The sequence below is a fragment of the Pseudorasbora parva genome, chromosome 17 (assembly GCF_024679245.1).
Source record: "Pseudorasbora parva isolate DD20220531a chromosome 17, ASM2467924v1, whole genome shotgun sequence".
NCBI lineage: Eukaryota > Metazoa > Chordata > Actinopteri > Cypriniformes > Gobionidae > Pseudorasbora > Pseudorasbora parva.
This window is the reverse complement of record NC_090188.1, coordinates 34,869,042-35,157,399: the sequence shown is the minus strand read 5'-3', so window position 1 is coordinate 35,157,399 and position 288,358 is coordinate 34,869,042. Positions and strand designations below refer to the sequence as shown.

The 288,358-nt window shown below is 40.5% G+C and overlaps 5 protein-coding genes across 6 annotated transcripts in view; all 5 read right to left on the bottom strand.

Moving 5' to 3' along the window:
• Window positions 1–6,147, bottom strand: part of tbxtb (T-box transcription factor Tb) — a 7,377-nt gene extending 1,230 nt beyond the window's left edge. The window contains exons 1-6 of the mRNA XM_067421754.1: window positions 5,548–6,147; window positions 4,956–5,220; window positions 4,691–4,825; window positions 4,522–4,583; window positions 3,380–3,441; window positions 3,046–3,222 (exon numbers count right to left, since the gene is read on the bottom strand). Coding sequence (XP_067277855.1) covers window positions 3,046–3,222; window positions 3,380–3,441; window positions 4,522–4,583; window positions 4,691–4,825; window positions 4,956–5,220; window positions 5,548–5,753 — 907 coding nt within the window. The 5' untranslated portion in view covers window positions 5,754–6,147. The remainder of the gene's footprint in view (window positions 1–3,045; window positions 3,223–3,379; window positions 3,442–4,521; window positions 4,584–4,690; window positions 4,826–4,955; window positions 5,221–5,547) is intronic.
• A 66,234-nt stretch (window positions 6,148–72,381) lies between these two features.
• LOC137044733 (uncharacterized) lies at window positions 72,382–88,780 on the bottom strand. The gene is made up of 7 exons (XM_067420994.1): window positions 88,753–88,780; window positions 79,296–79,409; window positions 76,472–76,627; window positions 73,667–73,756; window positions 73,448–73,583; window positions 72,787–72,902; window positions 72,382–72,444 (listed from the first exon to the last, which is right to left on the bottom strand). Exons 1-7 carry the CDS (start codon window positions 88,774–88,776, stop codon window positions 72,382–72,384), a joined length of 699 nt encoding a protein of 232 aa, XP_067277095.1. The 5' UTR covers window positions 88,777–88,780.
• Window positions 88,781–111,887: 23,107 nt separating this feature from the next.
• prr18 (proline rich 18) lies at window positions 111,888–113,882 on the bottom strand. Its single transcript, XM_067421009.1, has one exon. The coding sequence runs from the start codon at window positions 113,708–113,710 to the stop codon at window positions 112,946–112,948; it is 765 nt and encodes a 254-aa protein (XP_067277110.1). The 5' UTR covers window positions 113,711–113,882; the 3' UTR covers window positions 111,888–112,945.
• Window positions 113,883–116,590: 2,708 nt separating this feature from the next.
• sft2d1 (SFT2 domain containing 1) lies at window positions 116,591–158,656 on the bottom strand. Its single transcript, XM_067421785.1, has 8 exons — window positions 158,453–158,656; window positions 156,999–157,085; window positions 152,288–152,373; window positions 145,096–145,177; window positions 142,849–142,884; window positions 142,689–142,747; window positions 131,124–131,153; window positions 116,591–117,083 (listed from the first exon to the last, which is right to left on the bottom strand). The coding sequence occupies exons 1-8, from the start codon at window positions 158,516–158,518 to the stop codon at window positions 117,044–117,046; spliced, it is 486 nt and encodes a 161-aa protein (XP_067277886.1). The 5' UTR covers window positions 158,519–158,656; the 3' UTR covers window positions 116,591–117,043.
• Window positions 158,657–163,889: 5,233 nt separating this feature from the next.
• rps6ka2 (ribosomal protein S6 kinase, polypeptide 2) lies at window positions 163,890–252,555 on the bottom strand. Of its 2 annotated transcripts, XM_067421442.1 has the most exons (21): window positions 252,118–252,554; window positions 223,437–223,553; window positions 220,366–220,447; window positions 215,676–215,756; window positions 215,216–215,295; window positions 199,476–199,582; window positions 195,377–195,414; window positions 195,123–195,265; window positions 189,873–189,943; window positions 189,586–189,674; window positions 186,021–186,085; window positions 185,829–185,931; window positions 183,515–183,645; window positions 176,328–176,453; window positions 176,050–176,139; window positions 172,914–173,072; window positions 172,254–172,415; window positions 171,444–171,520; window positions 168,249–168,366; window positions 166,800–166,937; window positions 163,890–165,006 (listed from the first exon to the last, which is right to left on the bottom strand). In XM_067421442.1, exons 1-21 carry the CDS (start codon window positions 252,214–252,216, stop codon window positions 164,881–164,883), a joined length of 2,202 nt encoding a protein of 733 aa, XP_067277543.1. In that variant the 5' UTR covers window positions 252,217–252,554; the 3' UTR covers window positions 163,890–164,880. The 2 variants fall into 2 exon arrangements, with proteins under 2 accessions (XP_067277543.1, XP_067277544.1); XM_067421443.1 differs by lacking the exon at window positions 176,050–176,139 and having other exon boundaries at window positions 252,118–252,555.
• Between the last annotated feature and the right edge of the window lie 35,803 nt (window positions 252,556–288,358).

Sequence of the window (288,358 nt, the reverse complement as noted above, 5' to 3'; positions counted from 1 at the left end):
TTTTTTAAATTAAAAAAATCCTACATGTGGCTGTATTAAGGTTTATAAAGCCCACTGTTAAGTGCTGACTGATATCCATTAATTCCTGAAAATCTTCAAAACCACAGTTCTCATATATCCTGCATGTTCATGTTTGCTGCATGAAGACTCACAGTTGGTTGTCGTGTGTCATCTCAGATGGGGCTTTTCATGACAGAAGTGCAGAAGTTGATGAAAAGCTAATAATTAAATCAAATGTAAAATTTAAATAAATAAATGTGGCTTCACAAGTAATCAAAATAAAAGTGAAATCGCAATATAATTTGGTTCAATTTTCAAATTAAAATCATTTTCAGTGTTGGGTGTGACTAGTTACTAAGTAATACTGTAGTTACTGTCATTTAATTAATTTTCCCTCTCTTTTTTAATCTTTTACTTTTACTCGTATTGTTCTGTAATTGAATTACAGTTACTTCTGATGTTATTGAAGTGCTGTGTATAGACTGTAGAACAATTTATGAACATTTTATATATATATATATATATATATATATATATATTAGTGGAATTAACATTAAAAGTTAAAGTCTAACTTTGAAATGCATGTTTTATCACATTTGTAATGGTCAGTTAATAAGAATAAATTATGTAGTTTTATATTGAGCCGTTTCAACTTTTTGAGGTTGATATAGTATTTAGAAAGTAATTAATAATAAGTAATTTATACCTTTTTTGGAGAAACTAATTTCTTAAGTTATCTACTATGAATACATAATTAGTAGTAATTAGTAACTTTTTTAGAGTAACTTACTCAACACTGCTCCTTTTCTGTGAGCAGAGAGTTTAATTTGCGATTTGGGAATGCAATGTGCTAGGTTCACTTTAAATACATTCTTTATATACATTCTCATAATTTTCAACCATTCAATAAGATCAAATATTTTAAATAAGAACCCCTGTCATTACAGATAGCAATGCCGTATATTCAGTGCTGGGGTTAATACATTACAAGTAATGCAAGTTACATAATCAGATTACTTTTTAAACTAGTCAAGAAATCGTGAGTAGGTGTTGTGTGTGCTGATGTGTGAACACGATCGTTATTGTAATTCTGTAATTCTATTCCTCCAGAAGGTTCTAAAGGGTCCCCAGAATTATTTAGAGATTAAAAAGACAAAGCAAAATATTTGTTTGAATATAAATTTCATTTCTAAACGTTTCTCTCCTTTCTTGACATAAACATTCCAGAATTGTATATGCTTGCTTTATATCTTTGAAGTGAGTTTCCTCACTATAGTCCCCTTTATCTTGCTCACTGCTGCTTGCATACATTTATTGTGAAGGTTGCTTATACACATAATTTTTAATTAAAATGTAATTAAATGTTCTTCTTCAGGTTTATACACACACCAAAAGGATTATTAGGAACTCCTGTTTAATTTCTCATTAATGCAATGATCTAATCAATAAATCACATGGCAGTTGCTTCAATGCATTTAGGGGTGTGGTCCTGGTTAAGACAATCTCCTGAACTCCAAACTGAATGTCAGAATGGGAAAGAAAGGTGATTTAAGCGATTTTGAGCGTGGCATGGTTGTTGATGCCAGACAGGCCAGTCTGACTATTTCAATATCTGCTCAGTTACTGGGATTTTCACGCACAACCATTTCTAGGGTTTACAAAGAATGGTGTGAAAAGGGAAAAACATCCAGTATGCGGCAGTCCTGTGGGCGAAAATGCCTTGTTGATGCTAGAGGTCAGAGGAGAATGGGCCGACTGATTCAAGCTGATAGAAGAGCAACTTTGACTGAAACAACCACTTGTTACAACCGAGGTATGCAGCAAAGCATTTGTGAAGCCACAACACACACAATCAAACCAAAATTGGACAGTTGAAGACTAGAAAAATGTTGCCTGGCCTGATGAGTCTCGATTTCTGTTGAGACATTCAGATGGTAGAGTCAGAATTTGGCGTAAGCAGAATGAGAACATGGATCCATCATGCCTTGTTACCACTGTGCAGGCTGGTGGTGGTGTAATGGTGTGGGGGATGTTTTCTTGACCCCTTTATGACCACCATGTACCCATCCTCTGATGGCTACTTCCAGCAGGATAATGCACCATGTCACAAATCTTGAATCATTTCGAATTGGGTTCTTGAGCATGACAATGAGTTCACTGTACTAAAATGGCCCCCACAGTCACCAGATCTCAACCCAATACAGCATCTTTGGGATGTGGTGGAACGGGAGCTTCGTGCCCTGGATGTGCATCCCACAAATCTCCATCAACTGCAAGATGCTATCCTATCAATATGGGCCAACATTTCTAAAGAATGCTTTCAGCAGCTTGTTGAATCAATGCCACGTAGAATTAAGGCAGTTCTGAAGGCGAAAGGGGGTCCAACACAGTATTAGTATGGTGTTCCTAATAATCCTTTAGGTGAGTGTACATAGCCAATTTAAGTTGGGAAACGATATGTTGTATTTATATTGTCACAGTTAGTATTTATCTAACAGTTCAAATGTATTTTCGTACATAAAAATAGAGGAAGGGGACATTTTAGGAAGGGGTCCCTCATAAAGGTTCATCATTTTTGGGGTCCTTGGTATCATAATGTTTGTAAAACCCTGTTCTAGAAATGTAAGCAAGGTTGTACTCATCTCATTTGCACAAAAACAGATTCAGTATTCCTCAAAATGAATAAAAACAGTGAAATGCAAACTCAGAATATGCAAATCTGCAACAATTAAATGTTAAATTTCACAAATATACACATTTCATCTCACTTTATGAACTAATGTCTTTGCTGCTGACCTTTACTAATCCAATTCAACCATACTAATAATCAAAATTTACTTTAGTTTAACATCACATTTCTTTTGTGTTTGTTTTTATTGCTGAATTAATAGTGTTGAACTTTCCCCGACATTGTGTATATTTTAATATGCTGAAGCATGAAGACACAATTCAGTCCATATTGCATAGAAAGTATGTTTATGTGTGGTTTTAGTGATTAGTAGTGACTGTGAATTGTCAGAACAATATGGGAAGGGAGTAACTTACTGGGAGAGGCCGTCCGGTGGGCATATGGGCTGGGGTATGGCGTGGACCGGTGACTTCTCAGAGTCGAGTAACGTTCACAGCCGTGGGGTGAGGACAGAGAGAGCGGGCTGGCAAACTGTGCGTGAGCGTTTGCAGAAGGACAGAGAGACCCTGTGGCTGGCAGAAACCAGCTACTTACTAGACCAACAGGAAAATGTGAGTCAATAGAAAAACTATTATAAATAAATACTTAACTGCTGCACAACATAAACTAGACAGAATCAGAATAACTTCAATACAAATGAATGACATTTATTATTATTGAGATGATTAATAAAATAATGTTTGCTCTTACACTGAGAATAACCAGACTGTTGACTTCCACTGACATCCTCTATTATGTCCTTATGATCACTTCTGGGAGAAAAAAAAGTGTATCATCTTAGTTCTATTAAAACCTAGTCTCTTGGTTTACAATACAAGACCTCAACCATGTCCATGGTGAAAGTTAAAGTCCAGTTACACAGATGCCTGTTTAATCAACCAGTGGATTTGTTTAAAACTCATACCCCTGGTTCCACAGACAAGGGGACCCACTTTATATTCGGTGGCCTTAACTACTTTGTACTAACATTTTAACATTAATCATTTGATACAATGCAATTATTGTGTACAACCATGTTTTTACATTGTACTTACATTTTAAAAATACCTGCATGTAATTACGCCTGTAATTCATTTCAGTAGCTACATTTGTAATTACACAGTTAGCACTTCCCTTACACCCAACTCTACCCTTAAACTGACCCATATCACCACACCTGTCCCTATCTCTATCCGTATCCCACCTCAATATCAGCAAAAGTGCTTAGCAATACAATTTGAACACATAAGTACATTGTGCTTATTTTTTGATGTAAGTACATAGTACTGAAGGCCACCTAATATAAAGTGGAGCCAGACAAGGCTTTAGCAGTCCCAGACTAAAATGCATGTTTGACCTGTTTTTAACTGAAAGCAACTTGTCTTAAAATAAGTCAAAGCCATTGTTTTGTCTCAAAATGCACACCAGTAATGTTTTATTTTTTCTAAAGCATATTTATAAAAGCTATTCAATATCCTAATTTAGCTAAGGCCTAATCCTGAGTTAACCAGACCCTAGTTGTAAACCCTTGAAGATTATGTCATTTTTAATTGAATGTTATCCTCCAAAATAATATTTAGAAACATTTCCATGCATTTGTTACAATTATATCAGGGCAAATATGTGTTTTTTTTATACTTTTATTGTATACAGTTTATCACTACCACAACAGACATGTGTCTACAGTACACAAAATATTACTTTCAATAAATGGAGTAAAAAGTGCATGTAGTTACAATACCCATGTATTATTATTATTATTATTATTATTATTATTATTATTATTATTATTATTATTATTATTATTATTATTATTATTATTATTTAATATATTAAATCTAATTGAAACCTACCTTTCCTTGGCATCCAGGAAAGCTTTGGCAAATGGATTGTATTTAATTTTGAGAGCAGTTATCTAAAAGAGCAAATTACAGATGTCATCAATTTCATTATGCACAATTTATCATTGTTCATTTGTTGACATGCTTTATTAAATCCACATAGAAAAATAAAGCGCGTTACCTCTTCATTCTGGTAGGCAGTAACTGCTATGAATTGCGTCTCGGAGAAAGAATGAGTGGTGATCATTCTTTGTGGACCACCAACGCGCACTATGTGGATACGTGGCTCATATTTGTGTAGCGAGTTCAGCATAATCTATGGGGAAAATATGACATTTTCCTTTAGTAAGCCATTCTCTGGACTGGACCTTACATTTTTTCGATTTTAGATCAGCTTATAAATCAGGATTATACAGCATATTACTGACATGAAAACGTCCACACACCTGACCTCCTCCGTTCAGTTTGTTGGTGAGTTTGACTTTACTGAAGGAGACTGAGGTTTTCATCCAGTGCGCACCGAAGTTTGGCGAGTCTGTGTGGATATAGACGCAGCTCGGAGCATGTGGCTCGGGTTTCCCACCCGGCACCCATTCACCGTTCACATATTTCCACCTGTGATTGTCTGCTGCCACGAAATCCAGTAAGAAGGAGTACATGGCGTTTGGATCCAGACCGGACACATTCACCTTTAGCACTGGGAACATGCGCCTGAGGATCACAACAATCAAACGAGACATTTAGACTTAGAGGCATCATCGGGATTTCTTTCAAATAAACGAATATAATGGATTTATTAAAAAAAAAAAAAAATAGTGTAAAAGAAGAATGAGAGGGAGGGAAAAACTTATTTTGGAAGGTGTTTTTTTTTTTTTTTTTTTTACATAGCAATAAGTTTGTACACTGACACAATAAAACAATTTGGCTAGTTTATAAATATTATTTAATATGGAAATCACCCAATCAATAGTTAAATAAGCAATAGTTTTAGTAATAATATGAATAATATTTCTTCTGTCTGAAAAATAAATAAAATACCTGCCAGTCTTGGTCACTATCATTTCATTCGTCAGTTCCTTGAACTTCTGCCAAAGTTCATTTTCATCCAAACTGACTTTAAGGTCCCGTTCTGTTGGATCTCCTTTCTCGCTGCCCGCTTGAAGTTCATTTTGTACTGCATTTAATAAATGATCCACCCGATACTGGATGCTCTTTTCCGGACAGTCACTATCTCCAGATGCCATTCTGCGATCCAGTCGGCTCCAACACGAAAAGAAAAATAAATAAATAAATCCAAACTCCGCGAGCTCTTCAGTTAAAATACGCCCAGGACTAGGAGAGATGCATCCAATTAAATACTCCCAGGTAAAACGCTCTCCGTGCTTTGCTCAGGAAAGCTCTGATTGGCTGCTCTCCACTTTGATGTGCGCGTTCTGGCCAGTGATTGGTTCAGAGATTTGGTGTAAAGAAATGCTTAAACATTTACACATATTCAGTCTCAACTGTACTTGACGGATATATCGACGATTTCCTCTCAAAAACGCAATGCAGGCTAAATTACAGGGTTGGGACAATGTTGGAAAATGTATTCATACACTTACTTTTTTTTAGCCATATAAGCTAGGGCAATGTCTTCATACTTAAAACTGTGGGGGAATTAAGTTTTTATTTCAAACTTTAAATGCATTTAAGATGCATTAAGCTATGTTTCTGCTGAATGCAAATAGGGGGGGGGGGGGATGCTAATATATATATATATATATATATATATATATATATATATATATATATATATATATATTTAATCGAATAGCTATGGCTATAGGCTACTTTATGAAGTTCAGAAAATGTTCATTGTGAAAGATTAATAAAATAATTATACACCAAGGTCTGTGTAAGTTCATGGCAGTGCTGATGAAATGTTATAGTACATGTTTATGAGTTTAAAGCCCGTGGGAATCTTTCTCCAGAGGTGTCAAAAGCAGAGGAAACGCCATCCGACTCCACAATGGGTGTTCATAAAATAGCGTGAAAAGCGTCATCTAGGCGACAAGACTTCCGGTAAAAAATGTTTGACTTTTGATAGGAACAACAAACCCTTTCTGAAATAATTTTTATTTATAAATCCAAATATGTGTACAATTGAAAAACAAATTAAGTATATTGTGAATAAATACAAAAGCAGGCATCTCTATCTTTCCTCTCCATTTTCTTAACAGCATCCTGTCCTGGACCTGTTTTGTGACAGATTAACACCAGTGGTCTATGCATAATTTGTCCACATTTTCATGTCACAGTTTTCCACCTGAAACAAAGTAAAATTGCAGTTAACTGAAAACTAACTGAAGTCGTTGTATTATATTGGTTTGCTGGTTTGTATTTTATGATAAAAAAACCTACTTGTCACACTTTATATTAGATGTCTTTAACTACAATGTACTTAAGAAAATGTTAGGTACAGTGCTGCATTAACCCATTTTCTGAGGTGAGATACGGTTAAGGACAGGCCAGGTGGTATACGTTTTAAAGGTGGGTTCAAGTGTAAGGGTCCACAGTGTCATTATAGATGTAATTAATTACACCTAATGTAATTAAAAATTATATTCAGGTATACAATAAGTGCATTATATTAAATGATTAAAACAGTACCTCAACGTCATGACTATAGACGTCAGTTATGCATAGAGGCACATCTGTATATGATGAATGGGGATCTCCTGCAGAACTTCCCTCTGTGATTTTTGCAGCTGGCTGGAGACTACATGCATGAATAAATAAATATCAAGTTTGAAAGTGAAAATGACTGGCACATTCCTCAACACTTCATTTATAGTAATTCCTGACCTTGATGAGAAATGTGCATTTGGACTTTCACTTAAGGATTCTGGGCTCTCAGGTTTACTCTGATCACTCTGCTCTGTAGTGGTTACAGGCTCTGTAGGGCATCTGGTCCTCTGAATTTGGACGTTGCGAGAACATTCATGCATCATCTCCTCAAAATAAAAATAAAACGTTTTGATGTTAAACAATAAATGAACTACGCACATTAGGTAAATGTCTGGGTCTTAGTACATCTAAAGGCATTTCTTTTTTAAAGTGAACCAAAGTGTGAATGGGATTTGAGGGTGATAGATGGAGAGATCATTAGTGATTATAAAGTGTCTAAACTACTCAAAAAGTTACTTTTCAATTTCAGAAGACATGGAATATAGTGCATTAAACTTTCATATTTATGATAGGGGCCTACTTTTCTATTCTTTTTTTAATAATTTGTAACATTTGTTAAAGGGGAACTTCAGCAATTGGAAGATGAATCTGTATTTAAACTGGGTCATTAATGTAGTAGGAATGTGAAATTTTTGAATTTGATGCCGTCTAGACTCAGGGCTGCACTAACCTAATGGGCAACAAATATCCAGAAATATATATATATCCAGAAATATATATATATATATATATATATATATATATATATATATATATATATATATATATATATATATATATATATATATATATATATTTCTGGATATATATATATATTTCTGGATTGAGGTAATTTTGCGTACGTTGAGCATCATTGTCACACACCCGAATCGAGTCACAGCGGACACCCAGTACATCGTCACCTCAACATGTCGAACAAAAATGTAAGAAAATATGACAGTGGCAGGGGCGAATCAACTCGACCTGATTAACATGAAAGAGAACCGATTTCACCATAAAATCATGTAGTGCAGTGTTCACAATCACCACATAACACACAGTGATGTGAAATAAATAATAAAGTACATGAAAACACATCACTGCCAGAAGATTTTGCCCAAACTTCCAAGGCCTGTTTAAATGATTAATCTAAGCGTATCTTAACTTTAATGTTACATTTATCCAGTGAACAACGATGAATTATAACCATGTGTGTTTGGGAATGGGGCATTTGCAGCAGATATGCTTCCCGTCATAAATCAAAGCACATCTCAGAAGAGAACACCGGCAAATGTGACAGAATGGACGATAGAATAGTATCTATATATATATATATATATATATATATATATATATATATATATATATATATATATATATATATATATATATATATATATATATATATATATATATATATATAGTATATATTCAGTTGCGAGTGATCAGCAAGAAAAAGGCTGCCAGAATGCACAATGGACTCTGCCCTGTCAGCCATAGTTATGTATACATATCTATGCTGTCAACGGACTGCTTGCGTGTGCAGTGTGACATTTGGATGATGTCACAACATGCATCCTTCTTCTCCGCTTGTCTCAGGTAAATAATTAGTCGTCTAGCTGAGCGGTCGGTGAGGCGCGTATTTTGGGGACGTGGCTTTGGAAAGAGCCCAGAAGGGAGAAGGTGGAGAGAAACTCAATTTTTATATTTTATTTTTCAGAGTACTTACATTGTAATTATGTATTGATATATAAAGAAAGTTTAAACAAATTTGGAAAAAAAAAGTTTTTACTTACCTACCCTACCTTTAAACTACTCTTTTCACAAGTATAACTAACCAATTCTTTGATGCTGAAACCATCTGTGCATTGCCAGCTCCATTTTCCATTTTTTGCCATGATTCTGCTCACACACACAAAAAAAGTTATAATTAATATTACATGTCTATACATAACAATTAGTTGATAAACGTGTACATTTCTCACCTCTGGGTGTCAGCCATGTGAGAGAGCGAGAGGTTGTGCATTAATCTCATTGTGTGGGTAATGTCAGTGGTCTTTGACTTAATCAGTGGCTCATGGCTTCTCTGTTATAATGAAAACAAAGAAACACCGACACATAATCCAAACGTGCACCTAACAGGTAGTTATATACCTGTATTGTTTTCCCCCTGGAGAGGTTTGGATAAAGGTGTTTTAATAAATGAATGTGAATGTATGATAAAATGTTCTATAGGTACTGCAAAAAGCAAGTTGGAGCTGACTTCTTCCAGGAAGCTGGACTGCAGAGAGGAAAATTTAGGCACTTTGAACTCCTGAGTGAAGATCTGTGAAGACAAAATGCACTATTTATAAGAGATCCATTCATTTTTTCATGTTATATTGACAATGCAAGAGTCTAGCACTCTGTAAAGTCTCCAGCACATCCCAAAGACTTTCAATGAATTTAAAGTCTGGACTCAGACGTGCAAAATCATGTTTGAAAATGATCCTTCATGCTCCTCCCAACTATTCTTTCACAATTTGAGCCTGATGAATCTTGACATTGTCATCCTGAAATATGGCCATGGTGTGTCTTCCTACGTGGTTCTTTAAGAAATGAAAAGCCACACACCCCATAATATAGGGTTGGAAGAACCGTTTCCAAACCTTTAACATGATAAAAACATAAAAATCACTGCAATAATGATCCAATCATAGTCTCATAAGCATTTGCCAACTTACATTTTTTATTTATTTTTTGGCCAGGTAAATTTTCTGAACAGACATTTAGACAGTGCATGGTATTATTTATATAATATTTAACACATAATATTTGCATTTTTATTTATTTTATAATGGGACTGTCTTCATTAAAATATATAGCTGCCTTTATATTTTAGAATGGGATCATCATATTTGGTACACAATTTTGATATGGAACACCCACATTTCAATCCAATCGACATCATTGAATGTATTTTAACTCAACATAATGTTGAATTTTGCAAGCAACTGTGTTTTGTATATTCCTTCATTGCTGATTATTTGTCACTTCCATATGTTATAGGTTACAGCACAAGTGTCATCTCTCACAGTTGCTGTGTCACTCTGTGCACCTCACAATCTTTCAAGCCACAGTGTGTCTTCTCACACCCTGAGGTGACAGGATTTGAGCGAGGGTTCCATCTAGGACAGCTGCACTGTTGCTTATTCGCACACACCACCAAATGAATGATGCTAAGACCTCACATCTACAGCTTCTACACGACAGCATAATTTGCATTGGTAAAGCCTTGACTGTTTACATGCAAGCACATTGTAATGTGGGTGGAGAAACAGGTGTAACATTGTGTAAAATCCCTGTATACCTAAGTGAGGGTGATATTAGATCACATCCAACTGTTTACATGAGAAGTCATGACTGATTTTACATGCCATACCCAACTACAATAATTTTTTTAGTCCGATATCCCCCATTGCATTTTTTTTTTACTCTGAAAAATATATTTCCAAATACATGCTAAATTTATGTTGAAAATAGGGTAGATAAACATTTTTTAAACTAAAGGTTTAAAAAATATGTGTGTTTATCTGCCCTATTTCTAACATAAATTTAGCATGTATTTGGAAATATATTTTTCCCAGTAAAAATAAAAATAAAAATAAAATTTTGTAAAAAATGTTATAAAAAATTTTTTTTATATATATTTTGACATTTAAAGAATGCCAAAATATATTACAAAATTGTAACATTTGATCCACTGGAGAGGCGAGGTTTTGAACCCAAATGCAGTCTTTATTTGAACACTTAACATAAATCAATATCAAAACAAAGACTTGGCAAAACAAACAAAAGACTAGACTTGACTAAACTTGACTTGACATAGACTTGACTTGACAAACACTCACCAACAGCAGGTTACACGCATCAACAACTGACAAAGACTATGGCAAACATGAGGGCTTAAATACACAAGGGCAAGTGACAAAACGAGGGACACCTGTGAACAATGATAAACAATAAACCAATGAGAACAAGACACAGGAACACGAGGCAGGAACACATGAGGGCATGGAATCACATGACAAAGGACCACATGACAAGACCAGGAAGTGCATGACAAAACATGACAGTGAACATGAAACCTTAAAACATGAAACATGAACCTATACCAAAACACCTTTGTGACAGATCCCCCCCTCTATGGGCGGCCCCTGACGCCCATACATAAACCAAACAATCAACAAAGTCTTGGGGGGCGGACTTGGGGGAGGGATGGTGGGCCAGGCCCGTGCCAAGGCACCGGACCAGGACCCTGGCGTAGCTGGGACCCGGACCGTGAGGCGTGGGCGGACCCGGACCGTGAGGCGTGGGCGGACCCGGACCGTGAGGCGTGGGCGGACCCGGACCGTGAGGCGTGGGCGGACCCGGACCGTGAGGCGTGGGCGGACCCGGACCGTGAGGCGTGGGCGGACCCGGACCGTGAGGCGTGGGCGGACCCGGACCGTGAGGCGTGGGCGGACCCGGACCGTGAGGCGTGGGCGGACCCGGACCGTGAGGCGTGGGCGGACCCGGACCCCCGGGCGTGGACAGGCTTGGACCCCCGGGCGTGGACAGGCTTGGACCCCCGGGCGTGGACAGGCTTGGACCCCCGGGCGTGGACAGGCTTGGACCCCCGGGCGTGGACGGGCTTGGACCCCCGGGCGTGGACGGGCTTGGACCCCCGGGCGTGGACAGGCTTGGACCCCCGGGCGTGGACAGGCTTGGACCCCCGGGCGTGGACAGGCTTGGACCCCCGGGCGTGGACAGGCTTGGACCCCCGGGCGTGGACAGGCTTGGACCCCCGGGCGTGGACAGGCTTGGACCCCCGGGCGTGGACAGGCTTGGACCCCCGGGCGTGGACGGGCTTGGACCCCCGGGCGTGGACGGGCTTGGACCCTCGGGCGTGGACGGGCTTGGACCCTCGGGCGTGGACAGGCTTGGACCCTCGGGCATGGACAGGCTTGGACCCTCGGGCGTGGACGGCCATGGCGGTAGAGACAGTTCAAGGGGCCATGGCGGTTCAGGCAGTTCAAGGGGCCATGGCGGTAGAGGCAGTTCAAGGGGCCATGGCGGTAGAGGCAGTTCAAGGGGCCATGGCGGTTCAGGCAGTTCAAGGGGCCATGGCGGTTCAGGCAGTTCAAGGGGCCATGGCGGTTCAGGCAGTTCAAGGGGCCCCTTGCCCCCCCCCAAAATTTTCTTGGAGGAAGCTACGGGCTTGTGGGCTGGAGCCTGGACTGGGGCTGGAGCCGGAGCGGGCTCATGGGCTGGAGCCAGGACGTGGGCTGGAGCCGGAGCGGGCTCAAGGGCTGGAGCCAGGACGTGGGCTGGAGCCGGAGCGGGCTCATGGGCTGGAGCCTGGACTGGAGCTGGAGCCGGAGCGGGCTCATGGGCTGGAGCCTGGACTGGGGCTGGAGCCGGAGCGGGCTCATGGGCTGGAGCCTGGACTGGGGCTGGAGCCGGAGCGGGCTCATGGGCTGGAGCCTGGACTGGGGCTGGAGCCGGAGCGGGCTCAAGGGCTGGAGCCAGGACGTGGGCTGGAGCTGGAGCGGGCTCGTGGCCTGGAGCATGGACGTGGCCTGGAGCATGGACGTGGCCTGGAGCATGGACGTGGCCTGGAGCATGGACGTGGCCTGGAGCATGGACGTGGCCTGGAGCATGGACGTGGCCTGGAGCATGGACGTGGCCTGGAGCATGGACGTGGCCTGGAGCATGGACGTGGCCTGGAGCATGGACGTGGCCTGGAGCATGGACGTGGCCTGGAGCATGGACGTGGCCTGGAGCATGGACGTGGGCTGGAGCATGGACGTGGGCTGGAGCATGGACTTCTGTGGGACTAGGGGGCTCCTCCTCCACAGTCCCCACCGTAAATGAGGAGCCACTAACCAGGAGGGCATGGTCAATGTATCCCTCCAGGGATAAGTGGATTTTCCCTCCTGGGAGATGGGAGCGCAGAGGTTCATTCAACCCAAATCTAAAAATGTCTTTCAGCGCCACATCATTAAAATCCACCGCATGAGAGAGTCCACAAAACTCCACCACATAGTCCTCGAGGCAACGGTGGCCCTGGCGGAGACGCAACAGGCAAACTGCTGGGTTCATTTTGGAGGTCAGTTATTCTGTAACATTTGATCCACTGGAGAGGCGAGGTTTTGAACCCAAATGCAGTCTTTATTTGAACACTTAACATAAATCAATATCAAAACAAAGACTTGGCAAAACAAACAAAAGACTAGACTTGACTAAACTTGACTTGACATAGACTTGACTTGACAAACACTCACCAACAGCAGGTTACACGCATCAACAACTGACAAAGACTATTCTTCTTCTTCTTCTTCTGTTGTTTATATGGCGGTTGGCAAACCAACTAAAGGTGCATTTCCGCCACCTACTGGGTTGGAGTATGGAGCACTACTTGGTTGAATACACTTTGGAGAGAAAAAAAAAAAAAAAAAAAAAAAAAAAAAAAAAAAAAATATATACTTATATAGAAACCCTTTATATCTTTTTTACCAGTTCTGTATCCTTAATAAATTTTAATACTTTCTCGTATATGTCATGCTTTGTTCCTTCTCCTAATATTTCCTTTAGTGAATAATTACTTACACCCCTATCATTTAGTGACTGAATTAATTCAAGTCTTTCTCTATTGTATGCTATACATTCTAATAATATATGCTTTACTGTTTCAGGATATCCACATTTGTCGCAATTACCAGTTTCATGTTTACTTATTTTATATAGACTTTGATTTAGTGAAGTATGCCCAATACGTAATCTTGTAATTATCACATCCTTTTTCCTGTTATTTATAGTTGCTCTTTCCACCCCCACATTTCTTTGTATTCTATACATGTGTCTTCCTCTTATTTCATTATCCCATAACCTCTGCCACCTCTTTTTCACTTCAGTCCCAATCAATCCCTTAATTTCCGCTTTACTCATCTGAACTCGGATTCTGATCTCATGATCTTTCAATGACTCCTTTGCCAGTTTATCGGCTTCCTCATTTCCCTTTACTCCGACATGGGCAGGAACCCACAAAAAACTCACCCTTACACCTAAATGCTTTATGTTATATAGCTTCTGTAATGTTTCATTTAAAATATCTTGTCTTGCAAAAGATTTTCCACTTTCTAAACTCTGCAGAGCTGATAGTGAGTCTGTACATATCACACTACTGTTAGGCTGCTTTTCTTCTATCCATTGTAAAGCCAATAACATGGCTATCAGTTCTGTTGTAAAAACAAATATATGATCTGTTGCTCTTTTTGATATTTTAATATTGTACTGAGGAATATATATTGCTGCAGATGCTCTACCTGTTTCCGGATCTTTTGATCCATCTGTAAATATTTGAGTCATGTTGTTATATGCTTGAATAATATATTGTTGAACGATTACATTTGATGGCAAATTTGATTCATTCTTATGTATCTCATTATGTATGAATAGGTCTATTTCTGGCATTGGGAATAACCATGGGGGTATAGATGAAATTGCAACAGAAGGAGCTACTTCTATCTCAGTTATACCTGTTTCCAGTGCCTCCTTATTTGCTACCCAACCAAAACTCTTTATATTTCCGTACTCATATTCCCAACAGTTTTCAAGTACCTTTTTAACTGGATGCCATTCATCATGTCCTTTTACATTGATCCAGTATCTCATTCTTAACTTTCTCCTACGAACTTCTAATGGCATTTCTCCCATCTCTACTTGAATAGATGGTATTGGAGATGTTCTAAATGCACCACAACAAATCCTTAGAGCTTGAGTCTGAATTACCTCAATCTTTTTGAGCCATGTTTCTGCTGCAGAGCTGTATATCAGACTACCATAATCTATTGCCGATCTTATTAATGAGCTATATATTCTTCTTAAAGACTGTCTACTCGCACCCCACTCTACCCCAGCCAAGCACCTCATTACATTTATTCCCTTTTTACATTTATCTATTAGCTTTTGAATATGAATGCCAAATGTTAATTTAGAGTCCATCCACATACCTAAAAATCTTAACATTTTAACTTGTTCCAATTCATGACCATACATTTTTATACTTACTCTACTATTTATCCTCCTTTTTGTAAAACAAATTACCTGAGTTTTTGCAATTGAAAACCGGAAACCCCATTCATTTGCCCAATTTTCTACCTTATTTACTGCTCCCTGTAGACTTTTTACTACAAACATTTCATTTCTTCCCTTTTTCCATAGTGCACCATCATCTGCGTACAGTGACCTCCCTATTCCTATGTCAATTTGAGTATATATATCGTTAATCATTATGTTAAAAAGTATTGGACTACACACGCTGCCTTGGGGAGTTCCATTGTCTATTGTATATATTTGTGAATATGTTGTCCCTATTCTAACTTGTATTGTCCTATTCAATAAAAAGTCCATGATCCAATCATACATCCGTCCAGTAATTCCCATTTTATCCAGTTTCATTAACAAACCCTCTTTCCATAACATATCGTATGCCTTCTCAATATCAAAGAACACTCCAACTACTACCTCTTTGTTCACTTGGGCCTTCCTTATTGCTGCCTCCAGACTAATTACAGAATCCATAGTGCTACGCCCCTTCCTAAAACCACTCTGGTATTGTGAAAATAAACTCTTTTTCTCAATAAAATATACTAACCTTGACATTACCATTCTCTCCATTAGCTTACATAGGTTAGATGTCAGAGCTATTGGCCTATAGCTGCTTGGTTGAGCTTTGTCTTTCCCTGGCTTGCCGATTGGTACTATGACCCCATGTTTCCATTCAGAAGGAAGTTTCCCTGTTTCCCATACTCTATTATACAAACCTAATATTGTACTTAATGATGTTTCTGATAAATTTTTGATAAATTCTACACAAATGTCGTCCTTTCCAGGAGAAGTTTTCCTTACCCCTGAGAGTGCTCTCTTCATTTCATACATTGTAAATGGTTCCTCTATTACACTACCTGACTGCCCTCTTTTTTCTAAAATGTTTGGATTTTCTCTAATGCGTTGTCTCCTGTGTCTTCTCATTTCCTCTGTAATATTCTCATTACTGTGCACCTTCATAAATGTTTCTGCCAATACTTCTACTTTTTCTTTATCTGAAACTGCTGATTTTTCTTTATCTATTAAAACTGGAATACTACTATAACTCTGAATTCCACTCATCTTTCTAATCATCCCCCATATTTTATTAATTTCAATATCTTTACCAATACTTTCACAGAATTCTCTCCAATATTTCCTCTTAGCTATTCTTATTACACGTCTCACTTTTGCTTGTGCTTTTTTATAGTTTATCAAATCATTAAAATTAATACTTTTTCTTACTTTTCTTAGAGCTTTATTTCTTATATACACTGCTTCGCTACATTCCTCATTCCACCAGGGAACCACCTTTTTTCTATTCCCTGATTTCTTTTTTCCTATTGCTTCTACCGCTGCCTTCCGTATTGCTTTACAAATATTATTATTCAACTCATCTACATCGTCTGTTTCTCCGAAAAATCCCTCCAAATACACTTCACTAATCTCCTTAAATTGCTCCCAATTTGCCTTTTTAAATGCCCATCTTTGTATTCTCTCTACCTTTTCTTTTTGAATATCTATTCCTATTTGACATAATATTGGAAAATGGTCACTTCCTATATTATTGTAACTTATTACTTTCCAAGTACTTTTCCTTGCTAAATTTTCTGAAATCAAAGTTAAATCTATAGCTGACATCTTTCCACTTCCAATATCTATTCTAGTGCCTGACCCATCATTTATACACACTAATCCTCTTAAATCTAACATTTCTTCCACTACCAATCCATTATGATCTGTATATTCGCTCCCCCACAAAGTATTATAAGAATTAAAATCTCCACACCATACCATCTTTTGTCTACCATTAGCATCTATTTTTTCCAAATCTCCTATATTTAGTTTCTTACATGGATTATAGAGATTCACTATTTTTATACTTTCGGATCCTTCCCATATTTTAACTACTATTACCTCATGTTCTTCATTAATTTCTACAATCCTGTATCCTATATCTTGTTTTATGAAAGTTACTATACCCCCTCCATTTCCGCCTGGTCTATCTCTACGTATCGCGATATATCCTAAAAGTGTAAAATTAAGACATGGTTTCAACCAAGACTCCTGAACACAAATTATATCTGGGCGTCTTTCTTGTTTTAATATAAAGTTCTTAAATTCCTGTCCGTTTGCTATCAAACTTCTTGCGTTCCATTGTAATATTAGCAAACCATTACAAACCTCCACCACATGCTGTCTGGGTGTTCCCTACCGGTACTTTTAGTTTTTCATTGATCATCTCCACATTAATTCCTTCAATTTCCAAATACTTTTCTGCTGCTCTCACTATAATTTTAATTCTCTCTGTCCGACTTTCCGTTTGCGCTGAGCAATTTACCACTTCAACTATAAATGCTACAAAAGACACTTTATCAATCTCCACTGGATCCTTCTCACTCTCTTCTTTGCCTTTGTTCATTATATGAGGTGCAGCTTTCTTAATTTCTTTTGTTTTTGTTTCCTTTTCCACTTTCTTCAGGGCCTCAGCATATGTTAACCCATCTTCCACTCTTACATTTTGTACTTTCAGGACTTTTTGCCTCGCTTCACATCCTCCATACCCTGCGCTGTGCTCTCCCCCACAGTTACAACATTTGGGATTTACTCCTTGTTCGCATTTACCGTAATCGTGCTCTCCTCCACATCTTGCACATCTTTGCTTCCCTCTACATACTGCCGCAACATGGCCAAATCTTTGGCATTTAAAGCATCTTAATGGGGGAGGTACATATGGTCTTACCACATAACTCATGTATCCTAAATACACCCTTTCAGGTAATTTATCCTCAACAAAATGTATCATCACAGATAAACTATCCTTCTTTTCTTTGTCTTTGACATACTGAAGTCTTCTTACTTCCTTCACTTCTGCTCCAGAGATATTATTTTTGATTCTTTCTGTTGTCATGTCAGTCGGGATCCCTGTTATTACTCCTCTTACCCAATTTTTCTCTTCTGGAATTGAATTTGTTACTTTTTTCCCCAGTAAAGTTCTCATTCCTAGTGCCTTTTTCTGTTGCTTGTTGTCTTTACAAAATAACAGCAATTTACTCCCTCTCACCATTTTTGCATTATCAATCGGCCCAATCTCGTCATTAATTGCTTTAGTTAATTTCAGTGGATTTATTGCAGAATCCGATTCAGATACGAATTGTATCATTACCTTATATTCCTCCTTTCTTCTCCTTAACTGATGTTTCCCCTTATCACTATCAGAATCTGAAAACTGCCCCCAGTTTGATTTTCTTTTCCGATTTTCCACTACCTTCCATTCATTACCTCCATTTCCCACACCTAACACTTCCTCCTCCATTTCTGGATCGCTTCCAGAATCTCCTGCGTTTCCTACCATGCGCACTCCACTCTCAACCCAGCTGTTGCCAGCGCCCCGACCGCGACCTCGTGCGGCCGTCGCCATTCCACACTCGAAAAACCAATCGTTCTATCGCACTTGCCTGTGTTGTTTCTCACACTCTGACAAAGACTATGGCAAACATGAGGGCTTAAATACACAAGGGCAAGTGACAAAACGAGGGACACCTGTGAACAATGATAAACAATAAACCAATGAGAACAAGACACAGGAACACGAGGCAGGAACACATGAGGGCATGGAATCACATGACAAAGGACCACATGACAAGACCAGGAAGTGCATGACAAAACATGACAGTGAACATGAAACCTTAAAACATGAAACATGAACCTATACCAAAACACCTTTGTGACAAAAATAAAATTCAAGAGACAAGAAAACACATTTCTAATGTTAAAATATATTGTAAACTTTTAATATAAATATAAATAATATTTTATATGAATATATTTTGATTGAAAATATGTAAAAAACTAAATCTATTTTAAAATATTAAATTATAATAAAAAAAAATATACCAATGTATTGCTAAATTTGGCAGTTTTTGTATATGAAATTAGCTGACAGAAGTCCTATCACGCCACAGTGCCCGTGGGTATAAAAGGAACCCTGCCTTGCACAACATTGATTTTATTGTCTTTAGGAAGCTGCTTCGTTTGTGTTCATGTGAATAGTGTTATTATTATTATTTTTAGTTATAATTAGTTAAATTAGTTCAGTTAAAATTTTAATTATAAAGAAGCAAGAAATGGCAACAGTTTAGACCCTGTGTGTCACCATGACTCTTTTTTCCTGGCTTTCCCCTCTGATGAGCCTTCCATTTCCCCCAGATATGCACACTGAGGCACTAGTGGAGAAATCTGTATTGCGATCATGAATTTACTTCCATGCATTCAAATTATTTGAATGTGGAGGGACTGTGTGAGCAGGGATAAATGAGGTCACTCTGCGTAGAAGAGACGCTGAGCTGGGTTGGGATCATCCAAGGGCGTAGGTTTGGTCTCAGCTTTGGTGGGGACATCCCACCAGGTTTGCCCAGATTATATAGTCTATTATTTAAAACTGCGTATGGAATTGCACCATAGTTTAGGAATTAATACGATTATTAATTTATGAGGCTTTTCGCCCCAATCCAGTACCATAATAATAATAAAACAAAATACTCTTTTCTTGTCAAGTTCATAAATGATTTTCAAAACTGATTTGGAAAAAAACACAACATGCACACAAAATTACTTATTTTCAATATAAAAAATGATTGTGGACTGGATATTTTTTTACCTCTTATCACATTATTGAGCATGTCAAAGATTAGTAACAACTTTAGATTTGATGCACTGTTAGTTTTTGTACAGGATCAGTTTTTGTTTCTCCCTCATTTACTGTTCATGGCTGTTTTTGCCCCATTGACTTCCATTATAACCACATTTTTTTATTGTAATGCCATAATGCTACATAATGTCACATACCTGTCCTGTCTTGTGTGCACATGTGGGTTTTGTCATGTCTTGCATGTGCTACTGTCAACCCCGCCCTTCTTGTTATCTGATTATTGGTTTATTTGCCCCACCTGTTCTCCCTCATTATCTGCCTTGTTTGTTCCCTTTATAATCTCCTTGTGTTTGTCAGTCTGTGTTGGATCCTTGTGTAATGTCTGCGTCTCCCGTTCTCCCTGTGATTCTGTTGGTTTGTTTAAGTTATATTTTATTATTCTATTGTGTGTTTTTCCCCCTCGTGGGTTTTGTTTTGAGTTTATGTTTTATTTGTTATAAATAAATATATCCTTTTCTGCACTTGAGTCCTCGCACCATTTCCTTTGTGTGTACGTGACAGAAGGATCCAACCGTAGAGGACTCAGCAAGAGGATTGTTTATCTTTGTTTGTTTGCTCTTTGGACTATGGAGCTAACCAGGCACATACAGGTGATGCGGCAGGTGAACTCTAAATACATCCGCCAACAGGGGGCGGGTGTAAGAGAGTTCGCCTGCCAATTCCTTATTGAGGTGCATCACCTGTACCTCAATGAGACAGAGAAGGCAGAGGTGTTTAACCTCTGCCTGGACATGCCTCTCAGCCCCATGGAGGTTGAGCGAATGGGAACCCCGGACTTTTGGGAGTTTGTGGAACAGCTGGACTCCAGTCCCTCTAGGACCAGGGGCTGGATAGCTCCGGTGGTTCCTGTTCCAGTGGCCCCAGTTCCAGTGGCCCAAGCTCCGGTGGTCTCTAAGAGGAGGAGGAGAAGGAAGGCTCCCTCCGTGCCTGTTCTTGTGGTCCCAGTTCCAGTGGTCCCTGTGCCGGTGGTCCCAGTACCGGCGGATCGTGTTCCGGTGGTCCCGATTCCGGTGGTCCCAGTACCGGCGGATTGTGTTCCAGTGGTCCTGAAAAGGAGGAGGAGAAGGAAGTCTCCCTCCGTGCCTGTTCCGGTGATCCCAGTTCCAGTGGTCCCTGTGCCGGTGGTCCCACTGCCGGCGGATCGTGTTCTGGTGGTCCCACTGCCGGCGGATCGTGTTCCGGTGGTCCCACTGCCAGCGGATCGTGTTCTGGTGGTCCCAATGCTGGCGGATCGTATTCCGGTGGTCCCAGTGCCGGCGGATCGTGTTCCGGTGGTCCCAATTCTGGCGGATCGTGTTTCGGGTGTCCCTGTGCCGGTGGATCGTGTTCCGGTGGTCCCTGTGCCGGTGGATCGTGTTCCGGTGGTCCCTGTGCCGGTGGTCCCTGTGCCGGTGGATCGTGTTCCGGTGGTCCCTGTGCCGGTGGATTGTGTTCCGGTGGTCCCTGTGCCGGTGGATCGTGTTCCGGTGGTCCCTGTGCCGGTGGATCGTGTTCCGGTTGTCCCTGTGCCGGTGGATCATGTTCCGGTGGTCCCTGTGCTGGTGGATTGTGTTCCGGTGGTCCCAGTTCCGGTTGTCCCTATGCCGGTGGACTCTGTTCCGGTGGACGCTGCTGGGCAGGAGATGCCTCCCAGGCGCCCTGCTCTCACCGCGCCTCCCAGGCGCCCTGCTCTCACCGCGCCTCCCAGGCGCCCTGCTCTCACCGCGCCTCCCAGGCGCCCTGCTCTCACCGCGCCTCCCAGGCGCCCTGCTCTCACCGCGCCTCCCAGGCGTCCAGCTCTCACCGCGCCTCCCAGGCGTCCAGCTCTCACCGCGCCTCCCAGGCGTCCAGCTCTCACCGCGCCTCCCAGGCGTCCAGCTCTCACCGCGCCTCCCAGGCGTCCAGCTCTCACCGCGCCTCCCAGGCGTCCAGCTCTCACCGCGCCTCCCAGGCGTCCAGCTCTCACCGCGCCTCCCAGGCGTCCAGCTCTCACCGCGCCTCCCAGGCGTCCAGCTCTCACCGCGCCGCTGAGGCGTCCTGCTCTCCGTGCGCCCCTGAGGCGTCCTGCTCTCCGTGCGCCCCTGAGGCGTCCTGCTCTCCGTGCGCCGCTGAGGCGTCCTGCTCTCCGTGCGCCGCTGAGGCGTCCTGCTCTCCGTGCGCCGCTGAGGCGTCCTGCTCTCCGTGCGCCGCTGAGGCGTCCTGCTCTCCGTGCGCCGCTGAGGCGTCCTGCTCTCCGTGCGCCGCTGAGGCGTCCTGCTCTCCGTGCGCCGCTGAGGCGTCCTGCTCTCCGTGCGCCGCTGAGGCGTCCTGCTCTCCGTGCGCCGCTGAGGCGTCCTGCTCTCCGTGCGCCGCTGAGGCGTCCTGCTCTCCGTGCGCCACTGAGGCGTCCTGCTCTCCGTGCGCCGCTGAGGCGTCCTGCTCTCCCTGCGCCGCTGAGGCGTCCTGCTCTCCCTGCGCCGCCCTGGGTGCCTGAACTTTTTGTTTTCCTCATGTGTCCCTTGTTGACCCCTCCCTTGTCTGTTCCTTCCTTGTCTGTTTCCCCTGTCCCTCCCGTGCCCCCCTGGTCTGCCCCGCCCGTCCCGCCCTGGTCTGCCCCGCCCGTCCCGCCCTGGTCTGTCCCTCCCGTGCCCCCCTGGTCAGTCCCTCCCGTGCCCCCCTGGTCAGTCCCTCCCGTGCCCCCCTGGTCAGTCCCTCCCGTGCCCCCCTGGTCAGTCCCTCCCGTGCCCCCCTGGTCAGTCCCTCCCGTGCCCCCCTGGTCTGTCCCTCCCGTCCCGCCCTGGTCTGTCCCTCCCGTCCCGCCCTGGTCTGTCCCTCCCGTCCCGCCCTGGTCTGTCCCTCCCGTCCCTCCCTGGTCTGTCCCGCCCGTCCCTAGTGGAGCGTCTGGTAGCCGCTCCTTAAGGAGGGGGTAATGTCACATACCTGTCCTGTCTTGTGTGCACATGTGGGTTCTGTCATGTCTTGCATGTGCTACTGTCAACCCCGCCCTTCTTGTTATCTGATTATTGGTTTATTTGCCCCACCTGTTCTCCCTCATTATCTGCCTTGTTTGTTCCCTTTATAATCTCCTTGTGTTTGTCAGTCTGTGTTGGATCCTTGTGTAATGTCTGCGTCTCCCGTTCTCCCTGTGATTCTGTTGGTTTGTTTAAGTTATATTTTATTATTCTATTGTGTGTTTTTCCCCCTCGTGGGTTTTGTTTTGAGTTTATGTTTTATTTGTTATAAATAAATATATCCTTTTCTGCACTTGAGTCCTCGCACCATTTCCTTTGTGTGTACGTGACACATAATCATGCCCAATCACTTTTTATATTGAAAATAAGATATTTTGTGTGTAAGTTTTTTTTTTCCAAATCAGTTTTGAATCAGTTTTTGAAAATCATTTATGAACTTGGCATTTAAAGAGTGATAGTAGTGATAAGAGTGACAATTAAAGAATGACAACAGCTCAACAATAAACATGGAATCAAGTTGGCCTATGCAAGCTTGCAACAGAAAACATTTTATATTATTTTACATTTGATTATTTTATTTATTTCTAAATAACTCTTTGGTAGCCTATATTGGTGCATTTTAAAGGGAAAGTTCACCCAAAAATGTAAATTCAGTCATCATTTACTCTCCATCATGATGTTCCAAACCTGTATGAGTTTCTTTCTTCTGCTGAACACAAAAGAAGATATTTTGAAGAAATTTTGTAACCAGGCTGCTTTGGGGGCACTGTTTCCTTCCATGGTAGGAATTCAACATAACAGAAATGCATACAGGTTTGGAACAACTTGAGGGTGAGGAAATTGACAGATTTTTAATTTTTTTGGTGCACTGTCTCTTTAAGCAGTCATTTTGAACCAGCACTTTACTGACAAAAATGTTCTGAAATTCAAAAATTAAATTAAATTTTCTTTAATAATTTACTATTATGACTATATTATTATGCAATTATTTGTCCCATTTTTATCTAAATATTTTTTTAAATCAAACTTTATATGACAGGATTATTTTTAGGGGCCAAGCACCGAAGGTGCGGAGGCACCTATTGAAACCGTTGTCGCACTTTCTTCTTCCGCCATGGAGGTCTATGGCAGCCCATAGAACCGTTTGCGGGAAAGTTGTAACGATTTGACATTCTGATAGAGGGCAGTCCCAACATTAAATACACCAATTTTGGTGTCTCCAACTCAATCCCTCTAGCGCCACCACCTGTCCAAAGTTGCACTCATGTTTATGCTAATAACTTTTGAACCTTAAGGGCTAGAAACAAAATTCTTGTTTCCTCAGATTTCTGAGCTCCTGCCAATCCGAAAGCACCCTATGACGTCATTTCCGACATTATATGTTTCCCGCCATTTTGAATTTCCCCAAAATCCTACTTTTGCGAACTCGTCCTAGACTGTTCGTCTGATTTGCACGAAAATTGAACCAGATCATCTGCAGCCAGTGTCGACAAAAAGTTATGGAATTCAAGTTGATTCGTCAAATCTTTTCCGTTAAACGCGCAAACAAATTTTACGTAGCGCTTGCAAAAACAGACGTATGGCTGTATCTCCGCAACGCTTTATTGTATTCAGACCAAACTTGGTACATGTTGGCACAAGCATGTCTTGAGGCAACCTGCTGCGTTTCGGCGCAGCGCCACCTACTGGCCCGGAGATAGGAAAAATGGCTATTTTTGCTTTTTTTTGCTGAACCGTTTGCCCAAAAATCACAAAAGTGGTCTCGTCAGATTCGAGACGTCATGCCGAGTCAACTGATGTCCAATTTTACCATGTCGGCCATTTTGGCTGTCGGCCATCTTGAATTATGTGCCAAAATGCTGTATTTTATGAACGCATGAACGGATTGTTACGGAACTCGGCATGGGTCATCACCACGATGCCCTGAAGTAGCCTGAGAAGTTTCGAAACAGCGCCACCTAGTTGAGATTTTTTTTAAAAAGTGCTTATAACTTTGGGTGTGGTTGACTTATTTTCACGCGACTCATCTCCTTAGACTCCTGAATCGTTGCAGAGTCCAACGATACCACACTTGCCAGGTTTCGGCGTATGGTTTGTGCACCGTTGTAATTTAGCGCTTTAAGAAAATTAGCCGATATCTTCGAAACCACTGGTCCGATCGAGACGAAACCAGCGTCAGAAGTTCGGAAACATAGGTCGCTAGGCACAGTCGTGAGGCCAAATCTCAAAATTTTGATAGTAAGGGGTAGTAAAATCCAATCAAAGTCAAGCGTCAGGCTGAAACCCTATTGGAACTGTTCATTTCCCCATGATGCATCATTTTCCAGCTAAAACTGCTCGGGCAGACCAAACCGTAAGTCGTAGAGACTTGAAACTTTCAGGGCTGGTAGTACTCACAACCACTGCAGACGTCACCGAAGCCCGCCCCGATCGGCCTGACGGGGGCGCTACAGCGATCAAAAGTGCGAAACGGCGATCAAAAGTACGAAACGGCTCATAACTCCTCAACCGTAAGGCTTAGCCTCGAGTGTCTTATATTGCTGGAATCCTTGGCTCGAGACGGACAAAATGCATGCCCCGGATTGGCTCGGAATAGTGGGAAAAAATTCGGGTATTTCGGGTTTTTTGCAAAACCTACTTTTGCCAACTAGTCCTAGGTTTTTGGCCCACCCGGAACCAAACCAGCGCAGCGAGATTCTCTGGAGTCTAATTGTCAAAAGTCATTTAAAAAAAACGGAAATTTGGGTTCCTGGACCCTAAAGGCAGCCAAAACGTTGGAAGGGGGAGTAGCCCCTTTTACTAAATTGGCTAAAACTCGTGAACGGAATGAGGTATTTTCACCAAACTCAGCACGCCTATGTAAGAGCTCATTCTGTGGCCAAGTGAAAAAGGACGTGGGGACCGGCCACTTGGTGGCGCTATAATGGTTAAAAAGGGGTCAAAATGATGTATTTCTATGGAAAATCCCATTAAAGGCCTGAAAGCGGCCCTCTTCCTGCCTGATTGGCATACAGCTTTACGAAATCACGCGTGCGCATGCGTCACGTGACCCTAAAGAGGCTTGCAGACTTTTATGGCCGCCGGGGCGCTTTAACTGTTAAATTGGTGAAAACAAATGCCCTATTATTATCCTATGCAAATTGACATTTAAATGACTAAAAATTGCCTGCTCTGCGCAGAACTTCACCAAATCGGCTGGGCATGTGCGCCGCATTATTGTAAAGACGCGTGCAAACTTTGGCGGAGATCGGGCCCTCCAACTGTTAAACTGGTGAAAAACAAATGCCCTATATTATCCTATGCAAAATGACATTTAAATGACTAAAAATTGCCTGCTTTGCGCAGAACTTCACCAAATCGGCTGAGCATGTGCGCCGCATTATTGTAAAGACGCGTGCAAACTTTGGCGGAGATCGGGCCATCAGTAGAGGCATACCAGTTTAAAAGGTAAAAAAATAAATAAATAAAAACACCCCATTTTCATGATAAATGAGCTGAAAATGCAAAAATTGACCTTTGACCTCGGCGATGCACATGTCACCAGGCTTGATAAAGTTTTAGCAACCAGCAGCTCAAAACTCAAGTGCTCAAACCCTATGGTCTATTTTTTATATGCCTTTTTATACCCTTTTTATTGCCTTTTTATTAGGGGCCAAGCACCGAAGGTGCGGAGGCACCTATTGAAACCGTTGTCGCACTTTCTTCTTCCGCCATGGAGGTCTATGGCAGCCCATAGAACCGTTTGCGGGAAAGTTGTAACGATTTGACATTCTGATAGAGGGCAGTCCCAACATTAAATACACCAATTTTGGTGTCTCCAACTCAATCCCTCTAGCGCCACCACCTGTCCAAAGTTGCACTCATGTTTATGCTAATAACTTTTGAACCTTAAGGGCTAGAAACAAAATTCTTGTTTCCTCAGATTTCTGAGCTCCTGCCAATCCGAAAGCACCCTATGACGTCATTTCCGACATTATATGTTTCCCGCCATTTTGAATTTCCCCAAAATCCTACTTTTGCGAACTCGTCCTAGACTGTTCGTCTGATTTGCACGAAAATTGAACCAGATCATCTGCAGCCAGTGTCGACAAAAAGTTATGGAATTCAAGTTGATTCGTCAAATCTTTTCCGTTAAACGCGCAAACAAATTTTACGTAGCGCTTGCAAAAACAGACGTATGGCTGTATCTCCGCAACGCTTTATTGTATTCAGACCAAACTTGGTACATGTTGGCACAAGCATGTCTTGAGGCAACCTGCTGCGTTTCGGCGCAGCGCCACCTACTGGCCCGGAGATAGGAAAAATGGCTATTTTTGCTTTTTTTTGCTGAACCGTTTGCCCAAAAATCACAAAAGTGGTCTCGTCAGATTCGAGACGTCATGCCGAGTCAACTGATGTCCAATTTTACCATGTCGGCCATTTTGGCTGTCGGCCATCTTGAATTATGTGCCAAAATGCTGTATTTTATGAACGCATGAACGGATTGTTACGGAACTCGGCATGGGTCATCACCACGATGCCCTGAAGTAGCCTGAGAAGTTTCGAAACAGCGCCACCTAGTTGAGATTTTTTTTAAAAAGTGCTTATAACTTTGGGTGTGGTTGACTTATTTTCACGCGACTCATCTCCTTAGACTCCTGAATCGTTGCAGAGTCCAACGATACCACACTTGCCAGGTTTCGGCGTATGGTTTGTGCACCGTTGTAATTTAGCGCTTTAAGAAAATTAGCCGATATCTTCGAAACCACTGGTCCGATCGAGACGAAACCAGCGTCAGAAGTTCGGAAACATAGGTCGCTAGGCACAATCGTGAGGCCAAATCTCAAAATTTTGATAGTAAGGGGTAGTAAAATCCAATCAAAGTCAAGCGTCAGGCTGAAACCCTATTGGAACTGTTCATTTCCCCATGATGCATCATTTTCCAGCTAAAACTGCTCGGGCAGACCAAACCGTAAGTCGTAGAGACTTGAAACTTTCAGGGCTGGTAGTACTCACAACCACTGCAGACGTCACCGAAGCCCGCTCCGATCGGCCTGACGGGGGCGCTACAGCGATCAAAAGTGCGAAACGGCGATCAAAAGTACGAAACGGCTCATAACTCCTCAACCGTAAGGCTTAGCCTCGAGTGTCTTATATTGCTGGAATCCTTGGCTCGAGACGGACAAAATGCATGCCCCGGATTGGCTCGGAATAGTGGGAAAAAATTCGGGTATTTCGGGTTTTTTGCAAAACCTACTTTTGCCAACTAGTCCTAGGTTTTTGGCCCACCCGGAACCAAACCAGCGCAGCGAGATTCTCTGGAGTCTAATTGTCAAAAGTCATTTAAAAAAAACGGAAATTTGGGTTCCTGGACCCTAAAGGCAGCCAAAACGTTGGAAGGGGGAGTAGCCCCTTTTACTAAATTGGCTAAAACTCGTGAACGGAATGAGGTATTTTCACCAAACTCAGCACGCCTATGTAAGAGCTCATTCTGTGGCCAAGTGAAAAAGGACGTGGGGACCGGCCACTTGGTGGCGCTATAATGGTTAAAAAGGGGTCAAAATGATGTATTTCTATGGAAAATCCCATTAAAGGCCTGAAAGCGGCCCTCTTCCTGCCTGATTGGCATACAGCTTTACGAAATCACGCGTGCGCATGCGTCACGTGACCCTAAAGAGGCTTGCAGACTTTTATGGCCGCCGGGGCGCTTTAACTGTTAAATTGGTGAAAACAAATGCCCTATTATTATCCTATGCAAATTGACATTTAAATGACTAAAAATTGCCTGCTCTGCGCAGAACTTCACCAAATCGGCTGGGCATGTGCGCCGCATTATTGTAAAGACGCGTGCAAACTTTGGCGGAGATCGGGCCCTCCAACTGTTAAACTGGTGAAAAACAAATGCCCTATATTATCCTATGCAAAATGACATTTAAATGACTAAAAATTGCCTGCTTTGCGCAGAACTTCACCAAATCGGCTGAGCATGTGCGCCGCATTATTGTAAAGACGCGTGCAAACTTTGGCGGAGATCGGGCCATCAGTAGAGGCATACCAGTTTAAAAGGTAAAAAAATAAATAAATAAAAACACCCCATTTTCATGATAAATGAGCTGAAAATGCAAAAATTGACCTTTGACCTCGGCGATGCACATGTCACCAGGCTTGATAAAGTTTTAGCAACCAGCAGCTCAAAACTCAAGTGCTCAAACCCTATGGTCTATTTTTTATATGCCTTTTTATACCCTTTTTATTGCCTTTTTATTAGGGGCCAAGCACCGAAGGTGCGGAGGCACCTATTGAAACCGTTGTCGCACTTTCTTCTTCCGCCATGGAGGTCTATGGCAGCCCATAGAACCGTTTGCGGGAAAGTTGTAACGATTTGACATTCTGATAGAGGGCAGTCCCAACATTAAATACACCAATTTTGGTGTCTCCAACTCAATCCCTCTAGCGCCACCACCTGTCCAAAGTTGCACTCATGTTTATGCTAATAACTTTTGAACCTTAAGGGCTAGAAACAAAATTCTTGTTTCCTCAGATTTCTGAGCTCCTGCCAATCCGAAAGCACCCTATGACGTCATTTCCGACATTATATGTTTCCCGCCATTTTGAATTTCCCCAAAATCCTACTTTTGCGAACTCGTCCTAGACTGTTCGTCTGATTTGCACGAAAATTGAACCAGATCATCTGCAGCCAGTGTCGACAAAAAGTTATGGAATTCAAGTTGATTCGTCAAATCTTTTCCGTTAAACGCGCAAACAAATTTTACGTAGCGCTTGCAAAAACAGACGTATGGCTGTATCTCCGCAACGCTTTATTGTATTCAGACCAAACTTGGTACATGTTGGCACAAGCATGTCTTGAGGCAACCTGCTGCGTTTCGGCGCAGCGCCACCTACTGGCCCGGAGATAGGAAAAATGGCTATTTTTGCTTTTTTTTGCTGAACCGTTTGCCCAAAAATCACAAAAGTGGTCTCGTCAGATTCGAGACGTCATGCCGAGTCAACTGATGTCCAATTTTACCATGTCGGCCATTTTGGCTGTCGGCCATCTTGAATTATGTGCCAAAATGCTGTATTTTATGAACGCATGAACGGATTGTTACGGAACTCGGCATGGGTCATCACCACGATGCCCTGAAGTAGCCTGAGAAGTTTCGAAACAGCGCCACCTAGTTGAGATTTTTTTTAAAAAGTGCTTATAACTTTGGGTGTGGTTGACTTATTTTCACGCGACTCATCTCCTTAGACTCCTGAATCGTTGCAGAGTCCAACGATACCACACTTGCCAGGTTTCGGCGTATGGTTTGTGCACCGTTGTAATTTAGCGCTTTAAGAAAATTAGCCGATATCTTCGAAACCACTGGTCCGATCGAGACGAAACCAGCGTCAGAAGTTCGGAAACATAGGTCGCTAGGCACAGTCGTGAGGCCAAATCTCAAAATTTTGATAGTAAGGGGTAGTAAAATCCAATCAAAGTCAAGCGTCAGGCTGAAACCCTATTGGAACTGTTCATTTCCCCATGATGCATCATTTTCCAGCTAAAACTGCTCGGGCAGACCAAACCGTAAGTCGTAGAGACTTGAAACTTTCAGGGCTGGTAGTACTCACAACCACTGCAGACGTCACCGAAGCCCGCCCCGATCGGCCTGACGGGGGCGCTACAGCGATCAAAAGTGCGAAACGGCGATCAAAAGTACGAAACGGCTCATAACTCCTCAACCGTAAGGCTTAGCCTCGAGTGTCTTATATTGCTGGAATCCTTGGCTCGAGACGGACAAAATGCATGCCCCGGATTGGCTCGAAATAGTGGGAAAAAATTCGGGTATTTCGGGTTTTTTGCAAAACCTACTTTTGCCAACTAGTCCTAGGTTTTTGGCCCACCCGGAACCAAACCAGCGCAGCGAGATTCTCTGGAGTCTAATTGTCAAAAGTCATTTAAAAAAAACGGAAATTTGGGTTCCTGGACCCTAAAGGCAGCCAAAACGTTGGAAGGGGGAGTAGCCCCTTTTACTAAATTGGCTAAAACTCGTGAACGGAATGAGGTATTTTCACCAAACTCAGCACGCCTATGTAAGAGCTCATTCTGTGGCCAAGTGAAAAAGGACGTGGGGACCGGCCACTTGGTGGCGCTATAATGGTTAAAAAGGGGTCAAAATGATGTATTTCTATGGAAAATCCCATTAAAGGCCTGAAAGCGGCCCTCTTCCTGCCTGATTGGCATACAGCTTTACGAAATCACGCGTGCGCATGCGTCACGTGACCCTAAAGAGGCTTGCAGACTTTTATGGCCGCCGGGGCGCTTTAACTGTTAAATTGGTGAAAACAAATGCCCTATTATTATCCTATGCAAATTGACATTTAAATGACTAAAAATTGCCTGCTCTGCGCAGAACTTCACCAAATCGGCTGGGCATGTGCGCCGCATTATTGTAAAGACGCGTGCAAACTTTGGCGGAGATCGGGCCCTCCAACTGTTAAACTGGTGAAAAACAAATGCCCTATATTATCCTATGCAAAATGACATTTAAATGACTAAAAATTGCCTGCTTTGCGCAGAACTTCACCAAATCGGCTGAGCATGTGCGCCGCATTATTGTAAAGACGCGTGCAAACTTTGGCGGAGATCGGGCCATCAGTAGAGGCATACCAGTTTAAAAGGTAAAAAAATAAATAAATAAAAACACCCCATTTTCATGATAAATGAGCTGAAAATGCAAAAATTGACCTTTGACCTCGGCGATGCACATGTCACCAGGCTTGATAAAGTTTTAGCAACCAGCAGCTCAAAACTCAAGTGCTCAAACCCTATGGTCTATTTTTTATATGCCTTTTTATACCCTTTTTATTGCCTTTTTATTAGGGGCCAAGCACCGAAGGTGCGGAGGCACCTATTGAAACCGTTGTCGCACTTTCTTCTTCCGCCATGGAGGTCTATGGCAGCCCATAGAACCGTTTGCGGGAAAGTTGTAACGATTTGACATTCTGATAGAGGGCAGTCCCAACATTAAATACACCAATTTTGGTGTCTCCAACTCAATCCCTCTAGCGCCACCACCTGTCCAAAGTTGCACTCATGTTTATGCTAATAACTTTTGAACCTTAAGGGCTAGAAACAAAATTCTTGTTTCCTCAGATTTCTGAGCTCCTGCCAATCCGAAAGCACCCTATGACGTCATTTCCGACATTATATGTTTCCCGCCATTTTGAATTTCCCCAAAATCCTACTTTTGCGAACTCGTCCTAGACTGTTCGTCTGATTTGCACGAAAATTGAACCAGATCATCTGCAGCCAGTGTCGACAAAAAGTTATGGAATTCAAGTTGATTCGTCAAATCTTTTCCGTTAAACGCGCAAACAAATTTTACGTAGCGCTTGCAAAAACAGACGTATGGCTGTATCTCCGCAACGCTTTATTGTATTCAGACCAAACTTGGTACATGTTGGCACAAGCATGTCTTGAGGCAACCTGCTGCGTTTCGGCGCAGCGCCACCTACTGGCCCGGAGATAGGAAAAATGGCTATTTTTGCTTTTTTTTGCTGAACCGTTTGCCCAAAAATCACAAAAGTGGTCTCGTCAGATTCGAGACGTCATGCCGAGTCAACTGATGTCCAATTTTACCATGTCGGCCATTTTGGCTGTCGGCCATCTTGAATTATGTGCCAAAATGCTGTATTTTATGAACGCATGAACGGATTGTTACGGAACTCGGCATGGGTCATCACCACGATGCCCTGAAGTAGCCTGAGAAGTTTCGAAACAGCGCCACCTAGTTGAGATTTTTTTTAAAAAGTGCTTATAACTTTGGGTGTGGTTGACTTATTTTCACGCGACTCATCTCCTTAGACTCCTGAATCGTTGCAGAGTCCAACGATACCACACTTGCCAGGTTTCGGCGTATGGTTTGTGCACCGTTGTAATTTAGCGCTTTAAGAAAATTAGCCGATATCTTCGAAACCACTGGTCCGATCGAGACGAAACCAGCGTCAGAAGTTCGGAAACATAGGTCGCTAGGCACAATCGTGAGGCCAAATCTCAAAATTTTGATAGTAAGGGGTAGTAAAATCCAATCAAAGTCAAGCGTCAGGCTGAAACCCTATTGGAACTGTTCATTTCCCCATGATGCATCATTTTCCAGCTAAAACTGCTCGGGCAGACCAAACCGTAAGTCGTAGAGACTTGAAACTTTCAGGGCTGGTAGTACTCACAACCACTGCAGACGTCACCGAAGCCCGCCCCGATCGGCCTGACGGGGGCGCTACAGCGATCAAAAGTGCGAAACGGCGATCAAAAGTACGAAACGGCTCATAACTCCTCAACCGTAAGGCTTAGCCTCGAGTGTCTTATATTGCTGGAATCCTTGGCTCGAGACGGACAAAATGCATGCCCCGGATTGGCTCGGAATAGTGGGAAAAAATTCGGGTATTTCGGGTTTTTTGCAAAACCTACTTTTGCCAACTAGTCCTAGGTTTTTGGCCCACCCGGAACCAAACCAGCGCAGCGAGATTCTCTGGAGTCTAATTGTCAAAAGTCATTTAAAAAAAACGGAAATTTGGGTTCCTGGACCCTAAAGGCAGCCAAAACGTTGGAAGGGGGAGTAGCCCCTTTTACTAAATTGGCTAAAACTCGTGAACGGAATGAGGTATTTTCACCAAACTCAGCACGCCTATGTAAGAGCTCATTCTGTGGCCAAGTGAAAAAGGACGTGGGGACCGGCCACTTGGTGGCGCTATAATGGTTAAAAAGGGGTCAAAATGATGTATTTCTATGGAAAATCCCATTAAAGGCCTGAAAGCGGCCCTCTTCCTGCCTGATTGGCATACAGCTTTACGAAATCACGCGTGCGCATGCGTCACGTGACCCTAAAGAGGCTTGCAGACTTTTATGGCCGCCGGGGCGCTTTAACTGTTAAATTGGTGAAAACAAATGCCCTATTATTATCCTATGCAAATTGACATTTAAATGACTAAAAATTGCCTGCTCTGCGCAGAACTTCACCAAATCGGCTGGGCATGTGCGCCGCATTATTGTAAAGACGCGTGCAAACTTTGGCGGAGATCGGGCCCTCCAACTGTTAAACTGGTGAAAAACAAATGCCCTATATTATCCTATGCAAAATGACATTTAAATGACTAAAAATTGCCTGCTTTGCGCAGAACTTCACCAAATCGGCTGAGCATGTGCGCCGCATTATTGTAAAGACGCGTGCAAACTTTGGCGGAGATCGGGCCATCAGTAGAGGCATACCAGTTTAAAAGGTAAAAAAATAAATAAATAAAAACACCCCATTTTCATGATAAATGAGCTGAAAATGCAAAAATTGACCTTTGACCTCGGCGATGCACATGTCACCAGGCTTGATAAAGTTTTAGCAACCAGCAGCTCAAAACTCAAGTGCTCAAACCCTATGGTCTATTTTTTATATGCCTTTTTATACCCTTTTTATTGCCTTTTTATTAGGGGCCAAGCACCGAAGGTGCGGAGGCACCTATTGAAACCGTTGTCGCACTTTCTTCTTCCGCCATGGAGGTCTATGGCAGCCCATAGAACCGTTTGCGGGAAAGTTGTAACGATTTGACATTCTGATAGAGGGCAGTCCCAACATTAAATACACCAATTTTGGTGTCTCCAACTCAATCCCTCTAGCGCCACCACCTGTCCAAAGTTGCACTCATGTTTATGCTAATAACTTTTGAACCTTAAGGGCTAGAAACAAAATTCTTGTTTCCTCAGATTTCTGAGCTCCTGCCAATCCGAAAGCACCCTATGACGTCATTTCCGACATTATATGTTTCCCGCCATTTTGAATTTCCCCAAAATCCTACTTTTGCGAACTCGTCCTAGACTGTTCGTCTGATTTGCACGAAAATTGAACCAGATCATCTGCAGCCAGTGTCGACAAAAAGTTATGGAATTCAAGTTGATTCGTCAAATCTTTTCCGTTAAACGCGCAAACAAATTTTACGTAGCGCTTGCAAAAACAGACGTATGGCTGTATCTCCGCAACGCTTTATTGTATTCAGACCAAACTTGGTACATGTTGGCACAAGCATGTCTTGAGGCAACCTGCTGCGTTTCGGCGCAGCGCCACCTACTGGCCCGGAGATAGGAAAAATGGCTATTTTTGCTTTTTTTTGCTGAACCGTTTGCCCAAAAATCACAAAAGTGGTCTCGTCAGATTCGAGACGTCATGCCGAGTCAACTGATGTCCAATTTTACCATGTCGGCCATTTTGGCTGTCGGCCATCTTGAATTATGTGCCAAAATGCTGTATTTTATGAACGCATGAACGGATTGTTACGGAACTCGGCATGGGTCATCACCACGATGCCCTGAAGTAGCCTGAGAAGTTTCGAAACAGCGCCACCTAGTTGAGATTTTTTTTAAAAAGTGCTTATAACTTTGGGTGTGGTTGACTTATTTTCACGCGACTCATCTCCTTAGACTCCTGAATCGTTGCAGAGTCCAACGATACCACACTTGCCAGGTTTCGGCGTATGGTTTGTGCACCGTTGTAATTTAGCGCTTTAAGAAAATTAGCCGATATCTTCGAAACCACTGGTCCGATCGAGACGAAACCAGCGTCAGAAGTTCGGAAACATAGGTCGCTAGGCACAGTCGTGAGGCCAAATCTCAAAATTTTGATAGTAAGGGGTAGTAAAATCCAATCAAAGTCAAGCGTCAGGCTGAAACCCTATTGGAACTGTTCATTTCCCCATGATGCATCATTTTCCAGCTAAAACTGCTCGGGCAGACCAAACCGTAAGTCGTAGAGACTTGAAACTTTCAGGGCTGGTAGTACTCACAACCACTGCAGACGTCACCGAAGCCCACCCCGATCGGCCTGACGGGGGCGCTACAGCGATCAAAAGTGCGAAACGGCGATCAAAAGTACGAAACGGCTCATAACTCCTCAACCGTAAGGCTTAGCCTCGAGTGTCTTATATTGCTGGAATCCTTGGCTCGAGACGGACAAAATGCATGCCCCGGATTGGCTCGGAATAGTGGGAAAAAATTCGGGTATTTCGGGTTTTTTGCAAAACCTACTTTTGCCAACTAGTCCTAGGTTTTTGGCCCACCCGGAACCAAACCAGCGCAGCGAGATTCTCTGGAGTCTAATTGTCAAAAGTCATTTAAAAAAAACGGAAATTTGGGTTCCTGGACCCTAAAGGCAGCCAAAACGTTGGAAGGGGGAGTAGCCCCTTTTACTAAATTGGCTAAAACTCGTGAACGGAATGAGGTATTTTCACCAAACTCAGCACGCCTATGTAAGAGCTCATTCTGTGGCCAAGTGAAAAAGGACGTGGGGACCGGCCACTTGGTGGCGCTATAATGGTTAAAAAGGGGTCAAAATGATGTATTTCTATGGAAAATCCCATTAAAGGCCTGAAAGCGGCCCTCTTCCTGCCTGATTGGCATACAGCTTTACGAAATCACGCGTGCGCATGCGTCACGTGACCCTAAAGAGGCTTGCAGACTTTTATGGCCGCCGGGGCGCTTTAACTGTTAAATTGGTGAAAACAAATGCCCTATTATTATCCTATGCAAATTGACATTTAAATGACTAAAAATTGCCTGCTCTGCGCAGAACTTCACCAAATCGGCTGGGCATGTGCGCCGCATTATTGTAAAGACGCGTGCAAACTTTGGCGGAGATCGGGCCCTCCAACTGTTAAACTGGTGAAAAACAAATGCCCTATATTATCCTATGCAAAATGACATTTAAATGACTAAAAATTGCCTGCTTTGCGCAGAACTTCACCAAATCGGCTGAGCATGTGCGCCGCATTATTGTAAAGACGCGTGCAAACTTTGGCGGAGATCGGGCCATCAGTAGAGGCATACCAGTTTAAAAGGTAAAAAAATAAATAAATAAAAACACCCCATTTTCATGATAAATGAGCTGAAAATGCAAAAATTGACCTTTGACCTCGGCGATGCACATGTCACCAGGCTTGATAAAGTTTTAGCAACCAGCAGCTCAAAACTCAAGTGCTCAAACCCTATGGTCTATTTTTTATATGCCTTTTTATACCCTTTTTATTGCCTTTTTATTAGGGGCCAAGCACCGAAGGTGCGGAGGCACCTATTGAAACCGTTGTCGCACTTTCTTCTTCCGCCATGGAGGTCTATGGCAGCCCATAGAACCGTTTGCGGGAAAGTTGTAACGATTTGACATTCTGATAGAGGGCAGTCCCAACATTAAATACACCAATTTTGGTGTCTCCAACTCAATCCCTCTAGCGCCACCACCTGTCCAAAGTTGCACTCATGTTTATGCTAATAACTTTTGAACCTTAAGGGCTAGAAACAAAATTCTTGTTTCCTCAGATTTCTGAGCTCCTGCCAATCCGAAAGCACCCTATGACGTCATTTCCGACATTATATGTTTCCCGCCATTTTGAATTTCCCCAAAATCCTACTTTTGCGAACTCGTCCTAGACTGTTCGTCTGATTTGCACGAAAATTGAACCAGATCATCTGCAGCCAGTGTCGACAAAAAGTTATGGAATTCAAGTTGATTCGTCAAATCTTTTCCGTTAAACGCGCAAACAAATTTTACGTAGCGCTTGCAAAAACAGACGTATGGCTGTATCTCCGCAACGCTTTATTGTATTCAGACCAAACTTGGTACATGTTGGCACAAGCATGTCTTGAGGCAACCTGCTGCGTTTCGGCGCAGCGCCACCTACTGGCCCGGAGATAGGAAAAATGGCTATTTTTGCTTTTTTTTGCTGAACCGTTTGCCCAAAAATCACAAAAGTGGTCTCGTCAGATTCGAGACGTCATGCCGAGTCAACTGATGTCCAATTTTACCATGTCGGCCATTTTGGCTGTCGGCCATCTTGAATTATGTGCCAAAATGCTGTATTTTATGAACGCATGAACGGATTGTTACGGAACTCGGCATGGGTCATCACCACGATGCCCTGAAGTAGCCTGAGAAGTTTCGAAACAGCGCCACCTAGTTGAGATTTTTTTTAAAAAGTGCTTATAACTTTGGGTGTGGTTGACTTATTTTCACGCGACTCATCTCCTTAGACTCCTGAATCGTTGCAGAGTCCAACGATACCACACTTGCCAGGTTTCGGCGTATGGTTTGTGCACCGTTGTAATTTAGCGCTTTAAGAAAATTAGCCGATATCTTCGAAACCACTGGTCCGATCGAGACGAAACCAGCGTCAGAAGTTCGGAAACATAGGTCGCTAGGCACAGTCGTGAGGCCAAATCTCAAAATTTTGATAGTAAGGGGTAGTAAAATCCAATCAAAGTCAAGCGTCAGGCTGAAACCCTATTGGAACTGTTCATTTCCCCATGATGCATCATTTTCCAGCTAAAACTGCTCGGGCAGACCAAACCGTAAGTCGTAGAGACTTGAAACTTTCAGGGCTGGTAGTACTCACAACCACTGCAGACGTCACCGAAGCCCGCCCCGATCGGCCTGACGGGGGCGCTACAGCGATCAAAAGTGCGAAACGGCGATCAAAAGTACGAAACGGCTCATAACTCCTCAACCGTAAGGCTTAGCCTCGAGTGTCTTATATTGCTGGAATCCTTGGCTCGAGACGGACAAAATGCATGCCCCGGATTGGCTCGGAATAGTGGGAAAAAATTCGGGTATTTCGGGTTTTTTGCAAAACCTACTTTTGCCAACTAGTCCTAGGTTTTTGGCCCACCCGGAACCAAACCAGCGCAGCGAGATTCTCTGGAGTCTAATTGTCAAAAGTCATTTAAAAAAAACGGAAATTTGGGTTCCTGGACCCTAAAGGCAGCCAAAACGTTGGAAGGGGGAGTAGCCCCTTTTACTAAATTGGCTAAAACTCGTGAACGGAATGAGGTATTTTCACCAAACTCAGCACGCCTATGTAAGAGCTCATTCTGTGGCCAAGTGAAAAAGGACGTGGGGACCGGCCACTTGGTGGCGCTATAATGGTTAAAAAGGGGTCAAAATGATGTATTTCTATGGAAAATCCCATTAAAGGCCTGAAAGCGGCCCTCTTCCTGCCTGATTGGCATACAGCTTTACGAAATCACGCGTGCGCATGCGTCACGTGACCCTAAAGAGGCTTGCAGACTTTTATGGCCGCCGGGGCGCTTTAACTGTTAAATTGGTGAAAACAAATGCCCTATTATTATCCTATGCAAATTGACATTTAAATGACTAAAAATTGCCTGCTCTGCGCAGAACTTCACCAAATCGGCTGGGCATGTGCGCCGCATTATTGTAAAGACGCGTGCAAACTTTGGCGGAGATCGGGCCCTCCAACTGTTAAACTGGTGAAAAACAAATGCCCTATATTATCCTATGCAAAATGACATTTAAATGACTAAAAATTGCCTGCTTTGCGCAGAACTTCACCAAATCGGCTGAGCATGTGCGCCGCATTATTGTAAAGACGCGTGCAAACTTTGGCGGAGATCGGGCCATCAGTAGAGGCATACCAGTTTAAAAGGTAAAAAAATAAATAAATAAAAACACCCCATTTTCATGATAAATGAGCTGAAAATGCAAAAATTGACCTTTGACCTCGGCGATGCACATGTCACCAGGCTTGATAAAGTTTTAGCAACCAGCAGCTCAAAACTCAAGTGCTCAAACCCTATGGTCTATTTTTTATATGCCTTTTTATACCCTTTTTATTGCCTTTTTATTAGGGGCCAAGCACCGAAGGTGCGGAGGCACCTATTGAAACCGTTGTCGCACTTTCTTCTTCCGCCATGGAGGTCTATGGCAGCCCATAGAACCGTTTGCGGGAAAGTTGTAACGATTTGACATTCTGATAGAGGGCAGTCCCAACATTAAATACACCAATTTTGGTGTCTCCAACTCAATCCCTCTAGCGCCACCACCTGTCCAAAGTTGCACTCATGTTTATGCTAATAACTTTTGAACCTTAAGGGCTAGAAACAAAATTCTTGTTTCCTCAGATTTCTGAGCTCCTGCCAATCCGAAAGCACCCTATGACGTCATTTCCGACATTATATGTTTCCCGCCATTTTGAATTTCCCCAAAATCCTACTTTTGCGAACTCGTCCTAGACTGTTCGTCTGATTTGCACGAAAATTGAACCAGATCATCTGCAGCCAGTGTCGACAAAAAGTTATGGAATTCAAGTTGATTCGTCAAATCTTTTCCGTTAAACGCGCAAACAAATTTTACGTAGCGCTTGCAAAAACAGACGTATGGCTGTATCTCCGCAACGCTTTATCGTATTCAGACCAAACTTGGTACATGTTGGCACAAGCATGTCTTGAGGCAACCTGCTGCGTTTCGGCGCAGCGCCACCTACTGGCCCGGAGATAGGAAAAATGGCTATTTTTGCTTTTTTTTGCTGAACCGTTTGCCCAAAAATCACAAAAGTGGTCTCGTCAGATTCGAGACGTCATGCCGAGTCAACTGATGTCCAATTTTACCATGTCGGCCATTTTGGCTGTCGGCCATCTTGAATTATGTGCCAAAATGCTGTATTTTATGAACGCATGAACGGATTGTTACGGAACTCGGCATGGGTCATCACCACGATGCCCTGAAGTAGCCTGAGAAGTTTCGAAACAGCGCCACCTAGTTGAGATTTTTTTTAAAAAGTGCTTATAACTTTGGGTGTGGTTGACTTATTTTCACGCGACTCATCTCCTTAGACTCCTGAATCGTTGCAGAGTCCAACGATACCACACTTGCCAGGTTTCGGCGTATGGTTTGTGCACCGTTGTAATTTAGCGCTTTAAGAAAATTAGCCGATATCTTCGAAACCACTGGTCCGATCGAGACGAAACCAGCGTCAGAAGTTCGGAAACATAGGTCGCTAGGCACAGTCGTGAGGCCAAATCTCAAAATTTTGATAGTAAGGGGTAGTAAAATCCAATCAAAGTCAAGCGTCAGGCTGAAACCCTATTGGAACTGTTCATTTCCCCATGATGCATCATTTTCCAGCTAAAACTGCTCGGGCAGACCAAACCGTAAGTCGTAGAGACTTGAAACTTTCAGGGCTGGTAGTACTCACAACCACTGCAGACGTCACCGAAGCCCGCCCCGATCGGCCTGACGGGGGCGCTACAGCGATCAAAAGTGCGAAACGGCGATCAAAAGTACGAAACGGCTCATAACTCCTCAACCGTAAGGCTTAGCCTCGAGTGTCTTATATTGCTGGAATCCTTGGCTCGAGACGGACAAAATGCATGCCCCGGATTGGCTCGGAATAGTGGGAAAAAATTCGGGTATTTCGGGTTTTTTGCAAAACCTACTTTTGCCAACTAGTCCTAGGTTTTTGGCCCACCCGGAACCAAACCAGCGCAGCGAGATTCTCTGGAGTCTAATTGTCAAAAGTCATTTAAAAAAAACGGAAATTTGGGTTCCTGGACCCTAAAGGCAGCCAAAACGTTGGAAGGGGGAGTAGCCCCTTTTACTAAATTGGCTAAAACTCGTGAACGGAATGAGGTATTTTCACCAAACTCAGCACGCCTATGTAAGAGCTCATTCTGTGGCCAAGTGAAAAAGGACGTGGGGACCGGCCACTTGGTGGCGCTATAATGGTTAAAAAGGGGTCAAAATGATGTATTTCTATGGAAAATCCCATTAAAGGCCTGAAAGCGGCCCTCTTCCTGCCTGATTGGCATACAGCTTTACGAAATCACGCGTGCGCATGCGTCACGTGACCCTAAAGAGGCTTGCAGACTTTTATGGCCGCCGGGGCGCTTTAACTGTTAAATTGGTGAAAACAAATGCCCTATTATTATCCTATGCAAATTGACATTTAAATGACTAAAAATTGCCTGCTCTGCGCAGAACTTCACCAAATCGGCTGGGCATGTGCGCCGCATTATTGTAAAGACGCGTGCAAACTTTGGCGGAGATCGGGCCCTCCAACTGTTAAACTGGTGAAAAACAAATGCCCTATATTATCCTATGCAAAATGACATTTAAATGACTAAAAATTGCCTGCTTTGCGCAGAACTTCACCAAATCGGCTGAGCATGTGCGCCGCATTATTGTAAAGACGCGTGCAAACTTTGGCGGAGATCGGGCCATCAGTAGAGGCATACCAGTTTAAAAGGTAAAAAAATAAATAAATAAAAACACCCCATTTTCATGATAAATGAGCTGAAAATGCAAAAATTGACCTTTGACCTCGGCGATGCACATGTCACCAGGCTTGATAAAGTTTTAGCAACCAGCAGCTCAAAACTCAAGTGCTCAAACCCTATGGTCTATTTTTTATATGCCTTTTTATACCCTTTTTATTGCCTTTTTATTAGGGGCCAAGCACCGAAGGTGCGGAGGCACCTATTGAAACCGTTGTCGCACTTTCTTCTTCCGCCATGGAGGTCTATGGCAGCCCATAGAACCGTTTGCGGGAAAGTTGTAACGATTTGACATTCTGATAGAGGGCAGTCCCAACATTAAATACACCAATTTTGGTGTCTCCAACTCAATCCCTCTAGCGCCACCACCTGTCCAAAGTTGCACTCATGTTTATGCTAATAACTTTTGAACCTTAAGGGCTAGAAACAAAATTCTTGTTTCCTCAGATTTCTGAGCTCCTGCCAATCCGAAAGCACCCTATGACGTCATTTCCGACATTATATGTTTCCCGCCATTTTGAATTTCCCCAAAATCCTACTTTTGCGAACTCGTCCTAGACTGTTCGTCTGATTTGCACGAAAATTGAACCAGATCATCTGCAGCCAGTGTCGACAAAAAGTTATGGAATTCAAGTTGATTCGTCAAATCTTTTCCGTTAAACGCGCAAACAAATTTTACGTAGCGCTTGCAAAAACAGACGTATGGCTGTATCTCCGCAACGCTTTATCGTATTCAGACCAAACTTGGTACATGTTGGCACAAGCATGTCTTGAGGCAACCTGCTGCGTTTCGGCGCAGCGCCACCTACTGGCCCGGAGATAGGAAAAATGGCTATTTTTGCTTTTTTTTGCTGAACCGTTTGCCCAAAAATCACAAAAGTGGTCTCGTCAGATTCGAGACGTCATGCCGAGTCAACTGATGTCCAATTTTACCATGTCGGCCATTTTGGCTGTCGGCCATCTTGAATTATGTGCCAAAATGCTGTATTTTATGAACGCATGAACGGATTGTTACGGAACTCGGCATGGGTCATCACCACGATGCCCTGAAGTAGCCTGAGAAGTTTCGAAACAGCGCCACCTAGTTGAGATTTTTTTTAAAAAGTGCTTATAACTTTGGGTGTGGTTGACTTATTTTCACGCGACTCATCTCCTTAGACTCCTGAATCGTTGCAGAGTCCAACGATACCACACTTGCCAGGTTTCGGCGTATGGTTTGTGCACCGTTGTAATTTAGCGCTTTAAGAAAATTAGCCGATATCTTCGAAACCACTGGTCCGATCGAGACGAAACCAGCGTCAGAAGTTCGGAAACATAGGTCGCTAGGCACAGTCGTGAGGCCAAATCTCAAAATTTTGATAGTAAGGGGTAGTAAAATCCAATCAAAGTCAAGCGTCAGGCTGAAACCCTATTGGAACTGTTCATTTCCCCATGATGCATCATTTTCCAGCTAAAACTGCTCGGGCAGACCAAACCGTAAGTCGTAGAGACTTGAAACTTTCAGGGCTGGTAGTACTCACAACCACTGCAGACGTCACCGAAGCCCGCCCCGATCGGCCTGACGGGGGCGCTACAGCGATCAAAAGTGCGAAACGGCGATCAAAAGTACGAAACGGCTCATAACTCCTCAACCGTAAGGCTTAGCCTCGAGTGTCTTATATTGCTGGAATCCTTGGCTCGAGACGGACAAAATGCATGCCCCGGATTGGCTCGGAATAGTGGGAAAAAATTCGGGTATTTCGGGTTTTTTGCAAAACCTACTTTTGCCAACTAGTCCTAGGTTTTTGGCCCACCCGGAACCAAACCAGCGCAGCGAGATTCTCTGGAGTCTAATTGTCAAAAGTCATTTAAAAAAAACGGAAATTTGGGTTCCTGGACCCTAAAGGCAGCCAAAACGTTGGAAGGGGGAGTAGCCCCTTTTACTAAATTGGCTAAAACTCGTGAACGGAATGAGGTATTTTCACCAAACTCAGCACGCCTATGTAAGAGCTCATTCTGTGGCCAAGTGAAAAAGGACGTGGGGACCGGCCACTTGGTGGCGCTATAATGGTTAAAAAGGGGTCAAAATGATGTATTTCTATGGAAAATCCCATTAAAGGCCTGAAAGCGGCCCTCTTCCTGCCTGATTGGCATACAGCTTTACGAAATCACGCGTGCGCATGCGTCACGTGACCCTAAAGAGGCTTGCAGACTTTTATGGCCGCCGGGGCGCTTTAACTGTTAAATTGGTGAAAACAAATGCCCTATTATTATCCTATGCAAATTGACATTTAAATGACTAAAAATTGCCTGCTCTGCGCAGAACTTCACCAAATCGGCTGGGCATGTGCGCCGCATTATTGTAAAGACGCGTGCAAACTTTGGCGGAGATCGGGCCCTCCAACTGTTAAACTGGTGAAAAACAAATGCCCTATATTATCCTATGCAAAATGACATTTAAATGACTAAAAATTGCCTGCTTTGCGCAGAACTTCACCAAATCGGCTGAGCATGTGCGCCGCATTATTGTAAAGACGCGTGCAAACTTTGGCGGAGATCGGGCCATCAGTAGAGGCATACCAGTTTAAAAGGTAAAAAAATAAATAAATAAAAACACCCCATTTTCATGATAAATGAGCTGAAAATGCAAAAATTGACCTTTGACCTCGGCGATGCACATGTCACCAGGCTTGATAAAGTTTTAGCAACCAGCAGCTCAAAACTCAAGTGCTCAAACCCTATGGTCTATTTTTTATATGCCTTTTTATACCCTTTTTATTGCCTTTTTATTAGGGGCCAAGCACCGAAGGTGCGGAGGCACCTATTGAAACCGTTGTCGCACTTTCTTCTTCCGCCATGGAGGTCTATGGCAGCCCATAGAACCGTTTGCGGGAAAGTTGTAACGATTTGACATTCTGATAGAGGGCAGTCCCAACATTAAATACACCAATTTTGGTGTCTCCAACTCAATCCCTCTAGCGCCACCACCTGTCCAAAGTTGCACTCATGTTTATGCTAATAACTTTTGAACCTTAAGGGCTAGAAACAAAATTCTTGTTTCCTCAGATTTCTGAGCTCCTGCCAATCCGAAAGCACCCTATGACGTCATTTCCGACATTATATGTTTCCCGCCATTTTGAATTTCCCCAAAATCCTACTTTTGCGAACTCGTCCTAGACTGTTCGTCTGATTTGCACGAAAATTGAACCAGATCATCTGCAGCCAGTGTCGACAAAAAGTTATGGAATTCAAGTTGATTCGTCAAATCTTTTCCGTTAAACGCGCAAACAAATTTTACGTAGCGCTTGCAAAAACAGACGTATGGCTGAATCTCCGCAACGCTTTATTGTATTCAGACAAAACTTGGTACATGTTGGCACAAGCATGTCTTGAGGCAACCTGCTGCGTTTCGGCGCAGCGCCACCTACTGGCCCGGAGATAGGAAAAATGGCTATTTTTGCTTTTTTTTGCTGAACCGTTTGCCCAAAAATCACAAAAGTGGTCTCGTCAGATTCGAGACGTCATGCCGAGTCAACTGATGTCCAATTTTACCATGTCGGCCATTTTGGCTGTCGGCCATCTTGAATTATGTGCCAAAATGCTGTATTTTATGAACGCATGAACGGATTGTTACGGAACTCGGCATGGGTCATCACCACGATGCCCTGAAGTAGCCTGAGAAGTTTCGAAACAGCGCCACCTAGTTGAGATTTTTTTTAAAAAGTGCTTATAACTTTGGGTGTGGTTGACTTATTTTCACGCGACTCATCTCCTTAGACTCCTGAATCGTTGCAGAGTCCAACGATACCACACTTGCCAGGTTTCGGCGTATGGTTTGTGCACCGTTGTAATTTAGCGCTTTAAGAAAATTAGCCGATATCTTCGAAACCACTGGTCCGATCGAGACGAAACCAGCGTCAGAAGTTCGGAAACATAGGTCGCTAGGCACAGTCGTGAGGCCAAATCTCAAAATTTTGATAGTAAGGGGTAGTAAAATCCAATCAAAGTCAAGCGTCAGGCTGAAACCCTATTGGAACTGTTCATTTCCCCATGATGCATCATTTTCCAGCTAAAACTGCTCGGGCAGACCAAACCGTAAGTCGTAGAGACTTGAAACTTTCAGGGCTGGTAGTACTCACAACCACTGCAGACGTCACCGAAGCCCGCCCCGATCGGCCTGACGGGGGCGCTACAGCGATCAAAAGTGCGAAACGGCGATCAAAAGTACGAAACGGCTCATAACTCCTCAACCGTAAGGCTTAGCCTCGAGTGTCTTATATTGCTGGAATCCTTGGCTCGAGACGGACAAAATGCATATCTCGGATTGGCTCGCCCTTCAGGCTCCAATTTCGAGATATTTTAGGTTTTTTGTAAAACCTACTTTTGCAAATTACTCCCAGCTTATTTGACTGATCGGACCAAACCAGCGCAGCGAGATTCTCTGGAGTCTAATTGTCAAAAGTCATTTAAAAAAAACGGAAATTTGGGTTCCTGGACCCTAAAGGCAGCCAAAACGTTGGAAGGGGGAGTAGCCCCTTTTACTAAATTGGCTAAAACTCGTGAACGGAATGAGGTATTTTCACCAAACTCAGCACGCCTATGTAAGAGCTCATTCTGTGGCCAAGTGAAAAAGGACGTGGGGACCGGCCACTTGGTGGCGCTATAATGGTTAAAAAGGGGTCAAAATGATGTATTTCTATGGAAAATCCCATTAAAGGCCTGAAAGCGGCCCTCTTCCTGCCTGATTGGCATACAGCTTTACGAAATCACGCGTGCGCATGCGTCACGTGACCCTAAAGAGGCTTGCAGACTTTTATGGCCGCCGGGGCGCTTTAACTGTTAAATTGGTGAAAACAAATGCCCTATTATTATCCTATGCAAATTGACATTTAAATGACTAAAAATTGCCTGCTCTGCGCAGAACTTCACCAAATCGGCTGGGCATGTGCGCCGCATTATTGTAAAGACGCGTGCAAACTTTGGCGGAGATCGGGCCCTCCAACTGTTAAACTGGTGAAAAACAAATGCCCTATATTATCCTATGCAAAATGACATTTAAATGACTAAAAATTGCCTGCTTTGCGCAGAACTTCACCAAATCGGCTGAGCATGTGCGCCGCATTATTGTAAAGACGCGTGCAAACTTTGGCGGAGATCGGGCCATCAGTAGAGGCATACCAGTTTAAAAGGTAAAAAAATAAATAAATAAAAACACCCCATTTTCATGATAAATGAGCTGAAAATGCAAAAATTGACCTTTGACCTCGGCGATGCACATGTCACCAGGCTTGATAAAGTTTTAGCAACCAGCAGCTCAAAACTCAAGTGCTCAAACCCTATGGTCTATTTTTTATATGCCTTTTTATACCCTTTTTATTGCCTTTTTATTAGGGGCCAAGCACCGAAGGTGCGGAGGCACCTATTGAAACCGTTGTCGCACTTTCTTCTTCCGCCATGGAGGTCTATGGCAGCCCATAGAACCGTTTGCGGGAAAGTTGTAACGATTTGACATTCTGATAGAGGGCAGTCCCAACATTAAATACACCAATTTTGGTGTCTCCAACTCAATCCCTCTAGCGCCACCACCTGTCCAAAGTTGCACTCATGTTTATGCTAATAACTTTTGAACCTTAAGGGCTAGAAACAAAATTCTTGTTTCCTCAGATTTCTGAGCTCCTGCCAATCCGAAAGCACCCTATGACGTCATTTCCGACATTATATGTTTCCCGCCATTTTGAATTTCCCCAAAATCCTACTTTTGCGAACTCGTCCTAGACTGTTCGTCTGATTTGCACGAAAATTGAACCAGATCATCTGCAGCCAGTGTCGACAAAAAGTTATGGAATTCAAGTTGATTCGTCAAATCTTTTCCGTTAAACGCGCAAACAAATTTTACGTAGCGCTTGCAAAAACAGACGTATGGCTGTATCTCCGCAACGCTTTATTGTATTCAGACCAAACTTGGTACATGTTGGCACAAGCATGTCTTGAGGCAACCTGCTGCGTTTCGGCGCAGCGCCACCTACTGGCCCGGAGATAGGAAAAATGGCTATTTTTGCTTTTTTTTGCTGAACCGTTTGCCCAAAAATCACAAAAGTGGTCTCGTCAGATTCGAGACGTCATGCCGAGTCAACTGATGTCCAATTTTACCATGTCGGCCATTTTGGCTGTCGGCCATCTTGAATTATGTGCCAAAATGCTGTATTTTATGAACGCATGAACGGATTGTTACGGAACTCGGCATGGGTCATCACCACGATGCCCTGAAGTAGCCTGAGAAGTTTCGAAACAGCGCCACCTAGTTGAGATTTTTTTTAAAAAGTGCTTATAACTTTGGGTGTGGTTGACTTATTTTCACGCGACTCATCTCCTTAGACTCCTGAATCGTTGCAGAGTCCAACGATACCACACTTGCCAGGTTTCGGCGTATGGTTTGTGCACCGTTGTAATTTAGCGCTTTAAGAAAATTAGCCGATATCTTCGAAACCACTGGTCCGATCGAGACGAAACCAGCGTCAGAAGTTCGGAAACATAGGTCGCTAGGCACAGTCGTGAGGCCAAATCTCAAAATTTTGATAGTAAGGGGTAGTAAAATCCAATCAAAGTCAAGCGTCAGGCTGAAACCCTATTGGAACTGTTCATTTCCCCATGATGCATCATTTTCCAGCTAAAACTGCTCGGGCAGACCAAACCGTAAGTCGTAGAGACTTGAAACTTTCAGGGCTGGTAGTACTCACAACCACTGCAGACGTCACCGAAGCCCGCCCCGATCGGCCTGACGGGGGCGCTACAGCGATCAAAAGTGCGAAACGGCGATCAAAAGTACGAAACGGCTCATAACTCCTCAACCGTAAGGCTTAGCCTCGAGTGTCTTATATTGCTGGAATCCTTGGCTCGAGACGGACAAAATGCATGCCCCGGATTGGCTCGGAATAGTGGGAAAAAATTCGGGTATTTCGGGTTTTTTGCAAAACCTACTTTTGCCAACTAGTCCTAGGTTTTTGGCCCACCCGGAACCAAACCAGCGCAGCGAGATTCTCTGGAGTCTAATTGTCAAAAGTCATTTAAAAAAAACGGAAATTTGGGTTCCTGGACCCTAAAGGCAGCCAAAACGTTGGAAGGGGGAGTAGCCCCTTTTACTAAATTGGCTAAAACTCGTGAACGGAATGAGGTATTTTCACCAAACTCAGCACGCCTATGTAAGAGCTCATTCTGTGGCCAAGTGAAAAAGGACGTGGGGACCGGCCACTTGGTGGCGCTATAATGGTTAAAAAGGGGTCAAAATGATGTATTTCTATGGAAAATCCCATTAAAGGCCTGAAAGCGGCCCTCTTCCTGCCTGATTGGCATACAGCTTTACGAAATCACGCGTGCGCATGCGTCACGTGACCCTAAAGAGGCTTGCAGACTTTTATGGCCGCCGGGGCGCTTTAACTGTTAAATTGGTGAAAACAAATGCCCTATTATTATCCTATGCAAATTGACATTTAAATGACTAAAAATTGCCTGCTCTGCGCAGAACTTCACCAAATCGGCTGGGCATGTGCGCCGCATTATTGTAAAGACGCGTGCAAACTTTGGCGGAGATCGGGCCCTCCAACTGTTAAACTGGTGAAAAACAAATGCCCTATATTATCCTATGCAAAATGACATTTAAATGACTAAAAATTGCCTGCTTTGCGCAGAACTTCACCAAATCGGCTGAGCATGTGCGCCGCATTATTGTAAAGACGCGTGCAAACTTTGGCGGAGATCGGGCCATCAGTAGAGGCATACCAGTTTAAAAGGTAAAAAAATAAATAAATAAAAACACCCCATTTTCATGATAAATGAGCTGAAAATGCAAAAATTGACCTTTGACCTCGGCGATGCACATGTCACCAGGCTTGATAAAGTTTTAGCAACCAGCAGCTCAAAACTCAAGTGCTCAAACCCTATGGTCTATTTTTTATATGCCTTTTTATACCCTTTTTATTGCCTTTTTATTAGGGGCCAAGCACCGAAGGTGCGGAGGCACCTATTGAAACCGTTGTCGCACTTTCTTCTTCCGCCATGGAGGTCTATGGCAGCCCATAGAACCGTTTGCGGGAAAGTTGTAACGATTTGACATTCTGATAGAGGGCAGTCCCAACATTAAATACACCAATTTTGGTGTCTCCAACTCAATCCCTCTAGCGCCACCACCTGTCCAAAGTTGCACTCATGTTTATGCTAATAACTTTTGAACCTTAAGGGCTAGAAACAAAATTCTTGTTTCCTCAGATTTCTGAGCTCCTGCCAATCCGAAAGCACCCTATGACGTCATTTCCGACATTATATGTTTCCCGCCATTTTGAATTTCCCCAAAATCCTACTTTTGCGAACTCGTCCTAGACTGTTCGTCTGATTTGCACGAAAATTGAACCAGATCATCTGCAGCCAGTGTCGACAAAAAGTTATGGAATTCAAGTTGATTCGTCAAATCTTTTCCGTTAAACGCGCAAACAAATTTTACGTAGCGCTTGCAAAAACAGACGTATGGCTGTATCTCCGCAACGCTTTATCGTATTCAGACCAAACTTGGTACATGTTGGCACAAGCATGTCTTGAGGCAACCTGCTGCGTTTCGGCGCAGCGCCACCTACTGGCCCGGAGATAGGAAAAATGGCTATTTTTGCTTTTTTTTGCTGAACCGTTTGCCCAAAAATCACAAAAGTGGTCTCGTCAGATTCGAGACGTCATGCCGAGTCAACTGATGTCCAATTTTACCATGTCGGCCATTTTGGCTGTCGGCCATCTTGAATTATGTGCCAAAATGCTGTATTTTATGAACGCATGAACGGATTGTTACGGAACTCGGCATGGGTCATCACCACGATGCCCTGAAGTAGCCTGAGAAGTTTCGAAACAGCGCCACCTAGTTGAGATTTTTTTTAAAAAGTGCTTATAACTTTGGGTGTGGTTGACTTATTTTCACGCGACTCATCTCCTTAGACTCCTGAATCGTTGCAGAGTCCAACGATACCACACTTGCCAGGTTTCGGCGTATGGTTTGTGCACCGTTGTAATTTAGCGCTTTAAGAAAATTAGCCGATATCTTCGAAACCACTGGTCCGATCGAGACGAAACCAGCGTCAGAAGTTCGAAAACATAGGTCGCTAGGCACAGTCGTGAGGCCAAATCTCAAAATTTTGATAGTAAGGGGTAGTAAAATCCAATCAAAGTCAAGCGTCAGGCTGAAACCCTATTGGAACTGTTCATTTCCCCATGATGCATCATTTTCCAGCTAAAACTGCTCGGGCAGACCAAACCGTAAGTCGTAGAGACTTGAAACTTTCAGGGCTGGTAGTACTCACAACCACTGCAGACGTCACCGAAGCCCGCCCCGATCGGCCTGACGGGGGCGCTACAGCGATCAAAAGTGCGAAACGGCGATCAAAAGTACGAAACGGCTCATAACTCCTCAACCGTAAGGCTTAGCCTCGAGTGTCTTATATTGCTGGAATCCTTGGCTCGAGACGGACAAAATGCATGCCCCGGATTGGCTCGGAATAGTGGGAAAAAATTCGGGTATTTCGGGTTTTTTGCAAAACCTACTTTTGCCAACTAGTCCTAGGTTTTTGGCCCACCCGGAACCAAACCAGCGCAGCGAGATTCTCTGGAGTCTAATTGTCAAAAGTCATTTAAAAAAAACGGAAATTTGGGTTCCTGGACCCTAAAGGCAGCCAAAACGTTGGAAGGGGGAGTAGCCCCTTTTACTAAATTGGCTAAAACTCGTGAACGGAATGAGGTATTTTCACCAAACTCAGCACGCCTATGTAAGAGCTCATTCTGTGGCCAAGTGAAAAAGGACGTGGGGACCGGCCACTTGGTGGCGCTATAATGGTTAAAAAGGGGTCAAAATGATGTATTTCTATGGAAAATCCCATTAAAGGCCTGAAAGCGGCCCTCTTCCTGCCTGATTGGCATACAGCTTTACGAAATCACGCGTGCGCATGCGTCACGTGACCCTAAAGAGGCTTGCAGACTTTTATGGCCGCCGGGGCGCTTTAACTGTTAAATTGGTGAAAACAAATGCCCTATTATTATCCTATGCAAATTGACATTTAAATGACTAAAAATTGCCTGCTCTGCGCAGAACTTCACCAAATCGGCTGGGCATGTGCGCCGCATTATTGTAAAGACGCGTGCAAACTTTGGCGGAGATCGGGCCCTCCAACTGTTAAACTGGTGAAAAACAAATGCCCTATATTATCCTATGCAAAATGACATTTAAATGACTAAAAATTGCCTGCTTTGCGCAGAACTTCACCAAATCGGCTGAGCATGTGCGCCGCATTATTGTAAAGACGCGTGCAAACTTTGGCGGAGATCGGGCCATCAGTAGAGGCATACCAGTTTAAAAGGTAAAAAAATAAATAAATAAAAACACCCCATTTTCATGATAAATGAGCTGAAAATGCAAAAATTGACCTTTGACCTCGGCGATGCACATGTCACCAGGCTTGATAAAGTTTTAGCAACCAGCAGCTCAAAACTCAAGTGCTCAAACCCTATGGTCTATTTTTTATATGCCTTTTTATACCCTTTTTATTGCCTTTTTATTAGGGGCCAAGCACCGAAGGTGCGGAGGCACCTATTGAAACCGTTGTCGCACTTTCTTCTTCCGCCATGGAGGTCTATGGCAGCCCATAGAACCGTTTGCGGGAAAGTTGTAACGATTTGACATTCTGATAGAGGGCAGTCCCAACATTAAATACACCAATTTTGGTGTCTCCAACTCAATCCCTCTAGCGCCACCACCTGTCCAAAGTTGCACTCATGTTTATGCTAATAACTTTTGAACCTTAAGGGCTAGAAACAAAATTCTTGTTTCCTCAGATTTCTGAGCTCCTGCCAATCCGAAAGCACCCTATGACGTCATTTCCGACATTATATGTTTCCCGCCATTTTGAATTTCCCCAAAATCCTACTTTTGCGAACTCGTCCTAGACTGTTCGTCTGATTTGCACGAAAATTGAACCAGATCATCTGCAGCCAGTGTCGACAAAAAGTTATGGAATTCAAGTTGATTCGTCAAATCTTTTCCGTTAAACGCGCAAACAAATTTTACGTAGCGCTTGCAAAAACAGACGTATGGCTGTATCTCCGCAACGCTTTATTGTATTCAGACCAAACTTGGTACATGTTGGCACAAGCATGTCTTGAGGCAACCTGCTGCGTTTCGGCGCAGCGCCACCTACTGGCCCGGAGATAGGAAAAATGGCTATTTTTGCTTTTTTTTGCTGAACCGTTTGCCCAAAAATCACAAAAGTGGTCTCGTCAGATTCGAGACGTCATGCCGAGTCAACTGATGTCCAATTTTACCATGTCGGCCATTTTGGCTGTCGGCCATCTTGAATTATGTGCCAAAATGCTGTATTTTATGAACGCATGAACGGATTGTTACGGAACTCGGCATGGGTCATCACCACGATGCCCTGAAGTAGCCTGAGAAGTTTCGAAACAGCGCCACCTAGTTGAGATTTTTTTTAAAAAGTGCTTATAACTTTGGGTGTGGTTGACTTATTTTCACGCGACTCATCTCCTTAGACTCCTGAATCGTTGCAGAGTCCAACGATACCACACTTGCCAGGTTTCGGCGTATGGTTTGTGCACCGTTGTAATTTAGCGCTTTAAGAAAATTAGCCGATATCTTCGAAACCACTGGTCCGATCGAGACGAAACCAGCGTCAGAAGTTCGGAAACATAGGTCGCTAGGCACAGTCGTGAGGCCAAATCTCAAAATTTTGATAGTAAGGGGTAGTAAAATCCAATCAAAGTCAAGCGTCAGGCTGAAACCCTATTGGAACTGTTCATTTCCCCATGATGCATCATTTTCCAGCTAAAACTGCTCGGGCAGACCAAACCGTAAGTCGTAGAGACTTGAAACTTTCAGGGCTGGTAGTACTCACAACCACTGCAGACGTCACCGAAGCCCGCCCCGATCGGCCTGACGGGGGCGCTACAGCGATCAAAAGTGCGAAACGGCGATCAAAAGTACGAAACGGCTCATAACTCCTCAACCGTAAGGCTTAGCCTCGAGTGTCTTATATTGCTGGAATCCTTGGCTCGAGACGGACAAAATGCATGCCCCGGATTGGCTCGGAATAGTGGGAAAAAATTCGGGTATTTCGGGTTTTTTGCAAAACCTACTTTTGCCAACTAGTCCTAGGTTTTTGGCCCACCCGGAACCAAACCAGCGCAGCGAGATTCTCTGGAGTCTAATTGTCAAAAGTCATTTAAAAAAAACGGAAATTTGGGTTCCTGGACCCTAAAGGCAGCCAAAACGTTGGAAGGGGGAGTAGCCCCTTTTACTAAATTGGCTAAAACTCGTGAACGGAATGAGGTATTTTCACCAAACTCAGCACGCCTATGTAAGAGCTCATTCTGTGGCCAAGTGAAAAAGGACGTGGGGACCGGCCACTTGGTGGCGCTATAATGGTTAAAAAGGGGTCAAAATGATGTATTTCTATGGAAAATCCCATTAAAGGCCTGAAAGCGGCCCTCTTCCTGCCTGATTGGCATACAGCTTTACGAAATCACGCGTGCGCATGCGTCACGTGACCCTAAAGAGGCTTGCAGACTTTTATGGCCGCCGGGGCGCTTTAACTGTTAAATTGGTGAAAACAAATGCCCTATTATTATCCTATGCAAATTGACATTTAAATGACTAAAAATTGCCTGCTCTGCGCAGAACTTCACCAAATCGGCTGGGCATGTGCGCCGCATTATTGTAAAGACGCGTGCAAACTTTGGCGGAGATCGGGCCCTCCAACTGTTAAACTGGTGAAAAACAAATGCCCTATATTATCCTATGCAAAATGACATTTAAATGACTAAAAATTGCCTGCTTTGCGCAGAACTTCACCAAATCGGCTGAGCATGTGCGCCGCATTATTGTAAAGACGCGTGCAAACTTTGGCGGAGATCGGGCCATCAGTAGAGGCATACCAGTTTAAAAGGTAAAAAAATAAATAAATAAAAACACCCCATTTTCATGATAAATGAGCTGAAAATGCAAAAATTGACCTTTGACCTCGGCGATGCACATGTCACCAGGCTTGATAAAGTTTTAGCAACCAGCAGCTCAAAACTCAAGTGCTCAAACCCTATGGTCTATTTTTTATATGCCTTTTTATACCCTTTTTATTGCCTTTTTATTAGGGGCCAAGCACCGAAGGTGCGGAGGCACCTATTGAAACCGTTGTCGCACTTTCTTCTTCCGCCATGGAGGTCTATGGCAGCCCATAGAACCGTTTGCGGGAAAGTTGTAACGATTTGACATTCTGATAGAGGGCAGTCCCAACATTAAATACACCAATTTTGGTGTCTCCAACTCAATCCCTCTAGCGCCACCACCTGTCCAAAGTTGCACTCATGTTTATGCTAATAACTTTTGAACCTTAAGGGCTAGAAACAAAATTCTTGTTTCCTCAGATTTCTGAGCTCCTGCCAATCCGAAAGCACCCTATGACGTCATTTCCGACATTATATGTTTCCCGCCATTTTGAATTTCCCCAAAATCCTACTTTTGCGAACTCGTCCTAGACTGTTCGTCTGATTTGCACGAAAATTGAACCAGATCATCTGCAGCCAGTGTCGACAAAAAGTTATGGAATTCAAGTTGATTCGTCAAATCTTTTCCGTTAAACGCGCAAACAAATTTTACGTAGCGCTTGCAAAAACAGACGTATGGCTGTATCTCCGCAACGCTTTATTGTATTCAGACCAAACTTGGTACATGTTGGCACAAGCATGTCTTGAGGCAACCTGCTGCGTTTCGGCGCAGCGCCACCTACTGGCCCGGAGATAGGAAAAATGGCTATTTTTGCTTTTTTTTGCTGAACCGTTTGCCCAAAAATCACAAAAGTGGTCTCGTCAGATTCGAGACGTCATGCCGAGTCAACTGATGTCCAATTTTACCATGTCGGCCATTTTGGCTGTCGGCCATCTTGAATTATGTGCCAAAATGCTGTATTTTATGAACGCATGAACGGATTGTTACGGAACTCGGCATGGGTCATCACCACGATGCCCTGAAGTAGCCTGAGAAGTTTCGAAACAGCGCCACCTAGTTGAGATTTTTTTTAAAAAGTGCTTATAACTTTGGGTGTGGTTGACTTATTTTCACGCGACTCATCTCCTTAGACTCCTGAATCGTTGCAGAGTCCAACGATACCACACTTGCCAGGTTTCGGCGTATGGTTTGTGCACCGTTGTAATTTAGCGCTTTAAGAAAATTAGCCGATATCTTCGAAACCACTGGTCCGATCGAGACGAAACCAGCGTCAGAAGTTCGAAAACATAGGTCGCTAGGCACAGTCGTGAGGCCAAATCTCAAAATTTTGATAGTAAGGGGTAGTAAAATCCAATCAAAGTCAAGCGTCAGGCTGAAACCCTATTGGAACTGTTCATTTCCCCATGATGCATCATTTTCCAGCTAAAACTGCTCGGGCAGACCAAACCGTAAGTCGTAGAGACTTGAAACTTTCAGGGCTGGTAGTACTCACAACCACTGCAGACGTCACCGAAGCCCGCCCCGATCGGCTTGACGGGGGCGCTACAGCGATCAAAAGTGCGAAACGGCGATCAAAAGTACGAAACGGCTCATAACTCCTCAACCGTAAGGCTTAGCCTCGAGTGTCTTATATTGCTGGAATCCTTGGCTCGAGACGGACAAAATGCATGCCCCGGATTGGCTCGGAATAGTGGGAAAAAATTCGGGTATTTCGGGTTTTTTGCAAAACCTACTTTTGCCAACTAGTCCTAGGTTTTTGGCCCACCCGGAACCAAACCAGCGCAGCGAGATTCTCTGGAGTCTAATTGTCAAAAGTCATTTAAAAAAAACGGAAATTTGGGTTCCTGGACCCTAAAGGCAGCCAAAACGTTGGAAGGGGGAGTAGCCCCTTTTACTAAATTGGCTAAAACTCGTGAACGGAATGAGGTATTTTCACCAAACTCAGCACGCCTATGTAAGAGCTCATTCTGTGGCCAAGTGAAAAAGGACGTGGGGACCGGCCACTTGGTGGCGCTATAATGGTTAAAAAGGGGTCAAAATGATGTATTTCTATGGAAAATCCCATTAAAGGCCTGAAAGCGGCCCTCTTCCTGCCTGATTGGCATACAGCTTTACGAAATCACGCGTGCGCATGCGTCACGTGACCCTAAAGAGGCTTGCAGACTTTTATGGCCGCCGGGGCGCTTTAACTGTTAAATTGGTGAAAACAAATGCCCTATTATTATCCTATGCAAATTGACATTTAAATGACTAAAAATTGCCTGCTCTGCGCAGAACTTCACCAAATCGGCTGGGCATGTGCGCCGCATTATTGTAAAGACGCGTGCAAACTTTGGCGGAGATCGGGCCCTCCAACTGTTAAACTGGTGAAAAACAAATGCCCTATATTATCCTATGCAAAATGACATTTAAATGACTAAAAATTGCCTGCTTTGCGCAGAACTTCACCAAATCGGCTGAGCATGTGCGCCGCATTATTGTAAAGACGCGTGCAAACTTTGGCGGAGATCGGGCCATCAGTAGAGGCATACCAGTTTAAAAGGTAAAAAAATAAATAAATAAAAACACCCCATTTTCATGATAAATGAGCTGAAAATGCAAAAATTGACCTTTGACCTCGGCGATGCACATGTCACCAGGCTTGATAAAGTTTTAGCAACCAGCAGCTCAAAACTCAAGTGCTCAAACCCTATGGTCTATTTTTTATATGCCTTTATATACCCTTTTTATTGCCTTTTTATTAGGGGCCAAGCACCGAAGGTGCGGAGGCACCTATTGAAACCGTTGTCGCACTTTCTTCTTCCGCCATGGAGGTCTATGGCAGCCCATAGAACCGTTTGCGGGAAAGTTGTAACGATTTGACATTCTGATAGAGGGCAGTCCCAACATTAAATACACCAATTTTGGTGTCTCCAACTCAATCCCTCTAGCGCCACCACCTGTCCAAAGTTGCACTCATGTTTATGCTAATAACTTTTGAACCTTAAGGGCTAGAAACAAAATTCTTGTTTCCTCAGATTTCTGAGCTCCTGCCAATCCGAAAGCACCCTATGACGTCATTTCCGACATTATATGTTTCCCGCCATTTTGAATTTCCCCAAAATCCTACTTTTGCGAACTCGTCCTAGACTGTTCGTCTGATTTGCACGAAAATTGAACCAGATCATCTGCAGCCAGTGTCGACAAAAAGTTATGGAATTCAAGTTGATTCGTCAAATCTTTTCCGTTAAACGCGCAAACAAATTTTACGTAGCGCTTGCAAAAACAGACGTATGGCTGAATCTCCGCAACGCTTTATTGTATTCAGACAAAACTTGGTACATGTTGGCACAAGCATGTCTTGAGGCAACCTGCTGCGTTTCGGCGCAGCGCCACCTACTGGCCCGGAGATAGGAAAAATGGCTATTTTTGCTTTTTTTTGCTGAACCGTTTGCCCAAAAATCACAAAAGTGGTCTCGTCAGATTCGAGACGTCATGCCGAGTCAACTGATGTCCAATTTTACCATGTCGGCCATTTTGGCTGTCGGCCATCTTGAATTATGTGCCAAAATGCTGTATTTTATGAACGCATGAACGGATTGTTACGGAACTCGGCATGGGTCATCACCACGATGCCCTGAAGTAGCCTGAGAAGTTTCGAAACAGCGCCACCTAGTTGAGATTTTTTTTAAAAAGTGCTTATAACTTTGGGTGTGGTTGACTTATTTTCACGCGACTCATCTCCTTAGACTCCTGAATCGTTGCAGAGTCCAACGATACCACACTTGCCAGGTTTCGGCGTATGGTTTGTGCACCGTTGTAATTTAGCGCTTTAAGAAAATTAGCCGATATCTTCGAAACCACTGGTCCGATCGAGACGAAACCAGCGTCAGAAGTTCGGAAACATAGGTCGCTAGGCACAGTCGTGAGGCCAAATCTCAAAATTTTGATAGTAAGGGGTAGTAAAATCCAATCAAAGTCAAGCGTCAGGCTGAAACCCTATTGGAACTGTTCATTTCCCCATGATGCATCATTTTCCAGCTAAAACTGCTCGGGCAGACCAAACCGTAAGTCGTAGAGACTTGAAACTTTCAGGGCTGGTAGTACTCACAACCACTGCAGACGTCACCGAAGCCCGCCCCGATCGGCCTGACGGGGGCGCTACAGCGATCAAAAGTGCGAAACGGCGATCAAAAGTACGAAACGGCTCATAACTCCTCAACCGTAAGGCTTAGCCTCGAGTGTCTTATATTGCTGGAATCCTTGGCTCGAGACGGACAAAATGCATATCTCGGATTGGCTCGCCCTTCAGGCTCCAATTTCGAGATATTTTAGGTTTTTTGTAAAACCTACTTTTGCAAATTACTCCCAGCTTATTTGACTGATCGGAACCAAACCACTGCAGAAATGTTCTCTGGAGAGAGACTATCAATAATTATCAAAAAAAACAAAACATTTTGATTTATGGTTGCTAAGGGGAGCCAAAATGTTTGATGTGACCCGGACCTTATTTAATAAAATGGCTATAACTTGTGAACAGAACGAGATATTTCCACCAAATTAAGGTCACGTGTGAGTGAGGTCAGTCTGAGATCACATGAAAAAAATCGCAATGATTGATCACTTGGTGGCGCTATAACAGGGGAAAAACTCATGAAACTGGCAATATACGCACCCAAACATTAGTCAGATGAAAATGGGCATTCATTGTCTTTATCCTTGGTGCCATGATAGTCTATGAGGACAATGGCGTATCACAAACAAAGCATACTTCATTGGTGCAATGCCCTGAAGGAGCCTGAGAATTTTCAAGCCAGTGTTTTTCACAGTATTCACCTCATTAGACTCCTGAATCCTTGCCGAGTCCAATAATACCAAACATTCCTGGTTTCACCTTATGGTTTGTAAAAAGGTGTACTTTAGCACCTAAAAAACCTTTGCGAATGTAGGAAACAGTTAGTCCAATTAAAACAAAACCACAATAGGAAATTCTGAATACTTACATAGGTCAATAGCTAAACAATAATGACCAAAACAAAGCCAAAATTTTGGAAGAAAAAAAAAATCCAATCAATGCAGCCCATGCTCTCAAATATATTTTGCTATAACTTTAAAAGAAAATTAGATATTTACAACAAATTTGACGTATATTTATGGACCCCTTTGAGGACACCTAAAAAAGCTATGATATTATATTTTTCCTTAGTTAATTTACCCATGAATGCTCTATCCCATCTATGATCTAAGTTTATTTGTTTATTTGGATCCCCATTAGCCAATACCTAGGCAGTGACTACTCTTCCTGAGGTCCCAAAAAGTAAAAAATACAAAACTACATTGAAGCTGCAAGAGGAATAAAAGGGTCCTCGCAACTGTGCCACCACTACCTTGTGGTTGTAGGAACACAGAGCACGGTGGGCAATATGCATTTAAGTATATAAAAATAGGAGGACTATATCAATCATTTGTATTTGCCACACTTCCTGCTACTGGGCTGTACTCTTATCAGAGGGTGGACCTGTGCCAGGACATGACCAATGCATCCCTGAAATGTCTGAAGAGAGTGCGTCAATTAAACTCTGCCCTGTAAATGCAGACTCGAAAAGACATCCTTATAAACCTGTCTCCGGCACGACAACTCCAATCTATCAAATGATCTTACGAATATCTATTTATCTAATATGACTTCTGAACTGTAATGTTGCCAGTTTAAAAGGTAAAAAATAATCATACACTGTTATACGCAAAATAATAATCATACACTGTTTGTTCGTCGGCCAGAGGAGAACTGGCACCCCGACTTAGCCTGGTTTCTCCCAAGATTTTTTTATCTCCATCCTGGCCCTGAAGGAATTTTGGTTCCTTGCCACCGTTGCCTTTGGCTTGGCTTGCTCAGTTGGGGACACCTAAATTTCAACTATATTACTGATCTGCCCGCATTGACACTACATGATAATTGAAATTAGCTGGATAACATCACCATTTTCAACAGAGCAGTTGTACAAAATCTGTTGCATTATTTTCCTGTTAAAACTGTGAAGCTGCTTTGAAACTGGACTTGTTAAAAGTGCTATATAAATAAAGGTGACTTGACCAGCTAGTGGCACTATGAATAACTAAAATTTTGCCGAAACATCAGACTTTGTCAGGATACCACGGACATGTTCAACAAAACTCAAGATCTTTGAAATTTAACATCATTAAGTCTATTAACTATTAGACTGACCAAATATGATGTTGTTTTGGTTCAATCTTAATTAGTAGTTAATCACAGTTTACTCTTGCCCACAGGTGACAATATAACTGACTAAATATTGACATGTAGACCACCATCAGTGCTCGGGCCCTAATTAAATCCACAACAATAAAATGAAACATACAAATCCCATTAAATGTCCCTTCCTTTTAAAACTAATTTTACTTCTTAAAATATGTAATATCTAATAGTAGTTCATTGTATATTTTCATTCCGATCGAGACGAAACCAGCGCCGGAAGTTCGGAAACATAGGTCGATAGCTATACACTAATTCCCAAATCTCAAAATATTGATAGTAAGGGGTAGTAAAATCCAATCAAAGTCAGGTGTCAGTCATTTTTTACGTGTTTTTTTCATACAACTGTTTATAACTCCAAAACAAAATGAGATATTTTCACCAAACTCGACACACATATGTATGGGCTCACTCTGATGACATATAAAAAATGGTGGGATTCTGCCTCTTGGTGGCGCTATAATAGAACAAAACATGAAATTCCCATTGACTTCAATGCAGTATTAGGGTATAAAATGCATATGCTATACTTTACGAATGCATTAGTGTATAATTACAAAACTCAGTATGTGTCTTCCGCTCTATGTCCTGAAGGTACTCAAAAAGTTTTCGGGCAACGCCACCTTGTGTAAAAGTTGTAATAAAGTGTACAAAAATGCTAATAACTTTTGATTAAATTAGCCTATTGCAATGAGACTGGTTATAAATCATTCTATGGCTCATGCCGAGAATATAGATACCAATTTTTCCCATATTTGGCAAACCTCTCTCCCCTCTATCTTGTTATTGGTTAAAAACCTACTTTTTCAAACTCGTCCTAGACCGTTTGTCCAATTTTCACCAAAATTAAATCGTATTGTCTTCAGACCATGTGAACAAATAATTATGGATTTTGTGTTGATAGACAAAACAGTTGTCATATACCACAGCAACGCAGTTGAGCTCTGATGCAAAAATGACTCTTGAGGCTGTATCTCTGCAATGCTTTGACATATTGACACCAAATGTGTCATTGTCTCCTCAATCTGACTACACCACATCAGTTTAGTAACAGTGCCACCTATTGGTCGAAAATGATAAACCATTAAATCATTATTATTGACTGTATTTAAAATTGTACTGCTTTTTTGCCTAAAATCAACTTAATAATTCTTTAATGGCTCATTGTTGCAGTTGGTTTGACACTTCCAGTCATGCTGGCATGTCTTGTCTTCTTCTTTGCGCTTGGCCCCGACAATTGCTGCTTGCAGCTATATTTATTAATATAGCCTATAGCTAAATGATAAAAATTAATAACATTAATTAGGCTATAATCTATTAATTAACCAGTCTAATGTCTAGAAAAATAAGTCTGCCAAGCTTTGATAATGTATGGAATATTATATTAATATATTATCCATTAAATGGCCAACCTAGAAGCACGGATGTGTCCGTCATCACTGCTGCTTTCAGTCAGACAGTCTGAGACGCTGAAATGCTTCTCTGCAAAGGTTGCAGTTTGTCTTAGGTTCATCGTAAGTTACTGGACAGACCCACTGATACCTTTTTTTCTATTCAGCCCTATATCCGGAAATCCTCTTGCGTTTAAACGGTGGACGCAAGCTCGACATGTTTTTAAAAAACCGCGGAAATTTACAGCTCATGTTCTCGAGACTCCGTCGCTATGGCAGCAGCAAAGCCGCTAAAACCCAAGCTTGTGCATCGCTTCCCGGTTTGATACGGCGGGATGGGTCGTTTTACTTGTAAATACGGGACCATATATAGCAGCACGAAGGAGTTTGCTAAAATATTGGTAGGGACAATTTTGCTGTCTTAAAATGTTGATTGGGACTAGTACCTAGCGTCCCCCCCTAAACCTACGCCCATGGGATCATCATTGAAGGCTCTAAGCCATGCCAAAACAACATGGCGACTGGTGGGCAAGGCGTACGCAACGGCAGGTCAGGCTGGTGGTGCCTTACCAAGCCAACTTAATGACAGACCTGGATCAGGGCGAGGGGTATGCAACGGCAGGTCTGGCTCATGAGGCAGTTAAGAAGCTGCGTAAACCAAAGATCTGGTCCTCCACACCACAAAGCAGGTGGTCAATGCATTGCTGCTATGGTGGTGACAGCTATGTATCTGTGGAGGAACCTGTCAAGCAAAAGAAAGAAAGACAAAAACTTTCTCCTTGATGCCCTGATCACACCCACAGGACTCTTTAGGCTCTTGCCCCCCTCCTCTCTTACTTACTATCTCATTAGGCATAATAGATTGTTATGCCAGCTACAAATTGTTGTCTATGGTTTTTTTTTTACTTGTAAAATGTGTGTGAGAGATTGGTCCATTAACTGTTGGTACACCTTAAAAAAAAAGAGGTGGCTCTGATAGTAAAATGAGTCGACCAGTTGCTTTTCTCCCAAAAAAGAAAAAGAAAAGGAGATATAGCTGGCAGATGGGTCTGCTCATACATAAGAGAGTAATTTGCTCAAGAGGTTATCCTGCTGGGTACAGGAACCTTACTTGAAACAGATTGGTGACAGCCACGGTGTAAAATGAGGCAGTCTATTCCCTTAAGGTAGGGACGCACCAAACCAACGCTAAACTAGCCGAATTTCAACTATAGCAAACTTTTACCTAGCACACACGTTCTGCACCTGTGTGTAAAGGAGATATCTGTCTGTTTAAGCAGATTTTTCATCTACATTCATCATTCAATAAAGGGAAGCAACACTGAGACTGCAGGTATACAAACCATAAACAAAACAGTGCTTGCTTACAATTTTGAATATTAATATTAATCATGCTGATCATGTTCTTTATTCCACTCCATTCATATTATTATGAAAATATTTGCACAGTAGAATGCTCAGGTATGAGCTATCAGTACACCGGACAATATGAGAACTACAATCCCACCTCCTCCCCAGCGCCACCTGTAGAGATCTGCCATGGGGGTTTTATAATTCTGCAGCAGCCTTTCCTTGTTGTTATCTTGACTAAGCTGAACATTATGTATTTTCTCATCAGCAGCATCATAGCAGATCTCGTCCGTCGTAATCAAGCCTATGTACATTCCATGCTCTATGCTAATAAAATGCTGGTGGAATCTATCCACTCTGAGAGTTGTCATGATTGAAGTATAATTATAACATCCTTCTGTCTGTGCCGTCATGACTTTTTTGCTTGCTTTCATAACTTTTGCTCTTTGAAATAAACATAAATTCTCTCTCTCACCAACGGCCAGACATCGATTCTATATAGACGATGTCCAACTAGAGCCTACAGTGCAGAACACAAAAAAAAGCCGGCCAATGCGTAAAAACACCCGCCACTGCCCAATGGCTAACTTGATGTGTCCCTGGCTTTACTGAAGTAGCTCGCTTATGAGAAGAGTGCATAAGGATGATTTATTGATGAAAAGCAGGAATTTGTGGTGAAATTATGGAACTTGTTTTTGTGTCGATTTCTTCCCTTCCAGTAGGCCTACTGCTAGAGGTGACATTGCTAAGACAAGTTTAACACACCTCCTTAAAGCTGGGTGATTTTAGGGAAAAATTACTTTATCGGTTTAAAAAGCTTTCACTTCCCATCAGTCGCCCCTACAATAAAAAGTGTTGGGGCAACTTTTTTCAGCACTTTAGTTAGCAGTGGCTATTTTCAATGTTCTTTAGAAATTAAAGTGCCTTGTCTTACCTTGACAATTGAGGTGAACTAAGTCACATGAAGCGGCCCACTCTCTAAATTGTCACCCTCCCCAATTTGTCAGATTGGGTTTAAAGCAGGGCTATTTTCTCTAAATTAGTTGGTTCTAGTGTAGGCTACTCATTATCAAGGTATAGCTTGAGAGATAAGAGTTGAGGTGGACTGAGTCACAAGAAGTGGCCCTGGGATTTACAGCAGGGCTGTGCTCCCTTGGGGATAGCTTCATGAGTATAGAGCCTGACAGGTGAGATCTAAAGCAGACCAGGTTGCAGAATGCAGCCTACTCTCAGCCTACTATATATATATATATATATATATATATATATATATATATATATATATATATATACTCCTCTTTGAGAGGGTTGGTTCTAGCATACTCATTTTAATGTAAAGCTCGACAGATGAGAAGAGTTGGGGTGGACTAAGTTCCACCCTCCCATCTATTGCCCAGACACAACAAAATGACAGTGGTGAGAAAGCAGAAGTTAAGAAAACATATGATCATAGCGATGTTGATACGTTTGCATGAGCTCTTTCATTTAGCACGCCAGTGAAGTCACGTCACGTTTATTTATATAGCACTTTATACAATAGATAGCTTTAAAGCAAGCAGGTTTAAAAGTTTTTGATTAAATATCAAAAACTTTAAAGGTCCGGTTTTTCATGTGTTTTTGAAGCTTTGATTGCGTTTACAGTGTGCAATATAACTATTTTCTCTGTCCTAAAAATGGCCTGATGATTTCCTTGTTCTATGAAGTCCCTCCTTCAGAAACGCGTAACGAGTTCTGATTGGGCCAGCACTTCCCGTGTTGTGATTGGACAGCAGCTTAGCGCACTTTCCCCGGAAAGGTCCCGCCTCTTACCATAACGGGGAGATGCACACGCTCAATGTGCGCTCTTCTCCACATGGGAGAGCAACAAGACCCTTTTTTGCGTGTTCTTGTGGGCGGAGGGTTAGTCAGCAAACGGTTCAAGTGACGTCGTTCCTGAAGGAAGTGCAGGGGTGTAGTCTAAACTGTACCGTTCGCTGTAGGCTTTGAAAGGGAACTTCTGTTAAAATATCTCGCTTGGCATTGAACTTTGAGCTTTATAATTTTACAGGTATTATTTATGCTCTAACAGCAACATTACACACTAACTAAAGTTTGAAAGATGGGATCGCAAAGAACAGGACCTTTAAAAACTTTAAACTAAACAACATTTTTTACTATAAAGTACATCTCTACACACTCTAATCTTGATGAACTGAACAATATATATTAACCGGAGAAGATGGCAAACTGTTTCATAATGTACCAGAACAAACTTTGCTTTAAGCTGATTTTATTCAGGGCCGGTGTTTGCTATAGGCGAGCTAGGCAGTTGGGGGGCGCAAGTGCCCTCTAGCAACGCCCTTAGGCTTACTTCCCATTAAGCATAAAATCGGAACAAGCCAAATACAACCTAATGTTTATTAAACATGATCATCCTAGGGCCACATGTTTCATTAATTATCACCCTGATTATTAGACTGAATTGATGGTGATTATTGATTATTGTTTCAGGCATTAGGTCAGGCAAGTGCTCATCCCTTCACCCACGTTCATCAAAAATGAGGCATCTAAACCTGCGGATGCACAGGGACGGAAAAAGAGAAAGGAAAAAGATCAGAAGAAAGCCCAGTATAGAGGTAAGTCTTCTTATCTCAGCCAATAAGTTTCATTGCTGTCACTAAGCTATCACTAGCTAGTTTTCTACGTATTTCTGTGTATTACAAACATAGATTCACTGACAATAATTTACAATAACCTACATGGATGTAATTTAATATTGAAAAGTCCAGTACATTATAAATGTGAATAACGTATCATATGCATGCTAGTTTTGAAAAGTACAAATGCTCTCTAGTCTCTTTACATTCATTATAAATGCATAAGTTATGTTTAGTGAGTTCACAACTAGTGCACACACACAGTCACCATTATGGTGATAGTAGTGGTGTCCATTCCTCTGTATAATTCCCTTTCAGGAATATAATAAAATATGTTTGTTTTTTGTTTGTGTTTTTTTTTAAGGGTATAGTTAATCCCATTTATGAGTCATAATTTTGCACAGTTTATGGAGTTAATATTTTGTAAATAACCTTGAACATTCTTTCTAGCATTTGTGTATGAACAATTTATTACAGTTGATCCTTCAAGTCCTAATTTGCTTGATGAAGTGTTGGAGTGACTATAAAAGCATTTTTGTTTATTCATCCATGGTTTGAGTCGTAATTTGTTAAATATCCTCAAATATTCTTTGTATAGCATTTTTATATGTGCAATTTACTATAAGAGCATTTGTGTTTGTATAGTTTAAAAAATGCTTAATTTAAGTATGGGGGCCACACCAGGTCATTCTTTGATTTAAGTATACTTGGGCCTTAAGTGACACAAATTTTTGTCTTACTTCAAACTCTATCCAGTAATTTGTTGTCTCCCCACTATTGATCCAATAAAAATATTTTGCTTAAAATATGAAGTACTGATACTCTAATACAATAAAGTATTCATCTCAACGTCTGATATGAGTGAAACAGACATTTTCTCATGCAAGTGTAAGTAAAAGACGTTTGGATATCTTCTAAAGGACTATATTCTCTCACACATGCACACAGTGTCTGTCCATGTGATGGATGTCTGGTACCTTTTTTCCTAAATGGATCTGACTGTGTTTTCTTATATGATGATGCAGTCAATGGGCCACAGGGCAGATTAATACCCCTGACTACTGGTCCTTCCCAACTATGTTTTCCCAATGTTTACCATCCTTCCTCCAAACCCAAGCTCTGTTTGCACACGTCCACTGTGACAGGGAGGTGTGAGAAAAATGAACCTTTCGTGTGTTTCTTCAGGTTCCACTCACATCCCAGCTTTACTCCTACTCTTCATCCTCCTTACTCGCTCTATGCGGTCTAAATTCTGGCAAGGACTGGTGTCTTGCAGTAACCTTTAATCTGTTTTTAGTTTTCACCAGTTTCACCAGTTCGCCAGTTTTCATATACCATATATTTGGTAGGAGACAACCAAAAAACCCTAATATGCCCTATTTTTCAGTGAAATGTTTGACTTTAACAATTGCTTTTTCTGTAACTCCAAGCAGAGATTTCAAAGACAGTCTCCTTGGTTATGACAGGACAGGCTGAAAAAAAGGTCTTCTTGGCAAATACGGGACAGGCAGAGAGGTCAAACACAACCTCCTTGGTTGATACATGACAGCAGAGTTTTCAAAAATGGCATCCTTGGCTGATAGGGGACTGCAGGTAGAGATTTCAATATCTGCCTCCTTGGATGAAATAGGACTGGCAGAGGAGGTAGGAGGCAGAGCATGACAAAACACACTTATATAGTGCTAAGCGACGAAACAGACTTTTCACTTGACGATGAAATAGACATGGTGCTGGGCGACGAAACAGGCATGGTGCTAATCCTTTCACTCTTCTCTATGATTAAAATGGGGTTTTAGCACACTCACAGCAGCCTTAGTACCTTTGGTGGAGCTCCACTCTATTCTTTAGTACTTGACGAGTATTCCTACCGGAACAGACGCTGCGCCTTCACACAAACCTGCTCAGACTCCTTTTTAGGCTCTAGGTCTGGGACTAGGCTAGCCTTAGGTGTATGCTCCTTGGGGGAAGTAGGCTAAGGCTAGCTCACGCATCAGACATGGCACTTTTCAGCTCTGGGCTATGGTGTCGCCTCCATGTGGGTCTTTGATTCAAGCATTGTGGTAGGCTCATGCTCCGATGCTTGTTTCACAGAATTTGCTGTCTAAGAGCCCTTGTCGCTGTGAGGAATCTGCTGTGCCATCGAGCAGGGCTGAGCATAAATCTGCCACCATGGATACTTGAGATGGTGGGCTGGAGTGACTTGCTAGAAGTCACTCCAGCCATGGTTTATTTTTCTCCATCATGCGCTGGTGGAGTTTTGGTTCCTTATCACTGTCGCCTTTAGCTTTGCTTGCTCATTTGGGGACACTAAAATTTCGATCCAAGTTTTCAACTAAATTCATTACTAATTTAACTATATCATGGATCTGCCCACATTGTCGCTATATGATCAATTAAAAAGAGCTAATAACATCACCGTTTTCTCCAGAGTGACTGTACAGCAAAATCTAATTTTGTTGCAATATTGTCCTGTTTAACACTGTGAAGCTGCTTTGAAACAATTGTCATTGTAAAAGTGCTATATAAATAAAGTTAACTTGAATGCTAGTCTATTATTCTATTATTATTAGTCTATTATTATTTGCGCATGTTCAAAAAGATTTTAAACAAATCCTACAACCAGAATGTTTGAGGAATATCAAATCAATGCTGCTTTGCAAACAGGTTTTGAGGAGCTTAAAACAGTTCATCAGACATCAGACATCAGACATATGACATCAGGCTTTTTGGTTGTATTTGAATTTTTTTAAAGAAAAAGTCTCTAGTTATGCGTGTAAATGAGAGAGTTATGCATGTTTGGGATGAACACATTTTTCAACTCCCTCATGTCGTTCCAAACCTGTGCAGCTTTTTTTCTTCTTCTGTGAAACACAAAAGAAGATATTCTTCAAGAATGTTTGGTTTGTTGTACCCATAAAAGAAAAGTCAGTCAACCCTATTGACTTTATATACACTTGTGTAAACTATCCTTTTAAGTTTGCATTATTCAGAATCTACATAATGAACACAATGCCGACATGGCTTTGCTTTTCTACTTCTCTCTGAGACAGATCTCCACCGTTTTCCCACTTTCCAAGATGGCCAAGCCTAAGCTATACACGCGAGTAACCTTTAGAGTGAGCATAGGGTTAATATATTCCTAATGATGTGCTATTTCTCAAGAAGAGCCTCGGAAACAGCCCAGCTCACACCCGATAACACTGCACACCCTGGTGAGGACACACTTTGTCTGCTGGGTGCAAAATGGCCCTCCAAAGTGATGCAGTGCAGAACAGTGTTTCCTCACAGCACTGTATAGCAGCTAAAAGACCTGTAACAAGCCTATACACTACACACTGACAGAGATAATGAGAGTAAATATATATATATATTTTTTATTTTTGTATGTAGGAAAGGACGATTGCGTTGATTAATGCTTTTAGCTATAAGTAGAGTCCACAAACTTGGAATGTTCTGGAAAAAAACATGGGTGTGTAAGTGGACAAAAATAGTGGGAACAATTTGTTCTGTTTATTTCTCCTTTCAACTCAGTGATGATGGAGCAATGTTCCTCAGACATATTTGACTGTCCTTCCTGAAAATAAAAAAGTGTGAAATTCAACATAGCAGATAGATATTATGACTCAGTATCTCTCATAGAAACCAAACAATCTAAGGTAAATATAAATAGACTCAAATGTATAATTAATAGATCTCAAATATCTGTTTCTGGGCTCAGCTGTGATTACTGTGGCTGTGAAGTTTGACAAGTTGTACAGAACTAAGTAACCAGCATTCTACATAGAACTTAACAGTGACCCTGGGAAAATCATATTGCTCAGAGGATGCTCTTTCATAGCTCAAGCTCAGGAGATGTTACCCATTTCTCAGTTAAAATGCTTTAGGGGAAATAGAAAACAAAAGAGACCATTGTTGGTGATGAAATCAGTGTGGATTAGCATAACTCAAATAACTCGGTCTTGGAGAAAGTGATGATAAATGTGTGATTTCATATTTTTATATTGCACAGAAAACTCTCAATAACAGACTTTGGTATCTTGTCAAACGGTGAACATAATTTCACCAAGTACAACATGTTCATGAACCAAAATCTTTGTTGATTACTGAACAACATTCTAAATAACTAATCATATTTAAAGGAAATAAAAGTTTACAGTTTATGTCAAGTTTACTCTTACAAACCGGGTTAGGTACTTATAAATCAGTGTTACTCACCTATCATTCCCATCTGGTTTTAGGGATAAGTTAGGGTTAGGTTTAGTTGTCAGAAAGGATTAGCACCAAATTTTCATATGGAATGTTTTTACAGAATCAACAAAATACTGTATATTGCCAAAAGCTTTGGGATGTCTGTCTTAACATGCACATGAATTTTAATGACATTCTTAATATGTAGGGTTTAATATAGAGTTCAAACACCTTTGCAGCTATAGCAGATTCAACACTTCTGGGAAGGCTTTCCACAAGGTTTAGGAGTTTGTTCATGGGAATTTTTGACGATTCTTCTAGAAGTGTTTTTTGGATGTCAGACACTGATGTTGGACAAGAAGGCCAGGGTCACAGTCACCAGTCTAATTTATCCCAAAGACGTTATGTTGGGTTGAGGTCAGGACTCTGTACGGGCCAATCAAGTTCATCCACACCAAAATCATCAATGTCTTTATGGAACTTACTTTGTTACAACAGGAAGGGTCCATCCTCAAACTGTTCCCATAAAGTTGGGAATATGGAATTGTTCAAAATGTCTTGGTATGCTGAAGCATTAAGTGTTCCTTTCACTGGAACTAAGGGGCCAAGCCCAACCCCCGAAAAACAACCCCATACCATAATCCCCCCTCCACCAAATTTTACATTTGGCACAATGCAGTCAGACAAGTATTGTTCTCCTGGCAACGATAGACTCATCCATCGCATTGCCAGACAGAGAAGCGTTATTCGTCACTGAACACGTCTCGACTGCTCCAGTGACGGCGTGCTTTACACCACTCTCTACACAGTGTTCTTGAGTTAATCTGAAAGCCACACAAATTTTCAAGGTCTGTATTGACTCTGCAGAAAGTTTGCGACTTCGGCGCACTGTGCACCTCAGCATGCCCTGACCCTGCTCTGTGATTTTACGCCTACCACTTTATGGCTGAGTTGCTGTTGTTCCCAATTGCTTCCACTTTGCTATAATACCACAAACTGTTGACCATAGAACATTTAGTAGTGAGAACATTTTATGAATTAACTTATTGCATAGGTGGGAACCTTTCACAGTACCATGCTTGAACTCACTGAGCTCCTGAGAGTGACCCATTCTTTCACAAATGTGTGAAGAAGCGACTGTATACACCTTTGGCCATGGAAGTTATTGGAACACTATTGGAATTCAATGATTTGGAGGGCTGTCCCAATACTTTTGGCAATATAGTGTATGTTGATCAAGGAACATGTCTTACTTGGCTTGGAGATACATATGAGATATCTAAGGTCATTTCTTTAGGGGGAAAAATCTAAATCTTTAAACTCATTTATAGGGGAAACTATTAGATATTAAAAGAGATATTTTCTGAGATTTATCTATAGAGAGACCTTTTCTTTTTTTGGAAAAGTGGTTTAAGGTCCAGGAGATCTTTTCCCAACAGCTTAACTAATTTCCTGACCTCCGGCATGATGTGACATCCCATGCCAAATTGGTCAGTCCCTTTTGTGTGTGAAATGAATTAGACATTCTCTCCTGGGTGATGTTTGTCCATGATGTGCTGACTGAAGAAGATCCTCCTCCACTACGGAAGGAGGGTCATCTCACTGCTATGTGAACAATCAATTCTCTTTTCCCATAGAGTTGAGGTTAAAATGGCTCCCAGCAGAATGTGTGTTTGAGTAAGGCTAGCAGCGCAAACAGCAAGAGGACACAAGATATTGCCGGCCTTTTCAACCTGGCAACATTTCAAATAGTCTAAATAAAGGCTAATTTCAGCATTTCCTTGGTTAAAATGAACTGAAACAGTTTTTGTAAAAAATAGTAGTGAGGAAATACAAAGCAAAGAAAGAGAAGAAAGGGACTTCAATTCAACATTCAGCTGAAATGCTGCGGTCTGTGGTTTATTGAATGAGCAGAAACGTACATGTTTGTGTTGTGCTGTGGAGTCATCAGATGTGATCTGAAGTTTCGGTAGAGATCCAGACTTCTGTTTTAGCAGGTCCTTAAGAGTCACATCTGGGCTGGAATTACTGCGGTTTTCTGCCAACATGAAATAACAATGACAACAAATGTGAAACAATGTTTTGCAGATTTAAATTGAAGTAGCAAAAAATTTAATTAATTTGTTTAAAAAAGTTTTTTTAAAATATATTTTGACTTATATTAAATGGATATTTTACCCCCCACCACCCCCCACTTTTTTATTCACCCTCATATTGTTCCAGACCTGTATGAATATTTCTTCTGTTGAACACATACAGAGATATTTTTAAAAAACGCTGTAACCAGACATAAATGTTGTAAAAAAAAAAATCTATGGAAGTCAAAGGCTTGATTTTTGATTACCAACATTCTTTAAAATATCGTATTTTGTGTTCAGGAGAAGAAAGAAAGTCAGACATGTTCGAAACAACTTAAGAGTGAGTGAATGATTACAAAATTTTCATTTTTGGGTGAACATTCCCTTTGAATATTTTGAACCAACTTGGTTACAATCCTTGTTTTGTTGAAATGATGGAAACATAGTTATATTACCCATCACAAGGTATTACTATGGTACATTGTCTAGGTAAACATTGTAATACCATTGCAAATTGCCTGTAGTTGCTTCTCTAGTTGACTTGTGTTTCTGTGTTGTTCCGTCCAGACCTTGAACACCTCCTGCTGTCTGCGGCTCTGAAGATACCCGAGTCGGGTCAGCTGTTTCTGCAGTTCCAGAATCTCATGAAGGCCAGATTAGAAATTAGATTAGATGATTAATCAAGTATGGAGAGAAAATGTGGAGTAATGCTGCATGGTCTCACCAGATAGTGGTGTGTTTTAGGTAGACACCTCAAGTATGCGTCATTGTGTGTGAAGGTTGATCTGGTGACCCTCTGAATGGAGACAAACTTCTGTGACAGAAAGAGTAAATTGAGGATGGAAAGAGAATCTCTAACTTAACTGCAGACACTGGCGACAAATCTGGGCACAGCTTGGAACACTGTTATCTCTTTTGAAACTGAGTGAAGAGACACATCGGAAGTATTTTTCTCTGGAGACATTTAAGCTCAATTTGCTCTCCATTTAAGTGTCAAAGAAAAACCGTTGAGATTTCATTTGACATTGTTCGCTATGTGTAGGCATTCCCATTCCAAGGGTCCGATGAGGGTCCTGTATTTCAGTAGAGCCGGGAACCCCCAGCATACAAAACGAATGAGAAGTAAACATGCAACCACAGGAAGCCATTAACTGCAACAGGGACCAATTAGACCCCAGCAGGTGTCCATGGATCAGCCTGCTTTGGTCCCAGCTCATCATCATGGAGTGTGCTGAGCTGAGGAAACAACAGGGCAGTTTAATTTGCTCAGCAATTTGTACCAAAGGTTTCCTACTGGCAGCCCATAAAGTCCTTTATAGCTCTCCCTTTGTCCTCCCCTCCAGTGCTGGTCATTAGAGGACACAATTACAGCCCACTCGAGAAGGCTTGCTTTTATAGGAGGAGATTGATAAGCCAAAGACCCCTCCCCCACGTCCTTACCCCCCAGTTTCTACCTCTTATTGTCCTCAACCCAGACGGCCAAAATCAAAGTCAATCACAAGTCCACATCAACTGCTTCCCCCATATTACAATGACGGGCTTCCTCAATTCTCTGGACTTCAGTAACACTTCAAAGTGTCACTGGGAGACACGCATCTCTCCTACAATGGGTTACACTACAACGCAACATCAAATGGACATTAAGATGAATTTTTTCTCAAAAGATGTTTGGCATTCACCTTTTATGATGTTTTGTACGTACGTTTTTAGCCTTACTTCAGTCCAGTAAAGCCAGTGGAACTTTGTGGGTAGAGGTGCTCTTAATGTTCATGGAACATAATGAAGTTTAATACTTTGGCTCAAATGTTTCTTTTAAACATCTTTTTTGGAGGAATAAACGTATGCATGAGAAGCAATTGTAGACATTCAGGAGTATTCAAACAGTTTAGGTGACATTGTTTGATCTTGGGAGTATTTGATGAACACATTTTTGAGAGTAAGAACTTTCGCAGACTTTGGTGCATTGGCAAATCTAAGTAGTCTTTTGTTGAGATTTCTTCTGATTTCTACAGGAGACACAGATCAATAGGGTGCAAATGTCTTAATTTGATCTCAATTTAATCGTTTAGGAAGACCAGTTTTCTCAGAAAACGGCTTTTCAGCCACATTAAGGAAATATAATATAATATAATATAATATAATATAATATAATATAATATAATATAATATAATATAATATAATATAATAGTACTGTATAACTATGCATATGGTTGCTGGTAAGGTTTGAGTGAAACACTGTCATGGATATTTCAGCACAGAGACTTCCTCTCATGCTCTGATAGAGAGACATGAAATGGTTAACTTTATTTGAGATGTAAATGGCTGATGTAGATGATGTGTTTGTTACTCTGTAGATGTGTGTGTGTGTGTGTGTGTGTGTGTGTGTGTGTGTGTGTGTGTGTGTGTGTGTGTGTGTGTGTGTGTGTGTGTGTGTGTGTGTGTGTGTGTGTGTGTGTGTGTGTGTGTGTGTGTGTGTGTGTGTGACTGGCTTTGGCCTGAATGTCTATGAGCTCATTTCAGAGAGGTTTGAGGCTGAGGCTAGGCTGACATGTGAGTTTGGTTTACAATATAAACCAGTAACAACATTCACAATGATAAACCATATGCAGAGAATGAAGAGAGCCTTGTTAGTTCTAGAGGGAAGTGGGCTATATCCAAATTAATTTATTTATTTATTAATTAAAAATAAAAATGTTTTTTCTTTTTTTTTCTTTCCTTATTTTAGGTAAAGGTCCAATAGCATAAAAGCTTGCAGTGAAAAAACAAACAAACTAGTTCTAAATGAGAACACTACATTTTAAATTCTGTACACTATTTAAATACCATTATATTTATAATTTCCGTCAGCCAAAACAATAGATTTCAATCTTTTTAAGATCTTTTTAACCCTTGTATGGTGTTCATATTTTTGTTACTCAGCCAGTGTTCGTGGGTCTGGTGGACCCGCTGCATTTTTTTTTTTTTTTTTTTATTCAACACAATCAAAAATGTTAAATGCTAAATTAATGCAAAAATGTTAAAATACTCAACAGATGTTTACTTCATCCCAATAACAAGCAATGTAAACAGCATATATGGTTAATATTTTCTCTTTACCTTTGTTAGATCACATTTAAGAATTGCAACCTTGTGTGGGAACGGCAGGGGTAGAAACCAATTTCACTCTTGTACTCTCTCAAACTTACACACACAATCTCTCTCTCACGCACGCACACACACGCTTGGCTATGTGGTGTACTCTCCATAGGCATACTGGTTTTTCTAATGTACAAACTGTATAATCTATCTCCCTACACTAGAGCTACCTCTAAACCTACCCATCCCAGAAAACATTTGGCATTTTTAAATAAAAAATGAAAAGGGGTCCAGCAGAACCCGACAACCATACACACATATCAAACCTTTTCTCTCCAAGTCTTCTTTTCAGCACTGCCGTCTACTGGCGAAACTTAGTAAACGCTAGTAGACTTGCTTTATGAGCTCTCTATAACACACAGTTAGTCATTGATCCCAGGAGGGTATCCCTACCTTCTCTTTATGTCCTTCCCTGAGTCTGGAATTATTTGTATCGTGGGGCTTCATCTCTTGCCTTTGTCTTTGAACTTTTTCCCTCAGTAAGGTCGCATACTGATATGAAAGCATGTCGTGCAAGCGGTGTATTCTGTAGTATGTCTCAAGATGGCGCTAGAATGCAAGAAAAAGAGAACGAAAGCATCAGCGCGTGACAGAACATACAAGAGAAGAAAACAACAATTATTAATTAATAATTTGTGAAACTGTTGTCAATTATTTTATCCAAACAGAATTATTATATTTATCAATATAATAATGGAGAAAATACGATTAGTAAGATAAGTATTCATTTGATTTCCAATAAATAAATAGAATAATTTAAAGATTAATTTATTTTAATTGTTTAATTGTTGATTATACCATTGAAAAGGATATAGCCAAGTTCTACACCTACCTAGTCCAATTCTACAACATGTTAGTATAAAAATGGTACAGTAGGCCAAACTATTTTTTTTTTTTTTTTTAATGTATCAATAATACTGCATTCGCCATGTCATAATTATAATAAATGACGTGGTGCGCTCGGAGAGCTGTTCACGTCCTCAGGCTGATAACACCAGACCGTCAGAAAAAAAATGTAGGCCTACATTTCTGTCACTGGGACAGCTGCATTTTTTATGGACTTCAAAAACTACTGCTTGGATTAACGTTAGCCTGGACTTTTTAAATATAACTCCGATTGTATTTGTCTGAAAGAAGAATGTCATATACACCTATAATGACTTGAGGGTGAGTAGCCTAAATCATTGGCTTGGTTTCATTTTTGGGTGAACTAACCCTTTCAGCATTCATTTTCAACATTTAGCAGCAATAGATAAAGGCTTAAAGCAGTTTGGAACTGTTTTTCTTCGCGGAAGCTTTGCGTAAGAGCTAATCAAATATTTAATCTCAAGACAATATTTTGTGTCTAATTTATTTGAGACTAGTAGCCGTGTAATAAGTGGGATAATTTACACCCAGCCGGTTGTTATCGCAGAATAAACCCCTTCAGAGTGATGCAAGACCCCTCGGTTGGGGTTTATTCTGCGATAACAACCGGCTGGGTGTACATTATCCCTAACATACAGTCTATGGTTTAAACCAAACAAATAGTCACAAATCTTGGATGTAAATAAAAAAAGTATAAATATCATATCAATAGTGTTTTTTTTTTTTTTTTTTTTTTTTTTTTTTGCCTAAATCGCCAAACATTGTGATATTCACATGTATCTATATTTTCGTACACCCCATAAATAAATCTGCAGTTGTCAGGAAGTTTTCAGAAAATTCACAGTTTATAAAATGTAATTACAGTCAAGTTAAAATCTCGTTTTTGACATGGTGTGAACACACCCACACCTGCATACATTTAATGGCACATTTCCGGCTGCCAGTGTGACTAATTAATCTGTAAAAGATAATCCCATATAAATTATCTATTTTTTACAGTGTAGCAGTGCAATGTTTATTGATAATCTATAAAGTGAGAAAAATAACTAGCAACACAGTGGTCTTTTTCTACATAGGTGGTGTCTATATGGACTTCACTTTGTGATATGGGTTGTTGACATTATGGTATTTTTTTTTTTTTTTTACTGTCACACAAGATAAAAAAAATATATTATTGACATAATTTAATAAAGAAAGCAGTAAATGGTAAAACATTTCTTCGTCTTTCATGATATAAAAAGTGCTTTGTCTTTAGATTTTTATTTTTTATTTTTGAGCTATATCTCAAAATTATCCAGTGGTCTCATGGACTGTCTCATGGGTCAAAAAAATTACAACTTTTATAAATTAAAAATAAGAGCATTCAAATGTTAATAAATACCTCAGGTACAATTTTCGAAGTGTCTATTTTAGTAAATGACAATCTTTTTTTCCATCCTTATTTCTAAAAGTGTAGAAACTTGGCCTTCTGAAGAAAATTGATGCGTTTGTGTAAGAAAAATATCCATATTTAAAATGTTATAAAGTAACCTTTCAGCCGATCGCCTTCCATATTCATTTTATGGAAAAAGTGTTGAAAGTGCCTCTGCAGTTCAAAGGCTTACCAGGTATGCGTAAAAAAATGTAATTTAAAAAAAAAAAAAAGTTTTAAATATGGATTTTTTTCTTACACAAACGATTTTCTTCAGAAGGCCTTTTTTAACCTCCCAGAGCTGTGTGGCGCACGTTATTTGACGGACAGATGCATTTTTATGGACTTCAAATATAGAGCAACAATCCATGCCACCATAAAGCTTAAATTAGCCAGGAGTTTTTAAAATATAAATCAAAAAAAAAAAAAAAAAAAAAAAATTCCTCTGAAATAAGAATGTCATATACACCTAGGATGACTTGAGGGTGAGTAAATCATGGGCTTATTTTCATTTTTGGGTGAACTATCCCTTTAATTATTTCTATGTCCTACCATAGGACACATTTCAGTAAAAATGTAAAAAACTAAAGAATTAACAAAGTTAGTGACCGCTTATATTTTCTCAAACATCAGGCATCACACTAGATACTAATATCTATGGTGTTTTACAGAAAAAAAGCTTTTTTACTGCTTATTTGTCAACTAGCCTACCCATATGGTAATCAGCAGAAACAGATGACTGTTTGTACATGAGCTGGGCCTTTGTTCTGGCATGCAGCTAGTTTTTCAAGGCATCCTGATTACTAATTGTGTTTATTATGTGCAACTGCTATTTAATGCCAATTTAAGAAGACTGGGCTTTGAGAATGATGTTTTCTCTATACATGAAATACATTCTGATGGTCATTTCAATAGGAAACATAATTATACTGGTAGTACCTGATCTAGAAGAGCTTTCCGTTTTCTCTCAAGGACTTGATCAGAAGTAATTGCCATCAGAAGTGTTCTGCTGGGGATTTGCTTTCTCCAATGCTTCTGACATTCAGATGCTGCCTTTTGGAGAGAAAATCACACTTGGATGACAAGACACAACAGCAGCTGTGCTCTTGTCTTCTCTCGTCACAGAGATCACAACACTTCAGTGAGTAATTGCATGGGTTTTCCTGAATTGCCCATCAGTCTCAAATGGAAACTAAGCTTGTACAATTGCAAAATAGTGCAAATTACAGTAATACGCCACAGGTTTTCCATAGCTACTGGATGTGGGTTGTTCCAACTCTCCAGTATGTTTTCATATCACGTCATATACAGTATGTCTATATATTGGATAAACTGTTAAACTGCAGTTCAAGATATATATCACATTAGTTCTTTAATCACACTTAAGGTAAAATATAGGGCTGAATTTTAAATTTTAAATTTCACTATTAGTGTAAAATTCAGTGGGTGTTTCCTGGGAAGTTTTGAATACGGATGCAGTTGGTAATCAATTATTAATCAATTATGTCTTTGATGTGAGTCTTATTATTCTTTTGTAATCTCCCTTTAAATAAACCAACACCCTTAATGGCATCATAGTCCAGAAAGTGACATATTTTTTTGGGCTAACAACAAAACATCAGTACGATAACAGTAAAATATGTGGGGAACACATTCACTATTAACTACGACTTTTGCCTAAATAATCTCCTAATTTACTGTTTATTAATAGTTATAAGGTAGTTGTTAAATTTAGGTATTGGGTAGGATTAAGGAATGTAGAATAAGGCCTGGCCTTCATCTCTAAAAACTGCTATCATCAGACCACTTTTGACCACTTAAAAAAAAAAATACTTTAGACCCAGATGTTATTGACAACTACAGGCCCATCTCCAACCTCCCATACCTCTCTAAGGTGCTGGAAAAAGTTGTTGCTGCACAGCTTCAGGTCCATTTGGAGCATAACAATCTTTATGAGAAATTTCAGTCTGGTTTCCGCTCAGGACACAGCACAGAAACAGCTTTGGTCAGGGTCACAAACGATCTATTGATGGCGGCAGATGCTGGTTCCCCATCCCTTCTCATCCTCCTGGACTTAACTGCAGCTTTCGATACAGTTGACCATAACATCCTCCTTCACCGTTTACATTCCACCATCGGTCTCTCTGACTCGGTCCACAACTGGTTTTCTTCTTATCTCACTGGGAGAACTGAATATGCTGCGTTAGGAGAAGCTACATCCCTGTCACACAATGTCACCTGCGGTGTCCCTCAAGGCTCTGTGCTCGGACCCACCCTGTTCATACTCTACATGCTCCCCCTTGGCTGTGTCATCAGCCGGCAAGAAATTTCTTTTCACTTCTATGCTGATGACACTCAACTTTACTTTAGGACGAGTTCATCTCTCTTTGCTGACCTCACACCATCACCTTTGATCACTTGCCTGGATGAGATAAAGGCGTGGATGAAGCAAAACTTTCTGCAGCTAAACAGCTCCAAGACTGAAGCTATCCTAGTCGGCACTCCACTTCAGGTCCAGAAGTCCGTTATCACCAGCATTGTTTTCTCTGATCAGGTCATTCCACTTTCCACTTCAGTCAACAATCTGGGGGTCAGAATGGAATCGCAGCTTACTTTTGATGCTCACATCAATCACCTGTGTAAGACCTCCTTCTTCCACCTCAGAAACATTGCCAAACTTCGTCCCATTCTAACACTGGCAGATGTGGAGAAGCTTGTCCACGCCTTTATCTCCTCCAGGCTGGACTCCTGCAATGCGCTCCTTATCGGCATCCCTAGCAAAAATCTCCAGAGGCTGCAGTGTATTCAGAACAGTGCTGCTAGGATCCTCATGAGGGTGCGCAAATACGTCCATATCACTCCCATTCTAAAATCACTCCACTGGCTTCCTGTGTCGTTCAGGATCGAGTACAAGATCTCTCTCCTTACGCAAAAGTGCATCCATGGTGATGCTCCCTCCTATCTTAAGGAACTCCTCACCACACAAACAGCCACTCGTAACCTCCGCTCTGTTTCTCTGTTTCGTCTTAAAACTCCCTCGACCAATCTCCGTACTATGGGAGATCGGGCCTTCTGCTCTGCAGCACCCAGTCTGTGGAATGCTCTCCCTGACCAACTGCGGACTCCACAGACTGAAGATGCTTTTAAGCGTCGTCTTAAAACCCACCTTTTTAGCAGAGCTTTTAATTTAATTGTTACTTCTTTTTTTTTTTTATTCAGTTTTATTTATTTTATTTTATTTATTTACTTATTTATTTATTCATTTACTTATTTATTTATTTATTTATTGTTGTTGATTGTTTTTATTTCTGTAGCACTTTGAGATTTTGTTTAATATAAAGTGCATTAAATAAAATGTATTATTATTATTATTATTATTATTATTATTATTATTATTATTATTAGAATAAAGTCATGCAGAATAAGGCATTAATATGTGCTTCATTAGTAATAAACAGCCAATATAGTAATATGCATGCTGATAAGCAACTAGTTAAAGGTGCCCTAGAATGAAAAATGTAATTAACCTTGCCATAGTGAAATAATAAGAGTTCAGTACATGGACATCACATACTGTGAGTCTCAAACACCATTGCCTCCTACTTCATATGTAAATCTCGTGCATGAAAAACACCACAGTAGAATAAGTGCTTCTCAACATAAACCCAACCATGACGCACGCCCCCAACATTTGCATCTTTCCAAACATGTTCATTGTCAGACAGAACATGGAGCCGAATCATCAAACAACACTTGAGGATATCAAAAACGGCTCTCTTGACACACGTCATGTTCAGGCTGTGCAGAGGACGTCTGGACTTTTCATATGTCAACAGTCATGGTTGAGGTTTATTATAATCAGATACCACAACAATTTATTTCAAAATCGTTTGTTTGTTCGGCCCATTTCAAGCAAGCTTCGCTCAGCGTCTTAAACTGAAGAAAGCAACCGTATTCCTGCAAGCAGTAAGTAGTGATTTATCCACTTATTGACTGTTTAAACAATTTCTTGGTTCAAGTTTCTTAGAGAGACCGCATTGTTTAGATGACGCAAGATGCTAGTACAATAACAATATAAAACTCCAAGTACCATACAAATAGTGTGTCTAATGACAAAGGTTAATATTATTTTGTATTACAAAATACAAATCTATTTACAGTCTGCAAACGTCTGGGGACAGGGGAGACAAGTTGCTCAAGTTTAGGAATAGGAATGTTGTCCTATTCTTGTCTAATACAGGCTTCTAGTTGCTCAACTGCCTTAGGTCTTCTTTGTCGCATCTTCTTCTTTATGATGCACCAAATGTTTTCTACGGGTGAAGGATCTGGACTGCAGGCTGGCCATTTCAGTACCCGGATCCTTCTTCTACGCAGCCATGATGTTGTAATTGATGCAGTATGTGATCTGGAATTGTCATGTTGGAAAATGCAAGGTCTTCCCTGAAAAAGATGACGTCTGGATGGGAGCACATGTTGTTCTAGAACTTGGATATACCTTTCAGCATTGATGCCTTTCCAGATGTGTAAGCTGCCCATGCCACACAGACTCATTCAACCCCATACCATCAGAGATGCAGGCTTCTGAACTGAGCACTGATAACAACTTGGGTTGACCTTGTCCTCTTTAGTCCGGATGACATGGCATCCCAGTTTTCCAAAAATAACTGACCACCGAACAGTTTTCCACAGTACACTTAATGAGCCTTGGACCAGAGAAAACGTCTGTGCTTCTGGATCATGCTTGGATATGGCTTCTTTTTTGACTTATAGAGTTTTAAATTCTTCTTTCTGATATTGCTCCACTATTTTTCACTGCAGCATTGGGGGAATTGGTGATCCTCTGCCCATCTTGAGTTCTGAGAGACACTGCCACTCTGACAGGCTCTTTGTATACCCAATCATGTTTCCAATTGACCCAATAAGTCGCAAATAGGTCCTCCTGCTGTTCCTTATATGTAAATGTAACTTTTCTGGCTTCGTATTGCTACCTATCCCCTTTTTTGGAATGTGTAGCTCCCATGAAATTCAAAATGGGTACGGAAAGTTTTCAGATTGTAACAAAGTTCGATAGTAGGAGGAAGGAAGAGGACACGGGGGTCGGCTGGACGGTTGATGCTTCTTTATTATAACTCAAAACTTCAACAACACACACTGCGGTGTGGATTCTCATAGACACTCGATCACTTCCGGGTCGGCACTTCCGGCTTCCGGTTACTCAGTCTCTGGGGTTTCGCATCAACCGTCCGATCTCTCTCTCTCTCCGGTCTCCGGTTCCACCGAGGTTTTATACCCTCTCCGCGCTCATTACTGGAACAAGAGACAGGTGTTATTAATCTGCGTCCAACCCACTCACTTACCGCTCGTCCCGCGGCTCTCTCTCCCGCTGCAGACCTCGCTGAACCACGCCCCCCTTGCCACATACCCCCACCGCCCGACTCAGGCCGGGGAGCCGTCCGGCCTGCAGCCAATCCCCCCCCCCCCCATTTCTGGAGAGGAAATCGGCCACAGCCATCTGAGCACCCGGCCTGTGGACCACCTTGAATTTAAATGGCTGAAGAGCTAGATACCAACGGGTGATCCGCGCGTTGGTATCCTTCATGCGGTGGAGCCATTGGAGAGGAGCGTGGTCCGAACAGAGGGTGAACTCTCGCCCCAGGAGGTAGTAGCGGAGGGTGAGAACGGCCCACCTGATGGCCAGACACTCCTTCTCTATGGTGCTGTACTTAGCTTCCCTCTTGGAGAGCTTACGGCTAATGTACAGCACCGGCCGCTCTCCCCCCTCCACCTCCTGGGCCAGGACTGCGCCCAGCCCCCTGTCCGACGCGTCAGTCTGCAACAAGAAAGGGAGAGAAAAGTCAGGGGAGTGTAAGAGCGGCCCGCCACATAGAGCAGCCTTCACTCGGGTAAAAGCCTGTTGACACGGCTCCGTCCACTGGACCGTATCTTGTAGCCCCTTTCTAGTAAGGTCAGTCAAAGGGCTGGTGAGGTCCGAATAATTTGGTATGAACCGTCTATAATATCCCGCCAGCCCCAAGAACTGCCTAACCTCCTTTTTGGTCTTGGGTCTCGGACAGGTTGCAATTGCTGCGGTCTTATCAATTTGGGGACGCACCTGTCCATGACCCAAGTGGAAGCCCAGATACCTTACTTCCACCCGCCCAATCGCACACTTCTTTGGGTTGGCCGTGAGCCCCGCTCCCCTCAGCGACCTCAAGACCGCCCTGACATGCTGCATATGCCGCTGCCAATCGTGACTGTAAATCACGATATCATCCAGATAGGCAGCAGCATATGCGGCAGGGGACGCAAAATCCTGTCCATGAGGCGCTGAAAGGTAGCGGGCGCCCCGAACAACGTGAAAGGAAGCGTGACAAATTGGTGCAATCCAAACGGCGTGGTGAAAGCTGTCTTTTCTTTGGACAATGGAGACAAGGGGATCTGCCAATAGCCCTTTGTTAAGTCCAGCGTCGAATAAAATCGAGCCGTGCCCAACCGATCAAGCAACTCGTCAACCCGCGGCATTGGATATGCGTCGAATTTCGACACAGCGTTCACCTTGCGGTAGTCCACACAGAACCTGACCGAGCCGTCTGTTTTGGGGACCAAAGCTATCGGCCTCGCCCAGTCACTGTTGGACTCCTCGATTACTCCCATGTCGAGCATTGCGCCTAATTCTTCCTGAACTACCTTTTTCTTGTGTTCAGGCAAGCGATACGGCCGGCTGCGAACTACCACGCCCGGCTCGGTCTCAAAATGGTGCTGAATCAAGCCGGTACGTCCCGGTAGGGGCGAGAACACGTCAGCGAACTCCGCCTGCAATTTTGATAAATCAGTGAGTTGGAACGGTGAGAGGTGATCTCCCCCAGGGGCCAGCGCGACTGATTGCGCTTTAATGCTCGACTCTGGCCCGAGATCGTCCTCTCCCCCGATCACCGTTGCCAACAACACTGATTCCACCTCATTCCATTTTTTTAGCAGGTTGAGGTGGTATATTTGACGTGCCCCGTTCCTATCGGATCGTATCACTTCATAATCGAGCTCTCCTACCTGTCGTGCGACCTCAAACGGCCCCTGCCACTTTGACATTAATTTTGAGCTCGACGTAGGGAGTAGAACGAGCACTTTCTCTCCCGGTGTGAATTTGCGTAGTTTTGTACCCCTGTTATATGACCGGCTCTGGCGGTCCTGGGCTTGCAACAAATTCTCCCTCGATAGCCGCCCCAAGGTGTGGAGTTTTGTTCGCAAGTCCAGCACATACTGAATTTCGTTCTTGGCCAAAGAAGGCCCCTCCTCCCAAGTTTCTCGTAGGACGTCCAGCACCCCCCGGGGCTGCCGTCCGTAGAGAAGCTCGAAGGGGGAAAACCCCGTGGAGGCTTGTGGGACCTCCCGCACAGCAATTAAGAGGGGTTCTAACCACCGATCCCAATTTTTGGCGTCTTCCTGTACGAATTTACGGATCATGGATTTAAGAGTGCGTTTAAATCGTTCGACCAAGCCGTCTGTTTGTGGGTGATAGACGCTTGTTCGAATGGATTTAATGCCCAATAATCCGTACAATTCGCTTAACGTGCGTGACATAAACGCCGTGCCTTGATCAGTGAGGATTTCCTTCGGAATCCCCACTCGGGAGATTAAACGAAACAGTGCGTCCGCAACACTCTTCGCAGAGATGTTGCGGAGAGCCACTGCTTCCGGATATCGTGTTGCGTAGTCCACGATAACTAGCGCAAAACGATGTCCGCGTGCGGATCGCTCTAATGGCCCGATGAGGTCCATCGCAATTCTCTCGAAGGGGACCTGCATTAATGGAAGGGGGCGCAATGGCGCTTTTGGGGCGGCCAGTGGGTTCACCAACTGACATTCAGGACAAGACGCGCACCACCTGCGCACATTGTCATGAATGCCTGGCCAAAAAAATCGGGTCATTAAACGATTCAGCGTGGCCGCCTGTCCCAGGTGGCCCGCCATCGGGTTAGAGTGAGCCGCCTGGAAAAGCATTTCCCGGCGGCTCTTTGGTACTAACAACTGGGTTGTATCTACCTTTGTCTGAGTGTCTTGGGTCACTCGATACAACCGATCCTTTATTATGGCAAAATAAGGATAGGAGACAGGCAAGGCAGGTTGGAGAGACTGTCCGTCGATCGATTGGACCTGCTGGAAAGCGTTCTTAAGGGTTTCATCCTGGGACTGCTCCAGAGGAAAGTCATCGCGGTCCGAGAGAATTAGTCTCTCAATCCCGCTCGGTTCCTCTGGAGTTGTCTCCGAGGGTCCCGGTTCAGTCTCCCCAAGCTGTACTCGCACCGCCCCCTTCCTTGCCTTTTTCTCCCAAGCGGCATCCGCACACAACGATCCCAATAAAGCCGTAAAGGCGGGCCAATTCGTCCCCAGAATTAGCGGATGCCGGAGGTGTGGACTAACCGCCACCTCTATACTATGCTTTTGTCCCCGAAACTGTATCGTGACTGGGACAACCGGATATTCCACCACATCCCCATGCACACACCGCACCTTAACCATGCGGCTTGTATCCAATGCCCCAGGCTGCATCAGGCTTTGATGGATCGAGGTTTGGTTGCATCCTGAATCCACCAAGGCCTGATATGTACCCCCCTTGATACTTACAGGAATTTGGTACTCTCCTGCTTGATCGGGGGTGGTCCGCTGAACGTCCGGGATCCGGATCATTGTCCCGATGTCCATCATCGGACATCGGTCCACAAAATGATTCGGATCACCGCACCTCCAGCAGGCCAGCCCAGGCCTACCCGCCGCCCCTGCGGCAGGGAGTGGGTTGGAGAATGAGCGCGGGGAGGGCGTGGAACCAGAGCCATTGTCACCCCCCACCCCCAGTAGCCCCGCCCCCCTGGGCGGAGCCCGCGAATTCCCGAACGGTCCAGGGCCCATCCCACCCCGGCCTCTGGGGGGAATCCGAGGAGGGCCCGGAGGGCGGGACCTAGGGAGAGGGATAGGGCGAGAGGGAGATACAGAGGGGGGAGAGAGAGAGCGAGAGGTTAGAAGGGGTTCGCCGACCCCCGGGCACGCCACCAGGTGGTCCTCCGCCAGGTGGATGGCCGTCTCCAGCTGGCACTGGACCCACTCGGCAGTTTTCCTTGGGAGCCGAGCGATGAGCTGCTCCAGTACCACCAGATCGACGATGTGGTCCACGTCGCTTCCGCCGGCCAGGAGCCATCTGCGGCAGGAGTCCCGGAGCTGTTGGGCCATCGCGAAGGGTCGGCCAGCTTCTCCCCACTCCAGGGAGCGGAACCTCTGCCGGTGCTGCTCCGGGGAGCGGCCGACCCGCTGGAGGATGGCCCTCTTTAGGTCCTCGTACTCGAGGAGGTTCGCCACCGGTAACTGTTGTGCGGCCGCCTGGGCTTCCCCTGTCAGCAGTGGTATAAGGCGCACCGGCCACTGTGCCCGGGGCCACCCGCAGGCCTCCGCGGCCTTCTGAAATAGGTCAATAAAGGCCTCCGGGTCATCTTGTGGCCCCATTTTGTGCAGGGGCACGTGGACCGGTGCGCTGGTCAGCCCGGCGGCTTCGGCGCGAACCTCCCGGTCGATCCAGCTCCGGAACTTCTCGCGGTCCTCTTGCTGGCCTCGGACAATGGCCTCGAAGCGGCGCTCCTGGTCTGCCCGAAGGTCCAGCATGGCTTGGTGTTGGTCCTGATGGAGGGATGTAATAATGTCCGCAAATGGCGAGGCGGAGGGCGTCTGCATGGCGGCGGCGCTGTCCTACTTCCTCCCGGGTTTTGGCACCAGTGTAACAAAGTTCGATAGTAGGAGGAAGGAAGAGGACACGGGGGTCGGCTGGACGGTTGATGCTTCTTTATTATAACTCAAAACTTCAACAACACACACTGCGGTGTGGATTCTCATAGACACTCGATCACTTCCGGGTCGGCACTTCCGGCTTCCGGTTACTCAGTCTCTGGGGTTTCGCATCAACCGTCCGATCTCTCTCTCTCTCCGGTCTCCGGTTCCACCGAGGTTTTATACCCTCTCCGCGCTCATTACTGGAACAAGAGACAGGTGTTATTAATCTGCGTCCAACCCACTCACTTACCGCTCGTCCCGCGGCTCTCTCTCCCGCTGCAGACCTCGCTGAACCACGCCCCCCTTGCCACACAGACCCACTTACATTTTTCACTCTTTGTTATATTTGTTATATCAAATCATTTAAGTTATTTTTTTCTTCTCATTAACACACACAGTACCCCATATTGACAGAAAAACACAGAATTGTTGACATATTTGCAGATTTATTAAAAAAGATTAATTTAAATATCCCATGGTCCAAAGTATTCAAACCCTTTGCTCAGTATTTAGTAGAAGCACCATTTTGATCTAACAAAGCCATAGGTCTTTTTTTAGGAAAGATGCAACAAGTTTTTCACACCTGGATTTGGGGATCCTCTGCCATTCCTCCTTGCAGATCCTCTCCAGTTCTGTCAGGTTGGATGGTAAACATTGGTGGACAGCCATTTTCAGGTCTCTCCAGAAATGCTCAATTGGGTTTAAGTCAGGGCTCTGGCTGGGCCATTCAAGAACAGTCATGGAATTGTTGTGAAGCCACTCCTTCATTATTTTAGCTGTGTGCTTAGGGTCAATGTCTTGTTGGAAGGCGAACCTTCGGTCCAGTCTGAGGTCTTGAGCACTCTAGAGAAGGTTTTCATCCAGGATATCCCTGTACTTGGCCACATTCATCTTTCCCTCATTTGCAACCAGTCGTCCTGTCCCAGCAGCTGAAAAACACCCCCACAGCATGATGCTGCCACCAGCAGAATTTTTTTGTAACCATGGCCAGATCTGTGCCTTGCCACAATTCTGTCTCTGTGCTCTTCAGGCAGTTCCTTTGACCTCATGATTCTTATTTGCTCTGACATGCACTGTGAGCTGTAAGGTCTTATATAGATAGGTGTGTGGCTTTCCTAATCAAGTCCAATCAGTATAATCAAACACAGCTGGACTCAAATGAAGGTGTAGAACCATTTCAAAGATGATCAGAAGAAATGGACAGCACCTGAGTATACATGAGAATACATGAGTGTCACAACACATGGTCTGAATACTGATATTTCAGTTTTTTTGGTGGTATAAATAAATTGATTCTGAGGTGTTCTATCAGCTTTTACATAGGCCTACTTAAATCTGCATATTTGTGATATTTACCCCAGGGCGTATAAAGGTATAAAGGTCTTTTTTGTAATCTTATTAAATGTATGCATCAACTTTCATTTTAAATTCTTCATGTTAACTTTGATTAATAAATTCAGTTATAATAAAACACTCGAGAAAGTAAATCCCTCTTTCATTTGTCCCAGACAAAGATTAATGTCAAGGCCTTACAGACAGCTCTTTGTTCATTCATGATTTATTTCGTGGTGTAAAGCGGAGGTGATTGGTTCATGTCGTGCGTGTCGTACTGCCTTTTGCTTGAACTGAGGGCTACATTGATCTGTGAATGTCACGCGCATAGACTGTTAAAAAATAGGTCACGCCACATTAGAGCACCAAAAAAGATCGCAACAGCTCGAGAGATGTCAATACAGTATAAGAGCGCATTTCCAATTACTATTGTGAAGTTAACAATGCATTCAACCGCGTTCAAATTATTGCATTCCTTTTTTATTCACAATTTTTTCAGTTTCCCAACATTTTTGGAATGGGGTTTGTAGATATATGTTTGGTCTTGGCTGAATAGATCTGTTACACTGCTGCTACAGAGCAAGGGCGGGACTTGCTACTGCCAATACATACATGACACGCTGCAGTGAGCAAGTAAAGCCCTATTCAGATGGTATTAATTTCACAAGGGTAGATGGAGTGATGTAATTTTACCACAGGATGTAATATTAATGTAATATTAATGGCCATTTCACTTAGGATAAGAAATCTCAGTAAAACTAGCAGAAGTGGGAGAGGTAATTGGATTTACCAATGCTATCATAACCAATTTGTATGTACTGTATTTGTACGAGGAGGCTAATTTGTACGAATTAGTACGATCTCACTTGTATAAATTTGTATGATATACTCATAGACTGTAAAAAAATAAAATATGGACGTAGTGTCCGTGACATCACCCATAGGATTCCCGATAAGCCGTTCTGAAGCTTAAAGTGCTAGCGCGTCATCGCGAGTCGCTCCCAGATAACAGAAAATTAGCAAAAAGGCGGGACGTGGGCGGAGCTTAACTGTCGCAATGACTATAAATAAATGGCTATCCACCTGTCACTCAAAGTAACCACGCCCTTAATTATGCAGAACGTTAAGGCTTTATATAATGTAAACGAATGAGTTATAAAAAAATTCACCCCCTTACAGTTGTCATAAAGGTCAAAATTAGCCGTATAGACCAAAACTACAATTTGTACCAGGCTGGAAACATGTTTTTTTTCTGCTGTAAAGTTGGGCATTTTAACATAACTCAATGAGATTCTGCTCCCTTGTAGAGCCTGCCCCTAGTGGCCAGTCGACAGTCGGTTGCCGCTTGGATATACTGCAGTGATGGGTAGGTTTTAGGGGGTGGGGTTAGGGGTAGGTAATTTGTACAAAATCATATGAACTTGTCAAATACAATCAATTTAGCAAAAATCACACAAATTCGTAGAAGTGAGGTTGTACAAATTTGTGAAAATTAGCCGCATCATAAAATACATACAAATTGCTTGTACATGTCATCATGTGCATATTATTAAGCTGCTTCCTGATATCATGTGCACAAACCATAGACTGTTGAACACATATAATCTATTTATAAACTATATATAACTATATATATAGTTAAGTCCGGTCAAATAATTTATTAATTTAATTATGTTGGTAACAGACACATTACCTTAATCAAAAAAAGTTTGTTGCTCTGACTAGTACTTTAACCTTTTATTTTATCTGAATGGTAAGCAGAAAATACTTGAGGTTTGCCACAGACTCGCCTTCCACTAGAATGCAACTGAATACTTTTCCATCGCCCCATTCTTGAAAAACTGTGAAAAACTACTTTTAAATAGGAAATGACAGAATATTTACATACAAATGTACAGCGGGATTGCACAGGATTAGAATTGCCTTAGGACATTTTTTCCGGACCTTTTTACAGAAGGTAAAAGTCACCATAATCTTTTTTGACATTGTCCATAATAATTTCTGAGATGGCACACTCAGACAGGATTAAAATTCTAGTACTAATCCCATCCGAATAAGACATGCTACTGCTGTACAGAAAAAGCATACATTATTTACCCGTAGCAGATCTATACAGGTGGAGCTGGGGAAGGTGAAGGGTTTCTGAAAGCATGCTAGCAAATGCTGACCGAGTGTTTAAAGGTTGAGCAGAGTTCATTGGCTACTGATACAGCAGGACCCAATCAGCTGTGCCTATAGAGAATGATATGATTGCACGCAGATTGAGTTAAAGACCTATCAGGCTGCACTTTAATGACATAACTTCATATTTCACTTATACAATCAAAGACACAGAAGCAAGTACGCTTTTTATTATCTGTTTAGTTTCCCAGAAACCTATTTCATAAGGCTGTTATTTGTCATCATCACCTCAATATGTGAATGTCCAGAACAGATAATTCCCTCCTGCTGGCATTCACTTCTTATGTAATACTGGCCTCTTATGATGCTGGGCACTTACTGTTGCACAACTCTTCCTGTGCTTCACTGACTAAAGAATGCTCTGGAAATATTGGCAGGTGCAACACTGGTAAAGGTTTGATGTGTGCTACATAGTTTGAATTGTTTTAAAGGTTTCAGAAAATATGCAACTGGCAACTAGAAACAAGTGTTAATGTGTGTGTTTTTTCAACATAATATTTACGTCATAAATTATCATAAACAAACAATTCACATAATTTCTTATAAAAGTACTGCATGAGAAACATATGCTAACTATTTTTTTCTCATTGAAGGGCATCAATTGTGTACACTTATCAAGTATTAAATATATGGCAATAAAAATGACATTATGAGACAAATACCTTTTTTAAGTAAGCATAAAAAACAATGGGAATACTGTCCTTTTCCTTGTAGAGGCACTTCATGAGTTCATGGTGTGTCCATCTCTGGAAAAGGTCAGACGGGCTGGCAAACATTCCTTTATTTTACAGGCTCTGCCTGTTTAGGAAGTGGATGCTTTGTGGCCGTTCACAAAGAGCATTAGAGGAAGGCAGTATTAATAAGTTTGTTGTCACAGCAATAAGAGAAGGGTGAAGGGGGAATGAGTTATCTTGTCTGTTAAATAAGGAAGTGTCATTGAAGGATGGCTGGAAGTGAGGTCTTTTGTATCATCTGTGTCAGACATCATGAATCAAAGCTGGACAGTTTCACATACAGCTGGGCAAATATTGAGAAATTTAAAATCATGTTTTTCTTTCGCATCCCCTAAATTATTCAGGTCTCTTAATGATTCGGTTGACATAAAAAAATAAAATAATACATTGTTATTTGTATTATCTAATAATACTTTATTACAGCGTAATGTATAATATGTGTTTTTAAATATTGTCATGCATGAACAACTGTCGCATTGATTCTCACAAGTCTTTGTCCAACATACTTGCACTGTAAAAAAAAAAACTAATAATGGCTCCAATTGAACATTTTCTAGTGACTGATCACATCTAAATTTTTCAGTTAGCCATGTTAAAACAGCCTCTCGTTTCCTGTTCTCAGGGAACAAGGGTTACAGTCATAACCCGAGATGTTCCCTTTCGAAAGGGAACTCGCGCTGCGTCAGCTGATGCTACGGGGAACGATATACCGATGCCGCCATGCTGAGGGGAGTGCATGCCCCTTACTGGCAGTGACAACTGCCCGGACAAGAGTTCGAAAGAAAAGTCTGGACCACTCCCCCTCTGGTCCCACTAGGCTGACCGTGCCCGCATTCCCTATGGTCATAGCCCAAACTTTATGCCTAAGAGAGGACCTATTAACTTCTAGCTGGGGTCTCTACCCTCGGCTCGCTCAAAGGCCTGGGACCAACTACTTCAACAGAAGGGGTCCCTTTAAGGGAATGTGGCTAGGGGCCCCGTGGGCGCCCCAGCCAGCCACAATTCGGGAAATCCTTCACCGAATGCCACCGCGCAGCAGAAACGGTGTCTCGTCATGCTAGGGCATGAGCCCGCCCTCGGGTACTGGCGGCTGAGGCCGGGACCCGACAGCGGGCACCCAGTAGCTGTCAGCATAAAGCCAGTTATGTGTTCCTGTCGAAGGAACTCATCCCCCCCCAGGGAGGCCCGAAGGAGCCTCAACCTGGCACCGTTAGCTGTTAAAGACCACAGGGAGGTGGCCTAACTGGTCCCCTCAGGGAGGCCTATGAGGCCATCAAGACCAGAAGCCACCCATGACTGTCCAAACAGTGGAGTTTGCCCTCAGGGAGGCCTGGCGAGGACTACTACCTGGCAGTAAGGCCTGCTAACGGCTAGCTTGTCATCGAGACCGGATCCGGGAATCCCTTCTCAGGGAGGCCCAAAGGGGCCTACCACCTGATAGCACGTTACACCGGCTAACTGAGCGTCCGAGCTTGGGGGCTCACCCTCCGGAGGCCTGGAGAGGCCTGCTACCTGCTAGCCAGACGTGCAAACTGTAGGAAGTTACTGTGTTCCCAGAGCTCACCTCCAAGGAGGCCTGTTTGAGGCCACACTTACAGTGGAGAGTCTTCTTTAGGGCGGCCTGGAGAGGCCTATTGCCCTGTTAGAGGCCTGGTGACAGACGGAGCTTATCAAATGGCAAATCCCACAGGGAAGCCCTGCAGGGCTTACTACCTGCCAGCTAATAGTAGCTGGCACTGGGGCCGGGGAACGACCTAAGGCAGGCCTGGTGAGGCCTGCACCTGTTAGCAGAACATGCTAGCTACCTTGGCTAGCAACCATGCTCATTGTCATATGCAACAGTGCTCACAGCCACGGCAAGACGCCACCGCCATCCCACCAACCGCCTAGGCCAACCTGATGCAGCACCCTGACGAGAGCCTGCCAACATCGATCTGATAACCCAACCACTAAGGCCCTAAAAAGGGGTGGGACAGACCTTACTGCAGTTCATGCGCTAGCCTGACCTCATAATAATCATCTAGACCTTTTGCTAGCAGAGGTGCTAACGCTACCCAGAGGAGGCTATGGGCTTAATAGTTCGATTAGGAGAACACACATAAGTTTACATCGACGCTACATGCCCGCGGGCATGTGCGGTGGCCTCAACTGCTCATATTACACATATCCAGATGAGAAACTGCCTACCACAGACCACAGTGCTGCGCTAGCAAACACACAGCCTACATAAACACACAGTGTTTATCACAAACATCGTTCTAGCCACTTTACTGGGGAACTACAGGCCCAGACTTATCTGAAGAAATTGTTTACACATCCGCAAAAAAACCTCAGGGAAGCATAGAGTCCAAACAAACGGGAAAGAAAGAATGTTTGCCCTAAAAAGGGGACTCACCCGCTGTCTTCTGGTGCCTCATCGCTTCCATGGAACATGCATGCTTCGGCGCACCAACCTAAGGGGGGTGCTCTCACAAACCAGGCCTGGCAGGCCGTCAGAGTCTCACATCCACTCATCATGGGCCCGCCCAGCCTGATGTAAGCGCGCCCGGGGAGAAAGAGGGGAAGAGGAAGTGACACTCACTCACTCATCGCACTTCCAGCGCTAAAACCGGTTCTTCTCCCCAATGTCCTTCCTCCTGTTGCGGGTGTCCCGCCTCTTCTGCGCCCTACTCCTCCATGGAGGGGGTGCATGAGAGGCCACACTACGACGCTGGCCCTGCCGTCGATCCTCAGATTGTGACGGGCCCGGGACACCCTCCTGCCTGGGTGCCGCCCCGGACCTCAGCGGAATGCACGTCTTGTAAGCCACCGAGCGCGCCCTCGCCTCTCTGAACTTTCCCACCACCGCCTCGACGGAGGTGCCAAAAAAGCTCAGAGGGCGAGGCCCGGGCATCGAGGAGAAAGGCTTTCTCTTTCGCCCCGATGTCCGCCAGGTTCAACCACAGATGCCTGTCCGTGGCCACCATAGCCGCCATCGACCATCCGATGGCGACTGCCGTCTGTTTGGCGGCCCGAAGAGAGAGATCTGTGGTGCGGCGCAACTTGGCCATCGCATCAGGGGGTAGGCCCTCCCCCTGATCGAGGTCCCTTAGCAGGTCGGCCTGATAAGCCTGCAACACCGACATCGTGTGCAAAGCCGTCGCCGCCTGACCCGCCAACGTGTACGCCCTTCCATTAAGACGAGAAGTCATCTTTAGTGGCTTTGATGACAGGGCAGGAGCTCTCAATTTCGATGGCCGCCCTGACGCGAGATAGTTCGCAAATTTACATTTACAATTACATTTAATCATTTAGCAGACGCTTTTATCCAAAGCGACTTACAAAAAAAGGGTAGAGCAATAGAAGCAACGAAACAAACAAGGCCAACAACCTGTAAGAGCTGTAAGAAATCTCAATTAATTAGCACAGTACACAACTTTTTTTTTTTTTTTTTTTTTTTATATAGCCAGCTACAACAAATACTCACTCAAATGTCTTGTGTATGGGCAGCATCGACATATACCCTGCCTCGGCCAATCCCTCGACATCAGCGGCCTTCTTTCATGCCCCCACGACTTGCTCGTGAAGGTCGGGGAGGAATGGAAGTGTAACGATGCTCGTAGATTGGAAGGAAGGAGGCGGGAACCGGCGAACGTTCAAAAACTTTTTAATGTAAAAATAAATAAACAAAACGAAAGTAAACCGCGGGCAGCCTCTCACGGACGACTGCCCGCAAATACCCACATAATAAAACGTAAACAAAACATGACATAAATCCAGGCCTGGTCCTCTCTCGTCTTCCGCTGCCTTTGCTCCTCCTTTTATGCTCCCGTCACATGGCCGCGAGACGAGACCGGTGTGTCATGCAGCTGGCACTCATTAACACTCGTCACCGGCCTGCTCTCACGGTCCCTCGCCCCGCTACCTGCCACAGGAAGGCTCCCGGGAGCTGGGCAGCTATGGTCGGGGAGGAACCGCCCAATCTATCCGGGCGGGCGGCCCCTCCCCTAGCCCGCTGCCACGGCAACTGAAGCCTCAGTGACGCGCGCCCCAAATCTTCGAGCAGCTCCCCATACACGGAGCAGGATGGCTGAGAGGATTCAGCCTCAGCCTCATTGTCCTCCTCATCCACAGCCATCCTTTGTTCCACTGGAAGAGCCGCGACTGACAAAGAGCGATCCTCTCGCGATCTGGCTGATCATCTGTGAGCACCGTACTCTCCAGGCAATGAGCCAGATCCATCTGGGAGCCCTAGGACCAGCGTTGCCGCTCAGCCTCTACCCTCAAGAAGAAGGCCAGACGAGAGCGGAGCGTCCTCATGGGGAGACGCTTACAGTTCGCGCAGGAAGCCCCCTCAAGAACCTCCCGTGCGTGCTCTTCCCCCAGGCAGAGCACACGGTGTATGCGTGTCCTCAGGCGTGAGAAACCTGGGACACGGGTCAGCGCACTTCCTGTACGCACGTTTCCTCTTCTCTGTGCACTTCTTATCAGACTTTCTTACGAGTCAGACAGACAGTCCCTGAAGACGAAAGGATGACGTCATGTTTGCACGGTGCCCTTATATACTTCCTGGTCGCATGATGATGACGTCACTGGCTTCCGCCGGTCAGTAGGATTGTGATTTGATAGCAATTTCAGACACCTGTCACACTAAAGGCGTTCCACCCTAACGTTTTTTTACAGTGTGGGCATGGATAAAGTGATAACTTGCTTTTCGATAAATGAGTCGGAATAAGTTGATTAATTTTTGATTCACTGTTTTTCATTAAATTAGGCTTACTTAAAAGGACAGATTATGAGCAGGGGTGGTGCTAGGGGAGGACTAATGGGTTTTAAGCCCTGAATGTTTTAGTAATGCCCTAAATGTTTTGTTACTTCTTGTCTTTGTCAAACAGCTGAACAATAAATCAGAAAAATAATACAATTACAGCTGCAGCGATTACATAATCATTAAAAGTATATTACAGCATTATAGTTAGATTTTCCCTCTTTGCATCAAAGGTTAGGGTAAGCTTGGTTGTGGCATTCTTTTGCAGCTTTGAGCATTGTAGCTAATCAGAGAAATTACTGTTGAACTCAACGGCCAATCAGAGGCTTTTAAAAGAGTCTGAAGATATGTTTAGCACCTCTCTGAGTTCTATACATTTGCAACATTTGTGCTGCTGCGCATCCCTGTGTGTGTAATAAGCAGAGTGTACGGGTGTTGTGCACCCACCTATAGGCGCATATTACTTACTGACCCAAAATATCTGTACTGCGGAGCATCAGGGCATTTAATCTGAGAATGCCCTTCACGTCCTCCTCATCCTCTGATGAGTGTTATCATTCCTTCGTTAGGCAACATGAAACCTCTCACTACGGTTGTAAACCTTACTGCTGCCTGTTTGTCTCTTCCAGTTAATGCTCTCCTCGACTCAGAGTCAGCTGGCAACTTCATCTCGGGCACCCTCTGCCACCAGCTCAAGCTCTGCACGACCGCCACCTCGACCATCTACCAGATCCACTCGATAACTGAAAAAAAACCTCAGTTGTCGCAGGGTGTGCTCCTTTGTGGGTCCGGTTCAACTTCAAGTCAGAATTCTTCACCTTAAAGATATTCACCTGCTGGTTCTGGAGGAATCCACTGCTGACGCCATCCTAGGGCACCCGTGGTTGGAGCAACACAACCCCATAATCTCATGGAAGACTGGCTAAGTCCTGAAGTGGGGCGACCCACTTTCCCTTCCGGAGGAGATGGCCATGGAGGAATACATCAAGGAAGCTCTGGATCAAGGTTACATTCGTCCATCTACCTCCCCTGCTGCCTCAAGCTTCTTTTTCGTGGCAAAGAAGGATGGAGACTTGTAGCCTTGCATCGACTACAAAGCTCTCACCATGGTAAACTTCCTTAATCCCCTTCCTCTCATCCCTGCCACCCTGGAACATCTCCGAGCTGCCACTGTGTTCACCAAGTTGGACCTTCGCAGTGCGAATAACCTCATCCGGATACGATCCATGGGACAAATGGAATACTGTCTTTGTCACGCCCACAGGCCATTATGAGTGCCTGGTCATGCCTAATGGACTAGCGAACAACGCCACCTCCATATTCCAGGACTTCATTCAGGAGGTGTTCCGGGATTTCCTGCACAAGTCTGTCCTAGTCTACATCAACAACATCCTGATATACTCCCGGAGCCTGGTTGAACATCGCCATCACATTGCGGAGGTCCTGAAATGCCTGTGAAGATTTAACCTGTTCCTCAAAGCTGAGAAGTGCTCTTTCCACCAGTCATCAGTCTATTTCCTTGGTTATAACATTGGAATCCGGATGGACGAGAGGAAGTTGGACTCCATCCAGTCGTGGCCCACTCCCACCACTATCAAGGAACTGCAGCACTTTCTCTAGTTTCCTAACTTTTACCGCCAGTTCATTCAAGATTACAGTATCCTCGCCAGTCGACTTACTCACCAGTCTCCTAAGAAACAAGCCCAATTCTCTGTCCTGGACACCAGCCACCACAGAAGCTTTTGAGGCCCTCAAGACCATTTTCACAACCGCTCCACTCCTCATACATCCTTATCCCAAGCTGCCCTTTGTCATGGAGGTGGATGCCTCGAGCACCGGGGTGGGAGTGGTCTTGTCTTAGCAGCAGGGGAGCACCAGCCGACATTACATGTGCCTTTTTCTCCCAAAAACTCAGCCTGATGGAGGTAAATTATGACATCTGAAATTGAGAGCTCCTCGCCATCAAGTTGGCTCTCGAGGAGTGGAGGCATTGGCTAGAGGGCGCAAAACACCTCTTCCTAGTGTTGACCAATCATAAGAACCTTGACTAAAAGTAAAAGTAACCTTCAGTAAAAGTGACTGGTAATTTTAATGAATCACTTCATTATGTTTTTGCACAATCTGTTGACAGCACATTGACTGTTAGCAACAGTGTTATAAGTGGGGCTTCATGCTTTTTTTCCTTCTAAAAATTAATATGAAATTGCCATAAAATCGCTATATATTTTTTTTAATTGGGTGGAGCTTACGTCTAACAAATGTAATTTGGGCCTAATGGGATGGAGCTAGAATATCCAACCACACCCTAACCCTACCACAACTCTATCACTCTAACCCATTAGACATCCAGAGAGGTTGAGCTGAATGCAAATTTACTTTGCAGTGAATACAAGTATTTTTCTGTGAGATCGGATTGGTTTTATGATGCACTAGTGTTGCGTTGTCACTGTCATGCAGCAAAAAAATTATAAATGAATTAAGTCAGTGTTCTATTCACATTGTTTAGACTATATGGAAACTTTCTTATTTATTTGTTGTTTATTTGAATAGGGACAGATACAAAATCGACAAAGATTATTACATAAAGAACAATCCGCTGCATGTATCACAGTGTTTTTAGCCAGGGCTAATTTGCAACACCTGTCCCTAGTAAGGCTTTTAACAGATTAAGGCCATGTCCACACTAATACGTTTTCATTTGAAAACGTATATTTTTCTCTCCGTTTTTGCCTTCCATCCACACTGAGACAGCGTTTTAAGTCACTGAAAACGTATCGTTTTGAAAACGCTCACCAAAGCAGATACATTTGAAAACACTGTCTTCGTGTCGTAGTGTGGACTGTGAAAATGGAGGCTTTTTAATACGATGACGCATTTAGCCATGTGATTCAGTCATATGACCAATTCAGCCAAGATAGTAAATGACATTGTACAGCAGTTGTTTTGTATGCTTTCTGTTTTGACAGCCTTGTTAAATATTAATGTCAGTTTGTACATATCACAGTGCCTTTTCTCGACATTGCCGCAAAATTTCAAAGAGTAAATAAACGAGTAGCGGAAATGACGCAAGTCGAAGCGTCTTGGATTTGCTCATGTGCAGTACGGGGATGTAAGCGTTTTCAGACGTTTCAGTGTAGATTAAAATTTTTTGGAAAACGATTGAAAATGATAGTGTGGACGCGGAACGTTTTTAGACGAAAACTCTGTTTTTAAATTTATCCGGATTAGTGTAGACGTAGCCTAAGACAATGAAGAAATAAGAAAAAAAATAAGAAAAAATTAAAAAAATTACAGCGAATAAAAATAAAATGTCCAGAAACCAGTTAGCTCCAAGAAAGATAAATGTATCAGTATTTCAGTATCCGAAATACTCTGTATTTGCTGTATTGCTTGGTGTTTTAATTACTAGAAGGAAGATACATTTTCGTTTCTGCATTTTCGTTTCTGCACTTATTCTTTTTATTCATAACTTTGTTCCGTGAGCTACTCACAAATTGCACTTTAACCAGGGCAGTTTGAAGCGCGCTGTACGCAATCACCAGCCGTTATTAAATAATAATTGTTGGCTTTTAGCACAGGTAGTGAGTGATAGTTTGGTTTCGATTTGAGTCGTTGGCAGACCGTTGCGTTGATTAATCTTTGGGATAATTATAAAAGCGTCCACACCTGCTATCCCTCAAGCAGTGATCAGTGTGTATTTAATAAGCGTGTCAGAGCTGTCGCGGTAGCGTCAGCGGGAGCGTTCAGCCCTCGTGTTCAGCCGCCTCGTGTGAAGACCGACAAGTGTAAAGACATTCGTTTTCGACTCGACCTACGATCGACTCCACCGTAGAACGAACACCGAGAACGCACTTAAGTATTTATTTATTTCTCTATCCTCTTTCTCCTTCTCTCTCTCTTCTCACAATGTGCTTTCAATACATACCCACTATTTCTACCCCTCGCTCCACTATCAGACGCAGACGGCAGCGCAACACTGCTAATCTGCGTCTTATTCCTTCCTCTACTAATATCCCTCCCTCCTTTTCTCTGGGTCTATGGAATTGTCAGTCAGCTGTAAACAAAGCTGACTTCATTCCAGCCTTCGCCACTCATTCCAATCTGAATATCTTGGCCTTGACTGAGACCTGGATCCGTCCAGAAGACTCAGCAACACCTGCTGCTCTCTCTAACAATTTCTCCTTCTCTCACACCCCTCGCCACACTGGCAGAGGTGGAGGTACAGGTTTTCTTATCACAAACAATTGGAAATACTCAACCCACACCTCTCTCTGTAATAACATCTCATTTGAATACCATGCTATTACAGTTACAGCTCCTGCTAAAATCCATCTTGTAGTCATTTACCGCCCTCCAGGTCAATTGGGCACCTTTGTTGAGGAACTAGATGTGCTGCTGTCCTCATTCCCTGAGGATGGCAGCCCACTTGTAATCCTTGGTGATTTCAACATCCACCTGGACAAACCGTATGCTACAGATTTTCACTCCCTTCTATCCTCATTCGATCTCAAACTTCTTACTACCTCACACACACACAAATCTGGCAACCAACTTGACCTCATCTACATACGCAACTGCACTACAGAAAACACTTTGGTCAAACCCTTACACTTCTCGGATCACTACTTCATCACATTTAATATACATCTCACTACTCTTATGCTTCCACCTCCTCTACCAGTTAGTTTCAGACGAAACCTGCGTTCTCTTTCTCCCTCTCACCTCTCCTCCGTTGTATCATCCTCTCTTCCGTCACCCACACAATTCTCCTCTATGGATGTCAACACTGCAACAGACACTTTATGTTCCACTTTAACCACTTGTCTAGATACTATCTGCCCTCTGTCTTCTAGGCCAGCTCGCGCTACTCCCTCTAACCCTTGGTTATCTGATGTTCTTCGTGAACACCGGACCAAACTTAGGGCAGCAGAGAGAAAATGGCGCAAATCAAACGACCCATCTGACCTGAGTAAGTACCAATCTCTGCTCATTTCCTTCTCACAGGACGTCCATACAGCTAAATCCGCATATTTCCACAACAAAATCAACAGCACCTCAGACTCACGCACACTTTTCAGAACTTTCACCTCTCTCCTCTGTCCCCCTCCACCACCTCCCACCACCTCTCTTTCTGCAGACGATCTTGCCAATTTTTTCACAAACAAAACCACACTCATCAGCAGTCAGTTCACACCTCCACACAGACACACTTTTGAATCAGCCACTTCCACAGCCAAACATCTTCTCTCCTCCTTCTCTACACTCACTGAGGACGAAGTATCTAAGCTTCTCCTCTCCAGCCATCCCACTACCTGCCCTCTAGATCCCATCCCCTCACATCTCCTACAAGCCATCTCCCCTACACTCTTACCAGCACTCACACACATCATCAACACATCTCTCTCCACCGGCATCTTCCCCACCACATTCAAGCAGGCTCGGGTAACCCCACTGCTTAAAAAACCCACATTAGACACATCACTTGTAGAGAACTACAGACCTGTTTCTCTCCTACCATTCATTGCGAAAACACTTGAAAGAGTTGTTTTCAACCAGGTCTCATCTTTCCTCTCACAGACTAATCAACTGGACGTAAACCAGTCAGGCTTCAAAAAGGGCCACTCAACTGAGACGGCATTACTGTCAGTTACTGAAGCCCTGCGGCTGGCTAAAGCTGCATCCAAATCATCAGTCCTCATCCTCCTTGATCTGTCTGCTGCCTTTGACACTGTGAATCATCAGATTCTTCTGTCCACCCTCTCATCACTGGGCATCTCAGGGACTCCACTCCACTGGTTTGAGTCCTATCTCACAGGTAGGTCTTTTAAGGTTGCCTGGAGAGGAGAGGTATCCGAAACACATCAACTGACCACGGGGGTTCCTCAGGGCTCAGTGCTTGGACCTCTCCTCTTCTCCATTTACACTACATCACTGGGACCCATCATTCAGGCACATGGTCTCTCTTATCATTGCTATGCTGATGACACACAGCTCTACCTCTCATTTCAACCAGATGATCCCACAGTAGCTGCACGAATCTCAAACTGTCTGGCGGACATCTCGGCATGGATGAAAAAACATCACCTGCAGCTCAATCTAGCAAAGACTGAGCTGCTTGTTTTCCCTGCTAACCCCACCATACAACACGATTTTACCATCCAGCTAGGTTCATCTCTGATTACTCCTTCGGGGTCGGTCAGAAATCTTGGAGTAATCTTTGATGACCAGCTGTCCTTCAAAGACCACATCTCGAAGACGGCTCGGTCATGCAGGTTTGCATTGCACAATATCAGGAAAATCAGACCGTTCCTTACGGAGCATGCAACACAGCTTCTTGTCCAAGCCCTGGTCATTTCTAGACTTGACTATTGCAACGCGCTTCTGGCTGGACTTCCATCTTGTGCAATCAAACCGTTGCAAATGATCCAGAACGCTGCAGCACGTCTTGTATTCAATGAGCCCAAAAGGGCTCATGTCACACCTCTATTCATCTCTCTGCATTGGCTACCACTAGCTGCCCGGATCAAATTCAAAGCCCTGACTCTTGCTTATGGATCTTCCACAAGCGCAGCACCCGCATACTTCGACTCACTCCTACGCGTCTACACACCCACCAGAAGCCTTCGCTCAGCTAATGAGCGAAGGCTTGTGGTACCATCACAGAGAGGCATGAAATCCCTCTCTCGAACTTTTTCTTTCATTGTTCCGGGTTGGTGGAACGATCTTCCGTCCTCCATACGCACAACAGAATCACTCACTTCGTTTAAAAGACAGGTAAAAACTCATCTCTTCCATGAGCACTTAATCTTACATTAAAAAAAAAAAAAAAAAAAAAAATTCCCCATCTATTTCTCCTTTCTTCTTTCCTTTTCTGGTCTTTGCTACTCTAAGCAGTGTACAAATCTTAGTATTTAGGGCGCTTTTTGTGTTTCGTTGCCTCTTCTTGACGGATCGCTTCCTGTTCTCCTGAGTTGTAAGTCGCTTTGGATAAAAGCGTCTGCTAAATGCATAAATGTAAATGTAAATGTAAATGTATCAGATAAACACATGTCTTTAAACTCACACAGGTCACATTTCACATACTCCCCTCATATGGCATGATTACACTTCTGCTGCTGTAATAACCAAGTTTTTGTAACTTTTTTAAAGGCAGACAGTTTTGTTAAAATTTTTATGTGTGTTGGAAGCCAATTCCACAGATTGGCTCCTTTCACAGAAAAAACTTTTTGCGCAAAATATGTTTTACAAAAGGGAACTTTACAGTCTCCACATGTAGCAGCTCTTGTTGATCGAGAAAATTCTAATCTGTTGACAAATTTACACAATGGCTCAGGTGCTAATCCAGTCAAACATTTAAAAAACAATGTTATGCGTCTAAGATTGACAAAATGAACAAAATTTAAGAGTTTCTGTTTACTTAAAATGTAACAATGGTGAAATCGAATAGGCTTGTTATCTAAAATTTTTAGGGCACGGTTATAAAGCCTCTCAATAGGCTTTAGAGTAGTTTGGCTAGTCAGGGACCAAACAATGGTACAATATGACAGGTGAGACAGGATCATAGCGTTCAGAAACACATGTGCACATTCAAATGTCAAATGCTCCTGATCATTCTGAAACATTCTGTTTTCATTTTTCTTGAAATCTTTTTAATATGACTTTTAAAATTTAGCTGAGAATCTAAAATTACTCCTAAATATTTTTCTTGTTCTACCTGATCAATAAGTTCACCATTTATTTTTATGTTAAGATCATTTGTTATCCGTGTTCTTTTTATAGAAAAACACATAGATTTCGTTTTCCTCAGATTAAGTGTTAAACATGATTTTTTAAGCCAATTAGATACTTTCTCAAGACTTTTAGTCAGTGTATTGCCAATAACAACAGGGCTTTTACCGGACACATAAACCACTGTGTCATCAGCATACATCTGAAGGCCAACTTCAGGACACACTTCTGGCAGCTCGTTCACATACAGGCTGAAGAGGACAGGCCCCAGTATGGTTCCCTGAGGGATTCCGGTCTTAATTTTACAAGGGGCAGATTTTACATGATCAATCACCACACATTGTTCGCGACTGTAAATATGACGCAAACCATAATAATGTCTGGCGTGACATATTATACGAGGACAGTCTTGAGATAAGATGGCTGTGGTTTACGGTGTCGAATGCCCTCTTTAAGTCCAGGAATACTACACCCACGATGTTTACTCGATCAAGCGGCTGCACAACATTTTCCAATAATGCGCAGATTGCTGATTCAGTGGAATGGTTCTGTCTGAAACCATACTGTTGAGGGTGGATATACTGATTTGTTTCTAAATATTGGGTTAGCTGTCCTGAAACTATTTTTTCTGTTATTTTTGACATTGCCGGAACCAGACTTATTGGTCTATAGTTACTAACATCTGTGGTATCCCCGGACTTAAGGATGGGTTTAACAAGTGCTTTTTTCCAAGCATCTGGAAATATTCCAGTTCTAATAGAGACATTTATAATGTGGGTCAAAGGTAAAATTAAATTTTGAGAATATTTTTTAAGAAAAGTTGCATCTATGTTGTAATTGTATTTGAATAAATTAATATTCAGGTCTGAAATAGCTTTCAGTACCACTGCCTGATCCACTTCTCTAATTTTAAAGGTATTCTCATTTGCTGATGACAATGTGTTTAAATTAACCTCTTCGTCTAAAAAATTAGAAGCAAGATCTTGTACTGATTCAATAAAAAAAAATATTAAAAGCATCAGCAATTTGGACAGGATCTGCTATGTTTTTTCCTTCACAATTTAGTTCAGTCAAATGATTTGTATTTACATTAGGTTTAATTAGACTGTTAATTTGTTTCCACATTGTTTTACAATTTCCTTTAGCTTCAGTTAAAATGTTCATATAATAATTTGCTTTTAAGTTACGCAATTCTTTACTTGATTTCGTTGCCTTTAAATAACATCAGATCTGTGTCATATCTGGTTTTAAGATAGGTTTTTAGAGAAAAATCTCTTTTTTAATCAACTGTCGAACTGTATCACTTACCCATGGAAGTTGTACTTTTCTCTGTGGCCTTTTACATTGTTTTAAGAACTTATTCAGAATATTACTCAATGTAGAAGTAAATATATCACAACACTCGTTTACTTGACTATGTTTGGAGACTTCATCCCAATTAATGTTTGCTAACTCTTTCTCAAATTTAATAAGATCTTTGCAAAGGATTATTAACTTGGTATCTTTCCGGTCATATTTATATTAATTTAGACGTTTTTTTGAGAGTTTTCTAGAAATTAATATCATGTTATGGTCTTATAGGCCACACACCAAATTGTAAGTTTTTAATACTCTTTCCGGCTTATTTGAGAAAGCTAAATCTATTGCTGTCTGCAATGTTTTTGTCAAGCGAGTGGGTCCATTTACAAATTGATGAAAGTCATATTTTGATGTTAGTTCTTTAAGTCGTTTCCTACTGGATTTATTTAACCAATTAACATTAGTATTTCCATAAATAAGCATCTCACTCTTTGGTTTAAAAGTTTTAAGATTTTTTTCCAAATTTTGATAAAAGGTTTCTAGGCAACTAGATGGTGGATTATACACCACAAGAATGTTAAACATCGTGAAGATAAAACCACAATAACACATAGACTTTCAGTTGATATAGATTCATCTAATTGTACTTCCTTGGTATTAAAGGAGTCTCTAATGTAAACCAGTAATGTAAACCAGTACTCCTCCTCCTCTACCAGTTACCCTGTTCTTTCTATAGCACTTATATCCAGGCACATCTATCATTGAGGTAGGAATTGTATCATGCAACCATGTTTCACCTAGACACAAATAATCAAGATTGGAACCAATTAGCAAAATTCTGATTTCTTCACATTTTGGATACAGGCTTCTAATGTTTAAATGCCCTCCCAAAAATACCCTTAGGCTTTACTGTATTATCCCAGATTATTTTCGCATGATTTACTGTCTGGAAAAATAAATATTGTCTCTGCTTTATTATTGCTTGTGACTTTATTATTGCTTGTATTGCTTTCTTCCGCATGTCAGGGTTATGTCTGTTTTGATTGTGTTTGATTTGTTCCTTTGTTTAGTTTCCCGGTTCCCCTTTGTTTCCATGGTCACTTTCATTATGAGTTCATTTAGGCCTCGTCCACACGAAGCCAGTGCTTTCTCAATTCAATCTTTTTTTCCAACCTTGTTTCAAGAAATATCTGTGTATACACAAGATCACTAAAACCGACTCAAAACGATTTAGTATACATGCCAGACCAGTGTGTGTCGCTGTAATTCTGCCACATAAATACACTAAAAACAGAGTTTTTAGAGAAGAGTTGTGGCTAGAAGGGGTAGCAGTGGTAGGAAGTGAGGGAAAATCTCATGATAAAATTACAATAAATACATTTGCTACTTAACAGATGTTTTATTAATGCCTGCAACTCCCCCAGCCCTAAACCTACCCTTACAATAATACAAATAAAGAAATTAAATGACGCAATATTGATGTGCACCTGCCCAGTGCCTGTTGTATCCCTTTAGTCTTTCACCGTGCCGGACATAGTGTGATGGCATTACCGTTTCACAACATATATGGCTTGGAGGTACACACAAAAATGCAAAAATGTTGTTTTGAGATTTATCCACTCTGGGACCCAGTTTCAAAAAATACATGAGATTCATGCTTCCAAAATGCCGGATCTGTGTGGACCAAATGCTAATACAGTACAACATTTATATGTATTGAGCTAAACGAGTCTCTGTGTGGACGGGACCTTAGTTCACCAGTGTTTAGTCAATTACCTTGTTTGTGTTCACTACTTAAGTTGCACCCTTGCCTTCACTCTTTGTCCAGTCACTGTTGTGTTAGCATGTGTTTCCGTTCCTGTCTGCCTGTTCTGGAACATCTTAATTCAAGTTTTTGATTTAATCTTCTTATTCTTCAGTTTGTTCTTAGATAACCACCCTGTTACAGATGACTGGACCTACTGCAAAGCACATGGCTGAGGATCATCTCCTCAATATCCTGCAGGATGGTCGACCTCTGGAGTGGTATGTGGAGGAATTCCTTGAATATTCCTATCAGATGAGCTGGAGTAATGCGAAGGTCAATGCCTGCTTTCGGATGGGACTGGATGATGACTTAGTACACTTGCTATATGTCCATAACAGACTTGATTAATTATGTCCTCTGTTTAAATGGTTCTGATTTCGTTGTTGATGTTTTTAAGGACAATCACAATCATCATTCAGTCCCTATCTGAAAGCATGTAGGCACAGTTCACCCTAAACCTGCACCCTCCACATACCAGCCCATTGGGAACATCCCAGCCAGGTCACCAGCGACCGGAAGCTGGTATCCAAATGCAAGCTGGTATCAAACAGTATTGACCTGGAAGCAAAGGTGGCGGATCCTGCATTCACCTCCATGTGGGTGGCCATGAATAATTTTCTTGTGACCTCCAGGACTCCAGGGTGGCGCAAGGTCAACCCTTCCAGGTGGGGGGATTAATGTCAGGGTTATTTCTGTTTTACTTGTCTTTGCTTTGTTCATTTGTTCAGTTCCCTGCCACCCCTTTGTTTCCACGATCACTGTCATAAGTTAATTTAGTTCAGCTGTGTTTAGTCAGTCACCTTGTTTGTGTGCACTTCTTAGGTTAAACCATTACAGAGCCATGAAATAAAAAATTAAACAGGTAATTGCAAATTTTCTCACAACTAAAATATTGTAAAATATAAAATATGGGCTAATTGCAAGTTTTCACTATTGTCGATTTATAACTCGCAGTTGTGACATTTTTCCACTGAGAATTCTTATATATTCTCACAATTATGAGAAAGTCAGTATTGTGAGATTAAAAAGTAGCAAAAACAAACATCCATGAAATCGTCATAAAAAATGCACGCTCGAAAATCAGTAGGCCTAATGGGGTGAACTTGGTCTAGTAATTGGGTTAAAGTAAAAACATTATGATGATCTACGCACATTCAAATTGGTAAAGTTACAGTATTTCTGTTCTCATCTCTAGATAGGCCTAGGGTTTAAAAAAATATATCTCAGTGCTTCCACAGCCCAATCTCACACTATCAGACTCGTATGTTGGAAATGGTCAAACATGAACCCATGCGCAGTTCACTCCTATTAAGAATGTTCATTTTCCCCACAATAACAACCTGTAAGGGCGAACTGGGACAGAAAAAAAGAACACTGAACTATGGTACAAAGGATCTAACATAATGGGGTAATGAATATGCAAAGGTTTGTGGAAAGAATAAGGTCTTTGGACTATTGAAAAGGACTTGTGAAGTTGACCTGGGGACTGTGTTGATAGTTGTAACCAGGGTGACCAATACAGCAGTTGTTAATTTGTACTTTCCCTGTTCTACTATTTTCCATGGATGGGGATGAGGGCACAAAGGAATGGGGTTTTATAATGTTCAGAGATGACGCTGATTACAGTCACTGAACCCAGTCAACACCTCATGCATGGACCGAATTGACAAATGCAGAAATGTGGCTTGATTATCTAAGGAGCAATACAAACTTTTTCAAGTTTTTTTAAGATTTAGTTTTTTTTACAAAAGAACTTCTACCTTTTAATTTATATATATATTTAATTTATATATAATTTATTTTACAAAAATATAAAAATGAAAAATTTTTATTTAAAGAAAGTCAATCTTAAAAAATGCTGTCATGGTCCCAACCTGGTCTTGTGTGGTATTTTATTTCCTGTTCTCTGTGATGTTTTGTAGTCCTTTGTAGTTTTTCTTGTTAATTAGTTATGTGATTGTTCCCAGCTGTATCTTGTTTCCCATTTACCCTTAGTGCATTTAAAACCCAAGTATTTCTTGAATTCCTTGTCGAGTCTTGTTCTTCGTGGCAGTATGTTTGGTGGGCTCATTCCATTCCTGTGTTCTCTGGTTTTCATGTTTGATTGGTTTAATTTTTTTGTTAATAAAATGACTGCATTTGGATCCAGCTCTCCTTTGTGTTTTGAGTTCACACCAATCATTATAAATGCCAACATGAATCAATAGCATCTTAACGGATTTGAATAATTAATATACCGATTTATATTAATTTGTTCTTCAATTTATCTTGTTTTTATTTTGCATTTGTTCTGTAATTGTCACACACACATTGTGTCCCTAGAAGTCTGAATACCATATTCCACAACGTTTTGAAACAAGGCTTTGGTGACACTTTAGTTTGGGGACTAATTTTCACTATTAACTGTTGCTTTTTAGCTTGCACATTTCTCGGATATTGGCTGTTTATTAGTATTAAATCACATCATTGTGATTTCATTACATCATTAATGCCTTATTGAGCATTACCATTATACTACATTCCTTATTCCTCACCAATACCTAAACTACCACTAGAGCAACTACTCTACCAACTATAAAAAAAGTTAATTAGGAGTTTATTGAGGGAAAAGTCATAGTTAATAGGTGTTCCCCATAGTAAAGTGTGACCAAGACTTGTTTTGGACATTGCATAGCATTTCAAGTATTTACCCAACATAATCTAAAAAAGGTCTGTATATGTCATAAACTGGACGATGGATGCCAGAAAATATGAAACTATTTCAAACAGTTGGTGTAATAAATATAGTAAATATTGTAAAAATGTTCTGTCCACAAATTAACTATGGATAAGCATGAAAATGTAGCTTTTTCTTGTTATTTGTGTATTTTATTCTGGTAAATATAATGCATGCTATTGGGTACCATTTAACACATACCTTTTCTGGACACCGTGCTGACTGGTAAGAGTTCAGGATAGGTGGGAATGAGCTGGTATGATAAACATCTTCAGTTTTCATTGTCATAATCAGACCAGTGAGCTATTAAGATGTAAATAGGCCTATGTAACAAAAATCATAGACAAAATACTTATCAGATGTGCAGTAAGTTTTCATCAAAATAACTTTTTGCAGTTCACTTAAATGAGAATAAATTAATTTATAAAAATACACGTATTTGAATATTATAATTATAAAATTAACATTAAAAGGATTTTGGATAGTCAACAACCTAAACTTTTTTTTTTATGTCAAGAATTAGATTACTCACATTTCTGAATTACATCAGCAGCACTTCTGATGTTACTATTAAATAGTTACTATTAAATAGAAAATGAAAATAACATCTAGAAATAAAACAAACTTACCAGTTAAGCAATAAAAATCTGCTCTCTGAAGTCTTTGATTTACTACAATCAACTATTTTTTTAAGAGATTCAATCACTCCATTGGCTAAACAGCTAACACCCAGTGTGTTACTTTAATAACTATATATGTTATAAGCATTTTTCGCTGTAGCATCAAACTTGTCTCCACAGTAAGAGCTCAAAGCGTGTGTGGTGAGTTTTTAGGTCTGATGTGTGTTTAAGGGGTCGTTGCCATAGCGCAAGCTTACACAACCTCGGTCCTTTTGATACCTTATAGCCCATTCATTTCACTTTGTTCATTGTGGCCCTGTTGTTCTCAAAGTTTTATCCAATTATTAAATTAATATTTAATCCCTTGTAAGATTTTAGTGGTCCCTGCCTTTTACATTGACAAAATGTTGATGATGATACAAATATAACTACTATGCTGTAGTTGTCTTGGTATCATATAATAGTAGCTAGCATATTTTAGCAAATCTTATATATAATCTTTTTTTCTGTTTACATTTTATCATTCAAGTATAGGCTAATAAGAACAAAAAACATGTCTTTTCAATTTTATTATCAGAACCTTTAAAAATGAAGAACACACATATAAACACATCCACATTGCAAAATAAATACTGTACACGGCTGGTTCGTCGATCAAACAGTCCTTCAGTTTATATTACACACATACTTTGACAAGTCTCAGATATTAAGTGTCTGTTCTAAGGCTCTCAGACATTGTCGCCGTTGACAGCTATTGTTTTGTGGCACAAAGGAAGTACCGTGGCCTCGGAATGCATTTCACTAGTCGCCATTCGCTTCATTTTCTCCAATAATTGTCCACATTACTTCCACAGTTTGAAACAAACATCTGTCATTCAGCTCATCAAAGTGAAAACAATAGCAATGTGCAAAAATACTACTGTTTCCCAGTCAATGTGTAAAGGTAACCTGCAGAAATTCTCTGAGTGATCAGCAATACATCTCAATGCAGAACACATTCCCGTCAGTCCATCAAGAAAGATTGGACGCGTTCTTGCGTTCATTATGCGTTGTTCATTGTTGCTTTATGTGCACTGCGTCCTATGGACGTTCTGTCGATGGCGTGTTAAGTTGAAAACATTCAAGTTTTAAAAAGGCCTATGCATTCTGTTCCACTTCAATAATTTGGTAGAGCATATGAAACCGACTACGTATCCTGGGTGAACGGTAGGCTAACGTTCACATGACGCCTTCTTGCCTTAGCTACATTTCTCTGTTTTATTTTTTTGGTCTATACGTAAACAATGCTACGCATTTGATTAGATTTTTTCGTCGGTGTCTTCCATACGTGCCTAGTTTTAAGACACCCACGCCTCCTTCGCCCCGTTTGCGCTAGTTTTACGCGTAAAACGGCCTTGCGTTTTAAGACGGCGTGTCCATTTGATAGGCCGCCTAATAGTTCAACTTCTCTTCTTTTCAATACCACTGAAAGAACGCAAGAACGCGTCCAGTGTGAATGACCCCCAGACAACATTATTTCTAAAAGAAATTGAATGTTTGACACATAACTCATGGACTGAAGTCTTCACAGTGGGTCTTTCTTTTGTGGAATGAAGTAGGCTAGTTGAGGTCATCAACTTTTAAGATGAGGCAAAGATGACAGTTTATCAACTTTCCCAAAAGCAGCAGCACTTTCCACACCTTTGAGCCACTCTTTACATTTCCTCATGACAGTCTCGTCCACGTCTCCATCCTCCTCCTCATACTCAACATCATCATATTTGTGCTGATCATTGAGGAGGGAGATCTTCACAATGGTGCTGATGTCATTGGAACCGTCCAGCTTGGCAACAGGTCCGGAGCTCTTATTATTAGAGCTGCCCTGAGCTCTTTTGGATGGGAAAACCCGCCGGTGTCGCAAATCCGCGGAAGCACAGCACTTCTGTTGCTTGGCCATCATCTGCTTTTCCAAATTGCGCTTTTGGATGACCAGGATGGCTTCGGGGGTCAGGCTGAGGGAGAAGTGGATCTCTTGCTCGCCTTCTTCTTTTGCTATTGAGGTCCTGGAGGCATATTTATGGCTGGACTCACCAGAACTGGACCGCGGGACGCTTTCGCATGAGGTAGCCAAGGGTTTGGGGACGCTCAACCATGAATGTTTGCTGTCCGTCTCGGGATCTGGAGGGACTCTGGTCGGCTTACTTCGTCCTAGCTGCTTTAGATTGGCCGACGGCCACGGTGTGGATATTTTATCTTTCTCTGATTCCTTGTCGTCTCCTGTCCTTTGACTGTACGTGGGTTGAGGAGGTGCGACATTGTCCCTGCTCTTCTTTCTCCTGAACAGCTCCTTTCTTGGCGATGATATCCGAGAGTGCAGGTTTATTGGTGGAAAAGGCATTTTGAACGCTATCGATGCGCAAAAAACGAAGAATTCTGTGAGTGAATGATGGGAGAAATACGTCCATTCGCCTCGGTTCACCGGCTCTTTGGGTATTAGACGCAGTAGTCCATTGCGCTCCACATCTCACCTCTAGACTGACAAGGGGCGGGGCATCCGCGGGGTTTATAGTGTGTCAGACGGAAGGGGCGTGGTCACAACGTAAAGGTTAAAACAACAAAGCCATGCGTACACAAGTGCCTCCTCTTATGAATGTATCTTATAAAGGAGGTTTATTGCATTTGCACAATACAAAATAATACAACCAGTGTCCTAGCTGTGTAACCACCGGTTAATTCAACAGATAAATCATGATCATACAGTAGTCTATGCGTTGTATTCTTTTAGCCTAGCTTATTTTGAACATGCTTTTAGTGAAAAAAAAGATACTAACCAATTTTACAACTTTGTTGTAACTTTGTATGTATAAAAACGTAACGACTAATAAAATATTGTAGCCTTTTTATGTAACATTGATTTCTGCTGCTTTTTCTTTTTTAAAGAAAAATTTCAAAAATAGTTTTTTTGGTATGCTAATCAGAAACAATTATTGTAGATTGAATTGTCTATGACTTTAAAATTTCATAATAGTATATAATATCAGATTTGAAACAGCAATGGAAGGGAATGCAGCTAGCAGAGCTTCATAACAGATTTTTTTTTTTTTTTTTTGCTGATTATCAATATTTTCTGCTTGGTGACCTTGGCATAGCACAGAGGAGGTTAAAGACAAGTAACCTTCATCGTTATTGATCTGTCGCCCTCCTTTCCAGCAATTCGTAATTTAACAGTGACAGCTGTTCTGTCACCCAGCCACTGTGAAGTGTTTCAGCCCCAGTAAAATGAACGAAAAAATCAATAGGCTTATCCTTACTGTTAAGCAGCACACAAAGGCAGATATTTATTTTTCACAAAAAACGTCCATAGATTGCCTTTAGAAATAAATCATAGACTGTGAGTTTTTTTTAATGCAAATTATAACTTCAAAATAATCCAAAGTGAAACCTGAGGGTTTCGACAAATATAATATCCTATCCCTGTAATAAAACAATGTTACAGATATGCGACTGATACCTACAGCTTCAATGCATTTATAGCTTTGTTTTAAGTGCATCTGTGATATATCAGGCATAACATTATGACTGATATATCAGGCATAACATTATTCACATGTGAAATGAATAACGCATTATCTCTTCATCATGACACCTGTTAGTGGGTGGGCTTTAATAGGCAGCAAGTAAACATTTTGTCCCCAAAGTTGATGTGTTAGAAGCAGGAAAAAGGGGTTAGCGTAAGGATTTGGGTGAGTTTGATTAGGGTCAAATTGTGATGGCTAGACGACTGGGTCAGAGCATCTCTAAAACTGCAGCTCTTGTGGGGTGTTCCCGGTCTGCAGTGGTCAGTATCTATCACAAGTGGTCCTGGCTGGGCCATGTGGTCTGATCAAACAGACAAGCTACTGTAGCTCAAATTGCTCAATAAGTTAATGCTGGTTCTGATAGAAAGGTGTCAGAATACACAGTGCCTCACAGTTTGTTGCGTATGGGCCTGCATAGCCACAGACCAGTCAGGGTGCCCATGCTGACACCTTTCTACCACTGAAAGCACCAAAAGTGGATGCGTGAGCATCAGAACTGGACCACAGAGCAATGTAAGGTGGCCTGGTCTGATGAATCAGGGAAACATATGGCACCCCGATGCACTATGGGAAGAAGCTTTAGGCAATGTTCTGCTAGGAAACTTTAGGTCCTGCCATCCATGTGGATGTTTCTTTGAAACGTTATTCCCTGGTGGCTGTGGCCTCTTTCAGCAGGATAATGCATACTGCCACAAAGCATAAATGGTTCAGGAATGGCTTGAAGAGCATGAGTTTGAGGTGTTGACTTGGCCTCCGAATTCCCCAGATATCATCCAATCATGCATTTGTGTAATGTGTTAAATAAACAACTCCGATCCACCGAGGCTCAACTTCACAATGCACAAGACTTGTAGGATCTGCTGCTAACACCTTCAGGGGTCTAGAGAAGACCATGCCTCGATGGGTCAGGGATGTGGTCATAATGTTATGCCTGATTGGTGTACAATGAAAAACAATCTTAATTTGATGGGTCAGGCCTGTGGTCATATTGTTATGCCTGATTGGTGTACAATGAAAAACAACCTTACGTGGTCTATTTTATACTAGCATCAGTTGAGTTTGCAACCTAATGTGCTGCCTTTATGCACCGGGGAAGATTTATCAGACAACCGTACACTAACAGATGCACTATCAGCCGACATATTCTCATTTAATATTAAAGCTGTCTGACTGAATGTGTTTTTTGGAGTGTAAAATCTAAAGCATCTTCTCAGCCATAAGCTGGAGGGTCCACCAACGGTTGCACCCACAAGCTCACCACAGTAATTACCGACACGTGATCAGCATTGTGCATAGAAGTGTGCTGTGGAGGAGGGATGCTCAAGTAAACAGAGCACTCCCACAGTTGTCATGGAAACCGCATCAGTCTCCTTGCATAGGCAGTCTAAAAACAGACCAGCCACTCTAGGTTATTAGGTCATGTTAAGAACATGTGAAGCTCTGAGATAAGGAACAAACCTGTATCAGAGCATGCAAGAGACAATCGTAAGGGTTTATTACACAAAAAGCTATTGTTTAGACTCCTAGAATCTCATCAGCTCATCTCCTGAGATTCAGTGTGGTGAGACAGCTGTCTCTGTTGCCCAGGGCTTTATGTACATCATTATTCTGAACACATCCTCCAGAAGATTATAACGTATGACACATTAACTCCCTGTGCAGCAGACAAATAAATTCCGAAACATAAAACGAACAAAGCCTGAGTATTGTGTTTATTTATTTGGTGTGAATGTGGTATCGTGCACATTTTTTTCTCTTCATTTTTGTTAATATGTTTGGTAGAAAGGTATTTGCTGTACAAAAGGGAGCAGTAGTAATGGATTTCATTCATAAACATCACACATAATAAGGCACATGTTTTTCACTCAGTTTTAACTGGCAGTATATCATGTAATAAGCATTTATCCGCCACACACAAAATAAAAATGACAAAAAAGCTTTTAGAAAAAAAGGCTTGTAATAAATGCAAATATTACATATTCACTCTTACTATTACATATTTATTTAAAAATTATATTAAGACAAAACATGAAAAATTTTAAGGTCACAGAGAATAATGTGGCAGATTCTGAGATGAGAGAGAAAAATGATCTTTTCTTCACATATTCCCTCTTGCAATGCAGGACCTGTCATCAGATGGAATACTGCATACTTCAGCTCAAACAGGAGGAGAAACACTTTATAACAGCATCCCTGTGAAAAGAAAGACATTTATGTTTATGGCTGACGGCTCATAAGAGTATTACATATGGGTGGGGGCTCAAAGCAAAATCCACAGAAACAGATGGATAATGAAAACACTGTGATGAAAACCATACTTAATCCTAAATAAACCGATCGCTCGCTGTTAATGTGGTTTATTACCTCCACATTCAATTTAGTTCTTTGTTCTGAAAAAAAAGCTTGTTTTGAACATTTTTTTCCTTTGTTGTGACTGGGTGGAGCTCTTGCATATTTTATTTGGAAAAACATTGCATGTAGAGAAGCAGATCAACCGCACAGATTATGATGAACTTTTCATTTATTTTACTAAAGATTATTTTATTAGACTAGTTTTGTCTAGCAATTCGAAGGGGGAAAAGGCATACATTTAATTCAGAAAGTATGGTTCTCTGATATTTGTACCTCAGATTTAAACTTCTGTTTCAAGAAGTTGGTAAATTCATTAACAATATGATTTTTTAAATCCAACATGACAATAAAAAGATCTGATTTAATAGATTTAGCAGTTTTGTTCCAATAGTATAGTGTGTGGAGTGCCACAATGTGACCAAGGGCATCACACACTAACAGACCATTCACAAACAACCAGATTCCCGTGAGAAAACCTCTTCCTGTGAACACAGGAAATCTCTACTCTGACTTTAGAGTAAAAACATGGTGGATGACGGGCAAGAAGAAATGGTGATATTAGTGATATAACTGCACTCCGTCTGTTTGACTCACATGCGCTCGCTCAGTGAGGTTTTACATGACGCTTGTTGTCAAAAGAGGCAAAATGGAAATACCCGCGTCACGGGACATTCTAACATTTAGAGATAAGGATATAACTATAAAATGTAAGATATGCGCTAAGGAACATGTGCCAGAGTCATTAAACAGTGCACGCATCTGTCAAAGTACGTCTGGGCAAGACGTGCTAAACGTTTCTGCTTTTGTTTGAAAGGCTCAAATATTAAGTACTCGTTTCAGACAACTTTGATAATGTACAAGCAGAATACTCTGTCCTCCACTATTTTCTATGTGTTTTGTGTTGCTGAGTAAAGTTACATGTAACAGAGTTACGTAATTCAATTACAAAATAAAAATGTGACTAACCCATTACAGTTACTAAAAAATGCACAGTTAAATTAGAGCAACTCAGGAAAATGTTAACGATTACAAAGGGGTTACATCTAGTGTTGTCAAAAGTACAGAATGCTGGCCTAGAAATGTAGACGCACCCTAGCGGCAGAAAATCTAATCTGCCCGCGAGTGTTGTCTAACAACTCTCAATATCCTTCTGAGCTGTAAACGCCAAACTCTTGCCGGGCCAATCACATTGTGTATAGAGTCGGTGGGCGGAGCCATAATGACGACGGCCGGGTTGCGTTTGCGTGCTTCTAGTCAACACAGAAACTGGCGTTCTTTCGAATCAGCTTTAACCGCGACTCTGGAAGACTTGGAGTTAAGCTTTTCTCTGAGAAAAGAACGGCACTGAAGTCATTCTTAAAAAGGGAAGATGTGTTCGGAGTTTTGCCGACCGGATACGGCGAAAGTTTAATCTATCAACAAGCTCTGCTTCACCTTTGTTGCTCTGGTTGGTTGTAGCGCTATCCTATCGTGTGCAGAGGGAGTTTGAAAGACAACCGTTTATCCCGCCCCTCGGATTGAGCCCTGTCTATGGTGAGTTTCCAGACCAAACATCTTGATGTGGGTCTGGCTTGTCAGGCTAACAGAATGCGATACAAAGTCTAAAATTTAAAAAGTGTGATGCTTTGAGCACTGTTTAGCTGGAATCGTGAACACCTCTGACTGGTCATTGTGCTCACGTGCTCATCGGATGTGTCTGTGATTGGCTACAATGATCAATGCACGGGAGCGTTCAAAAGGGCTTTAAAGTGGGTTTGGGAGCGTTTGAAAGGGTTTTAAAGCGGGAGTGTGTTTGAAAGCACAAGCAGGCGTTGACCAGCGGACCCGTAGTTTGGCTGTTTGGGTTGCTAGCAGGGGCGTAGCCAGCGGGCGGTGATGACGGTGCGGTGAGGGGTAAGGTGTGTGGCATTAAGTTTTGACGCAATTCAACCTACGGTTCGAATCCGCCTTTTGCCGAACTCGATGTACTTCCTTTTCTCATCACATATCAGATCGGAAACGTGTTTATTTTCAATGAAGAACATATTTCAAAAGGGGAAAGAAAGTGTCTAACGTTTGTTGTAACCGCTGCTCATGTTTTGTATGTGGACAGGTTGTAGCTACAGTTTTGGTTTATGTAGACAAGTGACACTGCTCACTTTTGCTCAGGCCTGACCAAAAATAAAATTCTGCCTACGGTTGCTAGTGAGTGTGAAACTAGAATCTATTCTTGCTTCTGTTAGTGAGAAATTAATAATAGGCCTTATATGGTATAACGGTTTCCCTTCACACACACACACACACACACACACACACACACACACACACACACACACACACACACACACACACACACACACACACACACACACACACACACACACACACACACACACACACACACACACACACACACACACACACACACACACACACACACACACACACACACACACACACACACACACACACAGTGGTAGACGCAACTAATCCATAATCAAATTCACTGTCGATTATTGTCATTGTCGAAAATAATAAATTTTATCAATTAGTTGTTGTAGTGTTTCTATCAATACATAATTTGTGTAGCGAGAAAAAACGGTTGTGTTGTTGCCACATTTCAGCAAGCCGTTCTTCCATCTATGTTGTCCACCGGACCCGTACAGCTGCTTGTTGTTTTGTGGACGCCATTTCAAAAGTTCTGTCACTTCAATCACCTTGTAGACTTGTCTCTCATTGGCTATTTTAGAAGTGCTGATGTAATCATAGACATAGTCATCCGATTTTAAATCCTAAATATCAAACATGTTTGATATTGTCGGGAAGGCACAGATGTGTCTGCAAGCAGATCGGGAGTTTGAAGATTTGATCTGTAAACGCTTCACATTAGCAGATAATCTGGGCCGCACACTGGAACCGACCGATCCCCTGGATGTGAATGTCGGGTGGGATAATTTGGGATTTAATTGCCCTGAAGCTCCTTTGTCTGGCATAAATAAATCAACTTGAAACTCTGATTGTTTTGCACCATCACACAAATAAATAATTGTAAATTATATTCTGCCCTCATTTACTGAAAAACCTGATTATTAAAAAAATATATATATAATGCCGACTTTTTATTTTTTTGCTGTCTTTTACTTTTAGAGTAATCACAATATTGGCTGTTTGGATGCTTCTCTCAGATTAGGAAAAAGAGCAATTAAATAATAAATATTGAGCTACTGAAAAAAATGTGGATGAAAAATATTTGTATCTATATCCCCCAGCCCTGATATGGAGCTAAAAGATGAGGTAACCATCACGGTCTCCAAGGCAACAGCAGAACAAGGTCACGGTGCCTTCCTCGCCTCAGCCTCCACCCTTTTTCCTCTCTCCTCCGCCTCTGCCTCTGTCACCCTCTCTAAATGTGTTGCTATGCAGACTTTGTCATGCTCAAAATTCACAGGAAGTGGAGGAGGTGTGAAAGTGGTCAAGGTTAAAAGGAAGAGTAAAGAATCAGAAAAAAGAAGGGAGACTGACGAACATCTGCAGATATGTTACTCATCCCTCTTGCGTTACACGCACCCACACAACAGCCACAATCAGGAGACTGTTTAGTGTTTAGCCTTAAAAGCACTGCACATACAGCACATAAATAAATGATGATTAACTCCCCCTGCTTTCTGATGAAATATCGGCGCAACGGATGCCCCGGCTTTCCAGCGCAGCGGGTGGATGTCTTTCAAAAAAAGCTGAATAAGCCAGAACTTGATGATCAGAGAGGAAAAAAGCAAAAAACAAAAAACAAACAAACAAACTAAAACTTTAACGCCCAAGACAAAAGTATCGACATTAAGGGATTATTATTTCCAGAAATATACATGTTATGACACATAAGGAGAAGACAGCAGAAGGTAGATATTTGGGCTGGATCTGGTTATTTGTCAGCGTTTTTTTTCTTCAGAGTTGTTGTTCTTCCCAGTCAGAGGGACCATCATTACACCTAAAACATAGCTATTATCATAATAATGCGCTCGATTTATATAGCGCTTTTCTAGGAACTCAAAGCGCTTTACATTGAAGGGGGGAATCTCATGTGATCATTAACTAAATCTAAAGCCAAAAAGCAGTTTTCTAACTTGATTTAGCTTAAAATAAAATCAACATAGCTATATCGGTCAGGACCACTATTGTCAATGATGATTGATTGACTATTAGCATACAGTTTGGATTGGTGGTATGGTTCTGTTCTGGGCAAGAACTCCCAGCGGATCCATGCAGCCTAGCATGGATACTAGCAGAGAGAGCCGCAATAACCCCCCTAAGGGTAAACTAAACAGAACCAACATGATGTATTGCAGATATCATTAATGTCGATATTAAATGTACAAAATAATTTGGGATTTTAGTCTGATTCAAGGTGAATTATAATTCCAAATCCTGAATGGACGAGAGGAGGAGCTGGGGAAGTAGGAGAGTAAATAAGCTCTGGAGAAATGTGATAGCAGCTGATAGTACTGAAAGAGCTTTTATATGCATGCTGTGATAAACATCCTATTTCTAGAGGTAGACGTGAACAGATGACAGTCAGCTGATGCCAGCTTGACTAACGTGACCTGCCAGAACTGATGCTATACTCTTGTTTTTCAGCTAGTTGCTAAATCAACATTTTCCATTTAGTTTAAGTTGAATGAAATAAACATAAAAACTACACATACATAAAACATGTTTTTTTTTTTTTTAAATGAATAAAAATGACAAACTTCAAAGTAAAAAAGTAGACGATAGAGATAACATACAATTCTAAATATTAACAAAATAACAATATGAAATAAAATAAAAAAAACAAAAAAAAAACCTAATAGTATACTAAATACTAAAACAATACTGATCGTAACTGGGGTAAAATGATGTTTAAATCACTAATAAATCATCTTAACTCTCCCATACTGGAGGGACAAAGAAAGATAATCAAACTCATCTAAATAAAAAAAAAGTGCATTAAAATATTAGATTGTGGATATGCACCATGCTCAGGAAAAAAACATGTGCACAGTCCAATGTTCAAAACAGAGATCAGTGGGATAAACAGCTCATGACGTGGAGCCTGCTCATGCTAATCCAGTAAAAACGCAATGAAAAGAGCCTGTTACACAATTTTAAGCCACTCAAAAACAGCATTACTGAGCACGTCGAAGGGTGCGGCTATTTCTAGGAAAACAATCAACAATGAAACAATGGTGTGAGGGGTCTCTAAAGATGAACCAGCTACAGATAAATTGAAATATGAGTCAAGGGTTTGGTCTTCAAATGAAACGAAAGCAGCAGGTGGAATACAGAGGGAATCATTCAAGAGATCATTGTTTTCCTCTTTCAAGAGGTTCTTGAAGCCGGGAAGTTGGGGGGGATGGGGTGCCTTGGCTGTCAGAATCCATCAGAAACATGCACAAGCACCTCTGGCAGGAATAAAGGGGGGTTGTCAGGTTCAGCAAGGGTTGCAAAACGCTTAACGATTCTTTTGTATTTAGAGATCCAATAATGCTCAACATTCCAGCAAATGAGACGACTGCCGCCCCTTTAATGTTTCGTGTCACAAGTTGTTTACGTAGGCTTTATGTTTATGGTAGTTATTTTAGAGTGGTATTTGTTATCAGTATTAGATAGTTAGTGGTTATCATGAGTTAGACTGCTTTGTGTTCATTTATTTTGCACCTCCCCCTTTTTAAGATGTTACCACTTTATCTTCTGGATGATTTTGCCATCCAGCACCTGAAATTAATCTGCAAACAAAGTATTTGCCCAAAAACGAAGACTGTGTTGTAATTTATACTCTTTTTCAGTGGAACACAACAAGAGAACTATTGTAGAATGTTGATGCTGCTCTTTTTCATTAAAAGCATACACTGATGTGTGTGCTATATTTCGATCCTTCGAAAACAATATGGTAGCTTTTTGAGGAACACACCAAAATTAATTTTTAAACATTTTTTTTTAAGGTTTTAGAAAAAGAACTTAAACAAGCTCAAGATGAAAAGCAAGCATCCATTTGCATGGCACTAGGAAAGCAATGCACTCCAGTAGGGGATTAGTGACATATGGTGAAGGTCAACAGCCACAAGGCCTTGAGTAAATAACAACATGTTTTCATTCAGGGAATTCAGCTCCCCATGTGTACACAACCCAATCCCACCCAACAAAACATGAACTGAGAGAGAGGGTGTCGCAGTCTGACATGCTGCCATTTGGAGACAAACTTCTGACTTCCAAACTGGGATTTAAACTGGCATTTGAGTTAATCTAGTTTGGCTGACTAATACATTTAACTCCAGTGTTGCAAATCACATGTATAGCCTATATAATCTAGGCCAGGGGTATTCAATTAAAGTTCCAAGTGGTCCGTAGACTGATTTTTAAAGAATATATTTGCAAATCATGGTGGAAAATAAGCATTTGGTCACCTACAAAAAAAGTAGGATTTCTGGCTCACAGACCAGTTACTTCTTCTTTAAGAGGCTCTTTTGTCCTCCACTCATTATTACCTGTATTAATGGCACCTGTTCAAACTAGTTATCAGTATAAAAGACACCTGTCCACAACCTCAAACAGTCAGACTCCAAACTTCACTATGGCCAAGACCAAAGAGCTGTCAAAGGACACCAGAAACAAAATTGTAGACCTGACCAGGCTGGGAAGACTGAATCGGCAATAGGTAAGCAGCTTGGTGTGAAGAAATCAACTGTGAGAGCAATTATTAGAAAATGGAAGACATACAAGACCACCAATAATCTACCTTGATATGGGGCTCAACGCAAGACTGCCAGGGACATAAATCCTGCAGTGCCAGACCTGTCCTCCTGCTCAAGCCAGTACATGTCTGGGCCCATCTGAAGTTTGCTAAAGAGCATTTGGATGACCCAGAAGATGATTGGGAGATTGTGATTTTATGGATTTTTTTCTCATTCTGTCTATCAAAGCTGAAGTGTACCTATGATGAACATTACAGGCCTCTCTCATCGTTTTATGTGGGAGAACTTGCACAATTGGTGGCTGACTAAATACTTTTTTGCCCCATAATAAAAAATAAATAAAAATAAAATAAAATAAATAAATCCAGAAATCACAATACATGATTTTGTTTTTACTATTTATTTGTTTGATACAGCTGCAAATAAGTATTTGAACACCTGTCTATCAGATAGAATTCTGACCCTCAAAGACATGTTAGTCTGCCTTTAAAATGTCCACCTCCACTCCATTTATTATCCTAAATTAGATGCACCTGTTTGAGGTTGTTAGATGCATAAAGACACCTGTCCACCCCATACAATCAGTAAGAATCCAACTATTAACATGGCCAAGACCAAAGAGCTGTCCAAAGACACTAGAGACAAAATTGTACACATCCACAAGGCTAGAAAGGGCAACGAGAAATTGCCAAGTAGCTTGGTGAAAAAAGGTCCACTGTTGGAGCAATCATTAGAAAATGGAAGAAGCTAAATATGACTGTCAATCTTCCTCAGACAGAGGCTCAATGCAAGAGCTCACCTCGTGGGGTCTCAATGATCCTTAGAAAGGTGAGAAATCAGCCCAGAACTACACGGGAGGAGCTGGTCAATGACCTGAAAAGAGCTGGGACCACCGTTTCCAAGGTTACTGTTGGTAATACACATGAGACGTCATGGTTTGAAATCATGGATGGCATGGAAGGTTCTTCTGCTTAAACCAGCACATGTCCAGGCCCGTCTTAAGTTTGTCAATAGCCATTTGGATGATACAGAGGAGTCATGGGAGAAAGTCATGTGGTCAGATGAGACCAAAATATAACTTTTTGGTCATAATTCCACTAAATGTGCTTGAAAGAAGAAGAATGACAAGTACCATTCCAAGAACACCATCCCTACTGTGAAGCATGGGGGTGGTAGCATCATGCTTTGCGGGGTGTTTTTCTGGACATGGGACAGGGCGACTGCACTGTATTAAGGAGAGGATGACCGGGGCCATGTATTGCGAGATTTTGGGGAACAACCTCCTTCCCTCAGTTGGAGCATTGAAGATGGGTCGAGGCTGGGTCTTCCAACATGACAATGACCCAAAGCACACAGCCAGGATACTAAGGAGTAATCCAAGGAGTGCTCTATAAGAAGCATATCAAGGTTCTGGCGTGGCCTAGCCAGTCTTCAGACCTAAAACCCAGTAGAGAATCTTTGGAGGGAGCTCAAATTCTGTGTTTCTCAGCAATAGGCCAGAAACCTGACTGATCTAGAGAAGATGTGTGTGGAGGAGTGGGCCAAATCCCTCCTGCAGTGTGTGCAAACCTGGTGAACGTTTGACCTCTGTAATTGAAAACAAATATTGTACACAAAACAGAGATTACAGGTGATTACAGGCTAATAGAAATGGTACTAATTTAAGTTTATCCTGGATGTTTAAACCGACGGAAAAAAAAACAATTACGTAAGGTAACACTTCCCAAATTTCTGTGTAAACAATGAGAGACGTACACGCGCGAGAGATCCACTTCAGGCGCTTTCCGTGCTTACGCAGACTAAAGCGAGAACGCGTGAATGTCACAACAGGAAACACGCACGCGCGCCCTTGGATCAGTCGGACGTAGTGGTGTACAAGAGGTAAAAACGATATAAATACTGTTCGTTTTCTCACACAAACCGCTCGTTTCGTGTCTTAGGCCATCAGTGTGTACTTACGATGGGGGATTGTTTAATTTGGGCTCTTTGAGGTGGTGACCATAGATCTGCATTATGTGAGGCACAGACAAGAACGGTTTGACCTAAAATTATCAAAATTGAAACTACTGGGGAAACAAATACTCCTACATCTCGGATGCCCATGAGGTACGATAAAACATATAAAAATTTAATTTCAAAGTGAACTATCCCTTTAATATGCTTAATGATGCTAAATGTATGGGAAAAACAAATGGTCTAAACGTTAACTTCACAAAACTGGATTAGTTAAACAGTCTGAGTCATGGGCGTCACCTTTTTAGGGGGGCTACAGGCCCCTAAACTTATGCCTCAGCCTCCCCTAAAAAAAAAAAGTGAGATTAACCTTCAAAACATATGAACCTGGCGAGAGGCTTCGGCTTTGTCCCGTCTTTTAGTCTGTGTGTTGAGTAGAGCACACGTCAGAAGCAAAGGTGTGTGCGTAAATCTGAGCCTCATTGGTCTGTCACCGCTCATCAATGTCAAAATATTTGATAAAACCAATCAAATCAGAGTAGGCAGGCTTTATGCTCACACAGAAACTGCTGAGGCTGAGTGTGAATTTTAGCAGTGCAACTCGATGTCAAGTATGAGAAATGTAAGCAGCCAAACTAAACATTCATGTTTGACAGCTGCTGTTTTAAGTCAGAAATGTTAAACAAAAGACAAAAATATTTAGGCAAATTAATAAAGTTGTGTCTAATTTAACAATTTTTAACTGAAAATATGTGATTCATAATGTAGGCCTAATTAACTAAAGCTATTTTAATCAGATTAGGCATTAAAAATGAATTCATATAATTAATATAATTTCATTTGAAACCTTCAGTAAATAAAAAAATAAACTCAGCTTTTTTTCAGCCTATATTGACCATAAGATTAGAAATGAACGGGTTTATATTGCGAATTAATTTAATAAACTTAAAACTTTAATAAACAGTAAATTAACGTGTCTAAGAAAATTATTTATAAAACATATAAATATCAGTATGTTAATATGTAAACCATATGTTTACTTTATTCTCTGACGAAAATAGAAAACTTTATCAGTCAGCGTTATGAGGGGAAGAGACAGGGCAAGATAAAAAAAAAAAAAGAGAGATGAGGTGGAGATAAGAAAGACAAATACCCAATGACATGGTTTTCAAGCTATTGTTATCTAATTTTTTGGCCCTCAGAACATCTTATAATACACATATGTAGATCCCAGAAATCAAAATTTTCTCAGGGGATCATGCCCCCGACCACCCTAACATTTGGGATCTCAGTGGTTATAAACCTGCCTACATTTTATTTACTGGGTACGATAAATGCATGTACAGTATGGCCATGCATGCAGTAAGGTGTTAATATTTGCTTATAAGTAATAATAAACAGCCAATATCCTATGCATATGCATGTTTGTAAGCTACTAGTTAAGTGCAATTTGGACTCTAAACTAAAGTGTTACCATTTTTTCCATAGGCCTATCCTCATTGGGGGCTAAGCCCCCTTAAAATGAAAATCCTAGAAACACCCCTGGTCTGAGTCATCTTAGGGCTGGACAATAATTCAATATCAATATATATCGCGATATAATTTTTTTCAATAACGGTGATATGATTTTTAAACACATTTCCGATATTTCGATATGACTGACGTTCAGGGCGCATGCCATCAGAAAGAGCAGAACACGATTGGCTTCTTGCGTGATGACGTAGGCCTACACCACGGACACGCAGCCAGTGCTCAGCAGTAGTAGGCTGATAGATCCAACGCGGCACGTTTTAGCTACAAAGAGAGTTTCCCTGACCGCAACACAAATGTGACTGAAAGAGCTTCCACAAGTAAGGAGAAATAAATAGTTGATAAGAGAAGAAAGACTAACTTTCTTTAGTGGCGTGGAAGTGGTTCGTCTATCTAAAGCACTATTCGCACGGGATTAGTATTATCTAGGGACCTCTGTGATTTAGAAATGACTCCTCCACATCTGAGTTTTGCGTGGCGCATTCGCACGGGATAAGCAAAGCCTGTGATTTTACTCGAATTTACTGACTTCTCCCGGATATGATGTTCGTTATAGATAGCCAGTGCCGTTTCTAGGCATAGGCAAACTAGGCGGTCGCCTAGGGCGCCAACAGCTGGGGGGCGCTAGTGAGCCCCCGCCCCACCAAGTTATTTCATATTTTATTATTAATATTTCGTACTTTTGCTATTTCAAGGCATTATGATTAGTTGCGATTATTGGAGCGAAGTCACCATGGTGATAGTGGCGCTGCTGTAATGAAATGAGATCATGTAGAGGGCGGCAGGGAACGTCGTTATCTGTGGCGTTGAAACGCTTGTGTCCGAGTGAAAAATGCGGTTAGCGATTAACATCAAACAGATCGCACTTTATTCCCCGCTAAACTCTCATCACAAACTCCCTTTCCGTCCACAGCATTACTTAATAAAACAAAATAACTGACTGTTAGCAACAGAAAACAGAAAATAATCCCCACACATGGGAGCTCAAGCCTCAGTGCGCACATACACAAAAGGCAGACTTCGTTTGCAGGGAGCGCGCGCAACTCTTAAAGGGGCCACACTATATTTCTACTCGTTACAGCGTGCTTTAGTTTCATCATCATGAAAAGGTCAAAGCCATCAGGGGCTCAGTATCGTAAAAAGAAAAAAGAGGAAATATAAAAAAGAAAGCGAAATATACAGGTATGTTAGCCTACTTATTGGTTACTTGTCCTCTACTAAGCTGGTCGCTCTATCATAACGTTGAGCAAAACATTACACTGAATATTAGTACTGGACGGAACACACGCGATGCTCATTTCAGGTGCAGAACATTATAGCAGTTCATTTGAATAAAACATTTTTTACATCAGAGATAGCCGTTTAGTGTAAATTGATCAAGTAGGCTAATACTGTCATAACCATGGGCGTCAGTCACTAGGCCCTTTTTTATGAACTTATGCCTCAGCACCCCCCTAAAAAAAATATGTGATTAACCTTTAAAACATAAGTTATATGAAACTGGCGCGAGGCTTCGGCTACGGCTTCGTCCCGTCTTTTAGTCTTTGTGTCAGTGTGTTCTTCAATCCGCAGTGGCGCCGAGTGACATTGTTTTCAAGCTATTGTTATCTAATTGTTTGGACTTCAGAACATCTTAAAATACACAAATGTAGATCATAGAAATCAAAAATTTTATTTTGATGGGGGGGGATTTTGAATCTTGCCTAGGGTGCCAGAAAGGCTAGAAACGGCCCTGTAGATAGCTGTATGAAATCATAAACAGGCATCGATATCGTTTTGATTATTTTACAGTAGCCTAATAAATAAATATAATTTCGTTCAGTTAGCGAACAGACGCCATGAACTGAGCTGTGACCAGCGGCAGGAATCAGATTTCATTTATCACGAGTAGGAAGCTGACAATATAGCCTACGGCGGAAGATTCAGTTTCAAAACTAAATGTAAAAGCGCCTATTTAAACAAGATTGTCATTGTACTATACTGTTCTGTTATGTTTTTCATTCAGAACAGTATTGATGTTAATATTAAACACACCATTCAATCAGATTTCTCTCAAATTGATACTCATTCTAAAGTGAAAGTATAATCCGATCCGTGCGGGCGCGGCTGCACGGGAATTAACGGTGCGTATTATGAATGCAGACTTAATTCTTCGTGAAATATAAAGATAGAAATGCTCACAGGGAGAAAAAAAGCTTGCAAAAAGTATATACAATCCGCCTAATCCTGGCCAAATCACAGAGATGTCGATTCGCACGGGACTAATGTTATCACAGGACCTCGGTGTTCGGCGAAATATGGTAGGCTAATTTGCGGGGGAATTTTTACTTTACAAATTACAGACATGGCCGATTCGCACGGGATTAAGATCACATACATTCTCTGCAATTATTACAAATCACCAGAGGTCCCCAGATAATACGAATCCCGTGCGAATGGGGCTGATATTAAACTTGTGCCGGAGAGGTGCCGACTAGGGGTGTAACAATACATCGACATAGCTGCATCAATCTAATGTCTAACAATACGATGCCAAGCGTTACAAATAATCCATGTAGACTATTTATGTAAGAGGCAAGTGGCACATTTGTTTTAATACTTTCCACATTTGCACACAATGTCATGTATTAACACCAATGCGTTCATTCTCGTTTAAATTACCTTTCAAAGCTTGTGAAAGACGGTCAGACATGGCTTCACGAAAATGTATCATTTTCTCCTGTTTAAAGCCTTGCAAAAAGCAGCGTGCACTCATCTCAAACAGAGCACAAATAGGCCACTGAATTGAGTCTTATTTTATTTATTTTTTTTGTGCATCAGTAGATAAAGGTATAGTTTTGCATAAAAGGAGAATATAGCGCTATGAATCGTTCTTCACTGAAATTTAAAACTTAAAAGAAAATGCTCAATAAACTGCGTCTGCGAAGTGAGAGTCTTGTTTATTTGATGGTGATTTCACATTTCTTGTTCGTATAAAGGCTAAATACAAATAAAAGGTGAACATTAATTTATTTGTACCGTTTTTATTTCTAAAATATTATATAGTTTTATAGGAGGAGGTTTCATAGACTTGGCAAATTAATTTGTCAGAAGTTTGTAGGTACAGAAATCCTTTGTGGCAGTTCTTGGTAGTTTTTCTAAAGCTCTTATATAGTTCATATCGATATCGAAATTATATCGTATCGACCAAAATTAAGAAATATATCGTGATATAAATTTTGGCCATATCGTCCAGCCCTAAGTCATCTGTATGACAGATAAAAATAAATGTATTTGCTGCAGTGTTTTAGTATCTATTAGTATCTATGTAAAAATAACCCCGTCATCTGCAGCTCTTAATGTGGCGCTTTACGTCTTTTTAGCTGTAAAATGATGTGATTATGTCCCGTGGTCCAGATGGAACCAAGCCGGGGTCCAAAACCAGACTGCCATTTGAACACCACTGATTTCCCACTTAACTAGCTTCTGTGGAACTTTGTTGTGCTAAAATCATTGTAAGGCACAGCCTCTGGCTGGCTTATTTTACAACGGCTACAAACATAGCCCATTTAATCATATTTCAGTGTTTGACACATCTACTCTACCAAATAATAACAAAACAGTCACTAAATAATAAATTAAATGTAGGCAGAATTATATAACATCTGAAGTACTTAATGAAACATTAAGAGGTGAGGAGGTATTTACTTACCGTGCAAATGGAATGTAGGAGATGCTGTACCTAAAAAAACACACAAAAATGCAGTTAATACCTAATGCCCCATTAAAAGCTTAGAATAGATTCAAAAACAAAATCTAAAAAAATAAGAGTAAATCCATAAGTACGTCATAGATGCCAGTTATAGCTTGCTTTTAAAATAATTAAATGATGTAATAGAAGACGTGCTTTCTGTGTTATACAGAGTTTATTAAAGTGTTTTTGAAAGAAGACACACTCACGAATGCATAGTCAAAACATTAATATTGTGAAATATTATTACAATTTAAAATATCTTCATTACATGTAATGAATAATCCAACAGACGCCTAAACCAACAGCAAAACTGGGTGCCAAGATGCTCCTAAACACTAAATGCATCTCTTATTTTCGATCTCCCCAATTCAATTTGAATGGATGGTCATTTTTGACCAATACAAGCTCAGATAAATGGGGCCTACAATCAGTAAGTTAAAAAATAAATAAATAAAACCATTAAATCAAATCTAATTGACAAAAAGATTGAATCCAATAACTGGTGATTAAGCATATAATGAGAGATTTGCAAGCTATTTTTGTAGGCCGGTTATTTTAGCCCGGGAACACCACAAGTGTCATTATGTATAAGATAAACGTGCTGATTATATATTAAAGAATACTAGCATGATATCCTGGATGCCAGCCGAACTTAGCCCCGCCCACAAAATGTTTAGGTCGGGCAGTTCGGTCTGGCCTCGGTCCATAGAGGAGTAATTATCTCCGAACAGAAACTGTTCGGACCAATGAAATCATCAGGGCAGGCTTTAGACGATGACGGACAGATGATAAACAGTAACGTAATCATGCACGTCATCAAAGGGGCTTGGAATATATTTGTTCAAATCTTAAACGGAGATCTTGTTTGGATATGCATTCACCTTCACAATTTCTCTCAAAAATGATGATCATGTTGGGTAAGTACTCTGTGTATCATTAAATTCTTTTTTTTTTTACAACACCGGCAAAGATCGTGTATTCCAGCCTGATTTCAGCGCGCGTGCAGACAGGGTTGCCAAGTTTTTACAACAAAACCCGCCAACTACTAGACCTAAACAATAGCTTCTCGGGGGGTTCTCCAGAAAAAAATAGTGTTTTAGGGGGTAAAATCTGTGTTATTTTGGCAAGGTTGCCTGCTAAAATATGCACACATGGGTCTATATATCACATAATAGTGGCTTCAACCCGCGGACATTGATTAAAAACAAAAAACAAAACAAAACAAACGCGGACTTGGCAACACAGTGCAGTTGAGCTCTGTTGACGTTGCTTCGTTGCTCTGATTGGTTGTAGGTCTATCCAATTGAGGTCTTTCCTGGTTCGGTTGAAAGCCGCCCCATAATCACAGCCCAATGGAGCAGTTTCAGACTCATATTCTGACCAGAATTGAGTATGACCACATCAGGCTACCAGCATGATCAACTGTACAGAATATTTTAAAAAGTGTGCCAATATTGACTAAATTACCCACAAATAATGCCTTTGTTTAAATAAAAAATAAAGGGGCATAAGCTCAGATAAAGAAAACTTTTTCTGGGTCAAATGACCCAAACAAAACACGAGTCGAGGGCTAAATAAGACTTGTGCGCTCATCCACATAAGTATTGATTCTGTTTCTTTACTGATGCGATCACAGCTATATTCGGTGTACAACTGTACCTAATTGACTGCTGTTATTTCTGCTACATCAAGTCCATTTTATTAACTGATCCAAATATTTATAATATTAAATTATTCAAAATTTCCTTGAGCTAATTTGCTACACTGCTTTATTTTGAAATGAAATTTATTCTTGTAAATGGAAAAGATGAATTTCCAGTATCATTACTCCAGGCTTTGGTGTATACTACTTATACCAAACACGCACGCACGCACGCACGCACGCACACACAAATGATTTGCATTTCCTTTGAAGTCTGTTATGTGTAACAAATCCCAAATGTACTGACAGCTTCTCAGAAATGGCTAGCATCAAGGAATCCTCCCGACAGATTTCTTAGTATCCTCTTCATACATGTGGCTCAAGTGGTTGCCAGTGACTGCCGTCAGAGGAAGGCTGGCAGTAGTCTGTCACAGCGTGAAAGAAGAGAATGTCCTGACAGTGAAACTGATGGCAATTACATGGCTAATAAAACCTGGCCCACTGATGTGTGCAAAACTGGGCATCAATGAGTGCAGAAAGGCCATCCTCACACGGACATTGGGTGTTCCCTCTCTATTTGTCTGTCTATCTATCAAAACAATAATGCTGTGTAAATGCTTATTAATAGTCAACATTCAATGTCCTAGGCCTTTTGAAACTTAAACTTTCAGGCACAGCTATGCCAAATCAACATTTAGTTTGTTTTGAAAAACTTTTCTAGTTTTAACAGAGAAGCCATGTGTTTGTGTGATGCATATAAAGTAAGATGACGGTTTAATGTAGCAAATAAAAATCATTCGACAAATACATAACATTCTTCTCTTGTCTTGTAGCGGTGAGCCCTGACCACCTGGTTCTGCACCTGTGCACTGCTCGTAGCCAAGTGAAGGGGTCAAGACACGCTTATAGGATCAAATTATTTCTGATGCCCAGCTCCGCTTAGCTGCTTTAGTGGCATGGGAATACTGCCCATCTCTGCCTTATATTCTGGGTAGAAAGCAGCCTTTAAGAGGTCTCCAAGAGAGAACAAACTTACAGTTCAAAGGGTCAAAGATGAGGTTGTGACGTAACTACTTTGAAATGGCTCATGAATATTAATTATCTTGTGCTGATTAAAAAAAACTCCTGTACATTGAAGAAAAACATGGATTGTCCAATAAATTAATAATTTTTTAGGTTAATTAAGTTTCTTATTATTGATTACCCAAAAGTTTTTAATTCATACTGAAAGCCAGAGGGCGCCCTCGAGCGGAAACCGCCACATTTGCCTCAGAGAAGTAATGACTAGGGATGGGCATTTTCCCAAAATATTCTATTCGAATATTTGGGCTCATAAAAATCGAATATTCGAATATTCGTTTATTTAAATTAGGTATTTTGAGAAAATGAGAGAGATGTTTTTCTTTTTTTCTCTAAACATGTCGTCACCATTTCTGAACAAGCTTATGATTAGGCAATGTACACAACACGCTTACATTATATCTTAAGGTTTTTAAAACATTAAACAGTGTGTAAAAAAAATGCCTAAAGAACAAAAGCATTATAAGCTCAAGGAGCACGAGCGCGTCAGTTAGCGTGACGTACACACACACACACACACACACACACACACACACACACACGTCAATAGGCTATAGCCTACCGACCTGTGTGTGTGTGTTTGATATGGCTGATGTGTTTACTTTGTATTGTTTCACATTTTCATGTAGAGAGAAACTATAATATTATTGGATTATGATATTATTCTCGGGTGAGAAAATGCGCCACTGACAGGCGTTGCGGAGACAAAGATAACGGTTAAGTGAAGTTTGAGTGAAGAACTTAGTGTTTTCTGTTCATAAACCCTCAAAGAACTTTAAAGGAAGCATTTGTCTCGAGATCATTTTGCTATCATAAGTTATCTCACTCTCACTCGGGGTACAGATGAGCTTACCTGCACTCCTGAGCAGTGATCGCTCATTCCACTGGTGTTTGGATTTCATGTGATTCTCGTTTGTGGTGATGATATTATTATAACTCAGTTTCAGTAATTGATTTCATCAAAAGTAACTCCATTTTGTAACAGCATTTTCAATTTTCATCGAAGTAACGTTAATTCCAAACATTGCGAGGCAGACGACGACATTGTGATCAAATGCACTTAACTTATTAACCTGCTCCACAACGCCACCCAGTGGATTGAGATATAACTGCGAGATTTAGAGGGATTTCTCATGGATGCACTGTGTAGCCAGTTGCTTGTGACTTTTTATTTTATGTCATCCTACTTTTATTACTTTATTTTACCTTACCTTATTTGTGTTGAAAGAAATATTTTTGTAAATGTTTTAACTTCATCACAACTTAATGTTACCCTTTCATTGTTATTTATGTTTAATTTTCAATGGTTCCAGTCGGGATTTCCTACCAATTGTTGTAGGTGGGGCCTGAATTAGTGGCGCACCTTAGGATCCGTTATCGCTTCCTCTTTAAGCGTTCGCGCTCAGTCTGACTGTGAATGCAGACGGGGAAGTGCGGCGTGAGACAGTAGGCCTTCCAGTGTGTGTGTTTTCTAATTTTGCTCCAACCTACTTTTTCTTTAAAGTAAATAAATGTACATCCTTCATCTCATCCATGTTTGGCTGTCCTTCTGTCCTGAGGGTACCACTTGATATCTGCTACAACTGCATTTACTGCCAGCCAATTAACAAAATAAAATTCGAATAGTATTTTTAGTTTTCGAATGTTAATTACAGATCGAATATTCGACTATTCGAATATTCGTGCACACCCCTAGTAATGACGTTAGTTTTCAGGAAATCCATGATGTGAAGCTAACGCGGTGTAAACAGAAGATAGAGACGCTTTGATTAAACATGACGACAATAAACACGACTGCAGCAAAATATGATGTATTTGAGTTCTTCAAGCCGTCAAGGGTATTTTCATAATAATAAAGTATAATATAATGCAGTGCTGATTGAGATAGAATGCTATAAAATAACGCGTCGTCTGCCTCTGATGAGAAGCCACTTCAGCTCACAAACACTCGACTGACGATATGAAGTGAGTTAAACATGTTATTAAACGTTGTCTTTTGTTGAACAGGTTTATGAATGCTTCACTAGGTTGTGAAGATGTTTGACTCGTGTTACTTTTTCAAACGCACGTTATAAGCGACTCAAACTCGCAGTCTTTCAGATGGAGCAGCATTTATCACAGAGCCGCTCTTCGCTAACACACAGGGCATTTATTTATTTTATTTAAATCGCAGCCTTTGAGCTTTCATAATCGCACACGAGCCAAATCGCGATTGCGGTTCGATTTCGATTAATCGTGCAGCCCTAATCAGGGCACATAATTGTGAGCATTAGAAAACATTAAAGGGTTACCTTAGCGATTAGCATATGGCTTTGTATCAGTAGAAACCGTGGAGTATATTCAAACGATCATGCTCCCCCCTCATGCATTTTTATATTATTATGCATTTTATTTCTGGAAAAATGACTCCGGTGACGCAAATACCGTCAATTTGCGTCATCTGTAAAAATGTTGGCCAGAGGCTAAAGACTACAGCTAGCAGAAGGAGCTATTTCCGTATGTTTTCAACTCGCACATGGGGAGTGAGATCGCACTCACAGCTCAGCTCGCAGCTGCAGACATTCATGTAAATGGTGCGGCCGGCGGAGCAAAGTGAGTGTTTTAACTTCTCAAATTAATTCCTATTAAATTTAAAGGGGTACTTCAGCGCTGGGAAGATCAATCTGTATTTAAACTGGGTCATTAATGTAGAAAAATGTAAAATCATTTTTTAATTTGGTGCTTTCTAGACTGCGAAAAGACAGAACATGCGTTTTTGTCTCATGGGGATGAAAGACACCAATTCCCAGAATGCTTCGCTGCCCTATGAGGCCATTCCCAAAGCCACCGCTACTAGATTACTGAATCACTTTCACTTTCCCACCGCGACCGCGTTCATTTACATAAAATCAGTTCAGTTAGAGAACAGATACTACAATTAAAAACTGAACGCGTCTGTTGAATTTGTGATTTAGCCGCTAAGGGAGTGTCACACAGCATAAAGGCTGCAGGAGTCAAATTACATACATTCATGATGATCTAAATGAGCTCGTGATGAGAGCTGAGGTAAGCACGAAAGCACTTGCGGCATAGATTCACAACGCTTGTTCTGTCTGGCTCGTCTTCAGTTCATGCTTTTGGAAGCTTAACTTTCGCATTAATGAATTTGAGAAGTTGAAACACTTTGCTCCGCCGGCCGCACCGTTTACATGATTATGCCTGCAGCTGCGAGCTGAGCTGTGAGTGTGATCTCCATCCCCCTTGCGCAAGTTGAAAACATGCGGAAATGGCTCCCTCTGCTGGCTGTAGTCTTTAGCCTCTTGCCAAAAAATTCTTCTAGATTTTCCAGAAATAACTGATTCTACTGATACAAAGCCATATGCTAATCGCTGAAGTAACCCTTTAAGGCATGAACTGAAAACGCGAAAGACTGAATACACACTGAGAACTGCCGCGAGCGCGGGCTCTTACCTCAGCTCATTCACGATGAGTGTAATCTTTCTCATGCTGTGTTTGTGAAACTCACTCATTAGCTAAATCACAATATATTGAACACACACCTTCAGTTTTTAATTGTAGTGTCAGTCTGTTCTCTAACTGAACTGATTTTATGAAGATGAACGCGGTGGGAAAGTGATCAGTGATTCAGTAGCTGTGGCTTTGGGAGTGGCCTCTCAGGGCAGAGAAGCATTCTGGGAATTTTTGTCTTTCATCCCAATTTTCTGTCTTTTCTCAGTCTGAAAGCACCAAATTCAAAAATAATTTCACATTTCTACTACATTAAACAGACCCAGTTTAAATAGATTCATCTTTCCAGTGCTGAAGTACCCCTTTAAAGGGGTCATGACATTAATTTTTTTTTTTTTAAAGTCCTCTTTTTTACATACAAGACAACATATAAGACGTTTTGCCATAAAATGTCTTCTTCAGTACAAAAACAGCATTTAAGTAACCAATCTCCAAAAATGGGTTAGTTCAAATGGCTTGTCTCTACAGCAAGACATCAACAGATCGTTTAACATCATGGCACCATAGGCCCCACCAACTGCCGTTTTGTTGTTTAACAACTAACACCTGTCTATACTGGACACAAGTGTTGTGTCAAATGCAAATACAACCCATTTTAATCACTATAATTATAACTTTTGTTGCTCCCGACAAGAGGACACATGGGAGAGTGAATGAATGTTTGCTTTAACGCATTTAAACTTTGTTGTGTCCAGTGTAGACAGCTTCTAGCTGTTGTGGCGCGGTGCAATGCGTCAACGGTTGTGTCCGGTTGTAGACACGGTTTATGAGAATGAGGGTTGAAAATCATTTTTGCAAATATACTGTATGACTGTTTTTTTGTGCAAAAAACATTATTAATATTATAAATCAATCTCAAACACACACACACACACACACACACACACACACACACACACACACACACACACATATATATATATATATATATATATATATATATATATTTTTTTTTTTTTTTAATGTCATGACACCTTAGAATAGTAAGAAAATTCTCTATGTTGTTGCCACAATGCAAAGACACTGGAAGCTGGCTCTGACAGTTGCTAAAGCATTGCTGTGTGGTTGCAAGGGTGTTCTTTGTGGATGATAGAGTACTGCTAAGTAGTTATGGGTGGTTACCAAGTTGTTGCTATGTGGCTGTTAGTGTGTTCTTGTTGGTTTTAAAGTCATTGCTATGTGGTTTCTAGAGTGCTACAATGCAGTTACTAGGGTGTCATGGTTGTCAATGGCTTTTATGCGATTGCTGGGGTTTTTGTTTATTATATTGCTAGGACAATGTTAAGCAATTTCTAGGTTGGTTGCTTACTGGTCCAGTCTCTATATTCTGGTGTCTAGATATGGATTAAGTCCTTTCTTTCTTTTCTTTTTTAGCACTTTCATTTTTCTTCATCATGAATCAATACACTGATTCATGACCATTTGAATCTTTATTTGAGTTTTGAAAACAAACGCGGAAGAGAAGACAATGCTGAATAAAGTCATAGTAAAATGTGTTATTTTTGGACCAAGATGTATTTTCGATGCTTCAAGAGATTCTAAAGCCCCTTTCACACTGCATGTCAGACCCGCAATATTCACGGAACATTGCCGGGTCGCCTTCTGTGTGAAAGCAACCACGTGCTGGAATTGATTACCGAATTGAACCCGGGTCGGGGACCTAGTAACATTGCGGTATTCGACCCGGGACAAGCGCTGTGTGAACAAAAGCCGAAACTAATGCCGCAACGTGTACGTAGTTATCGTGCGACTCCTGGAGCTTGTTTTTTCTATAATACAGCCCTGCAGTGCCAGAAGAGCTAGTTGGTGTTTTAAACGCAGAGAGTGTTCGTATACAAAAGAAACTAAAATTAAACAAGCAGAAATGTGCGCAAATTGGACACAAGTCGAGACCACGGAGCTCCTTACTATCCGCGCTGAAGCTGAGATCGCTCGCCATTATACATCACATCAGGATGTCACATGTCAACACGTTCCGGGACCGTTACGAGTTGTGTGTGAAAGCGCACATATTACGGTATTTCGCTGGCAGTGAGAATGGGCCAAATCTAGCGGCCCGGGAACAAATGCTGGGTCGCATTATCCGTGTATTTACCGTAATCGCAGTGTGAAAGGGGCTTAATTAACCAACTAATGTCACATATGGACTACTTTGAGGATGTTTCTATTCCCTTTCTGGACATGGACAGTATAGTGTGCCTACACTTGCATATGCTGTCGGACTAAATATAAAATATCTTAAACTGTGTTCTGAAGATGAACGGAGGGTTTACGGGTGTGGAACAACATTAGGGTGAGTCATTATTGACATAAATTTCATTTTCGGGTGAACTAACCCTTTAACAGGTAATCAGCCTACACTAGTTGAGATGCCCAGGCAGAAGGGTTTAAGAAAAGAGCTGAACAAGCTGCCAATCTGTTTTAGGTACAGCACTACCGAAAGTGCTCGGTTCAGGCTTAGCTAGAGTAATTTATCCTGTTAAACCTGAATAATTTCCAGGATTCCAGGTTAAGTTTTATGACACGCATAATACAAACATACAGCCACACAAATATCTTGAGATCACATGTACAATGAAACATTATTTTTAGATGAAAGGCTAGCAGGCTGGGCCTGTGCACGTTTATGAGGGAAGAATGACATTCAGATGCCAACCAGACTGAAATGTTTTATGTGCAGAATCAAATTTAATTAAAACTATCAAATTAAAATGTTTTATTTCATACTGCAGGCTTACTTCTGAAAGAGTTTACATGCTTTAAAAATGTATACTTTTTGTGTGCAAAAACAAACAAAAATAATGAATTTATTTTTAAAAAAATTGTTCTGGCCTGTGCCAGTCTGCTACGTGGCCAGTCATGGTGCTCACGTGAACAGCATCGGCTGCCGTAGATCTCGAGAGCACTGCACTATTTACAATGGAAACTGCGTAGGAGACTGGCACAGGCTAGAATAAAATTGTTGAATAAAATCATTATTTTTGTTACAATACAATACAATAAGTATTCTTGTCACTAATTAAAATGAAAAGGTTGAACCACTGGAGTCACACAGACTTTTTGGACCTTGAAAGTTAATTCAATAACATTATCCAAAGATGAAAATTCTGTCATCATTACATTTACTCACCCTTATGTTGTTCCAAACCTGTATGAGTTTCTTCTGTTGAACACAAAATAATATATTTTGAAGATTATTGGTAACCACAGTTGATGGTAGCCATTGATTTCCATTGTATTTTTTTCCTACTATACAAAGTCAATGACTACCATCAACTGTCTGGTTCTTCAAACACTCTTCAAAAAATCTTCTTTTTAGTAAAAAATAAAATAAAGTAAAGATATTAACTCATACAAGTTTGGAACAACATAAGGGTGAGTCAATGGTGACAGTATTTTCACTTTTTGGGTGAACTAACTCTTTAATGCTATTAAAAATATACTGGTTATTTGGTTATGTTATTTTAAGGTTTTTTTTACTTTTAAAGGCCAATTAACACTGCACTGACAGACACAGACCAGTGGCAACAGACTTTGTGGATTAGTGTCTGTCCCTGCTGGTATTGTTTGCCGCTTGTTTGCGTCGATGTAACATGTTGAGTCGTGGAATGTTTGAGAAGATATATACTGTAGTCTGACGATTGTTTGCATTGTCTGTGTCTGTCAGTGCAGTGTGAATTGGCCTTTAAGGCTTTGTCAAGTCAGCATTCCAAGATTGTCTTCAAAAACTTTTTTTTAGTAGGCCTGTCGAAATATTTAAATCGTCTGTTGGCGGTTATTTGGTATAATTATGGTTGTTTCAGACAACTGCGATTATAGCGCTCTTTTATAGGACTACGGTATAGGACGAGGTCAAGAACCAAGAGAAATAAACAAGCACCAATTAAGGTTTCATGCAATATATTCAAAGTCATTTAGAGACATTCCATAGCTTAATGTGAGTTAAATTTTTAAATAAAAATTGACGAAAACTCATCTTCCCTCCACTGTGGCTGTCAATCATTCTCCATTCAGCACTGAAAACGTGCGCCATGAAAGGCCACACAGTAAAACTCCCCAACATCATAGCCCTGTTATAATACTTGATCTGTAGGTAAAGGGCTGTGGATTTGCATAAAATGGATTTGCATTTTGCTGGAGTTTACTGCTGTTTCTAAGTGATGTTGTACTCACTACTCGGTGTCTATTAGATCACACAGCACCAGGACTATAAATTGGTATCAAACATACAATAACTAATTAAAAACTGTAAAGAAATAAAATCAATAAACTGTTAGACAGTTATAAACTCGGATGTGTATGCTAAATTTCTTCTTTTTGTGCCATGAACTTTTCAATGCGCACTTGAGAAACATGATGTTCCTTTAAGCACATCATTCTGCACCCAGGAAGTGCATAAGAGGTTTGTGCCCTGTTTGTGCTCTGTTTTGAAGCATTTCATATATTATCACAGTTTGCTCATTGAAAGATTATTAAAGGCCTATCTTGTTCTGCCCCGTTAAAAAGCTGAACAATACATTTAAAATAAGCATCTTTTAATGGAATATTATTTGTGTGTAAATATATAATTCTTTACATTAATATAAATTGTTGGATGTATGGATACTTGAAGGTATCTTATAAAAACAAATAGTAATTTGTTTTTATCAGAATGTTTAGATATCAGGTAAATTACTGTACACAAAATATATTTTCAAAAATACATTTTTGCTGTTGAATTCAATCTCATTTAGTTTAATATGTTTTCATAGCTTGTGATTATATATATGTTTATTAATATGTTATTTTTCCCAATAATAAAGCAGTGTGTATTTAGTGGATTCTGGATTGTGTCTTGATTGAGTACCAAATAAAAAATAGTTCATACTGTGCATGAATGATACATTGTATGTCCTTTTCTGTGATCGACCCATTCGTTGATTGTTTCAGATATGTACTGAATTGAATAGATTTCTTTAAAGGTATTCCAGTAATCTTAACGTACGACAAAGGCCTAAAACAGACAATTTATCAGCATAACCAAAATTATTTTTAGACAATTAATCGTCAGCCAAATTTTATAATCGTGACAGTTACTTACATTATCTAGTTACTTTCATTTCCACTGATAGCACAAAAAAAGTAATTGTCTTTAACATGTAATTTGCTGATCATAGCTACAAATCTGAAATCTCGGACTAAACCAAAGTGAAAAAAAGTTTATGATATTTGTTTCAAACAATAATAATTGTATTATTTGAAATAAACTTTTCTCTTTCCTTTTTGAAAGGATGGTTGAGATGTCCATCACCTACCATGTCATGGCCAAGAATTGCAAAATGCAGAAAATGATCGCCAGACCCTTTTTGTTCCACTACAGGGCAACACAGAGAAAATAAAATGAGTAAATTTACATTTTCTCAAGTGAATAGTAAACCAATTATCAGCAAGAAACTTGTTGTGTATGAAGCTTACCCAAAACACTGCGCATAACGTCAACACGAGGAATAGCTGGGGGAAGAGCACACATAAGGTAAGCGACTGTGAACAAATGCCCATGAGGCATAGCAAAAATTATTTTAATAGATATACATGCTTGCATTACACTCAGAAACAATGACCCTATTAACAGCTGGTGAGGTAAACAATATGCGATTAACCCAGATAATATGATATTCGTGAAATAAGCCAAATATCCATTATTCTTTTCATAGTTGGAGATAATCCAGAGTAATTAAATAGATAGTCAAGCACTTCCTGTTTTAAATCTATAATGAGAATTACAATAAAAAAGTAAAATGGTTTAAAAAGGTCTTAAATTTTACACAGAGCTTATCATACTTCAGTACAGAAATATGTAGCAATAATTTTGATAGTCTAGTTACAACAGCTTTATGTCGTGCTATGCTTGAATGAGTGTGAACAGATTCAGGAAAAAAAAGAAAAGATTTTAACTGAAAGTGATTTATCTGGATTATTAAAACGGTCCTTTGAATCTCTTAATGCCTTGTAGTCCCCTTAAGACCATCCAGATTTGTGACTGTAAAAGGCTGAAGCATTCCTTTGCCCTGCTAGCCTGCATGTGGTCAGTATCTATCAAAAGTGGTCCAAAGAAGGAACAGTGGTGAACCGGCAACATGGTCATGGGTGGCTAAGGCTCATTGATGCATGTAGGGAGCTACTGTAGCTCAAATTGCTCAAGAAGTTAATACTGGTTCTGATAGAAAGGTGTCAGAATACACAGTGCGTCACAGTTTGTTGCGTATGGGCCTGCATAGCCGCAGACCAGTCAGGGTGCCCATGCTGACCACGGTCCACCACCAGAAGCACCAACAGTGAGCATGTGTGCATCAGAACTGGGCCACGGAGCAATGGAAAAAGGTGGTCTGGTCTAATGAATCACTTTTCCTTTTACATCATGTGGATGGCTGGTTGTGTCACTTAACTGGTGAAAACATGGCATCAGAATGCACTATGGGATAAAGACAAGCCGGCGGAGGCAGTGTGATGCTTTGAGCAATTTTCTGCTGGGAAACCTTGGGTGCTGCCATCCATGTGGATGTTAATTTGGCAAGTACTACCTACCTAAGCATTGTTGGAGACCAAGTGCACCCTTTCATGGAAACGCTATTCCCTGGTGGCTGTGGCCTATTTCAGCAGGATAATGCTCCTGCCACAAATGGTTCAGGAATGGTTTGAGGAGCACAGGTAACTTGGCCTCCACAATTCCCCAGATCTCAATCCAATCGAGCATTTGTGGGATGTGCTGAACAAGCAAGTCCCATCCATGGAGGCCCCACCTCACAACTTACAGGACTTAAAGGATCTGCTGCTAATATCTTGGTGCCAGATACCACAGCACACTTTCAGGGGTCTAGAGGAGCCCATGGCTCGACAGGTCAGGGCTGTTTTGGCAGCAAAAAGGGGAGCTACACAATATTAGGAATATTAAGTCAATGTTATGTCTTAGCGGTGTATACTACATGCCTGACACAACGGTCAGTTAGTTTAAAGGAAGTGTATGTAAGATTGTGGCCCAAACTGGTACTGCAATCACAATCCCCTCTCCCCCTACCCCCGACTCGAGGTTGCCAGATATGCTGCAGGATCCAGCAGAAACGTTTGTAGATGCAACTAGAGAACTAGTGCGGTAACTAGAGAAGATCTGGCAACGCAGATGCAGAAACACTACTGACTTTGGGATTGTTAGATAGGTGAAGGGCGGAGCTTCAGGCCAAAACACAACATGTCAACATCAACATCAGTTGAGGGCTGCAACACCAACTTTTAAGTGACAATATCCTGGCCGGACTACTGTCGTCAGTGCTAGAAGTATTTGAAATTACCATGATTTCTTAATGTCTAGTGACATATCAGGGACATTTTGTGATTAATTGAAATACATTTCTTACATACATTTTCTTTAAGACTCATTCTATAAAAATATTACATATATTTTTAGTTTTAAATGTTTCATTTTAAAAGTGTGCTTTTGTGCATTTTTTTAAATGCATTTTTTTCTTAAACACATTTCACTTGGTTTGACTTTTTTTTTTAATTTAATACAATGACAAGGTACAAAGAACATCAAATAGGGACAATATCTAATAAGGATGAGTCAACTGTTCTGCGTTGAGGTTAAATTCGCCTTTCTAAAATGTCATTTCTCATTAGCTCTCCAGTGCTGACGCAGTGTGGTGTGTGCCAGAGGCTCTTTCTTACCAGCATCATAATGGTAGCTATAAGCCTGGTGGATTCAAACATACGCTTCAGCTGCTTAAATGGACCCATCAGAAAACAGGTGCTGTGGAAAAACAGTGACACAGAATGAGTTCAATTCACAACACACGTATCCATCATTTACAATAACACTAAAGGTGCATAATAACTAACAAAAGCAAAACACACCTTTGAAAATAAAGTACCACCTACACTAAACATGGTTGGGCGATGTCTACCAAAATGGCATGTCTACAGTAAAATAATGCATTGGACGATTACATCGGGGGTTTGCATTTGATCGCTAAGCTCTGTTAATGTGGCGCACATTTAGAGAAAGAGAGAATGCACACGGAGCTGAAAGGGCTTGAATGAATCATGTTTGGCTTTAGATAAAACTACTAAAGGATATAGTGCTGAAATATCATTACCACAAACAATCCTGAGAGCATGTGGTGTGATCCGTACCGCTGTTTTGCAGCTCCGCTAAACTAGAAACAGGTGCTACTGTTCTGTCTCTTGGTACGGATGGAAACATCCTGGGGTCCGGATGCGGACCTCGGACTGCCATTTGAATACGATTGGTTTTGTTGATGTAAAACATCTAGAAGCCTATAATTCGTTTGCCGTTTTTTGCACAATAAAATCTTTTTAAACCGTTTTGAATATAATTTGTCCTTTGATTCGGGGGGTGTGGGCTACCCTAAAATAATAATTAATAGCAGAAATCAACAAATTGATTGATTTTGCCAATTAATCAGCACAGATAACCGATTTCTGGAATATTGGCATGTTGCTTGCAGTAAAACAGCTCTTTATGTACCATAAAAACACATACTGACAAAAAAAGTAACTAAACTTTCTAACTCAAAGACATTTTAGATGCTACTTATAACATCTGTCAAGGAAGCATCATTTATTGCCTTGGTTTGTAGCCGTTCCAAATATTTAATCTCCTGACCTTACAAAAGCTTCCTGAGTGACAGGAAGACACCAGCAGCACCAATAAGCATAATTCCTAAATCTATACAGCCCTTTTTATTAATTTATGCTGCGAGACATCAGCTAAATCAGTTAGCATCACCATGACACAGAAGGGGGGTACAGACTCAGTGAGAGTAGACTGTGCTCAGAGGTCTCAGGGGGATGAACCCATCTCCCCTGCATTACTCAAGCAACCTTAACCAGGACAATCATTAGATCACAGAAACACTAATGCACGAGCCAGCCATGATGTCATCCTCTCTCCTACGAGAACAGGCATAGAGCAGCTATAATCTGACATTTCAAAAATGTCTAACACTCTAAAGAAAGAGGGCTTCTCCTTTAATCTACTTTACTTTAATCTTTAATCTAAGAGTTATTTCAAGCTAAATGGCAGAAATGGAAAGACAAAGGGGTCCTATTTTAACAGTCTAAGTGCATGGTCTAAAGCACACTTTTGCTAGTTTAATGAAGGGAAAAATGGTCAGCGCGCCCGGTGCATGGTCTAAAAGGGTTGTCTCTATTCTCTTAATAAATCATGGGTGTGTTTTTGGGCGTAACGTGCAATAAACCAATCAGTCTCATCTCCCATTCCCTTTAAAAGCCAGTTCTGCTTGCACCATAGCAGATTCGCTCAGAATTTGCAAGCGGAAAGACTGAACGCTTCTCCAGAGAGAAATCCTTTTATTTTTAATTTAAATAAAATGTTTGTGTGCTGCTGCGCACCCCTGTGTCTGTATCAAAGAGAGTGTACACATGTTGTGTAGTGTACCCGCCTAAAGGCACATATTAATGCATCCTTAAATAAAACAAAAAATACTGAATTTAGACCAGGCTTTTGGTGGTCGGTGGGTAACTCAGTTAGTTTCAGGTGCCTCAAAATAGCAACACGCCAACAATGCACCCGAATACCTTGTTTTCAGACCAGCACAACCACTGGCACAAATGTAGTTGCTATTTATACAATGTCACAGGGCCCCAACATACGAATGATCAAACTTTCAAAAACTATCAAAAACCCATGTAATCTTTTTAAAATAAGCAATAACAAACTTCTGTTCCAAACAGCAGGTCATTCAATGTAAATGCAAAGCTGTAAATAAAGTGATCTGCATCTTTTCCGTCTGGGTCATGGTCTTTAAACTACGTTTCCTGATGCTACCTGTTAATATGTCATGCCAGTAGGTTTCCAATCCGCTATCATGACCAGAACCAATGTTGTGTGTATTTAAAGCAGGTAACCCAGACAGCATGACCCGTCGCTCTAAAGACTTAACCTCTGTAGCTCTGTCAAGACAAATCTTTGAATAAAGACAAAGTCTGGTTACTAATCAAACTAGACTGACTTTTTATTCAAGTGGCCGAATGGCTCAGTTTAATGATTTCTTACGGAGTTAAGACCTTCAAAGTAAAAAGCAATCTTCAGATATGCAGAGGTGCAGTATAAGTGAATGCCAGGGGAATTCTTCTGGGTCATTTTTACATCTCACTGCCCTGGTTACTAACTGGGTCTCTTCCTTCTTCCTACATCATGATTGGAATTTGGAAATAGCTGTCCTCAAGCATTCTGTGATTCACCAATGTCATGCTTTTCTGGAATTTTAGCTACATTTATACACCTTTTATACCAGAACCTTCCAGGTTGTAATTCACCCTATATAAAAAAATAATAAAAAAAACAGATGTAAAATTAAAAGGCAAAAGGTACAAAGTAACTTTTTTGTGAGTAACACTAGTGCTGTCAATAGTAAATATATATATATATATATATATATATATATATATATATATATATATATATATATATAATATATATATATATTATATATATATATATATATATATATATATATATATATATATATATAATAATTAAATCACACCTAACATTAAAGTTTTTAATATATTTTATATATTTTAATATACTTTATATGTAATCCTCAAATTAATGTAGAAACAACAAAGACAGTAGCCTATATTTCATGAAAGAAGCCCAATATCATAGCAATATCACTCAATTCTAGTCGGAATATTCTGTCTGATACTGATCCTGCTCCATTGGGCTGTGATTATGGGGCGTGTTTCAACCAAACCAGGAAAGACATCAATTGGATAGACCTACAACCAATAAGAGCAACGAAACGTCGCATTACGTTAGTTGTCAAATGTCAAAGTCAAACAACCTGCGTTTTTTTTCCGCGGGTTGTTTTCCATGTCCGCGGGTTGAGCGACTGTGTGATATATAGAAGCATGAATGCGAATTTAAGCAGGCAACATTTTCAAAATAACACACATTTTACCCCCCAAACGCCATTTTTTTTCCCGGAGAACCCCCCGAGAAGCAATTGTTTTAGGCTAGTAGTTGGCGGGTTTTGATGTAAAACTTGGCAACTCTCCCTGCGTCTCAATCAGCTCCCTAGTTCACTAGTCAGGGCACTGATCAGGACATAAGTCAATGGGCTGACTCCCTGATCAGTGCCCTGACAACTGAACTAGGGAGCTGATTGAGACTCTGTCTGCACGCTGAAATAAACGATCTTTGCCGGTGTTGTAAAAAAAGAAAAGAATTTAAGGATACACAGTTACTTATCAACATGATCATCATTTCAGAGAGAAATAGTGAAGTTGAATGCATATCCAAACAAGCTCTCCGTTTAGGATTCGAACAAATATAATCCAAGCGCCTTTGATGACGTGCATAGTTACTGTTTATCATCTGTCCGTCATCATCTTAAGCCCGTCCTGATGATTTCATTGGTCCAAAAGGTTTCTATTGGGGCATAATTACTCCTCTATGGATCGAGTCCAGACCAAACTGCCCATCCTCAAATGTTATGGGCGGGGCTAAGTTCGGCTGGCATCCAGGCTACCAATATCATACCGATAATAATACTGCTACTGATGTCTATGAGATTGATAGTTTTTTCTCAATTTTAACCATTAATTACAGCCATTCAGAATTAAAGTATAATTGAATCCTATAAAGCTTAACATGTATTACAATACTGCATATACTATAAACCTTTTAATTTAAGTGAACTCAAAACAAGCTTCCCATAAACCCATTATTTAAAAAAAAAGTTATATTTCCTTCAATATCTCAGGGCTCAGTTTTTTTCTATTGGCCCAGTCAGACTAGTTAAAGGACAACTCCGGGGAATTTTTTATTTATTTAAATACACCCTCACATCTCCTCCTCCCTCTCTCATTTTTGTCATTAAGGGGGGAGGGGGAGATGTGAGCGAGGATGTTTCAGCCAGGGCTTTTTACTGCGCCGAGTCGAAGTACTATCAGAAGTGCTATTCCGCCATACATTATAGTTCTCATTTTTAATCCGCTTAGAAAAGCGCCACGTTTTATTTTGTGTCACCATACTTGATCGTTCAACTATTAGTGTAACTGTATTTAAATAGGGAAACGTGGAGGTGTTTGGTCGCTTCTAACTTGATCTCTGTTTGGTATCATAGTGAATGAACTGGGCTTAGTGGGCTAAGTTAAATGCTATCAGAATGTCACCGCGCATCAGAGCGATTAAATGTGCACTTTACAACTTTCCGTTCACTAGAGGGTGCCTATTCAAAACAAAGGTGTAGTTTGATGACGCCAAGTTTGAGCGCAGTATCTTGTGACATGTGATCTTCACCTCACAGCCGGTGGAGAATAGGACATGGGCAGAAATCATGTTCATGGATGCGGTTATTAACGTTACTGTAGTATGAAGAAGAGCAGGAAGTAGTGTTGTGGAGCTGAGCACGGCTGCTGGAGCGATTGTTATACAAACACACGGCTCAACGATTCGGATCGCCAGTGTCACGTGATTTCAGCAGTTTGGGAGTTTGACACATGATCCAAACTGCTGATATTGTGACATTGGCGATCCGAATCATTGATCGATTCACTGATTCATGGCCGTTTGAATCTTTATTTGAGGAACACGGAAGAGAAGACAATGCTGAATAAAGTCATAGTTTTTGTTATTTTTGGACCAAAATGTATTTTCGATGCTTCAAGAGATTCTAATTAACTAACTGGTGTCACATATGGACTACTTTGATGATGTTTTTATTCCCTTTCTGGACATGGACAGTAAAGTGTGCATAGACTGCATATGCTCTCGGACTAAATATAAAATATCTTAAACTGTGTTCTGAAGATGATCGGAGGTCTTACGGGTGTAGAACGACATTAGGGTGAGTCATTAATGACATCAATTTCATTTTGGGGTGAACTAACCCTTTAACACATTTAAGACTGTGCTTGTGAGGATACTTGACAAAAGGGGAATTTTGGCATAATTTTGTGTTTTGTTTATCTAACAATGTCTGAAGCGGATTTATCAGCACACAAGTAAGAGAGCCGAGAACTGAGGCATTTAAAATGTTGTAAAAGTGATGCAGCATTTATGTTTTTATTACTCAATAGGTTAGTAAGATTTTTTTATTGAACAGATAAATTACCATATGCGACTCTATAACAGCGTTCATTGTAAAGCTTTATCTATTGCGGAGTGTCATTTCATTCTGGGTTGTTCTAGCGCTGTGCTGGAATTTATTTTTAAGGGAGTGCGTTGTCTATTAATGACTATAGCTTCAGTTACATATTGAGCTAGTCAGCTTGAGATAATTTCCAGCAGTAGGATAATATCTCTCTCTTGCTCTCTCTCGCTCTGAGAAAGAACTAAAAATTCATCTGCACAGTCACACAGAGCCAAAGCACAACCAAAACTATTTTTCTCTTAATTTCTTCTGCAAAATGTATGCAGTTATGTATGCAGTATTTTTTTAACCGCTAGATGGCCAAATACATAATGCACCTTTGATTATATTACAGTACATTCTGGTTTTTTAATTTTTATTATTTATGATGGCCATGGTATTAACTACAATGAGCAGCAGGAAAAACTGAAAAATTAAACATAAGATTAAAGAAAAAAGAGAATGCAGCAGAGAAAATGTAGTCTTTCCATTTAAAATATTGAACTAATTACAGAGACTGTTCAACCTGCTGATGATTTCAGAGAACCAGACAGACTGGTTTCAGTCTTTGAGAATAGTACATATGGCCACATGGCAACCCAACAACACTGTAAGAGGAGGACTCTCAAACTTCTAAGTCCTACTGAAAAGACAAAGCATGTCAATGTGAGCCAAAGACCATGTTTGAAGGGAAGTTAAGTGTTTGACAACTTGTTTGACAAAAAAAAAGTGTTATACTGTCATCCTTTGAGGTGATGCATTGACACCAGAGCACAAATTCATGAAACCATACCAAATACATGCTTTTAGAGGACTAATCCTGTCAACCTCTTTATGCAATCATCCCTCCAACGGATATGTAACAGGAGACATCAAATTCCTGAAGTCCAGGTTCATTTTAGGACAACTGTGGCCACTTTGGGTCAGTAGCTGTTGATGATTTGGTCTTCTGCTAACACAATATGAAAACAAAAAAGACAAAAAAGGCAGCTTCTAGCTGATCTGGGCAACGCTAACAGATCATGCGCAATCGCTAACAGATCATGTGCACGTCACTTTCCACAAAGAGGATTGAACATAGGGCCTGAAAGTTATTTTTTTGCACCAAATGGTCAGTTACAAAAAATGTGCTGAAACCTCAGGAAATATCCCATGAGATTTTAACTTTACAATATGGTTCCATTATTTAATGTTAGTTAATAAAGCATTACCTTATATGAACAACAAGTTCATATAAGGTACAAGTAATTCATAACAAGTAATTCATTTGTGAGGATATTTATTCATCTTTGTTAATATTAGTTAAAAGTACAAACTATGCAAAAAATACAACTGTTCATTTTCATTTTTGGGTAAACTATCCCTATAAACATAAATTTCCTACAAATTAAATAAGTAATTGCTACGATAATCTTGGATAAATGAAAAAAAAATCATTTTCATAAAAAAAAAAAAAAAAAATCTGGGATGAATGAAAGCTTGCTTGTGTCAACACTACATTTAATGTCAGTGTCACTATTTATTAATTACGGTAGATAATAGCTTATGTAACATACCTAATCGCGTTTCCAACAAAAATGCGGGATTAGTGTGTATTACCTGCTCCATATCCATGGAAGCGTCAAAACAAGACAAATGAAGTACTTAATATACAGTAAATCACACCCACAAAATAATGACTAAAATAAGAATCTGTCATCATATGCATGTCCTATACCCTTAATAATTACACTTACCTTGAAATTGCTGCAATGTTTCCAAGGGTGTAGAATACAGCAAACAGGTTAATACCAGCTTTAGGCAAGAAGAGGAGTGCAGTTCCCTGTTTAAAAAGATGTAATGGTTTTATTATAAAAATGTTTTAGAGTATGGCTAAAAAGCCACATATCTGTTATAAAATAAAATCCTTCTGATTTACAAGTTCTCAAATTCAGAGTCTCTTAAGCAGTTCTGCCACCTAGTGGTGATACAGAGCTTTTGCAAAGAGCACTACATAAAAATACAGAGTGGGCCCAAAACAATTTAGGGCACTTAATTACACTTAAAACTGTCTGAATGTTGTTGCATCAGATAACAAAACATCGCACAAAGTGGCATGCTAAATGATTCTAGAGATTTTATTATACATCTTGTCCCTGTTTGCAACGACACAGTGGTTAAGTGGATTTACATAGCTTGGTATATTGTACAGCATGCGGTCTACACGTATAGTTTATGGTCGCTGTTGTAGGTGTTATCAGTAAAAGTGCTATCACTCTACTGTGGCCGGACCACATACAAACTGAAAGCAGGAACAAGGTGGCGTCATTTTGCATTGCCTGAAATTTAAGAACCATTGTGTGTGTCTGTGCTTGATTTGTGAATGATCAGGACACAAATGTGGGTATGACATGGGTATGACATAGGTATTACAAGGAAAGGGGTAAATATGAGGACATTACCCATGTCCCCACTTTTCAAAAGGCTTATAAATCATACAGAATTAGTTTTTTGAGAAAGTAAAAATGCAGAACATTTCCTGTGATGGGTAGGTTTAGGGCCAGGGGCAGTTTAGGGGATAGAAAATACGGTTTGTGCGGTATAAAAACCATTACGCCTATGGAATGTCCCCACATTTCACAAAAACAAAATAAAAACACATGTGTGTGTGGTTATGTATGTGTGTGTGTGTGTGTGTGTGTGTGTGTGTGTGTGTGTGTGTGTGTGTGTGTGTGTGTGTGTGTGTGTGTGTGTGTGTGTGTGTGTGTAAGAGAAACCAACATTTTAGCTGTTATTCAAATTATTCAAACAATTTACAATCAGATATATTAAAACTTGCCACATTTCTAATGTGACAGGCAATAATCAATGGCATTTGACATCAATGCACCATTTTTAAATAAACTCAAGAGTGAATGAGCTTTACAGGGAAGATTAGCCTTAGTCACACAAAAATACTGTATGGCTTCAGAAAACCATATAACAGAAATATACCGGAAAGGTCATTATAGACTACTTTTATGGTGTTCTTTTTTTGTTGTTCTTGTTGTAGTTCTTTTTGGAGCTTGGCAGTACAAATAACCATCCTATTTTGTTGTTTGGAACAGAAGAAAAAAGAAGAAAATAATATGAGTTTGAGACGTCACGATGGTGAGAAAATTATTTTCATATTTGGGTGAAATTTTCTTTAAAGACTAAGGAAACAACAGGGGTTTTCCTGGCTGAAAATAAGTGGAAGTGATTAAATCCTCCTTGGCCCGGCCGACCCGTGGATATAAGTGATCCACTCTTGCAGAATGTCCGGAGCCCCGGCTCCGTTCGAGACAAGAACGTTTTAGGGCCGGATTTGAACCAATCTTTCCAACTCAGAACTGCCTTTTCTGCAGTAGAAATGGGTGGAAGAAGGGTTAAAGTACGAACAGAAAAGGGGTATCTGAGCATTTGACTGCCAGTCTGAGTTGTCAACAATGTTGTTGAAATTTGATAGAGGCGACGGTTATTCTCTATGCAGGAAAAAACCTGAACAACAAATGACTGTGGGTGTTGGAAATCAACTATACCAATATGTGCACGGCAGCTGAACGAATAAATTACTGTACAAATAAAGACTTTAAAGAGGACATATAATGAAAATCTGACTTTTTCCATGTTTAAGTGCTATAATCAGGTCCCTGGTGCTTCTCCCAAGCTAGAAAATGTGAAAAAGGATAACCAGGTAACTTTGTTTTGGTAAATCTTTTTCTGCAAGCATATGAAAAAACGAGTCGCTCAGACTTCTCTCCCCTTCTGACGTAGGAAGGGGATCTATTATAATATTGCCACCCCTTAATCTGCAAGTTTCCACCCGCGGCGCTGACAGACTGTTTCTGCATTAGCATAGTTTCCACCCTCAGTCAGTTACACTGTCCACCATTTTCTCTGCGCTCGAGCAGCAGTAGCGACAAAAATATCTGAAAGCAATGCAGGTGCATTTTCTGAATGAGGGACCATTAAAAGCAGGTTTTGCTAAAAAATTTAAGCTCAAGGCTAGATATGTACCAACTGTGATCCAGCTTATAGTCTCCGGAGCGATACTGGTCACAGAAGTATTAAATGGGAGAGCCCACAGTTTATAATAGTTTATCCATTTTATTTTATGGATATACAGTTAACCATTTTTTATTACACGGCTCTGTGAAATACTTGATTCTGATTGGTCAATCGCGCATTCCAGCGGTATGTTATTTCCAGATAACACCCGCTCATACGGGTACTACGAGTTATCTTGACCGGTACTACTTCTATGCTTAACGCTGGTACCATCGTGTGGCCTAAACAGCCGTGGGTTACAATGGAAGACTTCAAGGCAGGTTTCCTTTATAACGTTTTTAATATGGAAATTTTTCTTACACAAACGCATCGATTCGAATCAGAAGGCTCTATTAACCCATCAGAGTCGTGTGGAACATGTTATTTGATGGACAGTTGCATTTTTTATGGACTTCAAACTCAACTACAACTACTGCTGGGATTAACGTTAGCCTGGACTTTTTAAATATAACTCTGATTGTATTTGTCTGAAAGAAGAATGTCATATACACTTATAATGACTTGAGGGTGAGTAAATCATAGGCTTGGTTTCATTTTTGGGTGAACTAACCCTTTCAGCATTCATTTTCAACATTTAGCAGCAATAGATAAAGGCTTAAAGCAGGTTGGAACTGTTTTTCTTTGCGGAAGCTTTGCGTAAGAGCTAATCAAATATTTAATCTCGAGACAATATTTTGTATCTAATAATTATTTATTTGAGAATAGTAGCCGTGTAATAAGTGGGATAATGTACACCCAGCCGGTTGTTATCACAGAATAAACCCCTTCAGAGTAATGCAAGACCCTGTCGGGGTTTATTCTGCGATAACAACCGGCTGGGTGTACATTATCCCTTACATTAAGCACCTCCTGAAAAGCCATAAGGTCTGCATTTGTTTGTTTATTGTTAGTTGTAAAGAGTGTTTAGTGTAATCTGCGGTGTATGCTGATGATGATGATAAAAGGGTTTATGGATAAGACTGCAGTGAATTTGATCTATACATTAAATTAGAATAACATTTACATTTACATTTATGCATTTGGCAGACGCTTTTATCCAAAGGTACACATTTTTTTTAAATCTTGCTCTCCCTGGGAATCGAACCCATGACCTTTGCATTGCTAGCGCAATGCTCTACTGTTTCAGCTATAGGATAATGTTATGAGATTTGTATTTTCGAATAAACAAATAAGAAATGTTGGAAAAAATGTTTACACATTAAACTAAAAACACCAGTAGGTGGCAGAAGGTAAGTAGTAATGAGCGAGTCATTGAGTCATTCATTCAAACGATTCATTCAAGAATGAGGCAGTCGTTTACGAATAGGTTCATTCATTGAACCGATTCATTCAAAACGCAGAATCATTCAGTAACACACTGTTGCAGTGAGATGCAATATGGTTCTGCTGTTTGGAACTTTGTTGATTGGAATCTTTGTTTGGAACTATTTTCGCTGCTGAAATAGAGCAAAAACAGTCAATATCTACATCTAAAATATAAGTAACTTAATGTTAACTATTTGTTTTATGGAACTATCATATGAAATCAGTGTCACATTTTCAGACTTGATGGTATTAAAGGAAAACAGCACTCTTGGTTGTGTGTTGTTTAACTGTATCATTTTATAAATATAAAAACTTTCGAATGCTTATCACAGTTTCTTTGTGTGAGCGACGCTTATTTGTTTCAATTTCTCCTCGAGGCTGCACGAGCGTCAACAACAGTACAACATTGTTACCATCAGTTAATTATTATTATCCACTATCGATTGCCACTTACACTAAATTAATGCAAAATCATTCTTGCATTTTGGTGATTTGCTAGTTATTTTTTTTATTGGTGTCCGGTCGGGCAAGTAAAAGTCTCTTTCACTTGCCCCTTCAAAAAATCCACTTGTCCCGGACAAGCTTTAAATGTTGTGTCGAGTGGATAAAAGCAAGTTGGCAACATAAATTAAAACCAGAATTTAACTAAACTATACCTGTTCTACATGCAGCATATACAGTACTGGAAAAAATAAGAGACCACTTAACATGGATTTCTCAATGTTAAGTGGTCTCAATTTTTTTCCAGAGCTGTATTCTTTGGCTCTGTAGACATTATGGTCCTAGTCAGTTTCTCACGTTCTGTTGTTGCATGAGCTATTGAAGCTCTGCCCTCTTCTTGAAAGAATAGGCAGGGAGTAGCAATTAATTTACATTTAAGGGACATACACAAAAATTGTGTGTTTTTGCTCACCCCAAAAAGTGGCAATTTTAACAGGCTATAAACATGATCTGTGGTGTATTTTGAGCTAAAACTTTACATACACAGTCTGGAGACATCAGACTTATTTAACTTGTAGAAAGGGGCATTCTATGTGCCCTTTAATGAGGAAATAAAGAGAAAAGTTAACTCACAAGTATAGAGCACAAGATTCCTCCTGCGAAACAAATGATGAACCACTTCACCCGTGTGCTGTAACTGAGTGTTGAGCCGTCCATGATCTACACAGAAGAATCACAGGATGTCACATGGTTCATAATGCCTCACGAACAAAGACCAAAAGTTCATGCTTTTAGCATGCATTACTGACTGTTTCTGATTCATTAAAATACCACTAACCCACAGGAAAAACACGAGAGGAATTAAATGTGCTACTGTTCTAGCTTTTCCATATAAATGGACACATGCATGCATGCATCAAACTGATTCACAGAATGGTCGGTAGCCTACTTTACATGAGCGTAAACGTGTCATACTAACTGAAAAACTAAAATAACGTCACTGCAATTTTACAGTTATAAAATGTATAAATTACAGAATGTTTTCACAGTATAGAGCTGTATTCTCAAAAAGAAGGAAATTTGTTTACTCGTGATATGAACCACTTAAGACTACTGTACGTAAAACATACCTAGTGGCATTTAAAGGGATAGTATTCAAGTTACGAAGAAAGTGCCTCTCGCAGATTAGAGAATTCAAACGTCGTCATTGCACCAAATATGCTTTTTCCTAAGATGCATATGGAAGGCAGTCCACCAGAAGCTAGATATTTTACTTTATAATGTGAATGTTTATCTTTAAAAAAACATCAATTTGCTTCTGAAGGCCTTTATTAACCTCTTGGAGCCGTGTGGATTACTTTTATAATGGATGGATGAACTTTTTTGGGCTCCAAATTTTGGGCTGCAATTCACTGGCATTTTAAATCTTGGATTAGCCAGGAATTTTTTTTATACAACTCAAATTGTATTCGAAAGAAGAATGTCATATAGGATATGGCTTGAGGATAAGTAGATCATGGGCTAATTTTCTTTTTTTGGGTGAACTATTCCTTTAAAAGCACAAAACAACTAGGGAGGGTCAGCAACTGTTTAAAACCCAGTGTAAAATATTTCATATTGGCTTGCAGAAATTAAACAACATCCGGAGGTCTTGACCTTACCTCACATGATCCGTTCCCTCAGGAAGCATGTAAAACCAGCAATGTTAACAAATATCATTTTCACATAACAAACACTTGCAAACAGACAGACAAGATAGCATTTCAAATACGGTACAGAATAATGCACACTTACAATGTAATCACATTATTCGCACTAATACCCCTTACAAAATGTACCCTATGTATTTTTGTAATAATGTAACTTAGTTGTTTTTTAACTCTGCAACACCATACTAAGCATGCTTAACGGGTAATCATTCATCTCCATCTGGTATGATAGGACTTTTGTAAGAACTAAAAAGAAGTTAAATATACCAACACTGTCATTACAGTATGCTACACTGTAAACTCTGTGGGGCCTGTCCATTAACGTTACACAGGGAAACTACAAATAAACACACGTTAAACGTTACTCTCCTTACTCACCTGAGCTGTAAGTCCAACTTCTTCGTTCTCCTCTCGACCACTTAATACACGTCGCAACTTGTCCATCGTTGCTCGTCAGGTGTAACGTACTATTTCTTATTTGGAATAATCCAGCACTTCCTCAAAGTTCAGCATTGACAGACATACACAAATCAGACGTTACTTTTCTCCCCACCCGTATTCCGGGAGCTCCGCCCTTCATCTCACTTCTGACTGATATGGTTGGGCGTACTATGACGAGTGACTTATAATCTACCCAATCGTAGACAGATTTGGAAGATCGATAGCCAATCCTAATACAGGAGGCGGGCGTTGCCAACCTATGGAACGCGCATGGGTAGATTAGATCTTTGCCGTTTTTTTAACGTGTCCGTGCCTGACTGTTGTTGTACAAGACTTTTTCAAGTGCCTGTTGTTGTTCAAGACTTCCCGCGCTGTCTAAACTCACATCCCCGCAGAGCAGTAAAAAAAAACAAAAAAATACTCCATTTAATTGCTTCCAATTTGTTTTTTGACACTGGTCGTCAGGAGGATGGAGTATGTTGTCTTTCATTTTATTCTTTCACTCTAAGATCAGATACTTGGGTCATTCCAATATTTCAGTTCCCCAGACTTTTTAAAGTGGTGGTTCACCAAAATTAAATCTTAAAAACTTTTCACAATAGGCCTACTTTGGTTGGCTTATATGTCCATTATAATGAACAAAAATAATTCTTGCATTTAAATATTTTTTTATAATAAAATAATGTATTTCTATAATACAGCATTTTGTCATGTCCCTTAGACTGAATTTGTACGTTGAAAATATTTAACAAAATGTGCACAGTTTAATAATTTTTTGGCAATAAGTTTTACTTTCTAGATTAAAAACATTTCTAAAAAAATGTTCCCACAGTCTGAACTCACCCCTTTCACGCAAACCGTTCTGCTTTATCCACCAATAATATTTTAGACTTAACTTCACCCATATTTGACATAATTTATCAGAAATGACATCATTCAGGTCTCTTATAGTCGTGATACTTTTTATTGGTAATACTTTTTATTCAAATTTTTGAGGCCTATAATAGTCGGGGGGGGGGGGTGTCATGATCATGATTTTTCGATTAATTTATTAATCATTTTAATAATAATAATAATTTTTAAAATTATTATTATTTTAATAGTCATGGTTTCAGTGAATATTACCAAAATCATGACAATTCATAGTTTTGTTATTAATTGAATATTTGAACTTTGAACTTTATGCATTTGGCAGACGCTTTTTCCAAAGCAACTTACATTGCATTGTACACATTATACATTTTTGTCAGTTTTTGCATTCCCTGGGAATCGAACCCATGACCTTGCTAGCGCCATGCTCTACTGGTTGAGCTACAGGAAAGCCATACACTTAAACACTGACAAGCATCATGTGAGACATGTCAGCACATCAACAGTAGAAACAGAGCTGTGCATGCAAATATGTTGACCCAGAAAGAAGGTATGAGACAAAAAAAAAAAAAAGATTTGAATGCAACGTCTCCCTTCAAACCAGCCTTCAACCCTGTCACACACTAATTTTTTTTATATATTTTTTAAAAATATTTTTTCTATATATATATATATATATATATATATATATATATATATATATATATATATATATATATATATATATATATATATATATATATATATATATATATATATATATATATATATATATATATATAAGCACTGGTAGGGTACTTCTGAATGGGCTGAGGCTGGGATTTAATGGGTTTGAAATGAAAGTATTTTATGAACACATATTATATGCAGAGAGCTTTTAGAGGCGTTTGCATCTGAAATCTTCATATAGGCCTACAAGCCCACACAGAATGTAATTTTTTTAAATTTATTTAGCAAGGACAGATCCTGATACTTTTCATGTTTGATAAGTATCACTGTAGTCTGTCTCTACACCTGATGGTCAGCATAAATCTGTGTAGTTTGGCTAGTAGAAGCACTGATGCACTGACATCAACCTGTTGGGTATTGTTATTTAAAAAAAAGGACTACAACAAAAATCTAAAGCTTAAAATTTTACATTAAAAAAATTAATAAAAATCCACAACAGCAAAAGATAAAGTGTTTGGCTGAAGGACCTCACACAGCTCAGAATATACTTCTCTGCTTAACAGAGCTTAATTTTGGAAAATGTATTGATCATATTCATACAAAATACTGGACTGTCTTTATAAAGAGTAATTTTGCTCATACAAAACTGTCATCTATACTGCTATTAAACTTTCAGAGGTTGCTACAAATTGTGTATGGCATGCAAACAGAATGTCTGATTATTCTTAAAGGGATAGTTCACCCAAAAATGAAAATGTGATGTTTATCTGCTTTACCCCCAGGGCATCCAAGATGTAGGTGTGTTTGTTTGTTTCTTCAACACAAATTAATATTTTTTACTCCAACCGTTGCTGGTATGATGCATGTCAGTGGGGTCTAATTAGAATTCTACTGAAGAAACAAACACACCTACATCTTGGATGCCCTGGAGGTAAGCAGATAAACATCAAATTTTCATTTTTTGGTGAACTAACCCTTTAATGTACGGAAAGCAGATTTCTAACATTTTTATGAACTAATGCATAGGCAAGTTGGGTTACACTATTTCAATGGTCTAAATTAGACATTTTACTAATTATTTTTAACTTTGCATCTACATTTCAACTCTAATAGAGTATCATTAGACTGTAGACTGTAGGCTTATGGTTAGGTGTTACGGTCGAGGAATAATTTGACACGTACAGTCTTGCACGAAAGTCCTTAATAAGATATTTTTCATAAAAAGATTTTTAAAAAATAGCAGAAGCCAGTGGGGTGACATTTTTTTTGAAAAGGATTAGGGTGTCCACATTTTTCTTATTGTGTTTTTAAAAAACGTTCAGTACTGTCTTTCGGAAGCATGAAGTCTTGCTCCGAAGACAAATTAAGTAAAGTTTACCTTGATCTTCAAAATGTTTTCACCAACATCAGTTAATTTTTTTAAATCTTTTTTGATAGTTGTTTGTGTAATTGTCTTCAATGTGAAGAGAAGGATCTCAAAATCATACAGTAACTTAATTGCTAGAAAGGTTTTTTTTTTTTTTTTTTTTTTTTCCCGGAAGAACATTGGGCAGTTTAACTGCTCATGACAAACAGGGGACCATCACAAAACAAAAACACAGCCGTGGATCATTCAGGTAATGACACACAGTATTGAGAATCAATGATTGACAAACTTTTGAATGCAGTCATTTTTTTATAAATTCAGCAATTTTGTTTGTTTTGTGGACTAAATGTAAACATCTTTCATGTAATAATATCTTCAGGGCTGCACTAAATAAAAAATAACATACATTTTGTACAATTCCTCTTATTTTGTTAAAATTATTGATATTTTCACACATTTTGCAAAGGGTGTGTAAACTTTTCAGCAAGACTGTAGTTGCAAATAGTCAGTAGAATCGCTTTTGGCAGACCATCAAAAAATAAAATAATAATAATCAGAATACTCCAATGATGACGTATTGCAAAGTTACTTGTAGAATGTCTAAAGTGAACCATTGATATAGTGTTACCGTAAGTTATGACTTTGATGAAAGAATTATATAATATTGGTTAAGGTAATCTTTAACATCATCTAACAGAAGATTATAGGTGTAAACTATAGCTGTAAAAGATGATGACCTCAGTACATAAAGCATGTCATGTGTTTTTAAGATCATTGATCAATAAGACTTTGCGATATACGCCATATTGTCAAAAGTTTTAGGACGTCTGCATTTACATGAACTTTAATGACATCCCGTTCTTAATCTGTGTTTAATATGGAGTTAACATAACAACTTCAACTCTTAACTATAACAGTGGCTTTCCACAAGGTTTAGGAGTGTGTTTATGATCATTTTTTACCATTCTTAAGAAGTGCATTTGTGAGGTCAGACACTGATGCTGGACGAGAAGGTCATGTTTGTTTTCAATCCTCAAATGAAGATTCAAACAGTTATGAATCAGTGAATCGATTCATGATTCGGATCGCCAATGTCATGTGATTTCAGCAGTTTGACACGCGATCTGAATCATGAATCGATTCACTGATTCATAACTGTTTGAATCTTTATTTGAAGATTGAAAACAAACGCTGAAGAGAAGACAATGCTGAATTAAGTCTTAGTTTTTGTTATTCTTGGACCAAAATGTATATCCGATGCTTCAATATATTCTAATTAACTAACTGATGTCACATATGGACTATTTGATGATGTTTTTATTACCTTTCTGGACATGGACAGTGTAGTGTGCATATGCTCTAGGTCTCTCAGATTAAATATGAAATATCTTAAACTGTGTTCTGAAGATGAACAGAGGTCTTACAGGTGTGAAACGACATTAGGGTGAGTCATTAATGATGTCAATTTAATTTTTGGGGGAACTAACCATTTAATGGACTTTGCTTTGTGCACTGGTGTGCAGTCATGTTGGAACAGGAAGGGGCCATCCCCAAACTGTTCCCACAAAGTTGGGAGCATGAAATTGTCCAAAATGTTTTGGTATGCTAAAGCATTAAAAGTTCCTTTCACTGGAACTAAGTGGCAAACCCCTGAAAAACAACTGAACGCCATAATCCTCATCCACCAAACTTTACACTTGGCACAATGCAGTCAGGCAAGTACAGTTCTCCTGACAAGCGCCAAACCCAGACTCTTCCATCGGATTGCCAAACAGAGAAGCGTGATTCATCACTGAACACGTCTCTACTGCTCTAGAGTCCAGTGACGGCGTGCTTTACACCACTGCATCAGCCATGGAAACCCATTCAATGAAGCTCTCTGCGCACTGTTCTTGAGCTATTCTAAAAGCCACGCAAAGTTTTGAGGTCTGTAGCTATTGACTGCAGAAAGTTGGTGACTTCTGCACACTGTGCGCCTCAGCATGCCCTGACCCCACTTTGAAATCTTATGTTGATGTTGTTTCCACTTTGTTATAATACCACTAACAGTTGCCTATGGAATATTTAGTATTGATGAAATTTCATGAATGGACTTATTGCACAGGTGGCAACTTATCCACGTGTGAATTCACTGAGCTCCTGAGAGTGACCCATTCTTTCACAAATGTTTGTAGAAGCGCCTGCATGTCTAGGGGCTCAATTGCATATACCTGTGCCCATGAAAGTGATTGGATTTGGAACACCTGAATTCAGTGATTTGGAGGGGTGTCCCAATACTTTTGGCAATATAGTGTATTTTAGATATAATTTGGTAGTCTAGTTTGAACTACAGCAATTCTTTCTTTCTTTCTTTCTTTCTTTCTTTCTTTCTTTCTTTCTTTCTTTCTTTCTTTCTTTCTTTCTTTCTTTCTTTCTTTCTTTCTTTCTTTCTTTCTTTCTTTCTTTCTTATTTCTGTGAAAGTGAAAATACATGCACATCTTTATATTCTAAACTTTATTTCTTTATCATTGTTCAGTCAATCTAGTGCAAAGGTGTGGCACTTGTTTAGGTTTCGTGCTTATGCATAAAGGTCACTTAAAAATAATTACATAAAAAAAAATACAATATATCTTCAATAAACATAAATACTTAATTAAACAAACTGAAATATTGATAAACATGCATATCAACAAATACATTTATAAATCATGAAATAAATAATTAAATAAATAGACAAATCAACCAATTTGGTCCAAATTTTCAAGATGAAAAAAAGTCTCAGCATTACATAAGACCAATAACCTCAACAACAACAAAATAAATAAATAGTAAAACTGGGACATAAAGAAAGTTATTAGCACAAAAAAAAAAAGACAAAATATGTTCTTTGTGCTTTCATTAGCATGTTATAACCATTTGTTTGTCATAAAAATACATACTGTACATGGCATGCATGTTCAAAAGATGCTAATAATGCTGGCATGTTAAAGGAGCAGCACTGTCACCATGAAATACCAAAGCATCTTCTATTAACTTCTACATGGCTCTAATTAAAGTGTCTGCAGCAAGTAATACCAATTTTTATGACTGGGTTTCCGACCGTCTGCTCACAGTTTGGGAACGATAAATGCGTGATCTTTGCTATAAAAGGAAATACTCCATGATGTTACACTCCAGAGGTTCACATGGGGTGGCACACCAAAAAAAAAAAAAAAAAAACCTGCGCAGCATTCTGAAAAATCTTATTTTTCAGCCTCGACAGCTCTGATGTTTGCATCTGGCCCTCATCAATCTCGACATCAGCGGTGTCACTTGGCAGATCATTTGTCTCTCTTTGGAGAATGATGTGACACTGTGGTCAATCCAATTTTTCCACTCAGCTCCGGATGCTTTGGCGGTCATCTGGTACCTTGTCCGAAGCCTGGGCGGGCGCCCTGACATTTCTTAAAGCTGTTGACGCTCCTGTGTCTGGCCGGAGTGCTATAGACGAGTGGATGTTAGTCTTTTCATGCCTCTTCTCTGAGCCAAACTGGAAGAGAGCACTGGTTCCAGTTTTGGGGCCTGGGGTGATCGATTCAAAGCGGAATACGTTGCAGCCATCGCCCCCTAAGAAATGATGTCATAGATTGTATTAATATATCATAAATTATATGGTCAAACCATTAGTTGAAACCTAAATCGTGCCAAGAATATCTGTGACAATTCAAAGTGACAGTTAAAATTTGCATGCAACAATATTTCATGTTAGTTGTCTAATGTTGATAGTAGCACTATACACTACTGTTAAAAAGTTTGGGGTCAAGGCCCATTCATACAAAGGACGATATATGTAATATTAACAATAAAGATAGAATTCTAAAACTAATTCTAATCATAAAAGAATAACAGAGTCCACACCACAACTAAAACGTAGTAATGGGAATTTAAGAAACATGAAATCCTTTGCGGATCTTTTATTTCAAATCAGTGGTTCAAAGTGTGTATTAAACTGATAGAGTCACTTGATTTCAGTAAACGAGGCTTTGTTAGATGTTTTACATGATCTCTGTTTAGTTTTATTCATTTGTACACACTTTTATTAGACATTATTATAATAATTATAATAAAAATATAAATATTATAATAAAAGGAACAATAGTAGTTAAAGGGTTCGTTCACCCAAAAATAAAATGTATGTCCTTAATGACTCACCCTAATGTCATATTCAGCATTGTCTTCTCTTCCTTGTTTGTGTTCAATCCTCAAATAAAGATTCAAGCGGTCATGAATCAGTGAATCGAACAATGATTTGGATCGCCAGTGTCACGTGATTTCAGCAGTTTGGCAGTTTGACACGCAATCCGAACCATGAATCAATACACTGATTCATGACCGTTTGAAACTTTATTTGAGAATTGAACACAAACAAGGAAGAGAAGACAATGCTGAATAAAGTCGTAGTTTTTGTTATTTTTGGACCAAAATGTATTTTCGATGCTTCAAGAGATTCTAATGAACTAACTAATGTCACATATGGACTACTTTGATGATGTTTTTACTCCCTTTCTGGACATGGACAATATAGTGTACATACACTTGCATACACTATCGGACTAAATATAAAATATCTTAAACTGTGTTCTGAAGATGAACGGAGGTCTTACGGGTGTGGAACAAATTTAGTGTGAGTCATTAATGACATAAATTTCATTTTTGGGTGAACTAACCCTTTAATAGTCTCTTATTGGCCTGTTTAGCTGAGCCATTCATGGAACAAACAAAGCAAGCCCTGAAACCTGATAAAAGATACACATTACAGACACTTGATATTTAGTCATATTATATGATTAGTTAATTGTATTTAATAAGATTTAACTTTTAAACAAAACACTTGCAATGGGTTTGTAAAAGGTGTTTTTTTTCATGTTTGCATTACATTTACACTGTTCTGACCAGCAGGGGTCACTGGCTTTTCGAATGCTTCGAAAAATGGAATCATTTTGCAAATCAATTGGTTCAATTGATTTGAAGCTTTGAAAAGTTTTGTTTCTCCCATCACTAATATAACATTAACGGCACAGATATCGGAATAACTTTAGGATTAGGGGCAAATTCCAAATGGCATTTTTGCACCTTTAAAGGCACACCGGGAAGGGGATGCATTTGTAGGGGCCTTCCAGATTAAAGTGAACAACAGATTCCTTAGCAAAGGGCCCTTCCACAAGTCCGTTGAGGTACTTTTACAATGGATGGATGCACTTTTTGGTCTTCAAAAGCTTGGATTATCCAGGACGTTAGATGTAACAGAACATATGCAGTTTTACAGGAAAACAAGAGATGGCAGTAATGCACTTTAAAAGTGGAGACTAAATCTGGCAACAGAAAAAAAGCAGCAGCAGATGGGACGACAGGAGCGGTACCTTCACTAGTTGCACGTCCTGTCTGATCAGCTGACTCTGAGATAACTCATCACGGTTCACTATCCAGGGATGTCTAAGAACAAGAGGTGCCGTCAGCCGCTGATGAGGGTCCACATGTAGCATTTTAGTGACAATGTCCTGTTCAAAGATGGCAAAAAATATTATAATTTTTTGTGTTTTGTTTTTTAGAATATTTCAGATCCTAGTTAAGATTAGGATTCACAGCTGATAGTAAAGACTGAACATGTACATTATTACTTGGGCTGGGCGATATATCAAATACATACAACTATGTATTCACTATTATATTGCTAGGAATATTAAATTAAGCAATATAGTGGTAATGTTATTATGCTTTTACTCTGTAATTAGGTTTCCTAAAGAGCATTTCATCAGACTAGTTTACCAATCCATCTCAATATGGTATTAGAGTTGATAAGTTCATTTTTTTAAGTTAATACAGATCAAATTCAATAAAACAATTCAAAAATATTTGTTTGTATCATCTCTCAAAAATAATCACAGACCTCATGATTGGGTTTTATTGCATTTTTATTGCCTAAATAACCTAAATTGCTGTCTATTCCTGTGAATGGTAATATTAATATACACTACCGGTCAAAAGTTTGGAATAATTATTTGCTAAAATGTATGGTAAAATATTGTGAATAATATTACAATTTAATAAAAACAGCAATATTGTGAAATACTGCTATAGTTTAAAATAAATAAATACATTTTTCGTTATAATGTGTCTTACATGATCCTCCAGAAATCATTCTAATATGATAATTTGATGCTCAATTATTATCAATTATTTTGGCACTCAATTAATAATAATGTTTCTTATGATCAATTTTGAATTCTTTTTTGCCGCTTAATATTTTTGTGGAAACTGTGATATATGTTTTCTTCAGGATTCTTGATGAATAGTCTTTTGAAATATTTTGTAACGTTATACATGCCATATGTTCAGTTTTTATATTTTTTTATATTACTTACCCTAAAATTTTGAATGGTTGAGTATCATGGTTTATACAGCAAATTAGAATGATTTCTGAAGGATCAAGGGACTCTGAAGACAGGCTAAAACAGGAATAAATTACATTTGGAAGTATATTCAAATAGAAAACGTTTTTTTTAAACTGTAATAATTTTTCACAATATTGCTTGTTTTAACATTACAAAAATCTTAATTATTCCACACATTTGACAGGTATTGTAAATAATTATAAATCAAAAAAAAAATTATATGTTTATTATGTTTATTTTGTAAAAAGAAGAATGTATTGATTATTATTTTTAGGATTTTATTTCTTGTATTAAACGACAAAAAGTAATGTCAACTAACCCATTGAATAATGTCAAATGTCAGAAAAATATTGGTCATTTTGGTTTATGCATCATCTATACATCGCCCAGGCCTAATCACAAAATAAGAAACCTGACCTTGGCTGCGTCAGACACTGTGTCCCAGTTGCCTCCTGAGAGGGCAAATTTCCCACTGCCAATCCGAGCCAAGATTTCCTCTGGTGTGTCGTCTGGGCCGTTAGCGAAGGGCGTGAAACTGTGGGACAGATTGAGTGCTGAGTGTGTGAAAGAACTTGTGAATGTGCCCTTTCAGAGAAAGGGTGAGAAGAGAAAAAAAGAGTGGCTTTTTTTGTAATACCCCCATTTCCACTGAGTTATTTTAAGCGTCCACATATGGCTAGGAAGAGCCAGACGATTTTTTTTTTTTCAAATGTTCTGATTACACAGAGGTTTAAAGCTCAATCCATAGTCAGGAACATTAAATTGAGAGTGCTGCTTGGCTTCTGATAGCTCTAGCATTGTGTTCAGTACAATTACTCTGTGACTTGACCCGGCTTACCTAGTAATCCCCTCCACCCTGCTCTAGAAATGAGTCCCCTCATCCGGGCAATGGGAAAAAGGATGTTCTACATAGGGGTTTGATTTGTTTATATTGATATATAAGTCATCATTTTGCAAAATAAATTAGGGCTATGCTCTTAGGTCATGTGTGTAGATTGATTTGTATTGAAATTATTCTGATGGTAGAAAGTTAGCTTACATATCATGCCCAGATGGATACTGTGAGTACATTTAGACAACAAATAAAATCTGTTCATATTTAGATATATATTTTACTGGTTTTTCATTTAATGAGAAAAAAAATCTGTCAAATGTGCACAAACCTTTGCCTTGTAGTATAGACTGTGATTATAAATTTATACTTCATACATACACCATTGACAATACTTTGTACCATTTGTACTTTAAAAACGTTCTAAACTTTGGGGCCAGTAAGATGTTTCTGAAAGAAGTCTCTTACGCTCACAAAAATATTGCATTTATTTGAATAAAAATATTGTGAAATATTATTACAAATTTGAATTCTCCTTTAATCTAATATATTTTAAAATTTAATTTATTCCTGAGATGGAATTGAATTTTCTGGAAAACCTCTTGGTTACATATGTAACCCTCATTCCTTGAGGGAAGGGAACAGAGACGTTACATCAGTACTGACCGAATGGGGGGCTTCACTTAGAAGCCAATCGCCTTTGAGATCTACAAAATGGCTTACTGAGAAACTCACTTAGGTGAAAATGTGCACAAATCCAGTCCATGGAGTGGAATGGTGCAGCAAGCGAAAACATCTGAGTCTGGCCACTAGGAGCGAGTACACGAGAGGAAACTGGCTTTACATGGAGATTATATAATCTCGCAAAAGTGTTGGGTGTCGCCCAGCTTGCAGCTCTGCAAATATCTGTTAGCGAGGCGCCATGTACTACAGCCCAAGAGGAGGCTACACTTCTGGTGTAGTGCGCCTTGACCCCTAGGGGGCATGGCAGGCCCTGAACCTGATATGCCAGGACAATGGCATCCACTATCCAGTGAGACAACCTCTGCTTGGATAGAGCCTTTGCTTTCTGCTTCCCTCCAAAACAAACAAAGAGCTGGTCTGAGGTCACTGCATCCGGTCTAGCTTGCAGATTCACCACCTGATCCCTGAAAGGAGTGATGGGAACCTTGGACACATATCCAGGCATGCTTCGTCAACCGAAAATGCTTACAGGTCCCCTACCCCTTCAATGGAAGCCAGGACAATCAAGAGTGCCACTTTCATCAAAAGGAACTTTAACTCAATGGACTGCAAGGGCTCAAAGGGAGCTCACTACAGGGAAGATAAAACCACTGCAAAGTCCCATGAGGGCATTTATAGAGAGCAAGGTGGATTTAATCTCCTCGCTCCTGTAATTAACCTGCTGACCAGGTCATGCTACCCTACTGTTTTTGAGTCCATCAGGTCGTGGTGAGTCAATATTGCGGCCACATAAATCTTCATCGTGGAGGGAGACAGCCTTACCATTCTTAGAGGAAGGAGAGCCCAGACCTGATCTGACATTTCCTGGGGTCTTCCAGGGGAGTCAGGCCCAGACATGGGAGACATGGAAGCATCATGAGGTGTGGGCGGGGTCATATTCCATACCCTGAGAGAGGAGACCAGGGAAAGACCAGCGTTCCACGGGGGTCTCATCTGACAGAGGTCTAGCGACAGAGGGGTCTGTGAGTGGTGAGGCAGTTCCTTCCTGTGACCACCTCTGCGCCCTTGCCCAGGTGGAGGCTGCTGCTGGGGTCTGACAGGAGCTGCAGGAGGGCGGCCTCGATGAGTAGCAGGCTGAGGTGTCTGTGCCAGCGACTGGGTGGAGGCAGACTGGAGTCCTCGACTGCTCCACCGAATAGCCCAGCCAGTGAGATAGGGGAGTTGAGGAAACGTGTTCACTCAGACTTCTACATATCAGCCAGGTTGAGCCATAGATGACATTCCTGGGCCATACCAGTGGACATCACCTGAACAAGAGGGCATGTTCAGAAGGTCAGAGGTCAGAAGCTGCATGCAACTTTTCAATGAGAGCGGGGTCAGCATTGCCCTTGTGCACGTTTCTGAGCCCCTTCGCCTGATGGACCTGAAGGATGGCCATAGCATGCAAAGTGGACACGGCCTGGTCCGCAGCTCTATAGGTAGATGTAACCAGAGTTAGACGTAAACCTACAGGCTTTGGATGGGTGCTTTGGGTCACCATACCATGTTGAAATGCTCTGCGGACACAGTTGCATCGCAAAAGAATGCTCAACAGGGGGATCCCCAGTTGTACTCTTTCATTGCACCGGGCCGCACCTTTACATGGACTTCTGGGAGGAAGGGCACTGGGGGCTGACGGGCACTTTCAGCATGGGCCGCCCACAGATACCAGTTATCAGCCTTGAGCACTGGGAACATGGTGGAGGGTTCCACTCGAAGCTCTCAGCTGTCCGGACAAGCATGACTGTGAGCTCCAGATCAGAATCTACAATGCAGGGACTCCCGAGGGAGGCAGCACAGGCGAATCCACATCTCCCGGAGGAATCTAGCCAACCTTGTGATACAGCGATCGACATGGTGTCTTTCACCAGCACCCCGAATAAGACACTGTGCCCAGGACAGGAAACACCAGCACCTTCATTCGGCATTTGATCAATTAAATGCATTATATAGTAGTATTGCATATATTTTCAAATATTAATAAAAAAAGATCTTACTGACTACAAACTTTTAAATGTTAGTGTATATGTAATATATAACCATAAGATGCAACTTACCCTGCCAGCATGGTGTAAAGTAAGATTCCCAGACTCCAGATATCACAGGCGGCATCATATCCCTGTTTCTTCAGGACCTGTATGAATTACAGCTTTGTTTTAGTACTCTTAGTACTAATCTCATTGCTAACAGATCATCAAAAAATGCACGTTTTTTTCTAATATTTAAGCATATTTTCAATTATGTTAGTACAATACACAAACTTGGGATTTTATGGTACTACATTTTATTTATGCAGTAGGTATAATTCTTTCATTAATCTTTTAAGCACATGCCTGAAAATGAAATGTTCTACTTAAACTGTCCTAAATCTTGAATTCTTTGAAGCACAGATTTAAGTCTGGTCTCTTTTAAAGATGACACTTGGCAGATTATTGCTATAAAAAAACTTTATATAAGTTATATAAAGATTTAACTTATATAAAGATTATAAGTAAAAAATGTTTTATATGAAACTTATATGAATTATTTTGTTTCAAAACACATTTTACTGTAAAATTAAGCAAAAACTAGTTGTGTACAAATTTTGAGCTTAAAATCAATTTGCTTTCGGTAAAATTTTCTTTGGGCGCAGTACCAAAAGTCTCCTCTAGATGAAGAACAAAACTTACTTGTGTATTACATTTTACAAACATTGAAAAACACACACACACATATATATATATATATATATATATATATATATATATATATATATATATATATATATATATATATATATATATATATATATATATATATATGAATCATATAAATCATATAAATATAAATCATAACAGCACAGAAAATAAAAAAATATCTAAATGTACCTCTGGTGCCACAAAGTTTGCAGTGTAGCATGGTGTCATGAGCAGACCATTTTCAGCCCTTAACTGTTTGGCAAAGCCAAAATCACAGATTCTGATGGACTCTGGGTCGCCTGTTTCATCAACATACAGGATGTTACTGGGCTTTAAGTCTCGATGCACAACCTGAACACAGAAGAAAAAACAATGGTAAAGCAAATTCTATGTGACCTAAAATTTGTGTCATTTGTTGTATTAGAACTTTTATGGTACATTTGTCAAGTCAACTTTATTTATATAGTGCTTTTACAATGACGATTGTTTCAAAGTAGCTTCACAGTGTTAAACAGGACAATATTTCAACAAAATTTGATTCAGCTGTAAAGTCGTTCTGGAGAAAACGGCAACGTTATCAGTTTATTTTAATTTATCATATAGCGACAATGTTGGAAGATCAGTTTATACAATTACTTAAGACCTAATTAATTTATTTTATTTAATATAAATAAATTTATATTTAGTTGAATAACTAAAAATAAATAATTAGTCGAAAAATAGATATTTAGTTGAATAAATTAGAGCAAAATTTTATTGTCCCCAATTGAGCAAGTCAAGCCGAAGGCGACAGTAGCAACTGAACAACTAACTATTTAGTGTCCCCTCTGTGACCACATGTAAACTGACCCCCTGTGAATGCAGATACTCCACAGTTTTGGTGATGGTGCAGAGCACAGCTGAGGCCTCCCGCTCTGAAAAGCACTTCTGCCGCAGGATCCGGTCCAGCAGCTCACCCCCTCTCATCAGCTCCATCACCAGATACACAAACTTTCCATCATCATAGACCTGCAGCACACATCACAGAGTTCACTCTCTTCGTCACATTGCAGTGATACAGCTTTCACTCACAGACATCAGCAGAACAGAGGGAGCCCAGGAGGGCTTATGTAACCAAGAACAAATCTTGTGAAATTGGATCAATGGTAATGCAGGTTAACCTCAAAAAACAGAAGTTTCGCATTAGTCCATTAGCTAATTTAAACTAATTACATCAGTTTATTTCCTGGTATGAAGAATAATTTTTTTCCACCCGATTGATTAGACATTTTTCTAAACATAATAGTCTCTCCAAGCTAATCACACATTTTAGACCGAAAATTGGCATCTATTGAGGGTATGCACATGATGTCTCAGTAGGTAGGTTACACCCATCGATTGGCAACTTTGGTGTTCAGTTTGAATGTAGTAAAAGCACACACACACGCAAGCATGCGCACACACACACACGGCACACAAGTGGCATGAGTGTCAAGGAGTGCCATACTGGTCTTGAGTCCCACGAAGGAGCTCCAGGAGGATACAATGGAGTAATGACAATGCAAGATGAGAGAGGTCCAGGAATGGACCTTATGTTTTATTATTATTATATGCGGCAGCTGTCCATGAGTAGTTGCTGCTTTACTTCCATTTTGTTGTTTGTTTATTTTTGATATTAACATTTTATGTTAAACGTTTGCCAGTTCCTGCCTTCTTCTTCCCTGAGCCTTTAACATTGATGCATTTGTGCCGAAACCCTAGGAGGAATGAGGGATGCGTTGTCATAAAGCCCTCGCCTCTGTGGGGAAATCTCAATCCCATCGAGTTGGATTGAGCAGAATCTGCCGCCGAGAAAGCTTGAGGAGGTGGAGCTGGAGGGCTTGGCGAGGGGACAGATATATTCGCCTCCATCCTCCAAAACATGGAGGGGCAGCTGCCGTCGGTTTCGGAGGAGGTGTTCCATCCGGGGGCATCCAGTGTCACCGCCAGGCATCGCAAAGAAGTTCTCCTGGCTGGTTGAAGACAGAGCCGCAGTGCATTTTGTGAAATTGACCATCCTTCTGTCTCCCTCTCTCTCGCCCCGTCTGTCCTTAACCCCAGGTGCTGTGGCTGCTGTGACAGGGGACTAGAAAGCAGTCTTGAGAATTTCCCCCAGCCTGCAAGGGGCTATGCGGGTGTGTGGCACGCAGGGTGGGGCTGAGAGCCGTGGGAACCAGCAAGGCCGGTGGCACGCATGCTAATCTGCGTGCCACACACCCTCATTACACTTGTGTTCTACAAACGGGGATGTTATATAATGTTAGACAAACGCAGTTTGCCTTACAAATCACGTTTAGATTAGATGAAGAAATTCTAAAGTTTAAACCGCAGTGACGATAACAGCAAGCAAAAAATCTTATTTTGCATTATGACCAAGTGTCAAGTCAAGTCAAATTTAATTGTATAGCACTTCACAATACACATAATTTCCAAGCAGCTTTAAAGAATGTCATAATATACATAATGCCTTAGTGCAGTCATGGCTGCCAGAGCACCTGGGGGTAAGGACAGACAAGAGAAAAGAGAAAAGAAAACAGAAGCAACAAGAGAGAGGAAAAGAAAAAAATCTTGGTCCGGTTCCCCAACACAGTTCTCGTGATACTGGACGCTCCTCAGTGGATGGCTCGATCCTCCTCCAATGCGATGTGACAGTGATGGCTCCTCCAGTTGAGGGCAGCTGGCAGCGAGTCCCTTGTTCCCTGCCCCTCCCCCATTATGGTGGATGACAGCAGGCTATAGCAGGAGCGACTCCTCCATTCCCTCTCAGACAGCAGCCATCCCCTCCATGACACAGGAGCACGGCAGCTCTTCAATCGTTTCAGCACCACCACCTCGAGCAGCCATTAGCAGTCACCGCTCCATCACGCTACCCAACCTCCTCAGCACTGCGATCCCTATCAGCAGTGAGGGCTCTCCCACTGTAAGTCCTTCCTTCCTCCCAGGTTTCAGCTCCAGTGTAATGAGATTAGAGTCACGGGGAAGAAGGAGATGGGAACTGGGGAACGCTTAATTACTTTAATCGTATAAAATGGTAAATGGACTGCATTTATAAAGCGCTTTTATCAGGCCTATTGCCATCCAAAGCGCTTTACATATCAGCTCACATTCACTCATTCATACATCGACGGCAGTGCCAGCCATGCAAGGCACCATCCAGCTCGTCGGGAGCAGCTGGGGTTAGATGTCTTGTTCATGGATAACTTGACACTTTGTCAGGTGGAACCGGGGATTGAACCACCAACCTTATGGTTTGTGGAAAACCTACATGAACCACTGAGCCACTGCCCCCGGTTTTAAATAAATACACAAAGAAACGTAAGTAAAGCAACAGCCTCTCAAGGACAACTGCCGCACAAACATAAACAAAACACAATGTAAAATCCAGGCCTGGTCATCTTGTCTCCTTCACTGTCGTCGCTCCTCCTTTTATGTTTCCGGAGCTCCTCCATTAGAGATATGAGATACTCTCATTATTAATCCCGCCACCGGCCTTGCATTGTTCTCAAGGCTCTCGGCCTAGCATTCCTAGCCACGTCAATGTCCATGGACCACTGATACTTTGTAAGTTGTTGCAATGATCACTGTTACGTCCAAACGCCTTTAATTTAAGAAGATATATGTTTCCACAGTTTTCCCTATTCATGTTGCAGGATGTTTTGCAACTGGCTGGGGGGGTGGAGTGTGTGTGTGTGTGTGTGTGTGGGGGGGGGGGGGGGGGTGTAAAGTTCATTTAATAACATATATACAGGAAAAATAGAAATGCATTATTGAAAACTACATTTTTTGAAACTGTAAACCTCTATTAACATCTTCATGGTTAAATAATATATCTCCTTTAGATCTACAATCCAACATAAACCAAAGATAAAGTTACAAATTGGTAAATCCATGAGTACAGTTTAGAAACACTATATATATATAACTAAACTAAAGTAGCATTTCTTTCTTTTTTTAAATTGTGACTCACATCTTTTAGAGTAATGATGTTTGGGTGCTGGCCGTATCGCAGAAGAATCTCAATCTCTTCAGACGGGTCCTTCTTGGCTCTGTCAATAATCTGAAATAAAGTGGGCTGGTCAAAGCCATGTCTGATAAGTGATGCTCTCCCCTAACTAAGACAATTCATCAAAAGTCTCCTATGGAACAGTTTCTGCTGTTCACTAAATTAAACTATGCACAGTGTTTTGTCACTCGAAGAGCATTTGATAGAACCCAGTGATTTTAAAGAGTAGATTTTATACTTACTTTAACAGCATACTCCACACTGGTGATTCTGTGGACACAACGTTTGCAGACCGAATACGCTCCAATGCCAATATCCTCCTTTAACTCATAGCCATCAGTGAAATGAATGTTGTTGCCATGAAGTTGCTGCATTACAAAACAACACATGAATATATTGATTATTTATTTGGTATTACAAATGATGAAATGACAACATTACATTACATATGGACGTGTTCCATTAACTTTTTTCATTTTGAACAGTCTATCTATTAAGTTTAGCCTAGAAATCTAGACGCACCCTAGCGGCAGCAAATTTAATTTGCCCGCAAGTGTGGTCTAGCAACTCTCAATTCCTATCTGAGCTGTATTCCTCAGAATCTGGACGGCCCAATCACATCGTGTATAGAATCGGCGGGCGGGGCCATAATGATGACGGCCGAGTTGCGTTTGCGTGCTTCTAGTAAACACAGAAACTGGCAAACGGCGGCGGTCTTTCGAATCAGCTCTGCCCGCGCCTCCGGAAGACTTGGAGTTAAGCTTTCCTCTGAGAAAAGAACAAAGAGCGGCACTGAAGTCATTCTTAAAAAGGGAAGATGTGTTCGGAGTTTAGCCGACCGGATACGGCGAATGTTTAATCAGTCAGCGAGCTCCCCTTCACCGTCGTTGCTCCGGTTGGTGTAGCGCTATCCTATCGCGGGCAGAGGGAGTTTGGAAGACAACTGTTTATCCCGCCCCTCAGATTGAGCCCTGTCTATGGTGAGTTTCCAGACCAAACATCTTGATGTGGGTCTGGCTTGTCAGGCTATATTAAGTTATCATTTATTGCAATATAATCCGGTGGCATTCATACATTTTAAATGTGGATTCGGTGTCCACTTAACCCCAAGCAACTTTACAGCACACAGTAACTGTCCTCCAGAAGTAACCTGAGGTTAAGTGTCTTGCTCAAGGGCACAATGATCATAATCGAAATCTTCATTGAGGGGTTTGACCATATAACCTTTCACTTACCAGCCCACATCTTTAACAGCACCCCATATATCTGAAATGACTGAAAATTTCACCACCTGGTTATCTGGAACACATAATACCTCTTTTTTTCAAGTTTGCTTTGTATTTTTAGAAAATTGTAAATATGACGACATTTATCATTTTTATATATAGTTTGAAAATTTACCATTGACTTTGTTACAATGTTTAATTATATCCCTGTAACATTTACATACTATAGTATGTGCCTTCTTTTTTTTTTTCTTTTTTTTTTTTACACAAAACTATGGCCTGTCCCAACACAGAGGTCCCTGAGATCTGGACCTTTAGTTTTTTTCCCAAGGTGTATAATAAAAGTTGTGAAATAAATGCCTACTAATAACTGTACTTTAGTGCTGCAAAGATAAAAGGCCAAGATCTCTGACTGAAATTAACTAAATTAAATCCTGACGGACAGTAATAGCCAAGGACGCAAACAACTAATCTGGAGCTGTTTTCAGCACATTAGGCTTAATATTGAGAATGACCGTATGCATATTGTGTATATTGTATATTGTGAATGAATTGTTTAATATTTCAACTTTGTTACACTTTTCTAATAGAGTTTCTTTCTTCTGTTGAACACAAGAAGATATTTTAAATAATGTTGGTAATCAAACAGTTGACGGTAGCCATTAAAGGTTTAGTTCTAGGGGTGTCAACAATAATCGATTCGGCGATGCATCGCGATGCGGGGCATGAACGATTCAGCATCGATGCGGCAAAGTGCCATAATCGATTATGTCACTGTTTATTTTCTGGCGGACGATAAAGTTGTGAAGTTTCAAATACTTCCGGTTCCGGGAGAATAACAACAACAAGGAAGATGGCTGAGGCGGAGGCAGATGACCGCGATAGACGGGTTATTAAAAACGCGCTAACGACCCGAGGTGTGTAGGATTGTACGTATATATTTTTTGCACAATAATAAATTAATCTATAATGACGAAATACGGCGCAATTCACCTTTATTCCACAAGGTGGCAATGTCTGATACCCAATGATGAAGTGACGTTTCACTCATAGTTACCTCTGACAGAAAACGAAACAATAATTATAATCTGCAAAACTTGAAATGACTCAGTGATTTACTTCAGAGAGCAAGTACTAAACACAATCATATGTTAGTGTCACTGTCTCTTGATGATGGATGTGCTCAAGAAGCTGTCAGTGATCAAAATATTGATTTTGAAGACATTGAAAATGAGTTTGGAGAATATGCTGGAGATCGCGAATATGAGCAGATGCTGAATATACTGGTAAACGAGCTCTGACGAGGTCATATGATGATGGTATTAAACATCTGCTCAAACTGAATCCTTCCAAGCTCCAAAAGGTAACGAAATAGGTTTTATTTTATTCTTCTGTAGCTGTTACTCTAAAATCAGGAGTTTTATATATTATCACGACAGGTAGAGGTCTATCCATGTTAAATATAGATCTGGGTTGCTAACGACCTGAATATGTAAGAATGTTTGGTGAAGCAGTCATGCATTTAAGAGTTAATTGCATTTTATTTAATTACATTTTATTTTATTTAATAACTTTTATGTCAAAGATGCAGGAGACACATAGCAGCCAATACAATCTGTTGCCCCATGACTGATGAAAAATTTGCTTTGTGTGCAGTAGTATTTTGATGCATCACAATGCATCGTAGAATCGAATTGAATCGAATCGTTACCTGGTGAATCGTAATCGAATCGAATCGTGAAGGCAGTGCCAATGCACACCCCTATTTAGTTCACCCAAAAATGAAATTTATGTCATTACCCCAATGTCGTTCCATACCCGTAAACCCTCCGTTCATCTTCAGAACACAGTTTAAGATATTTTATATTTAGTCCGAGAGCGCAAGTGTATGCACACTATACTGTCCATGTCCAGAAAGGGAATAGAAACATCATCAAAGTAGTCCATATGTGACATCAGTTAGTTAATTATCATTAAAAAAATTCAAATATCTTTTAATCGAAAATACATGTTGGTCCAAAAATCAGAAAAACTATGATTTTATTCAGCATTGTCTTTTCTTCCTGGTTCGTTTTCAATCAAACACTTCTCTCAAATAAAGGTTATAACGATTATAAATCAATTCATGATTCGTATCGCGTGTCAAACTGCTGAAATCACGTGACACTTGCATACACTCTCGGACTAAATATAAAATATCTTAAACTGTTTTCCGAAGATGAACAGAGGTCTTACGGGTGTGGAACAACATTAGGGTGAGTCATTAATGACATAAATTAAATTTTTGGGTGAACTAACCCTTTAAAGAGGGAAATTCAGCGTTGGGAAGATGAATTTGTATTTAAACTGGGTCATTAATCTAGTAGAAATGTGAAATTATTTTTGAATTTGGTGCTTTCTAGACTGAGAAAAGACAGAAAATTTATTTTTGTCTCATGGGGATGAAAGACAACAATTCCCAGAATGCTTCGCTGCCCTTAGAGGCCACTCCGAAAGCCATCGCTACTGAATCACTGATCACTTTCCCACCGTGTTCATCTTCATAAAATCATTTCAGTTAGAGAACAGACACTACAATTAAAAACGGAACGTGTCTGTTCAATGTAATGTGATTTAGCCGCTGAGGGAGTGTCACAGCACAAACGCTGCAGGAGTCAGATTGAATGAGCTGAATTCACAGCGCATGTTCAGTCTGGCATATTTTCAGTTCATGCCTTTGGAAGGTTAACTTTTAATAGGAATTAATTTGAGAAGTTAAACCTGTTAAGCTGATTTCTAAATTTTGAAAAAATCCTAAGAAATGCATACTCAGACTAAAACAAATACAGTTTGTGAATCCTTTGCACTAAAAGCATAATTATGGCCTCATTTGAAAGCAGACACCTGGCAGTTTACTGTAAAGTCAAAATGATAATATTTTTTATAATAATAAAAAAAGCTATAATAAGCTTCAAAGTTTTGTAAAGTTATTAGAAATGTATTTGTATGAAATATCTTTATGAAAATAAAATTGAAGTGGGCCTTGGAGAAATCTAGAAATGCACTACAGCTAAAGCCACAAGTCTGACCATGTTATATTTCAGATCTGAAGATGATCAGTCTAAAACTCTGAATTTTATTAAACGTTTTACAAGATCGTTTCATGTGATTTTATTTAGAGATATCTCTGAAATATCAAATGATGTTTATTGCCACATCTTCTCAGCTTTCATTCTCTATTTTGCCTCTATTGTTTAGAGGTGCAACTGCCCCATTCAGTTTGTCTCCCCGGCACACATTCACACTTCTGCGGACTGGTGATGGCTCTAATTATTATTCTTTTGTCTGCATTATAATTACTAACGATTCTCTATTCAAACTGTTCTATTCAAACCTCATTTCTAAATCAAACCTCTCACTTTACCCTCACTGAGACTCTATTGAATGCATTTCGTCCAAATAAGCATTTCAGTAGTTTTACATTTAGAAAATGTTCATAAAAATAAAGTATTTACTCAGTGGCAGGTGCATCTAGGGCAAGCTAGCATGTTAGCTTAGCACACCAGCAAAACAACAATTTATACGATTAAAATCATGTTTTATTCAAAACTTGCTTCATATCACTTTATAATTTATAAGTCGAGTGTTTTATATAACAATATGTGATCTCATGTAGCTTCGGGTCAACAAATCTGACAGAAAATATACAATGCTAAAAGCTATGTGGAATAGCATTGCATTATAAATATCATCTATTATGAAACCACCCAACATAGCATAAAGAACACAGACCAACCATATATTGCCGCGATTGTGTGTTTATTGTCTTAAAACGTGTCTATCTGCATAAAATAGCGATCTAACGATCGCTAGAAAGCTGTTTTTGGTCATGTCAGATACTTCCTGAATGTCACATGGTGTGTCTGTTCTTCATGTGTTCCACAAGGGAGTGAATTTTCAGTAGTACAGCTTTCCAGCGCCCTCCGGCTGCCAGAATGAATTGAAAACACAGCATATCACAGCCTACTGCTCTCATAATCATACATCCGCGGATTTTGGATAAAGATTGAATAAATAATACTTCTCTGTATAGAAATTTGACTCAAACATGTGAGAATCTATCAATATTTCTCCACATCTGCACACATTTGAAGTAAAAGCCCTGAGGGAAGTTGTTTTGTCGAGTGTCTTCATGACGACCAGAGAAGAGTTTTTTATGAATGGGAGCAAATGACGCGCATATTACAATCAAAAGGTGGCGACGCCCAAGATCATATTCATAACTCCTGGCACATATTAACACATTACGGTCATTATAAGACTTTGAGAATAAAACAGAGGTAACAAAATTAAACTTTAGTCTTAGATCTTTTTAATGATGTATAGTTTGTCAAGGTAATTACTTACATCTGATAGTAATTTTGAGCTAATTTAAGCAAAGAGAGTTTCAGTGCGTCACCGTCCTCGTGACGGTTATCAGGTTAAAACACTTACATTGCTCAGCATAGCTCCGTTTACATTAAAGCCTGCAGCTGCGAGCTGAGTGAGTGCGATCTCCCACCCCTCCATGCGTGAGTTGAAAAAATGTGGAAATAGCTCCCTCTGCTGGCTGTAGTCTTTAGCCCCTGGCCAAAAATATTACCGATGACGCAAATTGAAGATATTTGCATCATCCGAGTAATTTTTCCAGAAATAAAATGCTTATAAAATATACTTCAGGGTTTCTACTGACAGAAAGCCATATGCTAATCGCTGAAGTAACCCTTCAACTACCATATTGGGTAGTTTACCAACATTCTTTAAAATATCTTTGCATGTGTTCAACAGAAAAGAAAGAAACTCAAACAAGTTTGGAACAACATGAGGGTGAGTAAATGATGACTACATTTCAGGGTGAACTGTCCCTTTAAGTGTGTTTATAGGTTGTGGTTAGGAGGACAGTCATATTAAATATGTTTGATATGATATATATTTGCTAACTATTTTTTCTTTATTCCATACATTTTCTGAGTTTGACAAGAAATCCCCAGGTGTCTGCAACCTTTGTAAATTAAAATGCCCATATCTGGCCAGTGTTAAAAATGTAAAGAGATAGTTCAGCTAAAAAACTTTTTTGTACTCTTTGCACATGGTTAAGCAATTGTTATCAAACATTTTGACATCCAGATATCTTAAAATGGATGATGTTTCCCAGTTTTTGGACCTCTGTATTTCTAAAACCCTGTGTTTGGCAATGCACAGAACCTAACATTATTTTGCTGCCTTGCAAGCACAGCTTTTTCCTTGAATAAATATATTCATCGGCTAAAAGTGAAACAGACATACATACTTCCAAATATGCAAATAGTCAACAACATAGTGAATGAAACACCCCCTAAAACCAATTCACAGCACAGGTTTGGAAATCTTCTACAAATAGCTGCACTCATGAATCTTCATGAGCCCTATCAGAGTAAGTTAATATTGAATGCTTGGCAGATGCCACATCAGATCAGAATGATCAGAATTCAAGACTACGGCACCGCAGAACAGATATCTGCTCGTGTGCCAGTGTGTTCCTGCCAATCAATACATCTCATTCCGGTCACTGCCATGTCAGCTCAGACACTGCAATAAAGCAGCTCTTCAGGTATGAACCATCTGGCGGAATTAGTTCAGATTATGTAACGCAGTCTCTTTTTTCTTTCTCTTTCTTCTCATTTTTAGCTGTGCTACACAACTCTTCTTCCCTGAGGAATAGGTCTGAATTGACTGCATGCTCACAGCCAGACCAAGGCTAGATGAATACAGAAAACAACTTTGGCTAGGCTGACTGCAATATTTTCTGTATGTTATCGACTAGCCCTCTATATAGTAAATAATGCTTTACTTTAGTGAAATATTGTTTGTTTCTCAGACCAAAGAAACACAATTTGTACTTTTTCTGAAGAATTGAAGTGATTTTTGCCAGTGCAAAACTGTTGCCAGTGTTGTGGGTGGTTATTAAGGTACTGCAGTCCAGTTGCATTTTACTGTGTAGTTACTGAGGTATTTTGAGTCACTCAGTTGCTACGGTATTTTAAGTGTTTTATGCATGCTGCTATGAGATTGCTAATGTAATTTGAATACCATTTTGTTGCTATACTTTGGTGAGGTAGTTTGAAAGATTTTTAAAATAACATTATTATATGGTTGTAGATGGTTTCCACAACCTGCCAGAAAGCGATTATCAGAGTCCTGCTCACCTGTACAATGGGGTTTACAGAGATTTGCTTGATCTCGACCAAAGGTTGTTCTTGACCCAGGTTAGAGGCCACAAAGCTGAAGCCGCGGAAGAGCTGGTGTGCATTAGCGCTGGGTGGAACACCGGGTGAGTCTGTGGACACATTCAGATAAAAATATACACAGGTCCTTCTCAAAAAATTAGCATGTGATAAAAGTTAATTATTTTCCAGAATGCAATGATACAAATTAAACTTTCATATATTTAAGATTCATTGCACACCAACTGAAATATTTCAGGTCTTTTATTGTTTTAATACTGATGATTTTGGCATACAGCTCATGAAAACCCAAAATTGCTGTCTCAAAAAATTATCATATCATGAAAAGGTTCTCTAAAGGAGCCATTAACCTAATCATCTGAATCAACTAATTAACTCTAAACACCTGCAAAAGATTCATGAGGCTTTTAAAAACTCCCAGCCTGTTTAATTACTCAAAACCGCAATCATGGGTAAGACTGCCGGCCCGACCCAACCCTGTCCAGAAGGCCATCATTGACACCCTCAAGTGAGAGGGTAAGACACAGAAATAAATTTCTGAACGAATAGGCTGTTCCCAGAGTGCTGTATCAAGGCACCTCAGTGGGAAGTCTGTGGGAAGGAAAAAGTGAGGCAAAAAACGCTGCACAACGAGAAGATGTGAGCGGACTCTGAGGAAGATTGTGGAGAAGGACCGATTCCAGACCTTGGGGGACCTGCGGAAGCAGTGGACTGAGTCTGGAGTAGAAACATCCAGAGCCACCGTGCAAAGACATGTGCAGGAAATGGGCTACAGGTGCCACATTCCCCAGGTCAAGCCACCTTTGGGCTACAGAGAAGCAGCACTGGACTGTTGCTCAGTGGTCCAAAGTACTTTTTTTTGATGAAAGCAAATTTTGCATGTCATTCGGAAATCAAGGTGCCAGAGTCTGGAGGAAGACTGGGGAGAAGGAAATGCCAAAATGCCTGAAGTCCAGTGTCAAGTACCCACAGTCAGTGATGGTCTGGGGTGCCATGTCAGCTGCTGGTGTTGGTCCACTGGGTTTTATCAAGGGCAGGGTCAATGCAGCTAGCTATCAGGAGATTTTGGAGCACTTCATGCTTCCATCTGCTGAAAAGATTTATGGAGATGAAGATTTCGTTTTTCAGCACGACCTGGCACCTGCTCACAGTGCCAAAACCACTGGTAAATGGTTAACTGAGCATGGCATTACTGTGCTCAATTGGCCTGCCAACTCTCCTGACCTGAACCCCATGGAGAATCTGTGGGATATTGTGAAGAGAAAGTTGAGAGACGCAAGACCCAACACTCTGGATGAGCTTAAGGCCGCTATCGAAGCATCCTGGTCCTCCATAACACCTCAGCAGTGCCACAGGCTGATCGCCTCCATGCCACGCCGCACTGAAGCAGTCATTTCTGTAAAAGGATTTCCAACCAAGTATTGAGTGCATAACTGAACATAATTATTTGAAGGTTTACTTTTTTGTATTAAAAACACTTTTCTTTTATTGGTTGGATGAAATATGCTAATTTTTGGAGATAGGAATTTTGGGTTTTCATGAGCTGTATGCCAAAATCATCAGTATTAAAACAATAAAAGACCTGAAATATTTCAGTTGGTGTGCAATGAATCTAAAATATATGAAAGTTAATTTTTTATCATTACATTATGGAAAATAATGAACTTTTATCACATATGCAAATTTTGTATTAAAAACACTTTTCTTTTATTGGTTGGATGAAATATGCTAATTTTTGGAGATAGGAATTTTGGGTTTTCATGAGCTGTATGCCAAAATCATCAGTATTAAAACAATAAAAGACCTGAAATATTTCAGTTGGTGTGCAATGAATCTAAAATATATGAAAGTTAATTTTTTATCATTACATTATGGAAAATAATGAACTTTTATCACATATGCAAATTTTTGGAGAAGGACCTGTATAGAAAGGCAAGGACACAGGGGCACAAGGAAGGACACAGTCTCTCTATGAATGGAAACACACAATTGATCCCATTTGAGCAGTATGAATAGTATGCACTATATGGCAGGACCCGAGGGTTCTTGGTAAACAGGTTCTGCTGTTGCAGTTCACTCTAATTTGTTTTTGCACTCTCCCTGGGCTTGCTGGGCACAGACTATTATGTAAGAATAGTTTCCAGCTTGCTGTCTATCACATTGTCTCTGATGTTTAAAAGCAAACACTTAAAATGATTCTTCCAGCCATTCTTTAAATAAAATAGAGTACGAGTAATGCGTGTGTAATCTGAAAATCAACTGCAATTTGCTTCACCTGTCGGTGTGCGGGATGTAAACTCGGGATCAAAATGAAAGGTGTCCTCTGGTCGGCCCACTGCTGGTTTGAATGGAGGCTTGATTTCTCGTCTGTACAACTTCTGTTAATCAAGAAGACGGAAAGCCCACATAATGATCACAATTTACATCATTTAAGACATACTCTAATGCCATACATATATATACTTACATTCCAGTCTATTGTTGCAAAGAATATATGGCGTTTGATTTCTTCCACTCCATCAGGTCCAGCACCTGCAGAACAACCAGAGGATAAAGAGTCAGGTAACAGGTTGGATGAAATGCCTCATAAAACAAAAATGTTCTAAAACCCATCTGTCACATAAAACAATTTAAAGAATGGGATTCCCATGAAACATCAATCTATCTGTGAGTCAGACAAGTGTTCAAAGCACTCTTCGGAATCCTCTTCAGCTCTATTTCCCATCCTGCTTGATGTAGCTAACCTTTTAAACCCCCAACAAATAGGAAGCTAAAAATGCTGTGCTAAGAAAATTGATCACTGTTTTGCTGGTAAGCATAACCCAGTTAGCCTAACATCTGGCTGCAGAAACCATCTACCACTGTTGACGGTGGTCATGGCTGAGCTCATGTTTGGCTTTGATACTTATTCTCATTGTAAGAGTGACTTCTCTCTGATTGATGGATATCTCTTCAGGGCTAAGGGTAGTGTAGTTTTTAGCAGGAATTTGACAATTGTACTAATGCTCATACAGAAGCATAACTCATCATTTAAAAGATAAGTTCAAACATTTTCAATCAGCATTGTATTGTTGCAAAGCCATAGTATATGTAAATGAACACTGTGTATATTCTTTTTCCACATTACCTGCACATAAACTGTTCAGACCTAACATTATGACCACCTTCCTAATATTGTGTTGGTCTCGCTTTTGCTGCCAAAACAGCCCTTACCTGATGCTCACGTGCCAACTATTGGTGTTTTCGGCAGTGGACAGGGGTCAGCAACCGCACCATGACTGATCTATGCAGCCCCATACACAATAAACTATGATTCACTGTGTATTCTGACTTCTTTCTATCAGAACCAGAATGAACTTCTTGAGCAATTTGAGCTATAGTAGCTTGTCTGTTTGATTGCACCACATGGGCCACCCTTCTCTCCCCACATGCATCAACGTGTAACCACTGTTCCTTCCTTGGACCACTTTTGATAGATACTGAACACTGCAGACCAGGAACACTCCACAAGAGCTGCAGTTTTGGAGATGCTCTGACCCCGTATAACCATCACAATTTGCCTTGTCAAACTCACACAAATCCTTACGCTTGCCTTACTACTTCTAACGCATCAACTTTGAGAACAAAATGTTCACTTGCTGCCTAATATATACCACCCACTAATGGATGCAGTGATGAAGAGATAATCAGTGTTAGTTACTTCACATAAAGATATGCATTATCGGTGTAAAGTTATGCATTATCGGTGTATATCCCCATTTATTTGTCAGCAAAATTCCGCTGGATTATGCAAAACATTTCACAGCTACAGGGCTTCTGTTAAAACTAGAAATTGATCTTCTGTATTTTTACCGCCCACGGAGAGTAGGATTGACGAGGTGGCGATAACATTCATCATATGTGTTGAAGTGTTTGGCTAAAGGTAACAACACAGCACCTTTTCTCTGTTTTCTTTATGTAGCAACAAATAATTTTTTCCCCCACTTTGTTTACTGCATAGACAGCCAAGTTTTATTAAAAGCAGTTTTGTCATGACAACTCTCTGAGAGATTGGCATGGTAATGGATGTGGCAATGTTAATGTATTTGGTCTTGGTGGAATAGATCTGCTACGCTGGTGTTGTTTATTATTGCTGCTTCTGCTGCAAAGCAAGTACAGAAACTTGCTACTGCCAATACATTCAAATACATGCTGGTGTGAGCATGTAAGACATGCTGCTGCTGCACATATAACACATGGAATAACCCCTGTAACAGATCAATACATCTTGATCTGGAAAAACAGGTGGAGGTGAAAATGCGCTACAGACTGCTAACAGAAAACAATGCCAAGTATTTGAATGTTTGAACAGCAAGCTCATAGAGACAGAGCGTATTTAGGCCATGCCCACACCGGGGGGGGGGGGGGGGGGGAGACAATCCACTCTCCATTGACTTTGTATTGTGTGAAGCAGTCGCCTCGTATATTCTTACTCATAATAAAAACAGAACAATGTCTAAAAGCTGATATGTGACAATGTGTACAGCAAACAAGGCAAACAAAAACATAACTACGTTTTTATAAGCTGTCGACCCCAAAAAACGAGCATTTAAGGAGACAAAAGTGGATACAGGCAATAAAACGTGAAGCTTCAGTAGGAAGAATGGAGACATTTTAAGGATCTTGGCACTCAGTATGTCTCAGTATGCCTACGTGTGCAGTAAACATTTTGTCAAATATCCAAATGTCAGTTTTATATATGATATTTCCTGTCGCCGATGACTTTCCCCTCCAGTGGGCTTAGTTCTCAGTGTAATTTCACACGTCGCACTCTGTCTCAATTGCCTGTATCCACTTTTGTGTCCTTAAATGTTTGTTTTTGGGGTCAGTAGCTTATAAAAACTTCTGGGTTTTTGTTCCTGGGTTTTTTAGCTTGTTTTCTGTACACCTTGTCACATATCAGCTTTTAGACATTGTTATTTTTTTTGTTATAAGTCAGAAATAACAAGGAGGCTGCTTCCCGCAATAGAAAGTCAATGGAGACGATTGGTTTGTCCTCCTTTGGCTTTCATATTAAGACGCGTGATGCTCTGTCTCTATTGGCTGCTGATGCCACGCCAACCAATCAGCTGCGTTATGTAGATGATGACGTGATGGCTACAAATTCAGTTAAGGACCTATCAGCCTGTGTCATCCTGAGTTTCATGACAGAACTTTGTATATCTAGCCAGTGGTAAATTACACTGAATTAACAACATCAAACCTCATGGTACTCAAAAGCTCTTGTAAGTTAATATGTTATCGCTAAAAACTAAATTAATAAGATTTTATGCTTCCGGAAACCTACTGTTGCACTCCACTGTGCAACACTATTTCACCTCATTAACTATTCCATGATAACATGCATATAAATGTTCCCTTTCATTTTAGCATTCAAAGTATGTTAGTAGTTATAGTCATACATGAGTGAGTCACAGGACTTGGTTTGGATGTATAGAGCTTATCGGAGACAGAAGAATATTAAGCCACCGTCAACATTGGGTCTCAATGGCATTTATCTCTGCCTTATAAATTATGGATAAAATGATTCCCCTAGCTAAATCCAATCTCAGCTTGACAAACATTCAGCAGCAGCATCTGGAAGTCTGACTGCAGTCATTCACACAGGAAATCATCTCTGACTAAAATGAGATTCAAGCCCACTGCTGCTGTCATAAAAACAATGTACAATACTATGTTCATCTAAAAGAGGTATCACTGTGGCAACATCTGAATCTGATAAATTTATTGAGCTAAGCATTTCATATTATTTACACCATCCCTTCTGGAAAAATAGCTTAAATCAGGGATTTGCTGGTCTTAGTGGGCCTATTTTAATGGTTTAAGTATGATTTTGTGCACTAATCATCTGACCATCCAGGAGAACAGTCACCAATATAGATAAGCGAAGACTAGTAAACCACCATGGCTGCATTAAGATGGTCTTCTTGAGAAAGGATAGACGGCAGGTGAGTAACATATTTGATATTGTTAGTTATGTACAGTAGCCTTACCTAATCTATTGGAAGGGTTTCTTTTGAAGAGAGCCCGCAATAAACTCTGGACTTCAGGGCTAAGGAACTGTGGCATGCCCAGTTTTGCCCTGAGGAAAACAAAACAAAAACAAAAACAACCATTAAATCTGTTATTCATTTCTAAAAATAAATGAGACTGTGATGCACAGCCACAAACATCACAAATCATCTTGACAGATCCATTTATGAGGACAATTTATTACAAATCTTTAAACAAACAAAAAAGAGCCTTTCAGATAATACACAAATACAACAATAAATCTTACTTGAGAATAAGTGCCATGGTCTCTTTGCGGTCTTTGCCTTGAAATGGCAGGGATCCAGTCAGCATTTCAAACTAGGCACAGTAATAGAAGCATCAGGCTTTGCTCTAGCAAGTTTATTTACGGATGGTACTATAATTGTGTATTCAGCACTGCTTCCCGGTATAAGCTCGTACTGAAATCAAATCTGTCTCAAGTCAGCATGCTTACTCAATAACACCTTTCCCTGTGAGTGAATTAATTTTAAAATGGGATATGGGAAGATATTTGGAAGTGAGGTATAGTTAAATGGGCTGCAGTTTTTTAGTGACATTCCAGAAGAATGGATCCACCAAACATCGACTGAGACTAGTCCAAAACATGCTTATCAAGTCAAATCTATTTATATATCCCTTTTCACAATAAGCAGATTAGAACTGTGTGATACAATAGTTTATAAACAGTTGATAAAGTAGACATTTAATTCAAAAATAATGTACCAGTTGTTTCAGTCTTGACTGGCTCACAAACCTTTTAAGGTTTCTGTACTACAAAAAGCCAGCCACCACACCAGGTTGTCATGTTTCAAACTCCTATTGTTTCAAACGCCTATTGTGATTTGTCAACCCAAGGTCAAAATACAGCTGCTTAGCATGGTCCAAGTAGCCCCTATTGGTAGATTTAATGGGTGCTGCTAAGCAGAAAGTACATACTTCAACATTAAATAATTAATTTAAAGTCTCCTTTGTTCTAACAATGGCTGTGAGTCACTTGCTGCGGAAGAAATGGAAATTCTTAAAGTATGTACCCTCATATAGAAGCAATTACCAACAACAGCTCAAGGCAATAATAACTGGTGTTTTCCCGAAATAGATATTTCTAGCATTTAATATCTGTGGCCCAGTGGTGCAGCAGAATATTTCCCGTGAATTCCTTTATCTAGTGAGGAAGTGTCCAATCAATATATCGTCGCTGTCCAATGAAAACCACGTATGTCCATTTTGCCGATTTTTAGATTTTTCAACGGATTGAATGTCCAGGTTCATTTCCGTATACAGTATGCTTCACATATCTAAATGGCTATCTAAATATCTAAATGACCAATGAAAAGTTGTGAAATCATGTCATCTTATTTTCACGTATATCCATTTAGTGTCAAATCTGTCAATCACGCCGCTTATCTCCCACCCTGTGGAAGTATCTCGCCGGTCTCGTGAAGTTTCATCGTATTGTGAAGATCCTAACGCACGGATTTCCGAAGTGAAGTGGAACAATGTTGCCTGGGCATAGCGCTATATTTCTTCTGATCAATTTTTCTCCCTTCCTTCAGGATGTCTGTCTCTGAAAGGAGCTGTGTGAATTGATGAATGTTAACTATGATAGGGCTGTTATTGAAGCGATTGCGAGGGTCAACAATGAGGAGGAAGGTTTGTAGGAAAATAGAATTGAGTCAGCCAAACAATTAAGTCTACATTGTGTTCATTACTGAAATGTAGGGCTGCTCCGATCACGATCGGCGATCGTTAATGCGCATCTCGTCAGTAAAGCCGGTTCTCTAATCAGCGGTAAATTCCCTCAGGTGCGTGATTTCACATAGAGCAGCTGTTACTACACAGAGCCGTTGTTAACTGAGAAGATGCGCAAATAAACGCTGAAAATGAATGTGAAATACGAAACGCGACTTGGCCTTCTGACTAATTAATGATCGGAAGAATGCGTATCGACCACCGTTACTGTAAAATATGCACGTATGTCCATTTAAACTCAATTTTGGTCAAATGTGGATTATATCATTACACTGGCAAGAATATGGTTACATGTAAAGATGCCATACCAAGTATGACAACGCTACATTCTGATTTTGAAATACGGTGTTTTTTCACTTCCTGAAAAGTAACCGCTTTGGACATACATGAGTTTCATCGGGCAGCGACAATATATCCCTTTTAGACCTATTACTAACAGTATTTTTAGCAACCCCAAAGGTTAGCAACTTTTGCTAATGCTGCGTTCCATTCAAAGTCAGATTTGGGATATTCTGACCAGATTTCTGAAATGGACACAAGACACATTTCCTAATTCTGTGGTCTAAATATTATTTAAAACTCACTTGTTATTACCATAGACTGTAAAAAAATATGGACGTAGTGTCCGTGATATCACCCATAGGATTCCGAAAAGCCGTTCTGAAGCTTAAAGCAGGGTCGAGGTGGGCGTTGTCATCTTGTGAGCGTGTCATCGTGTGTCACTCCCGGATAACAGAAAATGGGCAAAAAGGCGGGATGTGCGCTGAGCTGAGCTGACGCAATAACTATAGACGGCAGATAAATGGCTATCCACTTGTAACCACACCCTTAATTATGCAGAACTTTAAGGCTTTATGTAACGTAAACGAATGAGTTATAACAAAATTCATACCCCTCATAGTTGTCATGAAGATCAAAATTAGCCTTATAAGCTAAAACCACAATTTTTACCAGGCGTTAAACATGTTTTTTTCTGCTGTAAAGTTGAGAATTTTAACATGGGGCTTAATGAGATTCTACTCCCTTCTAGAGCCTGCTTCTAGTGGCCAGTTAAGGAATTACAGTTTAAATTCCTTCCATATTGGCTTCAAGAGAGATCGCGGGAGGTTGCCGCGTGGTTATGACCTAAGAATTTAAAAATTGGGATAGTAAATACCAGCGACGTGCATCGCCTCAATGCTGGAACATTTGTGAACCTTGTTCATGGTTTGGTTTCTTATCGGTTTTGTTTCGGTCTACCCTGCCTTTTGTCCAGCTCACTGATTTGGCTTTGATTTTTGTCTGATTCTGGCTCTGTTTCTGCCACTATCACTTGCATCACAGTGCTGGTGAGTCGTCTTACAGGGAAGAAATGGTTTTCTACCTGTTTGACACACTGGTGTAGCCCATAATGTTGGCTTATCCTTGTATCAGTCAACAATCATGTTAACTAGGCAGAGAACACACTATTATTGCTTGGAAATCATCTTGTCATACAAATTGTCCCTTTTGCCGCTTTTTTTGTGTTATAGGTGGAGAGGGCTGCTGAACTCTCCCAGGTCCTGGCAGTTTATCTTGATTTAAGAGTGGTCTTCAGTTGGCCCCAAGCTCCCTCTCTTCCACCCCCTCAAGCTCCACACCAGCAATTATCTGCCTCATGGCTCTTTTCCTTCTCCATCACGAAACATGTTAAGAATTCTTAATACAACTGTTAAGAACAAGTACACCTCTGCCTCTTGTGTCATCTGCCCTTGAGATATTGCAGGGGGCAAGAGTTTGGAGTCTTTAGACCTATGCAACCTAGTCCGGATGTGGGATGGTGGTAGTGGAAGACCTTTAATAATTAGGCTTTAATACCCCTATAGGGCACTTTGAGTATTTTGTACTTCAGTTCGGGCTTACAAACGCCCCTGCTGTCTTACAGGCATTCGTAAGTTATGTGCTGGGAGACATGATTAATATGTTAATATTCTCATCTTTTCTTCCTCTCTCAGGTACACATACAACATATCAGGCAGATGCAGGAGAGGTTCTTAACAGTCATTTATTAAGACAGAGAAGGGTAGCTGTAGTGCCTGGTTGGTTCGGCTCTTGGGATCTATCGTTTTTGTAGAGGGGATACACATGAACTGCTGGCTGGTGCCAGACTTTTGAAAAAAATCTCCATCAGTTTCTGAGATTTGCAAACTTTTATAGGTGTTTTATTTAGTGTGTCAGGTAGCCTCTGTCAGTTTGGTGGTGAAGTTGGACACAAATCTGACTTATGTAGGTTTCTGTGCAGTGCTTTCCCAAATATCCCCTCATGATAATGTTCCATCCCTGTGCTTATTACTATTTGGGGTGTTGAGGGTCATGTCAGGCGGGCATTGAGCAAAGTCAAGGTGCCTGGGGGGTTTCCAGTATGTCTGCTGTATGTTCCTGAATTGGTCCGCACTTGCAGTTCTCCAGTGGGGCCATCCAAACTCACTTGGTACCTGGGAGTGAGAAGGTCGCTGTGTGCTTGATCTGTGCTCAAAATAAGACTTCTAAATTTCCCTCCTGTTGGACTGCTCTGTCCTGTACCCATCACCTCCCGCCCCAGGTCACATATTGTCCTGGATGTGTCATGAACCTCCCTCTATCCAGTAACAATAATGTGATCCTACACCGTGACAGACCACTTTTCTCAGGTGGTTAACTTCATTCTATTCCTCAAACTTCTCTCTGACTGAGAGACAGCACAGGTGGTCATGGACCACACCTTTTGAATTCATGGTCTTCCATGAAAGAAGGTCCCAATTTGTCTCTCACTTTTGAAGTTTTGTCCGCAGATCAGCATCTTGTGCTGCCTTGGTTTTCAATCTGTCCACCCAAACTTTCATGTCTCCCCTGTCATACATGTCTTACATTCCCACCCTGTGTCTACACCGCTGGCCTTCATCATTAGTAGGATTCTGAATTCCAGGTGGTGCAGCTGAGGATTTCTTGTCTGGCAATTAAACATCGATCTTGGGAGTCTGCTCTGTATTTTCTACTGCACAAGAGGCGTGATCAACTGGCATTATTCAAATAAATCTGTATGCAATTGGATGACTTCAACCAATCAGACCACGTCGTGATCAATTTCTGTCATCGTGTTAAACCCGCCAATAAATACGCCAGGTGGATAAGCCAGTCTGCGATTGGTTCCCGCAAGAGTGTAACAGAAGCAGTAGAATTTAATTTACAGGTTTCAGGAGTTACAGGGCGAAATCAAATTGCCGGCAGATCAGGCTGGGTTTACACAGTCTAGAGGATTCCAGTAAACAGTGAACTGGAAGGGGTACAATCCGGAAGAGAGATGTTGGATCTTTGTTTTTGTTTTTTTCCTCTTTCCTTTTTTTTCTAATCAATAAACATTATTTAGCGGCATGCACTGCATGTGCAAAATTGCAGGTAGTGTTTGAGCTAAATTCTGCATGGCATTGGATATGAAGAACATAGATACAAAGTATATTTTTCTAGTGCATTATTCATTTGCATTTCTGCCTTCTGCCATTTTACTTTTCAAGTAAAATGTGACTTTCTGAGTTGAATGGAACGCAGCATAGCAAAGCAAGTTAATGCATTAAAACATCGTTAAAACAGTCTCACACTAATGAAATGTGCTTAAATTTGCTGTGAGAAACCCCACAGATCTATGACCACATTATCCTCTGTCCCTTGGCTAGTGCTGCGCATGTTCGACACTAAAACACTGCAGTGCTCACGTAGCAGTCTATGATCCTTCACAATCTGCAAGGACACTTACCATTAAGACTCCAAAGGACCACCAGTCAGCACTTTGAGTGTGACCTCGTCTGTTGACCACCTCTGGGGCCATGTACTCGATCGTCCCACAGAATGAGTACGCTCGTTTGTCATGATCGATTGCCTCTTTGCTCAGGCCAAAATCTGAAAGAGAAGAGAAGATATTAAACCATCAACACAGGGTCCCTTTAGTCAATGGCAAATGTAAAGCGTTAAACCATGTGGCGAAAGCAAATAAAAAGAAATTCTGCTCACCTGTGATCTTTATGTGGCCTTCTTCATCAAGGAGAATGCTGGGAAGGTGAAGCAAGAGTTCATTAAATTTCATTTTTATATTACTGTATAAAGAGCAGCTACATCTACAAAATTGAAATGAGATAGAAAGGACGTTTATTAGTTCTTCACAAAACCTCTTTATATTAATAACATCTTAGAAAGAGCTAGTTGTTTACATATGCAGTGAAATGTCACAGCGTTTCACAGTAATACATTTTTATGATAAAGAATTATACTTATTAACATATAGAATTTAGATATTTTTGTTTGCATTCATTATGCTCCAAATCTATTTGAATATTTAACTGAATATTTAATATAAATATTAAATTAAAAAAAAGAAAAGAAAAAAAAAAGTTTGTACTGTGCTAATTAATTGAGACTTCTTACAGCTCTTATAGGTTGTTGGCCTTGTTTGTTTCGTTGCTTCTATTGCTCTCCCCTTTTTTGTAAGTCGCTTTGGATAAAAGCGTCTGGTAAATGATTAAATGTAAATGTAATATATGGGATTATCCATGAAACGACTGTGAAATAAGATTTTGGTCATACTGCACATCCCTAATGCTACACCCACTTTTATTGATAACTATTCTTAAGATAAAATGTAATTTTTACTACGGAGACAATTCCTTTTTTCCCCTTGTTTTTTGGGAAGAAGACATTTAACATTTAAATGTCTCCCCCAACTAACCCAGAACAGAGTGCCTAAAAATAAATTATTTAAACAGTTACAATGTTATTCAAACACAAATTATTACATCAAATTAAAAATAATGATATATATTGAAGTAAATATCAGAGGATATAAGAGTTCAGTGAGGTAAACTAGCAGCATTCACTATACTGTACAAAAGTAAAAAAAAAAAAAAAAAAGTAATTACTACTATTATTTATCAAGGACACATTAAATATAATGTTTGTAATGTAAAATATTACATTTTAAATATGCTGCTCTTCTGAACTTTCTATTCATCAAAAAGTATCATATTTCCATTAAAATAATAGGCAGCACAACTGTTTTCAACATTGATAAAACAAATACATTTTCTTTGAGGACCAAATCAGCAAATTAGAATGATTTCTGAAGGATCATGTGACTGGAGTAATGCTGATTTTAAATTCACAACATTACTGTTTTTACTATATCTACAATATCAATATAATACTATATATTGATTAAATAAGCCTTGGTGAGCATAAGAGACTTCTTTCAAAAATATGAATAAATCCTTAACTTTTAAACTGTAATGTATAATGCGTGCTACTATAATATTTTATAATATAATTTATAATTTTATAATTTTCAAAATACAAATAAAAATAAGTTTTCAACAGAGCCTGAGAGACTACTTAAAGAAAAGTATAAATTTATTGTTAAGCTTTTACAGTGTTCAAGTATTCATCATCGATTATTCTTAAAAAGAATATTAAGATGTTCTTAGGAATAAAATTAGAACTTCCTCTGAATCTTATAATTTACCTTAAGAACTTAATTTATTTTTCTTGCATCCAGCACTTAAACTACTGGCCTGACCAACCAGCGGAAAAACATCCTTATTGTTGAGCCGTGGAAGAACTACTATCCCCTTAATATAATCCTTCCTGTGCTCCCAGACCCAGTACAGTAATGCTCTTTCAGGCTTGTCTCTCTGATAATCTACTCAAACAATGGACCAAAACCAAGATCGCCTGCTCTCTGAATTGGCTCTTGCTGGAAATAATGAAAGGGACACTCAATCAGTATGGTATAAGAGATATTCGTTCTGGTTCTCATCTTAGAAAGTGAAAATGGAGGTGGCTGGAGAGCAGGTCCCAATGGAGCGCTCTGTATCTCTCAAGTGGCACGCTGTTCTGAGATCTGTCATGTTGTGATTAATGGTGTAGGCAATGACAACCCAACCCAAAAGGACACTGCACCACCAGTACATTCATTAAGAAAATATATCCTCAATCTTGTAACCCCTAAAAAATTAGTGTAGTGTTTTATTTATAATACTGTATTTTTTTTACAGTTACAAAATATAAACAAAATAGTATAATGTTATTTCCTAAGAATGTACGTGCCTCAACATTTTCACCACAACGTTTATTTTTCATAGTTACCATATTTATTTATGTATATCTGTCATTTTTTTACTACTAATTTTCATTTAACTTTTTTCGATATACAATAATTCTACATTTTAGTACTGACTGAGTAATATTAAGTAACTAAATGTATTTAATACATGGTTAGGATTAGGGTTTGGTTTAAGGTTAGTTGCATGTAATTATGCATAATGTATAGTTATTACAATAGAAACTCCATACAACATAAACTCACCTAAAGGAATATTAGGAACACCATACTAAGACTGTGTTTGACCCCCTTTCGCCTTCAGAACTGCCTTAATTCTACGGGGCATTGATTCAACAAGATGCTGAAATCATTCTTTAGAAATGTTGGCCCATATTGATAGGATAGCATCTTGCAGTTGATGGAGATTTTTGGGGTGCAAATCCAGGGCACCACATCCCAAAGATGCTCTATTGGGTTGAGATCTGGTGACTGTGGGTACAATGAACTCATTGTCATGATTCGAGCTTTGAGACATGGTGCATTATCCTGCTTGAAGTAGCCATCAGAGGATGTGTACATGGTGGTCATAAAGGGATGGACATGGTCAGAAACAATGCTCAGGTAGGCCGTGGCATTTAAATGGGCACTAAGCACTAAGGGGCCTAAAGTGTGCCAAGAAAACATCCCCCACACCATTACACCACCACCACCAGCCTGCAAAGTGGTAACAAGGCATGATGGATCCATGTTCTCATTCAGTTTACGCCAAATTCTGATTCTACCATCTGAATGTCTCAACAGGAATCGAGACTCATCAGACAAGGCAACATTTTCCAGTCTTCAACTGTCCAATTTTGGTGAGTTTGTGCAAATTGTAGCCTCTTTTTCCTATTTGTAGTGGAGAGGAGTGGTACCCGATGGGATCTTCTGCTGTTCTAGCCCATCCGCCTCAAGGTTGTGTGTTTTGTGGCTTCACAAATGCTTTGCTGCATACCTCGGTTGTAACAAGTGGTTATTTCAGTCAAAGTTGCTCTTCTATCAGCTTGAATCAGTCGGCCCATTCTCCTCTGACCTCTAGCATCAACAAGGCATTTTCGCCCACAGGACTGACGCATACTGGATGTTTTCCCTTTTTACACCATTCTTTGTAAACCCTAGAAATGGTTGTGCGTGAAAATCCCAGTAATTTAGCAGATTGAGAAATACTCAGACCAGCCCGTCTGGCTCCAACATCCAAGCCACGCTCAAAATTGCTTAAATCACCTTTCTTTCCCACTCTGACATTCAGTTTGGAGTTCAGGAGATTGTCTTGACCAAGACCACATTTCTAAATGCATTGAAGCAACTGCCATGGGATTGGTTGATTAGATAATTGCATTAATGAGAAATTGAACAGCTGTTCCTAATAATCCTTTAGGTGAGTGTATGTAAAAATGACACTGAAAAATAAAGTGTTACCCTTTTTTCTTTTCTTTTTTTAAACTCAAGATGGGAAATGACGGCATAAACATGACCAATTACAGAACAAATAATACAATGTTTAAGGGATAAAAACAAGTATGATCCGATAAAACTCTCACACAGATGTCATCTTTACCTGTACACCCTGTACACATTTCTGTCTAATGTAACAGGAACAGTTTTGACAAGCACTCTGAAATCAGCAGAAGGACACAAAACAGATGTATCTGCAGTAAAGAAACAGGAGCAGCACAGGAAGCTCTCTGGGTGGTTGCATCACCCAGTTTGAACCTCTGAATTATGACTGTAATTACATGAGAGTTTCACAGAGATCTCTTGACTCTAATCCAGATGTGGATTAAACGGCTGCTTGAAAATACGGGACTTAAACCCTCCAGAACATCAAGTCCAATCAGGTTTCTGTGGAGGTTATCAACATAAGGTCACTCTTGTGACCTTACAGGCATAAGGTCACAATCTAGGGCACTTAAGTAGGCTACAGTGTACAGTACAACACATGATTGCTATTTACTGATAATACATGGGGCTTGGTCTTACTTCTCTGGTTTAAGATCACGGTAGATGATGCCCAGACTATGAAGATGATCCAAAGCCAAGGCCAGCTCAGCCAAATAGAACTTCACATCTTCTTCGGTAAACATTACCTAGACAGAGAAAATATCATAACTAATTTTTCATTTAGCTGTTGGTTTTACATAAATACAAATCCTCTTAGGATTAGGGATCTGAACAAGACCAGTACATTTTGTCATATAACTCTTCCCACACAGTTTGTGCTATGGACATAAATGATACCTCAAACCATGTGGCTTATGGAGGGGAGGTGTGTTATTACTTTTTCTTATAAATCATACTTATATCTTTCGCCTGGTGAAAAAATATCCCAGAGACTTGTGGGTGGGCTCTTTTTGAATTTTTTAAAGCGAAAACCAAGCAACACCATAGAAACTCCATGGCAACCATCCACAACACCATTTGTAATGTAAAAACCTTTCAGTTGATGCTTTTAAAGGTAATTATAAAGGTAAAGACACTCTTGGGCTTTACTTGTAGATAAATGTCTTCTAAAACATTAGGGGCCCTATCATACACTCTGTGCAATGTGACACCAGACACGACGCAAGTGTTTTTTTTTTGCTAGATTCAGCTCGATGCAGTTATCATTTTCACGTCCAGTGCCACGTTGTTTAAACAGCAAATGCACTCAAATGCTCATCTGTGCGCCCATGTGCTGGTCTGAAAACGAGGTGTGTTCAAGTGCATTGTTGGCGTGTTGCTATTTTTAGGCAACTGGAAACGTCTGTGCCATTGACCAACAAAAACCTGGTCTAAAGTTAATGGCGCAGTATTTTTTTGTTATTTGAAGGGCGCGTTAGTAATGCGCAGCTATACGAGGGTGCACAATGCGTGTACTGCTTATTACACACACAGGGACACACAGCACACAAACATTTTAAAATATATTTAAAAAAGGACTCATCTCTGAGGAAGCGTTCAGATTTTTTTAAGCTCACAAAATTCTGCCATGTAAATAGCGAATCCGCCATGGTGCAAGCACAACTGGCTTTTAAAGGGAATGAGAGATGAGACTCTGATTGGTTTATTGTACGTTACACCCAAATCACACCCATGACTCATTAACATATGACTGACTGACTTAATGCAGTTATTAAAGTTGCTGTAGTATGAAGCAGAGCAGAACTGTGTGTTGAGGAGCTGAGCAGGCTCGCGAGCGACGGGACTTTTATTATGACGGGACACAGTCACCGGCGCCATTTCAGCTTTTCCGGTCATGACTGGTGACTCTCTCCGACGTCCTGTCTCTTTGATTAAAATATCAATTTACAAATAGTTGGAAACATTTGGGATATACTAAGAACTCAACTGATCAAAATATATAACACTGGCCTATTGTTTTTTTTGGATATTTTACTGCAAAAATACTACATAGGGCTCCTTTAATGCAGGACCTGCCTAGTGACAGATCTTCAATAAAACTGCACTGCAGGAACACAGAGTGTTCTTATATTTGGAAGACCAAAAACAGCTCTTTTCACAGCTAATTTTAATCACCGGGAGATTTATTTAGACTGCGCAGAGAGCATCAGGGGATAGACAGTGCCATATTGAGAAGAGTAGATTGGCGTAACAAGTTCCAGCCAGGAGAACAGCAGCTGTTGCAGCCAGATGAGACATTTGAGCACCAGCGGTAATTAATTTACGTCTCACTTCCCAAGCATGGTTCTGCACGGAGAATCACGATTAAATCAAGAGCGCAAATCTCTAGGTGAAAGTGCTCCAGTTTCTTTTTTAATTCACACTTTATAGAGAGACTGATTAGAAGTAAATGTGCTGGAGTTGCTCTCAAAGTGTAACACAAATGTAATTATATACCCTTTTTGTCCAATGAAATCATCTCTAGAGTGAGATTAATCTGTCTCTCACCCTAAAGCCACATGCCATTGACTAGCATTAGCCAATCAAATGTATGGCTGCTATGTAAACTACATAAACGCAGCAAAAATAATATGAATAATTTTTTTTTTTTTTTATAATATTAAATATTTTTGACTATTTAAAACAAAAATAGTGTGCTCAGTGGCCCCATGAACCAAGCCAACCAGCTACGAGAAGAATCCTAACATTACTAACTTTGATTTGAAGCAACAACACAAAATGAAAATTGAACATTGGACAAAATGATAAAGTACTGTAGTGTACAAAGTACATTACTGTAGACTTAAAGTCCCAGTGAACCGGAAGTAACGAGGGAGTTTTCTTCGGTGCTGTGACGTATTTCCAAGTGAAAGGGAATATTGAACAGAGAGCAGGGTTTAACGTCAGCGCTCCTCCTCTCCATCTCTCGCTCAAAGCAGACTAACGGCTGGAGGTTAAAATGGTTAAGAATTTTAAAACGCAAGCCGTCAATCTGACATCATCTGAGAAGGAGTGCCGTTTCCAGACTGGAAGTAACTTTTCAGATTTTGATTAAAGATTACTACGGCAAACATTTTTTTCCCTATGTATTAACTTGCACGGATTAATTGTTCACCGTAAGACTTGTAATATGTGCTAATAAATTAAATAAGATTGATTTTGATTTCATGAGGACTTTAATGGCTTGAAGTACTGCAAATGACATAATTAAAATAAAAGCGATCTGTAAATGAAAAACAATTGATTTAAAAATGTTGATTATGTACACTGGGGCAAAAAAGTATTTAGTCAGCCAACAATTGTTGTTCCAGGGTTGTTTTAAAAGTTGTTCCATTTAAAAAGATGAGAGAGGTGTGTTATTTTCATCATAGGTACTAGGGCTGAACGATATTCTGTTTTAACATCGACATCTAGATGTGTGCCTGTGCGATAGTCACATCGCCGGAACATGCGATGTGAAGGGTAGTAGCCCATAGTGTATTAAGAGAATAGAACACAGTAAACACGAGTTTGTTGCTGGAGTGACACGCACGTTCCTCATGCCTGCACAGTGATTGGTTCGCTGTGGCGCTGCTCACCGCTCACGGCCAAACATTCACTGCTAAAATTACGGCACATGCTTTCAATGCAAAATGCTGAACAGTTAGTACATGCGTTCATGAGCTCAAGGCTAGATTATTGTAATGCTCTACTGGGTGGTTGCCCTGCTCGCTTAATAAACAAACTCCAGCTGGTCCAAAATGCAGCAGCTAGAGTTCTTACTAGAACCAGGAAGTGTGATCATATTAGTCCAGTTCTGTCAACATTGCACTGGCTCCCTATTAAACATCGCATACATTTTAAAATCTTGCTTATTACTTACAAAGCACTGAAAAGTTTAGCTCCCCGGTACTTAAGCGAGCTCTTAACGCATTATACTCCATCACGTCTATTGCGGTCTCAAAACTCTGGCCAGTTGATCATACCTAGAATATCTAAATCAACTGCAGGCGGTCGATCATTTTCCTATTTAGCTCCTAAACTGTGGAATGGTCTTCCTAGCATTGTTCGCGAAGCAGATACACTCTGTCAGTTTAAATCTAGACTAAAAACACATCTCTTTACTATGGCATACACATAGGACATTTTTAACTTTCATTATTCAATTCAATTGACTGATTGTTAGGCTGCATTAACTAGGTCAGCCGGAACCGGGAACACTTCCCATAACACCTGATGTACTCGTTACATCATAAAAAAGAGTGACATCTACGCTAATGTTAGTCTCTCTGTTTATCCCGAGGTTTATCCCGGATCTGGGCCCTGTCCGGATCGGATGGTGGACCTGCCTGGACATGACCAGCTCATCCTGGAGTGTCTGCTGAGCCGTGTCAATTGGTGTCTCCTCTGAATTTGCCTCACTGGCACGACATGCTCAAAACCCGTCTTCGGCGCAATAATTCCGATCTTTCATGTATTCATACTCTTGTGTAATCGACGCCCCATCCCATCATTTATTTCTAAATAAATCTGTCTCTTCCGTGATACCCTGAAATTTTGAATATTCCGATCTAATATGATTTCTGACCTGTAAGGTTGCCAGAATAATAATCTTACACGGTGTGTTAATAGGCCAGAGGAGAACTGGCACCCCGACTGAGTCTGGTTTCTCCCAAGGTTTATTTTTCTCCATCATGCCCTGATGGAGTTTTGGTTCCTTGCCACTGTCGCCTTTGGCTTGGCTTGCTCAGTTGGGGACACTAAAAATATGATTAAAGTTATTCAACTTATTATACAAATAAAATGTATGAATTAGGTATTATTTACTTCTATAACCTTAAATACTGATCTGCCAACATTGTTGCTATATGATCATTTAAAATAAGCTGATAACATCACTGTTTACTCCAGTACGACTGTACAGCCAAATCTAATTTTGTCGCAATATTATCCTGTTTGACACTGTGAAGCTGCTTTGACACAATCGTGATTGTAAAAGCGCTATATAAATAAAGTTGATTGATTGATTGATAAAATGTGCGACGAAGAGGATCCGAAGAGGGGAAAAAAAAGGTTTGTAGAAATCCTCTTTTTGGGACTATTTTGGCTACATAAAGGAGGATGTTGACCAAAAAGAGGTACTTTGCATGGAGTGTCTTGTGGCCACAAAACAAGAAAACACCACCAATTTGTCTGATCAATTAAAACGGCACCACAAAGATCTTTACGACGAATACAAAGCAGAGCTCGACATTAACGCTTGTCCGGGACATGTGAGTGTTTTGAAGGGACAAGTGAAAGATAATTTTACTTGACTGACGGACAAGAGCCTGATTAATACAAAAAATACCTAGCGAATCACCAAAATGCAAGAATGATTGTGCATTAATTTAGTGTAAGTGGCGATCGATAGTGGATAATATATAATGAACTGATGATAATAAGGTCGCGCTGTTCACGCTCGTGCAGCCTTCTCGAGGAGAAATCAAAACACTAGAGCGTTTTCCTGAATACCATCACGACTGTGACACTGATTTCATATGACAGCTCCATAAACAACTAATTAACATTCACTAAGTCACTTACATTTTAAATGTTTTTGTTCTATTTCAGCAGTGAAAATCGTTCACAGCAGACCCGTAACACGTTTCACTCATAGCAACAAGTGTGAACGATTCAGCGTTTGAATGAATCGTTTGAATGAACGACTCAGTGACTCGCTTGTTAAGACGGTCACCTGCTGCCACCTACTGGAGGTTTAGTTTCATGTTTGCACATACTTTACAACATTTCTTTTTGTCACTTGTAATGAAGCTTGCTTATTAGTGAAATTATTAATATCACGGAATGGTAATTATTGACTTTAGCCTGGATTGATGGCCCTCAATATCGCAATATATATCGTTGGGGAAAAAAATATCGCAATGTAATTTTTTTCCAATATCGTGCAGGCCTAATAGGTACACTTATCTATGAGCGACAGAATGAGAAAAAAAAATCCAGAAAAGCACATTGTCTGATTTTTAACAAATTGATTTGCAAATTTATTTGTCACCTACAAAAAAATCTAGAATTCTGTCTTTCACAGACCTGTAACTTCTTCTTTATGAGGCTCCTCTGTCCTCCCCTTGTTACCTGCATTAATGGCACCTGTTTGAACTCGTTATCTGTATAAAAGACACAACCTCAAACAGTCAGACTCCAAACTCCACTATGACCAAGACCAAAGAGCTGTCAAAGGACACCCGAAACAAAATTGTAGACTTGCACCAGGCTGGGAAGACTGAATCTGCAATAGGTAAGCAGCTTGGTGTGAAGAAATAAACTGTGGGAGCAACTATTTGAAAAAGGAAGACATAAAAGACCACTGATTTTCTCCCTCGAGTTGGGGCTCCATGCAAGATCTCCAACAAGATGAACACAAACTTGAGATCTGCCATTTTTTAAATAGCAGCTAATGGAGCTAATAGCTGTTGCTCGTTTGTAATCACCATCTATACAAATTACTGTGAACTGCATGAATGCGTTGGATTTGCTGTATTTTGATGCCGATGATTTAAGATGTCATAAAGCCATGTGAATCAATAGTAAAGCAACGTTCGCCATTTTTGATGGAAGACTTGTTCGAGATGCATCGGCGCTGTGCAGACCGATTGCTGTATGATAACTAGTCCAGCGAGAGTATATGACTCCTTATGCTTTTGATTCACTCATGCGTTTTTTTATATCATACGCGGGTCGTCTGCGCAGCGTCGTTGCATCTAGAACATGTCTGGTGTGTGTGTGTTTCCCGCTGCCTCACTAGCATTGCTAGTAACTTAGGTGTGATGTAAGTCACGTAAATACAGTGACGTAAGACCTGTCTCTGTTGTGGCTCTCAGCATGTGGAAAAATAAACGGTTCTTAGAAGGCTCCTCAGTCGAACCAACTACAAGCTGGCATTAGCACTGGCTCTGAACTAGCACCTGGTTCATTCTGTTGGAAAAGGGGTACTAGTAAATGACCTGCAGAGAGCTGGGACCAAAGTAACAAAGGCTACCATCACTAACACACTACGCCGCCAGGGAAATTCTACAGTGCCAAACGTCCCCTTGCTTAGGCCAGTACATGTCCGAGCCCGTCTGAAGTTTGCTAGAGAGCATTTGGATCATCCAGAAGACGACTGGAAGATTGACATATGGTCAGATGAAACCCAAATAGAACTTTTTGCCAAAAACTCAACTTGTCGTGTTTGGAGGAGAAAGAATGCTGAGTTTTCAGCAAACCTACTGTGAAGCATGGTGGTGGAAACATCATGCTTTGGGGCTGTTTTTCTCCAAAGGGACTAGGATGACTGATCCGTGTAAAGGAAAGAATGAATGGGATCGTGAGATTTTGATTAAAAACCTCCTTCCATCAGCAAGGTCATTGAAGATGAAACGTGGCTGGGTCTTTCAGCATGACAATGATCCCAAACACACCGCCCGGGCAATGAATGAGTGGCTTTGTAAGAATCATTTCAAGGTCATGGAGTCTCCAGATCTCAACCCCATAGAAAATCTTTGGAGGGAGTTGAAAATCCATGTTGCCCAGCGACAGCCCCAAAATATCACTGCAAGATCTAGAGGAGATCTGCATGGAGAAATGGGCCAAACTACCAGCAGCAGTGTGTACAAACCTTGTGGCAACTTTTTTACCTCTGTCCTTGCCAACAAAGGGTATATAACAAAGTATTGAGATTAACTTTTGTAATTGACCAAATACTTATTTTCCACCATAATTTGCCAACAAATTCTTTAAAAATCAGACAAGGTGTCTCATTCTGTCTTTCATAGTTGAAGTGTACCTATGATGAAAATTACAGGCCTCTCTCATCTTTTTAAGTGGGACAACTTGCACAATTGGTGGCTGTGACTGCATACTTTGGCCCTACTTTATATTAGGTGCCCTTAAGTACTATGTACTTACATAAAAAATAAGTACAATGTACTTACTGTGTTCATATTGTATTGCAAAACACCTTTGCTGATATTAAGGTGGGATACGGGTAGAGTTAGGGTCAGGTGTTGTGGTGTGGGTCAGTTTAAGGGTAGGGTTAGGGACAGGTGTTGTGGTGTGGGTCAGTTTAAGGGTAGGGTTAGGGTCAGGTGTTGTGGTGTGGGTCAGTTTAAGGGTAGGGTTAGGTGTTCATTGTATAATTACAATGTAACTACAGAAATTAATTACAGACGTAATTAAATGCAGGCATTTTTTCAAATGTAAGTACAATGTAAAAACATGTATGTACACAATAAGTGCATTGTATCAAATTATTAATTACAATGTTAGTACATAGTAGTTAAAGCCACCTAATATAAAGTGGGTCCAATACGTTTTTTTGCCCACTGTATAAATAAACATTTTGTTTATCACAAAGTATGCAGATATAAACAATTATTTAATTACTTCGAGAGAATAGGGAAATATTTCATAATTTGGCTTCTTTCAGAATCATGCAGTTTTTCTCCTGGACTTCCACCGTTGAACATGATTACTTTCTCGATGGAGAAGTAATTTTAAAGGTTCCTAATTTTGTTTTAGAGGTCTCCTACAATAGGTTTACATACATCAAAGGTCAAAAACACTTGCAATTTATATTATGAGAAAATTAAAGGGATAGTTTACCCAAAATATGGATTAATTTTATGATGGATAGTTTCACTTTTATGGACTTATAGCAGCCATTCACTGCTGTTATAATGCTTGGATTAGCCAGAATACATTTTTTTGAAACGAGAACGTAATACACGTAGGATGACTTGAGGGTGAGTAAATCATGGGCTAATTTTCATTTTTGGGTTAACTATCCATTTAATTTTCTCATAATATGAATTGCAGGATCACCTCTTTCCTTACATTGTCTGAAATGTTTTGATCATGGATCCTCTCTCTTTAAATCCTCCTTTTAATTGGTCTAATTGGTCAGATGGCCCAGTCTGTTGTGATTGGTCTAAAGCTTTCAGCACACATCGAAATGAAACCCATTACTATATATCCTAGCAATACGAAAAGTCGGTTCTACCATATCAATTTGAGATTCCAATAAGTAAACATTGGAAGAAGTAGCTGATAAAACCAAACCCATCGCAAGCACGACTTTAGCATGTTGTAATTTGTTTTATAGATTGTCTCACGTTGTAGAAAATGCAAAGTAAATTTGATTTCGCAGCACAGAAACCAGCATCTTCTCGACATGTCGACAGCACAAACCAAACTCTTCCACCTACAACCAACAAAGTGTTTGAGGGCAGGTCAAAGTAGATATACAGGCCACCATTGAATACCATAGACTGAGCATTATGCAAATTAGTTACAAATGTTATATAGTTCACAATATCCTGTGAGTGACTGATCAAAGATATGATTCAGCCACCTTTTGCTGAGTGCAATTACTTGGCACATAATTTTCACTTTCTAAAATTACAGCAGTTAATTAATAATTGAAAGAGACCCAGGGAAGAGAAGTGGTCTCACCTATTCATTCCTGATTCTATAAAATCTTGTTAACCTAAAGAAAAGTGGCCTATATGATGTACAATGACATAAAGAGGCCCAGAAGCAATTAATAAGGACAACTATCTCTTCGCAAGCAGAAAAAAAGACTGCACAATGTGACCGACGAAGAGTGACGTGTGCAATAAAGCCAAGACAGGTGGAGAAAACTGGTTATTTAGCTGAGCGTACAAGCATGGCCAGTGAGTCACATTAATCAAACGTCTGCTCCAGATAAGTGTGGGGCTGTTTTCATCGGAGTGGCCAGATCTCAGCTCATCTTTTATTGGGTTGATAGCATTGCGTGCTGGAGCTTAGCAGAAGATTTTAAAATATATGCAAAAACAAAAGCATCACATCCTGAGTGGGGGAGTCCCACAGGAATAATGTGTGTGAACAAGATGTAAACTGAATCCATAATGGAACAGAACACAGTTATATCGCCATTGATTGATTGATTAACATTAACCATTTTCTAACCAAAGATGAAATTTGAAGTCTCATTCACTAATAATTGCTTGGATAATTTCATATTTGTACGCACAGGAGAACTTCTCATGAAAAATCTCTGCCTAATATGTCTGTACAAGCACGAGGTTAGTCATTTGCATAAAACACACCCAAACCAACTCCATATAAGGGCTTTCCTTACAGCCTTTAGTCACTCTTGTCAAACTCGCCTGTGTGCAGATGTGCTATCGCCTATGGAAGCTTGTTTCCACAACAGAATAAATTTTTTTTAAAGATAATTGCAGCCTTTCATCTCACATAATTGCGAGTTTACATCTCACAATTCTGACTTTTTTTCCCTCAGATTACAGACCTCTTATTAGCCAGCTGTACCCGATCACACCGAGGACAATAACTATAAAGATAACAATAAAGACATAGTTATAAAAATCGTTGTCAATATTATAGAATAGCAAAGTTTACACCACAGCTACAGAATAACGTTTACAATATAGAAACAATATCATTAGAATAGTTTTCAGAACAATTATATCCAGCTAATGAATGAAAAAACATTGACAGCCAATCAGAATCCATCCTGCTGTAAGGAGCTCGAGCTGCGGCAGACAAGCCCGCGCTCAGAATAAACAGAACAATATTGTCCTCTGCATGGATGATAATAGTTATCTTTAGTAGTTAATGCTCTTGGTGTGAACGGGCCTTTATTCTGAGAAATCTTGTAGCTTTTTTTCCTCTTTAACTTTATAAGATGAAATGTATTTAAGATTAAATTGAATTGTATTATTTAATAATTGTATTTATATATACATTTATATTTATAGTGTAATTATATAATACCACTAATCCAACATTCTTCAATATAATTTTTTTTTTTTTTTTTTTTTTTTTTTTTGTAGTTTCAGTTGTTCATATATTTTATTTCATCAATTTAGAATACATTATGAAATTTTAGGTGAATTGTGATTTGTTTTTAAAATCGTTTGCACACACATTTCACACACAAATTTGTGCAAATGCATGCTTATTGAAACATACCCATTATTATTAATTTGATTTGTACATATTCTGAAGAAAATAAGTTTGTGCTATAATGCTATTTTAAAAAATATACTTTTGGCTACAGCCAAATTAATTATTTTTTCTCAAATTATATTTATTATATTAATTTTGATTTAATTGTATAAGGCCTAATCAAAAACACATTCACACTTTAGATTAGCTTCCAATTCTCACTATTAACTAACTATTAATTATGACTTATGCCTCAATAATCTCCTAATTACTGTTTATTAATAGTTAGTAAGGTAGTTGTTGAATTTAGGTATATTGTAGGATTATGGGATGTAGAATAAGGTCATGCAGAGGAGGAATAATTTTAATATGTGTTTTATAAGTACTAATAAACTGCCAATATCCTAGTAATATGCATGCTGATAAGTTAATATTAAGAATTTGACCCTAAATTAAAGTGTTAACTAAATTCTTTTTTTTTTCAAACACAAAAAAACAAAAAAACAAAAAAACTAAAAGTAAAAAGATTTTTAAAGAAAAAGATAACTAAAGATAGATATTTTAAAATAGCATACTTAATCAATATATTTTCTTTAGACACAAGCCAATATATATATACAATTTAATTTCACCAAAAGACAAAAGCTAAATTGGCTGTGAAAGTTGAATTTTCACTTAAATTAAATTAAATTAAATTGATAAATTAAATTAAATAAAATCACTAAAACGTTAGTCAATGTTTGAGACAAATTTGAAATATTATTTTTTATTATTCTAAAAAAATCTTTTTAAAATATGCACCATATTTTCTGTTATGTACTAAGAAAAACACACCAGAAATAAATAATATTCCAACCCAGTAAGGCACTTTTGCTACTTTTGCTCTGCACTCAGTAAGGCACTTTTGCTATTTAAAACAAAAATGTTCCATTTTTTTTTTCCCATGGGAAATATTATATGCTCTTAGGCAAACAAGTTTAAACCAAAAACATGATTTTTTATTTTTTATTTTTTTTTTTACATTTTATGACCAATGGCAAAAAGCACTTTAAATAAATGAGTGGTTTCTATAGCATTGATAGATTGATTGACATTGTTGCTAGGGTGTTCTGGGTGGCTTCCAAATTAAATCAAAAGAGCCCAGTTTGCATGATATTCTTATCAACTACCAGTCAAAAATGTGTTGTTTACTAAAGAAGTAGCACATCTCTCCTCAATAAGTCGCATGGTTTGATGTATCATTCATGCTAGGCTTCTGGCTTTGTTCAAACTAAAAAGATGAGCAACAGTAATAATGGTGCTTGAGTTAACATCCATGGATTTCCATAAAAGGTACATCAAAATAAAGCACATGCACTTAATATGAGGCATCTGTTGAGCTTTTTTTTTAGAATAAAACAGCAGTCTTGTCATAGATCATGCGAATATAAAATTCCTTCTTCCTTTCTGTGCTTTGAAACCTCAAACACAGTACATGTTTGTAGCACAGGCATAGATCATCATTTCATAAGGAGTGTAGAAAAAACAGTATATAGCCCAGATCAGTATAGCAACAAGAAAAATGAATTCATATCTTTAAAAAAAGCCAATATTACACTTTTAAATAAACCTTGGCATCTCTCTTCCGATCACCACAGCAACAACGTTATTCCTGGTGGTTTTGCTGTGTGCTTTTTATAGATTTAAACCACTCTCTTATCGGTTAGAGAACTCAGAGGCTGTTAAGTGTGAAACTTACAAAGGACTATCTCATTTTATTTTTAAAATAATGTAAGAAATGTGTAAGTCTTTGCACACTGAGTCCAACCTTTTTCATTGCGTTTTTTTTTTTTGTATTCATCATTCGGTGGCTCTGAACTGTCAAAACCTGTCTTAAAATGAAAAATGTATAGATATTCTACATATATGAAAAATGCAGAAAATCTAACCTGATCAGATTTTTTTTTTTTTGACAGAACAAAGTTTCGGAGGCAGTGTGATTGCCACACCATGAGGTTTTATTTTTTTTATGTGCAAAAATTTTGAACGAGTGCAAAGACCTTAATTCTTATGTACATTTCCATGTCCAAATATATCTTAAAGGTATAGTTCACCAAAAAAATTTAATTTGATGTTTATATGCATCCAAGATATAGGTGACTTTGTTTCTTCAGTAGAACACACATGAAGATTTTTAATGGCAACTATTGAGGTCTGTCAGTCGTATAATACATGCGAATGGTTGCAAACTCTATCAGTAAAAAAAAAACATGCACATACAAATCCAAATTGGGTTGTGACGACAAATTGATGCCTTAAGACATGAAACGATCAGTTTGTGCTAGAGACCAAACAGTATTTATATATATTTTTTCTCTTTCTAATACACCACTATGTACAATAGCTTTCAGCGCGATCACTTCCGGTGAGTAAGGTCAATGTACACAATATGGTGTAGTTTACACAAGCGTTGGAAGGGATCTCTCATTTTGTATTTCATGAGAGCTACACATTCCAAAAAAGTTGGGAAAGGTAGCAATAAGAGGACGAAAAAGTTAAATGTATATACAAAGAACAGCTGGAGGACCAATTTGCGTATATTTTGGGTATAAAAAGAGCTTCTCAGAGTGGCAGAGTCTCTCAGAAGTCAAGATGGGCAGAGTATCACCACTTCCCCAATGTTGCGGCTTTGTGGTCAGAAAAATCTAAATTTTAAGTTATTTTTGAAAAACTTGGACACCATGTCATCATAAAGAGGACAAGGACAACCCAAGTTGTTATCAGCGCTCAGTTATGGGCAGCTAACACATCTGGAAAGGCTCCATCAATGCTGAAAGTTATATCCAAGATCTAGAAAAACACATGCTCCCATCCAAATTTTGTCTCATTCAGGGAAGACCTTGCATTTTCCAAAATAACAATGTCAGACCACATACTGCATCAATTACATCATCATAGCTGCGTAGAAGAAGGATCCAGGTACCAAAATGGCCAGCCTGCAGGCCAGATCTTTCATCCATAGAAAACATGTTGCGCATCATAAAGAGGAAGATGCAACAAAGAAGATCTAAGTTGAGCAACTAGAAGCCTGTATTAGACAAGAATGGGACAACATTCCGATTCCTAATCTTGAGCAACTTGTCTCCTCAGTCCCCAGACGTTTGCAGACTGTTATAAAAAGAAGAGGAGATGCCACACAGTGGTAAACATCTCGCACAAACTGATCATTTCGTGTCTTAAGACATCAATGTGTCATCACAAGCTACATGGTTTAATATGGATGTGTTACCATTCATATGCATTATACAACTGACAGACTGCAACGGTTGGAGTAAAAAAAAAATCTTCATTTATGTTCTACTGAAGAAACAAAGTCACTTATATCTTGGATGCCCTGGGGGTAAGCAGATCAACATAACATTTTCAATTTTGGGTGAACTATCCCTGTAATATACTGGATATAAATATATACTAAAACTGTTTAAAAACTATTTTTTCTTTTATCACAATATCAAAATAATTTCAACATATATTCAACATATATTCAACATATATATATATATATATATATATATATATATATATATATATATATATATATATATATATATATATATATATATATATATATATATTATAAATACTCAAAATACAACAAGCACATCAAAGGAAAAGCTACTGGATAACAGAAAAGATCCAGAAGAGCTCTGTGTATTGATAATAACAGCTTTAAAACCTGTTCACACAGAGAATGATAGCTAATAATCAAAATATAATGATAAAGATATAGTTCTAAAAAACGTTTTAAGTATTAAAGTATACATTAAAGTACTACAGTATAAAGTATATTAAAGTACTACAACTGTAACGATTATGGCACAGAAAATTATATCAATGGAAATGCTGTCAGAATTTTTTTTCTAGTTGGTGACCGATAAAAACATTGAAAGCCAATCAGAATCCATCATGCTTTAAAGAGCTTTAACATTTAAAATGATAGACATCAAGACTGCAGCACATGTTAGTGTGAATGATAATATTATCGTTATAGTTATCTTTATAGTTATCATTCTTGGTGTAAACGGTCCTACTACTGTAGCTACTGTAAAAAATGATTGGTTTCAGTGGCTGAGAATATCCTCAGGCACACAGGGGATCTATTACAAACTCTACACAACCGCCAGACACAAACTGTGCTAATCAATATAAAACACATTATTTCCCCTTAATCCTTACCAACACCTAGACAGAAGTGTATTATCCACTGATCAGCTCTGATGCTATAATGTATGATTCAGAATGTACAGGCTTCAGCAAACACTGCAATCAATAGATCAATAATGAGATTTGCTCCTCATGTGCGAAGGGAACAGATCCTTGCGGGAAGCCTTTATTGAATCTGTGAGATTAGAAAGTGATGTGATCAAGAAAATCAAACACTCCATTAAGGATAATTACAGTATAGTGAGTGTTTACAACAGGGAAACAATGAGGTACCAATTACAACGTTCGTCAGAGAATAGATGCCAGACATGCCTTTAATTACCAAGGAATTTGGACCAACATTTCCATTACAAGTCAGTCTATTATTGCAGGTAGATGTATTGGCAATTACTAAAGGATCAATCGGTAAGGAATTGCAAAGCTGAAGACTGCAATTGTTGATGTTATATCTGTTTTACTTGTTTTCTCACTCTCGTGACTTCCATAGAACTCAAAAGGAGAAATGTAGAAGAATGTGTTTTTTCCAGGGTTGGAGCTAAACTCTGCAAGAGAGTGGCCGTCCAGGATCAACGTTCCCCACCCCTGCTTTAGAGGAACATGAGAACACTGTTCATTTTGGTCTCTCCTCATCCACTTTCTTTGTACTAATGATGCAACAATACAGTTAGTCCACGGTTCAATACATACCTCGGTTTTTAACCACGTTTTTTCGGTTCGGTTCGGTTTGTTTTTTTGTTTTTTTTACTATTCTATTCTTAGGCGACAGGAACAGAAAAGGTTAGGGAGAAAATGTTTTTATTGCAATACTCTTTCTTTATTTTACTTAAAAGACTTAAAGACCCTTACTTAAACTTAAAACTTTACCTAAAAAACCCTTGTACACATTCCCAGTGTATCGTATAATATAAAATAAATATATAGAAAGATTTACAGTGGTAGCTCAGAGGTAAACAGTAGCATTTAAGTATGAAATTGAATGAATAAATGTAGGCTTAAATTAAAACTAAAAGCAGCATGAACCTTCTCAAAAGCATCTCCTTGTGAGTTCCACAGAGATAATAAAGTATTTCGGCTTTAGAACAACAAACTCTTTGAATGAATTATTTCTAAAAATTAAACACACAATATTTGCCTGTTCACTATTATTTAATTGAATAAAAGCTGACCTCTTTGGAGAGTCGTGTGAAAAGATCTCCCCCTCTGAGAAAGTCCAATATAAGATACAACTTTCCTTCTGTCTGAAATGCTGTGGGGAAAAAGCAACAAAGGTGACATTGATTTTTTCACCTGTCAGAAACAAAACTCAAAAAATAGAAGTTTACCATGTTACATGCCACTCAAAGTTTAAATGCTACAGTCAAGCGACTGGCAATCTATTTTTAAATAAATAATGATTAGATACTTGAGTACAAACTTGAACACTAAAGATTACATGATAGCTCATTACTGGAAGGCTACAGCATTATGAAAACCTGATCTACTGTCATACAACAGAAGAAAGTTACACAAAGTCCACAAAGCTGCTTGTTTGTCACTATAATATAGCATGGAGGTTCAGAAATGTATGTTATTTTGTAATTGTTTGTGTTCTGTTGTTTACAATCTCCTCCTGGGAGAAGAACTTACCATAGTGGAGTTTGACGATGAAGGGATGATTCACTTCTGCGAGAATGTCTCGTTCCATTTTCGACCTCACTCTGTCCCGCACTTAAAAACACAGAGACAAGAAGACATGTGAATGTGTCAACTTGTTTATTCCCTTGGCAAAAGCACATAATTGAAGAATTGGCAAATGTAAATTATGATACTGTATATTGATTTATGTTCATATTGATATTTATTTTTTAAAGTGCATAAAACGATTCTAAAGAATCTGTTTTTGAAAAAGTGTTTTAGTGCTGTGACCCTTGTGAATATAATTTACTTTATATTTACTTTAACGAAGTAATTGGCAATTTGGTTAACAGGTTCGTATGAGCATAAATAATTGAAATATGCTCTAATTTTGATATTAACTTGAATTTTAATGTGCATATCAGAGTGGAAAAAAACTAATTGTAATTGGTCTCCTTGTTGCACGTTGTGGGCTTGACATATCACAGCTGAAATCTCCCAATTACTTAGTTTGGATATGCAGATGTTTATATGAATGTAGTATTGTAGTGGCTATTACACATAAAAATGACTGATATGGGTCTTTAGACATAAGTGAGATTACTAGAGTAGATATGTTAGTAGATTACTATATGGACAAATGTATTGGGACACCAGACCACCAAAAGGAACTGTTAATGACATTAATAAAGGGTCGGCCCACCCTTTGCAGCTATAACAGCTTCCACTATTCTGGGAAGGCTTTCCTCAAGATTTTGGTGCATTTCTGAGGGAATTTTTACCATTTCATCCTTCAAAGCATTTGTGGATCAGTGCATCAGTGCATCAGTGATTGTGAGGTTGGATCACTGATGTTGGACGAGAAGGCCGGACTTGCAATCAGTTCATCTAAAAGGGATTTGATGGGGATAAGGTCAGGGCTCTGTGCAGGCCAGTCAAGTTCTTCCACACCAAACTCGTCTATATGAACCTTTCTTTGTGTTTTGAGGCACAGCCATGCTTGGGTAGAAAAGTTTCTTCCCCAAACTGTTGGAAGCATAGCATTGGGTGCGTTTACATGCACATTCTTAAGCCGATTATGCCTAATAAGCCGACAATGAACATAGTCATGTAAACGCTGTAACCCGTTTTCTTTTATTGGTAGTAAGGTCATAAACGGCGTAAGCATAAACTGGTCGGGACAGGTAGTTTTTTGCTTTTTACCCCGATTTTGCACAGCATGTAAACGCATGAACCTGCTTTCTGTCGGTTTATTGAAGTGCGCATGTGTGATAGGTGACACAAAAATGCAAACTTAGAGCAGATTTAAACGCATCCAGACAGAGTGAGCTAGCGTTTTGCATGTAGAAATATATCAAAAACGCAGACTCTTTTTAGACCCAGAAAATTGTAAAGATGTGTTCTCTCATCATGCAGCAGAAGTAGAAGAGGTTCAGTCAAAACGCTGCATAACTGCATGCAGCATGAGGGATAATATGAGCCGTGAATCTCCCGCTGACACGGTGCACGCTTTATTTAACACCACCACTGACGTAACATATAGAATACTCCAAGTCAGATTCAGACATTATTATTTTTGAAGTCACTACAAGGAAATAACCCAGTTTAGTAATAAAGTCATGTAAACACAGTTTACTTGTATTGTCAGTTTACTGGTTTGCATTTAAACAGGGAAAACTGGTTATTTCAATGAGCTGATATTTGTGAGTTATCAGCTTACTGATGTGCATGTAAACACACTCATTGTCCAAAATATCTTGGCAAGATGAGCCATTAAGATTTTCCTTCACTGGAACTAAGGGGCCTAAACCAGCCCTTTGAAACACTGCCCCATATCATTACCCCTTCTCCACCAAACTTTACATTTGGCAAATTGCAGTCAACAACGTTCTTCTGGCATCAGCCAAAGCCAGACTCCCCCATCAGACTGCTAAACAGACGAGTGTGGTTTGTCACTCCACAGAACACGCTTCAGAGTCCAGTGGTGGCATGCTTTACAACGCTCCATCCAACACTTTACTTGGCATTGTACTTGGTGATGCAAGGCTTTCATGCAGCTGATCGGCCGTAGAAACCCATTCCATGAAGCTCACATTTTTGTAATTATATTAATCTCAGTGGAAGTTTTGAACTCTTGAATTTACGTGGTCTTCAGCTTTGGGGGAGTTATTGCTGTTCATAAACGCTTCTACTTTCCAGTAATACACTTACAGTTGACCATGGAATATCTAGCAGGGATGAAATAATGAAAGGACTTATTTGGGGCAGTCATGGCCTAATGGTTAGAGAGTCAGACCTGTTTGCAGGTTTGAGTCTCAATACTGGCAGGTACTAAGGTGCCCTTGATAAAGGCTTGAGCCCCTGCCCCTTTGAAAGTGAAAGTGCCCTTTTCGATCGCACCTCAGTGCCCCCGCAAACATGATTTCCACCTGTTGGGGACCCCACCCCAAATGTGATTTCTACCAAGGGGACCCACTTTATTGCAAAGGTGACATCATTCCTATAACAGAACCACATTTGAATTCACTAAACTCTTCAGAAAGATTCTTTCCCCCCACAAATGTTTGTAAATGCAGACTGCATGGCCAGGTGCTTGATACACCTTAGGCAATGTGTCTGATTGAAACATCTGAATACAAGAATTAAGAAGTGTTTCTCAATACAATTATCCATATATAACAGATTAAACCACATATGAAGTAAAAAATATAATATCTCATTCTGTTTTTGCTGTTTACATGCATGAAAAAACAATCTCAAAACCCACAACTTTCAATTCAACCTTGCAAAGAGAACTGCTTGCAATCACGGCCAACCAAACACTTCATCGCAATTTCTCCATTCGGCTTGGTTTGCCATCCATAACTCCTACGACAGCCCAGGAACTCACAGTTCTGATTGATGATCATTTAAACTTCAAAGATAACATTGCTAGAACAGCCCGCAAGTGCAGATTTGCTTTATACAACATTCGGAAGATCAGGCCCTTCCTATCAGAGCATGCTACAAAACTCCAAGCTCTTGTTCTATCCAGGCTAGACTATTGTAATGCTTTCTTGGCAGGCTTTCTAGCATGTACTGTTAAACCTCTGCAACTGATCCAGAATGCAGCAGCGAGAAAGGTCTTTAACGAGCCGAAGAAAGCGCACGTCACACCTCTCTTCATCAATTTGTTCTGGTTGTGGTTGCCAATCACGTTTGCTTCACATTCAGATGTTTGCCTGCAGAACAACCACTGGCTCTGCACCCGCATCCCTAAACTCACTGCTTCAGACTTATGTTCCCTCCAGAAGCTGGTGTTCTGCAAGTGAACGGCGCCTTATGGTGCCATCCCAAAGAGACGGACACAAAATCTCTTTCACAGACCTTTATCTGGACTGTTCCCTGCTGGTGGAATGACCAGCCTAACTCAACCCAAATTGCTTAGTCTTTAGCCATTTTCAAGAAACGGCTAAAAATGCATCTTTTTTGACAACACTTGACCTGTTAATACTACTATTCTATCCTATTTATTTATTAGAAACATGCTACATGAACTGTCTAGACTAACTGGAATAGTCACAGCACTTTCATATAGTTGCCCTATTGTTGGTTTGACTGCTTCTATTGTTCTCCTCATTTGTAGTCCCTTTGGATAAAAAGCTAAATGATTAAATGTAAATGCTCTGTTCCAAATATGATTTAAAAGAAACTTTAGTATCTTTCTTTTTTTTTATTAGTTTGGCAGTGTAAGAGAGTTTCTTTTTCTTTTCATTAAAAAGTCAGTCATACATTAATCTGAAAGTACAATAATTGCAAGAATAACAACTGAAATAGGCTTCAAACAGGTTCCCTATTATTGTTTTGCCAAACAGGTCCAACTCCAAATGCATGCCCATTGATTGAGCCATTGCCACTGTGTCAGGATAGATGCTTAAACAAATAGCTTTGTAGGCTTTATAAAGCCAAATTTACATAAATGAAATAATCATACAGTAGTTTATCTGCACATTTTAACATCAATAATGTGCATACATCAGATTTAAGCCTTCAGAAATGTACTACATATCTTTGAGGCGTCTGAAAATAAAAGAAGCGTGATGGATGTCGCATTCAAATGGGATGCTTTACACTGAATGATTTGTCTTATGTAACAGCTGCAGCATTGCTGTAGTCTGACAGTGAGGTGCCACAGTCACCAATACTGTTATATTCATTCACAAGTACATGAAGAACTTGAAGAGAGCAAATACTCTAGTATGTAACCATGGTTACATTGAGTGAATAAGTTATGTGGGTTGTGAATAGGTTGTGAAATAGATTACTTCTCCAAACTGAGCACTGTGAATCACTATGATAACTGCTGTTTTGCTGTGTTTGTTGTGTAAAAACAAAGGGATGAATCACAATAATGAATAAATCATGAGGAAATCCAGTTAGCTGCTATGGATCTTAAGTATGCAAAAAACCACCTGGTTGTCTGAGAGGGACCTTTTAACCATGTTAAACAATTCGATGATTCAGATACTCTTTAAAAATCAACCAGAGAGCACTTCAGGCCCCCTAGCAGTTTAGTTATGACTCACAGGTTAGATGTCATGCTGAGCTGAAATAATACAAGTTTTACATCAGTGCATACCAAGGAGAGATTGACAAATGTAAGGCACACAAATTATAGAGTAGAAATCAGAATTCAGATCACTTAATTTAAATCAGTTTTTACCTTTTAGTGTTGCCTTTTTTAAGACCTTCATGGCATAGAGTTGTCCTGTATCTGAACCTTTGATTTTTCTCACCAAGAACACCTGAAACATAAGACCAAAATTCAGTACCCCACACTATTCACATCTAAGTCTGTGCGGAGAGGGAGATATACGAAAAAATCAGGGTATTCTCACAAAAATGCGTATAAATAGTACGAGTGTGCAATGTCGTGGAATGTATACGCCAAAACTCATTTTGGCGTGTCTATGGCACGCTGTTTTTCGCATGCATATGATACGCATTTTATGGCGTATTATACATACGAACCCCCCACCTCACCACTCTAAACCTACCCAAGCGCGTGTCATATATACACCCCACTACTCTAAACCTACCCAAGCGCGTGTCATATATACGCCATAAAGTGCGTCTCATATGCATGCGAAAAACAGCGTATCATATGCACGCCAAAATGAGTTTTTGAAGTTGTCTTAAGCCATGTGACTGACAGACTAAAATTTCTGGAAATTTCCTGCTCTGTTCTAAAGCATTCTACAGTCTTCTTCACACAAAAAGGAATCATATTGTTTCTGTAGACTTGTCTTACACTGTGTCCTATTTAGATGATGATAAGACTCCAGCAATAAGCAATTTGTCCGTCCACACCAGATGCGACATGACTATGAGGCACGGCAAAATCAATCAAATATCACAGGTAATCAGAAGAGTGTGTGGGCGAGTCTCTCTGCAAGAGCACTGCACTCTCATTGAATCAAATTCATACTTATTATTATTAAAAACATACTGGGTGAAGGGACTTTGTTAAATTGTTTGTTCACATTGAGTTCAACAGTTTAAAACTTTTTGTTCTGAAGTGAATTATCAATTATCATTTTCAGTCTGGATATAAAGATCACACAAAATTACATTCAAACTCACATTAAAAATGAAATAAACATTAAATAAAGCACATAATCAGTACCTGAGATTATTGTGTCATACTTTTTATATGGTTGTCCCAGCTGCACCGTCATAGAAATAGAAATGTTTCTAAAACAGATTTAGTGATTACAACAATCAAGGCTGGTAAGAACAAAATCTCTGATTAACATGGAAAAGATACGCATGTCGGGGCGTCGAGTCGTGTCTGGTTAGGACATGGTGTTAGAAAATGAATATGAATCTTTTGTCATTTTTGCAATTTGGATCATGCCTGATATATTTTGTGTTTCATTGAAGAAGAGAAAATGGTTTGGGATTAGATGGGAGTAATTCTTTTTTTTTTTTCAAAAGCTAGTGAGCTAAGGCAACATCTCAACTCAACTCACAAATGATTTCAGTGGAATTTGGCATTAGCATGTTGCTAAGCTAACAATGCAGTAGCTACTCTACTAAGCAAAATACATAAATATTGGGTTACAATACTTTTCAGTATTGAATGAATTCTAAGTATATTCATAATTAAAATAGATTTACTTAGAATCTTCTTTTTTATGAAGATCATCACATTGCATTCTTTGATTGCCTTCTCTATTGGAAAATACATGTGATGCTGCCTTACATTTTCGCCAAAGGTACCTCTGATTATACAGTCTACTTAAAGGGGTAGTTCACCCAAAAAATAAAATTCATGTCATTAATTACTTACCCCCATGTCGTTTGACACTCGTAAGATCTCCATTCATCTTTGGAACGCAAAGTAAGATATTTTTGTTGAAATCTGATGGCTCAGAAAGGCCCCCATTGGCACATATGATATTTCCTCTCCCAAGACCCATACAAGGTACTAAAGATGTCGTTACAAAGTCCATCTCACTACAGTGGTTCTACAATCCTTTTGTGAAGTGACAAGAATAGTTTTTGTGCGCAAAAAATCCCTAATAAAAGACTTAGTGATGGCCTATTTCAAAACACCGCTTTGTAAAGCCTCGGAGCGGTATGAATCAGCGTATTGATTCATGATTCGGATCGCGTGTCAAATCGCCAAACTGATGAAATCACGTGACTTTGGCGATTCAAATCATGAATTGATATGCTGATTTAAAAAATAATCGTCCCATCACCATATAAGTCGTTATTTAGTTGTTGTTTTTTTGCGCACAAAAACTATTCTCGTCGCTTCATAAAATTATTGTACAGCCACTGTAGTGAGATGGTGTGGCAAGGGGGGCGTGGTTCAGCGAGGTCTGCAGCGGGAGAGAGGGCCGCGGGACGAGCGGTAAGTGAGTGGGTTGGACGCAGATTAATAACACCTGTCTCTTGTTCTAGTAATGAGCGCGGAGACGGGATAAAACACCAGCGGAACCGGAGACCAGGGAGAGAGAGAGTCGGACTGTTGATGCGAGACCCTGAGTTATCCGGAACCCGGAAGTGCGTGACCCGGAAGTGAAACTGAGACTGAGCATATGAGAAAACAGACACACACTGAAGTGTGCACGTTGAGATTGAGTTTGAAAATAAAAAGCATCAACAGTCCTGCCGACCCCCGTGTCCTCTTCCTTCCTTACTCTATCGAACTTGTTACAGATGGGCTTTGTAACGACGCCTTTAGTGCCTTTTATGTGTCTTGAATGACATTGGTGCCAATGGAGGTCTTTCTGAGCCATCGTATTTCAACAAAAATATTGTGTTCTGAAGTACTGAAGGTCTTACAGGTGTCGAATCACATAAGGGTAAGTAACTAATGACATCATTTTCATTTTTGGGTGAACTAGCCCTTTAAATAGATGGGCTTTGTGTCTGACTATGATATCTTTTTAATGTTGCCTTCATGAAGCTTAGGTATTAAAACAGGCAGGAAATTTCAGTTTTGGGACACAAGATAATCATTTAAAACTATGTAATGTAACTCTCGCAACAACTGATCTAAATCATTTCTATTCCCAAAACAAAGTCAGTCAGTTCAAATGAAGGGTTTATAAGGACACAGAGCGCTTTACATCCATTACCTACCCCAAACCTAAACTGGCTGAACATTACTTGCATTAACATAATTACATCCAAACAAATGGCACATCTAATCTTAGTCATTGGTAGCAGTCTGCATAAACATTGACAAAGAGAGGATAAGTTAGCATTTTCAAGGCTCACCTTTCCATAGGAGCCCTGACCCAACACCTTGAGCAGCTCAAACTGTGACGGATCTGCTTTCTCGAAGCCCTCTTTCACATGATCGCTGATATCAAACTCCTTTAAGATGCTGTCATCCTGCAAAGGCAACAGATGGCACAGCTCAGAGAGAAATAAACAAATGCTTTTGCCATAAAGCTGTGTGTTTAAGCATATTTGGCAATATGATGCCAGCTGGGATTATGAATAACAGTAGGAAACAGGTCAAGAAAAGTGTTCAGATGGTGTGATCATCAGTGTGTTTATCTCATTGCCATATTCATTTAATAGGTGCTCACAAAGCACAATGACAAATATAACAGCGTACAATATACAACCCAAATTCACAATACAGCTACTAGAAATTGCTCTTTATAACGAGAATTCAAACTGCAGTCGAGTAGAAGCTGTTCTTTAGTTTGCTAGTCGTAGATTTGATGAGTTGATTTCACTTTCCGATAAAAATAACAGTTTATGGCCAGGATAGGATTTTGAATAATGGAATGGTCTTTTCTTAACTACAGATGATGTGGATCAATTAATGACAGATATTATATCCTAGGCACTTGACAGTAAGGAAGAAATGATCTGTCATTAGTAATTACTTCCATTTCATTGGCACTTTCAAAATAAGGTATTGAAAAGATTTAGATTTTTTTTTTTTTTTTTCTGGGGCTGGTTAAAAGTTATTAAATGTGTGAAATTTAATAGCATTACTTAGGGATATTCTGTTCATTACAAAAAATAGAAACAAAATGCGCGCGCACGCACGCACGCACACATGCACGCACGCACACACACGCACACACACACACGCACGCACACACACGCACACACACACACGCACACACACACACACACACACACACACACACACACACACACACACACACACACACACACACACACACACACACACACACACACACACACACACACACACACACACACATCTGGTTCACTATCTTTGTGGGGACTCTCGATAGGCGTAATGGTTTTTATTCCGTACAAGCCGTATTTTCTATCCCCTTACACTGCCCCTGCCCCTAAACCTACCCATCACAGGAAACATTCTGTATTTTTACCTTCTCAAAAAAAAAACTCATCCTTTATGATTTATAAGCCTTTTGAAAAGGGGGGAATGGGGACCACTGGCTGGTTCCCACAATGTAGGTAATCTCAGGTTTTACTATCCTTATTGGGACTTTTGGTCCCCACAATGTAATATAAACAAGGGCACACACATATACACACACACACACACACACATACACACACACACACACACACACACACACACACAATTCTGGGTCGCTATCTTTGTGGGGAATAGACGTAATGGTTTTTATACTGTACAAACTGTATATTCTGTCCTCTTACACTAACCCTACCCCTAAACCTGCCCATCACACAAAACTACAGGCATTTTCAAATTTTCAAAAAAAAAAAAAATCTCATTCTGTATGATTTATACGATTGTTTCCTCATTGGGACCTGAATTTAGGTCCCCACGGTGACACGAGTACCCATGAGGTTAAAATCCCCCAGCGGGATATAAAATCATGAACACACGTTTTATGTACATACTATGTATTCTATCCCCCTAAACCTACCCTTCACAGAAAACTTTCTGCAGGTTTACATTTTCAAAAAAACACAAGTTGTGACCGTGGACCACAAAACCAATCATAAGTTGCACAGGTATATTTGTGGCAAAAGTCAAATATACACTGTACAGGTCAAAATGATTGATTTGTCTTTTATGCCAAAAATCATTAGGATATTATGTAAAGTTCCATGAGGATATTTCGTAAATTTTCTACCGTAAATATATCAAAAAATATAATTAGTAGCAATATGCCTTGCTAAGCACTTCATTTGGACATCTTTAAATGCACTTTTCTCAATATTTACATTTGTTTTCCCTCTCAGATTCCAGATATTCAAACAGTTGTATCTCGGCTATAGGATCCTATCCTATACATCCATAACATCAGTGAAATGTTTATTTATTGAGCTTTGATATGATTTATATATCTCAATTTCATAAAATTGACCTTTATGACTGGTTTTATAATCCAGGGTCACATTTAGTCTGATTTATAAAATCATGGGGATTAAAAATTCTGTTCCCTTTCGGGGAACTCGAGCTGCGTCGAAACGCTGTGAGAACGCCTCTGCGTTAATGCGTCGTGAAGCGCCTGTAGAACCATTCCATCGGAAAAAAGATCGATCGTCGCCGACGTGATGACGTCATCAACCGGAGACTATAAAAGGTCCGCGAACACAAACAGGAACTAGCTTCTGAGCCTTCAGCAAGCGATCTGTGTGAACCTGTCTGTCTATTTGGTGTTTTTGTCTGTCTATATCCAGAGATTTTCCACCCTTTTGTTAAATATTGCAGTATATATTAACAAACAAAGAGAAAATAAAATAGATAGAGTAAAATGGCGAGTGAAAGCAGCTTTAAGAGGTGTGTTCATCCCTGCCCACGCTACATCACGAGCGGGGATACACACTCTCTTTGTGTAGCCTGCTTGGGAGCGCAGCATGCCCAGGCAGCCCTCGAGGGGGCTGCTTGCGAGCACTGTGAGCGTATGCCACTGAGAACGCTGCGCTCCCGCCGGGCACTCTTCGAGGAGGGTGCCTCGGCTCGTGTTCCCCGCGGCTCTGGTCCCGCTGCTGCCGAGGCAGAGCGGTGGCTTCAGTCGTGGGGTTCACACATGGACTTTACAGAGGGGTTTGAGACGGGCCCAGCCTTATCTCAGCCCTCACCTGTATCGTCCAGTGTCTCGTCTCGGGGTTTGGAAGCCCGCTCTGCGGTCTCTTCCTCCCTGGGCGGGGCACCGGTGCTCCAACTATCCAGCTCTGAGGAGGTGGACGTTGAGAGCATCGCGACTGAAGACTCGCCACTTCAGTCACCCGCTAGTGAGTTGAGGTTCTCACGAGAGCTGTGGCCAGGTTAAATATAAAAATAAGAAATGACTGGCTGGCTGAAATATCTGAATCCCATCGAAATCAGAGAGAACGAAATTAGATGAGCGATTCCTGCCCTCTCGTGCAAAGCATCAACGTCCTGCCATTCTTCCCTGACCTGCACACCGAGGTGTCTAGGTCATGGAGGAAACAAGCGGTATCATATAGAGTGTTCAGCCCACATATATCTGCATATAGTAATATATTTGGGCTGAGACACTATGGTTATGGGGCGATGCCGAAGATCGAAGAGACGCTTGCGAGCTATCTCTCGCCTTCAGCTGCATCGTCCCTGGCATTTCCCCTCCGAAGGAAATCGGTGCTTACCTCAGCACACGGTACCCGTCTTCCTTCGGTGCCCACAGGGGGCCGCGCTGCTAACCCCGCCGCAATGTCAGGGCGCAGAGGGTCTCCGCGGGCCACCTGAGGGTGGTCCGCCCCCTCCTCGGAGGGCATGCGAGCAGTCAGGTCAGGTGTTCCCTGCCGGTTCGCCGTTTCAGGGCACTGCACTCGCTGCTCAAATTACACCAGAGGCCAGCCTCGAGAGGCTGGTTCCCTTAGTTTCCCCTCCGTGGGAAGACGGTGCTTACCTCAGCATACGGTACCCGTCTTCCTTCGGTACCCTCAAGGGGCCGCGCTGCCAACCCCGCCACAATGTCGGGGCGCAGAGGGTCTCCGCGGGCCACCTGAGGGTGGTCCGCCCCCTCCTCGGAGGGCAGGGGAAACAAAAGGACGCTGAGGGTAGTCCCCTCCGAAGGGAAACGGTGTTTACCTCTGCCTACGGTACCCGTTGTCCTGCAGCGCCCTCTGGGGGCCGCGCTGCCAACCCCGCCGCAATGCCGGGGCGCAGACTGTCCCCGCGGGCCACTCGAGGGTGGTCCGCTCCCCCTTCGGGGGGCTCCCGAGCAGTCAAGTCAGTCGTTCCCTGCCGGTCCGCCGCTTCAGGGCACTGTGCTTGTTGCTCAAAATACACCAGAGGCCAGCCTCGAGAGGCTGGTTCCCTTAGTAGATTTTCTAGACGAGTGGAAACGTCTATCAAATATATCTCAGTGGGTCCTGCAGATAATAGAAAAGGGGTACGCCATTCAGTTCAGAAGTCGGCCACCTCCTTTCTGCGGTGTCCTACCTACAGAGGTGGGCCCGGAGCAGGCTCTGGTAATGGCACAGGAAGTAGAGACACTCCTGCAAAAAGGGGCTATAGAGAGGGTTCCCCCTCCCAGCAGGGAGTCTGGCTTTTACAGCCGTTACTTCATCGTGCCGAAGAAGGATGGGGGCTTACGCCCGATATTAGATCTGCGGCTATTGAATCGCTCGGTGGCCAAGCTCAAATTCAAGATGCTTACACTCAGACAGATTGTAGCGCAGGTCAAATCGGAGGATTGGTTTGTCACCATAGACCTCAAAGATGCGTATTTTCATGTCTCCATCCTTCCACATCACAGGAAGTTCCTGAGGTTTGCCTTCGGGGGAGAGGCATACCAATATCGTGTACTTCCCTTCGGTCTAGCACTGTCACCCCGCACGTTCACCAAGTGTGTGGATGCAGCTCTGGCGCCGCTGCGTCTACAGGGCGTCCGCATACTGAACTATATCGACGACTGGCTGATTCTAGCGAATACAGAGCAGATGGCGGTTCAGCATCGAGATGCTGTTCTCGCCCATATGTCGAAGCTGGGGTTGAGGCTGAACGCCAAGAAGAGTGTGCTTTCTCCGGCTCAGAGAACCACTTTTCTAGGTGTGAACTGGGACTCGGTAATTATGCGGGCGCAATTATCGCCAACACGCATAGCATCGATCCTGGCAGCCGCCAAAGAACAGAAGCTAGGCCGAGCCATCACTGTGAAACGGTTCCAGAAACTGTTAGGTCTCATGGCAGCAGCGTCCAACGTGATACCTTTTGGCCTACTGTACATGAGGCCACTGCAGTGGTGGCTCAAAACAAAAGGGTTCTCCCCGAGGGGAAATCCGCTCCGCACGATCAAAGTCACGCGGCGATGCCTACGTGCTCTGGTCATGTGGAAAAACCCGGGGTTTTTATCTCAGGGTCCCGTGTTGGGGGCTCATGTTCGTCGCGTAACGCTAACGACAGATGCCTCTCTCACGGGCTGGGGGGGCGACCATGAGTGGTCGCTCATCCCAGGGTCTATGGCAGGAACATCAGCGGCACTGGCACGTAAATCGGCTAGAGATGCTCGCAGTGTTTCTTGCATTGAAACAGTTCCTGCCTGACCTCAAGGGGCCACCATGTGCAGACAACACATCGGTGGTCGTCTATATAAATCACCAGGGGGGTCTGAGGTCCCGTCCGTTGGACAATTGGCACATCGGATCCTCCTGTGGGCCCAAGGGAAATTGCTGTCAGTCAGAGCAGTATATATCCCGGGGGTCCTGAATCAGGAAGCAGACAGCCTGTCGAGGCAGGGGCCGAGGCCCGGGGAATGGAGACTCCACCCAGAAGTGGTGGAGCTCCTATGGAAGGTATATGGGAGCTATTTGCTTCGGCGGAGAGTTCTCACTGCCCGCAGTGGTTTCTCTGACCCATCCAGCCCCGCTGGGGTTGGATGCCATGGTACAGGGGTGGCCGAGGCTACCTCTGTACGCCTTCCCCCCGATTGTCTTGCTTCCAGGAGTTCTGGAGAGGGTACGCCGGGACGGGGCCCAGGTACTCCTAGTGGCTCCGTACTGGCCGACCCGAGTATGGTTTTCGGACCTGATATCTTTCCTGGAAGGCTCTCCGATGGAGATTCCGACCAGGAGGGATCTACTCTCTCAGGCGGGCGGGAGATTCCTGCACCCACGCCCAGAGATGTGGAAACTGTCGGCCTGGCCTCTGAGGGGGCTAGGCTCATAGAGGAAGGTCTCTCGGCCGAGGTCGTAGAGACCATCCTTCACTCCAGAGCTCCGTCCACGAGGAAACTGTACGCTCTGAAAGGGAAACTTTTCTCAGCATGGTGCAGAGAACGCCAGTGGGACCCAGTTAACTGCCCGGTTGGTACAGTGCTGGAGTTTCTGCAGGCAAGGTTCTCGGCAGGGTTGACCCCCTCCACAATAGAGGCGTACGTGGCGGCCTTGGGTGCCGTCCACGTCCCTTTGGGTGGAGTGTCTTGGGAAGACACCCTCTGATTACACGTTTCCTCCGTGGCACTTTAAGGTTGAGGCCTGTTATGCACTCGAGGGTCCCAGCATGGGACTTAGCCTGTGTTTTGCGGGGCTTGTCCGAGCCTCCGTTTGAACCCTTGTAGGAGGTGTCGGATAAGTTCCTCACCTCAGGGACTATATTCCTTTTGCTATTTCATCTCTCAAAAGAATAAGAGATATTCAGTCCCTGTCTGTAGGGCCCTCATGTCTAGAGTTTGCGCCGGGGATTTCTCATCCCAGGCGGGTTATGTCCCCAAGGTTCCTACGAGCCCACGAGTGTATGTTCTTTACTGTATACTGTATATTAGTACCTCAGCTTGTGGAAAAGATGACATTTGATATGTGGCTTTCTTATTATCACCTCTGTTTTGTGATGGTTGTCAAAGTATATTATTAAGGTAAAAAAAAAAAACTTTTGTCATTTGTTATATTAACATTATTTCAGTTATTCAATGAATAAAACCACGTGTTGCTACTGTATTTTTAAAGTAAAGTTCTGGCAACCTTCTGTTTTTTTTTCCTTCCTTCTCAATTTTCACCCATCACAGAAATGTTTATTTGTAATAAATTTATTTCTATGGGATGCTCTGTAGCTCTTGTCTGAGGGTCAGTTGTGTTTCAATGCAGTTATAATAATCTCTCTACAATGTGCTCTCTCTCTTCTCTCTCTCTCTCTCTCTCTCTCTCTCTCTCTCTCTCTCTCTCTCTCTCTCTCTCTCTCTCTCTCTCTCTCTCTCTCTCTCTCTCTCTCTCTCTCTCTCTCTCTCTCTCTCTCTCTCTCTCTCTCTCTCTCTCTCTCTCTCTTCTCTCCTCTCTCTCTCTCTCTCTCTCTCTCTCTCTCTCTCTCTCCTATAGCCGGGTACCCCAGAAGATAGGGAGGGTGCCTGCGGAGGGGACAGTCTGGATTCCCACTGGATTGCTGACCAAAGCTGAATTATGCATCCCACACAGAGACTGAAACAGCTCAGAGCCCTTAAACCGGCTTATGTCAAGCCATGCAAACGAATAAATAAATGTGCAGCTGCATTACATAACCAAAGTCCAGCCCAGGCCACTCCCGTGGCATAATGATGAGTTCACTGAGGATATGTACAATCTTCAGCCTCAGCACAGGGGCCTGATTACCAATTCTGGCAGCTCCTGTTGAGCTACGCGCATAAAAGCCAAGCCAAGCAAAAAAGCCGCATGACACCTCAACGTGATCGTCATCAGGATATGATGAAGAATGATAAAATCTTCTTTGGTGATAATTTACCTTCAGATCATGAGGATGGTGCTTCAGTCTCTGACAGAGGAGAGACTGGGGCTAGTGTATAAGATTTTAAGAGCTGTGAATTCTATTATTCAAACCAAATCTCCAATATCATCTTATTTTGTTAACAGCTCTTGCTAACAAAAAATAAAGCCAAACATTCAGAAAAGATTAATGATACATTTAATAATCAATGTACGTTTTAACTGAAAGGTTGAATTGTGTTGCTATATGACAGAAATAGAATTTAAAAAAAAGAAAAAAAAGAAACGCACCTTGAGAAATATTCACTGGAGTAAAACATGTGACAAGACAACTTCCCCTGGTCTTCACTTTATATAATGAAATTGCTCTCGTATTCCACATTCAATTTAAATGCAAGGAAATGAGAATAAAAAGATTTTGTAACTTCATGAGAGAGATAAAAAACTTTAACAGACCAAACAGGCTTTTCAATTTAGTTTTCAATTTAGGATTCGGCCTCAGTGGTTCCATTTTCAGACTCATCTCACAAAAGGATTGTCTTTTGATTGCGTGAAAGCTGTGCTACAGCAATCATACGCAAATAGATAGTAAATTAATTTCATTTTGCTCACCTAACTGAGGTTTAACGCAAACCCTCGGGGGGAATTTTATGACATCACAAGCACACTCCTCATGTGAAGTCTAATAACTGATAAAATGCAGCAGATTAACAGATTTTGCCTTTATTGCATCCAAGACAAAGTAAGAGTGTTTCATTTGATTTTATAAAACGGTTGGTCCTACATTCTGATTGGTCAATAGCTATGTTTTAACCAAGCAGCAACCTCCTCGAGTTTCTGTTGAAACAATTACAGAAGTAACTTAAACTGCAATTCCTCGACTGCCACATCCCGCCTCTTTGTCCATTTTCTGTTAACTGGGCGTGAAGCGGGATGATGCGTTGCCAAGTTGGCAACGGGCCAGCTCGTCCATATTTACGCTTAAAAACTGCTCTGCAGAATCCTATGGGTGACGTCACGGACACTACGTCCATTTTTTTTTTTTTACAATCGGTATTAACAAACAAGTCTATGACCACTTCACCCTCACCCAACAGTATAGTGTATCACTATACAACACCCTTAGCATGTTTGATCTCATTTGTATTGTTTCATTGAAGCTTACAGTATTATGTAGAGAGAGAGAGAGAGATTGAATGAGCGAGTTTTATTTAGATAGCATTTTCCTTCAAGTCAGTCCATCTGTTTGAATGTCCGTTGCAATATCTTGACCTTTTAACAGTTAAGGGGGAAACTATTCCAGATACAGCACAGCCTCTCGTATTTTATGGTGGGGAGGCTTGAGTCCTGCCCCTTTATTTGTGAAAGTGCCCTTTTCGCGGTAACCGCGCAAACACGATTTCTACTGAGGGGACACCCCCAGCATCTGTATATGCTTTTTACAATAAAAGATTTCCTTATTCAAAAGAAAAAGTAGTATGACCTAAAATGATTTTATCCAATTAATATCTAATATTTTAAATTACATGGTTTGTTTACTTATTAGGCACTTATTAATAGTTTCCATTTCATTTTCGAGATTCTGCCTTAGAGGCCAAGAAAATGTCTAGTGTTATTTTCTGCTTAAATACACTTATTTTACATGTAAATATGGCTCATTTTAGAAAGACTTGATGAAATATGATATGAATAAATCACACATAAATACTCAGTGGGACCAGATGAAACATCTGAGTAGAAATGGTAAACACTGTAGATCACAACCCAGCTTAGACAAATCACTGGAAATGAACACCATGATGAAAGTGAGCTGGTGTACATTTCAAATCTGCTGGGTTGCTTGATCAAATGAGGGGTAATATATATTTATTTTAATAACACTTAACTTTTACTTTGGTCACAGGTTCTTCTTGTTAATTTCATGTAGGAGTATTACATGTTCAGTCTGTAGGCAAGTTGTTAAACTTTATGGCGAAATTCTTTATATTGTAATGTCCTCACTATGTTTACTAAATTCTACGAATCTTGAATGTGTCAAGAAGAAAAAGGAATAATTATGTGATATATGTCCTGTAAAGCATTGTTGTTGTATGCTGGAGTCAGTGATTTGAATAATTTGTCCCAAAAAACAACAACAACATAACCCTCCTGTCATTCAGCACGTATTGTTTCTTTACAAAGTCACACACACACACACGCACACTGTGTGTGGCTGGTTAAAAGTTATTAAATGTGTGTAATTTAATAGCATTACTTAAGGATATTCTGTGTAATAAAAAAAAAAATAGAAACAAAATGGGACTATTTTTGAAAATAAAAACTATTTTTGAAAATAGAAATATATAAATTAATGCAACCATTAAAAATGAGATGACACCATATCTGGTAGAAATACACCCTTAAAGTAACAAATGCAGGTTATCAATTTTACAGTGTTAATTAAATATCAATAGAAATGTCCAAATGTATTTTAAGTATGAAAGTAAATAGCATGCTGTCATATATCTTAAGTGATTTACAACATAATTAGTGACAATTTACCTGGAGCAACACACACACACACACACACACACACACACACACACACACACACACACACACACACACACACACACACACACACACACACACACACACACACACACACACAGTGAGGAAAATAAGTATTTGAACACCCTGCTATTTTGCAAGTTCTCCCACTTGGAAATCATCATGGAGGGGTCTGAAATTGTGATTGTAGGTGCATGCCCACTGTGAGAGACTTTAAAAAAATATTTTTTACAATTTTTTAAAACTATTTATTTGTATGATACAGCTGCAAATAAGTATTTGAACTCCTGTCAATCAGCTAGAATTCTGACCCTCAAAGACATGTTAGTCTGCCTTTAAAATGTCCACCTCCACTCCATTTATTATCCTAAATTAGATGCACCTGTTTGAGGTTGTTAGCTGCATAAAGACACCTGTCCACCCCATACAATCAGTAAGAATCCAACTATTAACATGGCCAAGACCAAAGAGCTGTCCAAAGACACTAGAGACAAAATTGTACACATCCACAAGGCTAGAAAGGGCAACGAGAAATTGCCAAGTAGCTTGGTGAAAAAAGGTCCACTGTTGGAGCAATCATTAGAAAATGGAAGAAGCTAAACATGACTGTCAGTCTTCCTCGGACTGGGGCTCCATGCAAGATCTCACCTTGTGGGGTCTCAATGATCCTAAGAAAGGTGAGAAATCAGCCCAGAACTACACGGGAGAAGTGGAGGAACACCATCCCTACTGTGAAGCATGGGGGTGGTAGCATCATGCTTTGGGGGTGTTTTTCTGCACATGGGAAAGGCCGACTGTACTGAATTAAGGAGAGGATGACCGGGGCCATGTATTGCGAGATTTTGGGAAACAACCTCCTTCCCTTAGTTAGAGCATTGAAGATGGGTCGAAGCTGGGTCTTCCAACATGACATTGGGTGCATTTACATGCACACCAGTAAGCTGATAACTCCAAAAAAATCAGCTTATTGAAATAACCAGTTTTCCCTGTTTACATGCAAACCAGTAAACTGACAACGCAAGTAAACCGCGTTTACATGACTATTTATAAACCGGGTTATTTTCTTGTAGTGACGTCAAAAATAATAATGTCCGTATCTGACTTCAACTATTAAGTCCGTATTCAAATGTTACGTCAGTTGTGATGTTACATAAAGCGTGCACCATGTCAGTGGAAGATTTACAGCTCATATTATCCCTTATGCAGTTATGCAGCATTTTGACTGAACCTCTTCTAGGCTAATTCTGCTGCATGAGAAAAGAGAACACCTCTTTACAATTTTGGGGGTCTTAAAAGAGTCTGCGTTTGTGATATATGTCCTTATTTCATGCAAAATGCTAGCTCGCTCTGTCTGGATGCGTTTAAATCTGCTCTAAGTTTACATTTTTCTCACCTATCACACATGCGCACTTCAATGAGCCGAAAGAAAGCAAGTTAATGCGTTTACATGCAGCGCAAAATCGAGGTAAGAGGAAGAAAACTACCTGTCCCAACCGGTTTATGCTTACGCCGTTTATGACCTTACTCCGATAAAAGAAAACGGGTTACCGCGTTTACATGACCATGATTGTCGGCTTATTGGGCATAATCGGCTTAAGAACGTGCATGTAAACGCACCCAATGACCCGAAACACACAGCCAGGATAACCAAGGAGTGGCTCTATAAGAAGCATATCAAGGTTCTGGCGTGGCCTAGCCAGTCTCCAGACCTAAAACCAGGGTTGCCAACTCTCACGCATCTGGCGTGATTCTCACGCTTTCAGGCTCTGTCTCACGCTCTCACTCCGCCCAACTCAATCTCACGCCAAATTGCCAAACCTGCTTTTGATATTAAACAAAGCTATAAGCTTTAATTTTTTTAAATGTGTTTTAATGAAATTCAAACAATAAATAGCGTTTTGGCGCTAATGTGGCATAATGTTAAAGCCAGAGCCCAGAGGCGTTGAAAAGCGGAGTTGCATGCTCTCGTCTCCCTGCGGCGCGCTGGTCACGTGGCCCATGAGCGCTCAATACTTCTAGCGCCGTGCCAATGAATTTAAATGGCTTAAGCGGATACACAACCGTTTCACCATATAGATGTTTGCTGCAAGTTTTGGTAAACAGTACAGCTTAGTGTTTATTGATTATTAAGTCAGCCATATTTACAGGATCGTTTTATTATGGAGAGTGCAACATTGTTAACATTAATGTTATTCTTGTATTTAGCCCTCAGGTATTCCTTACTAATAGGTCACACTCATACTCATTAAATTATATTTATTGAATATTTTGAGGAGGTCTTTTGGTACTAAATACTATTTGTGCAACAATTATTTTCAATAAATGACCACTTAAAATATTTTTCTTCTAATATTTGTATTTCTTCTAAAATTTATATTACAATTAGTGTAGTAATTAATATTAAAATGGAGAATTCCAATTCAAAGAGGCAAATTAGAGTCATTTGTGGCTAAAAAATATTAATGTTTATTTGTAATGCCATTAGGTGCCTTATGGCTCTTTAATAAATATACATGTATCTAATCTAGTTGCTCAAAAATATATTGCAGTCTTTGCATTCTAATAAATATTTAGATATGATGATCAAACACTAGATTTCTTTAAATGTGAAATTTCAAAACTTAAATAACTTGGATCCTAATCTTTTTAATGAATAATGATACTTATATAAGCAGGAATGGCACATATAATTTGACCCAAGAAATCTTTAAACTAGTGCCAAAACAAACATATTATTATGAGTGCCAAAACAAACATATTATTATATCTATATTACTAGATATAAACTGATACTGAATCAAGATCAAAAGCATTACCCCCCCCCCCCCCCCCCCCGGCCCCCAAAAAATCTCACTCCAACCTGAACTTAAAAGTTGGCAACCCTGCCTAAAACCCAATAGAGAATATTTGGAGGGAACTCAAACTCTGTGTTTCTCAGCAACAGGCCAGAAACCTGACTGATCTAGAGCAGGGGTTTTCAAATCATTCCTGGAGCCTCCCCAGCACTGCACATTTTGGATATCTCCCTTATTGGACACACCCAGCTCAGGTCATGGAGTACTAAACTAATCAGCTGATGAGTTAATACAGCTGTGTTAAATAAGACACCCATCCATCATATGCAGCGCCTTTTACCATACAGAAGCCTAACCCTTTAAGAATCTGAAATCGGATTGGAAAAGTAGTGCAAGTAAACATATCTATTGAGATGCATTTCTTAGGGGGCTGCATATGTTGGCCGAGTGTCTTATTTAACACAGCTGTATTAACTCATCAGCTGATTAGTTTAGTACCTGAGCTGGGTGTGTCCAACAAGGGAGATATCCAAAATGTGCAGTGCTAGGGAGGCTCCAGGAATGGTTTGAAAACCCCTGATCTAGAGAAGATCTCTGTGGAGGAGTGGGCTAAAATCCCTCCTGCAGTGTGTGCAAACCTGTTGAAAAACTACAGGAAACGTTTGACCTCTGTAATTGCAAACAAAGGCTACTATACCAAATAGTAACATAGATTTTTAAAAATGTGTTCAAATACTTATTTGCAGCTGTAGCATACAAATAAATAGTTAAAAAATCATACATTGTGCTTTCTGGATTTTCTCACAGTGGGAGAACTTGCAAAATAGCAGGGTGTTCAAATACTTACTTTACTCACTATATATATGTGTGTACAGGACCTGATGGAGTGGAAGAAATTAAACACCATGTATTATTTGCAACAATAGACTGGACTGTAAGTAAGTATATATATATATATATATATATATATATATATATATATATATATATATATATATATATATATATATACACTAGTCTAGTACGTTGTACTCTCAGTGAACAAGTTTTCCTGCAATGGTGTCAAAAATCTGTTAACATCTTGCTGCAGAACACTGCGGCATGACTGCTGCGATGGTCCTGAAATCTAAAGATGGATCTTGAAATATGGAACACTGTAGTAGTAATATCTGAGATGCTCTACACCAGCCTACACAATGGCTGCGTCGGAAAACCTAGGCAGCGGACTCATTGCCTCACTGCCTTATGAGACAATGACTTGTAAGGCAGCGCTTTGTGCATGAAGGCATGAAACTGAAAATGATTTCGGACAGACTTCTAAGTCAGTGTAACGGTTTAATGATCTATTCTACAGCAAAACAGAGAGAGCTTTGGTGGGAAATAAACAAATACTGAATTACTACAGTAGTCTTTTTTATCGCTAGAAATGACATCAGCAGTGGAAAATGTTGGTCAAAAACGCACATTTACACTCAAACTGACCAGCACCAACTTTCTTTTATGCTGTCTTTAAAAATCGATCAGATGAAGGTATCTCAGTTAGGAGACAGGAAGCAAACATTAGATTCGGACGTGCCTTGATGCATTCCTGCCTTCAAATGAGTTTACAGGTTTCGGACACAGCCCTCATACCAGTTTCTGCCTGTGTGTGAGAGCTAACGATCTGCCTCAAACAGCTCTGCAGCACAAGTGACATTGCTATAACAAGCTATAGCACTAATTCAATGATTATTGTTTATGCTCATCAAGTCAAATTGCATTAAACTAAATCAAAATTCCAGTCCGTTTTATTTGTCAAAATGAAATAAGGCATTCGGTGATATTTCCGGTAAAAGAGGAGGTATTGGTCACAATACAAAGTAAAGGTAAACCTCCCTTCACCCATGGCCTTGGGTCCCTTCATAAGGATATACATTTAAAAAATAACTGAATTTGAAAGATTTGCATAAACAGGGTAAGAATTGCAATAACATAAACTAAATTTGCATGCACTTCATGTTGTAACGATGCGATGAATCAACAGAGTGGGGCTCCAAATGCAATTTTATTAAGACAATGATCCACAATCGAAGTCCAGAGTAGAGACAGGGTCAAAATATACTCAGACAGTGCAAACCAACAAATACAACAAGGCAGGGAACACAGGCAAGAGAGTAGTCCAGAAACAGGCAGGTGATCCAATACCAAGAAACACAAAACATGGAAGACTGCTCAGAATTGTAGTTTCACACTTAAAAAGACTTCGCAGTGAATGACGCAGTGAACATGCCCTGTGTCCCAAGTCGCATACTATCAATACTAAATAGTATTTGAAAATAGAATTAGTATGTCCCAAATAGTATGTTGAAAAGAGTATTCCAAAGATACCTGGTTGGTTTACTATTTCCCGTCCAAATTTGAAGTATGGATCGATGCGCACTCTAACGGCTGATATTACCCACAACCCATTGCGAGTTGGACGAGAATTCGATTAGAACTACAAACGTGGGTAAAAAGCATTAGAAAAAACACAAACACGATGGATGTGCGAGTCCGATGGTTAAGTAGAGAAGTTTAGATAAAGGGGTTTGAGTGACCAACTATCAATATTTAACCTGACAAAAAATATATTTATTCATTGTTGTCCACATTATATTTCACCTGCAGTAGCATTGTGAACTTTTGTAATGACACATTTGGCCATTAACTTTTAAATGCATAATTATATTTAAACTGCAAACACATGAGGAGAGTCTCTGCATTAAAGACCCACACATGGCAGATCAATGAGCGGCTACATTTCTCTCCGATACGGTAGGAGATTAAACTGAATGTGGATTTGAACTGTGACGAATCTGATGATGATTGACAGGGCAGTTAAACGGTGACGGGATGATCATAACTAAGCGACAGAGTCCGTTAAAGATGGCAAAGTAGTATTTCCCGAAGCTTGCATACTTTACTGCTACACACTCAAAAGTACATACTTTTTCTTCACAAAAAGAGTACATACTTTAAGGACATAGTATAAGTAGGCGAATTGGGACGCAGCAATGGTTTAAATAGGATGAGGTGATGTGGTTAATGATACACAGGTGCAAACAATGATGGCTGATAAACAGGGCAAAGGATTATGGGAAATGAAGTCCAGATTGAGGATTAGTACTAGGGTGGGAGTGCCCTCTGGTGGCGATTGGAGGGAGCCACAGAGGCTTGATTTGTGACACGTAGCGCAAAATAATTGATTTGTGATGATGATTTTTATAATAATTGATCTTTTTTTTACAGATCATGTATTCACAATCAGTTATAATATTTGGTGTTAAAGATCAAATGTTGAGGTCAAAAACCTTAGCAAACACAAATAATAATTGAAATAAATACATTTTCAGACTTAGTTTCAGATAGTTTAACTCTCGGTTGTTAACAGCTGCTAAGAAACTCGGATCATCCGCGGTGATCGGTGTGCATTTACCTTCATTTATCAACTGCTTTATCCAATCCGAACTTACAGAATATGTTTTATAAGATATGTTTTCACATAGTCCAGGGCTGCGTTTTCCAAAAGCACCGTAAGTCTAAATTGATCATAAAAACGATCGTGAGTGTGATTTTAATATTAAGGTCTGTTTCCCAAAAGCATCTTAACTTAAGTAGCACTTGAAAATTATCGTACGAGTGCTCTGGAGTAACCTTAAAGCTCTAAGTGTATCGTAAGAAGACAGAGTTATGAGGTCAACTACAGGACACTCGGCAGATTACACTTTTAACTTTATTCAAGTGCATTGTGATAATACTATAAGTTTTTCTTTTTTTTTCTTTTTTTTATGAGGGCAGGAAACAAACACAAATATTATAAATACACATCTGAATTAAATGACAGCAAAAAACATTCCTCTGCAGTGCCTTCTTCCTGCCATTTCTTGCAGACCTCTTTACCCGATCTTTTAACCCCCCTTTCTTCTGTTAATTTGGTAGCAATGTTCTCCCAGATGTTTTGTTTCTCTTTGTTTGTACAATGCCCTTTAAATCTGTTGAAAATAATATCTTTTCCCGCTCCACCTCCTCTAGAAGGGTATTTATTTGTCTTTTTGATAGGTATCTTTTCTTGTTTTTTTAGTTCAGCCATTTTCTCAGTGCATCAGCCTGTAGGTAGTTGCTTTATATAGATGTGTTTTGATTGCTAATCCACATCAGATGACAATTATCAGGTGAATCAGCACTTCACAAATGGAGAGTGACTCTTAAGGAGCACTGAGAGCACATTCTCGCGCATTCATGTTAAATACATTTTTGGGAAACGTGCATGGAATTGCTGCTAATGATCGTAATTTTGCGCTCTTTATAGCCAAGATACATCGTTATTGGGAAACCCAGCCCTGGATATATTTGACACACTGTGGTTTGAGTTTTCTCAACTTATAGGGTCAATAGTTGTACAAACTTTGTTTGAGTTATCTGTTAACTTTTTCATATTAAATAGTTGAATAAACTTTAAAAGCTAAATTTGTCAAACACAAGTTGTATTTTTTACAGTGTACGGTCCTGCACACTGCGATTTTTTCAAAATCCTTTGCGAATGTCCTTGTCAGACTGTACGAACATGATCCCGATGTAAGCCATGTCACTCTGTAAGATCTCAGTTGGCATTAATGTCAGACTGAACGATAGTGAAGGGGCGCTAAAAACGGAGGCGCGTAAGAAAACTCGTCCTGAGTTTTATATCAATGAATGACGCGTTGGGTGACAGTGAGCTGCATTACACGCGGGACTGAAGTGCTGAAATCGCACAGTGTGCACCCGGCTTAAGGTCAGTGCTCTCAAAACAATTAGCACTGCCATATTTTAGCGAAACTGTATTAGACTGCATTGTTTTCAGTCAAAACATTTATGAATGTAAAATTATTGTGCTCACCCTCTCTTCCAAACAGATTACATCTTTTATTATTACATACACTCAAAAGCAATATTATTTCACATTATATTTACAAAAATGCCCAGTAGTTCATTGCATGTACAGATTTAAAAAGTTCAATTTTGGAGCTCACTGAAGTCGTTTCAAGACAAGCACGTGTCATAATATAATCTATACTTGCAAATCTGACACGTGTCAGCCTGGATAGTGTTGCATAATCTGATATGGATATAGATCTGTTAGATCCCTGCATAGAACTAAATGCCAGGACTTTATCTTAGATTTGACTTCAGCTCCTGCATAAGTAGATTAGCCATATGATGAATAGTTAATAAACTCAACATCAAATTATCAAATTATTGATGACTCTGTACCATTAATGTGGAATGGTGAGAGCAGTAATACATGGCTGTTAAAGTAATACTATCTTTCTTCTATAAGGCGTCGTATGATATGGTAATAGCATGATCGCAAATAACTTCGCTGTTTTGTATTATTAATAAATATGTTTGCATCTAGATCCTGCTTCTTCGTCCTATTTCCTTCATCTGCCGTGACATTATTACTAGTATTTATTATTGATGTTGATATTACTATTATAACTGTACAGTACTTAAATATTTATAAGCCAAGTACACATAGGTTTAAGTTAAAGTAGATAATGTTTTTCAATTTGACAAATAAAAATAATATGTACATTTGTACAATACTAACACTGTATACAAAGTATATGTCTCACAGTATCAATATAGCAAAAGTAAAAAACTGTACAGAAATAAAAAGTTATCGCTAAACATTAAAAAGTTGTCTCTTATCGCTAAAATAATTAATACATTATACATTTTTGTAAACTAAAAGCAATTTTTTTTTTTTATGACAACCATTTAAATAGCTTTGTCTCAAAAATATATTAAACACCTATAGCTAAAAAGTATAAAGCAGAAACTTTATTTTTTAATTCAGTGCATACAACTTAAAATGTGTTTTGGGTCCAAGCAACTCAAAATAATAGAGCATTTCATAATCACAAAATTAGTATTAGTATAACTACTTTTTAAGTAAATGTCTCAAAAGTATTACATTGAAAGATAATTATTATATTGTAAACATTGTTGGACGATGTTCTGGTATTGCCTTATGAACTGTGATTACATTGTAAGTTGCTACAATGTGTTCACAATGTAATACATTTCTTATACAATGACCTATTGCATTATGTAAAATGTTTATTACATTGAAAAATAATTATTACATTATGAGCTCAAGATTTTATTACTTTTTAAGAAAATTGTTACACTATTAATATTTTATTACATTGATAACATTATGTGCAGTTATGCATTATACTTGGTTATTATGTTATGAATTACTATAAGGTTATTGATTTTCTAAACCTGTAGCTGCCATTAATTTTAATAATTCAATCTTTAATATTTGAAAATACTCTAGCATCAAACACTTAGTCTGCCTACGCTATCCATGTATAAACAATTACTAAAATTTATTTAAGGTATATTTGCAGGACTGATGGAAACCACATGAGGAAAATATGAGATTGAACCTCTTCCTAAATGCTTAGGATCCTCTCAGGTGTCTCTTTGCACAATATAAAAAACGAAATATCGAATAAATGCCAGTCTCCACTAGATTAAAAATGTTTCTCACAGATTCACTGCCTGAAATGCAAGGGTGAGGACAGCGGAAATTTGTTTGCATTCATATTTGTATGTCAAGGTTCATTAGCAGAATCAACATAAATACCTTACTGATCAGCCTGAAAGTTTGATGTAAAAAAAACCTTAAAAAAACAGACCTACAGACCATAATTAACTCCTAAATAAAAAACCCACTGCATTAAAAATCCCTTTGAAATAGAATATACTGCATGCATTAAGGGTCACACACACACAGTTGTTTGCAGTGACGTCACAATCTGACATCATACATTGATCTTTTCCTCTTGCCTGTTGATTACTGATCGCACATTTAATTAAACCTGTCTTCTTATCATTTTACCTTCACATGACTGCTTCCGCCAAACCTGATGACTTCAAAGCGCTCAGTGATGCTGGGCCTGTGCTCTAGCACTAACTTAATTACTCCAGCCATTCCATTTCCCGCACTGTGTTATATGCTGACTACTACACTTATTACTTTTGTTGAAATAATATCAGATCTCCGGGGCTCTTTGACTGCAAACTGTCTTTATCTCAAGAAAAGGTTACAGGACCTTTATTAAATACTGAGAATAAGCATCTAAACTTATAATGCTCAGAATTACCGACATTTCAAATCTACAATATATACATCTATTTAGTTTGAAAATATATTTTGTGCACAGAGGGACTTTATTATAGCCTGAAGATCATAAACTAGGGCAGTCAGATGAATCTATTTTATTTTTTTCTAATGGTGTCAGAAAGTTATAGATAGCTGTTTATTTGATTTTGGATGAAGAGGAAATCCACCGGCATGTCCACATTAACATGCATATAACAATTTGCTCATAGTATCTATGTGTCTTGAAAATGCACAGCCTGAGTAATATTCCAGTTTCTCTAAATCTGAATAAATCAACATGACACATGCTTTGTATTAATCTGAATTCTACATAATGTTGAATGAGGATTAAAGAGTTTATTTAATTTCTGTGCAGAATTACTAAAAATGATATATCAGATCTCCAGTCTTTGGAATATATGAGAAGCTGTCATGCACATGCCTTTTCAGAATTAAGAACATTCAGAAAATGCTTCTTAATGAAAATGATGCGCATGTTAATGTGGTCACTGCGTTTGTAGCGTACAGTACATGCAGTACTTTGCCAATCTAAAAATAAGCAGCATATGGATTTCCAATATTTCAATCCTGTTCTGGCAATTGAACATTCCATGACCTGTCATTTCAAAAGGCTGTGTTTAGTTGGTTTCAGCGGTGCACAGAGCTTTAAACTTCCCCATCAAATCAAAAGAGGGCTATCCGTCCATCAGAAATTCATTTCTGACAAAAGTGGCAGCATTTAGATACATAACTGCTATATGGACAGAAAACATGCTGACTCAGTTTAGAGAGCTTCGGCCCTACTTTAACAATATGAGTGCATGGTCTGATGCGCAGGTGCAATTAGGGCATGTCCGAATCAACATGTCCTCCAACCAATACGCCTTGTCACTTCCTTGAAATACGACCTATATGAGCTTTTACTAAAGTTTTGCCCCTATCGACAATATTTTAATTAATTAAGTACAACGCACAGGAGCATTTTGTAAAGTTTTCCTCCTATTGACAGCAGGACACTTTCATTTTAAAGCATTTTTCCCCTTTTATCTGCTTAATATTTCAGGTTTTGCATAGCTCAGTTGGTAAAGCATTGCACTATACAACAACATGTGATCATGCGATCGTGGGTTCGATCCCAGGGAACACGTGCTCATAAAGTGTGTATCCACTATAAATCACTGGGTAGGTTTAGGGAGGGGGTGGGTGTAGTTGTAAATTAAAAACAATATTTTTGCTAAATGGAAATAGGACAAACGGTGGTAAAAAGTCCACACATTGTATTAAAATGAACACGCATTTTGATTGGTAAAGATAGTCATACATCATTTCATGACGTCAGACGCAACGCGACACTGTTATTATTTTTACGCCAGCTAGAGGGCGCATGACTTTAAAATGTAAATATAGGTCGTAATAAGGTGCTTGAAAAACGACCAATAGAGTCGTATTTTTTTGGAGGACAGGTTGGTCAGAATCCACTTTTGCTAGTTTAACGATGTAAAAAACGGCATCTCATGATCAAAAAGGATTGTCCCTAGTCTCTTAAAAAAATCAAGGGTTGTGTTTTGGGCATAACGTGCAATAAACCAATCAGTCACATCTCCCATTCCCTTTAAAAGCCAGTTGCGCTCGCACCATGGCGGATCCGCAATTTACATGGCGTGATTTGCGAGCGGAAAGATTGAATGTTTCTCCAGAGGGGAATACATTTTATTTTTAATATTTAAAGCTACGCTTAGTTTTAGGGGTGGGCGATATCTCGATATTTAAAATATATCGAGATATTTTTTCAAATCGATATGGATTTGGACATATCGTATATATCGATATATTGTTTATATTTAATTTTGATTCCGCCACTTTACTTGTTTGCCTTTCCTGTGCTGTGCTCGCTCCCGCTCGCGCGCCTCCCGCCTCATTGCTTTTGTTCCCCCTCCCCTCGCGTGTCGTCTCAGTGCACACGCCGGCGTCCACAACCAGGTGAGGATTAGTTATCATGTTGACAAGCGCGCGCGTTGTTCAGGACTCAGTTAAGAGACCATGTTTTCCTTCTAACACAACTGCTTACTAAAATTTATAAAGAAATATTAATGTTCATCATAGTTCAAATCGCACGTTTCACCCACAGTCAGGTGATTGACACTGGTGCGAGACGCACTCTCAGTCGCAATCATGCCAGTTTATGATTTGTGTCTAACTGATCGCATGGTTTTCGGTTAAAATGTCAAAATGATCGCATATCATTTGAAAACATTTAAAAAGTATTGCAATATCATTACTATGATTATTTTGTCAGCTTTATCACGGGATTATGATGAACAGGTTTATTCACGTTTTAACCAAGAGGGAAAAACGCGACATCCCGCGTGTCCTGAGACACGCGGTGCTCTTCTGTAAGTTGTACTGTATCATATTATCATATAGCCTACCTTCTGACATTCATATTTCGTTCTGTAACTGGAAAAGAAGTGAAATTCAGCTCATGTGTAGCCTACATATTCCGCATGATGAGTTTGAATTTGGTCAAACTCATGACAAACATCACTGTTTGAATTTTGATAAAAATTTAACAGGAAATGGTGTTATGACAAAATCAGTTTATTTATATCTCAGTCATGCCCCCATCTTTCTGCAAAATGCTTACTGTTTTACTGTTAAGTGTAAAAAAGGGAGTCTTTGATTCATCTTTTGAAAGCATGAAATAAATGAAAAGAAGGCAATATTATTTATTTTCTTTTACAGTTAAATTATTATTATTTATGTAATCAGGGAGTTTTTTCTTTTAAATGTCGCAAAAGCACTTTGTTCCTACATGAACTGACTACCTCTTTGCACTTCAATAAAAAAAGAAAAGAATTTGTGGTATTTGGCATATTTGTTTTTGCTGTAGTTTTTAGGGGGTTATTTTTCCTGTAAAGATATCGAGATATATATCGTATATCGAGATATAGCAAAATATATCGAGATATATTTTTTGCTCCATATCGCCCAGTAGGGCTGGGCGATATGGCCAAAATTTCATATCCCGATATAGCTCATTTGATATCCCGATAACGATATACATAACGATATAGCAATTTTTCTGTTAATTCAGTTTATGAATAGTCTATACAAAATTGCAATGTGGAAATGCAGTTTGAAATGATATACAAAACAAATAAAGGTAGTATGGACTACATTTTTATTTTTTTAGAACCTTTTTTTCAAGCAAGACTGTTGGTAAAGTTAACACCTGCCTAGGGATGTTAACCGATGACCGTTTGACCGATGGCTGACCGTATCAACGTTAACCGATCAAAGTTGTCGGTTAAAATAAATAAATAAGTGATCTCTAAATTAGGCTATTATACAGTGGACTAAACGCTACTACAGGTGGCCGTCTCATTCCAAAATCTTTTTGTGTGATTGAACATATCCCTCGCACTCAATTTTTCATAACTCGCCTGTTTGTACTTAATAAACCAATAAAAACATTTGGCGCGAGGTCACAGCGTTTGGGTTTGCGCGCTCACAAGGTTTGCAAAAAGTAAACACTCGAGGTTAGAGCCAGGGCAGATGACAGTATGAAGCGTGCATTTCGCTTAAGATGGGCTTACATTTGGAAATATATTACATCTTCATTTCAGTGGTAACACATAAGGTGTTGATCGTCTTTCTTTATTATTGTTAGCACTACCTCGAACTAAAGCGGCCTCTTCGGAGCTGTCATTTTCTTAAATGAGCCGCGGCAATGTTTCAAATGAGCTTCTAACGCTGGACAAACCACAAACGCCTTTATTTTCAACGCGATCACCTTGTACCCAAACCATTTCGAAACTAAGGAGCCATTTGTCCTCTGATTACAAACAAGCTCCTCTGCGGCGCGTTTGCGGGACTAGTGTTTCGCGCTGTGGGGGATTTTAAAAAAGTGACGTGAGTGGAAGGGAGGCGGCAGCGTGTGTGTGTGTGTGTGTGTGTGTGAGAGAGCGAGCGAGAGAGAGACAGAGGGAGTGCGGCTCGCGGCTGTTATTTCAAATAGCGCAGCATATTTTAAACTAATCGCTTAACCGGTTTCAACCGGCTAATGAGGCTCGGTGGTCGGTCAAGAAAATGTTAAGTTTTCGCCATCCCTACACCTGCCTTTAAAATATTTCAATATATGGCTATAGTGTGCCACGCGTAAAAGCCCGTTGCAGCGTCTGTGTCTGAAATTTGTTTTGAGCGCTTATGCACCACTCTGGCATAATTACTCTGAGAATTACCCTGGTCTGAACCGCGTCTACTACCGTCTTCCTTCATGTTTGTTTATGTATTGCAGCGTGCATGGGCAAGCCGTGGCGTGAGGTGAGGTGCATCTGGACGTAAAATTCTGCCATAAACGCCTTATCGTGGCGTAAGCGATAGAGCCTTATATAAAACGATAGACATTTTCTATCGTCCAGACGATATATTTCGTCATATCGCCCAGCCCTATCGCCCAGCCCTACTTAGTTTATTCTTAGCTAAAAACACTTAGTTCTTTCAAAAATATATGTGCTCATTAATGTATATTTACTTCTTTCAAGTAATAAAGTATTCTCGTAAGTTTATAATATGCCATTGAAAATACATACGGGTGAGGGGTTCGAATGCAGGTCGCCATGTTGCCCCTCCATCTTGAAAGTACATTAGCCAAAAAGGGACATACGTGGTAAATTCAAGCTTTGCCTTTCGCGTTTAACACTCGATGGCACCGTGTCGAATGTGAAGAAGGGGATTGCTTGAGACTGCTATATGAAAACCTGAAAGCCTAAATGATATAGCCTACAGTGTAAACTTTGCCTTACGCTAGTGATGTCGTATAATATACAGAATAACGACAGCACTGATAAAAGTTACTTTACTAAGGTTAGCTTGCATTCATCTGGGAACCTGATAGCTGATGTTAGCAATGAAATGGTAAAAAAATAACGAAAACGAAAAACTATTATTCATTTTACATAGATGTCATAACCTACATGTTAAATGACAAATTAAATAACTTCAAATTATACGTTTTCTAAAGTAATCTCATCACTTGAAGGAACACTCATGGACGAGGTCGAACTGGAAGCCAAATCGGACAAAACCGAACAAAATCGGCCACCGTAGGAGTTCAAATGAAATCGGAATTGAAAGGAAAAGAAACTAATATTCACTGGATGGTCATACACCTTTTCACCACTAGATGGGGGAAAATACCACACAGTGTAGTTAAGTGTAATTAGCCAAGTATAAAAAAATACTGTGCTATTGACTTTAGAACAGGTTTTTGTTGGTCAGTAGCGCAGTCGTTTTCAGTTGCCTGGAAATAGCAACACGCCAACAATGCGTCTCAACACACCTTGTTTTCAGACCATGGGTGAACAGATGGGCACGAGTGTTAAACAACGTGGAGCTGGGCGAGAAAATGATAACTGTGTCGTAGGGATGTCAAAATTAATCATTTCTTCGATGCATCGCGATGCAGACTAGGACAATTCGGTATCGGTTCAGTAATAGACCATAACCAATTATAATGCTACTGAGTTCATGTATAATGTTATTTGTCACGTACGTATTTTGTGGTAGTATATGACATTCTTCTTTCAGACAAATACAATCAGAGTTATATTTAAAAAGTCCAGGCTAACGTTAATCCCAGCAGTAGTTGTAGTTGTGTTTGAAGTCCATAAAAAATGCAGCTGTCCGTCAAATAACGTGCTCCACACGACTTCGATGGGTTAATAGAGCCTTCTGATTTGATTCGATACGTTTGTGTAAGAAAAATATCTATATTAAAAACATTATAAAGGAAACCTGCCTTGAAGTCTTCCATTGTAACCCACGCCTGTTTAAGCCACAAGATGGCACCAGCGTTAACCATAGAAGTAGTACCGGTCAAGATAACTCGTAGTACCCGTATGAGCGGGTGTTATCTGGAAATAACGTACCGCTGGAATGCGCGATTGACCAATCAGAATCAAGTATTTCACAGAGCCGTGCAATAAGTTCTTATAACTGACTTTGAATTGAATTGAACCGAATCGATGACATGATAATCGTAATCGAACCGAACCAGTTTAGGTTCACACCCCTACTGCGTCAGGCTGAAATAAGCAAAAAACACTTGTGTCACGCCTGCCGCTACCCTTGCCTCTTTAAAAACCTTTTAAAAAAGGCAAAATAAGTATAGTTGTAATCAATAAAGTAGCGGGTTTAAAGTATTGAGTAAATATACTGTACTTAAAGGTCCCATTCTTTGCGTGTTTTTGAAGCTTTGATTATGTTTACAGTGTGTAATATAACATGAGTTCATGTTTCGCGTGTAAAAAAAACACAGTATTTTTCACACCATTTACTTATCTGTACACTGCTGTTTCCTCTGTCCTAAAAACGGCCTGATGATTTCCTTGTTCTATGAAGTCCCTGCTTCAGAAATACATAACGAGTTCTGATTGGGCCAGCGCTTCCCGTGTTGTGATTGGACAGCAGCTTAGCACACTTTGCCCGGAAAGGTCCCGCCTCTGACTATAAACGGGGAGATGCAAGCGCTGAATGCGCGCTCTTCTCCACGTGGGAGAGCAACAACACCACGCCCCCTTTTTTGCGTGTTCTTGTGGGGTTAGTCAACAAACGGTTCTAGTGACGTCATTACATCCCTGCACTTCCTGCAGTAGTCCAAACCGGCCGTTCGCTGTAGGCTTTGAAAGGGAACTTCTATTAAATAAAATATCTCGCTTGGCATTGAACTTTGAGCTTCATCATTTTACAGGTATTATTTATGCTCAAACAGCAACAGTACACACTAATTAAAGTTTGAAAGATGGAATCGCGAAGAACGGACCTTTAATGATATTTGTGGCTTCTTTGTAATTTGCCTGAGTTTCAAATATATTAGCAACTTTTACTCTCTACTTGACTGCAGTAAGTAAAATACTTAAGTATTGTTAAAATCAGGCATTGGTCTTATTGGTTTACTTAAAGGAATTCAATTATTAAAGGATTAAAAGGGATTTAAGGAAATAAAGAAAATAAATAAGAACGGTAAAAGTTCCAGTTCTATTGTAGATATTAAGTAAGCTATTTCCAAACTTTTTATTTTTTAGTTAAGCACTCTTTCACTAGCCTAGAAATCTAGATGCACCTTATTGGCAGCAAATCTAATTTTCAGCCAGGGCTTGCAAGCTGGAAAAACAAACTCTAGTCAAGCCAATCACATCGTGTATATAGTCGGTGGGCAGGATTAACATAATGACAGTAGAGTTGCAATTGTTCCATGTGCTATACTTGAAAGAAGCTGGCAAACAGCGGTCTTTCGAATCGGCTTTGACCTCGACTCTGGAGGAGTCCGGTGGTTACAGCACTGCTATAAGATACTAAAGCATATACAATTTATAACAATTTGCTAGCATAAACGTGTTCTGTTGTTTTCATTACATTACATGCACATCAATTTAGTTTACATGTATCAGAGACAAATCAAAGTTAGGTCAATTTGATCCTCCATTGGACATCATCACAAGGGCACAGATTCTTCATAGAATGCAACTATTTTGAGGTCTTAACTATTAATACTGAGAGACAGGTATGTCAGGTTTAATCATTGTCGCCAGCAGACATTTGAGGGTTCAGCAAAAACAGCACAGGACTGAATGACGAAGGGTCCACAGCTGTTGAAAACCAACCATGCTGTTTATTGCTATACTGCTGATGTTGGTGTACTGCCTCTGATGAGAATCCTATTGCAGTGCTTCTAAAATTGTATAATAATAAATAAAGTAGCTCTGTCTTGAGCCTAAATATTTTCCACAAAAACAAAAAAAAAATATATAATTTTACAATTTTTAACAGAGGTCAATTCTGTATAATAGGAGCCGAGGAAAAAATACAGTGACATTGTTAAAGACATTATGGAAAATCCTTTTGAGTAGTATATTGCTTTCCTGTTAAAAATATTTGTAATGCAAATTGCACTGATAATAGCAGGTGGTATAAGTATACATCATATTAAGATGAGTGTAAAGAGTGTAAATGTGATGCACACATGAAGACAAAACACCAGAGTAAACATAAATGCTAGGAATTTACATGAAAAAAAAAAAACTTTAAATACAACATAAATGCTAAGTTTTTTTTATGCAGGGAAATAACCCTTTATCAATTTAGAAAATCATATTTTTACCAAAATATATATTTTTAAACAATCTTTTAAGTTAATAATGTGCAATAAATATGCTGCTTTTATAATAGGCTATAATTATTATTGTTTACATCATTCTTTCCTTTGTATAAATTGTACCAGTCACACTACAGCTATAGGCCTACATAAAAAGCGATACAATTCTCCTGTAGGACAAATGAAAATAAACTATTTTAAGATTTTGCAACTTCTGCAGCTTTGTCTATTGTGCAGCTTTAGCAATTAATCAATGATACAAAAAAATAAACAATTCATACTATAAAAACTGCAGTGGGATTTTGTTTGATTCCAGGATCCTTTGGGATAGTGTGTTCCAAATTAGAAATTCAAAATGAATCAACATTCCTATATTATTCTTTTGACTAGTTCAGGCTAATGCAAACCAAACCAATGAGAATTATGATGGAAGAAACAACGCATGTTTGGGGGGAAAAACCTTTGTTAACAAATCTGAGCAACACTGAAATATTTGCAGTTGCGTTTCCACATTTTGCACTTCAGCACAACTTTACACCGCCACGGTCAGATTTCGGCATTGTTTACAGACACTCCACGCCTTTAATCTAAGGATTTAACACACATGTTGGTAAACGAAACAAATGAAGCGATACTCACCTCTAGTTTGCATAAACTCGAGCTTTTGGATCGCGACTTTCTGCGCAGGTAGACGGAAAACCATCTTCTAACCGTAAATTTGCGCATGTTCGTATCCATTTTCCTGGTTCGCCTGCTATCCTCAAATTACAATTTATCTGTCCAGCGTTTAAATCCAGATCAGCACAACAGTAGGGATTTACAGTCGCCTCCCCTCCACTAATCCATAATGCTCACTTATGAGGGGGTGAGGCCATGACCAAGCCAAACATGCAAGTTCGGGAACGATTGCTGACGCTGACCCGTCCCACTCAAACGGACGCGCTAGTTCGGTTGTGGCACGGGAGAGATGACGGGAGCTGTCCTCAGAACCACATTCACACTCATGGTGTACGGAAGAACCCTCCCCAGTCACTGAGCTTCTTAAAGCTGAAGTGTGTAATTTTTATGTTGAAAATTTTCCCCTATTCCAAATAAATATGTTGAAGGAACTATAGCAAGCCATTATAGTGCAAGCAAATTCATATGTTATTTCCCCTGAAAACAAGGCTGCTGATCTGTGGTGCTTTCAAATCTGGTCTTTGCTGCAACCAATAAATGAGTTTGGGGACAAAATATCTTTTTTTCTGGCCAATGGATGGGGAGAGAGAGTTTGAAAAGATTGTTTGAAACAGTTCCATTGCTTTGAACTGTATTAACTTTAAATGGGTAATATACTGTATGTAATACTGTTTTGCTTTTTATTGCCAATGTGTGAACTTGCAACAAAACTTAAAAAACAAACAAAACAAAAACAAAACTAAAAATGTGTTAAATGCACAATATGTAACAATATGTAACTTACATTATCCCAAATGTTTCCAAGAATGTTTAAATCCAGACCGTGTCCACGTGTCACCTATCAATGACATCATGCCCGTGTTACCCTCCATTTCCGTGGACCATGGAAACACCATGGAAACCCCATGGAAACAGCAAAGACGATTTGGCCATTTCTAATTATTTGAGGGTCCCCCTTAATGTCTATGGTGGTTAAACCACTGCTATCAGATACTAAAGCATATACAATTTACAACAACCTTCTAGCATAAACATGTTCTGTTGTTTTGATTACATTACGTGTACATCAATTTAGTGTACATGCATCAGAGACATCATAAATAAAAGGACCATGGAAACACCATCGAACAACCATGGAAGCAGCAAAGACACTATAATATATTATGTTTTATTAGACAAAGTAACAACTGTTCGGATATATTTATAGACAGAAAACTAATTTTTGTGCATTAATACAGAATTTTCTCCATCTAACAATGTTTTTGGGAAACACCCCTACAGAGCGGCCGCTCCCACCACACAAATCACGCGCTGCACGCAGGGCAACTGCTGAGGGGGGCACCACAAGAAAACAAAGTTGTAAACCCATCATAGCAGCATCCTAAAGTAATGATGCTTAGGTCATCAAGATGGCCAGCGGCAGGACTGCACCCCTAAGGAAAAAGTGGAGCTATAATGCTGTTGGTGGAGTTGTTTAATCCTACCCTGGTGAGATATTATTGACTTCTTTAAACTTCAGTTTATTGTATCTAATGCTGTGGCTGGAACTCAGTTGTAATTCTTGTTGTTTCTCTTTCCTTCATTGATTATGCTAGTTAACAGCAGGTGTTCATCACTTTTGCTCTATTGTCTTTGTGGCAAGCAGCGAGGCGAGGGACCGTGAGAGTGGGCCGATGATGAGTGCTAATGAGTGCCAGCTGCCCGCCACACCGGCCTCGTCTTACAGCGGAGTGAAGGGAACATAAAAGGAGGAGTGAAGACAGTGGAAGACAAGAGAGGACCAGGCCTGGATTTACGTTGAGTTTTGTTTACGTTTTTTTGTAGGTGTGTGCACGGACGACTGCCCGCGTTACTTTTGTTTTGTTCATTTTTAAAATTTTTTAAAAGTCTTTAAATGTTCGCCGGTTCCCACCTCCTTCCTTCCCATCTACGAACCATTACACTCTTATTTTTTTTACTTAATTAATCACTTAATTTATTGACTGCAATGTATATCTAAACTCAAATTAATTAAATAATTTTCTTCAAATATAATAAGTTAGCTTAACTTTTGGGATTTTAATTTGTGTATGATATTGTGAGCTAGCAGTAACTGCAAGATCTCTGAGTTAATTTAATTAATTTAATTCATGAGATTTACATATAAAGGAGAAGGCAATGGTGTTTGAGACTCCCAGTATGTGATTTCCATGTACTGAACTCATATTATTTCACTATGGCAAGTAGGGATGCACCGAATCCAGGATTCGGGTTCGGATTCGGCCGAATATTGGGCTTTTTGACTGGGTTCGGTTTCTGCCGAACCTTAGAATTTTTTTCCACCGAACTGAACCCGCTTGCACTACGCCATACTGGTCGATGATGCCGCGGTTGATTATGGCAACGTGTTTACTAGGTGGACCGTTCGAATGCAGTAGGCTTTGAGAGAGTGAAAATGGAACTTGAACAGAACATGGAAAATGGAACAATGGAACAGAACATGTGTTGTTTGGCAGTACTTTCAGTCACAAGAAGCCAATTCAAGTCGAGCTATATGTTTAATCTGCAATGCCGATTTGTCTCGTGGTGGCAAGAACCCTAAACAATGGCCGCTGGATGTCCGGTTCGCGAACGAATCGTTCTTTTTAACCGGATCTTTTTAGTGATCCAGTCGAACCAGTTCACCAAATCGGACTGAATCGTTCTAAACGGTTCGCGTCTCAAATCAGCACTGATCCCACAAGTTACTATAGTTACTCACTTTCTGACATGAGTGTCAGTCCCTCAGACTAGAAATAAACTAATATCTTGAAGTATATGTTGTAACTCCAACAGTTCACTGAACTGAGACATGTTTTGCTGTGTGAACAGGTGAGCTGAGATAATGCATGCGTGATAGCGTCGTCTTGAACCAAACTGTTTCTCTCGGAGTGGGACGGCTGCTGTTTCTCTCGGAAAACTGATGCTGATAATATATGAGCACGGGTGAACCAAGGATTTGTGTAAGTTTCTGTTATGACAATGTAAGTTTATGTAATCTGTGTAAAACATCAGTGTTTGCACGACAGTGGCTGTATTGAGTGCTTTTGCAAAACATGAATTAAAAAACGTCATCACCCGCGTGTAGAGCCAGAAGACGCGAATGAGAACTTGTGTGCTGAGAGAAGATTTATCTCTGTGCACTCATCAGAGTCCGTGCAAACGTCTCACAGAGCACAAATATTGAGTTATCTTTCAAGTCTTGCACTTGAACGGACAAACTCCCACAAAAAGAATGTCAACATGCCCTTCTTAAAGAGGATTCAAGCGGACATAGTCTGAATATGCCTTAAGTGAACTTTTTACAGTCGAGAAAGACAACGACTATCCCTGCATATAGCTTGCAGGGATAGCTAGTGTTTAATAAGGATTAATCTTCAATTTAAACATTATTTTACATTTGATTACTTTATTCAAATTCTCTACCTAAAATCTAATGTTAGACCTACCTGAAAAACCTGAAAAACATTGTTTATTTTATTAGTATCTTTGCTCAATAGTATTTATTTGTGCTGCTGCTTGTATTTAAGTTATTTGTTCTTATTTTCTATATTTTTATTTGACAGTAGTTTTTTGGGGTTTACATGTGCTGACTTTCAGTCGGAATCATTTTGTGACATGTTCTGACAGTTTGTCTTCAGAAATGTCTACACTGTCCTCTCTAGCAGCAGAAATAACCGTGTAGTAAAGGCATGCTCTGTATATCACGTCACATAAGGACGCACACTCAAAAGTAATCGGGTCAAATCATTTACATGGTGAATTTTTTTTGATCAGTTTTGTGAAAAGGTTTAACCCACCCGTCTCAAACCGATTACAATTTCATTAATTTGGGCATTTTTATTCTGATTGAGGTGTTTATGGTGCATTTTCATTCGGACTGGACTTTTAACCGATTACAGTGCTCCATGAAAACCCACCTATTATTTGGGTAGCACACACATTCTGAATGCCTTTGGCAGAATTCAGATGAGCCATTTTAATCTAGATTAATTTCTAAATGTATATATATATATATATATTACTGTATACAATGAATGGGCATCATTCTACTCATCCATCGAACATTAAAAGGAAATCAACAAAGTACTTTCATTGATAAAAGCATCAACAAAGTACAACAGACCATGGATTACCCCAAAAGCTTGATTCTTTCCGCAGCAATATCGTGGATGCGGTAAATTTCACTGCAATTTACACCAATCAGACTGATTATCTCTTCATCTTGGCACTGTTAGTGGGTGGGATATATTAGGCAGCAAGTGATTTTTTTCCCCCTCAAAGTTGATGTTTTAGAAGCTGGAAAAATGGGCAAGCATATGCATTTGAGTGACTTTGACAAGTGCCAAATTGTGATGGCTGGGTCAAAGCATCTCCAAAACTGCAGCTCTTGTGTGGTGTTCTGCAGTGGTCAGTATCTATCAAAAGTGCTCCAAGCAAGGAACAGAGGTGAACGAGGCTCAAAGCATAAATGGTTCAGGAATGGTTTGAGTTTGATGTGTTAACTTGGCTCCATGTAGGGAGCGAAGGCTAGCCCATGTGTTCTGATCAAACAGACGAGCTACTGTAGCTCAAATTGCTCAAGAAGTTCATGCTGTTAATCCAATTAATGCTGGTCCTGATAGAAAGTTGTCATAATACACAGTGCAGACCAGTCAGGGTGCCCGTGCTGACCCCTGTCCACCGCTGAAAGCACCAACAGTGGGCACGGGAGCATCAGAACTGGACCATGGAGCAATGGAAGAAGGTGGCCTGGTCGGATGAATAACGTTTTCTTTTACATTACGTGGTAGGGCGCATGTGCATCACTTACCTTTCATGGAAACGGAATTCCCCGGTGGCTGTGGCCTCTTTCAGCAGAATAATGCGCCCTGCCACAAAGCAAAAATAGTTCAGGAATGGTTTGAGTTTGAGGTGTTAACTTGGCCTCCAAGTTTCAATCTAGTGGAGCATCTGTGGGATGTGCTGAACAAACAAGTCTGATCCATGGAGGCCCTACCTCACAATTTACAGGACTTAAAGGATATGCTGCTAACATCTTGGTGCCAGATACCACAGCACAGTCTCTTGAAGCATCGAAAATACATTTTGGTCCAAAAATATCAAAAACTATGATTTTATTCAGCATTGTCTTCTCCACGTGCCTCCAAAAAGAATCAAATGGTTGGTCGCCAATGTCACGTGATTTCAGCAGTTTGGCAGTTTGACGCGAACCAAACTGCTGAAATCACGTGATATTGGCGACCCGAATCATTGATCGATTCACTGATTCAGTAACCGTTTGATTCTTTTTGGAGGCACATGGAGGAGAAGACAATGCTGAATAAAGTCGTAGTTTTTGATATTTTTGGACCAAAATGTATTTTCGATGCTTCAAGAGACTCTAATCAACCAACTGATGTCACATATGGACTACTTTGATAATGTTTTTATTAGCTTTCTGGACATGGACAGTAAAGTGTGCTTTGACTGCATTATGCTCTGGGACTAAAATATAAAATATCTTAAAATATCTGTTTTCAGAAGATGAACGGGTCCTACGGGTGTGGAACGACATTTGGGTGAGTCATTAATGACATCAATTTCATTTTTGGGTGAACTAACCCTTTAAGGCCACCTAATATATAGTGGGGCCACTTAATTCAACTTTTCAAGTCTGTCTCCTGTGGACTCATGGGATAGCGCATTTCATAATTCCGTGGATGGATTTTGTCATCCAAATATTGTTTGTCTTCCATACTGCATATTCAGACATACAGCTTATTTGGCATACTTTTTTCATATGATAGTAAAACAGTTTGCAAATATATACACAGGGAGTGTTTGGTGTTTGCTTCATTAGTTTACCTATTTAAAAATGTGATTATCATTTAAGCCTGCTCGCATTCTCATTTACTTACTAATTCTTCTGTGGAACACAAAATGAGATATTAGGTAGTGTTCACCTGATTTCATGACATTGATTCCGTATGAATTCGTACAATGTGAATCATATGAAGAAAAAAAAAACATGTTTTAGAAAAAAGCATGAAGCTCCACCCCCTAAACCTCACCATCAGCAGGGAGTAGGTAGATTGTACAAAAATAGATAAGTAAAAATAAAATATTAAATTACTGATACTTTAATTTTTCAACTTTTTAATTACCACATAACTAATAGTGGATTGAACCATATAGACTTAAACAGTACTGCTTGGTCAACGTGTTGAGAAACCGTGTTGTGTATTAAAATCAGACTCTGTGAACTGAATCAGTTTAAATGAATTTTTATTTTATTGCAGCAGTTTTTCTGCGATGCCTAGAGTGTTTAAACCGACAGGTTACTCTGACCGCAGCTCTTTTTAGCCACAGGGGGTTTTGTGCTGAGAGCAAATGTGAGATTGCATTGATACAACCCCCCTTGAACAGTTTAGAGGTGAAAACATCACATTTTATAACAGTGGTGCTTATTTTATCCTGCAATCATTTAGTTGCATTTTGGGCATCGACTCTATTGTATTTTATCCATAAAAGATATGTCTGCATTTACATTGTTTTGTAAATTTATAAGTGGAGGTTAGATATTTCTTGCCATTTACAAAAGAAAAATAGCCTGTAGTATCAACATTTTCCCCACAACAAATTTATTTTAACGAAAAATATTGTTTTTAGAAGCATCAGTTTATGACACTGCTTGAATGGTTTCATGAGTTTTTATATTGATTGGCTAATAGGTGGTGAGTCAGGCACTGAAAACAGAGCTGCCTGTGCTCTATAAATAGAAACATCTGACCTGGCTTCATGGGCTAATCTTGCTTTTAAAAGGCTGAGCAGGGACATCTTCAGACACCCAGTGGTACTGTAGCTGCAGCCATAGTGGTTTATTCTATGCATAATGGTGCTGTAAGCAATTTTTCTTTGAAACAACACGATAGATAAGGTGTCGTAGCATATTACACATCTCTTTGTGAAAGCCTCAGGTAGCAAAAAAGAGTCAGTTGAGCCTCCTGCAATGGGACAAAAACTGGCTGTGGGATTTACTTATAATAAAATATAATTTTAAATTTTATTAATTATTAATTTTAAATTATAATTTAAACAAGCATTTTTAACTTTTTGCTAATAATTTTTTTTTTCGGTTTTTAATTTTGTTTTATTTGTTTTATGTGTAGCACTTTGGAATTGTTTTTAACTATGAAAAGGGCTTTACAAATAAAATATATTATTATTATTATATTGAAGAAAATGATTGCACATTTCATAAAAAAAAAAAAAACACTACAAATAACACATTGAATTAAACATACAAATAGAAAATAAACAAACAGAAAGCCTGAAATCATATTTTAGGGTAAAAAGTACTCCAATAATCTTTATTTACAACCATTTTCTTTTTGTTGTTGTTGTTGTTGTTGCAATATGTCCTTTTCTTATCCAATTAGAAAGACTCCAGGGTTCTCAACTCTGGCCCTCAAGGTCAACTTTCCTGCAGAGTTTAGCTGCACCAATTATTCAAATTATATTATTGTTGGTTTATAATTTGGTTAATATTTAAAAACTATTATTGTTATTATTTAAACTTTTGCTGCATCCCTGTCAGGACTCTGGTTTGGTCATCAGGTTGTTGTGTGTGTGTGGTTGTCAGTTCCACTCACTCGGCCTTCACAGCTGCACCTCATTCTAATTAGTGCTCCAGCTCTCCCCACACACACCTGTCTCTTGTTTTTACATTGTGTCTTGGTAACTGTCCGTTTCACTACTGTCCAAACTACTCCTGTTCTAGTCGTGCCAATCTTTCATGCCCTGATTGTTTGTTTAATCTTGTTTGTTCTTCTTTGATTTGCCCAGTTCCTGTATGCAGACCTGTGTTGGATCAGTTACATGGTTAATGATTTTCTGCTTCTGTTTTGGACTGTTACCTGTGCTCTGCTCTTGGGACTGTGGTTTCCCTCTGGTTTTGACCCCTGCCTGGCCCATCTTCCTTACCGACTTTCCTTAGGAATTGTTGCATTGCTGAACTGTCTCCTGGCTTATATCCTGACTGCTCCTTGGATTTCGCCTCGGCTCAGCCCTTTACCTGGCAGCTCAGCTTTACCTGGCAGCTCGGCACTAACAATCCCAATTTACCTAAACATACTGTTTTTGTGAAGAAAATTAACATACTTTTGAGTGTGTGTAGCAGAATAGTTTTGGGACATTTTGTGTTTTGCTAAGTTTGCTGCTTCAGTTGTTGTGTTGGTTCACATTGCTACTAGAGTATTGTGCAGGCGTAGTCAGATAATTTTTACTGTAAAAAAAAAATAAAAAATAAAAAATAAAGCTTCATTGACAACAAAAAAATATATCATTACATTAAAATGTTGGATCCATGGCCGGGAAAGATTTTAAAAACCCTAACCATTTAAAAAGATCAGAAAAAGTTGTGTTTATCTGTGTTTGAGTTCCTGGAAAAGTAAACTCTTTGCCCTGCATATGTATCACAGACAAAAGCCAGTTAGCACCGTTAAATCAGGCTTGAGAAATGAAGTGGTCCTTCGGGGGGATTTCAGGTGTCTTCTGCCTGATGAAGTTGCTGCGTTAAGGCATCTGTACAGCACACCTGCGCTAAGTGAACCATTCCGAAACACACTGGGCTGAATGGAGCGTGTTTATCACAGCCGTTGATGTGCGTAATGGTGTGTAACTCCTGCTGTGGGGTAATGTGCCTGTGAGGGCAAGACGTACACTGTCTGACTGTAATAGCTCTGAGGTTTACAGATACTGTAAATTATCTCAGCTCTGAAGTCGAGCAGTAAATGTAAGAAATGCTGCATATGAAAATGCAATATTTGCTCATAAAATGGTTTGTTTATTCCGAGAGCAGTGTGCTTGTTATTTTCCAAAGGTAGCACAGTTTTGATTAATCTCTGTAACTGTAAATAAGTGTGCATAAACTTATTATTACTGCAAAATGTCATTAAAAAGAACAGTAGCCGGCTGGGCAGATAATTTCTCTAAACACACACACACACACTGTATGGAAATTTCAGTCTAAAAAAAAGGTAGTTGCCACTTTAAATCTCACAAATTAATTTTATTGTCATATTATGCCAGTATTATTTTTTATTTCTTATTCTGAGGTGGAAAAAGACAGTTATTTTTATTTTTTTTCACCCTTTTACAAATAAAGGTTCCTAAAAAGACAATTAATGGGTTAGACAATTAAATAACCTTTCAGTAAACAGTTCTTATGTCACGTCCTGCCAGTGTTTTACTTAAGTTTTCATAGACTTATAGTATTATTTTAACTAGTATAGTACTCGTATTTTTTTACTTTTAGTTACGTTTCCTGTGTTCCTTTGTTCCCACAGGTCCTTAGTTTTCACAAATATTCATTTAATTAGCACACCTATCCAGGGACGTGCACAGGGGGGTTGCTCAGGTTGCCCGGGCAACTGCCCATATGCCCTTCTCGACTCACGTTGCCCTTCCGAGGTGGAAAAAAATAAAATAAAAAAATCGTACAATGGATGCAGAATTTCACGTAGGCCTAGATACAAAAAAATAAATAAATAAAAAAATAAAATAAAAAAATCGCAAAGCCTCATTCACTTCCATATTCGGGTACCCGTCCGAAAGTGAAAGTCAAGCAATTGCTTGGGGCCCCGAGCTGGCCTGGGGCCTCAAGACAACGACAGGTTAAGAATAAAATGCAACGACAAACTGCTTGAGAGCCCCTTTCATAGTCAATGCAGTAAAGTGCAATGACACTGTTATCGGAATCCCCCTCAAGGGGGCCCTCTCAGTCGTCGCTGACAGCAGCCACCCAACCACGCGATCTCTGCTGCCGGCAAATACAAAACCTCCTCATGAAGTGGAATTATGCTTTAGGAATCCAGAAAAGAAAAAAGAGAAAAAACAAGATAGTGGTAAGTGATAAATTACACTATATAAAATAACTCTATTTGTACAAAAATGGTGTAATTTTGCAGCAGGTAGGCTAGCAAAAATATGTTCCCTTTCGAGAGAGGTTCCTCGTATTACGTATGGGAAAAACTCCTTTTCTCGAGAATGTGAAGCAAAACTTTTAATAAAGGTATCTATGTAAAGCGCAGTGAGCTGCACGGCCATAGCCCAGCGCGAGGAGCGCTCTGATTGGCCGGGCTGCGGCAACTGCAGGAACCTATGGTGAGGCGGCTGAGAGGAACGAACCAATGGGGGGCGTTCCAGAAGCCCGCCGAAAAAGGTGCTTATATTTGCATACAGGAGGCTATATAAGACCCTAATTCGCCATAGGTGTCAGATTTTATCTCCTTCAGCGATACCTTCGCTGGTCTCCGGAAGAAGCACCGCCGTTGAAAAGGCACCAGCGGAACCTGCAGCTGAGGACGACGGACTCCCTCTCCGCCTTCTCTGCCGTTCCAGCTACGCCATCCGGCGTTATATATCCTTTAAACTGTGTCTATGTTGAGTGTTATATGTGTTTGTGTGTGTGTGTGTTGCCGCTGCAACGCCACTTCTAGAGCTTACAGGCTTGTTCTACTCGAGGACTCTCTCGTTCCGCCGCGTCGTTTAGCGCCGCGGAAAGACGGAGCTCTTCTCACTCTCCCTCTGCTCTCGTCCCGTCGCGCTGAATAGCGCCGCGGAAAGAGAGAATGTTAGAGGACATGAGCACACTCAAGCCGAAGCTCTCTTCACTCTGCCGCCGCCGCGGCTCTTCTTCCGCCGCTGCCACAGAGTTGTTCCCACTCTTCTCTCATTCCGTCGCGCTACAGCCGCGGACAGAGAATACTAGAGTGAATAGGCGAACTCGAGCCGAAGCTCTCGTCACTATACCGTCGCGCTGAGGAGGCGCCGCGGACAGACGGAGTTTTTCCTCAGTCTTCCTCTTCTCTAGTTCAGTCGCTCTATCGCCGCGGACAGAGAATACTAGAGTGAATAAACAAACTCGAGCCGAAGCTCTCGCCGTGCTAGAAGCGCCGCGGACAGAGTTTTACCTCACGCTTCCAATTCTCTCGTCCTGTCGCTCTATCGCCGCGGACAGAGAATACTAGAGTGAATAAACAAACTCGAGCCGAAGCTCTCGCCGTGCTAGAAGCGCCGCGGACAGAGTTTTACCTCACGCTTCCAATTCTCTCGTCCTGTCGCTCTATCGCCGCGGACAGAGAATACTAGAGTGAATAAACAAACTCGAGCCGAAGCTCTCGCCGTGCTAGAAGCGCCGCGGACAGAGTTTTACCTCACGCTTCCAATTCTCTCGTCCTGTCGCTCTATCGCCGCGGACAGAGAATGCTAGAGTGAATAAACAAACTCGAGCCGAAGCTCTCGCCGTGCTAGAAGCGCCGCGGACAGAGTTTTACCTCACGCTTCCAATTCTCTCGTCCTGTCGCTCTATCGCCGCGGACAGAGAATACTAGAGTGAATAAACAAACTCGAGCCGAAGCTCTCGCCGTGCTAGAAGCGCCGCGGACAGAGTTTTACCTCACGCTTCCAATTCTCTCGTCCTGTCGCTCTATCGCCGCGGACAGAGAATGCTAGAGTGAATAAACAAACTCGAGCCGAAGCTCTCGCCGTGCTAGAAGCGCCGCGGACAGAGTTTTACCTCACGCTTCCAATTCTCTCGTCCTGTCGCTCTATCGCCGCGGACAGAGAATACTAGAGTGAATAAACAAACTCGAGCCGAAGCTCTCGCCGTGCTAGAAGCGCCGCGGACAGAGTTTTACCTCACGCTTCCAATTCTCTCGTCCTGTCGCTCTATCGCCGCGGACAGAGAATACTAGAGTGAATAAACTAACTCGAGCCGAAGCTCTCGCCGTGCTAGAAGCGCCGCGGACAGAGTTTTTCCTCACGCTTCCAATTCTCGTTCAGTCGCGCTGTCGCCGCGGACAGAGAATACTAGAGTGAATAAACAAACTCGAGCCGAAGCTCTCGCCGTGCTCATTCTACCGCCGCCGTGCTGAAGCGCTGCGGACAGAGAATACTAGAGTGAATAAACTAACTCGAGCCGAAGCTCTCGCCGTGCTCATTCTACTGCCGTCGTGCTGAAGTGCTGCGGACAGAGAATACTAGAGTAAGTTAGACGAGCGAGCTCGGGCTGTTGGGTATGTCAAGAACAATGTCGCTGCAGCGCGCGCTTACTGCCAAGGAAGTTGTAATGGCTGCCTTGTCATGATAGCGCGCGCCCCTTCCACAGCGCGTTGCTGACTAGAGCGCGGCTTACGTCATAGCACGCGCTCACTGTCAGAGCATAAGGGCGTCGGAGAATGGCTGCCAAGCTAAGCCCTTTTTTCACTCTATCACTTCCAGTCCCCTTTATTCAGGCGGCTGGAAAGGTTTTTACACTGTAGACAAAGTGTCCACTACACAGTGTGCACCCCTACATAAGCACTGTTAATTCAGCCTCACAAAATCACAAATAAATCCCGCCGCGGCCGGATTACACCATATAAAGTCAACTAGCCTTATTGCAGTCAACTAGCCTGTGGTCAAACACGCTTGTCTGCATGCGTGCTTTCAGTCTAGACTAGAGCATAACGGCATTGTGGAATGGCTCACTTACCACCCGCACTTCCTTACATTCTCCCAGTTCCCTTAAGTTAAGTGACTGGAGATGAAATATTGCAGTCAACTAGCCTGTGTTAAACACGCTCGTCTGCACACTAATGCTGTGTGCGTTTACCCCTGTGGATTTGCTCACTGGTTTGCACCGTGGGTATTCTACGTAGGTTGTGCGCCACTGCACATTGTTTACACTACACACAAAAGAGCTTTCTATGTAGGAAATGTGCCCACTTTACAGTCTGCACTCCTGCACCCAAGCACTTTTCACAAAGTTCACTCTCGCACACACAATATAAATGTGAGGCGTGCGCCCACTGCAAAGCCTGCACCGCCAAAACTAACACTATCCCCACAGTGTTACAAGCAGTGTTACAGCACAAGCAACGCGGCTAACAGGCCCCTATTACTAAGCGGCCAGCCCCCGAATCTAATTCAACCCCTGGCTTTACGAGCCCAGGCCTGGCAGGCCATTCCTGGTATATAATATTGGGTGTTGAACATATAAAACGAGGTTCTCGCTACAGTTTTGCTCGCAGACCCCGCGATTCAAGCCGTGGTCGAGCCCTCTGTAAGAAGCAGTGTCAGTCACGTGCTTCTCGCTGAGGCATTGAGACTGTTAAAGGAGAGAGCGGCGAAAACAGTACACCCGACGCTAGCGAGTCAGGTTTTTACTGTCGCTAATTCCTCATGCCGAAAATGGGTGGCGGTCTCAGGCCCATTTTCCAGGCATCTGAACAAAGCACTTATGACACGCTCGTTTCAAGGTGCTGACGGTGAAACAAATCCTCGCGCACATTCGCCCCGGGGATTGGGTTTTCTCAATAGATCTGAAAAACGCATACTTCACGTTACGATAACCCCCCACCCCCACTACAGGCCATTCTTGAGATTCGCCTTCGAGGGGCAGGCTTATCAGTACAGTCATTGTCATAGACTCAAGACTTACGGCATAAGAACCGTGCATGGCTAAGCATCTCCTTTTATGGGCAGAGCACAATCTGAGCTCCCTAAGGGCGGCTTACGTGCCAGGTATTCTGAATCAGGGTCTGGACATGTTATCCAGAGGACCCATGTCCCCAGGGGGATGGTCCCTTTACCCGCAAACAATTCAGCTCGCACAGCACACGCTGCCCAATATTTTTTCTGCAAACGCAGGGATGCCCTGGCCCATGTTGGCCCAGACTCCCTCTATATGTTCCCTCCGATCGCGATCCAGCTGCAGCCTGTGCTTTTTAATAGCCCCACTTTGGAAGAACCGCACATGGTTCTCCATACTGTTTCAGCTGTCAGACACAGCCCCATGCCTATTCTGCCAATGAAAGGGAAGGTCTGGCATCCCAATCCCGAGCTGTGGGCCCTCCACGTATGGCCCATCAACGGTATCCGGGAACCTCTCTGACAAGTTATGAACACTATTTCGGAAGCTAGAGCCCCTGCTATCTGGCAGCTCTGCTTTGAAGTGGTCAGTGGTTTTCTAACCAATGTGCTACGCGAAACATCGACGCACACTCATGCGAACTGGCGGAACCGCTCGCTTTCTCCAAGAGCTAATGGATGCGGGTCTTCCCCCGCTCCATACTCGGGGTGTGTGTCCCCGCCATAGCAGCTAGCCACGCTCCGATCGCGGCACATTCACTAGGGAAAAGTGATCTTGTTGTGTGTTTTCTTAAAGGGGCCAGGAGATTCAGCCCGCCTTGCCCCTACCTCGGTCCCTATTTGGGACCTCGCCATGGTTTTGGAGGCCGTGAAGGGTTCCCCCTCCTAACCACTTCAGAACACGAGCTTGAAGCACATATCACTCAAAACCGTTTTTCTGCTGGCTGTGGCCTCGGTTAACCGAGTGGGTGGCTTACCTGCACTCTCCTTGAGCCCTTCCTGTCTTGAGTTTGGGTCCAGCAACTTCAAGGTTGTGCTCAAACCGAGGCATGGTTTTATGCTGAAAGTGCTATCAACCCCTTCAGTATGCAGGTCTTTGCACTGCTTAACCCGCGTCTCAGAGAGAATAAGACGCAAACCTATTCTGCCCAGTCAGAGCATTGAGATTGTATCTAGAGCGCTCTGCCCCCTTCAGGCAGTCGGATCAGCTCTTCATTGCTTCGGTGGCCGCACTAAAGTTTGTGCTGTCATGAAACAGTCTCTCACACTGGATAGTGGATGCAGTCCCACTAGCATATAGGTCCAGGACCTAACCTGTCCTACAGGCATTTAAGCCCACTCCTCTAGAGGCATGGCCTCATCTTGGGCTTGGTCGTGTGACATTTCTTTGGAAGATATCTGTGCGGCGGCAGGCTGGGCCTCTCCGTCCACTTTTATCAGATTCTACAAGTTGGAGGTTCCAGCTCTACAAGCAGGGCTTCTCTCCATCTAGGCTCTATCTTGACCCTGGCAAACAGATTGCCTTACATTTTGGCCTGTACACATTAGTCCTTAAGCACTATTCATTCATCATAAGATCCGACTATGTCCGATCAGCTGTTCAAACGAACCGACTCTTCCGGTTCTTCATTCCCCTTATAAGCCGCCTCTGTCGGTGTCTCGGGGGTTTATAACATGTGCTTTGGGTATACTGGGTCAGTCAGCACACACGGCGCTTTACATTGTGTTCCCATACGTAATACGAGGAACCTCTCTCGAAAGGGAACGTACTCGGTTACTTTCGTAACCTCGGTTCCCTGAGAGAGAGGAACGAGTATTACGTTCCGTGCCGTGTTTATGCTTCTCAGGTATCGCTTCAGTCGATCTTAAAACCTGACACCTATGGCGAATTAGGGTCTTATATAGCCTCCTGTATGCAAATATAAGCACCTTTTTCGGCGGGCTTCTGGAACGCCCCCCATTGGTTCGTTCCTCTCAGCCGCCTCACCATAGGCTCCTGCAGTTGCCGCAGCCCGGCCAATCAGAGCGCTCCTCGCGCTGGGCTATGGCCGTGCAGCTCACTGCGCTTTACATAGATACCTTTATTAAAAGTTTTGCTTCACATTCTCGAGAAAAGGAGTTTTTCCCATACGTAATACTCGTTCCTCTCTCTCAGGGAACCGAGGTTACGAAAGTAACCGAGTACGTTTATGTTAGCTTACCTTACCTGCCTGGCAAATGCTACTTGTAACGAACAGTTAGTGCAATTTTTTTTTCCAAACGGACGGAATATGGTTACATTGTAATATGTTTTTTAACGGGATAAGGAAGACGCAGATCTGTTCCAGAATAACTGTTTATCGTTTTTAATGACCTAAAATTGCTATAGCTTTGTAATAGGTTTTGATGAAAGTTGCATAGCATGCTATAGGCTACTAACTATTTTTATACTATGCATAAATAACCTGGAATAGTTAATATAGCATTAATTATTATTATAAACATTATTTAACCAGAAAGAGGCAGAGGAACATGATTTTTTTTCATATCTTATCTTAATGTGCTAGTGTCGGGATATACTAAACAGTTTATGTAAATATGATATTATTTTTATAAGTTACCAATGGATCTTGAACAGTTACTTTATTCTGTGTGGAAATTTTTACACTGTTGCATTTTGAAGTACAGTATCAGGACAACCCACATGTTTTACTGTTACTGTTTATTAAATATTTAACAAGGTATTAGTCATCTGTTGCAACTTTATAATAGCCTAACCATCCAGATAATGTTTATAGACAGTTTGCAAACCAACTAGTAACCCTTAACAAAGTGTTAGGAATATTTGGTCTGTCTATCTGTAATGTTTATAGATGTTTTAAAAATGGTTTCTTTTTTTTTTAATCATTACCCGTTTATCTATAGAAGGTTAGCCATGTCCATTTTGCTTGGGGCCCCCAAAATCCTTCTGACCGCCCTGGCTGAGCCTGCATGAGCGGCACTAGAAGGAGATTGTCGCGGTTGTCGGGTGAGACTTAACGTTGTCGGAAAGGTATAACAAACGGACGATCATAAACTGTTGATGGCAGTTAAATTAATATTGTCTTTTTTTATTAGACTATTGATATTGACTGGTTTGAGTTCTTTATTGGTATAGGCAAGGGAAATGGCCTCAAACGCACCATAATACAGGAAATCACATCTACGAAATAAAAAAAAATCTTGGGGGAGAAACCCCCAGACCCCACTGCAAAAAAATAGCCCCACCTATTATATTTTTCCTGAGCAGAACATAAATACCACTAGGGGGCATTGAAATAATAATGATAATGGCAATAACAATAATATGTAAGTGGACAGATGGTGGGGGGGGGGGTGGTGCCCTTTTTTAGGTCAGAGCAACTGCCCCTCAAAAATCCTGTGCACGTCCCTGCACCTATCTGTATTTGAGTTCATCCCACTGTGTATTTAATTATTTCAGTTTCCTCAGTTCATTGACTGGTATTGTTTGTGTTATTCATAATGTTTGTTTGTGTTATATCGGATTGTCAGTTCTGCTTTACTTCATCTTTTAAATTTGGACTAAAACATTACAGAATAAAAATGAATTATAGCTTCCATATATGTTTCCCTGACAGGGGATTTTCACAAGCCCAACTGGTTTTTATTTTTCAAAAGGGGATAAATCTGGAGGATTATGTGGAGGAGTTTGTTGGTGTCAGTCACCGCACCACCTGTGATGACATCCCGCTCATGGAGGAGTTCAGGAGTGGACTGGGCGATGAGATTTGGCTGGTCATGCTGCTGGGGAATTCCTGGATGCTGATTACATTAACTTTGTGCTATGGATTGATGTTTCCACTTTTATAGTGGGAGAAGCTGAAGAGAATTTACGTTTTCAGCATCCAGTTCCACATAAAAGTAGTCATCTCTTCATAACTAGATGCAGCTTCCACAGCCACAGCAGATAAGAAGCCAGAGCCAACTGCAGACCGAGAGACCCAGCTGATGCCCTTCAGCTTCCCTATTGGCTCCGGAAGGCAACTTGGATTCGCCTTGGGGCTTCCAGTCACCAGCTCTGCCATGGCATAAGGGATTTCCTGGCAACACACACCTTGCAGTGGTGGAATGTAACGAAGTACAAATACTTCGTTACTTTACTTAAGTACATTTTTCACGTATCTGTACTTTACTTAAGTAGAATCAATAGTGTATACTTTTTACTTTTACTTCATTACATTTTGCAGCAAATATTTTACTTTCTACTCCACTACATTTCTACAACGTTACATTTTCGTTACATTTTCTGATCAGTTTCAGGGCTCGAGATTAAGGTTTGTTCGGATAATTAATGGATAATAATAGGCTAATGTATGAACTGACGGTTGCGCTGTTGACAATCGCGCAGCCTCTCGAGGAGAAATGGAAACAAACCAACGCCACTCGTACAGAGAAACTCAGTGACATACTGAAGTAGCCTAAATATTCAAAATGGGAAGGTTTTTATATTTTATAACATATAATACAGTTAAAAAACATCACATGACACAACCATGAGTGCTGTTTTCCTGAATAACAATCACGACTGAAAATGTGACACTGATTTCATGACAGTTCCATAAACAATTAATTAAAATTAGTCACTTACATTTTAGATGCAAAATAAACTGCCTTTGTTCTATTACAGCAGCGAAAATATTTCCAAGATCAGATCATATTTCCACATCAGAACCACAACGCATCTCACAGCAATAGTGTGTTAAAATGAATGATTCAGCGTTTGAATTAATCGGTTGAATCAAAGATTCAATGACCTGTTCGTAAACGTTGAGTTATGCATATAACTACTGTTCCCAGAAGGAGGGAAACGACGTACAACACATGACTATGGGATATCGCGCTCTAGCACCATCTGCTGAAGACACCTTTATTCACGCCTGAAAGGCCAATGACGCATGACGACGTGGGTGGGGTCACCTGCCCACAGCATATAAATGCGATCGTATGCATCATCCCCTTTGTTCAGTTCAGCTCTTCACCGGGCCTCTGACTGTGCGGGGCCCAGAGGTGTTGTACCTCGGTCACCTTGGTTAGTCAGACTCATTGCTCTACCATCGCCACGTACTTCCAGGTCTTCAGCTGCACATCATCCAACGACTCTTCATTTTCTCCGGACCTGCCTTCGATCTCTCACACCGGTGTTGTCTCAGTCCTCCGGCACCCATATCTTCGTCTTGGTGTCCTAGTCCATATGTGTCATCTCGTATCTCTGTCTATCAGATTTCGCAACACGGTCTCACTCCTAACTCGTCACAGATTGATGCTTGGCAGGACCCCTCTCCGTCACATTTAAATTTTTAGGCGAACAGGGTGCTTTATTCATTTAGAAATGTTAGAATTGATCGAGAAACCTTTGGCGTCATACACAGACGCGTTGGGCATATCATCATAATGAAATTATATACTGGGTTATGATTTTGCCATTATGACAAGTTGGTGTATATTTTTTATTTACATTTATTTTTATTTACGCTAGTTAGACATGTTTTAACATGTAACCTAACCCAACCCCATCCCATCCCTAAACCTACCCATTTGTGTTATATGATATAAAACACAGGATATAACAGACAGATACGACTGCATGCGCAATTTATTCAAAAAGTATGAATATTCCAAGTGTTCTGAGGACAAACGATTGATTTGTGTGAAGAAAATCTCCAAAAGCGATCAGCGTTTCCATATGTCGAAGATCAGGCACATGTCAATTTTTTTTAATTACCGCCCGAAGAAACGTTATATCAGATTTCATAGTGAAATTGCATTGGCTCTCAAGTCTCGTGAACAATTGTGTCATTATGTCAGCATTGATTGTAAAATGTCATTGGCTCTTGTGTGTCTTGTGACAAATTGTCATGCTAAAGAGTCAGGCATATCTTTTGAATCAGATATGAATGAGTTGGTTCATAGAGCTACACAATCTTCATTTCAGCGATTAAAACATTAAGATCAACTCTGTTCATTACATGAAGATATCGTATGAGTTCAGAAGACTTGGAATGCAACATGAGTTAATACTTTTATACTGTTTTGGTCAGCTTTTGCGATAAATACCTGTGACCTGTACTTTTATTTGCCTGAACGTGTTTTAAATTGTTGAGAAGTTGGTAGGTTTAGGGTAGGAGCCTGGTTAGTTACTCCAAAATATAAAAGTAGCCTATAAATATTCATAAAATCATGTCTACTTTTACAAATGCAAAGAATTAAATGTGTCTTGATCTGAAGCTTTAGGCAAACAATTGAAATGAATGGAGCACCATGCTCATTAAAAATTATGCTAAAGGGATACCCTGTGCGTTAAAAAGTGAAACAGAGAAGTCCTGACCAGGCGTCAGACATTTGATGAGTAGGGAGTGAGACTGTTGGATTTCGCCTAGGTCTCCACATCTTTTCCTAGGTTCCTCCCTCCATAGCCCCTTTCACACTGCGATTCCAGCAAATACACGGATAATGCGACCCGGCATTTGTTCCCGGGCCGCTAGATTTGGTCCATTCACACTGCCAGCGAAATAACGCAATATGTGCGCTTTCACACACAACCCGTAGCGGCCCCGGATCGAGTTGACACGTGACATCCTGATGTGACGTATAATGGCGAGCGATCTCAGCTTCAGTGCGGATAGTAAGGAGCTCCATGGTCTCGACTTGTGTCCAGTTTGCGCACATTTCTGCTTTTTTTTTTGTATACCAAAACTCTCTGCGTTTAAAACACAGACTAGCTCTTCTGGCACTGCAGGGTTGTATTATTGAAAAAAACAAACTCTAGGAGTCGCACGATAACTACGTACACGTTGCGGCATTAGTTTTGGCTTTTGTTCACACAGCGCTCATCCCGGATCGAACCCGCAATATTACTAGGTCCCCGACCCGGGTTCAATTCGGTAATCAATTCCGGGACGTGGTTGCTTTCACACAGAAGTCGACCCGGCAATGTTCCGGGAATATTGCGGGTCCGACGTGCAGTGTGAAAGGGGCTTATCTTTTCCTCCTGCCTGTCATATTGAACAGCATGTCATGTATCTATTGGCAATACCCATTCTTACTCAATAAAAGCAGCAGCAGTAGCAGCAGCAGCAGCAGCAGTGTAGCATATCTATTCCGCTAAAACCAAACATATCAACATTACCATGCCAAACACTCTGAGAGTTGACATGAAAGAAATATGTTTGTATAAAATACAAATTTAAATTCCAATTATTTACAAATCTGCATTTGGATATGCTCCCTAAAATCAAATTCAGAGGTTGAACTGAAAATTAAAAAGGCCTAGTTTCAAAAAGCTGCAAACCTCTGAGAGTGATGGTGTTCTGGCAGATGAAATAAAGGCCTGGAAAGAACTCCACCCACCGTGTCTGTCACTGCTCCATATGGGTTATCTTACAGATGCACTGCTGCTTCCATTCACATTGAAAGTAATCCATCAGACAGGAGAGAGCTGTTTAATTCAGTCTTTTTGACATAATCTCTGTTTCTCTGCTCTCCACCCCCCCCCCCTCTCAGAGAGTAAAAGTGTGAGAAAATATGCAATAGCAGACATTTATTTATTCTCGATACATTTCTATCTGCAGTTGCAGTCAATGTATTATGCCAATAATTTTCCTCACTCAGAAAAAAAGTTGCATGATTCGACAAATCCTGTACTTCATAAGCACATTTGCTTTTAATTAATTTTATATATTTTATAGTATACAAATGTATAATACAAATTTAATTTCAAATTCTATCCATTTAAACTCAAAATAAAATATTGATGATATGAAGTACACATGCGAATGCAATATAATTCTGTATTATACACTGTAAAAAATTGTATGTTCAATAAGTTATGACAACATGTGTTTTTACACTTTATGTAGTGATGTCATATATGTTTCATATAAAGCGATACATTATTAGCACATATATACATTCTCACAATATATAAAAATATAGGTTTATACCATGTATGAAATACCCATAGAAGAATTATTATATATAACAAATATTAAAATGATTTATTTGATGACTTTTATATGGTACTGTATGTTAATGCCATATAACAATATATTTCGAATTTATATATGTAAGTTTATTTAAACATGCAAACATTCAGTATGCTTGTATAGGATTTTATATAGTAGTGTTTTAATCCTGGCATTTCATTCTAATTTAGTTTTGGTTCAGGCTTTGGACATTAAAAGCCCCATATGTGTTTTTCTCCCCATTGTGAGTGTACAGTTTGAGCATTCGCTTGGTCTTGTGTGAGCATCTAGTTTTGCTTGGGCAGTATACACTCTTTTGTCCATGTGTTTAGGGTTGTTTGTTTAGCATGCGGCTTGTGCTCATCATTAGCCATGGCGTGTACTTTCATGTTTTGTTCTGTGTAGCATGTAACGGTTACCCTGGTACATGGGTGACATTTTTCATCTTGTCCTCTAGAGGACAACAAAGGGAGGAAGTGGTTTTAAGGTTACGGGTAGCATAGAGGAGAGGCATGGCAATGGAGCATGTGTGAAAATGCCTGGAATCACATTGGCCCTCATTTATCAATCTTGCGTAGAAACAGGCGTATATGCTAGCGTAAGATTTTGCTTACACTCCTCTCACAGCCTGATTTATGAAGCTGTGCGCACCTCTGCAATCCAGGTGTAAGCAATACTTGCCCTTGATAAATGCCGCGGCTGAAAACGATCGTCATTAGAATAACACGCCCATATATATTCAAGTCTCCGCCTCCCTCACACCCTCATTTTACGCCATGGACACACGGAAGACGGCAGGCCAAAGACTTTCATCCTTCTTTCCTACGAAAAAGAAGCCAGCCTCCACAGGTGACATGGAAGGCCGAATAAATCCATTCTCTAGTGCCTTCTGAATATACAGTATTGTTCAAAATAATAGCAGTACAATGTGACTAACCAGAATAATCAAGGTTTTTAGTATATTTTTTATTGCTACGTGGCAAACAAGTTACCAGTAGGTTCAGTAGATTCTCAGAAAACAAATGAGACCCAGCATTCATGATATGCACGCTCTTAAGGCTGTGCAATTGGGCAATTAGTTGAAAGGGGTGTGTTCAAAAAAATAGCAGTGTCTACCTTTGACTGTACAAACTCAAAACTATTTTGTACAAACATTTTTTTTTTCCTGGGATTTAGCAATCCTGTGAATCACTAAACTAATATTTAGTTGTATGTCCACAGTTTTTTAAAACTGCTTGACATCTGTGTGGCATGGAGTCAACCAACTTGTGGCACCTCTCAGCTGTTATTCCACTCCATGATTCTTTAACAACATTCCACAATTCATTCACATTTCTTGGTTTTGCTTCAGAAACAGCATTTTTGATATCACCCCACAAGTTCTCAATTGGATTAAGGTCTGGAGATTGGGCTGGCCACTCCATAACATTAATTTTGTTGGTTTGGAACCAAGACTTTGCCCGTTTACTAGTGTGTTTTGGGTCATTGTCTTGTTGAAACAACCATTTCAAGGGCATGTCCTCTTCAGCATAGGGCAACATGACCTCTTCAAGTATTTTAACATATGCAAACTGATCCATGATCCCTGGTATGCGATAAATAGGCCCAACACCATAGTAGGAGAAACATGCCCATATCATGATGCTTGCACCTCCATGCTTCACTGTCTTCACTGTGTACTGTGGCTTGAATTCAGAGTTTGGGGGTCGTCTCACAAACTGCCTGTGGCCCTTGGACCCCCCAAAAAAACAATTTTACTCTCATCAGTCCACAAAATGTTCCTCCATTTATCTTTAGGCCAGTTGATGTGTTCTTTGGCAAATTGTAACCTCTTCTGCACATGCCTTTTTTTAACAGAGGGACTTTGCGGGGGATTCTTGAAAATAGATTAGCTTCACACAGACGTCTTCTAACTGTCACAGTACTTACAGGTAACTCCAGACTGTCTTTGATCATCCTGGAGGTGATCATTGGCTGAGCCTTTGCCATTCTGGTTATTCTTCTATCCATTTTGATGGTTGTCTTCCGTTTTCTTCCACGTCTCTCTGGTTTTGCTCTCCATTTTAAGGCATTGGAGATCATTTTAGCTGAACAGCCTATCATTTTTTGCACCTCTTTATAGGTTTTCCCCTCTCTAATCAACTTTTTAATCAAAGTACGCTGTTCTTCTGAACAATGTCTGGAACGACCCATTTTCCTCAGCTTTCAAATGCATGTTCAACAAGTGTTGGCTTCATCCTTAAATAGGGGCCACCTGATTCACACCTGTTTCTTCACAAAATTGATGACCTCAGTGATTGAATGCCACACTGCTATTTTTTTGAACACACCCCTTTTAACTAATTGCCCAATTGCACAGCCTTAAGAGCGTGCATATCATGAATGCTGGGTCTCATTTGTTTTCTGAGAATCTACTGAACCTACTGGTAACTTGTTTGCCACGTAGCAATAAAAAATATACTAAAAACCTTGATTATTCTGGTTAGTCACATTGTACTGCTATTATTTTGAACAATACTGTACTCATCCATTGCCGACCTCTCTGGAGCTGACAATGAGAAAAGTCTACCTCTTGGAGGGCAAGTTCCTGGCAGCAACTCAATGGCGCAATCATAAGGTTGGTGAGGTGGAAGAGTATCGGCCCGCGACTTACTAAACACATCCTAAAGAGATCAACATATTCCTGAGGAACTTGGTATAGGTCAGGAGAAGGAACAACCAGAGCCAGGGGTGTAAATTTTACCTGAGGAACGGCTAGTACCTTAGTAATTGGCATATTATATTCATGCTGGATTTCAAGTTTTCGTTTAGGCCCCAAAATAGACTCAGGAGATGCAAGAATACCAGCCATTGGACATGCACACCTCCATCTGGTGAAACGGCTGATTGGTCAGTCAATCTGAGGATTGTGAGAAATTAGCCGAGGGTAACCAAGAATAACTTGGAATTTGGTTGTGTCAATGATACGAAACGACAGTGATTTTTGATGAGCAGCACTGGAGTCGATCAATGCAGAACTCTTGTGCCAACCATTACCCCAGGAGACGTGGATCACCGTTGAAAAGCCAGCTGAAGATCGAGAGTCAGTTATTTCTCTCGTTTCAGGCCCCCTCTCTCTGGACGAGAAATCTCTTTTCACAGAAGCTTAGGGCAATTAGGTCTAAAATACCCCAGTTCTCCACAATACAAACAGCACCACTCCCATATACGTTTGTCCCGTTCAGATTGTGATAAGCGGTGATAGTTGATAGTGATAGTTTCTGCCAAACCCTAACCCTAACCATGTCTTGTTGTTTTTCAGATTTCCTATCCCTACATCGGTTATCCACTTGGATGGCGACATCAATGAGATAGTCTAAATTAGATGCAGGATCTCGGAAGGCCAATTCATCTTTTAAGTCAGGTGCAAGAGCCTGATGAAATGCTGCTTGAAGAGCCTGCTCATTCCAGCCACTCTCCACTGCCAGGGCATGGAACTCAATAGCAATCTCTGCTACACTGCGTGTTCCTTGAGTGAGTTGAAGTAATCGCTGGTAATTTTTGACTCCTCCTGGATCGTGGAATACCCTCCTCATCTCTACTAGGAATTGCTCAGATTTAGAAGTAAATGTTGAACAACATTCCAAGAGAGTCGTAGCCTATTCCAATCGCTCTTTCAGTCAGTAAGGTGATGATATAAGCCACTCGACTACTATCAGTATGAAAACTACTGGGTTGAAGTTGGAAGGCTAGAGAGCAATGAGCATCATCAACAGTGATTGTTAAGTACAACAGATGGTGCGTCCCAATTAAATTGCAGTTTAAATATAATGATGCATTTAAAAGTTAATGGCCAAACGTGTCATTACAAAAGTTCACAATGCTACTGCAGGTTAAATATAATGTTGAAAACACTGAACAAAAATATTTTTGACAGGTTAAATACTGATAGTTGGTCACTTAAACCCTTTATCTAAACTTCTCTACTTAACCGTCGGACTCGCACATCCGCCATGTTTGTAGTTTATTAACACTTTCTATCCGTGTTTGTAGTTCTAATCGAATCCTCGTCCAACTCGCAATGGGCTGTGGGCAATATCAGGCGTTAATGCTGCCTTCACGTGCTATCGGAATTATCGTAAATATGAGTTTCCGAGGTAAAAATTGCACATGAACGCCCTCTGATGTCCTGTTTACCACTGGGAAGTTCGGGAATAATTTTGATACCCAAGTTCCCGAGATGGGTGTGCCCTTACCGTTAAAAATGTTGGATGGGAGACGAATTTCTGCTGTGGCAGGTATTTTATTAGTTTTTTTCTTCAACAGTTTCATTGTCTTGTCTTGTTTTTAAAGTAGTACATATTTACACAAATGAACAATAATTTGAAGCATATTGTGCATTTTAAACACATTGAAAATAGCATATAGTTGACCATCATTCCAGAATAGTGAGCAAGCTGACTATCTAGATAGTGTGGTAAAAGTTGCTATACAAAAGGATCATGTAGGGCTGAAAACTATTGCCATTTTAGTCTTTAAGCAGCCTTATCTTGTCTACATTATGCCTTTATTGTGAATGTGAATAAATAATATGCTTTCGTGTTTCGTGAACACTCCATCCCCAAGTGGTCCAGCTGATCTGGAGACGATTCAGAGATGCAGAGGTAGACCTGTTTGCCTCTCCGGAATCCACCCATTGCCAGCTGTTCTATTTCCTGACTGAGAGGACCCTCAATGCTGCTGGCACATAGCTTGTCCTAGGGGCCTACGCAAGTATGCATTTACCCCAGTTAGCCATTTCCCCCCAGATTTTCCCCAGACACTCTACAAGGTCAGAGAGGAAGAGAAATAGGTCTTGATGGTTGCACCCTACTATCCCACCTGGCTTTGTTTTTGAATCTGATGCTCCTCTCAACAGCCCCTCCCCAGTGGATTCCCCTGAGGAAGGAGATGCTTTCCAGTTTGGCTTTAAGTCGATGTGCCGGAGAAAGGCAAAAATTAACTCTTATAGATGTTTATACTGTAGAATCTGTAACATCACTTAAAATTAGGGGTGTAACGATTCGTTTTAACATCGATTCGGTTCGTATCACGATTTGAGGTTGTCGATACGATTCAAGGACGATACTGGTTCATAACGATACGATCCGAAAAGATTCAGTGACTTGAAATCGATTCAGTAACTTTTTTGCCAAAAATTTAAATCAGCGTGACTGAAATAAATACGTGCAGGTGAAGTTTCCTAGATTACTGTTGTTTCTTTTAAGGGAATCAGGTATCAATTAATTATGGATATAAAACAAGTAAACAATTAATGGCAAATGTGTTCACATTTTATTTGAATAAAGTGCAACCAACAGTTTAGGTTGAATTAACAGGAAGTTAACCTTTTCTGCTCTCATTTTCAATAAAAGAACAGTAAGTGCAACCAACATACTACTGCTACTTCTGCTTGTTTTTCAAAATAAAAATATTACAATATTAATATCAAAAATAAAGTGAAACTAACATCTCTTCAGGTTTAATTAACAGTAGGTTTACCTGCTATTTTTGCTGTTGTTTTTCAACATAAAAATTATACAAATATAATATTAATATCAAAAATAAAGTGCAACCAACATCTCTTAAGGTTGAATGAGTTGTGATTGAACCTGCTACTCCTACAAACAGCGAGCGACTTTAGAACATCACCATCTTTACTAAAGTGTTTCCACAAATGTGACCGCAATGGTGGCTTGATAATTTCTCACTCGTTGGCTTCTGCTCTGTCATCCGCTGTCATGACAAACCCTGTCCGTACTGTTTTGTTTTCTGTGCGCGGCTGCTGGCGCATGCGGCTGACGTCACATATAGGCAGACTGAGTAAAGTTTAACTCCTTTATCATTAAAAGTGCTAAGAAAAAACATCCAAATAAAGTCTGACGTGCTTAAATCAAATGCGTTATTTCCTATTATTGATACAATCGATTACCTTTTAAAACGATATTAGATCGATATATGTCGTCCAGAAGGCCAACTTGCCGAGCACAGATCGATGTAGTTGGATCATAGGAATATAAATCGATACATCGATGTAGTAGATGAATCGTTACACCCCTACTTAAAATACTATTAAGATAAATATATATACACAATGACAATAATGCCTACTGTAAATATAGTTACAGCTACAATTAGGGAGTCGTTTGCATAAACTACACCATGAACATTCACACGTTTGCCCTGTGATAGAATACATTTTCTCAATTCTGCACATATTTTCACTTACCTACATCAATTGCTCATCATCAGATTCCCAGGAGGCCCCAGGAGACTAAATCCTCATTTGCCACTCCTCATCCTCTCTTGGGACATCTCTGGTTCAAGAACTTTCTGAAAGTTTACTGCAACAATGGAGCAGCGAACTTCACATACTTTATTCTAGACAATGCGGTCTCTCTAAGAAACTTTCAATTTAATCAGAAATTGTTTAAACAGCTAGTCAATAAGTGGATAAATCCCTACTTACTATTTGCTGGAATATAGTTGCCACTTTCTTCAGTTTAAGATGCTGAGCGAAGCTTGCTTAAAATGGGCTGTACAAACGAATGATTTTGAAATAAATTGTTGTGGTATCCGATTATAATAAACCTCAACCATTATTGTTGACATATGAAAAGTCCTCACGTCCCCTGCTCAGCCTATACATGACGCGTGTCCATGAGAGCTGCTTTTGCTATCCTCGAGTGTCTTGTTTACCAGCAGTTCCGATTATTCGGCTGCGTCAGTTCCGCCTGACAATGAACATGTTTTGACAGATGCAAATGTTGGGGGCGTGCATATAAATGATCCCCAACGCTTGTGTAACGGTTGGCGTTATGTTGAGAAGCACTTATTTTTCTGTGGTGTTTATGATTCCCAAGATTTACATATGAAGGAGGAGGCAATGGTGGTTGAGATTCACAGTATGTGATGTCCATATACTGAACTCTTATTATTTCACTATGGCAAGGTTAATTATATTTTTCATTCTAGGTAACTGTGGCAAGCATCGAGGCGAGGGACCGTGGGAGCGGGCCGGTGGCGAGTGGTAATGAGCACCAGCTGCGCGACACACCGGTCTCGTCTCACCATGGCGGAGTGACGGGAGTATCCTGAATTGTACTCCCTGATACTTTGCTGAGGAGCAAAGACAGTGGAAGACGAGAGAGGACCAGGCCTGGACTTTACATTGAGTTTACTTTACGTTGAGTTTATGTTTTGTTATGTGTGTGCGGGCAGTCGTCCGTGAGGCGCTGCCCGCGGTTTACTTTCGTTTTGTTTATTTAAAATAATAAAAATAAGTGCTTACTTAAATAATTGGTTTACTTTCGTTTATTTAATAAAAGTTGTTGAATATTCGCCGGTTCCCGCCTCCTACCTTCCATCAGCGAACTCCGTTACATTGGTGCCGAAACCCGGGAGGAAGGAGGGACATGCTGTTGAAGAGCCCTCGCAGCTGAGGGGGATCGCGGTGCTGAGGAGTTCGGGCAGCGCGGATGGAGAAGGACCGCGAGAGGCTGCCCGAGGTGGTGGTGCTGAAGCGAGTGAAGACCGGTGGGACGGAGAGCTTGCTGCCGTGCCCCTGGGTCGAGGTGGGGGGGCCGTCCTGGAGGGAGTGGAGGAGTCGCCGCTGTTCGCCGTGGGCCGGAGCCTGCTGCCGTCCGCCATGATGGGGAGGAGCAGGGAGCACTGGGCTCGCTGCCGACTGCCCTCAATTGGAGGAGCCACCGCCAGCCGCCAGGGGGCGCAGGAGGATCGGGCTTTCCACCGGGCGTCCAGCACCATTGCATGGCACTGCCAGGAAGAGCCTCTCGGCTGGGGAGGACCGAGCGGAAGTGTGTCGGGGAACCGGACCAGATTTTTTTCCTCTCTCCCCTCTCTCGTTCTGTCGCTACTCGTGCTCCCGGCTCCGTTTCTCTCTCCTCTCTGTCCTTACCCCATGTGCCATGGCCGCCGTGATCGGGCCCCCCCGGGAGAGGGGGGGAGAGGAGTAGAGCGCAGTCTCGGGAGTACCCCTCGGCCTGCAATGGGGGTATGTGACAAGTAGCGAGGTGAGGGACCGTGAGAGCAGGCCAGTGGCAAGTGGTAATGAGCGCCAGCTGCACGACACACCGGTCTCGTCTCACCATGGCGGAGTGATGGGAGTATAAAGGGAGGAGCAAAGACAGTGGAAGACGAGAGAGGACCAGGCCTGGACTTTACATTAAGTTTTGTTTATGTTTTATAATTTGTGTGCGGGCAGTCTTCCGTGAGGGGCTGCCCGCGGTTTACTTTCCTTTTGTTTATTTAATAAAAGTTGTTGAATGTTCGCCGGTTCCCACCTCCTTCCTTCCATTAACGAACTCCGTTACAGTAACCTTTAAGGCCTCATGTCTGCCATGTATCTTTTTCTGTTATTGTGAATGAATATTTGTTAGGGGTTAACAATATGTACCCGGTTGTTGGTGAAGGTTTAAGGTTTAAGTTTAGATTCATGCCAAGCCAAGCCAAGCCAAGCCTTTTGTTTATGTTTGAATTTAAGTTTGTGAGTTAGGTTTATTCATTTTTAGGAAGCATGTTTGTTCTGCACCGATAATTAATCTATATTGTATTTGTTTCTCAATAGAATTGTGTTCTTTCTTTATTATAAACTGTATGCAGGAGGACAGTTGCAGTGTTGCCGCTGAAAATGATTGATTTAATGGTTCATTGTGAATGTTGACATAATAAACTGTTCAACTTTATTGTATTTATTTGTGATAAAATTATTTGATGCAGAAAAAAATATTAAATTTATTTGGTAACACTTTAAAAAAACAACATTTACATAATAGTGAGTAATATAAATTCATTAAACTAAGTAATTCAAAATGTGAAATGGACAGACATTATAAAATCTAATTAATTACTTCATAACAGTAAATATTACAGATTTATAAAATATACTTGATATTTTCACAATAGTGATGCTCCTTTTAGAATTACATTTACTTAACTACTTTTAATAAATACAACCTGCTAAGTTAAATATAATTAAGTAACATGTACTTAATGTCTTCGCAAATGTTACATTTATAGTTAAGTACATTTTACTTGATACTGGCAAGTAAGTTGTACTTGATATCACAGCAGTAAAATTTACTAAGAAAAATTGAGTGCAAATTGTTACAATGATTTTGTCAAGTAAATCCTACAAGTAGTTTTTATCAGTGTATAAGAAACAAAGGAAGATCTCCCTGTCAGGTAATTATGTCACTCATAAGGATAATTATTTTGTAGTCTGTGAATACGTTCATATTCCCGGACCCTCTAATAAAATTGCAGACGCACAATCTCATTTTCATTTTCAGGCTTTCAGACACCTCTGCCCGACGGCCAGCACGTATCCAATGCCATTCCCAGTACTCGAGAATTTAATTTTGTCATCTGATAGATTCCGCTAAGCATTATATCGCTAAAGGTGTAGCAACATCAACCCTTAAAGGTCTTTCTCAGGTCAACCCTGAGTCTTTCGGGCAGAACAAGGGTTACAATGGAAACATTTTATTTCTGGATGTGGTCTAATTGTACAAGAACAAGGTGTAAAAATCCCATAATTGTTCATGCAAGTGATGGAAGTAGAGCATCAGAATTGATGATAATCATAATTTTCTAGTTCACCAAAGGATTTGTCTGAAAATCTTCAAAGCTCTCCGAGATCTATGATTTAACATTAAGGGATTAGGTGAGGTTAACTAGATTTCAGGGAATTAGAGTGTTTAAAGGGTTTGTGGTTTTACAGCAGGACAGATACAGTGAAATCTAGAGCAGAGACCTTGTCTACAGTTATATTCCATAACATAAAACTGTCCCGCACATTTAATAAAACAGAGCTTTTCACAAACCCATGATTGTCCAAGTAATCTGTCTAAAAAGACAAACTGTATCGGCAGGTACTTCAAAGTAAATGCGCCACTTATTTCACTTGCATATCTGCTCTAATGGGTCAGAGAAATCTTATTCTTAAGTTAATTGTTACTAATTAAACCAAACATCATTAATTATTGATCATCACTTCGTGTGTGTGGAAGGAAGAAGACAGGGGTCGGCGTGACTGGGACTTGCACTCTTTATTCAGTTTTGGTCAAAGAAAACAAAATACGCTCTGTGGCGTTTTCACTCAAACAACACGATATGGATCGCTCCTTTCAACTTCTTTCTTTTCCTCTCAGGATCTCAGCTCTCTCTGTTCGCTTTGGCAAAGTCCCAGTCCAAGTCTCTCTCTCCTCTCTCACTCCCGGCAGCGGCTTATAAATGGTCTCTCCATGCCAATTACTGCAATCAGAAACAGGTGTTCTTCATCTGTGCGTGACCTACTTACCTGCCGCTCTGCTCTGCTCTTTCTCTCCCGGTGCAGACCTCGCAGAACCACGCCCCCTCCGCCACATACCCCCACCGCCCGACTCAGGCCGGGGAGCTGCGTTGACTTTTCGATTATCCACACAGAATCGGACGGAGCCGTCAGGTTTAGGCAACAAAAAATATCGGGCTCGCCCAATCCCTGTTGGATTCTTCCATGACTCCCATCTCTAGCATCGCATCCAATTCTGCCTGTACCACTTTCTTTTTGTGTTCCGGCAATCGATACGGTCTACTGCGCACAACTACGATCGGCTCCGTCTCAACGTGGTGTTGGATGAGGTCAGTCCGTCCGGGGAGGGGCGAGAACATGTCGGCAAATTCCGCCTGTAGTTGTTTTAGGTCTATGAGCTGGGAGGGTGAGAGGGGATCTCCCCCTGGCGCCAGGGCATGGGATTGCGTGTTTTGACTAGCCTCTGGCCCGAGATCCTCCTCTCCACTCACTACCATCACCAGCATCACAGCCTCTGCCTGAACCCATTTTTTTAATAGGTTGAGGTGGTAGATTTGACGTGCCCCGTCCCTATTTGAGAGGATTACCTCATAGTTAAGATCTCCGATTCTCCTTGTGACCTCAAAGGGCCCTTGCCATTTTGCGAGTAATTTAAAACTAGAGGTGGGCAGTAATAGAAGCACTTTATCTCCCGGAGAAAATTGTCATAGCTTAGCTCCTCTGTTATACAACTGTCTCTGTTTGTCTTGCGCCTGTAACAAATTCTCCATAGATAGCCGCCCCAAAGTGTGGAGTTTTGTTCTCAGGTCCAAGACAAACTGAATTTCATTTTTGCTTGCGGAAAGTCCGTCCTTCCAAGCCTTTCTGATGACATCCAACACCCTGCGGGGTTGGCGGCCATAGAGAAGCTCAAAGGGGGAAAACCCCATGGAGGCTTGGGGGACCTCGCGGACAGCAAATAAGAGAGGTTCTAGCCATTTATCCCAATTTTTGGTGTCTTCGTGAACGAACTTCCGTATCATCGTTTTCAACATGCGATGAAATCTTTCCACCAGCCCGTCTGTGTGTGGGTGATAGATGCTGGTGCGAATAGATTTAATGCCCAACAATTCGTACAGTTCGCGGATTGTCCATGACATGAAGGCCATGCCTTGAACGTTGAGAATCTCTTTCGGGATTCCCACCCGGGAGATTAACAAAAACAGCGCACTCGCAAAACTTTTTGCCGAAATATTGTGTAGTGGCACTGCTTCGGGATATCGCGTTGCATAATCCACTAGAACTAAAGCAAAGCGATGTCCGCACGCTGACCGTTCTAATGGCCCGATGAGGTCCATACCAATTCGTTCGAAGGGGAACTGCATCAGTGGAAGAGGGCACAATGGTGCTTTTGGGTTGGCCGGTGGATTCGCCAACTGACATTCACGACAAGACGCACACCACCGGCGTACATTCTCGTGAATGCCCGGCCAGAAGAACCGGGCCATGAGACGGTTTAGTGTTGCCGTTTTCCCCAAATGCCCGGCCATTGGATTAAAATGAGCCATCTGGAAAAACATTTCCCGACAGCTTTTAGGCACTAACAACTGGGTTGTAATATGTTTGGTTTGGGCGTCTTGGGTCACCAGATACAACCTGTCTTTTATTAGAGAAAAATAGGGATAGGTGAGCAGCTGTTCAGGATGAAGGAAGTGGCCATCGATGGAGCAGACCTGATTAAACGCATGTTTGAGCGTCTCATCCTGGGACTGTTCCAAGGGGAAGTCATCGCGCTCTGAAAAAAATAGGATTTTCCAGAACGTCCAGCGGCCTTGGCTCCACCTCCCCCGCCTGAGCGACCGCCACCCTCCCGCTCTCTTTTTTCTCCCAAGAGGCATCCGCACACAAATGCCTCAATAATTTATTAAAATTCGGCCAATTGGTACCCAGGATTAGCGGATGCCGGAGGTGCTGGTTAACTGCACCTCCACCCTTTGCTTTTTTCCCCGGAATTGAATATCCACGGGCACTAAGGGCTATTCCACCACCTCCCCATGTACAAACCGTACCTTACCCATACGGCTATTACCCCACGCCTCGGGCTGCATCAGACTTTGATGGATGGAGGTCTGGTTACAACCTGAATCCACCAAAGCCTGATAAGTACCCCCCTTAATACTCACGGGTATTTGGTACAGGCCAGCTTGATCAGGGGCAGCGTGCGGCGCCTCGGGGACCCGGACCAATGTCCCCACCTCCATCACTGGACACTGGTCGATAAAGTGTCCTGGGTCCACCCCCTCTCCACCTTGGTGCCAGCCGGGGAAGTAAACCACCTCATGACCTGGGTAGAGGGACAGGTTTAGAGAAAGAAGGGGGAAGAAGGAGAGAGAGAGAGAGAGAGAGAGAGAGAGAGAGAGAGAGAAGCTGCTGGTAAGGGCTCGCCGACCCCACGGCACGCCACCATCTCATCCTCCGCCAGCTGGATGGCCTGGTCTAGCGACGTTGGGTGGTGGCACTGGACCCACTGTGCAGTCTTCCTCGGTAGTGATTCCCTCGACGTCACTCCCGTCGGCCATCAGCCACTTGCGGCACGAGTCCCAGAGCTGGTGCGCGAACACGAAGGGCCGGCCGAACTCGTCCAGGGTCAGGGACCTGAAACGTTGGCGGTGTTGTTCTGGGGTCTGGCCGACCCGCTAAAGAATGGCGCGCTTCAGGTCATTGTCGACCAGGAGATTCTGGACTGACAGTTGGTGGGCCGCATTGGCCAGTCCGCTTTGGGCGATTCCCGGGACCCGGCTGCCCTCTCGAAAAGTTCAATAAAGGCCTCAGGGGTCGTCCTCGGGCCCCATTTTTGCGAGGGGAACGGCGGCGGCTGAGTCGATGTTCTGTCTCTGGGGAACGGCCTGAATCTCCCGGTCCATTCAGCTTCCGAAAAGCTTGCGGTCTTCATGCTGGGCCGTGAGGAGAGCTTCAAAGCGCTTCTGCTGCTCTTCCCTCACGGCCAGCAGGTCCTGATAGTGCTCCTGGTGTAGACCGGCGAGCGACTGGACGATGTCCGCAAGTGGGGTCTTTGGCGGAGTTTGCATGGCGGCGGCAGTCTTCTCCCTCCCGGGTTTTGGCACCAGTGTGATGGGGTTCAGTGTGTGGAAGGAAGAAGACAGGGGTCAGCGTGATTGGGACTTGCACTCTTTATTCAGTTTTGGTCAAAGAAAACAAAATGCACTCAGTGGCGTTTTCACTCAAACAAAACGATATGGATCACTCCTTTCAACTCCTTTCTTTTCCTCTCAGGATCTCAGCTCTCTCTCTGTTCGCTCAGGCAAAGTCCCAGTCCAAGCCTCTCTCTCCTCTCTCACTCCCGGCAGCGGCTTATAAACGGTCTCTCCACGCCAATTACTGCAATCAGAAACAGGTGTTCGTCATCTGTGCGTGACCTACTTACCTGCCGCTCTACTCTGCTCTTTCTCTCCCGCTGCAGACCTCACAGAACCACGCCCCTCTGCCACAATCACATTTGAATCCAATGAATATTCAGTTTTTGTATAGGCACATTACATATCTTGAAAGAAAAGCTATTGAGAATTTCTACCAATGGTATACTACCCACTGTAAACATAGCAATATATAACATAACATCATGCTCTCTGATAACCTGTATGCTGCACTGCATTGCTGCCTTAATGACAGGCCTCTGTCCACTGAGGGGTTCTGTATAGCTTCAAATGGTCCCTAGTCTTAGTGAAACCAAAGTACTGTAAAGAGACACCAGCTTCAGATCTACACACACACACAAACCTATCACATTCTTTTAGCATGCAGGAAAGAGGTGACTCAGCACTCTCAATTAAGCATTCCGATATCTTTTTAGGTATAACAAAAAAAGGTTTCCCGGCAGTATTATTATCTTAATAATTACTATTATCTATTACTATTATAATTTTTTACAAAAACACAGAATGACCTAAAATATCTTAAGCAACACCATTCCTAAGTTCAATTAAAATATGCATTCATATATATATATATATATATATATATATATATATATATATATATATACAGTCTTGTTCAAAATAATAGCAGTACAATGTGACTAACCAGAATAATCAAGGTTTTTAGTATATTTTTTATTGCTACGTGGCAAACAAGTTACCAGTAGGTTTAGTAGATTCTCAGAAAACAAATGAGACCCAGCATTCATGATATGCACGCTCTTAAGGCTGTGCAATTGGGCAATTAGTTGAATTAGTTGAAAGGGGTGTGTTCAAAAAAATAGCAGTGTGGCATTCAATCACTGAGGTCATCAATTTTGTGAAGAAACAGGTGTGAATCAGGTGGCCCCTATTTAAGGATGAAGCCAACACTTGTTGAACATGCATTTGAAAGCTGAGGAAAATGGGTCGTTCAAGACATTGTTCAGAAGAACAGCGTACTTTGATTAAAAAGTTGATTAGAGAGGGGAAAACCTATAAAGAGG

Coding starts and splice junctions, on each gene's coding strand:
- LOC137044733 (XM_067420994.1), bottom strand. CDS start 88,776: ATGGCAGAGGATCCCCAAATCCAG. Junction 73,757..76,471: donor GGGAAGGACATAAAGAGAAG/GTAGGGATACCC, acceptor TTTCTGTCACAG/AAGTTTGTCTCCATTCAGAG. Junction 72,903..73,447: donor ACTACAGGCAATTTGCAATG/GTATTACAATGT, acceptor TCATGTTGGCAG/AAAACCGCAGTAATTCCAGC.
- prr18 (XM_067421009.1), bottom strand. CDS start 113,710: ATGCCTTTTCCACCAATAAACCTGCACTCTCGGATATCATCGCCAAGA.
- sft2d1 (XM_067421785.1), bottom strand. CDS start 158,518: ATGGACAAGTTGCGACGTGTATTAAGTGGTCGAGAGGAGAACGAAGAA. Junction 142,885..145,095: donor TAGCTACCATTATGATGCTG/GTAAGAAAGAGC, acceptor CTCTTCCCCCAG/CTATTCCTCGTGTTGACGTT. Junction 117,084..131,123: donor TCCTACATTCCATTTGCACG/GTAAGTAAATAC, acceptor TTCTTTTCACAG/GGATGCTGTTATAAAGTGTT.
- rps6ka2 (XM_067421442.1), bottom strand. CDS start 252,216: ATGGATACGAACATGCGCAAATTTACGGTTAGAAGATGGTTTTCCGTC. Junction 186,086..189,585: donor AAACCCTTCCAATAGATTAG/GTAAGGCTACTG, acceptor GTTGTTCTGCAG/GTGCTGGACCTGATGGAGTG. Junction 183,646..185,828: donor TACATCCCGCACACCGACAG/GTGAAGCAAATT, acceptor ATGTGTCCACAG/ACTCACCCGGTGTTCCACCC.